This window comes from Haliotis rufescens, unplaced genomic scaffold, assembly GCF_023055435.1.
Source record: "Haliotis rufescens isolate VD_foot unplaced genomic scaffold, xgHalRufe1.0.p SCAF_6, whole genome shotgun sequence".
In the NCBI taxonomy this organism is placed as follows: Eukaryota; Metazoa; Mollusca; class Gastropoda; order Lepetellida; family Haliotidae; genus Haliotis; species Haliotis rufescens.
This window is the reverse complement of record NW_025964334.1, coordinates 13,956,534-14,244,891: the sequence shown is the minus strand read 5'-3', so window position 1 is coordinate 14,244,891 and position 288,358 is coordinate 13,956,534. Positions and strand designations below refer to the sequence as shown.

The window sequence follows — 288,358 nt, the reverse complement described above, 5'->3', positions numbered from 1 at the left end:
ACCTCATCATTACTGTAAGTGTTCTATATTAATAAACATGGGGAATACAACGTCATGGTGTATTATGATACCTCTCAACCTCATTACTACTTTTAGTGTTCTATGTTAATAAACATAGGGAATACAACGTCATGGTATATTCTGATACATCTCAACATCATCATTACTGTAAGTGTTCTATATTAATAAACATGGGGAATACAACTCCATAGTATATTCTGATACCCCTCAACCTTATTACTGCTTTTAGTGTTCTATGTTAATAAACATAGGGAATACATCGTCATGGTATATTCTGATACTTCTCAACCTCATCATAACTGTAAGTGTTCTATATTAATAAACATGGGGAATACAACGTCATAGTATATTCTGATACCTCTCAACCTAATTACTACTGTAAGTGTTCTATATTAACAAACATGGGAATACAACGTCATGGTACATTCTGATACCGCTCAACCTCATTACTACTGTAAGTGTTCTATATTAATAACCATGGGGAATGGTGTTTGCCGATACCTCTCCACTTAATCACTGCTGTAGGTGTCCCATATGAATAAATATGATGTGTGCCGATACCCCTCCACCTCATCGCTGCTGTAGGTGTCCCATATGAATAAATATGATGTGTGCCGATACCCTTCCACTTCATCACTGCTGTAGGTGTCCCATATGAATAAATATGATGTATGCCGATACCTCTCCACTTCATCACTGCTGTAGATGTCCCATATGAATAAATATGATGTGTGCCGATACCCCTCCACCTCATCACTGCTGTAGGTGTCCCATATGAATAAATATGATGTATGCCGATACCTTTCCACCTCATCACTGCTGTAGGTGTCCTATATGAGCAAACATTAAGAATAATATCGTCATGGGGGAGGGGGACACAGTCGTCTAAAGCGCTGCAATTCGCTGTGTAGAGTTGTGTCCCTTGAGTTGTGAATCCCGATTATGTTTTCAGGTTTATCAGCATCATAGCCGTGCTCATGGGTAACACCAAACAGGTAAACGTCTGAGACATGCAACGCTTTGGGCTTTCCTCCCACATTAAGCTGACACGCTGATATAACTAGAATACTGTCCAAAGCGGTAATAAACCCAACTCACTCACTCACTGACTATAGTCGGTAATGCATTTTTAAACATCACTTACATTGTGTATGTCTTTTCTGTGTCAAATTGAGCGTGACATTGTTTCATGTTTTCATTATTACTTTTTCATGAAATATACTCTGATGTCATATTTCGTTAAAATAACTGTGACGTTATCGTGTTTAATTCAAGTTAACTTTTTAGGTGACACGATTTGTAATACAAAACTGTTGTCTCATGTTTTGTTGAAGAAACTTGTAGTGTCACAGAAGTGTTACTGTAGTGCATATGTAAAAAGAATGGTGCAGTGTCATTTACATATAAATGTGTTGTCATCCTAGAGAATGGTGCCCTTTCAACTGACTATTGCTGTAATGTCATGTTTTGTTGAAGAAAGTCATGACATTTTGAATTTCAAATGTCGTGTTTTGTTGAAGAAAGTCATGACATTTTGAATTTCAAATGTCGTGTTTTCTTGAAGAAAGTCATGGCATTTAGAATTTCAAATGTCGTGTATTGTTGGAGAAAGTCATGGCATTTGACATTATTCGGTTTGATGCCTGACATGATTGTATATCAGAATGCTTCCCCTATCATGACATCTTTGGTTAAAGTAATGAATGTAAAGAGAAGGTCAAATGAGACACCTACTATGACATTTAGATAGAATTTCTAAGAACGCTAATGATATCTTCTAATTGCATCGGGGGGCACGGGTGGCCAAGTCGTCTAAGGCGCCGCGATTCGCTGTGCAGAGTTGCGTCCCTTGGGCACGCCAGAAACCTATGATTGTTGGTTCGAATCCCGGTTCGCCCCGATTATGTTTCTAGGTTTGTCAGCACCATACCCGTGCTCGTGGGTTTCACCGAAGTGGTAAACGTCTGAGACCTGCATCACTTCGGGCTTTTCTCCAACATTAAGCTGACACGCCGTGATACAACTGTAATACTGTTAAAAGCGGCGTTAAACCCAACTCACTCACTCACTCTTATTGCATCGTGTAGGATCAAATGGGTAAAACCTTCTTTAGAAATATCTATCATAAGTAATTTATGTTCCTCAAGAAATTAGTAATGTATTTTGTTTCCGGGTGACATTGATGTAAAAGCTGATGCTAAATTCCGTTTGAAAATTAGAAAAACATGATTAATTTAGTTTGTGGTTTTATATGAGATGACCCTATGTCTTCTGGTCGGTGGTTGTCGCGGAGCAGCATTGTCGTTCTACAAAGATACGCAGAATTTAAAAAATAAAGTCATTCATCACCGATTGATGAGAATTTCGTTTTTAAGTGAAACAAACTGACATTTCATGAGATTATGGACGTGTTGCGATGTTTCCATGGTTATGTGTACAAAAAGGCACGAGTGCATGGCAGCCTGTCTGGTTTTCCTGAGATATTTGAATTTAATAAGCTATTCATTTACATCTAAAGCATATAGAACTGTGATAATATACAATATATTATTCCATTTATATTACCTATCTTTGGCCGACCTGTCTTATTGTCAGAAACAAAAAAAGAAGAGTGTTATTGCCATGTAGAGAATCTTCAAAACTAAACTAGGGTTTATACTTCAAATGCAGTAGAGAGTTAAGTTCAGGTACAGTACGATCTGAACCAAACACAGAAGAGGGGTCATTTCAGGTACAGTGCAATCTAAACCAAACAAACACAGTAGAGAGGTCAGGTCAGGTACATTACGATCTGAACCAATCACAGCAGACAGGTTAGGTCAGGTACAGTACGATCTGAACCAATCACAGTAGAGAGGTTAATCCAGGTACAGTGCACTCTGAACAAATCACAGTAAACAGGTCAGGTCAGGTACAGTACGATCTGAACCAATCACAGTAGAGAGGTCAATCCAGGTACAGTGCACTCTGAACAAATCACAGTAAACAGGTCAGGTCAGGTACAGTACGATCTGAACCAAACACAGTAGACAGGTCAGGTCAGGTACAGTACAGTCTGAACCAATCACAGTGAACAGGTCAGGTCAGGTACAGTACGTGTATGTGTAGTAAGGTCTGAACAACAGCAGAGCATTACGTCAGGTGTAGTAAGGTCTGAACAACAGTTGATTGTTACGTCATGTGTAGCAAGGCCTGGGCAACAGTATAGTGTTTCATCGGGTGTAGTAAGGTCTGAGCAACAGTAGATTGTTTAGTCAGGTGTAGCAAGGCCCGAGCAACAAGAGAGTGTTTAGTCAGGTGTAGTAAGGTCTGAACAACAGTAGAGTGTTACGTCAAGTGCAGTAAGGCCTGAGCAGCAGCTTAGTGTTACGTCAAGTGTAGGAAGGCCTCATCAACAGTAGAGTGTTTAGTCATGTGTAGCAAGGCCTGAGCAACAGGAGAGTGTTTAGTCAGGTGTAGTAAGGTCTGAACAACAGTAGAGTGTTACGTCAAGTGCAGTAAGGCCTGAACAATCTGCTGATTGTTACGTCATGTGTAGCAAGGCCTGGGCAACAGTAGAGTGTTTAGTCAGGTGTAGTAAAGCCTGAACAACAGTATAGTGTTTTGTCAGGTGTAGTAAGGTCTGAACAACAGTTGATTGTTACGTCATGTGTAGCAAGGCCTGAGCAACAGTAGAGTGTTACGCCATGTGTAGTAAGGCCTGAGCAGCAGGAGAGTGTTACGTCATGTGTAGTAAGGCCTGAACAGCAGCTTAGTGTTTCGTCAGGTGTAGTAAGGTCTGAACAGCAGCTTAGTGTTACGTCAAGTGTAGTAAGGTCTGAGCAACAGTATAGTGTTACGTCATGTGTACTAAGGCCTGAACAGCAGCTTAGTGTTACGACAAGTGTAGTAAGGTATGAACAGCAGCTTAGTGTTACGTCAAGTGTAGTAAGGCCTGAACAGCAGCTTAGCGTTACGTCATGTGTCGTAAGGTCTGAGAAACAGTAGAGTGTTACGTCAAGTGTAGTAAGGCCTGAGCAACAGTAGAGTGTTTAGTCAGGTGTAGCAAGGCCTGACAACAGGAGAGTGTTTAGTCAGGTGTAGCAAGGTCTGATCAACCGTATAGTGTTTCGTCAGGTATAGTAAGGCCTGAACAACATGAGGGGTGGTGAGGCATCCTAGTGGTTGAAGAATTCGCTCGTCACGCCGAAATCCTGTGTTGGATTCCCCACATGGCTGCAATGTGTGAAACCTATTTCTGGTGTACCCCGCCGTGATATTGCTGGAATATCGCTTAAAGCAGCCTAAAACCAAACTTACTCACTCACTCACTGAACAGCAGAGAGTATTATGCCAGGTTTAGTAAGGTCTGAACAATAATGTAAGACTAAATACAACTATTTCCATCAACAGAAAAAAACTAGCACTTATATATGATATATATCTCAGAAATAGAAATGAAGTTGCAGCAGAAATGTCAGTTGCATGAACATCTAAACGTTTACAAGCATGCCTAACAGCAAAATATTAAAAGAAACCTGGTAATAAGAGAAAGCAATGCAATATCGGAAGTACGTCAATACATGAAAAAGATACAACTTTATCGTCATTTAATCTCAGATAAATGTTGAGCCCAGAGACACACTTTTCTTGTGACATATCCCTGCAAACATGTCTCAGGTCTCAGTGCGTTCATATAAGAACACTTAGCGTATTTTGCAGTGATATTTAATGTGTGGAACTATTAGGAAGAGACGCTGTTTTGTAATCTTACGAAACTGTCGGGCAAAAGTAAGTATTATATCATGAATTTGGTAAATACTCGATTTTGATTGGTTAATCAGAGGACTAAGGAGTCTATGTATAGTCCAATCAAAATCTCGTAACGAAATCGACATCCGGTTCGTAAGCAACATGGATTTCAACGTGCAGATTTCGGTCGACTGTAGGATTTGCAATGGATGTGTACCGTCAACTGGGCGATGTCGCATATATTCCAATTCTCTTCATGTTTTTAATTAAGGTGCTCACGTCATGTGATGCACTTTGCGAGGTAAGACTCCTTTTATTGCAATAAATACTGAACCGCAAAAGAAACGTCACCATGGAGAGATACATGAGAAACCTTATTTGTCCAAACACTGTTAACATACTTTGAGACATATTAAAACGATGAAACTTGGCAAAACTGATCATCAAGGTTGAAATTAAAGTGTTAAATGTTCTTAAAGTGAAACACAACATTAGTCGTGAAAGTTGCATCACAAGACCGTATCTCTTGTGTCCGCCATGTTCATTGCTGACTGCTGTGCAACGTCGATACATGGAATGGATGAGGCGGTTGATGAAGGCCACAGGCACTTGAGCCTACACTCTGAGGAACGCCTGACGCAGTTCAGCTGCAGTTGTCGGCCCTGGTCGGACGTCATTCAGCCGTCTTTGAATCTCGTCCCACAGGTGCTCAATGGGATTTTGATCGGGACTGAGGGCAGGTCACTGCGTGGTTCTGATGCCTTTTTGCTGGATGAAGTCTCTTGCTGCTCTCGCGTTATCATGCTGAAACTCGTGGTTGCGGCGACGTGCCAAATGAGGTATGGCGTGTGGTCTCAAGACTTGATCAATGTACCGAGCTGCTGTGACACCATTGCCTCTCCCTGGACCGATGTTCTGGAAGACCACAGGGCCGACCCTCTGTGCAAGACCAATTCCACCCCACACCATGATCATCGGACCACCCCACGAGTCTCTCTCAACAACACAAGCATCCGAATAACGTTCCCCACGGCATCGCCAGACTCTCTCTCTCTCTCTCTCTCTCTCTCTCTCTCTCTCTCTCTCTCTCTCTCTCCCTCTCTCTCTCTCTCTCTCTCTCTCTCTCTCTCTCTCTCCCGGCGATGACGTGGTGTCAGAATGGGTCCTCGGTGTACATATGTGGTCTGTGACAGTGGAGGTGTCTGCTCGTCAATCGTCGACGCACGGTGTCCGCACTACTGTGTCGTGGGTGTGTCCCATGGTCTGTCGAACAGTTTCCGCAAAAGTAACAAAGCGATCTTGAAGATGCTGTCGCACAATCTGACGATCCTGACGTCGGGTGGTGACCCTTGGTCTTCCACTACGTGGTCGGTCATCTGTAGTGTTGGTGGTCTGGTACCATTGCTGGAACCTGTATATGGTCCTCACGTGGACTTGAAATACATTGGCTACTTGCCGGGCGGTTTGTCGAGCTTGCACCCGGCCAAGGGCTTAGTGTCGCTGATTTCTTGTCAATCTTGGCATGTGGTAGCAATTCAATAACGAATGAATGTTATCCGATCTGGGTGGATTTTATAGGGCAAGAAAAGGGGGAACGCATATGCATTTCAATTAGCACGGAACTCACGAGCATCGGATTACCATGGCCCTTGCCGTGATGCGTTTGGGATGTCGGTTTTATTGTCATCTGCTTTTTCTTTTTATCATCAAATTTCATTTTTCCGGACAAGGTAATGTTAAATTTAAGAAACTTTGACAAAAATACCCAGATATTTAAATGACAACTTTTCATGCAACGTTACTTGGGGTGACGTTTCTTTTGCGGTTCAGTATATATCTTGATTTTCGATCGCCGCCATTTTGTTTGAAGCAAATGCAAGTGTGTTCTTTTTTAAATTCAGTTTAGCGCTGTTCAATCAAAAGTCGACCTAGCTCTACATTGAAGACACGGTATGCTCATCTCCTAATCCACCCATGTAAAATGAAAGTAACAAGAAATGGTTATTCGATGGTGGTGTATTTGATACGGGTATCATAGTTTCGGTGACTGTTTTCGACCGAGTAGCGTACACTTTACAACGCCATGGTTTATTTTTTACACGACGATTATCAACTGCAATGTAATTCTATACAGTGTTTATGCTTGCTACGACTTCAACTTGGCAGGTAATATATGTGGGGTTCTGTGAACTTTTGCATCAAATGTCAACGTTAATTCAACGTTTATTCAACGTTGACATCGAGCGGAAGGTACTCACAAACCTTTACTGATTAACTTGATGTGAATGACATTGCATAACTTGACGTAAGTTGTCTAAGCCATATTTTTCATAATTTTAGAGGGGCAGTGGTGTAGCCTTGTGGTTAAAGCGATTGCTCATCACGCCGAAGGCCCGGGTTCAATTCCCCACATCGGTGCAATGTGTGAAGCCCATTTCTGGTGTCCCCCGCTGTGATATTGCTGGAATATTTATAAAAGCGGCGTAAAACAATACTCACTCACTCACACATTTTGTTAGAACTGAACATGATACCTAGGCAACGTGTCCTGTGACAGAGTAAAGAGAGTTTTTCGTCAACAAATGTGTTGCGATATAAACAGATATGGAAAAAGAAATTCGTCAAACAATATTATAACGATTATTGTTTCGCCAAAACTTAATAGAAAATATTCAAACCATTACAGTATTTCGTGAAATGTCACATCTCGGTGAAAAATATTTATATCGCGCAATACACAAACATTAAAGTGTGCAGACTCTGTGAAAGTGATTAGTCAGCGTTGGCGAAATCCCATGTGTCTCCTCAACTCGTCGTTCAATGGTGTTACTATCGTTGTTGTAGCTGCTATATTGGTCACAATGCTGAAGGGAATTAATGCATCATGCTTTACCTTTGATGGCCCAATAATGGGAGTAGATCAGGGTAATGAACGTCAATTAATAATCTTAATGCGTTTGTTATAATGGTCTCCAGGCGGCCATGACGACCTCCAGGCCCAAGGAGGCCACATGAAATCCATGGTATCTAAGCATGGAGATTTTACGTGAGCTCCAAGTATTATTGGTTTCGGGGCATTGGTTGCCTGTGCTCATCTTTCCAAAGTGTGTTAGTTCCAACCTTATTTATCTTTCTCTGTGTAAATTAGAGCGGGGTCCGTGGTGATTATTTTCTTAATTTAAAATCCACAGTCCGCAAGAGACTTGGCGTCCTGGGCGCCCTGACATGGAATATATTTTCAGTCTGCACTTCAAGACGTGCAACCTTTTCACTTAGGTGAGGTGAGGTGAAATGTGGTTTAACGTGTCTTTCCAGATTATTGCAGATAAATGTACATAGACGACGTGCATGCAGTTTAACATCGATACCCCACTCAGACAAAGTACATGGACTCCTAGCCCACCAGTCCTTGTTATTGACACTTAATGCCGAGCACCAGGCAAGAAAACAACAAGTGACATCTTTCAACGTAGTTTGGTATGGTGCGCCGACGACCTTCCGCTCTCCGGGCAGACACTCTCTCTACTAGACCACGGAGGCGTTCTCTGGGCAGACGTTCTACCACTAGACCACGGAGGCGTTCTCTGGGCAGACGTTCTACCACTAGACCACGGAGGCGTTCTCTGGGCAGACGTTCTACCACTAGACCACGGAGGCGTTCTCTGGGCAGACGTTCTACCACTAGACCACGGAGGCGTTCTCTGGGCAGACGTTCTACCACTAGACCACGGAGGCGTTCTCTGGGCAGACGTTCTACCACTAGACCACGGAGGCGTTCTCTGGGCAGACGTTCTACCACTAGACCACTGAGGCGTTCTCTGGGCAGACGTTCTACCACTAGACCACGGAGGCGTTCTCTGGGCAGACGTTCTACCAGGAGACCACAGAGGCGTTCTCTGGGCAGACGCTCTACCACTAGGTCACGGAGGTGTTCTCTGGGCAGACGTTCTACCACTAGACCACAGATGCGGTCCCCTTTCGCTGAAATGAAGAGTCAAACAATGGCTTTGGACCACAACACGTTTATTATCAGAACATCTTCAAGGTCCAGGGAACGGTGTTTTTTTTGTAAAACATGAGAACAAGTTCAGCATAATCAGTTATGATATTCGTAATTCGTCGTAGTGCTTATAAAAAAGGCAAGCATAAGCCAAATATTTGTCATTCAATTGTCAACATTTTTCAAGTTCGAAAGCGCCGAAACTTAGCGCTGTCGATCGGAACATCGCCACAGGACGTATCCAAGAGGGGAATCGCAGTCTTCTGTTGCACGCCACTTCAACGTCCACCACAGCACCATTGGCCGCTTTTGGGACTGAAACACACAGTTCAATTCCACCACAGACCGTCCGCGAACCGGCCGACCAAGAGTTACAACCCCTGCACATGATCGCTACATTCGACTGTTCCATCTACGTCATCTCAATGCCACAGTTTCGGAGACTGCAGGACGCATCCCTGGTTATATGAGGAGGATATCAGACCAGACTGTCAGGAACCATCTTAGCGAAGCTGGAATCCGACCCATAAGACCAGTTATCGTCCCTGTTTTGCAACAGATCCACCGACAGCGACGCTTGCGTCGGTGCCATACCTTACAGCCTTGGAATTTGAGAAACTGGAGACGAGTGTGGTTAAGCTATGAATCACGATTTCTTCTTCATCGGAGAGATGGAAGACAACGTGTTTCTCGTCGTGGAAATGAGCGTTTTGGTCCATCATAAGCATCGATCCACGCAATCGGGATACGATGACATGTATCAACCAAGTCAGAGAGCCTGACCACCCGATCCCGTTAGTCGCCTTTTACGGCAAGCATAGTCGGCTTTAACGACAAGAAAGGGTTGCTGAAGACTTATTCTAACCCGGATCTTCACGGGTCTCGTCATTTCTAATACAGACAAGAATTGGCAAATGATCTGAAATGCTGATACCCCTGTATCTATAGCATATCCAAAGGCATTTGGTAGATAATCAATGTTAACAAAGACATAATCAATGATTGTACTGATATTTGTTTGTTAATGTCTGTGGGAAGTGTCATCTAAAGATACTACATAGAATAGATCTCTCTTTTCGAACATTCTTTGAAGGAATTTGGATCGAGTACGCCTGTTGACGGTATGGCGTATGTCCGCATTAAAATCACCGAGGATAATTACTTGTTTCTGCTGTAAGTACATATCATATAGTTCCATTACATAATAAAGTTGTTCGAAATACACCTGTCTAGTAAGTTAGTAGGTAACCGAGCTCCAATCATGAATGCTGGCTTGTTGCCTGTCATTGGCTTTCCGAGAGGTATATGGTCCATGAAACACATGCAATGAGAAGTTTCTTAATTGTATTATGGAAGAGTGAGTGAGTGATTATGGTGTTAAGCCGCTTTTAATTGAACCCGGGTATTCGGCGTGGCGAGTGAACGCTTTAACCACTAGGCTACCCGACCGTCCCTGGATTGTGGAGCTTTTAACAGTATTCCAGTTATGTCACGGCGTGTCAGCTTAATGTTGGGGTAAAGCCCGAAGTGGTGCAGGTCTCAGACGTTTACCACTTCGGTGAAACCCACGAGCACGTGTATGGTGCTGAAAAACCTAGAAACATAATCGGGGCGAACCGGGCTTCGTACCCACAATCATATGTTTCTGACGTGCCCAAGGGACGCAACTCTGCACAGCGAATCGCGGCGCCTTAGACGACTTGGCTACATGTTCCCCTTTGTATTGTGGAAGAAAGCTATGGAGGTGCATGTGTATGAATGATCACGATTATTTGAAGTGTGGAGTTTCATACTTGTGTTTGTGCATAGTCGTCGACTGACCAATTATAAACAATAAATATATTTAGAAAAAAGTAATTTGGCTGATCTTATACACTGATACATATGTCCAGAACAGAGACCACATGTAATACATATGTATTTCCATATATCGATAAGTTGTTGTACCTCGATAATACACTGGTAGACGTGACAAGATTTGTAACATATGTTTAAAAATTTACTCTATTGTACCCTGGCAATTATAACCAGTATTAAGCAGTTATACACAGACATATAGAGAGAGTGAGTATGGTTTTACGCCGCTTTTAGCAATATTCCAGCAATATCACGGCGAGGGACACCAGCTTCACACATTGTACCCATGTGGGGAATCGAACCCAGGCCTTCGGCGTGATGAGCAAACGCTATAAGCACTAGGCTACCCCATCGCGGCACTGTCACCACGATAATGCCACACGTTAAGCTAAGGACATTATATATGCGGACATTTATAATCAGGATTAATCCTCTTGTTACGGTAAAGAAATAATATACTGATTGATAAAACCTGGATTATGCCACATGTTACGGTAAAGACGATATATAATGACAGATAGAACCACGATTATGCCACGTGTTACGGTAAAGAAGATTTATACTGACAGATAGAACCACGATTATGCCACGTGTTACGGTAAAGAAGATATATACTGACAAATAAAACCTGGATTATGCCACATGTTACGGTAAAGACGATATATACTGATAGATAGAACCACGATTATGCCACGTGTTACGGTAAAGAAGATATATACTGACAGATAGAACCACGATTATGCCACGTGTTACGGTAAAGAAGATATATACTGACAAATAAAACCTGGATTATGCCACATGTTACGGTAAAGACGATATATACTGATAGATAGAACCACGATTATGCCACGTGTTACGTTAAAGAAGATATACACTGACAGATAGAACCACGATTATGCTACGTGTTACGGTAAAGAAGATATATACTGACAGACAGAAACATGATTATGCCACGTGTGACGGTAAAAACGATATATACTGACAAATAAAACCTGGATTATGCCACATGTTACGGTAAAGACGATATATACTGATAGATAGAACCACGATTATGCCACGTGTTACGTTAAAGAAGATATACACTGACAGATAGAACCACGATTATGCTACGTGTTACGGTAAAGAAGATATATACTGACAGACAGAAACATGATTATGCCACGTGTGACGGTAAAAACGATATATACTGACAGATAGAACAACGATAATGTCCCGTGTTACGGTACAGCAATTAAATACTGACATATAGAACCACGATTATGGTAAAGCAATTATATATGCTGACATATTTAGTCAAGATCAACCGCATGTTACGATAAAGCAATTACACCAGGATTGTGCCATATGTTTTCATAACTCAATGATACACAAAATAACATGCCCAGGATTGGCCCGCATTTCACAACAAATAAAGATGCCAACACGTCCATGAATGAAGAATTTGTGGTCAGGAAAATTCAGTTCACAATTCACACATGTAATGTTTCTCAATAGTCATTTTCAAACTGAAGTCCTTGTTCTCCAAGCCGATTTAGCGACCAATATAAGATTACGTTAATGCTTTAGAATTGCAGCATCTGTAGGGCTACGCTCGCTTTTTAATCATTGTTTATTTTCAGTTATCATCATTTGTAGGATTGTGAATTTGGCCCTGGGTGCACATAGCCTGTTCATCACTGTTTCTTTTTTGATACTTGATCGCCGTCTTTTCACATTAGATGTGAGCCACTGGCCACAACCCAAAATGTGATACCATGAATTTTGGTATGAGCTGATTAACACTCAAAGCATCCTTGAGAGGGAAAGGTGGTTACTACTTCTCTCTGCGTCCTGTATATACCAGATATATCGGCTGTACTAATATCAGTATACACGTTAGACCCAGCATGCTGTATACCTGAGGAGAAAAAATGTATTCTTCATACACAGAATGAGCAAGTTTTGTTATCGACGCTCTGAACAGTATTTCACTTATATCACGGCGAGTCAACTTATTTGTAAATAACAATGAAGTGATACAGGTCTTAGGCGTTTACCACATTCGCAATCGGGGCGAATCTTGGTTTTGAACCATGATCACAGGATTCTGGCACGCCTAAGGGACGTAACTCCTCACAACGAACTGCCCCGCTTGGACGTGCTCTTTTCACACAAAGAGAGCGGAGTGAATGTGTCCTTTAAACTCCACGGTCGTCTCTCCTTGATCCAGCCCACTGCGTGAATCATTACACCAGCCTTTGTGTGTGTGTGTGTGTGTGTGTGTGTGTGTGTGTGTGTGTGTGTATCTGTCTGTGTGTCTGTGTGTCTGTGTGTCTGTGTGTGCTAGAATAGGACCCCAGCAACCTCTTATGAGCCGACCAAATTGGTCGAATGGCTAGTTCACGATATGAATCACTCGAAATTATTTACAGACTCGTTTATTTATAGGCTGCCGTACCATAGCAGTATTAAACAACAAACAAAACATTGTGAACTTTATATATGACGGTGACGTCCCTTAAGCTCCATATAGGTGTCTGCTGATCCTGAGTGAGTGAGTGAGTGACATTAACGCCGCTTTTAGCAATATTCCAGCAATATTCCAGCAATATCACGGCGGGGAACAACAGATATAGGACCCATGTGAGAAATCGAACCCGGGTCTTCGGAGTGACGAGCGAACGCTTTTACCACCCAGCCGCCTCTCTGTCTGAAGTCATGTGACGACGTTGACACGTCATGCTCCGAGGATAACACTCACCTGTCTGTATCCACTTGGCGAGCTCTGGCACCAGAGAAACAGAGGGTACTGCAGGAAACTCGCGAAGCCACTGATCATGAACATGACGCCATACAGAGCAGCGAAATAGTCACTCGGGTATCTGCAGAAGAAGTGTGAGTTTCAGGCTTAGCGGGGCGGTCGGGTAGCCTAGTGGTTAAAGCGTTCGCTCGTCACGCCGAAGACCCGGGTTCGATTCCCGACATGGGTACAATGTGTGAAGCCCATTTCTGGTGTCCCCCGCCGTGATATTGCTGGAATATTGCTAAAAGCGGCGTAAAACCATACTCACTCACTCACTCACTCAGGCTTAGCAGCGATATTATTTTTCACAAAAATCTGACAAAATGTTAAAAGTCTATGATAAAACAAAAAACTATTTGCACCTAGCCATATCTTTTTATTTCTTAATGGTTTTGTGTTATGATACTCATTCTTAGAACACAAATATCCGAAGCACCGACTCTAATGCCCTGTTGTCATAAAATAGTCACAGGAGTGGGTCAGGATAAAATATCATGGAGCCAATTGCCCTCTTTCGTGTTATTAACACACATTGTTTTGTTTTGCGCCTCTTTGAACATTGTTTCAGCTCTGTCAATGTGTGAACAGTTAAGTGCGTCCCTGTATTGATGCAGGTCATATTTTAGACGTGTACCACATTTGGAGAGCCCATGGGTTTAGTTATGATGTGGCAAACCAATGATTAAGATCATGGCGAATCTGTGATTCGAACCACGATCACTGGATCATGACACGCCTAAGGGGCGCAACTGTGCTCCGTGAAATGGAGAGGCTTAGGCTACTCGGCCTACCGCGTCCTTTGATATCAAACAATCGATTATATTATGATTCAATATAAATTTTAATAATTAAAAAAGTCTTGTTTTTAATGAGAAGGGAACCCTCTTGGGCCATATTATAATTGCAGAGAAATACACTAAACGTGTGTCACGGAATGAACATAGACGAGGTACGCATTGACATGAAAGAAACATCAATAGTACAAGAATAAATATTTTAATATTTGCTGAAGTTATTTGATTCCCTCGTTTATATAATTGTAAATTTTAAAAATCAATCAATAAATACGCAAATCACAACCTAGCGGAGGTTATATAAAACAATATTGGATGCTATATGGTAATGCTAGTTATAAGAATATTATAAATGGATGTGTCCTGAACATTGACGATTGGACCGATTTTTTTTTTACAATATATAGTAGGATGGGTTGTAACAGTAATTTATATTGGATTTAACAGGTAGTACTTAATCAGGAAAACGAGACTATATACAGGAATTTGTAGGATTCTTGATTGTATTATCCGAGATCCTTATCGGCATACTTTTCAACAAATCGAATAACATATAAAACAATATTGGATGGTATATGATAATGCTATTTATAGAATCTTCAATGCCAGTAATGACAAGGATTAATGTTGAGCAAAAACTTACAATAATCTTGTAAATAGTGTCAGGCCACTGTAGAGAAGTGTTCTGTATAGCACGGAAGTGATGGCTGTTATATACGTCATATCCTCTCTCTCGACAACGACGCATGCGCACAGAATCACGGCCAGGACGTTGGTTAAGACAATAGGAACAGCTAAAGCGTTATGTGTCCTGGCCTTGTGGCTCCTCGTTTCTACAGTTAATAGAAAAAAATATTTATTAATTCAGGGACCGACCATTTCATACACTTTTGGGGAAGCGTGATTTTTACAAAATATGATAATTCCTCAGGTTAAATAAACTGATTGCTGAACATCTTGGATGTCCTGACAAAGCGTTTTGCCTATTGTTTTACTAACTATGCTGTCGACCCATACCTAGCCAAATATAAATGTGTTTAACGCACTCAGCAATATTCCAGCTATATGACGGCGGTCAGTAAATAATCGAGTCTGGACCAGACAATCCAGTGATTAGCATCATGAGCATCGATCCACGCATGCGCAATTGGGATCGATGACATGCATCAACCAACTCAGCGAGCCTGACCACCCGATCCCGTTAGTCGCCTTTTACGACAAGCATAATCGCATTTTACGGCAAGCATGGGTTGCTGAAGACCTATTCTACCCCGGATCTTCACAGGTGTGTGGACGTTGATTGCTCTTGTCAATGTAATACGAAAAGGGCTGCGAGGAATTTCGGAATATCTGCCGAGCGTGAATTATTTTGACTCGGAAATTCAACACAAATTCTCGTGGGACAGATACTATGTATTTCCGAGTTGCGAATGTGTTAATGTGTTATTCTTTCTTGAAGCCATTGTTTCTGTTTAGGAAAATGAAGAAAAATGGAGACATCATCTCTTTATTTCTATTGCCAACGTCACATTAAACAGCTGTTGATTTCACGAGCTATGTGCCTCTTCACATTCAATGAAAACAGTGCAACAATTGTCTCGAACTATCCAATCAGCATGAAGTAAACATAATTAAGCTCAGTAATGAAAACTGAAAATAATTTCACTTAAACTGAGGGTCAAAAGAAAGTATAGTGAGTTTGTTTTTATATAATTGAAAATTGAAAGACCTAGCCCTGTTGTTAAATTCAATTTGTCTTTTTAACCACCCCTAATTCCTGCAACGGTTTGTGAAAAGTAATTGGTGTAAAGCACAATAACGTAAAAAGTGTGGTTGGGTAATTTTGTCCAAAAATCCGTGAAAATTGGGTTAAGAAATGAATTTGCAACTACAAGACCCCTACCGCGTTTTAAAATTGTGCGGAAACAAGCAGATGTATTGATTTTCAAAGATAAAATGTCTAAGGTACGCATCTATTATATTTTAAAACATGAAAACATGTAGAAGTATTCTTTGAGAGCTGACTAAGCGCCAGTACAGTTCATGTTTTAGATATGATATCGCTAAGTTAAGATATTTTCAATTGAAAATCAAACATATAATAAAATCACCTGAGGCGAAAAGCTTCTGTTGGTCCTTAGTTTATAACCATACATATACCACTTATAAAGAAATAAAGAAATAAAAATATGTGTGCAAGTGTTATTTAGACACTCACGAGACAAATGATCCCTGGAATCTATATGACGTCATACAGCTATATTGAAGAAATAAATATGATATGACGTCATTTATTATAGCGTCAAACCTTTTTTTGGCCACATCATTTAAGAGTCGTTCCAGGTTTGATATTTCCTGTATTTATTTCATCTTCTTACTTCAAATGACCATGGATAGCATTAAGAAACGATTAGAAATAATGCATACTCTCAAGAGAGAAGAGATCATTTCGGCTTTTATATTCACAGAAGGCATTGGAATATGTGGTGATATTTACTTTGCAAAATAGCAATCCATGGTACTAAATAAATAACGTTATACAGGATGCAGACACTTCACCTGGCTGTATGGAGTAGAGGAAGTCCACCATGCCACCTGTTAGTATGGACACTACCGGCGATGCCAGCATGGCTGAGAACATGAAGTCTGTCAAGAAGCTGACTGCAAGAAAAAAGCGATGATTCATGTATATATAAGGAATAGAATTTCTGGATGTCAACTTCTTTATTATGAGGAACACAACGTTTCAGAGTGTATTTCGCCCGATCAAGGAGTAAGCATATGATGTCTGATACAATTCCCTATTTTGATTTGTACCATATGTGTTTTTTCATGTGAACAATTGGCGCGCCTTCGCATGTGTTTGTGACGGGCGCCACTGGCGGGGCAGGATACGCTCACCTTTTCCCGAACACCTGGTATCTTTACTATTTGATAGTGATTCATAAAAGCATGCTCATGATAAAGTCGGAATCTGCTTAATGCAGAGATTTCTATTGGGTGTGGAAAGGATTTTGTCGCATTATATACTCCGAAACGTTGTGTTTCTCATAACAAAGAAGTCCATACATTTTCTTCCTTATGTGTATCACTTCTAAATGCCTTTCAATGACTTCATGTATGTTATCTATGTCTTAACAAATAGTTCATGAACACAGTCTATGTCTCAACATATTAATGAATATAGTATATGAGGTAACACTTAGTTCATGAACATAGTCTGTGTGTTAACAGAAACATTCATGTATATAATCTCTGTATTAATAACTAATTCATAGTATTGGTCTTTGTATTAACAACTAATTCACGAATATAGCCTATGTCTCAACATCTATTTCTTTAATACAGCCCATGTCTTGACAACAAGTTCATGAATGTAGACATACAGCTATTGAAGTAATAACTATCCCTTTCAGTGAGTCACACCAATCTATAAACACTACAACAGAAGTAATAACTCTCCCTTTCAGTGAGTCACACCAATCTATAAACACTACAACAGAAGTAATAACTCTCCCTTTCAGTGAGTCACACCAATCTATAAACACTACAACAGAAGTAATAACTCTCCCTTTCAGTGAGTCACACCAATCTATAAACACTACAACAGAAGTAATAACTCTCCCTTTCAGTGAGTCACACCAATCTATAAACACTACAACAGAAGTAATAACTCTCCCTTTCAGTGAGTCACACCAATCTATAAACACTACAACAGAAGTAATAACTCTCCCTTTCAGTGAGTCACACCAATCTATAAACACTACAACAGAAGTAATAACTCTCCCTTTCAGTGAGTCACACCAATCTATAAACACTACAACAGAAGTAATAACCCTTTCAGTGAGTCACACCAATCTATAAACACTACAACAGAAGTAATAACTCTCCCTTTCAGTGAGTCACACCAATCTATAAACACTACAACAGAAGTAACAACTCTCCCTTTCAGTGAGTCACACCAATCTATAAACACTACAACAGAAGTAATAACTCTCCCTTTCAGTGAGTCACACCAATCTATAAACACTACAACAGAAGTTACAACTCTCTCTTTCAGTGAGTCACACCAATCTATAAACACTACAACAGAATTAATAACTCTCCCTTTCAGTGAGTCACACCAATCTATAAACACTACAACAGAAGTAACAACTCTCCCTTTCAGTGAGTCACACCAATCTATAAACACTACAACAGAATTAATAACTCTCCCTATCAGTATGTCATACCAATCTATAAACACTACAACAGAACAGTGAGTCACACCAATCTATAAACACTACATCAGAATTAATAACCCTTTCAGTATTTACAAATATACATTTATAATTATTATACATCCGTGCCTTTACTATTAAGAGTACAGAATGAAAGGACCAACTTTTATTGTTTCTTTCATATCAACATTTCCTCTTTCATCTGCTTTCATTTTTGTTTATATTCTGACAATAATTAGAAATATGGCAAATGCAAATCTACCATCTTTCAATGTATTTGCAGCTTCTTGTGTTAGTAGTACATCTTGACTAGTTACGTCCATTACAAAAAAATTAAAAAGTGACAAAAACATTTCCATATCTATACGAAAGTACATTGTACGATTCCAACTATATGCTAAGCATATGTCTATTTATGTGGTATCCTGTATACCAACAATACTTCAACAGACCGCCGTCATATAGCTGGAATATGGCTGAGTGCGGAGTTAAACAACACAAACAACTTTTTTTAAATAAATATTCATAATCAATTGTATATATATTTTTATCATAACATAAATGCAAATGCAGACACAAAAAACACTGATTTCCATTTAGATATGTGTAAATGTATATGTAATTGTGTTACATTTTAAATATAACATTATGCTGATAAGGACTGATCAAATGCCATGGACATTTAATGTGATACTTGCACAATTATACAGAGACATCAAATGAAATAATTATCTTCAAAACCATGAAATCGTACAACAAAGAGGAAAAAGAATAACATTATTTATTTGGTTATGGGAATTTGAAATATCATCAATTAGAATATGTAAACGGCATAAGTCTGATGAAATTCAAAACGAGCGTTATCTATTGTAAACATCTGATCATTGCCAAACCAAATTGGATATATGCATTCATTTGTAAATGAGTGAAAAGTAAATCGCTTGAGGCTAACAACAGTATTAATGCACGTAGCCTTATCGGTGATAACACGGCATGAATATGCATATTAAATAAAAGCGACATACAACAACTGACTTAATAACTGTCACATCGACATACAACAACTGACTTAATAACTCTCACATCGACATACAACAACTGACTTAATAACTCTCACATCGACGTACAAAATCTGACTTAATAATTCTCACATCGACATACAACAACTGACTTAATTACTCTCACATCGACATACAACAACGGACTTAATTACTCTCACATCGACGTACAAAATCTGACTTAATAATTCTCACATCGACATACAACAACTGACTTAATTACTCTCACATCGACATACAACAACTGACTTAATAACTCTCACATCGACGTACAAAATCTGACTTAATAATTCTCACATCGACATACAACAGCTGACTTAATAACTCACACATCGACATACAACAACTGACTTAATAACTCTCACATCGACATACAACAACTGACTTAATAACTCTCAGATCGACATACAACAACTGACTTAATAACTCTCACATCGACATACAACAACTGACTTAATAACTCTCACATCGACATACAACAACTGACTTAATAACTCTCACATCGACGTACAAAATCTGACTTAATAATTCTCACATCGACATACAACAGCTGACTTAATAACTCTCAGATCGACATACAACATCTGACTTAATAACTCTCACATCGACGTACAACATCTGACTTAATAACTCTCAGATCGACATACAACAACTGACTTAATAACTCTCAGATCGACATACAACAACTGACTTAATAACTCTCACATCGACATACAACAACTGACTTAATAACTCACACATCGACATACAACAACTGACTTAATAACTCTCACATCGACATACAACATCTGACTTAATAACTCTCAGATCGACATACAACAACTGACTTAATAACTCTCACATCGACATACAACAACTGACTTAATAACTCTCACATCGACATACAAAATCTGACTTAATAACTCTCACATCGACATACAACAGCTGACTTAATAACTCTCACATCGACGTACAACAACTGACTTAATAACTCTCACATCGACATACAAAATCTGACTTAATAACTCTCACATCGACATACAAAATCTGACTTAATAACTCTCAGATCGACATACAACATCTGACTTAATAACTCACACATCGACATACAACAACTGACTTAATAACTCACACATCGACATACAACAACTGACTTAATAACTCTCACATCGACATACAACAACTGACTTAATAACTCACACATCGACATACAACAACTGACTTAATAACTCTCAGATCGACATACAACAACTGACTTTATAACTCTCACATCGACATACAACAACTGACTTAATAACTCTCACATCGACATACAACAACTGACTTAATAACTCACACATCGACATACAACAACTGACTTAATAACTCTCACATCGACATACAACAACTGACTTAATAACTCACACATCGACATACAACAACTGACTTAATAACTCTCAGATCGACATACAACAACTGACTTTATAACTCTCACATCGACATACAACAACTGACTTAATAACTCTCACATCGACATACAACAACTGACTTAATAACTCACACATCGACATACAACAACTGACTTAATAACTCTCACATCGACATACAACAACTGACTTAATAACTCACACATCGACATACAACAACTGACTTAATAATTCTCACATCAACATACAACAACTGACTTAATAACTCTCACATCGACATACAACAACTGACTTAATAACTCTCACATCGACATACAACAACTGACTTAATAACTCACACATCGACATACAACAGCTGACTTAATAACTCTCAGATCGACATACAACAACTGACTTAATAACTCTCACATCGACATACAACAACTGACTTAATAACTCTCACATCGACATACAACAACTGACTTAATAACTCTCACATCGACATACAACAACTGACTTAATAACTCACACATCGACATACAACAACTGACTTAATAACTCACACATCGACATACAACAACTGACTTAATAACTCTCACATCGACATACAACAACTGACTTAATAACTCTCACATCGACATACAACAGCTGACTTAATAACTCACACATCGACATACAACAACTGACTTAATAACTCTCACATCGACATACAACAACTGACTTAATAACTCTCACATCGACATACAACAACTGACTTAATAACTCTCACATCGACATACAACAACTGACTTAATAACTCACACATCGACATACAACAACTGACTTAATAACTCTCACATCGACATACAACAACTGACTTAATAACTCTCACATCGACATACAACAACTGACTTAATAACTCTCACATCGACATACAACAACTGACTTAATAACTCTCACATCGACATACAACAACTGACTTAATAACTCACACATCGACATACAACAACTGACTTAATAACTCTCACATCGACATACAACAACTGACTTAATAACTCACACATCGACATACAACAACTGACTTAATAACTCTCACATCGACATACAACAACTGACTTAATAACTCACACATCGACATACAACAACTGACTTAATAATTCTCACATCGACATACAACAACTGACTTAATAACTCTCAGATCGACATACAACAACTGACTTAATTACTTTCACATCGACATACAACAGCTGACTTAATAACTCTCAGATCGACATACAACAACTGACTTAATAACTCTCAGATCGACATAAACCAGCTGACTTAATAACTCTCACATCGACATACAACAACTGACTTAATAACTCTCACATCGACGTACAACAGCTGACTTAATAACTCTCACATCGACATACAACAACTGACTTAATAACTCTCAGATCGACGTACAACAACTGACTTAATAACTCTCACATCGACATACAACAGCTGACTTAATAACTCTCACATCGACATACAACAACTGACTTAATAACTCTCACATCGACATACAACAACTGACTTAATAACTCTCACATCGACATACAACAACTGACTTAATAACTCTCACATCGACATACAACAACTGACTTAATAACTCACACATCGACATACAACAACTGACTTAATAACTCTCACATCGACATACAACAACTGACTTAATAACTCACACATCGACATACAACAACTGACTTAATAACTCTCACATCGACATACAACAACTGACTTAATAACTCACACATCGACATACAACAACTGACTTAATAATTCTCACATCGACATACAACAACTGACTTAATAACTCTCAGATCGACATACAACAACTGACTTAATTACTTTCACATCGACATACAACAGCTGACTTAATAACTCTCAGATCGACATACAACAACTGACTTAATAACTCTCAGATCGACATACAACAGCTGACTTAATAACTCTCACATCGACATACAACAACTGACTTAATAACTCTCACATCGACATACAACAGCTGACTTAATAACTCTCACATCGACATACAACAACTGACTTAATAACTCTCAGATCGACGTACAACAACTGACTTAATAACTCTCACATCGACATACAACAGCTGACTTAATAACTCTCACATCGACATACAACAACTGACTTAATAACTCTCACATCGACATACAACAACTGACTTAATAACTCTCACATCGACATACAACAACTGACTTAATAACTCTCACAGCGACATACAACAACTGACTTAATAACTCTCACATCGACATACAACAGCTGACTTAATAACTCTCACATCGACATACAACAGCTGACTTAATAACTCTCACATCGACATACAACAACTGACTTAATAACTCTCACATCGACATACAACAACTGACTTAATAACTCCCAGATCGACATACAACAACTGACGTAATAACTCTCAGATCGACATACAACAACTGACTTAATAACTCTCACATCGACATACAACAACTGACTTAATAACTCTCACATCGACATACAACAACTGACTTAATAACTCTCAGATCGACATACAACAACTGACTTAATAACTCTCACATCGACATACAACAACTGACTTAATAACTCTCACATCGACATACAACATCTGACTTAATAACTCTCAGATCGACATACAACAGCTGACTTAATAACTCTCACATCGACATACAACAACTGACTTAATAACTCTCACATCGACATACAACAACTGACTTAATAACTCTCACATCGACATACAACAACTGACTTAATAACTCTCACATCGACATACAACAGCTGACTTAATAACTCACACATCGACATACAACAACTGACTTAATAACTCTCACATCGACATACAACAACTGACTTAATAACTCTCAGATCGACGTACAACAACTGACTTAATAACTCTCACATCGACGTACAACAACTGACTTAATAACTCTCACATCGACATACAACAACTGACTTAATAACTCTCACATCGACGTACAACAACTGACTTAATAACTCACACATCGACATACAACAACTGACTTAATAACTCTCATATTGACGTACAAAATCTGACTTAATAACTCTCACATCGACATACAACAACTGACTTAATAACTCTCACATCGACATACAACAACTGACTTAATTACTCTCACATCGACATACAACAACTGACTTAATAACTCTCACATCGACATACAACAACTGACTTAATAACTCTCACATCGACATACAACAGCTGACTTAATAACTCACACATCGACATACAACAACTGACTTAATAACTCACACATCGACATACAACAACTGACTTAATAACTCTCACATCGACATACAACAACTGACTTAATAACTCTCACATCGACATACAACAACTGACTTAATAACTCTCACATCGACATACAACAGCTGACTTAATTACTCTCACATCGACATACAACAACTGACTTAATAACTCTCATATTGACGTACAAAATCTGACTTAATAATTCTCACATCGACATACAACAACTGACTTAATAACTCTCAGATCGACATACAACAACTGACTTAATAACTCTCAGATCGACATACAACAACTGACTTAATAATTCTCACATCGACATACAACAGCTGACTTAATAACTCTCACATCGACATACAACACTGACTTAATAACTCTCACATCGATATACAACAACTGACTTAATAACTCTCACATCGACGTACAAAATCTGACTTAATAATTCTCACATCGACATACAACAACTGACTTAATAACTCACACATCGACATACAACAACTGACTTAATAATTCTCACATCGACATACAACAGCTGACTTAATAACTCTCACATCGACATACAACAACTGACTTAATAACTCTCACATCGACGTACAACAACTGACTTAATAACTCTCATATTGACGTACAAAATCTGACTTAATAACTCTCACATCGACATACAACAACTGACTTAATAACTCTCATATTGACGTACAAAATCTGACTTAATAATTCTCACATCGACATACAACAACTGACTTAATAATTCTCACATCGACATACAACATCTGACTTAATAATTCTCACATCGACATACAACAACTGACTTAATAACTCTCACATCGACATACAACAACTGACTTAATAACTCTCAGATCGACATACAACATCTGACTTAATAACTCAGATCGACATACAACAACTGACTTTATAACTCTCAGATCGACATACAACAACTGACTTAATAACTCTCAGATTGATATGCATCTTTCGACTTAATAACTCTCAGATCAACATACAACAACTGACTTAATAACTCTCACCAGTCTTTACACAGATCTACATGTGTACATACAATAATAATAATAATAAAGCAACAAAACAACTCTCAAATTGACATACATCTATTGAATTAACAACTCTCAGATCGACATACAACAACTGAATTTATATATCCCTCTCCAGCTTTACACAGATCTACATGTTAAGCCCATTTCTTGTGTCCCCCGCCGTGATCTTGCTGGAATATTGCTAAAAGCGGCGTAAAACCATACTCACTCACTCACATGTGTACATACAATAATAGCTACAAAAAGCTACAAAACCCTTCCATATCCAATAGAAATCTCTGCATAAAGCAGAGTCGATTGTAGAACAACTGCATTACTAATTCTCCTGCCTGTATACAAACACCTGTTTCGGATCTCACCTCTCTCTTCTACGCCGTGTGTGATATGTTCCAGCCAGGCATTTAAAGAACAAATAAAAAGCACAAATAGCAATTGAATCACACACGTCCATAGAAGCGTCAGCAGATAAAGAGGACTGAAGATGTACCCCAACAGTCGGCTGTTTCTGGAGGTCTCTTTATCATCCTCCATCCTGGGTTCTTCACCATCCATTGACACACGGTTCCTCTCTTCATCTCTGGTAATAGCGTCCGTTCCCGTGTGGGGTTCACTGACCCCTGGTCTTAGTTCATGCAAGGCACCACTAAGGAGAATTGTCCTTTCCGACATTTGTCTGTCATTATTGTCCTTTGCAGAAGCATGTTTTGCCTCTTCCGATAAGACTGCTTCGTGGTCTGCACCAGTGGTCGAATCGGTTTGTGTGGTTTTGATAAATTTCTTAGGAAGGAACGAAAACGTACTTATGACTACCAACATGTTCAAACAGCCGATAACGATGAAAGACATTTGAAGAGACACTCCATGGTCATATGCAAGCTGCAAAAGAAACCGAATTTCAACATTGTTTATGCTCAAGATGGCAGACTCATATACACGTCTCTCAGTGATGGGTTTACAACAGTGAACGTTGCGCTAGCATATCAACCCTTAGCAGTAGTTCCCAGCGACCGCCTCCGTGGTCTAATGATAGAGCGTCCGCCCGGAGAGCGGAAGGTCCGGGGTTCGATCCCAAACCGCGTCATACCAAAAGACGTTAAAAGATGGTACTTGTTGTTACCCTGTCTGGCGCTCGGCATTAAGGGGCTAAAACAAGGACTGGTCGGCTCGGAGTCAGTATATTCATGTTAAACTGCGGCATGGTATCTCAGTGAGCTAGCACTATAAATCGGCATCAGTCCGGACTAGTACAAGCAGCCACATACACACACGTGCATGCACGTCGCTATATAAGTGCAATAATCTTGGACGCGACGTTAAACCCCATTTCACCTCACCAAACTAGTTCCCAGCATTCTATGGTTGGCTGGCTGGTTGTTTTACACAACACTCAGCAATATTCCAGCTATACGACCGCGGTCTGTGAATAATCGAATCTGGACAAGATAATCCAGTGATTGATATCATGAGCATCGATCCACGCAATTGGGACGACAGACTTATCTACGTAGGGCATCAATTTGAATATATATATATTTATATATATGTTAATTGTGACTGGTGTCCAAATGCATGTTATTTGGGGGTCAGTTGTTTAGGCATTGTCTCCAAATTGATGCCCTACGTAGGGTCATTATTGCCGTTGAGGGCATCGTATCCTGAATAGGATGGCCTTCTGTGGCGACTCACTGGATCGGGTTGGTTAGTTGGTTAGTCGTTTACGCCGCACTCAGCAATATTCCAGCTATATAACGGCGGTCTGTAAATAATCGAGTCTGGACCAGACAATCCAGTGATTGATATCATGAGCATAGATCCACGCAATTGGGGTCAATGACATGCTTCAACCAAGTCAGCTAGCCTGACCACCCGATCCCGTTAGTCGCCTCTTACGACAAGCATAGTCGCCTTTTACGGCAAGCATGGGATCTTCACGGGTCCCAGCATTCTATGAGTGTCATAAGAACCGAATTACTAGGATCGGCTGATCTCAATGTATGGCATGGCAGATTGTAAGTTATTGTTCCCTGACACAATTGATATTGTCAGTTCGGGTGGAACGTGTGGCCCGGTCGTCTAAGGCGCCGCGATTCGAGTTGCGTCCCCTGGGCACGCCAGAAACCTATGATTGTGAGTTCGAATCCCGGTTCTCCCAAATTATGTTTCTAGTTTTGTCAGCACCATACCCGTGCTCTTGGGTTTCACCGAAGTGATAAACGTCTCAAAAAAACTTCACTTCAAGCTTTCCTCCGACATTAAACTGACACCCCGCGATATAACAGGAATATTGTTAATAGTGTTACCTTCACAACTAGCATGACAGCCGCGGAGGCGTCGAAAGCTCCACATATGAGGCCTATGACAGTCGGCCCACCTTTCGCAAACATGTACGATACCTACAATGAAATTAGTGAACATGAAATTAAGGTGTCCAGTTTCCTTGATCTGCATTCTTTGTATTCTTCAGGACGACAGATATAGACTTATATATATATAGTCTTCAAATTGATTCCCTACGTAGATAAGTCTATATCTGTCGTCCTGAAGAATACAAAGAATGCAGATGTATATATATATATATATTAATAATTGTTAATTGTGACTGGTGGCCAAAGGCATGTTATTTGAAGGTCAGTTGTTTATGCATTGTCTCCAAATTGATGCCCTACGTAAGGCCATTATTCCCGTTGACAGCATCGTACCCTGAATAGGATAGCCTTCTGTGGCGACTCGCAGGATCGGGTTGGTTGGTTGGTTGGTTGTTTACGCCGCACTCAGCAATATTCCAGCTATATGACGGCGGTCTGTCAATAATCGAGTCTGGACCAGACAATCCAGTGATTAGCATCATGAGCATCGATCCACGCAATCGGGGTACGATGACATGCATCATCCAAGTCAGCGAGCCTGACCACCCGATCCCGTTAGTCGACTCTTCCGATATGCACAGTCGCCTTTTACGGCAAGCATTGGTTGCTGAAGACCTATTCTACCCCGGATCTTCACTGGTCATTGGGATCAAGTGATGCATGTCATCGTATCCCATTTCGCGAAGATCAATGATCATGATGGGAGCACTTTAAACAAAAACAAACAAAGAAACAAACATAGTCCAACCTGGTTGTTTGTTTGTAATATCCCCATCCCGCCATTTCCTAGAGCCATGTAGCCTATGAACATTAGCCAAGGTGTGTCTGCAAGGCAAGGTGAACCCGCAAATCATGACATTAGGCGATAGAGATGTGGTGTGGAGTTCATTCATCTATCAAGCTATTGTTTCTGTGATAGTCATAAATGCAACAACGTTGTCACGACAGCATAAAATACAGTTATCTAAAATTATGATGAGGCATTTATCTAAGGTTCTTCATTTCATGTTCATTACCTTACTGATTATCATCATATCATTACATATATTTATGTCATTTCATGTCATATCACTGGATATTAGGACAGCGGCATTTATTGACAGTCAAGAATTGACAGTCAATGTGTGTGAGTTCTTTGGAGTATGAACCTTCGGAGCTTGTGACGACGTTCATACAATGTTTGGCCCTCACCTACACAAAGTGACAGTCAATTCTTATAACTTTTCATTGCAAAAATTTAACTTCAAAGGATATATTTAGTACGTGTGACTTACAACAACCAGCTGTGTCGTGGAATAAAATAGTTCCTCAAAAAGAGAGGTAACATGAGTGTATGTATGCACAAATTGCTCTTCAGAAACTTCTGACACAACAGTCGTATTCAAATAATATCAACATTAGATGAGAAAAGTCTGTTTAAGCCTACCCCAGTAAGTCCGTCACAATGACACTGCGTCGTAATACATTTACATCAAGTACAAGACGACAAAAAGGCCGACACTATAAACATGACGGGTGAGATTTCGGAAGTTGTTAATGAACCTTTACATGTTTAAGGCATTATTGATCAATTATCCGATCACTGAAAGGTGATTAAAGATATGCCAATAGACACTAAGGTAAATTCATGGATTGCTCGCTGTCGGCCTAGACACGGATGGAGTCGATACTTTGATAGTTTGGATGTGCATTTCTTTGGTTTTTTTCACTACGATGGGTCGCAGCGAAAATATTCGTATACGATCATACAGTCCAAGTCTTTGACGTTTTCTCAATGTATGCTAATACGCTGAGTTCAAGATTAAAGGTTCTAACGGATCAGAAAGAACGCTTCTGTATGTATTGGTGCTAGGGATCCGGAAATCCGAGGGATTCCCCCAGGAATGTGGATGTTCGGCAGTGTATACGTCATTTCAAGAACACGGTCTCGTGAACACAGTCAAATTGTGTCGTTCATACACTTATGAACGTCACTTTCGCGTTCACGTGACCAACCTCTCGTCCAATAGAAAAGCCGTATATCGTGTAAACTTCAAATTTAAAAAAATATCAGTTGGATCCCGATAACGTCTCATATCACGTCACATATCACCTCAAAACTTGAAATGAAAGTGTAATACAAAGAATCTACATTCTCGCGTCGGAACCAACTAAAACAATGCTGCTTGCAGTTCTGATGAAATATGCTTCATACGTATTTAATACGGTAGCTTACCTACAGATATGACAGCGAACATGGTTGATCCAATCACCAATAATGTTCTGAAAAGTAAATATACTTGGATGAAACGTTACTTCACAAATATGTACATTCACTTTCCCCAAGAGTCATACGTGTCCCCTATCAACACACACACATGCCACACCACACACACACACACACACACACACACACACACACACACACACACACACACACACACACACACACACACACACACACGCCCGCACGCACGCACGCACACACACATGCCTGTACAATCACAGGACAAATAAAAGCGACACAAGCAGAGTTCATTGTATGTATGTTCAATGTGTGTATTCATGTGCAAATGTTAAGGAATCAAGTTAGCGAAAAGGTGACCGTGTACTGCCTCACCGGTGTCGCCAGTCACAAACACATGCAAAGACAAGTCAATTGTGGCAAATGTCTACCATACATTTGTTTAGAGGATTACTGAGACCTACAATCTGGAATATTGCTCGACATTAAAACGAAAGTTGATGATTGGAAAGTTGAAGTCATCCTTGTCACAGTCTTGTGGAGAGTGTTTTGTCACTCTGAAAACATTTTTCCAGTTGTAGCTCCTCCTATTTTTAGGTGGATTTAGGAAAGTTAGTGATCAATTGTTGCGTGAAACATAGGAGAGACGGATGGAACACATACTATTATGAATGACTTTTACCCCCTGAGAAAATATTTTTGGGGCACCATTTGTTCTCACAGCATATACAGTGTATATATAGGTTGGTTTCGTACTCTAAAAAAAATACTTTTTAAATTACCATTCCGTTCGCAAATTTCATTCTGCTGCAGTGAACATTTTTGGGGTTATCACGAACATCATATATTTACTGTATCGCCTTTGGACTGAATTTGACCATCAATGTCTGTTAGGAGTATTTCACGAGTAGGTGAGTATGGTTTTACGGCGCTTTTAGCAATATTCGAGCAATATCAAAGCGGGGGACACCAGAAATGGGTTTCACACAATGTACCCATGTCGGGAATCGAACCCTAGTCTTCGGCGTGACGAGCGAACGCTTTAACCACTAGGCTACACGACCGTCCCTGTATTGTGGAGCTTTTAACAGTATTCCAGTTATGTCACGGCGTGTCAGCTTAATGTGGGAGGAAAGCCCGAAGTGATGCAGGTCTCAGACGTTTACCACTTCGGTGAAACCCACGAACACGGGTACGGGTATGACGGCGGTCTGTAAATAATCGAGTCTGGACCAGACAACCCAGTGATTGATATCATGGCCATCGATCAACCCAACTGGGATCGATGACATGCTTCAACCAAGCCCTAATCATGACATGTAGCAAGTCACCTATAGTAAATGCTTCTTGAGTTATGTCTATTCATGTTCTTTTCTTGAAGGCAATGGTCTAGAATATGACCGTGATTATTCTTGTACATGATAGGATATCCCTGGGATGTCCCAGGGCTACGTGGCTCCGCGGTGGCACGCAAGTTCAGACGAAACCTTAGAGCATCCTCATGTACATTGGGCTGCCTGATTAATATCAACACTAAGCCAAACAAATGAATGTTCGCGCTTTTCAAATGTAGGCCCATATCTTAGAACAGGATTCTCAAGCCCAACTGATGAAGCTTTGCGTTTTACCAAGGTGGGCCCACCTGTTGCGATCACTACACATATGACGCAGTTGTTTTGGACACGTTTAGGAATGTTATAACAGTAAGAACATAACACAATCTACAAGCTACCAACTTTCTAAACTGTCGGCCCGTCTACAACCTTCTCTATTCAGAATGAAGTAGCGCCAACAATTGAAGGAAACTCAAATTCACGAGGTTTTTATTTCACTCGAAAGAACCGAATATGCAATATTGTACAATTTATGGATGGAAAGAAGAAAAGAAAATATATGCAAATATTTGATAAAGAATAATGCTAGCCTAAGGGATCAGGTGGATGATATTAATATTTTGAATAAAAAAAACGTGCATCGTGGCTAACGAGCGTTTTTGCAAATACGAAAACAACGGTGACAGGTCCATGTCATTTGAATGGCCTCCCTTTCCAAAAGCCAACCACCGTGAAAGCGGTTTCACCATCAACGTGTTACTCAGCAGCCCAAGAACATGCATATCCGTGTGAAATGTGCTATACTTTCAAAACACTCGCATACTGAAGAGACGAAGAGTTAGGCAAAGTTGTTTCAAAGCCGAACTGTTGAGCAGTTAAAAAAACTGAAAAAAGAAGAACTGTGGTGGAGTAGATTACTGGTCGCTTTGAACAGTATTCCACTTTAAACAGTATTCCACTTTGAACAGTATTCCACTTTAAACAGTATTCCACTTTGAACAGTATTACACTTTAAACCGTATTCACAGCATGTCAGCTTTTTGTTGGAGGAAAGCCCGATGTGCTGCATGTCTCAGACTCTTACCGCTTTAGTGATACCCACCAGCAAGAGGTATAGTGCTGACAACCCTAGAAACATAATGGGGGGGGGGGGGGGGGGGGGGGGGGGTATTGGCAATGACCATATAGCCTATATAGTACAATGAACATCATAAATGTGTCACGTGACCCCGACTTGTATCTATACAAAGCCTAACTAAACATCTAGTAACAGATTATTTTCTTAATCCACTGACGTTGTGGTATCAAAACTTTTAAACTATGACCATGGATTCAATATGGGTCATGCGGCGGGGCATGCACATGTGTCACGATTACCTGCTATTGTCACGATTTGTGAGAGGAGGTATGTAAATATAAAAAGTCATGGAATAATCAGTCTCCATTATCCACCGAAACAGATTCCATTGATCGTAAAAGGCAATATGGCGGTGAATATTATACAAAAGGGATCACTGAAAATCAGTAATGGCACCAGGTGTTCGTCAACAGGGTAAGCATTTCCTGCCCAACCGCTAGCACCTGCCATTCACACAATTTACATCAACAAAGTAAATGTTTTATGCCTGACAGTAGTACTCATGCCTTTCGGCCTGTAAACAAACCAGACATTCAATTGTTTCATGGGCCAGAAACTCCGGTGATACAACAGCGCATTTAATGGGTTTGTTAAAATTAAAAATGATAAGTAAATTTTGAATTTCGCTGTGTAACAGAGCAGAGGTTCTGTTGCTTGTAAGTGAAGAAACGTTTGAGAAATATGTACGTTTTGCAACACAGTTGAGGACAGTTGTTTTAAACTTCAAAAGAATGCTTAGGCAGTGTGTAATCATAGCTTTCGGCAATGGGAGCCGTGCCAATTTACACTTGTCAGAGGGGTACTCAAAGTACGTGATCTAGACTACCAATTGTCGGACTGTCATTTTTGTGGAAGCCTCGTTGGCTTAGTGGGTTAGATCGCTGACTTGTGTGCTGGCGATTATGTGACTCACTCTGGCAAGTGTTGGTTGAATCCCGGACGGGACTCAACCCCAAAAAAGTACGAGAATCTGTACATTAATAAGAAAGTGTTACCCCAAATATAACATTTGTTACACGAATTATATGTTTAGAAAGATAGTTGATTTTGTTGTAGCAAAATAACTATTCCAGAATGGTAATATGAATATCATATGCAAGTTACGAGTTTAGGCACATTTGAATTTCTAACCAAAATTCCTTTACCAAAACGCATACTACATACACATGGTATACGTTTTCAGGTTAAGAGACACAAAAAGAGCATATATCATCATCCATTAACTTCAATAATTCCATTTTGGTATATAGAGGTTTATTTATGATTGTGTACTGGAAATCTATTAGTTTAACATTGTAGTACACATTCTACAATTAGAGAAAACATTATTCTATAATTGCATGTTATTGCACCCACTAACCATCAAATTGAATTATATATAAATGTTTGTATCATCTCTCTCATCATTGCTTCAAATTAAAAGAGTAACATAATACCTGATGGTTATGGTTCAAACGGCACCAATCGAAAACGGCAAACATGGCATAGTGAGTGAGTGAGTGAGTTGGGTTAAACGCCGCTTTTAACAGTATTCCAGTTATATCGCGGCGTGTCAGCTTAATGTAGGAGGAAAGCCCGAAGTGATGCAGGTATTAGACGTTTACCACTTCGGTGAAACCCACGAGCACGGGTATGGTGCTGACAAACCTAGAAACATAATCGGGGCGAACCGGGATTCGAACCCAGAATCATAGGTTTCTGGCGTGCCCAAGGGACGCAACTTTGCACAGCGAATCGCGGCGCCTTAGGCGACTGGGCCATCCGTGCCCCCCAAACAATGCATAGTATCTTCATACTATTGTATATTTATTTTGAATATAGAATTAATAAACATAAGATAAGCATTCTTTAATGTCATATAAAATTGTAAATAGTAGTTATGTTTAGTTCATTTTCAGTATTAACTGCGTGACTGCAAAACGAATATATCATTAATAGTTTATCGTATGTTATAACTGTACATGTGTTTTATATGTTGTTTTTTTTATTTTCGTACACATGACACAAATATAATAACACATTCTGGTGTCGTTTTGTGGGGTGTGGGTGTGGTGTGTTGGTATTGAACTGATTCTTATTTTTAAAAAATATGGATGTACATGGGAGTACTGAAAAGTAATTAGTGGCGCCTCCTTTCAAAGTGGTCGGATTGTAACAGAGTTTTCCGCACCTGGTGAATTACAAATATGGCAGGCAGGTATCGGGAATGGACAAGGAGGCTGGTTGTACCTATATAATAGCGACATGAGGACGATTCGAAGCATTTTTGTTATGACTGTTATCTACTTGTCAAATACTGACTGGATTCCTCGTTCTACACACTGAATTTCTGCAAGCTTCCAAAACTATTCTGGATTCAAGAACGGTTTCAAGACAATTGACAGTGACAAGATTCTAGACGTTCGTTACTGCACTCACGTTAATTATAGAGACTTTTGCAATGGAATAAAGTTTCCCCACAGCCAAACCTTCAACGGGAAGAACACGTGTATTTGTCATTTCCAAATTGAGAGATTTCAGATATTTTTTACTGAAATTAAAAGTCCATAAAATAACCAAATAGTTGTGTCACAATCACAGTGTAAATGACAAAAGATTGTACCTTTACATGTAACATCAATCTTGACTGGGCCCAACATTGTTAAGTAGTGCAGAATTAATAAAAGTGTTGTGTGGATGTGTGTATGTGAGTGGGGGAAAACATATGGTTAAACACATTACTCCTCCCTGGTCTGCGCATCCAGTGTCTTCATCCTGCAGGGTCATAGTGCCTTCAGGGGTAAAGTAGGGGCGGTCGGGTAGCCTAGTGGTTAAAGCGTTCGCTCGTCACGCCGAAAACCCGGGTTCGATTAGCGACATGGGTACAATGTGTGAAGCCTATTTCTGGTGTCCCCCGCCGTGATATTGCTGGAATATTGCTAAAAGTGGCGTAAAATCAAACTCACTCACTCAGGGTAAATTTCAATAATTTCACATACTTTCAGTATGTTGTGTTGTCCAAAACAACAAAATATCTCCTGTATGGTATGTTAGCAAGTATTGGTGTTGTGTTGTTGACATAGCTCTGGGATGAACCATTGAAAAAATAAGTGGTAGATGCTTCACTTCTTGAGGACTACACCAGAAAGGCCCATCCTGCATAGTAACCGCACATGTGGAAGGTCTCAATGAATGCCCAGGTTACCATCAAATATTTGACACAGCTGAATGTGCTATTCAGACACACCTCAGACATTGCAATGTTTGTGACAACTATGTAGTTCAAACAAAATTCGAAACAATATGTTCAGTATCATCTATGAGAGAGTACATGTGTCCCAAACTGTACAGAATCATAAAGCATCTAATCGTTGTTGATGCTGTACAGTTGTGACATATGTTCAATTGTCTACACAATACACAATGCAACAGCAGTTAATTAAAGTCAGACAACTATTAACAGCAGGACCCTGGCATTCAATTAAGATCAATCAACTGTAAAAAGCCAGTGTGGCGAAACTAAACAATTCTTAAAAGTGTGTCTCCCTTCGTTACTATAAATGCCAAACTTTATTTTCAAATAACGATGATGTTGTTCCGGTAACGTCACACTAAACATAGAGCGGGTGAGTGAGTTGGTTTAACGTCACTTTGAACTGTAAATGAACGTCAAGCAAATGTCAGCCTGAGACAGATTTGGCAGTGGATCGGTAATGGTGTGAGGTGGCATCATTGTGACTGAGCGAACGGTTGTTATGTGTTACGACTTCGTTCAATATTATCCTACAACTATTACTAGAAATTAATATCCCTTACAATTTTGGAAATTTTATCCCCTACTTTTTCCAGCCTCCAGCGCAATTATCTTAATTACAAACTTTCAAACAATTTCTGTTTAATGACATCACTTCCGGTTTGGGAAACCACATGACTAATGCAAGAAAACTTTAAAACAAACAGTCATATGTCTCTATGGCTACCTTCAGTGTGCAAACTTACGTTGAGTTTGTAATTGATATCTTTCCCGTAAAAACTAAGCCTCGTTTTCAAGTGCGACCTATATACGGTTTGTCCATTTCGTGATTAGGACCATCTTTGGTCAATTTTCCCAACTGTAACTATACCTGATAGGCAATAAATGGGCTATTATCATGATACGACATCTTACATATCTCTCAGGAGGATACCATCAATTCCCAATTTCGTTTTTATCTCCTGAATTTTTGGATGGTATTTTAAAAATCTTTTGATTAGATACCTCAGGGTATAGAGAGGATTTTGTTGAATACATTCATTTCCCTCAAGGGCGAGTGGGAGGAAAAACAACAAAGAAGATAATAATGTTTCCCCCTAGGATGAACATATAAACTTCGATAAACAGATCCACTGACTTCAAAATAAATACACATAAAACAAATGCTTTAAGTTCTACATAGAAGTAATGCACGCACTAACCACACGCGGTATTAAAATGAAAATTCTTAGGGTAAGAGTGAGTGAGTGAGTGAGTATGGTTTCACGCAGCTTTTAGCAATATTCCGGCAATATCACGCCGGGGGACACCAGAAATGAGCTTCACACATTGTACCCATGTCGGGAATCGAACCCGGGTCTTCTGCGTGACGAGCGAACGCTTAAACCACTAGGCTACCCGACCGCCCCTCTTAGGGTAAGAGGCATGTAGATGTAGATACAGTTTTCCCTCAATATTGACATCCAATCAACTTGTAAATAACTGTAGTTGGAAATAAATTGAGATAAACACGAAAAGATAAACCAAAATAGTTGTTTGCGTTTCGGGCGTCAGCATTCGGCACTAGCTGCTCAAAAGAGTATTCAAATATCGCTGATATTAGTAATAAGTGTACCATACGTTCACCTAAAGTCGATGCTAATTATCCCTTGACCAGCTTCAGTCACTCCTCCACAACACACGTAAGCATTGTGATATGATGTTTAGTAAAGACATAATATAACATGTCTAACTTAACTTGGACAATGATGGTGACAATAATACAAAATCTCGGTTGGATCAATTCCAGTTTGAACCATTAATATATTACGGCGCTCACTAGTAACTATCATTTCTCTTGCAGACAAATATTTACATTGAGTTGCTTCAGGGACACGTATGTCCCTCCTCTTCAACCGTCATTTTGAAATCGAATAAAACTGAAACTACCGTATTCGACGTAATAAACGCCCAGGGCGCTCTCAAAATTACAAATAGGGCCTTTTATTAGAATAACATTTTGGTGGGGGAAAAAATGTTGAAAGATCGTAAATTGCGTGGTTTATGCTGACAGTCTGAATAATACAAAACAAAAGTCTTTGCGTATTATACACGACATATATATTTTTCCAGAATTTAATTACCCCTAATTAAGGGTGCATATAACACACAAGTGTGTATTATACACGAATAAATAAGTCTTGTGCACATTGATCAATCGGAAGGGGTGCTAATGGAGATTGTTCACTAGCCAATATATTAGCAAATATCGCAGTGGGCGATTATTAGAGCGGGACGCTTATTACGGCGAATACGGTACATCACGCACACGAAGACACTTGACAGTTTTTAATTCCTGGGGTAATTTTCTGTTGTGGGATATCATCCCTCCTCTGAAAATTATGTACATCGTAAATAACACCATTATTTTAACTTTGACTGAATCAGTATTCACGGCGTAATTTATTGTATGTTTTGAAATCTAAATATCAGATATTCAGAACATAACACATTATTGTCTGAAAGGTCGCCAATAACAACATCAGAATCGTTTGACATATTTGTCGGCATCCAGATGTTAACTTCTGACTTAGGAACATAAATTTCGCCCCTCAAAACCCATGATAATCTCATTAGTAGTTGTTAAACACGACTGGACAACACTGTACACTGTCCCATTTTTTCAAACCAGTCTCATTTCTGCAATGTATTGTACACTCTCAGAGAAAGAATTTCATTTTCTACATCATAGGTTTAGCCAGAGGATGACCCATCGCAATGTTCACTCAGACAAAGTTATGAATATGTTCGTCAGAAAAAAAAGACTTTTCGAATTTCAACATAAAAGGCGCCGCTAAAAATCATAAATGTACTTACATACAAACGATTCTTGTTGTCCTGATTCCATACACAAAATTGATATGACCCAAAAGCAGGGTAATAAAAGTTGATAGCACACTGCAAACGGCAACACACAACTCAAACATGGCATCCTGGTCAGCGCATCCAGTCACACTGCGTTCAGAGATAAAGCCCAATGATACATTATATTCTTCAATCAAATCCAACTCTCTTCTATATGTAAAGTCATTATGTATTGGTGTTGTGTAGTTGGCATATCTCTGTGATGATCCTTTGCAAAGGAAGCGGTAGATTCCTTCCTTCTTAAGAATGTAAACCAGAGAGGCCCAACCCGCATAATAACCGGACAGAAGGAAGGTCTCAAGGAATGCCCAAGCAGTGACAAAATATCTAAAATACGTGCAACGACTATTTAGATATTCCTCGAACATCGCAGTGTTTGTTAATTTTAAACGTGAACGTCAGAGAACAAAGCGTCACTTGGAAGTAAAACAAAACGGTATGATTACTCGCATGTAATGTGAACCACTCATGGTTATTTTTATGGAAATTATGGAATTGTGTTTTCCTCTTGTATATAATTATAAAATAATTAAAGGTTTGTTGTGTTCATTGTAATAACTGCATTCTGATAAGCTTAGTAGCTTACACGCGTTGTATTCATTTCCCAATGAGTGTAAAACATTTAGCTACGACCACCGAAGCGGACTACATATATTACTACGAATGTTGGGGAATCTCAATGTTACAGTCGAGAGAATTCCCTTTTAGTCTGCTCACGTGTATCGTCATGCACAGGATATTTAGCGAAATTCCTAACTACCCTTTGAGACCGAAGGCCGAGAAGGAATGAAACAGCAAACGTACAGGCTCGCTGGTCATTTTTTTCCGCTCGCCTAGGTTCCACAAATTTCATGTCTTCGGTTTTCATTTCTCACCCGCATTTTTCCAACTATGTCTTCCAGGAACTAATGTTTTGATCTGGCAGTGATTACCAGGGCCCACTTGCACAAAGCGATCTTAGCGCTACAACTATTGTAAGCCTATGTTAAAGCATGGGGGTTACGATCATCTTACCGCTAAGATCGCTTTGTGCAAGTGGGCCCATGTCATTTGAAAGAGCCTCCTTCTCCCGGACATATTTGTAGTCTGTCTGTTGCAGTTCTTCTCGCAGCTTGCCTTGATTGACAGGTCCTATGAACTTTGTTTTGATCCTACTCTCCGTTGATTGGCTACTGCCTGTGTGGGCGTGTTATGTGCATAAATTAAACAGTCACCTGATTCATATCCGCTATGCGGATTCATACAGTTTGCAAATCATATCTAAACATATCTAAATGAACCGAAACAATACACAGTGAATCCTTAACTGTTTGCGAAAAGGTGAGCGTACCCTGCACCACCGGTGTCACCCATCACAAACACACACAAGGGCACGTAAGGTGTCCACTTGAAAAATAACTTGTTGAACGCGTTACTAAGGCTAAACACGTGTAACCCTGATGAAACATGTTTTGAGCAAGAGTCGTATTAGGCTGTTTGATATGTTAACAGGAAGTCCATGTTTGATTATACTTCAACAGTTGTGAAATGTAGACACCAGGCTATATCAGCTGGACTATTGCTCAACAAAAAGGGAAAGTTATTGAAAGCCAGTCTTTTGTCTGAAAAGCATATATATATATATATATATATATATATATATATATATACAAAAATGAGGTAAATGTTCACTCGGTGTACATGTAATATATAATAAAATAATAAAGTCCACGTTAGTCCATCATCTTCTTTATATCAGTTTCATACATAGTACTTTCGCTGTCTCATGACAGCTCTTCAGTGTAACTGACATATACATATTATATCATGAGACAGCGAAAGTACTATGTATGAAACTGATATAAAGTAGATGATGGACTAACGTGGACTTTATTATTTTATTATATATATATATATATATATATATATATATATATATATATTAATAATTAAATAAGTGGAGTAAGATTGGAGTAAGTATATATATACAACAACTTTCTGAAAAGCATATAGAAAGGGAAAGTTATTGAAAGCCAGCCTTTTGTCTGATAAGCATATATAATATTATATGCTTTTCAGACAGAAGACTGGATTTCAATAACTTTCCCTTTTTGTTGAGCAATATATATATATAGTTATCACGATCAATGGAGACTACCTAATTTGTCATTGATATTCTGCATGTAATATCTTCCATCAACCATGAGATTATATGTTTAATGTCAATACTTATCTAAATTAATTTCGTTATCCCATAAGTCTAATCATTATAACAGTATCAAAGGCTAAATCTACAAATTCTCTATCGCTCCTATTGATCACATACTTACTCGCAGTATTCAAATTATTTTTTGGGGGGGTGGGGTAGCCCGAATTGACATCATGAACATCGATGGGATTTGGGATCATGACATTCATCAACCAAGCCAGCGAGCCTGACCACCCGATCCCGTTAGTCGCCCCTTACGACAAGCATAGTCGCCTTTTACGGCAAGCATGGGTTGCTGAAGACCTATTCTACCCCGGGTCATCAGTGTATTTTTATTGGACGTCATTGACACTGGCTCCGAAACGAAGTTCGGAATAATAGAATTAAACGTTCGCACGGTGATGTGATGTTACAACGTGATATACTTACACCATAATATAATTATTTGACTACACTTTCAAAATATCCCTCTGATTCTTTGTATACAACATGACATGACTCCACATATGCGACCATCCGGGGAAAACTTAAATGTTTATTTACTAACTGGTATTATCTTGGACATTATTCAAAACAAGATCATAGTCACATATGGATATTTCCAAAAGATATGCGGTAGTTCGAGATATATGAAAATAGAGCAGGAATGTTGCTGTACTTTTACGCAGGTTTATGTGCCATAATTAGACATGTACCTAACACTTTCTTCTCAAATCAAAGTGAATAACTGAGAATGTCATCGATAGCAAAAATATGTTGATGTGTTACAGTTGGAACTGAAAATAAATAAGCAGTTCACTAGATACTCTCCCTGGCCCATCTTCCCGAGGCAAGAGAGTTAAACTGACTATAAAAGTCCAGTTTCCACCCTTTCCGAATTAGGCTGGTATTATGGAGTTACATTTTGGCTGGACTAACGAGTCTATGCATAGTCCAATCTTTTATGGTCAGTTAACTCCCTTTGCCTCGGGAAGATGTCCCTGGCTTACAAGTAAAATTGGGGAATACACTTAACAACCGATTCAGGTCATTCAAGTCTGGTTGATTTCCCATATTTCAACTTTAAATCTCTGTTTAAAACTCAAGAATGAACTTACATGGAAAATAGTCTTGTAGTCCTGATTCCATAAGCAAAGTTTATTTGACAGATGAGCAGGCTAAGGAAAGTTGATAGCACACTGCTAATGGAAACACACAACTCAAACATGGCATCCTGGTCAGCGCATCCAGTGTCTTTATCCTGCAGGATCTTAGTGCCTTCTAAGGTAAAGTTCCACGAGTCCCCATATTGTCCGTAAGTTGTGTTGTCCACAACACCGAAGTTTCTCCTGTATGTCATGTTAGCATGTATTGGTGTTGTGTTGTTGACATATCTCTGCGATGAACCATGGCAAAGGGAGCGGTAGATTCCTTCCTTCTTGAGAACGTACACCAGAGAGGCCCACCCAGCTTTATACCCGGCCAGGAGGAAGGTCTCAAGGAACGCCCAAGTTGCAACAAAATACCTGAACCATCTTTTCGTATATTCACTACACATCGCAATACTGTCTACATATATATCCACGTTTACCTGAAATATGTTAAAAACATATATTAAGAACAATACATAACTAAAACAATATTATAAACATCAAATATTTTAAACTGTGTTAACTCATCCCATACATCATTGTTAAAAGCTTCTTTAAAAAAGCAAAGGGCAACAGACATGTGTTATTGACAAGAACGATGTGACATTGTCTGTAATGTAAGTTCAGAATGGCTACTGAATTCCTGGTTCAGAATCAACCGCGAGAACAACCATAAGTCGTTGTTAAACAATGGCTCACGAGTTACGACTCCAACATTCCAGAGTCCTCATTGCACAAAGCAAGTTCAGTGCCAATAACAGAGTTCTCATTGCACAAAGCGAGTTCAGTGCCAATACCAGAGTTCTCATTTCCCAAAGTGAGCTCAGTGCCAATACCAGAGTTCTCATGCACAAAGCGAGCTCGGTGCCAATACCATCATTACGCCAATGCTGTTTTATACAAACACTTTATATAGTGTGTCCGTATTTTCCTATGTGCTGAAATAGGCAAAAAGGCTGATGATTGGCTAGATCGGCGGATAGTATGTAGTTTAACGTATGTTGTCGATACTGGAATGAAATACAACAAATATATCTTGTAATGTTACTTCCAGATTCGTGTGGTTTTGACAATTAAGCGTTTCATATTATAACAGTCACATTACCAAGAGGTGGAGAGATCGAATGATTTTGAAATAAGCAATGATCGTAAGCCCACTATTGCTGTCGTATTCCAGCCATTTGTTTTGAAAGATGTAAAACTCTATTCTCAAATCTCCCAGTCGCTCTCGTAACTCAGCTTTCCATCTATGGTTGGTTGGTTTGTCGTTTTACGAAGCACACAGCAATATTTCAACTATATGACGGCGGTCTGTAAATAATCGAGTCTGGCCAGACAATCCAGTGATTGACATCATGAGCATCGATCCACGCAATTGGGATCGATGACATGCATCAACCGAGTCAGCGAGCCTGATCACCGATCCCGTCAGTCGCCTTTTACGGCAAGCATGGGTTGCTGAAGACCTATTCTACCCTGATCTTGACGGGTCTTTTCCATCTCTTACTTTAGAAGATGAAAACTACCAAACCTAGCGAATTTTCTCTCTTTTTAGAGCCCATTTTAGGTCGTTTTCGTCACCGAAAGTGAAACAGCGTCACTTCAATGTTGACTTCAATCATTCACGTCGTACGTGAGAGTGTTTCATACGGGTGAGAATTGGTCGTCAGCAACTCATTAGTCGTAATGACGGCTAACGGGATCCTGTGGTTAGCTTCAGTGAATTGGTTGATACATGGCATCGTATCCCAGTAGCTGAAAATTGGAACCTAGCCCTTCACAGAGAAAAGTTGAAAATGATGCCAAAAGTATTAAGCAGTAAAATATATAATTTAATCATTACATTTTCTGATCCTATGCACATGTAGCTTATATTCTATTTGTTCGAAAGAACATTTTATTGTTCAGGGCCGGATGGCGCCACACAACTCCTGTTTCACAGAGCAGGGGTAATTTGATATTTTTTTCCTGGGACGAGCACCAAATTCACTCAATGATTCGCACTCGTGTGAATAATCTTCTATTCTGTAGGCGTTACACGCAGTGGGATGGCGTGAAATTACTTAAGATATACTTCATTGCCTTGTCCTTGATATATTGTTAGTACCGTCCATACACCGTGGATGACTGCGAGCATTGACACCATCATGCGCTTTAGCATGATTGCATCTAGGCTACAACTACATAAGTATAAATCAGCTATACCTGTATCCACTGATATAATGCATTTAATATTCTTAATTCACCCGACAGTGGATTCTGCGGCAGTGTGAATTGACGACTTCCGAGCTTGAGTGAGTGAGTGAGTGAATATGATTTTACGCCGCTTTTAGCAATATTCAAGCAATATCACGGCGGGGGAAACCAGAAATGGGCTTCACACATTGTACCCATGTCGGAAATCGAACCCGGGTATTCGACGTGACGACCGAACGCTTTAACCACCCGACCGCCCCTCCGAGCTTGAAACTCTGTTTAGTCAGCCTTTGCTGTTGACACTCTCTACAGATTCAATCCATGAATTCCACTGAATTGAATATCTAAAACCAAACTAGATCGCATTGTCTAATGTGCATTTCATGGTGATCTGGTCTGATGAGTCTGCTTAGATAGCGTACTGGGTCAAAAAGCGAAATTAACATGAGATTACACACAAATTCTACTTGTACATACTTAATTGTAATTTGGTGGTACTAAATTATTAACACGATTAATTGGCTTTTGAATACATTACGATAATCAACTGTTTACCGTTAGTGCAGAAATAATAACAGTAAATATATTTCACTACGTGATGACATCAATGACTCACCCTGTGGTTAGATCAACGCACACCGCAATCCCAACACTTCTCTCAGTCGCATTGCAGCGTTTAATTAAAGGGGCATTTGAGGTAGAGCCAACCGCACTCTTATACGAGTGGGCTTATACGAGAGATCTGACAGGTCAATATTACGTCATGATAACACACAACACTATTAACACACAAATGTCATCGGATAATGCGTAAACGGATGACGTCATGTAAAGACCCACCCATGTGGGCGTTTCACAACAAGAACGTTAGTTTAAATGGTAATAAATATCCATCAGACGACTCCAAGACTTTTCAACAAACGGGTAGGTCTGTGGTTTCAAAACCTACCTGCCAAGACGTCTTCACATCTTCATAAAATGACACTGTGGAATGTCCACGATTGGTGTTTTTATTCCAGCCCAACACACAAATTAGTTCTGCCCTATTCTCTGGACGAGAAAGAAACACGTTTGTCGTGATGAATAAAAGCAGTGTTTATGAACAAAACACTATACTACGTATAACGGCAGCAAACGTCATCCTGTAGTGCACGGTATATTTGCAGTTTATGAATAGCATTTCACGGCAATCGGTGATTTCAACAGTTTTTTTTCTTTTCGTTGTGGGGGCACGGGTGGCCCAGTTGTCTAAGGCGCTGCGATTCGCTGTGCAGAGTTGCGTCCCTTGGGCACGCTAGAAACCTATGATTGTGGGTTCGAATCCCGGTTCGCCCCGATTATGTTTCTAGGTTTGTCAGCACCATACCCGTGTTCGTGGGTTTCACCGAAGTGGTAAACGTCTGATAACTGCATCACTTCGGGCTTTCCTCCCACATTAAGCTGCGATGCCGTGATATAACTGGAATACTGTTAAAAGCGGCGTCAACCCCAATTCACTCACTCTCTCACTACTTATGCGTATCACTTCTAAATGCCTCTCAAAGATGTGAAATAACATCTAAATGGAGATGACGAGTTCTATTTGAACCATGTAAATGATGATAACAAATTCTTTACAAGCCAATATGTAATATGAAGCTGATGTGATAGTTAGACTGAGGCGTTCAACAAAATTAGGTCACTCATATTTAACAGATGATGATCCTATTATAAATACATTAAACTACGGTTATTACGAACTCAAATGGGCCACAGGACCACTGTAGCATATATACAACATCTATACAACAAATGGCCAGGACCAAAAAATAAGTTCGTAATATCCGTCAGTTCGTTATAAGCGTGTTCGTTATAAACGTATATTACTGTACTAGTATACAATTAACAACAATAAACTACGGTCATAACGAACTCAAAGGGACCACTAATTTTAATTCGTAATAACCGTAGTTCGTTATAAGCATATATACAGCATATATACAACAAATGGCCGGGACTAAAAATAAGTTCGTTATATCGGTCAGTTCATTATAAGCGTGTTCGTTATAAACGTAGTTTACTGTAAATAGTAATAATAAAGCAATACAACGATCATGATCTGCATCATATGCACTAGCTTTTGTATTGATTGTAATTGTACCAGCTCAGTTGCCTGGGTAAATGTAAAACGTCAACACCAGCGAATAATCAGTCTCGGTTATCTGCCCAAACATTCCATTGGGAAGGAAAATAGCGGCGACATTTTTATGAATGGATAACAGCAATTGGTTTGATGGTATTGTGATTTAGTTGGCAATAGAATGCTACCTCCTTTCTCTCCACACCGGACGAATCGTGTGACGATGCCGCGAATGTGATTGTGTGTATGACATTGTTGAAGTCAATTGACCAGGATGATTGTTGAGGCGTTGACATTATGATAGATGCTCGTCATGGATGGAGAAAAAAATGCATCTGAGAGAAACATTGTTGCTTTGAGGCCAATATGTGTTCATGCCGTGTAGCCAGCGACCTGAATAATCTTGATGAAAATAATGTTGAAATCCATGTTCACGTACATGACAGAACTGGAGTTAACACATTTCTTTTATCTGAACAACGTGTCGAAGTATGTGAGGCTGACCGTATTTTATCTAAGTTCACCATCTCGATTCCGACGTGAAAATATACAGTTTTTGTGACTCAATTCGTCCTGCCGCTGTGGAAGATTGTGCACAAATCTAATAAAAGAAATACTAGTAGGTCAGGATCGACCATTTCACCGTCATTAAAGAACAGGTCAACTTTATCTTTCTTTAGTTGTTTATTAAAAGTTCGTTTCCGAAGCAAAGCGGCTCGATCTACATCATATATTGAACTATAGACTAAATTCAAGTACCCAGTGTTTTAAACGTATTTTAAAATGTCATAAAATAACTTACACAATTATTGAAAGGCATTTCTTTTAAATATATTACATGTTATATTTCGTCCACCCGCTCTCTAGTTAGTTGAGGTTTGAGGTGATAAACATATATAAAAAGTATGGATGTCTTTATGCAAATGACAGTTTGCATGCCAATCAACAGGTAATCTAGGTCACTGCCATGAGACCCATAAAGATTTAATGATCGAGTGACTTCGGCATCAGGAGCTTTCGGACAAGTGTGACGTTGCCAATGACGGAAACGCCAAAAATACTACTTTCATCACTTAAACATATTTTTGACCATTACCAGGGTTTTCACGATCGTTGTCATCCAGATTCCAGATGAAGGCAAGACAAATTAACACAACGAAAAGAGTGAGTAAGTGAGTGAGTGAGTTGAGTTTAACGCCGCTTTCAACAGTATTCCAGCTATATCACGGCATGTCAGCTTAATGTGTGAGGAAAGACTGAAATGATGCAGGTCTCAGGCGTTTATCACTTCGGTGAAACCCACGAGCACGAGTATGGTGCTGACAACCTTGGAAACATAATCGGAGCGAATCGGGATTCGAAACCACAATCATGGGTGTCTGGTGTACCCAAGGGACGCAACTCGGCACAGGGAATCGCGGCGCCTTAGATGCCTTGGCCACCCGTGCCCCCGATACGCATAAGGAAGAGAACTTATGGATGTCAACTTCTTTATTATGAGGAACACCACGTTTCGGAGTACATGTATATGCTTCATCAGGTGAATCCATTCCTTGTTATTACATAGTTCTATGGGTTTAGTTATTCTACCATTCATGCGTTTACCTTTCCACAGATGACCTGGCGTTATTAGCAACACACACTATTCGTCCATTAATATGAGTTCATTGTACTGGTTTGTTGATACATTGTTGAGTGACATTGTCGTTATTCTCTTGTACGTGTCGCTATTCTACATCATAGAAAATATATAGAGAAAAATTGTTAGAAAAAATGCCATGGTTAGAATGAAAAGCAACTTTCGTCACAGGTAACGATTTTTCTTTATTATGTCAGTTTGGTAATATATTACAGTAAAATACGTTTATAACGAACACGCTTATAACGAACTGACGGATATAACGAACTCAATTTTTGATCCCGGCCATTTGCTGTATAGATGTTGTATATATACTTATAACGAACTACGGTTATAACGAACTAAAATCAGTGGTCCATTTGAATTCGTTATAACCGTAGTTAACTGTAATGAATAAGAAAACGTTTGATGGCATTCCACTACATATATGCAGCTAAACAAGGAATCGAAAACCGAACCACATCCTAGTTTTAAAGGGTCTATTCCATGAGCAAAGTATTCACGTCCGTAAGTGAAAGCGTGAGTTGAAATTTAACGTTGCATCGGCATTATTTCAGCCATATAGCGATCACGTCCGTAAAACACATATAATCTGTGATGTTGCCTACGCCGTCTCCACGACCAATGATAATGTGTTTATGAAAGAAATGAAACATTATGTACTATATATTAAAGTCGAATATGGAAATAAAAGCAATCTCTCAGAAAAGAAGGGTCCGTTGAATGATTTCAACTACATTATGAGTTTATGAATTGCATGAATCATCAAATAATCATGATGCCAGGTTTTCGCGGGAAGGTGAGCGTATCCTGCATTACTGGTTGCCCTCGTCACAAACACATGCAAAGGCCTAGTACCGGTCTGTGATGTCTCTTATTACTGTAAGAGGAACTCTTCTGCAACTTGCCACATATGACTCCCACACTGAATGAATCAGATAGCTATACCCACTTGCCTTTCTTATGCTTCAGTCGATGAAGTGTAATTAGTTGTTTCCGTTTCTGACTTTCCACAACAGACCATTCTCCGAACATTACGTCGAAGTTCAGGCAACCTCCATGCATAAATAATCGGATTTAGGAAACTGCTCAAAAGTTGAAGAAACAAAACGGCGTCCATGATATCCAGAGCATTGTCACTTGACGACACATAACTTTCAAAGGACAAACAGAGGAAATAAACATATATTGGGATGTTAAGTAGAATAAAAGGCACCAAAACAGTAGCAGTGGTAACTGTTGTTTTCATGTTCAACTTTATGGCGGCAGTTGCACGATTACCGTGAAGCATCGTGGGGAGGATCTTAGAAATTTGACGTCGAGCTAAAACGAATATTCTTAAATGGCAAGCAAGGATGACCGTGATTAGTAAGAAACCGCCACATGTATAAGTGATATATCCGTTATGGTTCATCACTTGAACAAAATTGCAGATAGTCATTTCTCTAAACATTGCCACAGTTGGAGTGACAAACACAAAAGCTATCATCCAACTGATGAAGGTGAACATCAGTAACAGCTTGTTGGTAATGGCTGTATCATACTTCAGAGGAAACTCCAGGGAGAGCAATCTGTCCAGTGATAACAGGCTGAGGGTGAAGAGCGTCACACAAGATGCCATGGACACAAACCAGAACCGTATCTTGCACTCCAAGCTGCTGATGTGGATGAAAAACTGCATAATGCCGTAGTATACATACATGATGCCTGCTATTAAGTCGGTGACAGAGAGGTTGGTGAACGAGTACTTTAGAGACATCTTCAACTGCCTGCACCGAAATAGAGCTGCAAGGGTGATGATGTGGAGGACGATGATGATGCAACCAAAGGTAATCTTGAATATAATCCAAGGTATCTCGTCACAGAACAGACACAAAGCCTCGGGGTTTGTCGAGTTCTCCACCATAGCTTCCAAGCAAACATCCCCACACAAAACGTACTTTTACTTAGTTTTGAAGACGTAACAAACGTATACTGACATAAACACGTTGTGTGTTGCAGGATAGTAACCTCGGTGCAGCCAGAGAATCCATCTGTTAGGAGCACATGTTCTAGGGTGACGTCAAACTGTCAGAGTTTTATGTCATCAACAGAATCAATATGTACAATAACTTAAGTGATCCACTGTACAGTCACCACACACAATATAGACACAGCTTTCCGTAGTTAGTGGAATTGACACTGGGTAAGCAACGTTGTGGTTCCTGGTAGGTAGTCTTAATGTAAGTCGTCAATTATGCATGTTGTGATTGTCGGCAAGGAAATATCGACATTAGGATAAGTACACGCCATTGCCATGGTTATACCTCTTCTACGACTGAATGGCACGGACACCTATAATTGCTATCCATTATCCGAGATTTCTATAAAACGTATGAAACGTTCTATGGCAGACGCGTGGAGCGTATTTCCAAATGTGACACATTATTATTGACCAAAATTATCTCCGATACAATTTCTTATGCTTATAATGTGGATTCTGTTTTCATTACAGAATTCTTATGATTATGGAAAGGGTTGTTTTGTATATCATAAGTACTATCAAATGGTGATTATATCAGGTGTTCGCGAAAAGGTGAATGTATCCTGCCATACCGGTGGCTCCCGTCACAAACACATGCGAAGGCATGTCAATAAAACTCATACTATTCAAGTTCACAGTGGGGGAGTCACTTGTTTCAATGGTTTTGTTGACCCGTGAAGATCTCGAACTATCGCATATCTTTTGGAAATATCCATATGTGACTATGATCTTGTTTTGAATAATGTCCAAGATAATACCAGTTAGTAAATAAACATTTAAGTTTTCCCCGGATGGTCGCATATGTGGAGTCATATCATGTTGTATACAAAGAATCAGAGGGATATTTTGAAAGAGTAGTCAAATAATTATTGTGATAGTGTAAGTATATCCGGTTGTAACATCACATCACTGTGCGAACGTTTCATTCTATTATTCCGAGCTTCGTTTCGGAGCCAGTGTCGATGACGTCATATAAAAATACACTGATGACCCGTGACGATCCGGCGTAGAATAGGTCTTCAGCAACCCATGCTTGCCGTAAAAGGCGACTATGCTTGTTGTAAGAGGCGACCAACGGGATTGGGTGGTCAGGCTCACTGACTTGGTTGATGCATGTCATCGATCCCAATTGCGTGGATCGATGCTCATGATATCAAGCACCACATTGTCTAGTCCAGACTCGATTATTTACAGACCGCCGTCGTATAAGCTAGAATATTGCTGAGTGCGGCGAAAAACAACAAACAAAGATGGAAAGCTGAGTTACGAGAGCGACTGGGAGATTTGAAAATAGAGTTTTACATCTTTCAAAACAAATGGCTGGAATACGACAGCAATAGTAGGCTTACGATCATTGCTTATTTCAAAATCATTCGATCTCTCCACCTCTTGGTAATGTGACTGTTATAATATGAAACGCTTAATTGTCAAAAAAACACACGACACTACAAAATATATTTGTTGTATTTCATTCCAGCATCGACAACATAGTGCGGCGTTAAACAACAAACCAACCAACCAACCAATGGTTTTGTTGCGTTGTTGCTTAATCTGGTCAAGACCAAAACAACAGTTGTTCATAATATGAGCAACATTCCATGACGGGGAACGAAATGGCAGGTAGATTGCACATGTCTCTACAATAAATTTTAGTTTAAATCATAATTTCTAGATCTTATAAATAATTAAAAAAAATTGTCCCTGAAAGTGGCTGGCGTACTGCCGGCTTATCTGGACTTGCCTATTTTGAGGATAAAATTACTACACATCCAAGGACTTATCTTTCAGTACAGCAAGGCGAAAAGACAGACAATCTACTCTCTTTAACCACCCGATCCACTTTCTCGCTTCGTACAACCAGTATAGGTTGCCGTGGACCTATTCTAACCCGGAATCCCACTGTATCATTGATTGGAATGGAACCATGATTGAATACCGTTCCTGGACGCAGAGACAAAAGGTCATTAACGTGATGGTCCACTTTGGATACATATGGATCGTATAACACATTAGGTGTCGCAAACCTCGAGCAAAGCTAGATACACATTAGGTGTCACTGCTTTGTTCCTCTGCTGATGAGTATGGAGACGTCAGTGTACCGTTGCCTAGTTCCTCAGTAATTACCTACTCAGTAATATTGACTGAATGCTTCAATGAAAATGTGAGAGATTGTTGTGATTTTGTGTATCGATCTATATTTCTCCGTTGACAAATAACCATTCTCCAAACTACATTACATGTTTGCTCAATATTTTTTCACGAACTATCTGTGTGTGTTTGTTTGTGTAGGTTTGTGTGTATCTGAAACAATTGTTCTCGGGCATTACTCCCCCCACCATAATATATCATTTGTTTATAAATAAATGAAAAATATCATAAATTGTTTCATGGGTGTGAGGTGAAATTGGGTTTAACGTCGCATCCAAGATTATTCCACTAATATAGCGACGTGCATGTGTATGTGTGTGTGTGTGTGTGTGTGTGTGTGTGTGTGTGTGTGTGTGTGTGTGTGTGTGTGTGTGTGTGTGTGTGTGTGTGTGTGTGTGTGTGTGTGTGTGTGTGTGTGTGTGTGTGTGTGTGTGTGTGTGTGTGTGTGTGTGTGTGTGTGTGTGTGTGTGTGTGTGTGTGTGTGTGTGCGCGCGCGCGCGCCCACACACACATATACAATTCCTGAGGAACGGTACATTAACATCTCCGAACTCCTCAACACAGGAGTGCGTGCGTGCGTGCGTGCGTGCGTGCGTGCGTGCGTACGTGCGTGCGTGCGTGCGTGCGTGCTCGGCTGATGTGTCTAGGATATACGCTACTAAAACCTTCCTTGTCAACTACACATGCGTCTATTGTTTAAAACTGACACTGAGTTACCATTTCATATCGCCGCTTTCTCCTTCACAAACATCACACATGCAAAAGTAGTTTTAGTCGTTGGTAATCTTAACGGGGTGTCGCCAAACGTTCCAGACGCAGTTAATGCAGATTTACAGAATACCAATCAGTAATATACAAATGGAAGTGCAACAGGGGGCGGATGATTGGTTGATGTGCATTTGATCGCTATTATTCAGCATGCCCTGAAATGACACCTCACAACTTGCCTTTCTGAGTAATATTTACTTTTGCCCATGTGCATATCCCAGTCTACTAGACGTTGTAAGTAGTGCTGAGTTGGGATCTTGGTCCATTTCTCAATACAATAGGGGTGCCACTGAGCTGTTAGATTGATCAATAGTATATGATCAATAGTATAAGACAGAAGACAAAGTGTTGGGACTGCCAAGTAACCCGAGCGTAGACCCCCTTTAACAATTACCTGATGCAGCGTCTATGAGAGGACTCGCATACACATACACACATATACACCACACACACACCACACAAACACAGACACACCGCCCACACACACCACACACACAGACACACAAATACAGACATATCACATACACACACATATAGAGATACACACAAAGACAGACACGCACACACAAACACACACACAGACACGCAAAAACACACACTCACATACACAAATACGTCACACACACGCCACGCACTCTCTACAAACACACAAGTTATTTGAAGTTATTTTAAATGCTTAACAACGACGAGAAACAATCTTTTTATACGTGAAAGAATTACAAAAGAGAAAAATCGTTCATCTCCAAACGATTATATATGAAAGTTGATCTATATATTCCAATATTCACAACAGCGATTGGCATATTATTATAAATATATGTTATAATATCATAAATTCTCATCAGATAAGAGCAATGAACTTTTGCTATTTTGAAGCCTGAAGCAACATTAATTTATTTTAACAAATGTTATATTTGGGATAACATTTTCTTAGTAAAGTACAGATTCTAGTACATTGGTGGATGGTGGAGTACCTTCCGGGATTCGAACCCACACTGCCAGAGTGAGGCACCTAATCGACACAGTGATCTAACCCACTCAGCCACCGAGGCTTCTGCAACAATGAAAGTCCGACAACTGGTGGTCCAGACCACGTATTTTGTGTACCCCTCTGACAAGTGTTCATTGGCACGGCTCCCATGGCCGAAAGCTATGAACACACCATGTCATTTAGAAAGTGGTCAAATGTTACAAATGTTATATATGGCATAACTTTACTAAGAACGTGTTACACCAACTATAACATGTGTTACATTTCATCACTTGGCATTGTGTGTTCAACAATTCATGTCTTTATGTGGCTCACCGTTCCAAGGCTTATGTCTTTTGCGCCATATCCGTGTCCAATCGGTAAATACTTCAATCCTTTAATCAGATGGCTTTATAGTGTGATCTTATCGTCCATGACATGTAACCATTGTCTTGATATGGTGCCTAAGTTCAGGAAGCCTCCAGATATAAATGAAGGGGTTAAAGAAACTGTTCAAAAGCTGAAGAAACAACACTATTTCCAAAAGGTCAGGAGCATATGTACGTGTGATTAAGTCGGGTCTTCCCATGACAAATAGGAAATAGATATGCATGGGAATAGTGCACAGGACAAACGGCACCAAAACAGCAGCGGTGGTTACTATTGTCTTTGTGTTCAGTTTGATGGCGGCTGTTGTACGATCCTCCTGAAGAATGGTTGGAAGTATCTTAGAGATTTGGCGTCGGGCTAAAACTAAGATTCGCAAGTTAAATATAATGGTGACGAATATGACAAAAATGCCACTCATTGTCATCAGGATGAATCCTTCTGGGGACAGAAGGTCCAGAATGTCGCACCAAATGAAGTCCTGGAACTTTGCCACAGTCCAGGTAACACCGATGAAAATTACTATCCAACAGACAAGGGTGGTCACTAGTAACACCCTTTTGGTGGCACACGCGCTATATTTCAGGGGAAACTCCAATGACAGGAGTCTATCAAATGACAATAAACCCACGGTAGCCAAAGCCATGAAGGATCCCATTCCCAAAAACCAGAATCGCACTTTACACTCAATGTCATGAGTGTCCTTGAAACATGCCACAAAGCCATCGTATAAGTAAGATATTCCCATAAGTGTATCACTGAATGAAAGAATTGTAAAGGAATACTTTAGAGACATATTTAACTCATTATATCTCAAAAGACCTTTGAGTGAAATGGCATTCAAGATCACGACCAATCCACCAAAGGCTAGCTTGAATATAACCCAGGCTGGGTTGGCACAGAAATAACAGTAATTGTCATCCGTATTAGTAGAGTTGTCCAACATCATCTCTTCCATTTTTCAAAGAAGCATGCAAGTTAATACAAATCCCATTTACAAGTCCACGCACTATGTAAATCGGTTGATCAGTGAATAAGCTCCTCCACATAAAGGACGCGCAAATGTAGAAATTATTGTATTGTGTAAACCAACAAGGGGCGTAGGCGCTTTAGATCTAAATCAGCTACACGAAGTTTGTATTGATGGTGTTTTCATCATAGAATACATCAAACCTTTCATAGCACAGATGGCAAACACGTGGGTGAGCAGTACATAAGTACATCATGTCAAAGCAGTGTTCACCTGTAATGGTAGGAATGTAATGCATTTGACTGATAGATGTATATCGACTCTTTGATCGATCAGCAACTGAATATTTAACCATGCATTAGTGAGAAAGGTTTAAATGAATTGCGGAACATGATAGATGTACACATTGATGCTGCTCCCCTCTCTCTCTCTCTGTCTCTCTCTCTCTCTCTCTCTCTCTCTTTCTCTCTCTCTCTCTCTCTGTCTCTCTCTCTCTCTCTTTCTCTCTCTCTCTCTCTCTCTCTCTTTCTCTCTCTCTCTCTCTCTCTCTCTCTCTCTCTATATATATATATATATATTATGATTATTAAAAATAATATTCATTATACATATATATCATGATTATTAAAATCATTATTATTATATCACTGCCTATATATAAAATGAATGTTCCTTTTAATAATCATAAGGTAGGAACAAAAAGGAAACTCTCTATTTTCTGTAAGATTATTATGTCTGCCTTTAAGTGTAAGTGTACGCGTGTTTATTTCATGTTTAGTATCTTACAATCTTTACAGTTGAACTTGTACCACATCTTTCCTTTATTTCTTTTATTTGAATTAATATGTGTTACAAAACCAAGTTCAACACCACTGTTTATACTGTATATACCATGTACAGATAATATTGTATATATACTGCAGTTTGAAGCCTAAGTGTAATAAAGTTCAGTTCAGTAAATTTGTCTTGATAAGTAGAATACCAGACAGTTAGGCTCTAAACGCACTACTCAGTTGAGTAAATGACAGACAGTTGCAAGTTCTAATCCCCACCGACACCAATTGCCCTGTTACAGCCTAATCCACAATGGGTTGACATGCAGTTCGTCAGCTTAAGGAGGTAATAATATTATTAATTACAAATAGAGATCCTGTTACTCAGGGTTGATGGAGGAATGTAGTGGATACAAACCCATGAACGTTCCACAGATCAAATCGATATCAAAATGGTGTTGGTACTGGGTCAGCTGTTATACTTAGTTTCACATTGTTTCGTATATTAACTATTAACTGTTAACTATTAACTACAAGGAAGGGTAGATACTTTCGGACAAGGAAGTCGGTGACTGATTTTTGTTGTCACGGGGCTAATTCCAAATTAGAACGCAAAGTTAAACTCTGAAATCACTACGTACAGGACTAAATTGTGAAATCAGTAAATCACCCCACAAGATCAATGACTCATCAATCAATTATATTCAAAAACACAGTTTTAAGTATGCAATAAATCACTGCAATACAATGGGTCAAACACATGGCAGCTGCACCTATTAACAAGGCCTTTAATCAATACAAGTGTACTCACGAATGTCCAGCATTTTGTCGACCCGTGAAGATTCCGGGGTAGAATAGGTCTTCAGCAACCCATACTTAAAAGGTGACTATGCTTGTCGTAAAAGGCGACTAACGGGATCGGGTGGTCAGGCTCGCTGACTTTGTTGATACATGTCATCGATCCCAATTGCGTGGATCGATGCGCATGATATTAATCACTGGATTGTCTGGTCCAGACTCGATTATTAACAGACCGCCGTCATATAGCTGGAATATTGCTGAGTGCGGCGTTAAACAACAAACCAACCAACCAAACCAACCAGAATTGTGTCTTGTAACGCGCCTGTCTCCGTTCTCGAATTCAACATTGTTGGAAGTTGGTGGGAATTCGGTGTTTACAAATTATGCTTGGAACGTAGTCGAGACACAGATCTGGTCGAAAAAGGCATCAAATCGCCCTATTCTCGCTTTTAAAGGTACAGACAGCCTTCCAGCAATAGGCCCACCCCAAAACTTTTCAAATGACCAAGCCTGCCCTACATATAATGACGATAACTCTAAATTCCACCAGTTGCCACCGACAGAACTGGATATTTCACAAGTACTTATATCATTACTACGAATAAATTCACAAGTCTCCACTGCCACATTGCGTTACGGCGAAACATGCGTTGTTATTATTACCATGAATAGAGCTGCTTTGTCATAATAAGTTTCAGAAGATCGATTTAAAAAATATTACACTTGGCAGAAAAAAAATGACGAAATAAATCTCCTTAGAGATATATATTTCATTTCATCCCAACCTGTTGCATATATTGCGACAAGTAATTCCTGGGAAATGAACATGACAACTCCCACCTATTGTAAGGGTGACAGGTTGTAGAACTCTATTAAATAACAGGAACTTAGTTATTCTGAAGTTGTGATTAAGTAGCAGTTGGTTTGAAATATTTCTCCAACAGTAATAATACAGTCGAAACTCGTTGTGTCGAATGTGGTTGTGTCGAGTCCGGAGGTCAATCTCGATCTGTAGTAATATGTTCAACATTAACCAGATGATTACCTGGCGGCTACTGGCACAACACAACACAACGGAAATATTGCCAACGGTAAAATACCGCCGTTTTTAGCTGCAAACTACCACACGAGAGAGAATGTACATTTTTGTTTCATTCATGTGTAGGCATCGATGTGTAGGCTGTCGATAGATCTATGTTTTCGAACGCTTTTTGTTTGTGAAAAGGCAAATTTAAATTAAATTAATAAATCAGAATCAAGCATTCTTCAATGTCATTGGCACAGTGGTAATCTGATAGTTGCAATTAGTAGCTTATGATTGTGTCATTGCCAGTTTGATGTTAATACACCCTTGGTCGTGTCCTATTCAAACACGATTTATAACTTTAATAATTAGATGGTCTAATGGTTGCCATTACTGATGGCATATATATGTCAGTTAGGCAGGACATGCTTACCCTTTTCGCGAACACCTGGTACCATCGCGGGGTTTCAGTAATATTTTTTTATGATTGTCACCACTATTTTGTCTATATTTTTATGATCATAACTTTTTTTTAACTATCTGAGGTATATGTGTATAGCCCATTTTGAACTTGAAAACAAAATATCATAGTTAAATATAGGACGAAATTGGGTAATCAACGAATGGTTCTTTAAACAACATTAATGCAAATATGTCATGCACACTTGTCTGTCCCAGAAAGTTCAGATAAGGGTCCTTCGTTTGCAACTTTACTCACAGTCCATATCCAATAGAAATCTCTGCATAAAGCAGAGTCCACAAGTCATCATTACCTCTGAGTGAGTGTGTGGGTTGTTTTAACACCGTTTTAGCAATATTCCAGCAATAACACAGCGAGGGACACCAGAAATGGGCTTCAAGTATCGCACCTTTGTGGGGAATCGAACCCGGGCCTTCTGCGTGACGAGCGAACATTTAATCACTAGGCCGGCTGCACAACCGCCACATTAACTCGGAGGCCTTGGATATTATTATAAGTATCATATTTATAAAAAGAAAGAAACACCATACATACTCGTTTCCACAGAATATCAAACCAAAGTGAAGAGAATAACACATAGCCTTTCTGTCTCGAAACAGGAAGAAACGTCTTATATTTTATATACATTTCTTGTTATCCCATCCGCTTTTACAAATATTACCATGCTTCTCACAAAACCTGGTACTTGATATGAAGGGTTCTCTCTTTACGAGGTCATGTTCCATGAAAGAATTAATTTGAAATGTTAAACAAACATTGAAAGCAATTTATTACAATACATTAGATAATGGTTATTTTACACAGTAATGAGAGTGATAATTATACAAATAAACGTGGGGGAAAATCCTTTCTTGACCAAAGGAATAATTTGAAGGATACACATAAACTTCATATTACACTTACCTCTAAAGGTAAAGAATGACTCCTGCATCAACAACATATGAATCTACATATTTCATCTTAATATTTTACAACATTGATATATCACTCTCCATATGTCCACTATTTCTGAAACTTGAAGGAGAATCTGTATCATCATATCTGTATGTGTCTCACTGTTGCAAAGGTTTACAATAAAACACACAAATCCCTTTCCATATTCATAGGAAATCTGTGCTAAAGGCAGAGTCTATTGTACGGTCAGGTCCCTGTCTACCCGCTTGCTACTTCGATCAGTCATCTGGTTAGATGGCTTCAAATTGTGATCTTATTATCCATGACATAAGACCATTGTCTTCATTTGGTTCCTAACTCCGGGAAGTCTCCAGATATAAATTATCGGATTAAGAAAACTGCTCAAAAGCTGCAGAAACAAAAGAATATCAAGAATGTCAGAAGCGTAGACGCGTGTTCTAAAATCAGGAATCTGTGAAAAACATAGGAAAGAGATGTACGAGGGCGTGTTACATAGAACAAATGGCACCAAAACAGCAGCAGTTGTTACCATTGTCTTTGTGTTAAGTTTAATGGCGGCAGGTGCTCGATCTTCCTGAAGCATACTAGGAAGAATCTTCGCGATTTGTCGTCGAGCTAATACATAGATTCGCAAATGAAAACCAATGGTACTGGAGATCACGAGAGAACCAACAGCTGCAAACAGGATTAACGCTTCTGGAGTTATAAGTTGTATAAAGTTGCACGTTGTGATATCCGGAACCATTGCCAAAGCCCAGGTGACACTAATAATAGTCACACTCCAACACAGAAACGTCATTATGAGTAACACCCGTTTGGTGGCAAAAGTGTTATATTTCAGAGGGCATTCCAATGATATTAGTCTGTCTAAAGACAGTAAACTAAGAGTAAATAAAGCCACCGACGACATCACCGACATAAACCATACGCGGATTTTACACTCAAGATCATTCTTAGTCTTGAAAACCGACACAGTGTAGGTGTAGATGTAAGTTATTCCTAGGAGCATGTCGCTCAATGAAAGACTCGCGAAGGCGTATTTCAAAGACATGGTTAACTCTTTACATCGTGTAAGAGCTATCATTGTCACTGTATTGAAGATCACGACGATGACACCGAAGGCTATCCGAAACACAACCCAGGAAACATCTTCACAGAAGACACATAAAATGTGACTTGTTGTACTATTGGCCATCACTGCTTTGAGAAAGTAGTTTTCCAACAGAAAGAAACTGAAGCAAGGGACAGGACAGGTATGCTTGAGTGCACGTGTATGCGCAGTGTGATAAAGCACAAACGCTAAACGCCAACTGTCTCCCATCGAAAGGACATTAACTTTAACACCCGTTTGTCCACAACCATCAATATATGCCATTAGGCATCTAAGGTGGACTATCATGATATTATGCCAAAGCAATTCCTTGTTATATTGATAGTACCGGGAAATTACATGTAATTAGTTTTACATTTATAACCTCCCATCAGCACACTGTTTGTTTATTCTCCACGTTTTGTGATGGCAAATTCATTGCTTCTGTTGGATTCATGTGTACTACAATATACTGGTCCTCAGCTTAGAAAAATACACTTAGTATTTAGAGTGTTTTGGAAATTAGTTTACATGTGAAAATACGTACGTACTACTGGAAGGGGGTTGGTCAAGCTTCACGTAGAAGTACATAGTCAATACACAGATGTGATGACGTTTGTATCCTGTAATCTACTGTAAGAAGAAGTGCACAAGTCAATAAACAGATGTGATGACGTTATTCTGTAATCTAACGGAATTAGTTAAGTCATGCTGCATGTATAAGTACATAGTCAATACACAGATGTGATGACGTTTGTATCCTGTAATCTACTGTAAGAAGAAGTGCACAAGTCAATAAACAGATGTGATGACATTATTCTGTAATCTAACGGAATTAGTTAAGTCATGCTGCATGTATAAGTACATAGTCAATACACAGATGTGATGACGTTTGTATCCTGTAATCTACTGTAAGAAGAAGTGCACAAGTCAATACACAGATGTGATGACGTTATTCTGTAATCTAACGGAATTAGTTAAGTCATGCTGCATGTATAAGTACATAGTCAATACACAGATGTGATGACGTTTGTATCCTGTAATCTACTGTAAGAAGAAGTGCACAAGTCAATACACAGATGTGATGACGTTATTCTGTAATCTAACGGAATTAGTTAAGTCATGCTGCATGTATAAGTACATAGTCAATACACGGATGTGATGACGTTTGTATCCTGTAATCTACTGTAAGAAGAAGTGCACAAGTCAATGCACAGATGTGATGACGTTATTCTGTAATCTACTGGAAGGGGTTAGGTCAAGCTGCATGTAGAAGTACACAAGTCAATACACAGTTGTGATGACGTTATTCTGTAATTACTGGAAGGGGTTAGGTCAAGCTGTATGTAGAAGTACATAGTCAATAGACAGGTGTGATGACGTTATTCTGTAATCTACTGGACGGGGTTAGGTCAAACTGCATGTAGAAGTACATTGTCAATAAACAGATGTGATGACGTTATTCTGTAATCTTCCATCTTCCCAAGGCAAGCGAGTTAACTGACTATCAAAGTCCAGTTTCCACCCTTGCCGAATTAGGCTGGTATTATGGAGTTACATTTTGGATGGACTAGTGAGTCTATGCATAATCCAATCAAAATCGCGCAACGAAATCGAAATCCGGTTCGTAAACTGCCGTGCAGACTTCGGTCAATTGCAGGATTTGCAAAGCATATGTATCGCCAACTCGTTGTCAACAGATATTTTACAAATGTTTTTATGTTTTTAATCAAGGTGCACTTCGCGATGAAAGACCTATTTCATCCCAATATTGATCTTGAGTTTTGATCAGATCGTCTTGACTGGGCGCCACCATTTATTTGAAGCAAATGCAAGTGATACAAGAGGTGGAATTTGAATGGTCCATAGGAGAGGCTTAGAAGGGACATAACTCGTAATAACCACTGGTGGGGCTACGATCGAGCCCAGGACTTCCAGGCTAGTTCGGCAAGGGTGGAAACTAGACTCTTTAACTTTTAAGTCAGTTAACTCTCCTGCCTCGGGAAGATGGTAATCTACTGAAAGGGGTTAAGTCAAGCTGCATGTAGAAATGCACAAATGTGGACACCGTCAGTGAGCATCAAGTTAGAAAATCATAATCAGACAACAAGGAGCACAACAGGGGCCAACGAATCTGTTCATTTAGTATAACACGGCACTGTAGTGTTTGTGTTTGTGTGTATGGATGTTTCCTGTTTAAATTCTTGTGCATATATGTATTGTTCATTTAAGATTCGTGTACACGTTGTTTGTTTGTTTGTTTGTTTGTTTGTTTGTTTGTTTGTTTGCTGTTTAACGCCGGACTCAGCTATATTCATGCTATGTGACGGCGGTCTGTAAATAATCGAGTCTGGACATTACAATCCAGTGATTGGCAGCATGAGCATCGATCCACGCAATCGGGATACGATGACATGCATCAACCAAGTCAGCGAGCCTGACCTCCCGATCCCGTTAGTCGCCACAAGCATAGTCGCCTTTTATGACAAAAATAGGTTGCTGAAGACCTATTCTACGCCGGATCTTCACGGCTATCATGTATATATCCATTTAGGGGTTGTGTTAAGCTTAGAACAATGGCATATCATATAGAGTTGCCTTTGTGAAGAACAGTACAATGTGTAAGGGAAATGTTCTTCTGCAGTAATTCATGGAAATGAACAATCTTTGGATATTACTCCCTCGTTTGAAGAAACAGCCCATGATGAAGGTCGGGAAACGCACATCACATTACCTTCTTATCATAGATGATGAGGTATTCGGCACGAAGATGATCAGAAATGAGACATCAAGGGAGTCAGTGTGACTACTGTAGCGCTTGAAAACATTGTACTGATAACACAGTATTTCAAGACAGTTCTAAAATACATTTGAGATAAAGACCACTGCGGTAAGTACTTGTTTCTTAGATATTCGTATGTAGGACAAATAAACTTAAAATGATATTCATCTTCGACAACAATGTCACAGAATGGGCATAACCTTAGGGATTTCTCAATAGATGAAAATCTCCCTGTGTTAATTTTTAGATCATTCAGGCCAAGTCTAAAACGAATAATGATGTTACGAAAATCCCTGTACCGTAAGTTTGATAAATAGGATTCTGGTTCAAGCAATGACTTGAACTGGCGATAAGTATCATATCTTGAACTTTCGTAAATATATGAATGCCATTTCTGATGAAACATATCAATGGCACGCATGCGAAAGTACTTAATGAAAATATTTGCGTTACCAATTATCTGGGACAGCCAAATGAAACCAAAGCCATATGTAAAAGGCAATGTACGTATACAAGAAGCCCATGTGTTATTTCCAAGACTATTGAGGTGTACAAGCATGTTGTAGGCTTTCTTAGGTAAACGGTGTTCAGGCATAATTATTATGTTACACCAATACTTCAAGCAACGAGTGTAAGATACAATGTACAATGGGAATTTCCTGCATTCTCCATAAACCATATTACTTGGTGTTGACATACCAACATTCAAAACCTTTTTACAAGCGATGAACCTTTTCAATTGTATAAAACTATTTACAACCCCATACCTCAGACCCATATAGTAAAAGAATCAAATAATTTAAAATACATTTTCGGTGAAATAACTCCAAGCTTAGAGATAACAGAGTGGACTTGTAACAGAGCTTTCTTTGCTCTATTTGTGAGATTAATTACAGACTTATTCAGATTCAGTGTATGGGTAAACAATATGCCAAGGTACATGTATTTATTCACAACATTAATACATTTACCTTTAAAAAAACATTTCTCTCTTGCGGCCACTCGACCACTTTCGCGAAATGTAACAATATTTGTTTTATCAAGATTAACACAACGTTTCCATTTATTTGAATATTGCGAAAGTATGTCAACCTGCTTCTGTAGACCAATAACAGTACTAGACATCAAAATCACATCATCTGCAAAAAGTAGCATGAAAAGTTTTAATATGTCAGGGAAGAGCTGGACGCCATGTCTACCAGACTGCATGATATGAACATATAACTCATTTATAAAAAATGAGAAAAGTATAGGACTTAAAACACATCCTTGGCGTAAGCCTATCGGACAAACAAAAAAGTCACTTTTAGTATCACCACAGCGAACACATGATTTTACATTTGCATACATTAATTTAACAATAGCAAGCATTTTGCCTCCTTAACCCACAATTTAGCTCTATTTACAGAATCAAATGCCTTTTTAAAATCAACAAAGGCCACATACAACTTACGTTTTCTGTATGATAAATATTTCTCAATGACTGCATACAAAGTAAATATATGGTCAAAAGTCGAATAGTCATTTCTAAATCCCGCTCGTGTTTCAGGGATCAAATCTCTCGTATTTGACCACAGTGTTAATCTATTTTTGATGATAGAGGTAAATTGCTTTACCAAGAACAGTAGTGAGAGATATACCCCGGTAATTGTCAGGATTGTTAACATTACCATTCTTGAATAACTACCTAATAATAGATTTTGACCAGACAGAAGGAAAAGAACCTGGATCAAAAATCCGATCGAAACATTCAACCAGAAAAGGCATAATATCAGGTAATGAGTACTTAAGCATTTCAGCTATAACACAATCAACCCCAGCAGATTTACCAGTTTTAAAGCGAGATATAACATTAAATATTTCCGTTATCGTGATAGACGATTCCAACAGAAGCATGTCAACATCACTAAAATGTTCAGTGATGCCATCATTATCACGTTCATTGACCTCATTGTCTACCAAATATATAGAATCGTCTTTTGAGAATAACTTCTTGAAATGATGTAACAATTCTGTTGGGGATATAGATCCTCTGGGGGTAGACTGTCACTGAAGAGAACGTATAGTTTTCCAAAATAAATTCGGACTGGGTAAAGTGCTCTTTAGTCGGACCAGCCGTGACGATTTAAGATCATATCTGAACTTACTACAAAAGGTTTTATACACATTTCTCAGTTTACAGTAGCGTTTTCTGTTGCATTCACTGCGACAACACCTATACCTTCTGAGAGCCTTCCTGGATTCAGATAAGAAATAGTCATTTGATGAGCTTTGAACTTTAGGATGCAGTGTTACGGCGACTGTTTCCAGCCTAGTAACGTATTGATAACGAGTAATCTTTGATCAAATCAAAAAGCGTATACTTTCCAATCTTAACAGGCAATGAAACACAAGGCTACTTACGTTCTTGGCTTCAACTCTACTGTAAGGCACGAGCATTATAGTTCTCTCCTCATTTTCAAATCTACATTTATACGTTTATGTGTGTATTGAATGGGGGCGTCTGTTTCACTTGATTATATGTACATAATGGGGTATATGTGGGCTCACACAGATGGAAAAAGATATATGTACATAAACCATGAATACATTTCCCTCATTAATTGTTCAGAAAAGGATATTTTCTGTACAGCAATAGATAACCCCATCTGGTGCCTGATACAACACTACTATCGATCTGCAGTCCAAACACCGGATTTGACGTGTTTCTCGTTTATCACAACTCAACGACGCTAAAATAGACCTTCAGTGGTGTCCACAATGAGACCTATCAGACGCCTTGTTTTGTTGAGGTGTATATACGGGCGTGAATAAATTTAAATTAAGTGAGTGAGTGAGTTTCTGCGCCACTTTAAGCAATATTCAAGCAATATTACGGTAGACGATAGCCTTTGGCGTGTTTAGCGCAAACTTTAACCACTTGGCTACTACTGCGACAATCATTTTATCAAAAGGTTATATGAATGGTGTGGCGTATGGTATGGCTTCAATGTAAAATGAACAAATGTACCCACGCGTCACCGGATTTTCTGCTCCAATTGATTGTTACGAGTTATGTCCCTTCTATGTCCCCCCTACCGACCAATCAGATTCCACCTCTCAAATCACTTGCTCAGACAAAATGGCGGCCCCCAGTCAAGACGATCTCATCGATGATAAGATCTGTATAGTAATAAAACGGTTTTTACCTGGCAAAGTGCATCATATCATTTGAGCACATTGATTAGAAAACATGAAAAGATATGGAAAATACGTGTCGACGCCCAGTTGACGGTACACATGCTCTGCAAATCCTGCAATCTAACGAATTCGGCACGGCAGTTGCAATTTTGTTTATCGTTACTTGATTTTGATTTGACTTTGCATAGACTCGTTAGTCTAGCCTAAATATAACTCCATAATTCCAGCCTAGTTCGGCAAGGGTGGAAACTGGACTTTTATAGCCAGTTAACTATCTTGCCTTGGGAAAATGCTTGAATAGAGAAATAAGGTTATAATCTCTAATACAGATTCTCGTCCGGACTTACGCCGGGTGTATGTGCTAGCTCACTGAAATACTATGCCGCACTTGAACATGAATACCCCACTCAGACACAGTATACTGACTACGAGCCGACAAGTATTTTTCTTATCCCCGTAATGGAGATCGAACCACACACATTTCACACTCGGAGCAGACGCTCTTTCAACAAGACCACGGATGCCGTCCTTCTGAGTACATTCAAGGAATGCTGTTGTTAATAAACTGGAGTGGCAACAACTGCTAAATTGTCCACTTGACATTATCATCACCATGACTAATGCTACAATAATGACACAAATTGCAGCTCAAGCATTACAGAATGTCATAAAGCGTCCTAGCTGATGATGGTGAAAGCGAAAAGGCTGATTGTGTCAAGCAGAATCATTTTGATCAAGCTGTGATACCTACATGTATGTCCAGTGTGACAATACCACGTCCTATTAAGAGAGACAATGTTTATAATGACAAAATATGTAGTTGAAGACAATGAAGCAATGTCAAACTAATATCAAACACATCAGGCATTTGACCCTAATTTAAGTCACTGCTAGTTGTCATTTATATATTTGTATTGCTTTGTAGTAGTACATATCGTCCCTTAAACTATTTACTTAATGAGTTGCTTTGTGTAATGGTCTTAATTTATTTTTAAAAGTGCAAACATATTGTTTTATTTTGTATTGTTTATAAAGATTATCTGAAGAATTGTGTTCAAGCAGAACACTCTTTCAATATGTACTGGTACATATAGATGTATATGTAAAAGTTGTATGATCAAACAGAACATCTCAAAGGGCGGTCGGGTAGCCTAGTGGTTAAAGCGTTCGCTCGTCACGCCGAAGACCCGGGTTCGATTCCCGACATGGGTAAAATGTGTGAACCCTATTTCTGGTGTCCCCCGCCGTGGTGTTGCTGGAATATTGCTAAAAGCGGCGTTAAACCATACTCACTCACTCACTCTTTTTAAAAATTCAAACAAAGGCCTTACCCCTAAAGAACCAGCAGTTGATGACGAATCCCCAGGAATAGGTCTTTATTGAAAAAGATAAACTGTCCCTGAAAATATTTGAAAAAAACAAACAAATATGCTAAAGACGTTTGAAAAAAGATACTGCTTGCCACCAAAATTACATTGTTGCAAGGTGGTTTTCTCAAAAGAAAGCCGGGCTCATAGATTTAAATAAAAAATATTAGTTTTTGCATCTAAAGCTGAAAAAATATCTAATCTCGGTCCTCGATGGTGAAAGGCGAGTGTGTTTATATTACTTTGACATTTTCAATTGAGGTATTTTAAGACGTCTGATCCTGGCACGAGTGATCGTACAGGAACTGCAACAGCCACATAATAGCCACAATTATGTTAACCCATAATTAGCCACTAATTAGGTTGACAGATTGGTCGTACTGGGATAATAAGGTTGTCTAACCAAACAATTTACCAATACAGTACCTTCCAGTTGGACTGGTGCGTTGTTTCTTGACACTGCGGAGGAGGATGTTGTTGATTTACGTGGTGTCGCTGTTTCTTCTTGTTAAGTGTAACTCAAGTAAGTTATCTCACAATGTAACGCCACTTTTTAGCTCACCGTGTAACGCTAGTAAGTTATCTCAAAATGTAACGCAAGTATGTTATCTCACAACGGAAACCAAGTATGTTATCTCACAATGTAAGTTACTTTTGATCATAAAAGCATGTCTTCATGCATCCCTTGTCAAATTGTTACTTTTCGATGAGGATTAACATTCCGAATCTACGTATGTGTGAGACATGTGCAACATGACTCCTGGTATCATTGCTTTTCTTATAGAAATTTATATCAAAATGTAACGCAGGTATTTATCTCACAATGTACGTTTGTCAAGTTATCTAACCAAGTAACTCAATTATGTTATTTCACAATGTAACTCAAGTAAGTTATCTCACAATGTAACGCCACTTTTTAGCTCACCGTGTAACGCTAGTAAGTTATCTCAAAATGTAACGCAAGTATGTTATCTCACAACGGAAACCAAGTATGTTATCTCACAATGTAAGTTACTTTTGATCATAAAAGCATGTCTTCATGCATCCCTTGTCAAATTGTTACTTTTCGATGAGGATTAATATTCCGAATCTACGTATTTGTGTGACATGTGCAACATGACTCCTGGTATCATTGCTTTTCTTATAGAAATTTATATCAAAATGTAACGCAGGTATTTATCTCACAATGTAAGTTTGTCAAGTTATCTAACCAAGTAACTCAATTATGTTATTTCACAATGTAACTCAAGTAAGTTATCTCACAATGTAACGCCAGTTTTTAGCTCACCGTGTAACGCTAGTACGTTATCTCACAAAGGAACCCAAGTATGTTATCTCACTATGTAACGCAAGTATATTATCACACCATGTAACGCAAGTATGTTATCTCACCGTGTAACGCAAGTATGTTATCTCACCGTGTAACGCAAATATTTTATCTCACCGTGTAACGCAAGTATGTTATCTCACCGTGTAACGCAAGTATGTTATCTCACCATGTAACGTAAGTATATTATCTCACCGTGTAACGCAAGTATGTTATCTCACCGTGTAACGCAAGTATGTTATCTCACCATGTAACGCAAGTATGTTATCTCACCGTGTAACGCAAGTATATTATCTCACCGTGTAACGCAAGTACGTTATCTCACAATGTTACCCAAGCATGATATCTCACAATGTAACGCAAGTATGTTATATCTCACAATGTAACGCAAGTACGTTATCTCACAATGTAACGCAAGTATATTATATCTCACAATGAAACGCAAGTATGTTATATCTCACAATGTAACGCAAGTACATTATCTCACAATGTAACGCAAGTATATTATATCTCACAATGGAACGGAAGTATGTTATCTCACAACGGAAACCAAGTATGTTATCTCACAATGTAAGTTACTTTTGATCATTAAAACATGTCTTCATGCATCCCTTGTCAAATTGTTACTTTTCGATGAGGATTAACATTTGGAATCTACGTATGTGTGAGACATGTGCAACATGACTCCTGGTATCATTGCTTTTCTTATAGTGATAGGGGCGGTCGGGTAGCCTAGTGGTTAAAGCGTTCGCTCATCACGCCGAAGACCCGGGTTCGATTCCCGACATGGGTACAATGTGTGAAGCCCATTTCTGGTGTCCCCCGCCGTGATATCGCTGGAATATTGCTAAAAGCGGCGTAAAACATACTGACTCACTCTTGTAGTGATAAACAAATGCTTAAGCTAAATCGAACAATACACTGTGTAAATATCACATATTTCTTTTAATTAAGGGATTTGTCGCTTTCGTATTTTTGAATAAAATATTGTTTGATTCCTAATCAGTGTTGTACTTTATGTGGTTCAACTGTATACTCAAGCATACACAATGTCACCTGTGTCGGTGCGCTTCAGTTGCAGCAAGTCCTAACATGGGAAGACTAGCCCGTGATCTGTTCAGCTCCTACAACAAACACATCCTTCCTGAAGTTCGCCCCGTGGCTGTCCGCATCTCCCTCTTCATTGAAAGGATGAGTGTGGTGAGTATTCCGTATAGCAACGCCTCCCAAAAACATATTATTTGTTTTTGAATAAATGAATAAAAAATAGTTTGTCTTCATTTTTCCCCCAAAATACATTGTTTCATGGAGGTGAGGTGAGGTGAAATGAGGTTTAAGGTAGCGTCCAAGATTATTCCACTTGCGTGCATGCACGAGTGTGTGCGTGCGTGCGTGGCTGCTTGTTCTAGTCCTAATTAAAGCCGATTTAATAGTACTAGGCCACTGAGATACCATGCCGCAGATTAACATGAATACCCCACCACGACACAGTACACTGACTCCGAGTAGACCAGCCATGTTTAAGGCCCTTAATGCCGAGCGCCAGGACGGGTAACAACAAGTACCATCTTTAAACGTCTTTTGGTATGATGCTCTCCGGGCGGACGCTCTGCCACTAGACGAAGGAGGCGGACTTTGTTTGATGAACATATTAGATGAAAAAGATTGTTGCGGAAAAAAATTGAATTGTTCATTTCACAAAACAATTGCCAGATTTGAAGCTGTGATTGAATACGTAAACTGTCTCTAAGAACAAATTCCCAAAGTCCAGCCTGTAAGCCTCTAAATAATATCGTGTTCAAACCAGAGAGTTTCGAGTGTGTAACACCTGGTGTATTTTCAGGATGCAGAGAAGCAGCTGTTGTCACTCAGTGTAAGAGTCATCCTGCAATGGATTGATCACAGGTTGCGTTGGGATCCTTCTGAATATGGCGACATTACGAATCTTTATGAAACTGAGGATGTAGTGTGGATACCAGACGTTGGTATGATCAGCGCGTGAGTACTCGACATACCATATACCTATGATCACGATTCTGCTATATGTCGATATGTCAACTCTTTCTAGCATCGGCTACACCTGTTGTCAACTCTTTCTATCATCGGCTATTCCTGTTGTCAACTCTTTCTAGCATCGGCTATTCCTGTTGTCATCTCTTTCTAGCATCGGCTATTCCTGATGTCAACTCTTTCTAGCATCGGCTATTCCTGTTGTCAACTCTTTCTATCACTGGCTATTCCTGTTGTCAAATCTATCAGCGGCTACTCCTGTTGTCAACTCTTTCTATCATCGGCTACTCCTGTTGTCATCTCTTTCTATCATCGGCTATTCCTGTTGTCATCTCTTTCTAGCATCGGCTACACCTGTTGTCAACTCTTTCTAATATTGATTATTCCTGTTGTCAACTCTTTCTAGCATCGGCTATTCCTGTTGTCAAATCTATCATCGGCTACTCCTGTTGTCAACTCTTTCTAGCATCGGCTATTCCTGTTGTCAACTCTTTCTAGCATCGGCTACTCCTGTTGTCATCTCTTTCTAATATTGGCTATTCCTGTTGTCAACTCTTTCTAGCATCGGCTACTCCTGTTGTCAACTCTTTCTAGCATCGCTTATTCCCATAATCGGGTCATTCCTATAATCAGCTAATTCCAGCAATTGTATGGATGTCAACTCTTTCTAGCATCGGCTACTCCTGTTGTCATCTCTTTCTAATATTGGCTATTCCTGTTGTCAACTCTTTCTAGCATCGGCTACTCCTGTTGTCAACTCTTTCTATCATCGCTTATTCCCATAATCGGGTCATTCCTATAATCACAATGTTGACCCTACCAGCTCCATGTCATGTGTTATTTAGTCGCTCGGTGTTATTTCTCACAGAATCATTCCTTCCTATCCCTTGACTAGGGCACCTACAACGGAATTCGAGTCTCCTGTGTGAAGAAAACAACATTGTTATTGTCAGTGCTTTGGATAGAAAACACCTTAATATAATCCTTTTCATTCTAGAAATAAATTGTTAAAACCAATAAGAAACCGCCAAAGACAATCGTATTTAACGGAGAATGGGTCATGTGTTATTGACATATATCAGAGAATTTTTATTTGAAGCAGAATCTTTTCAGTGAACACTTCAAAACATACAAACAATATGTTGGACCCATCGCACATTACTTTTCAAGCAGCCACCATGTCCAGTGTAAGGACCAGGGATTTTAGTGAACAAATTAGAAAAGACACACACGCGCCCACACATTGGAGGTAGGGATAATGACAACGGCAAATCAATTAGTAAACCCAGCATCTTGTGACTAACGCCATAGATACAGGTTGTGCAATACCAATAAGTAGTCAACATTAGTTAACGTTGTATGATGTGCACGAAGAATAAAGTCCATTTCTGATTTGAGTCTATGACCTGAACTTTTTAGTTGAAAAAAATATTTTTTTAATAAAACAAATATCAAACGGTCAGATGCTAGGTCTTTACCCAAAGTCATCTGTAAATCTCATTTTCTTCCAAAGAGCTGAGCCTGAACTGGACATCATCAAATCCTCCAAAGTCCACATCAGCGTTGACGGCCAGGTCACCATGTCAAGACAGCGCCGTCTCTTTAGTCTATGTAACTTCACTCGGAGTCAGAATGATACGTACGTATGCAAGATTCAGTATGGCTCCTGGACCTACAGTGACCTTGACATCGCGGTCATCCCAGAACCTGCACAAGACATTCTCCAAAAATACACGCAGTCTGGGGATTGGGAAATCTTCAACGTTACGTACAGCAACACAAGCAATGAGAACACTGTGTACACTTTACAAATCAAGAAGCTAAGGAACATCTCTGGAACATCTGAAGGCAAGAACAACGACGTATCGGCTCTACCATTGGTCTTTCTGGGATTTATGGCTCCATTCCAGTTCCTGATACCTCTGGAGTCCTCGGAGAGACTAACTGTGGGTAGGGGTCGTATTTGGACTAATTATTATTCAGGCAAGGGTGACAGCGTACGTCGGTGTAAGAATGTATTGGCAAGTGAGGATAAAGAATATATGATTTGGCTTGTTGGTTGGTTGTTTAACGTCGCACACATCAATATTCCAGCTATATGACGGCGGTCTGTAAATAATCGAGTCTGGTCCAGACAATCCAGTGATTAATATCATGAGCATCGATCCAAGCAATTGGGATCGACGACATGCATCAACCAAGTCAGAGAGCCTGACCACCCGATCCCGTTCGTCGCCTCTGACGACAAGCATACTCCCTTTTTACTGCAAGCATAGGTTGCTGAAGACCTATTCTAACCCCGGATCTTCAGGAATATGATTTATAATCAGGACACGTATTGCTTTTCTACCAAATCAACCTGACACGCCGTGATATAACTGGAATATTGTTAAAAGCGACGTAAACCAAACTCACTCACTCACTCACTCACTCACTCACTCACAGAGTGGATGTGTGTTGTGCAAAGGGCGTTTGTCAGCATCATTCTCTTGCCCGTGAGTATTAACGTAGTGATAACGCCTTAGACCTTGAATTAACAATGAACAAACATGCCGTGACACAAACTGAAATACTGCTCAAAACTTTGTTTAAACCACACTTCATCCTTGCACAGGCGTGCTATATCTTCCAAATGATCCTTATTGTTATCTGTTGAGCATCTAAATATCACAATATGCTAGATATTTTTGTCGAATATATCATTGTGATCAAACTCTGGATTTCAGATGGTTTTCTGTTCCTGACGGGCACTGTGATAGCAATAGTGATATATGATATTGCCCCAGCCATGGATCTACCAATTGTCGTGGGTAAGCTATAACGAAACTCGAGTAACAATAAACATTTGCACGCATTTACAACCGTATTTCCTCTATCGAAAATCAATTTTACGAATTATTTCGCATACGCAGCAGTTGAGATCGTTAGCTCGCTAGCATCGTTAGCATATAGGGGACATGGTTGGTCCAGTCGTCTACCGTAATTCGCTGTGCAGAGTTGCGTCCCTTGGGCACGCCAGAAACCTATATTTATGAGTTCGAATGCCGGTTCGCACCGATTATGTTTCTAGGTTTGTCAGCACCATACCCGTGCTTGTGGGTTTTGACCAAAGTGGTAAATTTAAACGTCAAAGACCGCTTCACTTCGTGCTTTCCTCCCACATTAAGACTCGCATGCTGTGATGCTGGAATACTCTTCAAAGCGGCGTTAAACCCAACTCACTCACTCACACACTTGTGAGCATATACATGTACAACAGGAAATAACTTTCTGGGATCAGTATTTCCTTCACCGCGTTCATTGAGATTTTAAATCTTATCCACGATATTCGTAAGTTTGGTCGTACAAATACTACACGTAAAAGTCTAGTAAAAGTAAGTGTTAATATATCATTATATTACAAGACGGCAAGTGAAGCGTCTTGTACGTGATACACTCCATTCTGCATAAATCCAATCAATACACAAGAAATAAGTAGGGCACATGGAAATTATCTTTCATTTCGTACACAATTATACACAAAATTGACAAACAATTTTGCACAAATTGCAAGTGTTCAAGTGCTGCAGAGGATAACAATGGGGATTCAGTCACAATGGGGATTCAGTCACAGGGGATTCAGTCACAGGGGGGATTCAGTCACAGAGGGGATTCAGTCACAGAAGGGATTCAGTCACAATGGGGATACAGTCACAGGGGGATTCAGTCACAGAAGGGATTCAGTCACAATGGGGATTCAGTAACAGAAGGGATTCAGTCACAGGGGGGATTCAGTCACAGAGGGGATTCAGTCACAGAGGGGATTCAGTCACAGGGGGATTCAGTCACAGAAGGGATTCAGTCACAGAGGGGATTCAGTCACGAAGGGATTCAGTCACGAGGGGATTCAGTCACAGGGGAATCAGTCACAGAGGGGATTCAGTCACAGAGGGGATTCAGTCACAGAAGGGATTCAGTCACAGAAGGGATTCAGTCACAGAAGGGATTCAGCCACAGGGGGGATTTCAGTCACAGAGGGGATTCAGTCACAGGGGGGATTCAGTCACGAGGGGATTCAGTCACAGGGGAATCAGTCACAGAGGGGATTCAGTCACAGAAGCGATTCAGTCACACAAGGGATTCAGTCACACAAGGGATTCAGCCACAGGGGGGATTTCAGTCACAGGGGGGATTCAGTCACGAGGGGATTCAGTCACAGGGGGATTCAGTCACAGGGGGGATTCAGTCACAGGGGGATTCAGTCACAGAAGGGATTCAGTCACAGAGGGGATTCAGTCACAGGGGATTCAGTCACAGGGGGGATTCAGTCACAGAAGGGATTCAGTCACAGAGGGGATTCAGTCACAGGGGATTCAATCACAGGTGGGATTCAGTCACAGAAGGTATTCAGTCACAGAAGGGATTCAGTAACAGAGGGGATTCAGTCACAGGGGGGATTCAGTCACAGGGGTGATTCAGTCACAGAGGGGATTCAGTCACAGGGGATTCAGTCACAGGGGGGATTAAGTTACGGGGGGATTCAGTCACAGAAGGGATTCAGTCACAGAGGGGATTCAGTCACAGGGGGGATTCAGTCACAGAGGGGATTCAGTCACAGGGGGATTCAGTCACAGAGGGGATTCAGTCACAGAGGGGATTCAGTCACAGGGGGATTCAGCCACAGAGGGGATTCAGTCACAGGGGGATTCAGTCACAGGGGTGATTCAGTCACAGAGGGGATTCAGTCACAGGGGATTCAGTCACAGGGGGGATTAAGTTACGGGGGGATTCAGTCACAGAAGGGATTCAGTCACAGAGGGGATTCAGTCACAGGGGGGATTCAGTCACAGAGGGGATTCAGTCACAGGGGGATTCAGTCACAGAGGGGATTCAGTCACAGAGGGGATTCAGTCACAGGGGGATTCAGCCACAGAGGGGATTCAGTCACAGGGGGATTCAGTCACAGAGGGGATTCAGTCACAGAGGGGATTCAGTCACAGGGGGATTCAGCCACAGAGGGGATTCAGTCACAGAGGCTACGTACAGGCGTTTGTCAACATAAACTGCTGCGTAGAAGGAAGTAAACACTTGACAAATGGATTTGACCAAATAATTACTAATGTTATCGAAACGTTACTCGGCTCAAAACAGTTGCTGAAACATTGCAAACCTAAGGTCCAAAACACAACTATGATACCCGTTTCAAATACATCAACATCGACTAACCCTTTCTTGTTGTCTCATCTTTAACCACCATCAAACATGGGTGTTTACTTTCTTTTGCCCGGCAGTTTATTTGACGATTTTGTGACACTAGGTATTTTGAGTGCCTTCAATTAGTGTCGTTTATTGTCTTCAGAGAGATACTTAATTTAGAAAGGATCTCAGTAAACATAAGAGTATTTGAATTTTACACATTACGTGTTCATTAATGACATAAATGTTATTCTTATGTCATGTGTTCAGCATGTTTTGAAATGGCAGGTGTGACAGTTATCCAATTTCAAGTAAAACATCATACACGTGCTGAACGTTTTTTCTGTATATTTCATTCAGTGTCATATTGTAACTTCACTCTGACTGTGGTCTTCCTCTGTCTCATCCTGTCAATCGTCAACCTGCATCTGTGTACATCCCTCGGGAAGAGACTGGCCGTCCTAGAATATCTCAAGAGGGTGAGTCAGCATACATACATATACTACTCAAAAGAAGTTAAGGATCACCCGATTCTACAGTTAATCTGTCAAGCAAAATAAAAGAATCGGGTGTTCTTGAGCTTCTTTTGGGTAGGATATGTAAGCAAATAAATTTATGAGTGGTCATTCATGATTGCTTTATATAACTCAAAAAGTGATTTTATCGAATTATATGCCATATTTCATTCATATAAAGACCGCCACCGTGGTCTAGTGGTAGAGCGTCCGCCCGGAGAGCGGAAAGTCCGGGGTTCGATCCCCGGACGCGGGTGGGTGTGTGTGTGCTTGAACAAGTCCGGACTGATGACTGATGCCGATTTAGAGTGTTAGCACACTGAGATACCATGCCGCAGTTTAACATGAATAACGTGAATTCCCTTGCCGTAATCCAGACTTCATTGCTGACGCAGTACAAATAAAATAACTGACGTCATACTGACAGATTTCAACATAAACTAAACTAAACTGCCTGACAAAAGAAAGCACACAGCCCTGTTTGATGGTGGTTAAAAATGAAACAAACAAGAAATGGTTATTTGTTGGTAATGTATGCGTTACGGGTATCATGATTGCATTTTAGATATTAAGTTTTCAGTATTTCGGTGACTGTTTTCAGCCTAGAAACATTTGTATTTTATTGGTCAAATGAAAATTTCAAGTGTTTACTTTCTTTGTCCGGTAGTTTTTTTTCGACAGTTTATAACTTAGTGTTGACAATAAACAGAATATTCTATTTGAACGTGTATCCTTCTTATTTTTCGAAAACACATGACATTAAAAAACAATTGTTAGGCAATGTCAGTATGATACACGTACAGTAAACTACGTTTATAACGAACACGCTTATAACGAACTGACCGATATAACGAACTTATTTTTAGTCCCGGCCATTTGTTGTATATATGCTGTATATATGCTTATAACGAACTACGGTTATTACGGACCGCCTCCGTGGTCTAGTGGTAGAGCGTCCGCCCGGAGAGCGGAAGGTCCGGGGTTCGATCCCCGGCCGCGTCATATCAAAAGACGTTAAACGATGGTACTTGTTGTTACCCTGTCTGGCGCTCGGCATTAAGGGGTTAAAGCAAGGACTGGTCGGCTCGGAGTCAGTATACTGTGCCTGATTGGAGTATTCATGTTAAACTGCGGCATGGTATCTCGGTGTGCTAGCACTATAAATCGGCATCAGTCCGGCCTAGTACAAGCAGCCACACACACGCACACACACGTGCATGCACGTCGCTATATAAGTGCAATAATCTTGGACGCGACGTTGAACCCAATTTCACCTCACCTTACCTCACCGGTTATTACGAACTAAAATTAGTGGTCCCTTTGAGTTCGTTATAACCGTAGTTTACTGTACCAATGGAATATTCTCTGTATTTTATCTGATGTGGAACTACATGACTGTCTTTCCTGGTGGATTTTATTGACATAATAATCTACATATTTCTCAACTCAGGGGTTGTTCTCTGGGGCCAATCGACTTGTCTTCGTGGCAGTGCCCAAGCTTCGTGACTTCCGAGTAAAGCGACCACACGTCATTCTCGAGCATCGTCTGGAAGACATGTCTCCGAAAGTGCAGATAACTGATGCTGACGCTCCACCAGAGGGCGCAGGGGACCGGAAAGAAAATGCAAAGCTCACTGAGATAATAGACATCCTTGTGCCAATGGCGGATGAGCAAGGTTACTGTCAATACGAGGCTAGATTCAGACGGGAATGGTTAACAGTGGGATTAATCCTTGATAGACTTATGTTCATATTCTTCTTATTGTTATTTGTTTTTTGTTCATTTGGATATATACGGTAGACGTTTGTTATGTGCCACCGTATGGCAAGAGTTTGCTGTGCGTCGTCAGGAAGCAAACAAACACTTACCTTTTCAGGCAGTTTGTGCGAGTGCTGGGTACCGGTTGGGCAGGACATGCTTACACTTTTCTCGAATACGTGATATCATTCACTGGTCATTCATTCATATAATGTTCACTGCTATTTTGCCCTTTAAGCCCAATGGAATCTGTATCGGCAGATACTCAAGGCTGGCTCTTCTCTGGCTTTGACGTTTTATATTTAAGGGAGTTCTTCCCGTACCGATGTATTCCTAGAAAACTCAGGGGCACAGGTGGCCCACTCGAATAAGGCGCCACGATTCGCTTTGCAGAGTTGCGTCCCTTTGGCAAGCCAGAAATCTATTATTGTGGGTTCGAATCCCGGTTCGCACCAATTATGTTTCTAGGTTTGTCAGCACCATACCCGTGCTCGTGGGTTTTACTGAAATGCTAAACGTCTGAAACCTGCACCACTTCGGGCTTTCCTCCCCCATTAAGCTGACACGCAGCGATATAACTGTAATACTGTTAAAAGCGACGTAGAACCCAACTCACTCACTCACCCACCTCGCCGACATAACATGTTCTTCTTACCTGAAAATAGCTGATACTTACAAGAGAGTTGTATATAACTGTTTTGCAAACTAAGTACAGGTATCAAATATATGCGTGTATTGCATTGCATGGCTGTCTTGTATCTTGACTGACACAACCAAACGCTGTATTACAGTTTTGTGGTAATAAATAACATTATCTCTCAATAGTTCAGTGTATTTTCTACTAGAATGTAGTTTCAGGAGTTTTCAATTCAATACTTTTTTGTACGAAAGGCCACAGGCCCATATACAACGGAGTTACATAACATATTTTATAAGATACAAAGTCAAGGTAACAATTCCCTTCGTAACAAAAACGCATGATGTACGTACAAAGCCAGTTGATTTTGTGTTAGAAGATCCTTGCAGGACAGTAATGAAGACAATGTTATAGCATTACAATGAGATAAAGACCACTGCGGTAAGTACTTGTTTCTTAGATTTTCGTATGTAGGGCAAATAAACATAAAATGGTATTCTTCTTCGACAAAATGTCACAGAATGGGCATAACCTAAGGAATTTCTCAATAGATGAAAATCTCCCTGTGTTAATTTTTAGATCATTCAGGCCAAGTCTAAAACGAATAATAATGTTACGAAATACCTGTACCGAAAATTTGATAAATAAGATTCTGGTTCAAGCAATGACTTGAACTGGCGATAAGTATCATATCTTGAACTTTCGTAAATATCGGAATGCCATTTCTGATGAAACATATCAATGGCACGCATGCGAAAGTACTTAATGAAAATATTTGCGTTACCAATTGTCTGGGACAGCCAAATGAAACCAAAGGCATATGTACAAAGCAATGTACGTATACAAGAAGCCCACGTGTTCTTTCCAAGACTATCGAGGTGTACAAGCATGTTGTAGGCTTTCTTAGGTAAACGGTGTTCAGGCATAATTATTATTTTACACCAATACTTCAAGCAACGAGTGTAAGATACAATGTACAATGGGAATTTCCCGCATGCTCCATAAACCATATTACTTGGTGTTGACATACCAACATTCAAAAACTTTTTACAAGCGAGGAGATGAACATTTTCAACTGTACAGAACTCTTTACAAACCCATATCTCAGACCCATATAGTAAAATAGGTTGCATTTGAGAATCAAAGAATTTAAAATACATTTTCGGTGAAATAACTCCAAGCTTAGAGATAACAGAGTGGACTTGTAACAGAGCTTTCTTTGTTCTGTTTTTGAGATAAATTACAGGCTTATTCAGATTCAGTGAATGGGTAAACAATATGCCAAGGTATTTGTATTCATTCACAACATTAATGCATTTACCTTTAAAAAAAAACATCAGGATATGATACGCTATTTTGCTATTGTCGTGTATTTCTTTGGTTTATATTGGAGCGATGGTGTAACCTAGTGATTAAAGTGTTCGCTGGAGGGCTCGGGCTGGATTCCCAAAATGGGCCCAATGTGTGAAGCCCATTCCTGATGTCACCCATCTTCCCGGGGCAAGGGCGTTAACTGACTATTGAAGGCCAGTTTCCATCCTTGCCGAACTAGGCTGGAATTCCGGAGTTACATTTTGGCTGGACAAACGAGTCTATGATAGTCCAATCAAATTCGCGTAACAAACTAGACATCCGGTTCGTAAACAACATGGATTTCAACGTGCAGATTTCGGTCGACTGAAGGATTTGCAAAGCATGTGTACCGCCAACTGGGCGTCGACAGATATTTTGCAAATCTGTTCATGATTTTAATCAAGGTGCTCAAATAATTTGATGAACTTCGCGAGGTAAGGCCCGTTTTATTACAACATAGATTTTGATTAACGATAAGATAGTCTTGACTGGGCGCCGCCATTTTGTTTGAAGCCAATGCATGTGATATGAGAGGTGGAATCTGGTTGGTCAATGGAAGGGACAGAGAAGGGACATAACTTGTAGTAGCCTTTGGTGGCGCTACGGTCGAGCCTGAAAGGTATAAAAGCTTGGCATGGGTGGAAACTGAAGAATCAATCCTAAATCCACAAAATAAATTAGAAAAATTCAAAGCCTTTGGCATATACCTAATTAAAACAGGACTAATTAGTCGCATTTAAACCCCAAATAAAATATTAAAACCAAAACTACTTAATCTAACAACCACCCAACACACACAGCTCCCTTAGTTCGTCCTCCACCCGCTCCAAATCTCAAAATTTCAAAATTACCATATAAGCAACCCCTAAAACTCCCCTCCTGGGTTGCACAAACTCACTTTCACCCTTTTCGGAAACACATTAAATGGCCTGGCCGGGCCCGTGGGCGACATACGCTTGCAGTCAGAAAGCGCACGTTAAATTTCCAATATAAGTAAGTAAGTAAGGAAACTGAACTTCTATAGTCAGTTAACGCCCTTGCCTCGGGAAGGTGGATGTACCGACGTGATATTGCTGTAATATTGCTAAAAGCGGAGAAAAAATATGGTCACTCACTATTGAATCAATAATCTATTAATAGATATCAATAATTCGAATACATATCAAAAGAACGATGCATGAGAAACAAAAGAGGTTTTCGTATTTGCCTTCCTCAATTGTCTACCGATGGATATTAATAGTGTTGGTAATATTTGGGAGATCCAAAATCCATCATGTTTTCCAAATATGTCATTATTGATATATCAAATTGTATTTTTGTGTTGTCACACGTTCCAGAATTGTTTCAGACAGCATACATTTTTTTAGTCAGCGCTTCAAAACATGTACCTTTTTCTCTGAGAGAAGCTGACAATTATTGCTTAACGCACAACACTTTAATATGAATCCACATTCTACAAGGCTCTGTAGGACACCTGATTGTTCGGGAGTTTTGCAATCTCACAGATAAAATTATTATAAGTAAGATCACTATTTTGCTGTCCGACTGACATCTTCCCGAGGCAAGGGCGTTAACTGACTATGCGGGTCCACTGGACTAACACTGGTTAACGCCCTTGCCTAGGGAAGATGTCCGAGTGAGTGAGCTGGGTTTAATGCCGCTTCGAACATTAGTTCGGCTATATCACGAGTGAGTGAGTGAGTGAGTGAATTGTGTTTAACGCCGCTTTTAACAGTATTCCAGTTATATCACGGCGTGTCAGCTTAATGTGGGAGGAAATCCCGAAGTGATGCAGGTCTCAGACGTTTATCACTTCGGTGAAACACACGGGCACGGGTATGGTGCTGACAAACCTAGAAACATAATTGGGGTGAACCGGGATTTGAACCCACAATCATAGGTTTCTGGCGTGCCCAAGGGACGCAACTCTGCACAGCGAATCGCGGCGCCTTTGACGACTGGGCCACCCGTGCCCCCCTCAATCACGACGTATCAGCTGAATGAGGGAGAAAAGCAGGTCTTGCACGTTCACCACATCAGTGAAACCCTCGAGCATGAATATTATACGATTTATTATATCTTGGATTCGAACACGACTGACGGGAAAAACAATAAAACGGATGAGAGGAGGATACGGTAACCGCAGCTAGGGGATACCTGTCATGCCATTATTTACAACGAACCGATCTAGGGTCTCCGGTACTCATTTTATATTGTATCAACTCATGAATATAATGTATAGATACAGGTAGACGGAATATGATTCCGTGAGTTATTATGTTAGTAAAACAGCCATGAGGATAGTATGTGATATATCCAGCTGTATCACTAATTAACTGCCAGTCAGCTGATAGAGTCGCGGTATTGTATTACTAATGAATTGAGTCTTGTAATTGGAGCCACGGTTTCATTCATGGAAACATGTGGATCGGAAAAACTGAAACTATTCCAATTGTATGACACAGGTAATGAATTCACTATTTATATGTTTGTCATTCGTTTGAAGAAGAGAGGAAAGAACTCATTCATAAATATTATAATATTAAACCTGTATAAAATGAATTTACTCTTTAATAGCCGAAGATTGGGAACATTGAGAAAATTTAGTTAATATGTTTGTTTGTTGTTTAACGACGCACTCAGCAATATTCCAGCTATATGACGGCGGTCTGTAAATAATCGAGTCTGGACCAGACAATCGGTAATGATGGGTCAACAACAACCACTCCTGATGAAATGTTGCTTCCACTTGGCGTAAATCCTGTACAGGAGGATCTCGTGCCTGTATGCGCCGCCCCAGAATATCCCAAACATGTTCAATGGGGGTTATATCTGGGATAGATAGAGTCGACCGCCTCCGTGGTCTTGTGGTAGAGCGTCCGCCCGGAGAGCGGAAGGTCCGGGGTTCGATCCCCGGCCGCGTCATACAAAAAGACGTTAAAAGATTGTACTTGTTGTTACCCAGTCTGGCGCTCGACATTAAGGGGCTAAAACAAGGACTGGCCGGCTCGGAGTCAGTATACTGTGTCTGAGTGGGGTATTCATGTTAAACTGCGGCATGGTATCTCAGTGAGCTAGCACTATAAATCGGCATCAGTCCGGACTAGTACAAGCAGCTACACACACACATACACGTGCATGCACGTCGCTATATAAGTGCAATAATCTTGGACGCGACGTTAAACCCAATTTCACCTCACCTCACCAGGATAGAGTCGTTATTGCACTGGCCCTTATGTAATCCACGACAGCATGCGAACGATGAGGCCTGGCATTGTAATCCATGTACTGTGGTCGAGTAGCAAGAGGGACTGGCCTCAAAACGTCCCGGATGTACTGATCCCCTGTTAAGTTGTCCCTTATGGTGACCAAATCCAACCTGCAATCATGAGAGATACACCCCAAACCATTACCGAACCCCCCGCCGTATGCAACAGTCGGTTTAATGTTCCAGGAGATGTATGGGCGTGTTCCGGTGCCTCCAAACTTTAGTTCTGCCATCAGTGACGTGGAGCAGAACGCGACTTTCGTCTGACCAATGGATCCGTCTCCAATTTCTCAGATTCCAGTTCTGTCGCCCAATGCACCATGCAATTTTAACGTTTGGATATACAGCTTTTAGAGATACTCGAGGGTACCATGCATGGCACGTGAGCTTTCGTCACGCATGACTGATTACATCATCTCGAGAAAATATAATTCTTCCCGTAGTTATATCTTCCATGACTGTTACAAATATTGGGACCAAACAATAAAGAAATATATTGGGGTGTGCATAACCTTTTTCTTTGTGTATATATTGACGTACATGCACGTGTGTGTGGCTGCTTGAACTAGTCCTGATTTTATAGTGCCAGCCCACTGAGATACCATGCCGCAGTTTATTATGAATACCCTACTGAGACACAGTATTCTGACAACGAGCCAACCACTCCCTGTTTAGCCCCTTAATGCCGAGCGCCAGGCAGGATAAAAACAAGAACCATCTTTTAACGTCATTTGGCATCGAACCTTCCGCTTTCCGGGCAGACGATCTACAACCAGATCACGGAGGCACTCCAGCGTAAACTAAATGAAGGATGTTGGATCTTTGAACTAATCATGGGTCAGCTTTCGAAAACGATTCAGCTTCACTTCCTTTTCATCCTGATTTGACAACATAAATAGTACAACCATATGAGTGTTAGTGTCATGGCTCTCAGAAACGACATAAAGGGTGAGGTGAATTGGGGTTTAAGGTCGTGTACAAGATTATTGCACTTATATATTGACATGCATGCCCGTGTATGTGTGTGTGTGTGGCTGCTTGTACTAGTCCGGACTGATGCCGATTTATAGTGCTAGCACACTGAGATACCATGCCGCAGTTTAACATGAATACTCCACTCAGACACAGTATACTGACTCCAAACGACCAGTCCTTGTTTTAGCCCCTTAATGCCAAGCGCCAGACTGGGTAACAACAAGTACCATCTTTTAACGTCTTTTGGTATGACGCGGCAGGGCACCCTGATTTGACAACATAAATAGTACAACCATATGAGTGTTGGTGTCATGGCTCTCAGAAACGACAGAAAGAGCAGCCATCATTTTTTCAAATTTTGAACTGCCCATTTATATTCAGTTTCCAGGTACAGAAACCATCTTTTAGCGTCTTTTAGTATGATGCAGCCGGGAATCGAACCCTGGACCTTCCACTCTCCAGGTGAACGCTTTACCACTTGACCACGGAGAACGTCTTCATCAAGAGAGAAAATCATACTGCAATTGTTTTAGAATTTATTTTTCCGTAGCTGTACAATATGTTACAAGCAGTGATAACATAACAATGGACAACATGCTTGCACCCAGACACAAGTGTGAGTGTCATTGTGTGACATTGAGCACTGAAACTGCAAAATGAAATGGGGTAGTTGATCAGTCAGGGAACAAGCAAGATTTTCTAATGTCATGCAATTGATTTCAAGTCTCTTCACAAACAAGCAAATTATGTTTTCCTTCATGTCACTATTCTTATAAACAATAATCAAATAATGGAATTCATTGTATAAAAAAAACCAACGCTGTTCAAACTCAACAAGTTTTTTTTTCCAGACCAATATCAAATATCCTTGCCAGAAGATGTAAGCTTCAGTGCATGTTCCAAGTTTTAAACCATGATTTAAAAAAATAATTAAAAGCTCTTGAACAATATGACATTATGTGTCCATGTCATCAACATAAATAATGTAGGAAATGAACATGACTGACTAGAAAGCAAAGTCATTCATCACATCAAAACGTGACAAAACATACTTGAACAATGTTTTCAGAACAAAAATCCCTTTGAAATACAATATTGATAAGTAGCAACAACTATTGAATACTAGCGTTCAATGATGAGACAACTCCAATCACCATATACAAATGTACAGTTCATGTAGGAAAACGTGTAGAGGAGAAACAATACAAAAACAGCATGTACACAATCCATAGATGTATATTACATATGTACAATTATTTACAATCCCACAAAATCAACGTTTTGCAGTCTTTGGTCGAAAATCTATTTCCTCAGAATTGTGAAGTCCATGCACATGTAATTCATCAGTAGCACAAACTATATGTTAATTTGACAAGTGAAATTTGTACACCTGCATCATATATGTGGTGAGATTCATTCTACATGAAATAATATGATGAGTGAGTGAGTGAGTTTGATTTTACGCCGCTTTTAGCAATATTCCAGTAAAATCACAGCGGGGTCTCCAGATTCACCAGACCATTGTACCCATATCGGGAATCGAACCCGGGTCTTTGGCGTGACGAGCGTATGCTTAAACCACTAGGCTACCCCACCGCCCCTGAAATAATATAAACATCTTTACATGAAGTGAGTGAGGTCAACTGATCAGTACAAGGAAGTGTCTTAAGAGGCTTAGAAGGCTTAAAAAAATAAAAGAACTGGTTCTCAGGCAATGACTTTTGAAAATATAGTGCGGGCGGGTGGTGGTGTTTTTTTTGTTTTTTTTGTTTTTTATCTGTTTTTTACCATCAACCTGGGAAAGGGCCTCCCTACATAAACAAGGATACAAACTCTTTTTGCGGCCATGACCACAACACGAGATGCGCAGTAAAGCAGTGGGCATGTAAAGGGAAGTACCCGTGTGCTATATTGGATCGCATTGTTTTCAAGTATTAGTATTATTTTTTGTGTGGAAAATGGACATAAAACCAAAACATGTGATGGACTTTGTGATAATGATGCTGGCAGTGCCCAAGAACCAAGACTATTATTCTTTTTAGCTAACATGGTAAGTCAGCACAATGTGGAAGAGTGAGTGAGTGAGTTGGATTTAACGCCGCTTGTAACAGTATTCCAGTTATATTGCGGCATGTCAGCTTAATGTGGGAGGAAAGCCCGAAGTGATGCAGGTCACAGACGTTTACCACTTTGGTGAAACCCAGAAGGATGGGTATGGTGCTGACAAACCTAGAAACATTACCAGAGTGAACCAGGATTCCAACCCACAATCATAGGTTTCTGGCGTGCCCAAGGGACGCAACTCTGCACAGCGAATCGCGGCGCCTTAGACGACTGGACCACCCGTGCCCCCCAATGGGGAAGAAAAGACACAAGTGATGCTGGTCTTAGATGTTTACCACTTTGGTGAAACCAACAAGCACAGGTATGATACTGACCAACCAAGGATAATAAAGGTAACCCAGGAATTGAACCCTTTCTGCAGTTCCAGATATAACAAAGGGGGACAACTCACTAAGTGACATGTTGCTCTTTAAATCAGAGATACCAATGCCCCTCCACTAAAGTGAGAAGAAATTCCAAACATGAAGATATCTCACAGGTCTATGTTTCTTCATATTGACTTCAAGAAAACTGTGTAGATTGAAGCTAATCCCAGCTTCATTTTATAGGGCATTTCTACCTTTCTTCATACAACAACACATGTATTCACAAAGAAATATCTGCCAACTTTTCAGAATTACAACAAACATTTTGTTACGATCTTCTGGTCGGTACACCAGTGCCAGATGATATGAATTGTTTTCAGGGCCTCGTTCCTCAAAGTGATCTTAGCGCTAAGGTGATTGTAAGTCTAACACTTTAACATAGGCTACCATTGTAGCACTAAGATCGCTTTGGGAAATGGGACACAGTACAATACAGGCATGTGATTCCGTAACTTAGCTGAAAATTTTATCACTTAGTTTCTATTTTGACTGCAGCAACTTCTGAAAATATGATAGGAGTGTCTCGATTGGACAGATGCAACACAATAAATAGATTTCATACCAATCAATAAATTATTATTCTTAAGAATTATGTTAGAAATTCATGTTGCAAATTCATAACAAATACGAAAAAATTCAGGACAGTTGACAGCTATGCCAAGACACTCAAGTCATCAAATCTACATAGTATTCAATCAAAAAGACATGCAGCATGAAATCCTATGAATCGTCACAGTGCTGCTCTGGTTCTTTCATATAACTACAGTTAATCTGTCATGCCATGAAAGAATAACTATTGTGAAACGAAAGAATCAGGAGGTCCTCGACTTATCTTTAGTAGTAAAAATATAGACATTCCCAACAGAAATTTTCCCACAAGATTACCAGGCAAACATGTCTGTGATGAAACATTTTCTGTGCGTCACTATGGCAAGATAATCCTTCCACTCCCTGAGTCGCTAAGTCTTTCTTCATGCAGATGAAAGTTTGAAAATAATTACTGACAAAGTCGTTTGGCATGCAATTCTCATGAAATAAAAGCCTCGACGTTAAAATGAGGTATGACTTCTTAGGATGAAGAGTCTTGGTGAATGATAAGGCCACATATAATTCCTTCTTTTTGGACCCACAAACAACAGCAAGTTAACACAAGTGAGGAACAGAGACATATTAAGTATCAACTAGGCTGTCAATAATCTCACTCCGAATATCAGACTGAATTCACCCTGCCCATAACTCAAACAAAACAATGGCAAGTTTCCGTGGTGATATCAGCAGACCGAACTCACCGAGATAGTCCTGTCCTTACTTTGCATAATGTCAATCTGGAAAGTTTTGCGCCATGAGTGGCTAACAAAAGCCTAAAACTGTGTCTTGGAAGTTTGGCGATGTAAAGACTACTCAGTGTTACGTAAGCAACTCGACGAGATCTGAGATGCTTGTTTGTAAACTTTCCTGATGAGACAATTGACACTCAGTGACAATGTGTAATTTAAGAAACAGAATGTGAGGAATAAATATTTAATTATGTGAGTGAGTGAGTATGGTTTTACGCCGCTTTTAGCAATATTCCAGCAATATCACGGCGGGGGACACCAGAAATGGGCTTCACACATTGTACCCATGTCGAGAATCGAACCCGGGTCTTCGGCGTGACGAGCGAACGCTTAAACCACCAGGCTACCCGACCGCCCTATTTAATTATGAACGGGATAGTTTCACAATGTGTGGAAGTGAATAATAGAAATATGCCTCCTTACTTTTGAATTCTTGTTAGTCTGCAAAAATAACTGCATCTTGAATATATTGCATGTGTGTGTCACTCACAGTTTTCGCCGTACTTTGCTACTTGCAAAGCTTCCCAGATTTACAGTAACTTCTTTACAGGAAATCGGGCAGATTGAACTCATCGAGATAGTTCCATCGTGCCCTTTCCATCTTGCCCATTGACTTGTTTAGAGGATATCCGGCAGATTGAATTCATCTTGATAGTCCATCTTGTCCTTGACTTGTTTAGAGGATATCCGGCAGATTGAATTCATCGAGATAGTTTTGTCCTGGTTGTGGCATGGCAAGCTGTGACTGCATTGGTTGCTGAGCCCCCATCACCCCTTGCTGTGTCTGGGGTGTGGCGCCCCTCATGTTCTGCTGCTGCTGCTGCTGCTGCTGAAGCAGGAGCTGTTGCCGCATCTGCTGTTGCTGTTGCTGTTGTTGCTGCTGCTGTTGAGGCTGCTGGCCTTGTGGATTCTAAACAAAGGATGTCAGAGGATAAGACGCATGCAACATGCCATCGTCCTCCATATCATTTCAATGCAGAGACTAAAAGAATTTCCTTACACTTCTGGAGATACCCTCTTCCACTTTCTCAAGTAGAGAATGCAAACAAAGAGTCCCTCTACATCTCAGTGACCTCACACTTCACTAAACTCCCTCTCCACAGATAGTGTCCTCTACATCTCAGTGACCTCACACTCCACGAAACTCTCTCTCCACAAGATAGTGTCCTCTACATCTCAGTGACCTCACACTTCACTAAACTCCCTCTCCACAGATAGTGTCCTCTACATCTTAGTGACCTTACACTCCACTAAACTCTCTCCACAGATAGTGTCCTCTACATCTCAGTGAACTCACACTCCACGAAACTCTCTCTCCACAAGATAGTGTCCTCTACATCTCAGTGAACTCACACTCCACTAAACTCTCTCGCCACAAGATAGTGTCCTCTACATCTTAGTGACCTTACACTCCACGAAACTCTCTCCACAGATAGTGTCCTCTACATCTCAGTGACCTCACACTCCACTAAACTCTCTCCACAGATAGTGGCCTCTACATCTCAGTGACCTCACACTCCACTAAACTCTCACCACCAGATAGTGTCCTCTACATCTCAGTGACCTCACACTTCACTAAACTCTCTCCACAAATAGTGTCCTCTACATCTTAACGACTTCACGCTCCACTAAACTCTCTCTCAAAAGATAGTGTCCTCTACATTTTAGTGACTTCACACTCCACTAAATCTCTCTCCACAGATAGTGTCCTCTACATCTCAGTGACCTTACACTCCACTAAACTCTCTCTCCACAAGATAGTGTCCTCTACATCTTAGTGACCTTACACTCCACTAAACTCTCTCCACAGATAGTGTCCTCTACATCTCAGTGACCTTACACTCCACTAAACTCTCTCCACAGAGAGTGTCCTCTACATCTCAGTGACCTCACACTCCACTAAACTCTCACCACCAGATAGTGTCCTCTACATCTCAGTGAACTCACACTCCACTAAACTCTCTCCACAGATAGTGTCCTCTACATCTCAGTGAACTCACACTCCACTAAACTCTCTTCACAAGATAGTGTCCTCTACATCTCAGTGACCTCACACTCCACTAAACTCTCTCTCCACAGATAGTGTCCTCTACATCTCAGTGAACTCACACTCCACTAAACTCTCTCTCCACAAGATAGTGTCCTCTACATCTCAGTGAACTCACACTCCACTAAACTCTCTCTCCACAGATAGTGTCCTCTACATCTCAGTGAACTCACACTCCACTAAACTCTCTCCACAGATAGTGTCCTCTACATCTCAGTGAACTCACACTCCACTAAACTCTCTTCACAAGATAGTGTCCTCTACATCTCAGTGAACTCACACTCCACTAAACTCTCTCTCCACAGATAGTGTCCTCTACATCTCAGTGACCTCACACTCCACGAAACTCTCTCTCCACAAGACAGTGTCCTCTACATCTCAGTGACCTCACACTCCACTAAACTCTCTCCACAGATAGTGTCCTCTACATCTCAGTGAACTCACACTCCACTAAACTCTCTCTCCACAAGGTAGTGTCCTCTACATCTTAGTGACCTTACACTCCACTAAACTCTCTCCACAGATAGTGTCCTCTACATCTCAGTGAACTCACACTCCACGAAACTCTCTCCACAGATAGTGTCCTCTACATCTCAGTGACCTCACACTCCACTAAACCCTCTCCACAAGATAGTGTCCTCTACATCTCAGTGACCTTACACTCCACTAAACTCTCTCCACAGATAGTGTCCTCTACATCTCAGTGACCTCACACTCCACTAAACTCTCTCCACAGATAGTGTCCTCTACATCTCAGTGACCTCACACTTCACTAAACTCTCTCCACAGATAGTGTCCTCTACATCTCAGTGACCTTACACTCCACTAAACTCTCTCCACAGATAGTGTCCTCTACATCTCAGTGACCTTACACTCCACTAAACTCTCTCTCCACAAGATAGTGTCCTCTACATCTTAGTGACCTTACACTCCACTAAACTCTCTCCACAGATAGTGTCCTCTACATCTTAGTGACTTCACACTCCACTAAACTCTCTCTCCACAGATAGTGTCCTCTACATCTCAGTGACCTTACACTCCACTAAACTCTCTCTCCACAAGATAGTGTCCTCTACATCTTAGTGACTTCACACTCCACTAAACTCTCTCTCCACAGATAGTGTCCTCTACATCTCAGTGACCTTACACTCCACTAAACTCTCTCCACAAGATAGTGTCCTCTACATCTCAGTGAACTCACACTCCACTAAACTCTCTCTCCACAAGATAGTGTCCTCTACATCTCAGTGACCTCACGCTCCACGAAACTCTCTCTCCACAAGATAGTGTCCTCTACATCTCAGTGAACTCACACTCCACTAAACTCTCTCTCCACAGATAGTGTCCTCTACATCTCAGTGACCTCACACTCCACGAAACTCTCTCTCCACAAGACAGTGTCCTCTACATCTCAGTGACCTCACGCTCCACTAAACTCTCTCTCCACAGATAGTGTCCTCTACATCTCAGTGACCTCACACTCCACTAAACTCTCTCCACAAATAGTGTCCTCTACATCTCAATGACCTCACACTCCACTAAACTCTCTCTCCACAAATAGTGTCCTCTACAACTAAGTGACTTCATGCTCCCCAAACTCTCACCACCAGATAGTGTCCTCTACATCTCAGTGACCTCACGCTCCACTAAACTCTCTCCACAGATAGTGTCCTCTACATCTCAGTGAACTCACACTCCACTTAACTCTCTCCACAGATAGTGTCCTCTACATCTTATTGACTTCACACTCCACTAAACTCTCTCTCCACAAATAGTGTCCTCTAAATCTCAGTGACCTTACACTCCACTAAACTCTCTCTCCACAAATAGTGTCCTCTACAACTAAGTGACTTCATGCTCCCCAAACTCTCACCACCAGATAGTGTCCTCTACATCTCAGTGACCTCACGCTCCACTAAACTCTCTCCACAGATAGTGTCCTCTACATCTCAGTGACCTCACACTCCACTAAACTCTCTCCACAGATAGTGGCCTCTAGATCTCAGTGACCTCACACTCCACTAAACTCTCTCCACAGATAGTGTCCTCTACATCTCAGTGACCTCACACTCCACTAAACTCTCTCCACAAAGTGTGTTCTCTACATCTTAACGACTTCACGCTCCACTAAACTCTCTCTCAAAAGATAGTGTCCTCTACATTTTAGTGACTTCACACTCCACTAAATCTCTCTCCACAGATAGTGTCCTTCTACATCTCTGTGACCTCACAATTCACCAAAATCTCTCCCCAATAGCTATTGCACCTCTTCTACATGACCCAAGCCTTCTCTAAACTCATTCTACCCTCTCCACAAGAGATGATCCCACTACATATCAGTGACCAGCGTGCACACTCCACCATGTGTACAACCCGTGTGGCCCCATCACATTACATCCTGTCTGTGACACCCCATCTTACCTGTTGGTTAAGCAGCAGGTGATGAAGCTGCTGCTGTTGCTGTTGCTGTTGCTGCTGCTGCTGTGATGCTGCTTGTTGCTGCATCTGCAGTCTCTGTTGCTGTTGTTGCTGTTGTTGCTGCTGAAGCTGCAACTGCTGACGAGCTGAAAACCAAGCAAAGTTAATGGCCATCTGCCAACTGAACATACAAATAAAAATGCTGCTCAATTCTCGGAGCTGGAGTTAAACACTGAAGGCTACACGTGGGCACGGTAACATAATATGACAGGAATGTGCATGATCATTTAGAAGTCAATACTATTCATTAACAACAAATCAGGAACCTCAACCTCTGTTTAATCCATATTAAATCAAGAAGATAAAAAAAGAATATTTTTCTCATACAACCTCAAATGACTGTATCTAATAAAGACAGAAAAAAAATGTTTCAAGTTTCAAAATTGTTGTCGTGAAGTACTTCTGTAGCAACAACTTCAATATTTACCTTAAAAGAGAAATTTGATAGTTTCTCAGGATTAAAGATATTGTTTTGTTCCCATGCATTATCGTGATTGACATTTTAGCCAAGTGGAAAAATCATGCACAATATTAAAACATGACACATTGATTTAAATGACAAAACAACAGTTTCATATATAACCATTCCCAAATACATGTGGATGTTCACCCTTTACATAATGTAGCTTTCTAACCATGAATCTCACAAAACCAGAGGTTAATACTTTGATGTTTAATCTGTTATGTTAATATATATTTCAAAACAATTTCATTAAAGTTAAAAAAAATATGAAATGATTATTGCGATTATGAGGGGGGAAATTTCCAAATCTTTGAAAAATTACATTTCAAATAAAGAGGCCATTCTTGACAATAATTTTCAAGTGGTCAAAAGTTTGTTTTTTTAATAATTATTTAAAAATATTTGATTATTTCATGAACATATAGCAGACTGTCATCCGATTACCAAGTACAACACTCATTTCATTCAAAAGAAATATTGGAATACCCACAATCCAGCATACAAATTGCTAAAAACAAAACTTGCAGAACCCAGCACCAGCTCCCAGCCTACTCCACACATATGGCCATTCCTCCACAACCCAGGACAACAGTGGGGACAACAGGGTTCCACGAAGGACCAAACCACTAGATCAAGTGTCATCCACACTATGCCTCTTCACCAAAGCCATCATACGGTTTGCCCTTTATGAACACAGCAATATATTCGTCTTTCCTGTTTCCTAAATGGCCAGGCTACCTTGGAAACATAAACTAGCAATTTCGATCCGTTGTCGGCAGAGTACAAACGGACTTCGATGTTTGAAATTTTGTGTTTTGTTACATCATGGTATGAAAGACTTACGCTAGCGTTGCTAATGTTGTAAATTTTACATCAATGTTGAAATAACTTTTCGGTAATGTTAACCCTATTTTTCCAAATCAATCTTGCAAATATTATGTTAATGTTCCAAATACTTTGTCAATGTTGCATACTTGATAAATATGGCCAATATCATAAACTATTTTCTTATGTCAAAATGATCAATATTCAAACACAAAATTAATATTGCAAATATTATGTAAATAGTGCAAAAATAGTATGTACATATTGCAAATATTATGTCAAATTGCAAATAAGTCAGTGTTCAAAACAGTACATTAGCCTAGAAACAATGAGAAATGCAATCATTTTGCCACACAGCCAATGATTTTCTAATATGAATTATATATTTGCAAAACCATTTCCTCTTTACCATATCAGATGTACTATTTCAGCATTTGAAACTACAACCCAAACCGTCATGCATATATTGCTGTGTTCATAACTTGAACCATGACACACATACAAGCTCAATCAGGTCATTGAAACTATAATTCTTTTACACTGTATGCAAAGATTGACCAAGTTGTTTGTTATTATTTGTTATTTTTTTGCATTTTTTATATTTGAGATTGTATCGAAAAAATGAAAACAAACAATGTCAACGAGTACCGGCAGTTTGTCCTGCATACATGAAAAATGTGACGAAGAAACCTGATCTCCCTTTGTACATAGACATGAAATGGTAAATGTTGCCTGCTGTGCATCCTCAGTGGCCAGCAGTGGACGGACACACAGCAGTGGACGACTGACTGACCACTGCACGGACAATACCCACAGGACACCAACCAACGAGCAGGAAGCGGGTACTGACCGTCTGACCACTACCTACCCGAGTACATATGTGGCGGTGGGGGTCCTGGGTAATATACCTCCTCTATAAGGGGAACAGACATACCGCAATGTCAAATCAATGGCAAAAAAGCATGGGAGGAGAACAGTTCCACAGGAAAAATCAAAATGAATTGATAACTTGCAATCCAAAAGAAGCAGAGTGTTTGGTCACCAATTCTTTCAATCCCCCATAATTGTGAAAACACTCAACAGACGTCATAGGCTCATACGCAAACACTGTTCCTAAAGTCCATAGGACTAGCAGAAATAACCTTATTTGGCAGATTTACAGGTTGGTATTATTAACTTGATCATGGAGGTTTGTGTATTAAAAAATTCAGAAATATTGTTAAATATTGCACTGAAAGACAAATACAACAGTCCAACATTACCAATGTTTGCTGGTTTGATCATCTAGTTCATAGGGAGTGTTCCAACAACAGATGAACATCTTATTCATATGTGGTTAATATATTATACAAAGTTCAATAATATTAAATATATCCTCCGGTTATCCGTTTTCGCGAGCAACATTTTTCACTCAGTCCAATCTTTTGTTATTCTATGTATATATGCAGAAACTGATAAAATGATGACGTCACATACCGTATTCGACGTAATAAGTACCCAGCTCTAATAAGCGCCCCCTATTTCTAATTTGGAGAGCACCCTGGGCGCTTATTACGTCGAATATGGTATACTGTTTTTGGAAAGGTTGTTGGGTAGTCTTTACTTGAGGATCAGTAATGTAAAAAAAAAAAGACAAACGGAAACGTCCAGTCTACATTTAGACATTGTATGTTGTGCCCAGACCTTGTATATCTTGCCAAAGCATTGTACTTAGTGCCCAGATATTTTTACATACTGCCTTGACATTTTAACCTTGTTCCCAGACATTGTCTCAGAGCTTCAGATAAGCAGCGTATTTGCATTCCCCCCCCCCCCCCAAAGTATTCAGAACCCAATTACTTTCAATTAACTTGCGTACAGAAACGCATGCATTAAATGAAAAACTCAAATGTATAAAAACAGCACAAGTAAATACCCAATGATGTTTTTTTCCGCATGCGTACAAAGGAACTAATTTCCGAAACACAATTACAAATTTATTTACTTTCCAAGTCAAGCTATATATTTAGACCAGTTATCATGGTTATGTACATCTAAAACATTATTTCTTTTTTTTTAAATTTAAAAATGTTCAGTTTATGGGAAAAACCCAATAGAGTTACGAATAGATGAGTGAAAAAATATTGGATATCCTATGAAAAATGTAATAACCCAATTAAAATAGAAACCCAAGAGTAAAAAAACCTCAATTGCTCAAAACGTTATCTGGAGCTCTGTGTCTGTAGAGCCTAAGCACTGTACATTCTGCCCAGACATTTTTATGTAGTGCACAGACATTTCACATCATACCTAGACATTGTGTGTAGTGACTCATCATTCTATTTAAAGATCAACATATTCTCATTCATGTTTGTTGAAGAAAGCTGTATATTAGAAACAGGTTTCCTATTTCAAATTACAAATTAATCATATTTTGAAAGAAGACACTCATCTCAACATTAAGCCAATTTCAAACTGGCTGGCACAGTTACCACCATATTACAATCACATCCAGATTCAACAAAGTGATGCAGGTCTCAGACATTTACCACTTTGGTGAAATCCAGCCGCAAAGGAATGGTGCTGACAAACCTAGAAACATAATCTGGGCGAACCGGGATTCGAACCCACAATCATAAAATTCGGGCGTGCCAAAGGGATGCAACTCTGCACAGCAAATGACTGTGCACACCCATGCCTCTCAAGTCTGAGCGTGAGTGAGTGAATTAACATTATTCCAGTTATATCATGTCATGTCAGCTGAATGGAGGAAAAGCCCGAAGTGATGCAGGCCCGACATTGGTACAGTGTGAAGCCCATTTCTGGTGTCCCGCTGTGATATTGCTGGAATATTGCTAAAAGCGGCGTAAAACCATACTCACTCACTCACTCACTTTGGTGAAACCCACAAACACGGGTATGGTGCTGAAAAACCTAGAAACATAATTTGGGAGAACCGTGATTCAAACCCACAATCATAGGTTTCTGCCATGCCCAATGGACGCAATGTGCACAGCAAATTGCGCTCCTGAGAGGCTGGACCACCTGTGCCCCTCACAAGTCTGAGATCCAGAACATCAGTTTTGCAATTGAAAATTCTGGAATCATGGTGTGAAATTGTAGATCTCTAAACATCCAAATATAGACTTTGATCTTGCATATATGATACATGAGCATGATGAGAAGGCAAAATCATAAAGAAATACAGAGACTATATCTATAATGAATATCTTGTGTAATAAAATATTTTCATTATAAAACGAGAAAATACTTCAATTTTACATTTTCAATTAGCAAATTCTCAACAGCGATAGGGAGATTTACTGATTTCATCTTCTCATTTCTGACTCCAACCAGTCACACACCTAATGCATTGTAATAAGCAGACGATGCATTACTGGATTTAATGTTCATGGTAACCATGGCAACAAGCAATGAATCCAGGAGTTTCAGAATAAAGATGATCCAATTTACTGTGTAAGTAATGCCGTAGGTCGTTAGTTTATAAATCGCAGCAGTACGGAGGTGTATGCACTGTGGAGTAATTTCATAGCAATTTGATGAGAGAAAAAGCTGCCATTCATCATGTTGCATAAAACAAGGAATAAAACTCAGGGATTCACACACGCATGAATTAATGTCACACATGCATGAATTAATGTCACACACTAATGAATTAATGTCACACACGCATGAATTAATGTCACACACTAATGAATTAATCTCACATTATTATTGAATACATTCAAGTTATTATATGACCAGCCTGTATTCACTGAGAATAACAATGGTGTATGAACATTTTTTTGCTCATACAAAGGTCCTAATATTGCAACAACAAAAAAGTGAGTGAGTTGGGTTTAACACAGCTTTTAACTATATTCCAGTTATATCACGGCGTGTCAGCTTAATGTGGGAGGAAAGCCCAAAGTGATGCAGGTCTCAGACGTTTACCACTTTGGTGAAACCCATGAGCACCGGTATGGTGCTGACAAACCTAGAAACATACAACACAAAGAGATATTTTTGGAGTTACACATGTATGATATCGGTCTATAGATCAGTCATATACGATGGCGCATCAACTTAATTTGGGAGGAATGCTCAAAGCATATCAGGTCAAAGACATGTAGCACTTGGTCATCAACATCAATTTTGGTGATACGGTGTAGAGATGCCCTGGAGTGTGATACAGTGTAGATATCCCCTGGAGAGTGATACAGTGTAGAGATGCCCTGGCGTGTGATACAGTGTAGAGATGCCCTGGAGTGTAATACAGTGTAGATATGCCCTAGAGTGTGATACAGTGTAGAGATGCCCTGGAGTGTGATACAGTGTAGAGATGCCCTGGAGTGTGATACAGTGTAGAGATGCCCTGGAGTGTGATACAGTGTAGAGATGCCCTGGAGAGTGATACAGTGTAGAGATGCCCTGGAGTGTGATACAGTGTAGAGATGCCCTGGAGTGTGATAAAGTGTAGAGATGCCCTGGAGTGTGATAGAGTGTAGAGATGCCCTAGAGTGTGATACAGTGTAGAGATGCCCTGGAGTGTGATACAGTGTAGAGATGCCCTGGAGTGTGATACAGTGTAGAGATGTCCTGGAGAGTGATACAGTGTAGATATGCCCTGGAAGGTGATACAGTGTAGAGATGTCCTGGAGTGTGATACAGATGCCCTGGAGTGTGATACAGTGTAGAGATGCCCTGGAGAGTGATACAGTGTAGAGATGCCCTGGAGAGTGATACAGTGTAGATATGCCCTGGAAAGTGATACAGTGTAGATATGCCCTGGAAAGTGATACAGTGTAGATATGTCCTGGAAGGTGATACAGTGTAGAGATGTCCTGGAGTGTGATACAGATGCCCTGGAGTGTGATACAGTGTAGAGATGCCCTGGAGAGTGATACAGTGTAGAGATGCCCTGGAAAGTGATACAGCGTAGATATGCCCTGGAAGGTGATACAGTGTAGAGATGCCCTATAGAGTGATTCAGACGCCCTGGAATGTGATACAACGTAGAGATGCCCTGGAGTGCGATACAGTGCAGATATGCCCTGGAGTGTGATACAGTGTTGAGATGCCCTGGAGAGTGATACAGATGCCCTGGAGTGTGATACAGTGTAGGTATGCCCTGGAGTGCGATACAGTGCAGATATGCCCTGGAGAGTGATACAGGGTAGATATGCCCTCGAGTGTGATACAGATGCCCTGGAGAGTGATACAGTGCAGATATGCCCTGGAGTGTGTTACAGATGCGCTGGAGTGTAATACAGTGCAAAGATGTACAATACAGGAGTATGCTACAGCAAAAAGGCCAGGGTGTCTGATAACGTACCCATCCTCTGCTGAAGTTGCTGCTGGGCCGCAATGGCTTTCTTGGCCTGCTCCACCTGCTGGTACTGGAGTTCCTTCTCCTTGGCCGCCTGGAGGTCACTCTGGAGCAGCTGGATCTTACGCTGCAACACATAGCAGCCGATGCTGGTTACATAACAGGCACATCAGGGTCATACGAGACTGACCATTTAATATTTGTTGGAGGAGAGTGAGAAATGGGGGGTAATGGCGGCATTTGAGGGATTTTTGTTTGATTCAGCACTTCAAAATATACAATATCTTTCTCTAAAAAGGAGCCAAGCAATTATATTTTGCCAGCAACACATTATTTTTCAGAACATACAGCATGCCCAGTAAATGATTAAATGATTAACAGAGAAAAAGAGGTGTAATGACCTGTAGACTGGCTCGGTCCTGCTGGCCTGACATCATCTCTGATATGGAAATCTGGTTTGGCATGGCTCGGTTCATCATGGCATCACCGGCACCAGCATCCTGGTTCGGCGGCATCATGATACAGTTGTTCCCCTGCAACATTCAACATCACATTATCCTTCTACATTCAACATCACACTATCCTGCAGCATTCAACATCACATTATCCTCCAGCATTCAACATCAGAGTATCCTGCAACATTCAACATCACACTATCCTGCAACATTTAACATCACATTACCTGGCAACATTCAACATCACATTATCCTGCAACATTCAACATCACATCATCTTGCTACATTCAAAATCACATCACCCTGCTACATTCAACATCACATTATCCTGCAGCATTCAACATCAGAGTATCCTGCAACATTCAACATCACGCTATCCTGCAACATTCAACATCACATTACCCTGCAACATTCAACATCACATTATCCTGCAACATTCAACATCACATCACCTTGCAACATTCAAAATCCCATCACCCTGCTACATTCAACATCACACTATCCTGCAACATTCAACATCACATTATCCTGTTACATTCAACATCACATTATCCTGCAACATTCAACATCACATCACCTTGCTACATTCAAAATCACATCACCCTGCTACATTCAACATCACATTATCCTGCAACATTCAACAACACATTATCCTGCACATTCAACATCACATTACCCTGCAACATTCAACATCAGAGTATCCTGCTACATTAAAAATCAGAGTATCCTGCTACATTCAAAATCACATTACCCTGCAACATTCAACATCACATTATCCTGCTACATTCAACATCAAATTATCCTGCAACATTCAACATCACATTATCCTGCAACATTCAACATCACATATCCGTGCAACATTCAACATCAGAGTATCCTGCTACATAAAAAATCACATTACCCTGCAACATTCAACATCAGAGTATCCTGCAACATTTAACATCACATAACCCTGCAACATTCAACATCACATTATCCTGCAACATTCAACATCACATTATCCTGCAACATTCAACATCACATCACCCTGCAACATTCAACATAACATTATCCTGCAACATTCAACATCACATCACCCTGCAACATTCAACATAACATTACCTGGCAACATTCAACAACACATTATCCTGCAACAATCAACATCAGAGTATCCTGCAACATTTAACAACACATCACCCTGCAACATTCAACATAACATTACCTGGCAACATTCAACAACACATTATCCTGCAACAATCAACATAAGAGTATCCTGCAACATTCATCAACACATCACCTTGCTATATTCAACATCACATCACATCACCCTGCAACATTCAACATCACATTATCCTGCAACATTCAACATCACATCACCCTGCAATATTCAACATAACATTATCCTGCAACATTCAACATCACATCACCCTGCAACATTCAACATAACATTACCTGGCAACATTCAACATCACATTATCCTGCAACAATCAACATCAGAGTATCCTGCAACATTCAATAACACATCACCTTGCTATATTCAACATCACATCACCCTGCTACATTTAACATCACATTATCCTGCAACATTCAACAACACATTATCCTGCAACATTCAACATCACATTACCTGGCAACATTCAACATCAGAGTATCCTGCTACATTCAACATCAGAGTATCCAGCAACATTTAACATCACATCACCCTGCTACATTCAACATCACATTATCCTGCAACATTCAACATCACATCTCTTTGCAACATTCAACATAAGCGTATCCTGCTACATTCAACATCAGAGTATCCTGCTACATTCAACATAAGAGTATCCTGCTATATTCAACAAAACATTAGGCTACAACATTCAACATAAGAGTATCCTGCTACATTCAACATCAGAGTATCCTGCTATATTCAACATCAGAGTATCCTGCTACATTCAACATCAGAGTATCCTGCTATATTCAACATCAGAGTATCCTGCTATATTCAACATCACATCTCCTTGCAACATTCTCCATCATAGTATCCTGCTACATTCAATATCAGAGTATCCTGCTACATTCAACATCAGAGTATCCTGCTTTATTCAACATCACATCTCCTTGCAACATTCAACATAAGAGTATCCTGCTACATTCAACAGAGTATCCTGCTATATTCAACATCAGAGTATCCTGCTACATTCAACATCACATTAGGCTACAACATTCAACATCAGAGTATCCTGCTACATTCAACATCAGAGTATCCTGCAACATTCAACATCACATCTCCTTGCAACATTCAACATAAGAGTATCCTGCTACATTCAACATCAGAGTATCCTGCTACATTCAACATCACATTATACTGCAACATTTAAAATCACATCTCCTTGCAACATTCAACATCAGAGTATCCTGCTACATTCAACATCAGAGTATCCTGTTACATTCAACATCAGAGTATCCTGCAACATTCAACATCACACTATCCTGCAACATCATGTTTGTTTGTTTTTTTGTTTCTTGTTTAACGCCACACTCAGCAATATTCCAGCTACATGATGGCGGTCTGTAAATAATCCTGTTAGTCTCGACCTAGTGATTGCTTTGAAATCCTCACGCCGTTTCACTTGCCCGCGCAATATTACAATGCATTATCCTACTGCCAATAAACATATATAATCAGCAAGCTAGAAACTTGCTACAAAACAGCTGCAATAAAGGCCAGCCACATATGACAAACTTTCACTAGTTTGTAGCTAAAATGATAGCACAGGCATGTACTAAGGTATTAACTTGGATTCTAAGCCAAGTGCCCTCGGCGGGCAAATTTTGGAAAAAATATCTACATTTTGTTCAAAATTGGGACTTCTCATTTCCTAAATCCTGAGGGACATGTATCTCAACATTGCAATACTGTAAAAATAAGAATTAATGGCTCTTCCTTTTTATTGGCTCTGTAATCAGTGATATACAGTTACCTTTGCAAAGTCATAACATTGGTTACAACTATACTAACATCAATTGGGATAGTTTTAATTCCAATTTGGGAATTTTTATTGACACTTGCTCCAGGCTTGGGGCCGAATATCGGCCTCAGGGCAGGACTGGTACCACATACTGAAATAAGCCTTACCACACTGCAATCTACCAATTACTGTCCTAATGATCCAATACAATATATGACTTGGACAAGGCAAGTAAGGATGCTCAAGCACAAGGCTCAAACGCAAACATTCTGGCTAGCAATCAGTTATTGCCGAGGACCAGTTATCACTAACACTCAGTTACAGCGAGCACATGATCGCGACGTTTTATTTTTGCTTGATTTTATTAGAAAGAAGAAATATTTATCCAAAACTGATGAGCAAAATTGCCTCATAGAATTACACCAAATAACCATCTTGCTGAAATGTTACCTTAGAAATGACCCGCTGGGTGTCATGTGACTAGTTCACATAAACAAAATCGTAAAAACAAGGTGATGTACATTTAGTTAAGACTATCATACCTCCAAGTCAGAATGATGAGATCTGATTGGTTCACGTGATCTTGATAAAATACCCTTATACCCCGCCATGAACAAGAAATGATGCACATGGATTTTTGAGACGGAGAATATATCCCTTACCCCGCTTTGAAGCAAAGAGACACGCTTTTTCCAAGTCAATGAAAGTCACATAGCACGACACAGCACAAGTTAAACTCAGCTCAATCGAAAAGCTGTTTTCTTTCAGTTTCGAATTTGTTGTAATTCTTTTACAATGTCATATCAAAACATGTCGGTACGATAAAATCTGTAATTCATGTGGTTTCATGCATCCCGTATTAGGCTTTATACCACTCTGGCTCATGGTATAAAGCCTAATACGGGACACATAAAACCAAATGTTCCCCCAAGTGATACTGCTACAACTTATAATAATATCTATGATAATAAGTGTCTAATAAACATGCTGATCAGATTTGTGGAGTATTGGTTTACGCTTGTTGGCAGACCTTTCTTATTCAGTATAGTGAATAACGTAGGAATGTCATTCCAGAAATTATATAAAATGTAGTTTGTGTGACTGAAAATCATGTTTGATGATGACCCATGCCATAGAACGATGATAAGAACTGGCAAAGTAAGCTGACGGGACAATTCTATTTCATTCCCTCCCCTCGCAGTGTAACAGAAATCGACTCCAACTTTTTTGACGGACAGAAATAAGTGCATTTACTCATAGGTTCACAAACATCAAAGCAAGGGTTACAGAAAACAATTACATTTCACAACAAAAACCCGAGAAAACTGCCCAGTGGCCAGTTGAGTGAGTGAGTGAGTATGGTTTTACGCCGCTTTTAGCAATATTCCAGCAATATCACGGCGGGGGACACCAGAAATGGGCTTCACACATTGTACCCATGTCGGGAATCAAACCCGGGTCTTCGGCATGACGAGCGAACGCTTTAACCACTAGGCTACCCGACCGCCCCAGTGGCCAGTTGAGATCAATTTGAAATTACCAGTGATGATTTGTGGCTGTTAGTTTTTACCTATCTACTTCAACTGCATGGTATTACTGGAATGCAGGTATACTGCAATACGCTTCAATGTTCCAGTATATTAGGTAAACAAAATAGGACAAGTTTCTATTATTTGTATCGTTTAACATACAATCGACCAGAAATTCATATACAAATAATGTTTCCCTCAAAACTGATTGCCCAAACGGTGGAAAAGTGGATGTGTTTTTTCCCTCATGTTGTTATCTCCCCTGCATCCATACAAAATGGCGGCAACTGACCATGCTGACTTTGACATCGTAATATTTACTTAAGTATGTACAAAATAGGATCTGCATGTACAATCAGTGTCGATCACTTCAGCTACAAATATATCGCAATACAGATACCTGTATCACAACATCCTACGATCTACTCTTCATTGCAAATAGCTTATTCCGGTTTTCACCTACCTACTCTTCATTGCTAATATGTTATAAAGCCAAACTTAAAAGCATTTTCCCACATCGTACAACACAATTGACCTCCACAGGTTTGATGGTGGTAACCAAGGCGATGTGACTCACCATGTCCTGTTGGAGAGGCAATGCCGGGGCCACCTGGGTGGAGGCCGATGTGATGGGCATGTTGCCTGCCACCGTCTGCAAACAGAGCACAGATAATAGGGCTGGGACGGGTAACTTGGGTACTCGGGACGGGTAACTTGGGTACTCGGGACGGGTGGGTCCTGAATAGGTCCAGGGTACCCACAGCGCCCCTTTCCACAAAGCGATTTTAGCGCTAAGACGATCGTAACTCCCATTCTTTAACACTGACTTACGACAATCGTAGCGCTAAGATCGCTTTGAGGAACGGGGCCCAGGACTACCCGGACCTGTGGTTAGTCACGTAATATATCGTTTAAATACAATAACACTAAAGTCGCTTAGATTTGCATTTCTTTCTGACTACCACGCATTGTTTCTGACATTTATACATTTAAGTAAAGATATAACTTCAGTCGACTTCAGTGTAAGTATGATCTGATCATCTTATACATGTAAGCAAATAGCATTTGCCAGGGCTCCGGTAAAACCATTCCCAACTGGACATTATTTACCCAACTCTGGAGACCTACACTAGGTACCCATTTAAGGTCGGGTAATAGGGGAATGGATACACATTTAAGGTCGGGTAATAGGGGAATGGATACCCATTTAGGGTCGGGTAATAGGGGAATGGGTACCCATTTAAGGTCGGGTAATAGGGGAATGGATACCCATTTAAGGTCGGGTAATAGGGGAATGGATACCCATTTAAGGTCGGGTAATAGGGGAATGGATACCCATTTAGGGTCGGGTAATAGGGGAATGGGTACCCATTTAAGGTCGGGTAATAGGGGAATGGATACCCATTTAAGGTCGGGTAATAGGGGAATTGATACCCATTTAGGGTCGGGTAATAGGGGAATGGGTACCCATTTAAGGTCGGGTAATAGGGGAATGGATACCAATTTAAGGTCGGGTCATAGGGGAATGGATACCCATTTAGGGTCGGGTAATAGGGGAATGGATACCCATTTAGGGTCGGGTAATAGGGGAATGGATACCCATTAAGGGTTGGGTAATAGGGGAATGGATACCCATTTAAGGTCGGGTAATAGGGGAATGGATACCCATTTAGGGTCGGGTAATAGGGGAATGGATACCCATTTAAGGTCGGGTAATAGGGGAATGGATACCCATTTAGGGTCGGGTAATAGGGGAATGGATACCCATTTAGGGTCGGGTAATAGGGGAATGGATACCCATTTAGGGTCGGGTAATAGGGGAATGGATACCCATTTAGAGGCGGGTAATAGGGGAATGGATACCCATTTAGGGTCGGGTAATAGGGGAATGGATACCCATTTAGGGTCGGGTAATAGGGGAATGGATACCCATTTAGGGTCGGGTAATAGGGGAATGGATACACATTTAAGGTCGGGTAATAGGGGAATGGATACCCATTTAGGGTCGGGTAATAGGGGAATGGATACCCATTTAGGGTCGGGTAATAGGGGAATGGATACCCATTTAGGGTCGGGTAATAGGGGAATGGGTACCCATTTAGGGTTGGGTAATAGGGGAATGGATACCCATTTAGGGTCGGGTAATAGGGGAATGGGTACCCATTTAGGGTCGTGTAATAGGGGAATGGGTACCCATTAAGGGTTGGGTAAAAGGGGGTCGAGTACCCAGGTCATACATTTGGACTCGTCCCAGCCCTAACAGATAAGTCACAGTGTGCTCTCCCCGAACTATTCCACTTGAATAGATCTTATGAAAGGCTCCTGAGAGTCCAGGCAGCACTGCTCCAGGAACATAAAGAGACCCGGAAAATGTGAAGTCAAGTCTTTGCTCTATATTGGTGGCGCCAATCCACAGTCACGTGTTTCCCCAAACTTGCTAAAATCAGATATGTCATGATGCACCCGTGTGAAGATCCGACAACCCGTCCATAGGAGGTCATGTCAGGTGAACTTTCTAATCAGCCAATCAGCATCCAGGTTTCTAAATTCTCTGTACTAGTGAGCATTCAGACCAGAGTATTCAGGATGTATCTAATTTTCGAATCTCGAAAAACAAACTTTTCTGGATGTAAATAACATAGGCCCTGCCTTCATAACATTGTGGATAGTTAATCCATCTTGCTGTTACTGAACCCCATGTCAGCTAAACCCAAAAGGAAGTTCCAACAAAGGAATATTTGTGTTCTTGGTGGCTTGTACTTTGTCAAAAGTAATAATACATAACATGAAACAATGTCATACTCAGCTTGACTCAGAAAAGTCATATGCAATGTAAGGGATGTTTAAAAATGCAGTATAGATGTGTGATTTGGCTGTAATGCCGCCTTGAACAGTATTCCAGTTATATCATGGCGTGTCAGCTTAATATGGGAAGAAAGCCCAAAGTGATGCAGGTCTCAGACGTTTACCGCTTTGGTGAAACCCACGAGCACAGGTATGGTGCTGACAAACCTAGAAACATGATCTGGGCGAACCAGGATTCAAACCCCCAATTATAGGTTTCTGGCATGCCCAAGGCAGGCAACACTGCACAGCGAATCGCCCCACCTTAGATAACTGGGGCACTCGTGGCCCCTGGTGGCAAAACAAAGACATCATGAAGCTAGAGTGAGTGAGTGAGTGAGTTTGGTTTTACGCCGCTTTTAGCAATATTACAGCAATATCACGGCGGGAGACACCATAAATGGGCTTCACACATTGTACCCATGTCGGGATTCGAACCCAGGTCTTCGGCGTGACGAGCGAACGCTTTAACCACTAGGCTACCCGACCACCCCTCATGAAGCTAGAAAGCTGACATCTTCATGTAGATTGGGCAGTCCAAGTCCGCTCGGGGATCATCTGGGGCGACCTTCTATGGGGGAGACTGTCAGTTCTCCATGCAGAGGGGTATCGTATATTGATAACCAAATCTGCCACTGGACTCCATGATGATCGCTGGGCATCAACAACAGCATATTTCACTTCTACCACCCACCTGCATCCCCATCCTCATCTGCTGTTGGTTGTTTGGAAGTCCCTGCGTTACCTGCATCTGTAAGGAAACAAATCCCTCACTTTACGTGTGTATTTTAACAAGAGTCATCAGAAAGATCACATATCCCCCCGGCAGCTGTCTGTAAAGTAACCACTAGTAAATGTGTAATTCTGTATGTAATGAGTCAACAGTTGAATGATCTTTTAGAAGCATACATTGTTTAACCTACTGAATGGTTTTCGAATTCTGGCCCGGAAACGAACCTGTTCCCCAATGGAGTCTATGTCCAACTTCATTCCATAAAAATTTAAAAAAATAAAAATTAGAAAAATCCCAAAATATCAAAAGGCACCACTTCAGTATGTGCCTGATAGCTTTGCCAAGTTTCGATCAAATATACTGAATGGTTTTCGAATTCTGCCCCGGAAAAGGAAATGATTACGGACGGACCAGACGGACAGACAGACTGGCTGATCGCTATATCCCCCCTCATTATATGCCGGGGGGATAATAAATTGACAACATAATCGTTTTGCAATTTACAAGCAGGTCCAAAAAGGAGTTTGCCTGTGGCTTAATCGGGCATGGGGACACGGAGGCACGATCTGGACCAGAGAAACCAGTGATTGATAATATGAGCAACATCCTGTGATCTACCAGCGGGGTCTGCATGAGATGGGGAAGTGACATATCCGCAGAGGTCTGCACGGAAAGGCAGAATGACATTCATGCAGGGAGTCTGATGGGAGAGGGGAGTAACATACCTGTGGGGTCTAAATGGACGAGAGTGACATACCTGTGGGGGAGTCTGATGGGAGGGGGGAGTAACATACCTGTGGGGGAGTCTGATGGGAGGGGGGAGTAACATACCTGTGGGGAGTCTGATGGGAGGGGGGAGTAACATACCTGTGGGGGAGTCTGATGGGAGGGGGGAGTAACATACCTGTGGGGTCTAAATGGACGAGAGTGACATACCTGTGGGAGTCTGATGGGAGGGGGGAGTAACATACCTGTGGGGGAGTCTGATGGAAGGGGGGAGTAACATACCTGTGGGGAGTCTGATGGGAGGGGGGAGTAACATACCTGTGGGGGAGTCTGATGGGAGGGGGGAGTAACATACCTGTGGGGAGTCTAATGGGAGGGGGGAGTAACATACCTGTGGTGTCTAATTGGACAGGGGAGTAACATACCTTTGGGGGAGTCTGATGGGAGGGGGGAGTAACATACCTGTGGGGGAGTCTGATGGGAGGGGGGAGTAACATACCTGTGGGGGAGTCTGATGGGAGGGGGGAGTAACATACCTGTGGGGAGTCTAATGGGAGGGGGGAGTAACATACCTGTGGGGTCTAATTGGACAGGGGAGTAACATACCTTTGGGGGAGTCTGATGGGAGGGGGGAGTGACATACCTGTGGGGGAGTCTGATGGGAGGGGGGAGTCTGATGGGAGAGGGGGGGGGGGGGGGGAAGTCTGATGGGAGGGGGGAGTCTGATGGGACAGGGGAGTGACATACCTGCGGGGGAGTCTGATGGGAGGGGGGAGTAACATACCTGTGGGGAGTCTGCATGGGGAGGGGGGAGTGACATGCCTGTGGGGGAGTCTGATGGGGGGGGGGAGTCTGATGGGAGGGGGGAGTCTGATGGGACAGGGGAGTGACATACCTGCGGGAGAGTCTGATGGGAGGGGGGAGTCTGATGGGACAAGGGAGTGACATACCTGCGGGGGAGTCTGCAGTGGTAGGTTTGTTGTCATCGGTGGATTCACCTGCTGTGTCTGCTGCTGGAACAGTTTTTGTTTTTGTGTGTAAATCTTTGACAGAGCAAAAAAACACAGGCAGAATGAGCACACCAAGTTGTTGAAGATAGAGGAGCGTGCAACAGGTACATCAGCCATCTTCCTTAGGCAAGCGTGTCCACTGGCCTATATCAAAGCCTAGTTTCTACCCTTGCCATTTCAAGGCCACTTTTCCTGGCTAGACCCTGGCGCCACCTCGCGTAGATCAGGAGTTGAAACCCTTGTAATGATAATGCGATATCCAATCAGGTCGCTGTTCTTATCTCATCTAGCTTCACAAAGATGGCGACTACCATAAGCGCGACCTAGTCGATCAGATTACGAAAACATTCGCGATTTCGTCCTTGACACAAAAAGATAGGCAATCGTTGGGGGGTTTAAATAAGAAAAAACATATTCGTGTCAACATAGACAGGCAGCGTTAAGTCACTTTCATAGGAAGGTGTACCAGTCGTGGATGTTGATTTTGTGAAACGTTCTCTGACTGGACTATCCATGTGTATGATAGTCCAATCATATTTAGCACAGGAAAGTGGGCTCGATGTAACAAGACTTTGATAAAAAGGCTAGTGGACGTTCTTGCCTCGGAAGGATGGCGATCAGCACCCAGCAGAAGGCACATGCAGGAATCACATCCCAAATCATTCAAGATTACATTTCACAAACACCTGCAAAAAGTACAATCAACAAACTCAATTTCACATTAAACATCCTTTCACAATTCTAGTGATGAAGCATTTGAGGAAGGAATTAAAGTGTATGACAGTTACTGATGGTTCATAGTGTGAGGAGTGGTACAACAGTTAGCATGCTCCTTCAACTGGCCAGACAAGAAGAGCTTACGGCCATGTTACATGTTAACATTACATAACAGAGGAAGCAGAAAATAAAATTGCATGGTTGAGAGAAGGACCTTAGATAGTGAAGATGTGTAAATATCATATATCAGCATGTTAATATGAACAAATTAAAAATCCAGACTAATATAAAGAACTTGACAAAGAAAGAGAGAGAGACAGACACACAGAGAGAGTGAGAGAGGAGTGGAGAAGAGGAGAGAGGAGTGAAGAAGAGGAGAGAGGAGTGGAGAAGAGGAGAGAGGAGTGAAGAAGAGGAGAGAGGAGTGGAGAAGAGGAGTGAAGAAGAGGAGAGAGGAGTGGAGAAGAGGCAGAACCAGAAAGATAGACATAGAGACAGGAAACAGAAAGAGAAGGATAGCAAGGAGAGAGAGTAGTGAGGAGTGAAAGAGACACACAGAGTGAGAGAAAGAGAGAGACAGACAGTGGAGAGTTAAATAAAAGAGAGAGAGGAGAAGGGGAGAGAGGAGTGGAGAAGGGGAGAGAGGTAAGGAGGAGAAAGAGAGGCAGAGAGAGAGAGAGAGAGAGGAGTGAAGAAGAGAGAGGAGTGGACAAGAGAGAGGAGTGGAGAAGAGGCAGAAACAGAAAGATAGACATAGAGACAGAGGAGACAGAAAGAGAAGGATAGCAAGGAGAGAGAGTAGTGAGTGGTGAAAGAGACACACACAGAGAGTGAGAGAAAGAGAGAGACAGACAGTGGAGAGTTAAAAAAAGAGAGAGAGGAGTGAAGAAGGGGAGAAGGGGAGAGAGGTGAAGAGGAGAAAGAGGCAGAGAGAGAGAGAGAGAGAGAGAGAGAGAGAGAGAGAGAGATGTAATACAATAAAGAGGATATGGATCATGCACCAAACACTGTCAAAGGGACTCCATTAGAAGGGGACCATCTGACAAACAGATACATGTATTCAGTCATCCAGTATAGTATATTTCCATTCCAATATGACACCAGGGCCCCATTCACTACCACAGCTTCATTTCGGTGATGTCACCGACATCCATCCCTACAACTACAAGCACCAAATTTCTCTCGTGGATGAATATTTGGATTGGACAGCTATTTTTAGCATCATTCCATTCAGACTCAAAGCAATGGTAGAAATTTAATCCAGGGGATTTATCAAAGTAGAATGGAAACATACTACACAGGATATTCAAGTTTGAATTTTGGGGGGCCCTTACCAATATTTCAAAAATATTGCATCTGGGTTATTTTAAAGATAAAACTTCAATTTCCCTTTTAAACAACTACCCCATTTTTCATAAATATAAAGTCCATTTGACATGTTCACATGTGGGATTTGCAAAATCACCCATTAACGTCACGATTATGTTTTCACAACCGGTATCATGCTGACAAACCAATCATAATTAATAGGGATCTGTGGAATTAATGTGACGACTAAGGGTATTGCTTCCTCCCCAGTTTTGTGAACACAATTTTAGTCCAAAAATATAAATTTAAACTACAAAGCTGCCAGATGTTAATTCAAGTTTCATCATTTCTGCATCAATATTTTCCCCTCAAAACAACAAAACATTCTGATTCACGAGGTGAGTGAGTGAGTGAGTGAGTGAGTGAGTGAGTGAGTGAGTGAGTGAGTGAGTGAGTGAGTGAGTGAGTGAGTGAGTGAGTGAGTGAGTGAGTGAGTGGTCTCCCTGGGATAGATAGGACATCCTCCACCTTGTCTGTACAGGATACAGGGTCCATCTCCCATACAGGATATCACATCTCCAGTCTATTACGTAAATATCCTGGATCCATCTGCTACACAGCTTTGTTTCGGAAGTGGCATATCCAACTTAACACAGAATATTTTTCGCTAATGAGTTTGACTACCACCACCCGGTTAAACTGCCCTTTGTGAATGAATGTTCCCAGAGGGTACTCAAGATCATGACTTTGTACAAGCAAGCATTCCACATATTCATTCGAAACCTAATACAAAAAAATGAACATTAAGACTGGCGAAAGCAGTCTTTTAACTACAAGAAAATCCACATTGTATTTGAGAGGCACTCATCAAGGGACGTACTGCTTTAAGAACAGTGCAATTAGATTTGATTTTTTTGCAGGTTTGCCAGAAACCTATGATTGTGGGTTCAAATCCCAGTTTGCCCCGATTATGTTTCTAGGTTTGTCAGCACCACACCCATGCTGGTGGGTTTCACCGAAGTGGTAAACGTCTGAGACCTGCATCACTTCGGGCTTCCCTCCCACATTAAGCTGACACGCAGCGATATAACTGGAATACTGTTAAAAGCGGCGTTAAACCCAACTCACTCACTCACTCACTATTTTTTGCATCATATAATTCACACTGCACTCAAAACAAATCTTTCACGCAACAAGGCAAGTATTGGTGAGATTCTTGCTTGGCTTATCCATGAACCAGTGAGTGAGTATGGTTTTATGCCTTTTTTACAAAATATTCCAGCAATATCACAGCAGGGGACACCAGAATGGGCTTCACACAGTGTACCCATGTTGAGAATCGAACACAGGTCTTCGGCGTGACGAGCGAACGCTTTAACCACTAGGCTACGCAACCGCCCATATCCATGAACGAACAGTGTAAGTTGACTGGATTGCTATTTATAGCCTCATTTACGGGTCCTCCAAACAAAGCTGTGGTGATGATTGGGTGCAGGGTGTTCTACACAATGGAATGGCTATATATAACACACTGTATATGTCTACCACATGCATATATGTAACAACCAACATGGACATGCACTCAGCATCATCATAAATATTTCTCTCATATATCCCAAAGTAATCATTCTTACAAAATAGAAATCCTGCAAGACAAAGATTTTACAAGACATATTATTCCTGGGTGGTCATGGTAATATGAATCAAAACATCACAGATCATTTAAATCCTTGAATAATCTTTCTATGATTTGTTTGTTTTGTTTGTTGTTTAACGCTGCACTCAGCAATATTCCAGATATACGACAGCGGTCTGTAAATACTAGTAATCGAATCTGAACCAGACAATTCAGTGATTGACATCATGAGCATCAAGCCACGCAATTGGATTCAATGACATGCATCAACCAAGTCAGCGAGCCTGACCATCCGATACCGTTCGTCACCTCTTACAACAAGCATAGTCGCATTTTACAGCAAGCATGGGTTGCTGAAGACCTATTCTACATCAGACCCTCTTTATATGAAATGTTTTTACACAATAACAGTATGTTACAGCATAGTGAGAGAAGCATCATATTAAAAAAGTGAGTGAGTGAGTGAGTGAGTGAGTGAGTGAGTGAGTGAGTGAGCGAGTGAGTGAGAGAGTGATTATTGATCTCCAATGTTGCAGCTATTCACAGCAATAAAACGTATGTGACACAAGAATGAGTAAGTTATTACATGTTTTCAGCATGGGGAGCACCAGAAAGGGGCTTTACACAATATACCCATGTGTGGAATTGAACCCAGACCTTCCGCAGGATAAGATAACACTTTAACCACCAGGTTACCCCTACACCCCTTCGATTCAAAAGCTTTTCATTTAGTTTGTTAGAACAGTCAGTGAGAAATATCATTGCCAGTCATGTTACTGTGTTGTGTAAGACAGATCTACTTCTGTCATAGGTGATGATAAACTCCTTGACTAACATCTAGGGCCCACTTGCACATAGTTCAAAGCAAACCTGGCACCAACATTATTTAACTTTCACACTTTAAGGTAGTTACGAAAGATTTAACTCTCAGATTATGTAAGAAACTTGTGTCAATGCCTCTTATGACCAGATTAAGTTGCTGGGAATCTATTCTATCCCTGAGTCCCCAAGTGGCCGAGGTAAAAGACATAAGGATTGCTCCTACTTCTGTGATCACACACCTTGTTTCGGACTTTATTAAGCACGTTCCTGATGCCCTGGACAAAGGCGACTTGGTCGTTGGGGATGAGTCCGACGAAGGCCTTCTTCTTGCTGCTGTAGAGCAGGAGCAGCACTCGGATATCACACTGGGCGGTCTGGGAGAAGTGGACACAGCCAGCCTGGAACACAACAACCGACAGTACTGGACAGGGCTGGTCAACAAGCGAGGGGGTTTGTTAGTTTGTGTTCTTGTTTCATTAACGCCACACTATTCCAGCTATATGATGGCTGGCTGTAAACAAACGATTCTGGGCCACATATTGTGAATAACAATACACGCAGTTGGGGAGCAATGAGTTTCAACCAAGTCACTGAGTCTGCCCACCTGATCTAGTATGTCGCCTCTTACGACCAGCATGGGTTGCAGGGGGCCAATCGTAACCCAGCACCCTCACAGGAAAACCAGGGAGTAAATGTTGTTTTATGCCAGTCAGCAATATCAAGCCATATCACAGCAGCCTTTCAGTGAGGTAAGCAATCAAGACGAGGCCAGGCCAGGCCAGGCAAACCAGTGGTCGAAAGCATGGGAAACAATGCATGACATCAGGGCAGCATGACATCAGGGCAGCATGACATCAGGGCAGCATGACATCAATCAGCCAAGATACACATCGTAAACTGCAGTAAACTACGGTCGTGACGAACTCAAAGGGACCACTATTTGTTTGTTTGTTTGTTGTTTTACGCCGCACTCAGCAATATTCCAGCTATATGACGGCGGTCTGTAAATAATCGAGTCTGGACCAGACAATCCAGTGATTGATATCATGAGCATTGACCCACGCAATTGGGATCGATAACATACTTCAACCAAGTCAGCGAGCCTGACCACCAGATCCTATTAGTTGCCTTTTACGACAAGCATAGTCACCTTTTACAGTAAGCATGGGTTGCTGGAGACCTATTCTACCCCGGATAAAGGGACCACTAATTTTTGTAAGTCATAACCATTGTTCGTTATAAGCATATGTAAGCATTTATACACAAATGTCCGGCACCAAGAAATAAGTTTTTTGTATCTGTCAGTTCGTTGCATGTATGTTTGTTATAAACATAGTTTACTGTAATTCACATATGTTCATTAGCATGATTAGCCATCGCTCCCAAGCATGGGGTGCTGGAGATTTTCCTGATAACATCACGGCGGCCTTACTAACATATTCCTTATAGGTCTGGTCATTTAATATTTTGGGGAGGGGAGGGGCAGAGGAGGGGAGGGGCAGAGGGACGGATGGGGCAGAGGGACGGGCGGGGCAGAGAAGGGGAGGGGCAGAGGGACGGGCGGGGCAGAGGGACGGACGGGGCAGAGCGGGGGCAGAGCGGGGGCAGACACTAAATCAACTAAAGTAATAAAGAAGCCAGACTATCCAACATACAAATCCTGTTCCCATGATGCGGTAGAGGTTGCGAAGGGCGTCCAGGTCGTTGGGGGAGAAGTGGAAGGACACTTGTCTGGAGTTGCGGAACAGACTCTGCAGCTCATGGAGCATGGGCTGGGGCAGGAGCTGCATCACCAGCTTCTCAGGCCAGTTCCTCGCATTGCTGAAGAGGATGCACAACAACAGGTATGGATTTTTATATTCTCAAGGTTACAACTGAAGCACAGTGAATTCAACCACGAAAATGCACAAAATATACACAAGACACCCCCCTCTTCTGGTGCAATTCAGAAATGGAGCTTGGCTACTTTTGCCCCAGTTGGGGTTCATTATTGCCTTTGGATAACTTCTGGTCAGAGAAGAAAAAAATAATGTTCAGTATTATTAAATATCCCAAATCATCAAAAAACACCAGTTCACCACTAGACTGATCTGTATAGCAAGTTTCAACAAGAAATATTCAATGGTTAGGTGTTCTGCTCCGGAATGGACGGACAGACAGACAGACATGCTGATCGCCATATCAAACCCCACCCAACTGTGACCCAGCATGTGACCTAATTAATAACCCCACCCTCCCATCAGGTAATGGTGCTTACAGGTCAGGCTCCGTGTTGAGGATGGAGACACAACAGTTGAGTGTCTTCGTGTTCTTCTGCTGCACAGCGTTGGGGGGACCCTGTGGTTTGGGCTTCTCCTGGTACTCCAAGGAACCTGACACAGAACAGAGCTGTAGCCGGGCAACCAGCACAAGTCAACAGTCAACTGACGGATGTCACACAGCACATCAACCTCTGGCTAGTAATGAGTCAATCCTACACCACAACAACCACTGATATGCCTTGTTGGTTGGTTGGTTGGTTGGTTGGTTTGTTGTTTAACGCCGCACACAGCAATATTCCAGCTATATGACGGCGGTCTGTAAATAATCGAGTCTGGACCAGACAATCCAGTGATTAGTATCATGAGCATCGATCCACGAAATCAGGATCAATGACATGCATCAACCAAGTCAGCGAGCCTGACCAACCGATCCCGTTTGTCGCCTTTTACGACAAGCATAGTCACCTTTTACGGCAAGCATGGGTTGCTGAAGACCTATTCTACCCCGGAATCTTCACGGGTTGATATGCCTTGTCTTGTTTGTTGTTTAACGCCGCATTCAGCAATATCCCCAGATGACGGCGGTCTGTAAATAATGGAGTCTGGGCCAGAACAGATCGACATCTTGAGCATCGATCTACGCGATTGGTATACAGTGACATGCATCAACCAAGTTAGCAAGTCTGGCCATTCGATTCCATTAGTATATACCAAGCATGGGTTGCTGAATCATAATAATAATAATAATAATAATAATAATAATAATAATAAAAAAGGCCATTTATATTGTGCATATTTCCACACCACACAGTGTGCACTCAACCATCATTCTCAACTCCCTGGGGAGTATACTACCCAAGCTTCCTAATCTCATCCTACCAGCTGAAGACCTATTCTAACCATGATCTTCACAGGTTCACTGACATGCATTAGTCTAGCCCCTGCAGACCTCTATGTGTATCCAGAATAGACTTCACCCATCCTTTCAGGTTACCTTAGGCTGTTAAATTGTCATTTGGCAACCGACCTGTGAAGATCCGGGGTAGAACCCATGCTTGCTGTAAAAAGCAACTATGATTGTCGTGCTCGCTGACTTGGTTGATGCATGTCATTGTATCCCAATTGCGTGGATCGATGCTCATGATGCCAATCACAGGATTGTCTGGTCCAGACTGGACTATTTACAGACTGCCGTCATATAGCTGGAATATTGCTGAGTGCGGCGTCAAACAAACCAACCAACCATTTGGCAACCAAACATATTCATCATTACACTAATCATAATCCGTAGTTACTGCCAAAAGAAATATTTAGTCCTACAAGCACGTTTTCAAATGTGAAATTTGTCCAGTCTCTCAAAACCATCCAACAAGCAACTCTACCTTTCCAGATGATCTTCTTGTTGTTCTGAACTGCAGCCTTTGTCGGATCAGCCACCCCACCATCGGCAGCCCCTGGGAACACCTGACCCCCCATGGCTGGAGCTGACCCCGCCCCCTGCATGACGATCTGCTGACCCCCCTGCTGACCCCCGGCCTGCATGAAGGACTGGCTCATCCCCTGCTGCGCCGGCATGGACATCGCTGGCTGTGACACGAGACCCTGGGAGACGTCGGTCTGCATGGACACTGGTTGGTTGGACATGGTCGTCATGGTGGTCTGGTTGGGCAGATTGACCCGGATCTTGATGGGCTGCTGGTTCTGTTGCATGTTCTGTTGTGAGGTCATGATGTTCTGCTGAGAGGAGATCATCCCTGGCTGTGAGGTCGCCATGCCTGACTGGGTCATCATGACCTGGGGCTGTGATGTCATCAGTCCTTGTGCTGTCATTGGATTCTGGGTACTCACCATGGTAACACCAGATCTCTGAGTAGGCATCATTCTGTCTGTTGTCTGTTGTTGTTGCTGCTGCTGCTGCTGCTGTTGTGGTTGCTGTTGTTGTTGCTGCTGCTGAGCTTGACTCTGTCGGTCTAGAATTCAAATGAAATGATACACTCATAAAACATTGTGCATACAAATATCCAATTACCACTTATCCAACATAAAGGAGATATTGTTCAATGAGACACAAGATTTTACACACCCTTAATTCATTTCAGAAGAGACGTCACAATCTCAATCTCTCTTACCATTAACTAAATAGAAGATCTCAGTCAGTCATGATTGTATCCTGATTGGATAACAATTTTAAGTACTGTATTCGACGTAATAAGTGCCCACGGCGATATTTGCTTATTTCCTATTGATCAATGTACACAAGACTTATTTATTTGTGTATAATACGCACTCGTGTGTTACAGGCACCCTTAATTATGGGCAATCAAATTCTGGAAAATATATATCGTCTATAATACGCACCAACTTTTCTTTTGTATCATTTCAGGCTGTCAGCATAAACCACGAAATTTACAATCTTTCATCTCTGGGGTTTTTTTCACCAAAATTATATTCTAATAAGAGCCCCCTATTTCTAATTTTGAGAGTGCCCTGGGTGCTTATTACATCAAATACGGTATTGTTTATTTCAATTATGGTTCCGGGTATTTATCCCAACAGAAAAGGAACATAATACATTGCATGAACAGGGCTGGATTGACACATACAACACAAGTAATCAGTGTGCCTGCTAACCCACTAGATTCTAATAAGAGGCCCCTATTTCTAATTTTGAGAGTGCCCTGGGTGCTTATTACGTCTAATATGGTATTGTTTATTTCAATTATGGTTCTGGGTATTTATGCCAGTGTGCCTGCTAACCCACTAGATTCTGAAATGTTCCTAACCCGATAAGAAAATTGTAAGTGATTTTCAAATGCCTACCTCAAAGTTAAACAAAATACATCAATATGGCCATTAAAAATGAAAATACACACCATAACAAATCAAGGTTGCAAGTTGACGAGAACAGAGTTACCCCCTCCACATGTTACTGTTATGACTGGCTAACCACCTGCCCAGCAATAGTTTGAGACTATTTCATACACTCCTTTTGGTCATCCCATACAGTGATTGATTGAATGAGTATGGTTTTACGCCGCTTTTAGCAATATTCCAGCAATATCACGACGGGGGACACCAGAAATGGGCTTCACACATTGTACCCATGTCGGGAATCGAACCCGGGTCTTCGGTGTGAGGAGCGAACGCTTTAACCACTAGGCTACCCGACCGCCCCTCATCCCATACAGATATGGAACACTAAACTAAAGGCATTTGTAAGGCTTTTCAAGGCTTCCAACTGTCATTTTCAAGGCTTTTTCAGTTGGGTTATTAGCCTTAGTCTGTCAATATTTTCTTAAATCCAGTTTACTATATATTAGTCGTAAGACCTGGTATGACCATCTCACATTTTCCAACAAGATTTATTTTCAATCAACAACAAAATAAATTAAGTCTCTAATGAATTCTCCGGGATCTTTGGCACACAAATCTATCACTGTGATAAATCTCACTTAAACGTCTTTGGTACATATTTTTGTGTCCTTTACTACATTGATTAACAAGTATATGTCAATTTGTACAAATTCAAGTTAAAGTTACTGATTTTCAGGATGGCACTACAATCAAGGCTTTTCAACATGTTCAAGGGGGATCTTAAAATTCAAGTTTTTTTTTAGCCTGTACAAACCCTGTCTGAAGTTTGTTATCAGGAATCAACATAACTACTGGTCTTGAGGACCACGGCAAGCAGAAATAGCAGAGGGCCTGACGTTGTGCATATTTTAAGCAACCTCTCAAGGGGAATACGGATTTCAACATTTACGGCCAATAGAGAATAGCGTTGAATCCATATCACCCGCAGAGCAGGGAGCTAACTTACACCACATGGGCTACGATTTTTCAAAACTATTTGTTTGCTTGTCATTAAAAACTGCACTCAGCAATATTCCAGAGATGTGACGGCAGCCTGTAAATAATTGAGTCTGGACCATACAAACCAGTGATTGATACTATGAGCAATGCCTGTGTCATCCGGGTACAATGGCACACAATAAAGCAAGTCGCGAGTGAGTGAGTATGGTTTTACGCCGCTTTTTAGCAATGTTCCAGCAATATCACAGCGGGGGACACCAGAAATGGGCTTCACACACGGGTCTTCGGCGTGACGAGGGAACGCTTTAACCACTTGGCTACCTGACCACCCCTAGCTTAACTCAAAATCCCCGAAGGGGCTTCAACAGCTGTCCCAGCTGTTAGCCAGCCATCAGCCTACTTTGCCTCCAATCTTCCCCAGCCTATGTCCAATAATGGAATTCACTTACTGATGAACATGGGGTTTGTCTCTTGCTTCACAGTCTGAAACAAACAAATGAAAGGTCAAAACATGGAAGGATGCATATATATGGACAATATTTTACAATTGTTTGTTTAAATCAAGAAAAAAGAATAATGAAAGAATTCCAATTGAATGGTGAAATAAAAATCTTTACATATTCAGTTTTAAGAATGACAAATAGAGATGAAATACTTCGGATAACATATCATTAGATTACAAGTTACCATGGTTACCAGTTCATTATTATTACACTTAGCATTTGAACACATCAGTTAAATTAACACATATATTTTCATTAATAATGATATAAATGCTGAAAACAACAAAAACACCAGAGTCACAATTCACCTGACATTGATGAAGAAAACACTTAACGAGGTGAAACAAAGTCACAACCACAACACAACTGTGACTACAAGAGGAGAAGGTGGAGGAGGCTGGGGCTGATACATCAAAGCTGGGAAATAAGGACCTAGGTGCTGGCCGGACTTTGTTGACATATTAGCATCATTAAAAAAGAACCCCAATCAGTATTTGTTTTTCGTTACAAATGTTATATTTGGGATAACACTTTCTTAGTAAATTACAGATTCTCGTACTTTTATGGGTTGAGTCCCGTCCGGGATTCGAACCAACACTTGCCAGAGTGAGGCACCTAATCGCCAGCACACAAAGTCAGCGATCTAACCCACTCAGCCACCAAGGTTTCCACAAAAAATGAAAGTCCGACAACTGGTAGATCACGTACTTTGAGTACCCCTCTGACAAGTGTAAATTGGCACAGCTCCCATGGCTGAAAGCTACGAATACACAATGCCATTGTTTTTCGTTGTCTAACATCAATCTCAACAAGATTCAGATGGGGGCGTCCTGTAAATAATTGCATCTGGACCAGACAATCCAGTGACTCGATCTATGCCATCGGGTAACGGTTACATGAAATCTACCCAGTCACCAAGTCAGATCAACTGATCCATTAATTCGCCTGATACAGTAACACTGACTCCAATACTGATAAAGCTGGTATGGATCAGTTCATACTGTCAGTCAAGTACATTTTGATGTATATTTCGGAGTGAGTGAGTTTGGTTTTACGCAGCTTTTAGCAATATTCCAGCAATATCACGGCGGGGGACACAAGAAATGGGCTTCACACATTGTACCCATGTCGGGATTCGAACCTGGGTCTTTGACGTGACGAGCGAACGCTTTAACCACTAGGCTACCCGACCTCCCCAAATATTTCGGAATGTAATATAATATGCACGGCATGACGAACCAACACTTTAATCACTGGGCTGCTCCATCGCACCCTCACTCCATGGAATATCTCAATTCAGATAAAAACTTCTACTACATTAAGGCCAAAAAATAATAGTCTTGGTTCTCAGCCACCGCATCATCATCATCATAAAGTTTGCCACACTATTCATCTTAATTTCCATTTTTAAAAAAAATAATCCCAAAATATTCCAAGTTCAACAGTAGTATCAATACTGTATTTCAGTATTTTACTCATCAGGGAATACATTTATGTAGGGAGGCCCTTACACAGGTTGATTGTACACAACTGTTAGGTTACATACTAGAAAAAAACACCAAAAACCACCACCTGCATTATAATTTCAAAAGCCATTGCCTGAGAACCAATTATTTTATTTTTTTAAGCCTAACATGTCTAAAGTCAATCTTTGTTATCTTTCTGTTCTCTGTAATCAACTCAAATAACCATGGTGACACACATCATAAAAATAAAACAAAAGAAAACTTAAATAAATTAGTATAAAAAACATAAACGTATAATTTTTTGGCAGTAGGAACTTTTTACTAAGATTATGCACTACTGTAACAGAGTTTTTTTAATTTGCGAAATAAAAATATGAAAATTGTGATGCGATTATCAGTAGAGTGAGGGGTAGATAAACAGGAAGAATACTTTTAACTACATGCAAGATACGCAACCTAAGAACACACAACACATCACAATGTCAGAACAGAACAGTCAGACCTGTCAACCTCCTAGTTCAATGCACATAACAAAGCTTTTACCAGAGCTGATACGGCCAGAAACCACAAACATCACGAAGGTACATGGTCAAAATACTGGCTTTTCTGCCATGAACAACACATATTGTTGGAAGTTTTCAGATTATCAAACAAAAGGAATTTCATCTTACAAAAATGTTTGTACATCTCAAGCCAAATTAAACGAACAGTGTGTCCTGTTTCGTTTGATAATGGTTTTGCCTGAGTGATTTGGATATGTTGGTTTTTTTCAAAATATTTCAATTATATCATAGAGTGTGATTTTAATATGGAAGTAGAACACCATTATTTTACCTTTTAACTACGAAAAGTATGTATTTTATAAACAAACATAACATAGGCCATGGGCAGTTTCATATTTTACCAATAAATACTCAGTATTAACATGCTTAAACAGTTAACATATTACAATTATTAGAAATATTACGCAAGACCTGGTGTTCCGAATACCTGTTGATTTAAAACACTGAGTATATTAGAATGCATTGAATGTGCTTACACCACAACCACACGCACAGTACAATCATCTACACACTAGGCAGGTAGACAGGTCTGTTTCCACGGTAACAAGGGTTATACCCAGGCAGCTCTATACAGCATGAGAGAACCGAAGTTGGTAACGTGGCCTTGTGTTTGTTGTGTCTTAGGCTCCCTCTGCATAGCAAATACTGGACTTCCTCCGTGACTATGTGACAAGGTTTCAGGTCAGATTTACACCTTCAAATATCTGAGGTTGGTGAAGCATAATTACTGAAAATTCTTAACAAGAGAATAATGTAGTTATGTTCAGAGTCTATCTACAGAGTTCTCATTTTTCATCCATATCTGCCTACCTCACAACCAAGCACCCCACTTCACTACCAGGCACCCTACCTCACTACCAAACACCCAACCTCACTACCAAACATCCACCTCACTACCAAACATCCACCTCACTACCAAACACCCACCTCACTACCAAACATCCACCTCACTACCAAACATCCACCTCACTACCAAACACCCCACTTCACCACCATGCACCCCAGCTCACCTACAAACACCAGCCTCACTACCAAACACCCACCTCACTACCAAACATCCACCTCACTACCAAACATCCACCTCACTACCAAACACCCCACTTCACCACCATGCACCCCAGCTCACCTATAAACACCAGCCTCACATTCCACTGTGAAAATTGCTGGTGGTATATCTTATTCCTAACCATGTTAACTGTCACATTATTACAGGAAGACTATTTTCTGCCAAGTTCTATATAGCGTAACTTACACCATGTGTAAAATCACGATTAAAAAAGGACAACAAAACATCATCCCAATCAGGTGATGTGAAAAGAGATTTTTTCAAAATGTTTCACGAACTCTGTACATAGAACTCTGGGCCCTGTTCTACAAAGCGATCCTTGTGCTGAGACGATTGTAGTTCCTATACTCCAACAACTTGCAACAGTCTCAGTGCTAAGACTGCTTTGTGAAACTGGCCTCGGGCGAAAAGAACCATCATTTGTTAAGAAACTCAGGACATATAACTGTCACCAAAAGATCATATGAACAGATAGAATTTGGATTGGGGATTTTGTTTTTCCAATGCTCAAGTAAATTCGGTAAGTGCTCTCGTGTGTGTATACCTGTATTGCCTGGGTACCGGGCACATTGATTATCTGCCCCTGCTGTGAGAGGAACACAGGGCGCACCTGCTGACTGGACTGCTGGTTCATGATCATAGTGTTTGCCATGGTAACCATGGTGTTCTGAGGTTGCTGCCCTGCAGGCGACATGGCCATCTTGGGCTGCTGGTTGGGCTGGTTGACCTGTCGGATCTGACCCATGGGGGGTCCCATGCCCATCTGATTGGCCTGCTGAACCTGGGGATTGTTGAGCCCGCCCGACCCTGGGGTCTGTATGGACTGTTGTTGCTGTTGCTGCTGCTGTTGTTGCTGCTGCTGTTGTTGTTGCTGCTGCTGTTGTTGTTGTTGCTGTTGTTGTTGTTGTTGCTGCTGTTGTTGTTGTTGTTGTTGCTGTTGCTGAGGAGATGGCTGAGATGTGACAGCTTGGTTTAAGTTCTGGGGATTCAAAGGAGACAATGCTGGCTGTTGTGGTGAGGGCTGTTGTGTTATATTCTGCAAGCCTGTATCAAACAAAGGTATTTTATTAGTTGAACATGCAATCAGTACAAGGCTCCAGATGTTTTGAGTGAGTGAGTGAGTTGGGTTTAATGCCGCTTTTAACAGTATTCCAGTTATATCACGGCGTGTCAGCTTAATGTGGGAGGAAAGCTCGAAGTGATGCAGGTCTCAGACGTTTACCACTTCGGTGAAACCCACGAGCACGGGTATGGTGCTGACAAACCTAGAAACATAATCGGGGCGAACCGGGATTCGAACCCAGAATCATAGGTTTCTGGCGTGTCCAGGGGACGCAACTCTGCACAGCGAATCGCGGCGCCTTAGACGACTAGGCCACCCGTGCCCCCCCAGATGTTTTGAGCATAATTAGTATTTACTCTTCCATGGTATATGAGAATATCTCCAAGCTTAATAAACCCCCAAAGAATAGGTTCTCAGGCAATGACTTTTAAAAATATAGTGTGGGCGAGTGGTGGTTCTTTATTTTTTTTCTTGTTCAAACTGGTATGTAACCAAATAAACAGTTGTGTACCATCAACCTGGGAAAGGGCCTCCCTACATTAACAAGCATACAAACTCCTATTGCTGCCAGGACCATAACACAAGATGCGCAGTACAAGTACTTTACAAATACAGTACTTTACAAGATGTAAAGTAGTGCACATGTAAAGGGAAGTAACTGCGTGCTATATGGGAACACATTGTTTTCAGGTATTAGGATCTTTTTGAAAAAAATTGAAAATGGAAATAAAAAACGAAACATGCAGCAGACCTTAAGATGCCTGAGAACCAAGACTTTATTTTTTTAGTCCAAGGAATTATATCTTGCCTGTAGTAGCTTGTGGAACCTTGAACTGACCATCAGTGGTGGTGGCAGGTGCAGGGGAGTTAACTCTGCCACCACTTGTTCCTGTAGAACCTGACAAACAAAAGATGTCATTAAAAGCAAACAAAGACGTCCGTACATTTAAATTCAAATGACAAATTAACATAGTGATAAACTGATTTCAAACTATATTCAGTTAGATCTACATAAAGTTTGAGATTAACAGGACCATAACATATAAATGTATTCTTATTTTCCAACCAAAGATCAGTTATTTTAATGTTGATAGATCTTCTTGACTTTCTACTTCCAAACTTCCCGAGAACCCTGAGAATACCTCCTTGAAAGAAGCAAGCTGAACAAGGGAGATAACTCTACCTAGGGACGATTTTATAAGCTCACTGGTCTGTTTCTCCTCTTCAAGGCTTGGACTGTGGGACCTCTCTGAAACCATGGCAACACATAACTGTTTAAGTACGATTTAAAAAAATAACAACCACATCTCACTTGATTAATTCATTGTAGTCATTACAATACAAGGAACGCTAGCTGCAGGGAGCAAATTTGACTCCTTAAAGTTCCTAGGGCTTCAGGGTCGGTCGGGTAGCCTAGTGGTTAAAGTGTTAGCTCGTCACGCCGAAGACCCGGGTTTGATTCCCGACATGGGTACAATGTGTGAAGCCCATTTCTGGTGTCCCCTGCCGTGATATTGCTGGAATATTGCTAAAAGCGGCGTAAAACCATACTCACTCACTCACTCCTAGGGCTTCAGTCCTATCATAAAACGCAAAATGACTTTAAACTGATCCTATGGATTTGGGTAATACTTGACATACTGTCAAATGTTTAAAAGTTAGCTCGTAAACATAAAACGTAATCTCGCTTGAGTGAGACTTCATGATGATGCCGCCCAGCGACCGCTTGTGTTCGATGTCATCAAACCTGTTACTGACAAGTAAGGTTCTGTGTGATGGTACCTGTATATGTGACAGAAGTGAGGTAGGACGCTGCTAATGACTGTTAGACGTTGGTCTGGTTCAGAGTGCTGCTGTGTGCGCATAAACATGTCTGTTATCGAACACAACCAAATAAACAACATTGCCTCAAGATATCATAGTGAGTGAGTGAGTATGGTTTTACGCCACTTTTAGCAATATTCCAGCAATATCACGATGGGGGACACCAGAAATGGGCTTCACACATTGTTCCCATGTCGGGAACCGTACCCGAGTCTTCGGCGAGACAAGCGAACACTTTATCCACAAGGCTACCCGACCGCCCCCAAGATATCATAGTGTCAACACTGGGCATTATTCAGCATGCAGCTGATGTTTTAACTGTATAGTCATAATAATATGGGGAGGCAAATCATGAACCATCCAACACTGATCGCCAGTGGGTAATCGTGAGGCCGTGGAGGGTTTCCGCCAGGTGGCGCCACCTACCCTGAAGCTGGAAGCCGTGCAGCAGCACCATGTGACGTGGGTCCACTGTGAAGTCTTTAGTTGGGTTGTATGGGCTTTCGGTGGTGCACGACTGGAATATTTAGAATTGCAGTCAGTTACCATGGTTACATGTAGAATAAAGAGTGAATGATTGAGTGAGCCGGCAACAGTAGAGGTGTATCATAGCAGACAGAAAACAAATAATAAAACCATTTAACTTTAGCTGCATGGGATAGACCCACACCATTAGGCCACAACACAATATGATCTTGCTTTGGGCAACTTGCCTGACCTTGCAAAATAGTTTGGATGAGAAAAAAACTCCTCTTCAAGTAATAGTTGTGATGAACAAAACCAAGCTATTCGTAACGGTGGCCTTGAGATTCAGTGACACAAAATCAGTCAACTAGCTACAGCTTATGCAGATCGGGGGGGGGGGGGGGGCAGGAGGGTGAGAAGAGTCGGGGGAGGGGTGAAGCATACAAATTCATGTTCAAACTCAAATATGACATAATCAAAATCCTGAAGAGTAACTGAAATTCTCACAACTGTTTTATTCAACTAGAAGTTCAGCATGCATAAGAATTACAACACTCACCTCTTCATACAGTCTCTGTAATGCTGGAATTTTTCTTGGTGAGATGATGGAGAGATATATTCCTCTCTGAAACCAGAATAACAGCTGAACCTGAATCTGTCTGACAGTGAGTAATATGATGTAAAACAACAAGATGACTCAAATCTGAATCACTTAGAATTGTCTCCCCTTATAACAATTATCTCCCCTGTCATATAATCATGAATCTGAACACACACTAACATGGCTGAGATAAAGATTATTTTCAATTGTAAGTGAGATATCCACACAACCATAATGTGCAAAAGGTGTTTCTGAATTATGTCAAAAAAAGAAAGAAACAGCTCAAAGACTGTTAATGAAATTGCAGCTAAAACTTATGGCTAAAACAATATTCCAGCTCTCAAGTATCAAAAGGGTACAGGGCTTAAGCAGAAGCTTGATATAATTCATTTCTGGTTTACAACAGCAAATGCTTCAATACCTAAATACAGACACTGTCAGATTTTCATTCTATTTTCTATGGGTTTATCTGTTATTTACATATCATAAAATGGGGCAGCAAAAACATGTATAAGCATGATTAGTAGCACATAAACTCTTTAAATTAACATGATAAAATAGGGTGCAATAGAAAATGAACAATGAACTGAAAAACTAATGGCCTTGGAATATCAGATAATGTCTTTGAAAGACAATTCAAAGAGTTACTTCCCTTCCCACATCAATCTTTTTAAAAGGTTATCAGTTTTTACATGTTATGGAGTGAGTGAGTAAGTGGGTGAGTTGGGTTTAACGCCCCTTTGAACAGTATTCCAGTTATATAAGCGCATCAGCTTAATGTGTGAGGAAAACCCAAAGTGATGCAGGTCTCTGACGTTTACCACAAACAGTATGGAAATTTGTTAACAGACTTGAGCAACATGGTTGATGGTGCACATTTGGTACATATTTGTTCTATCATGTTCTACAGGTCCATGAGCCAAATAATGAATAAATACCTTTTATATAATGCACACAGTTTAAGTTACAGATCTGTTAACAAAGACCAACTAGGCATGTATCTTTCAACACAACATGTTCATGCACCAATAATCCCTTTTTCCTCCATTACCTAGTGTATCTCCTTTTTCTGATCATAAACACCCTGGACCCACTCATCAGTCATCATCACCACAGCTTCCTTCAGGCCATCTCCAGCTTTCTTATCAACTCTCTTATCAGCTATTTCTCACAGAATTTCTTTCGCTTTTGGGTGAGGTGAGGTGAGGTGAGGTGAGGTGAAATGGGGTTTAACGTCGCGTCCAAGATTATTGCACTTATATAGCGACATGCATGTACGTGTGTGTGTTTGTGGGGCTGCTTGTACTAGTCCGGACCGATGCCGATTTATAGTGCTAGCTCACTGAGATACCATGCCGCAGTTTAACATGAATACCCCACGCAGACACAGTATACTGACTCTGAGCCGACCAGTCCTTAATGCCGAGCGCGAGACAGGGTAACAACAAGTACCATCTTTTAACATCTTTTGGTATGACGCGGCCGGGGATCGAACCCTGGACCTTTCGCTCTCCAGTCGGATGCTCTATCACTTTTGAGCATAATCATGGTAATTTGAGTGGAAGCTAGTTTTAGCTTTGCCTATTTCAAACTGGACCCAAAACAAAGCAGGGCTCAATTTAAGGAACTTTACGTAACTTGCACAAAGTGCATGTTGACATAAAAACCTAGTTGCACCAGACAAAACCAGAAGGCCTAAAAATGTATGAGTGTTGAAAAGGAGTCTAAATTACTAAAATTTCAGATCTCTGCTGTCTGCACCATGATTTTACATAAATTTACAGAGCTCCAGATAACTTTTTAGCAATTGAGTTTTTACTCTTGGGTTTCTATTTTAATTGGGTTATTACATTTTTCATAGCATATCCAATATTTTTCACTCATCTATTCGTTACTCTATTGGGTTTTCCCCCAAAACAGTGAACATTTTAAAATTTAAAAAAAAAGGAAATAATGTTTTAGATGTACATAACCATGATAACTGGTCTTAATATATAGGCTTGACTCGGAAAGTAAATTTAGCTTGTAATTGTGTTTCGGAAATTAGTTCCTTTGTACGCATGCTGAAAAATCTCCAGATAACTTTTTGAGCAATTGAGTTTTTACTCTTGGGTTTGTATTGTAATTGTGTTATCACATTTTTCATTGGGTAACCACTGGTATTTTTTCACTCATCCATTCATCACTCTATTGGGTTTTTCCCAAAATAAGTTAAGTTTTTATGATTTAAAAAGAAATGAAATAATGTTTAAGATGTATATAACGGTTCTAAATATATAGGCTTGACTCGGAAAGTAAATTAGCTTGTAACTGTGTTTCGGAAATTAGCTCCGTTGTATGCATGCTGAAAAAGCTTCATTGGGTATTTACGCGTGCTGTTTTTATACATTTGAGTTTTTCATTTACTGGATGCGTTTCTGTATGCAAGATAATAGAAAGTAATTGGGTTTTAATTTTTGGGGGGAGTGTTTTACGCAAATAAGCAGCTTATCTGTAGCTCTGAATTGATGTATCGCTGTGAAATGTAATAGGAACATGTGCACATAATCTTTAAATACCCAGTTTGATGACATCACGCCCAAGAAGAACAAAACACAACAAAAAGTGTTGTAGTGTGGTACATGAAACTGAGAGGTATGGAGTGTGTTTGAAAAACGTTGTAAAAGTGTAAAAGTAAGGGTTAGTCAGGCACATCTTTCAGAATGTATTACATGCACTTGGTGCATGTGGACATCAATATCAGGTTGCACTTTTCAATAATAGGTGGCACTGGTGCATGTTTTATGTAATTAAATCGAGCCCTGCAAGTGGTGATTGGGTCCAGGGTACTTATCTTACAGAACGGAGATATAATACCGTGGATAAGCGAGGATGGTGACAGTAAGTGATGGTGTGTACCTTGCCAAGCATGCTGGCCAGCTGTTCACTGTAGTATCCAGAGTAGTCCTGACTCTCCTGGCTCTGCAGGTGGTACGGAGGCGAGTTGCACACCAGCACACAGTGCCGCTCCGACGGGATGCTGAAACAACAACCACATGCTGTAAACCACGAATGTAATGTGTAACCAAATCAGGGCCCCGTTCCACAAAGCGATCTTAGCGCTACGACTGTCGTAAGTTTATGTTAAAGTATGGGAGTTATTTGTAAGACTGTACATCCTGCTCAGGTACTTGTATGACCCGCACCTAAACTGGGCGGAGCATGAAGCAAAAAGATGTCAGAACTGAATGATAATTTATTCGTAGCTAGCCAAAGATAAATCGTGATGACGTCACTCCCGCTGCTGGGGCACATGATGTATGGCTTGCACATTGGCGCTCACATCATGTTAACAAACCTAACACAACAGTTACGATCATCTTAGCACTACAGTCGCTTTGTGGAACGGGGCCATGGTCTGAAATGAATCAAGAAATCAATGTGAGTAGCCTTGCCTTGAACTATACTGAGTGAGTGAGTGAGTGAGTGAGTGAGTGAGTGAGTGAGTGAGTGAGTGAGTGAGTGAGTGAGTGAGTGAGTGAGCGAGCGAGAGAGAGCGAGTGAGTGTGGGAGTGAATGTGGGAGTGAGTGTGGGAGTGAGTGTGGGAGTGGGTGTGGGTGCTTAACGCCACTTTTAACAGTATTCCAGTTATATCACACCGTGTCAGCTTAATGTGGGAGGAAAGCCCGAGGTGATGCAGGACTCAGACGTTTACCACTTTGGTGAAACCCTAAGCACAGGAATGGTGCTGACAAACCAAGAAACATCATCGGGGCGAACTGGGATTCTAACCCACAATCATAGGTTTTCTGGCATGACCAAGGGACGCAACTCTGCACAGCAAATTGCGGCGCCTTAGACAACTGGGCCACCCATGCCTCCTGATTTACAGTAAGTCATTCCACTAATACCATGGGGTTCAGGGGTAGAAATGGTCCCAAATTAACCCATGTCATAAGAGCAGGCTCAAAATAAGCACTAGCCCTTACTGCTACATTGCTAGTTCTACTGGCTACTTGACCTCTTTTTGACCCATGAAGATTCAGATTGTCCTCAGCAACCCATGCTTGCCATAAAAGGTGACCATGCTTGTCGTAAGAGGCGACTAACGGGATCAGGTGGTCAGACTCGCTGACCTGGTTGATGCATGTCATCGTATCCAAATTGCATGGACCGATGCTCATGATGTCAATCACTGGATTGTCGATTATTTACAGACCATCATCATGTAACTGGAATATTGTTAAGTGCAGCGTTAAACAAACAAACAAACTTAACATTTTATCAGTAAAGCAGAACTAAACAATTTTCAAATCAATATCAACAACCATAGACTTACCTGTGGTTTCTGGTTGCCTTGATTTCATCAAATACTTGTAATGCTGTGCTCAGGCCCTCTGCAATGTGACTGTACGACTGGGCCTCACCTCCAATAAACCTGAAACAAACATACTTCAGCTTTATAATCCAGTCCAATACCATGAACACAATAACATGAACATTACAAAGACTAAAATTGACTCTAGCAGGTGTCAGAAATTCTTTTGCACATCATATAACAGCTCCAGATTGATGTTAACACCATAAGATAAGTGACCAATTGCCAGGTAACCTGTGCAAATGTTTGACCAGGTATCAGAAATACAAGGATAGAGGGAGCCATATCGATCAGCATAATCAGTGCTCCAGATAGATGACGCATCGGCGAATCATACGGATCAAAACTAGTCAAATTCTGACTCATTGTAAATACAACCGTATCATATTCGTGGATGAAAAATATATTATATTCTCTCATGATTATTTGTTACCATACCATGTCTATTTATTCTCATAAACAATTATAAACGTTCTAGAAAACATCATTAAACTTCTGTTTACCGTATCGGGCAATAATTTCCGCTTAAACGGGAATACGTCGTTACGTGTCATTAAATGGATTTCCTCCCAATCCTGCATTTCTATTGGTTAATAACAAAAGTAGAATTCTCTTGTTTCAGGTAAGATTACATTATTTTGGCACCAAAATCTGAATGTACAAGAGAAGGTCTTTGAATGATGACTGCACAATATCATATCAGACACTGTCAAGTCTACAAACGAGCAGTGCCGTACTTTCAAAAGTATGTCTGGTACTTGTCAGTTCTGATAATGACAAGTAGTGTACTCATATGGTTGGACAATTATCTGGAGCACTGAGTAATGAATGGTCATTTACTTATTTCAGGGCACAAGGACCTCGTCTCCCTGGCAACCTGAAGCACTATTATTACACATTAGTGTATTTTCTTGAGTATAATGTGCATCCCCTACAAGGAGATCCACAAGTTTGGAGAAAAAACAGTTTGGCGCGCTATGAGCAGTAAAAACTACACAGTATCCCTGCATGTGAAGGAACAGGTGATAACAGGTGATCCTTAGACATGATGATTTTACCATTTATTTTGTATTTCTTTATCATGTTTATATGCTTGGCATTGTTTTATGTATGTATTTTCTCGTAAATTAAGTCGGAAATAGCATATCAGCTGTACCCACATCTTCTCCCAGAATTACTGGTGATTCTGTGAAATAACGCTAATAATATAATGAAAAAGAATTTTCAAGCAATGATTGGAAAAATCCGAAACCATTATATTTTACCATATTTATCAGCGTTAGAAATTGGCACTAGTCCTATAGTCCTTACCAAACTGCCCAATAGTAAAGGTATCCGAAGGACTAGTAGAAATTTGCCCATTTTAAGGGTTTTGCTATATGTTATCATTATAAGGACTAGTCGACAAAAACTGTTAGTTTCTAACCCTGTTTATTATTAGTATTACACATTTTGACCATGTTAACAGTTGTTGAGATAAATTGAAAACCATTTCTTAATTTAGAAAATAATAAATCACATTATCATTATCAATTATCATGATTAATAATGCACTTGGAGAAGGGATGCCAATGGCCTGGTGCTCACTCAGTTTCGTCAAGGCAGGAGAGGAACTTGTGTGTGCTTGTCGTAGGGTATTCACAGGACGCTGCAGGGCTTGGTGAGATGTCCCCGGAATGGAAGGTGACCAGATCGAACAATGTGCAACTAAACTGTAATGAAACATAAAACAAAATATTACAAAACAAAATTAGCATTAACTAGGACTACCTATATCATTGTATAGGTTGGTTGGTTGGTTTGTTGTTTAACGCCACACTCAGCAATATTCCAGCTATATGACGGTGGTCTGTCAATAATCGAGTCTGGACCAAACAATCCAGTGATTGATACCATGAGCATCAATCCACGCAATTGGGATCGATGACATGCATCAACCAAGTCAGCGAGCCTGACCACCCGATCCCGTTAGTCGCCTTTTACGACAAGCATAGTCACCTTTTACGGCAAGCATGGGTTGCTGAAGACCTATTCTACCCCGGAATCTTCACCTGTCCATTGTATAGGGGTAGCCCTGTGGGCATGGTAGGGGTCCCGGGATCGAATTGGTCTCCAACAACTTATGCTTGTCTTAAGAGGAGTCATTTTTATTGATGGAAGGTCAGGCTTGTCTTGGATCATTGCTGATAATTTTAATCATAAGACTGCCTGGTCCCGACTCAATATATTTACACTGTTAAAGGTAAATGTCTAGATTAATGCTAAAGTCTTTAAAAATATAAAATTTTGAAAGAAACAAGCAGCTACATTTTTATTTGAAAAGGAGCACCAGTAACATAGGGGATTCAGAACCTGAACCTGTGGAAAATCTAGACAGCATTACAGTAAGAGCTGTGCGGAAGGGAAAATGATACAGTTCAGGGACTGTGAGAGAGACTAAAAAATGTCATGTAGCTGGACTTATGTGTAGTGCGGCATTAAACAAACAAATGTGGACAGACGGGGGATAATATAACAGATACAGGATACACACTTCAGTTCTTAAATACTCTCTGTTACCCTACCCAGCAGATCGAGAGTTAATGCAGACTTACGCTGCAGTCACCAATATTTCAGTTTCCAGCGTTCCTGTTTACCGGTAATCATGGTAATTATCAGTTTTCCGTTTTTTTAAATTAGGCTTGGACCAGTAATTCATAAAGTACCTTATGAATCTTTGTTGTTGAACAAAACATTGGCGATATTCATATAAGTTTAGTTTTCGAACCATCAGGGTTTCGCCTTGTTGATATTTTTGTGAAAATAAATAACATTTTGCTTTGCTTCGAGGTTGAATATATATTTGTAGGAAAGAAAAAAACAGAGAAAATTGTGACTGAATTTTGTGTGAATGATGTGTAGATCTCACTAAGTTACTTCAGAGGTGATGTCATTGCACTGAAGTCGATGTTGCATGCATTAAAAGCAGGTAATTTTCATAAAAAAAATAAAAATTTAAAGTTGGGATTGACAAAAATGGGGGGGGGGGGGGGCTGGTAATTTGCAAGTTTCAAGTCCACTAGGACTGGCAGTGTCAAAAGCCAGCGGGACCACTGGTTTCATCACCATGACCATGGTGACTTTAACAATGGTAAATATCAAGTGGCAAGGGAAATGACTTGACGATTACGAGAACAATGATTGATAGGTGCTTAACTTTATTTTCCTTGTACATGTAAATCATGTACTATGTAGCATTTAAAGCAATACCTTAAAATGTCTAGGACTAGGAGCCGACACAATTTCACAAACAGACAAATGAATCAAAACAATCTTAGTATTCATCATGCTCAGATTATTACCTAGTCATAACCATTAATAACTTTGATCTATTTATTTGATGCCACACTCATCAATATTACAGCTATATGACAGCAGCACGAATATAAAATAAAAACAATCTGGACCAGACAATCCAGTGATATGAGCAACTTCCCATGTCGTTGGGACACGATGACACGTAATCAACCAAGCCTGACCACCCGATCCGTTCAGCATTGTTTAGATGCCTCTAACAACCAGCATAGGTTCCTGAGGACGAATTCTCACCACCCTAGTCATTCCCACTGTTGTTTGATCTTGACCTGTCTTGGTCATCTGTGCCGATCGTATCACCATATCAGCATGTATAGGGGTATTTAATGCCTTGTGTAGCCAAACTAGAGTGAGTGAGTGAATGAGCATGGTTTTACACCACTTTTAGCAATATTCCAGCAATATCACGGCAGGGGACACCAGAAATGGGCTTTACGCATTGTACCCATGTCCGGAATTGAACCCAGGTCTTCGGCGTGACGAGCAAACGCTTTAACCACAAGGCTAACCGACCCCCCCCCCCCCCCCACACAACCTAGAGCATTAGCATGCAGAAAAAGTGGCAGTATTTCAGTTGTCCACAGACCGTATTGACGTGTCCATGAACATTACAAACACAAATCACCGAACTGCTCTTGATCAAATGTTGATTCCAGAATTTTTAAAATCCGCCTTGTTACCTGGTTACTTTTCTAAGGATACACAAATAAAGTTAGGCTCGAAGAGTTAGCATGGCTAGCAATGGTTGAGAAAAGTATGAATTGTAATGTTTGAAGGTATCCATTGGTTACATGCCTACTTGTCAACAACCCACAATCGATGTTAATTAACAGCTCTAGTAATTATTGATTATGGGTTGTTCACAAGTAGGCATGTTACCAATGGTTACCATGGTTACCTAAGTACCTTCAAACATTACAATTCATACTTTTCTTAACCATTTCTAGCCATGCTAACTCTTCACTCGCATATTCCATGAATCGAACCATATACCCTCATGAATTGAACTTGTTATTCGTGGTCACTAGAATCGAATATGTACGATTTTTCAGTAAAGAGCGTTTTTTAACTCGTCAGTTATTTATCATGTTTATCAAAGGGAGATTTGCAAAATGGAATATAAACAAGCCAGCAGTAGCGTAACTTGAGTCAGTTTGTCAAGGCCCCTAATGGTGCTGTCAACCAAAACATGAGGCTATAGTATAAGCGTCACTGTTGCAATGTATTGCTTGTTTGCTTCACAAGAAATATCACAGAAATGTTTCAACCTAACCAATTACATTATGTACATTTACGTACATTTTTAATAAACTCAAGTTTTACACTGAGACAATGTTTTTTCCCCATGCAAAGACAATACCAGCTGATTACCGTGAGCATGTAACACCGGAAGTAACTTGTTATTGTATTCGTGAATAAATATTCGTATTTGTCACCCTTTATTCATACTCGCCTCATTGTGTATTTGTTGCAGCCCTAATAATTTCCATTATTTGTGTGTAATTAATAAAATATTCAAGGAGGGGAAACTTGCTGTGCATGGTTGTGTCTAGAGCTATCGGCTAGAGTATCGGCTAGAGCTATCGGCTAGAGTATCGGCTAGAGCTATCGGCTAGAGCTATCGGCTAGAGTATCCGCTAGAGCTATCGGCTTGAGCTATCGGCTAGAGTATCGGCTAGAGCTATCGGCTAGAGTATCGGCTAGAGCTATCGGCTAGAGTATCGGCTAGAGCTATCGGCTGGAGTATCGGCTAGAGCTATCGGCTGGAGTATCGGCTAGAGCTATCGGCTAGAGTATCGGCTAGAGCTATCGGCTAGAGTATCGGCTAGAGTATCGGCTAGAGCTATCGGCTAGAGTATCGGCTAGAGCTATCGGCTAGAGCTATCGGCTAGAGTATCGGCTAGAGCTATCGGCTAGAGTATCGGCTAGAGCTATTGGCTAGAGCTATCGGCTAGAGTATCGGCTAGAGCTATCGGCTAGAGTATAGGCTAGAGCTATCGGCTAGAGCTATCGGCTAGAGCTATCTGATAGAGCTATCGGATAGAGCTATCGGCTAGAGTATCGGCTGGAGTATGGTCTGGAGTATCGGCTAGAGTATCGGCTAGAGTATCGGCTAGAGTATCGGCTGGAGTATCGGCTAGAGCTATCGGCTAGAGTATCAGCTAGAGCTATCGGCTAGAGTATTGGCTAGAGTATCGGCTGGAGTATCGGCTGGTATCTTGCAATATGATTTGTATCAGGATACACATCAAACAGTAAGAAAATGATGAAATCCCTGAAATACAGCTCTAAAACCTCTTTCTTCACACAGGGCGGTCGGGTAGCCTAGTGGTTAAAGCGTTAGCTCGTCACGCCGAAGACCCGGGTTCGATTCCCGACATGGGTACAATGTGTGAAGCCCATTTCTGGTGTCCCCTGCCGTGATATTGCTGGAATATTGCTAAAAGCGGCGTAAAACCTAACTCACTCACTCACTTTCTTCACACATTTATTATTACTACAGTGATCCCTCGCTATTGTGCTCTTCGATAAAGCGCTACCTCGGTTACTACGCGCGGTAAGGCATGGCTCCCAAAATTTATGTACACTTTTAATACTGAACATTTTACACAGACATGATTGTATTGTTGTTCGTTGTTCATTTGCACATAACGCTTCTCATTGCACAATCAACCGTTTATCGCTGAATGGAGTTCTAATAATCTGTTTGAAAACATCCGCGGCAAGTCCCGGAAATACGATTGTTCTACTAGTTAACTTTTCACACTGTACATCCTTTGATCTTAGAAGCGCATGCATGCAATGAAAGAGAACCACAAGCAAAGTTTATATTCTTAATTAGTGGGCAATCCAATTTGAGGCGACACTGTCAACTCACATGTAGTTGCTGTCACAACACGGCAGTCATTCCTTTTGATTTGGATCAAGTTAACCGTATCAAACCAGATAATCTGGCTTGAATGTGTATCTATATTTGTATGAATGTATATGAATGCGCATAGTGCTGGTCAAAACTCTTGTTCCGTATTTTAAGCAACATGACCAATCAATGCCACTGAAACACTCTGTACTTGTGTAATGAATTGTGATTGGCTCTTCACTCATAGCGTCTGTTACTACCATTATCGATCGATATTTTCATGTCAGTAGACTACATTCACATTGAATGTTACAGTTAAGGCTTGTAAATAATAACAAATGGCGAAAACTTAATGGATATATATTTTTACACTATGAACGGTAAACAACTTGTATCATTGCAGTGTGCGAGACAAGGTGAAGATCGTGAGATTGGCCGAGCGCGCTCCCCCGCCTCGGCCTCGGTTAAACGGGTCATCGTCTATAACGCCCACCAATTATTTGGACCTCATTGGTAGCATTGTAGCGAGGGACCACTGTATCTCCAAACCATTAACAAAGAAAAACACAAGAACAAAACAGTTTTAAATGAAGAGATGGTTATTAAATGTAACAGTTATTAGGCACGTCCTTGTGTTCTGCCATGCTTACAGGTGACGCTATGCTACTTCTGCCATTATGGGAGGTAGCTATATTAGTTCCTGTTCTATTTATAGCTTATCGCGATCTCACAAACTGACCATTGAAGTATCGTGAGTACCTAAGTATCAATGATATCACAGTTATCAATTAATCATTACAGACCTAGTTGCATCCCTTGGGCACACCAGAAGCCTATGATTGTGGGATTGAATAATGGTTCGCCCCAATTATGTTTCTAGGCTTCTCAGCACTATACCCATGCTCATGGATTACATCAAATTCAAAGTGGTAAATGTATGAGACCTGCATCACTTCGGGCTATGCTCTCACAATAAGCTGATATAACTGGGATACTGTTCAAAGCGGTGTGAAACCCTACTCACTCACTCACTCACTCACTCACTCACTCAGCATCAATGATACTGTTTGCTTTACATGACATCTGCTATATCAGCTGTGTTATTTTACAATGTATTCATGTTAGCATGTCTGCCAAAAAGTGCAAAGTTTTGTTGTGAAATCAGGTTTTCAGGAAGCAATGAGTGAGTGAAAATGGTTTTATGACGCTTTTTAGCAATTTCCAGCAATATCACGGCGGGGATGCCAGAAATGGGCTTCACACATTATACCCATGGGAATCAAACACGGTTCTTCACCGTGATGAGCTAACGCTTTAACCACTAGGCTACCCCACCGCCCTCAGGAAGCAATGTCTGCAGGAACTAACTCACATATTTATTCGCATGAACCAATCATGTGGCATTCCCTGCATCTCTTTTCCAAAGTTATCCATCTTCATAATAATGATGATGTGATCTGGTTTATTATTAATATTTCCTGTCAAGAATCCCCTTTGCTGATCCAGTGGTTTTGAAAGAGTCAAATGGCTCTGGACATTTTCATAAGTTTATCAACTTTTGAACATGTTTAATGGACACAGCTACATATAAGGAGTGTATTTGCGTAAACCCCCCCCCCCCCACCCTTAAAATATTCAAAACCCAATTACTTTCAATTAACTTTCGTACAGAAACGCATGCATTAAAATTTAAATAAAAAACTCAAATGTACAAAAAGAGTGTAAATACCCAATGAAAATTTTTCAGCATGTGTACATTGGACCTGATTTCCGAAACACAATTACAACCTAATTTACTTTCAGAGTCAAGCCTATATATTTAGAACATTATTTCATATTTTTTAAATCTTAAAATGTTCACTAATTTTGGGAAAAACCCAATTGAGTGATGAATAGATGAGTGAAAAGATATTGGTTACCCAATGAAAAGATTCCGGGGTAGAATAGGTCTTCAGCAACCCATGCCGTAAAAGGTGACTCTGCTAGTCGTAAAAGGCGACTAACGGGATCGGGTGGTCAGGCTCGTTGACTTGGTTGATGCATGTCATCGATCCCAATAGCGTGGATCGATGCTCATGACATTAATCACTGGATTGTCAAGATAACTTACAGACCGCAGTCATATAGCTGGAATATTGCTGAGTGGGGCGTTAAACAACAAACAAACCAACCAATGGTAATAACCCAATAAAAATAGAAACCCTAGAGCAAAAACTCAATTGCTCAAAAAGGTATCTGGAGCTCTGAATGGACATTCTACATCATAACTATATAAGAAAAAAATCTTAAGGAGATTTGGGTGGACAATTAATCAATGTTCTGGAAGAAAAAACATTCTGAGACCATGTCTGACAGCGTTAGAAATTGTCACTAGTGCTATAGTCCTTGCCAAACTGCCCAATAGTAAAGGTATCATAAGGACTAGTAGAAATTGGCCCTTTTTAAGGGTTTTGCTATATGTTATCATTATAAGGACTAGTGGACGAAAACTGTTAGTTTCTACTGCTGCTGTCATCATAAGATGAAATGAGCAGGTCTGCACGATACCACCGGTATACAGGAATACTGCAATAGGTTTTTCAAACGTTATGTATTGCAAACAAACATTCCGCATTCTGATATTATGGGTAAAACAATACAAGTTTGGTTTTTACTTGTACCATTTAACCTAAAATATACACAGAAATTCATTAACAAGTGATGTTTCCCTTCGGAATTGATTGACAAAATGGCAGAAACGCTGAAGTGATATCTTCTCACATTCGGATCTGCATGAATAATCAGTGTTACTCACAATCTAGACTAACATTTAGTCTCTGAAATCTTATATTACACAATATCCTTCTTGACTCTAAAAATTTTAAAAAATTCCCTATGCTGATTTCAGATGTGGAATAGAGCTAGCTTGAACTGGCTAGACTTGCTTTTGTATGCGTTTCTAGATTTATTTATTTTTCTTAAAATAGATATATTACACGGTCATGGTGCAGGACTACTCACAATCCAATACTTCAGCTACAAATATATTGCAATACAGTTTTGGGGCCAGCACATAGCCCCAGAAACTAGTGTCGCCTTTCTCGATTTTGCTTATAACAATAGAGTGAGTGAGTGAGTATGGTTTTACGCCACTTTTAGCAATATTCCAGCAATATCACGCTGGGGGACACCAGAAATGGGCTTCACACATTGTACCCATGTCGGGAATCGAACCCGGGTCTTCGGCGTGACGAGCGAACGCTTTTAACCACTAGGCTACCCGACCGCCCCTAATAACAACAGAAGTAAAACAAGCTGTAATCACCATGATCACATGTATGCTATCTATCATGTGCTACAGAAAGATAGATTCATAACTTACATCATTGCCGTAGTCAGTTGGATCAGGTGGACCTCCATTGAAGTATCTGAAAATGGTATGTGGAACAATACTTTTTTGTTTGATATAAATAATTAAACTAGTTGGTAAACATACTTAAAATCATTGACCATGTTTACCAGTGTTAGAAGTTGGCACTAGTCCTGTAGTCCTTACCAAACTGCCCAATAGTAAGGGTATCTAAGGACTAGAAGAAATTGGCCCATTTTAAGGGTTTTGCTATATGTAATCATTGTACATGTTGTAAAGACTAGTGGACAAAAACTGTTAGTTTCTAACCCTGTTTACAGGATGAAACAAAATAATAATGCAAGACAAACAATCCCATCATTCTTATGTTTACACAGTATATTCCATACAAAAACATGTTTCATTCAACATACGTGTTACATTTGATCTCAAACATTCCTTTTCTCAGCATAAGCATCTCAAGAATTAAAGCAGTCAGCGTATCATGAAAACATCAGATAAGAATGATAAAGGATTTTTTTTCAAATCAATAAATTCAATGCTGTGGTTTCAATTCCTGGAACTGAACAGAGTTTAAAATGCTTCTTTAAAAGATAACCTAAACTAGTTAGTAAAGGCCAAGATTCTGCTGAGTAATCATGGCAATGGGCTTATAACCATGGACTCCTATTTATGTGGGGGGGGGGGGGGGGGGGGGGAAGATTTCCACCATGTTCTTAAAAAAAAAAAATATTCAAATTTAAATTTGTTAGAAAACATTACGCTTTCATAGTAGGTAATTTAAAACATACTTCAATAACGGCAAAACATAGCAAACATGGCAAAAGATTAAACATGGCAAATCTTATGTTTATTTTTGGAACACTTAAACCAACGAAGCAAAGAGAGATTAGACCATGTAATTACGTATGTCATAATTATGTCAGGATATTTCAATGCTTTACATCACCATTTGAGACAAGGACAGTCAGCTGTATTTCAATTGATGGTACGTGTCAAGAAATGGCAAGATTTAATTGATCAAGAGGCAAAACAAGCACCTGTCCACTGTGACATTTAGACTTATAAGGATCGACCGTGACATGATGTTGACATTTGATCTCTATAGATCTATATCGACACGAGCTTGCGTGATCAGCGATCAATTAATTATAGAAAAAAAATACAAACTTTATACTTACTCCAAAGTAGGCACAATATACGATGATTTTAGGGTTTCCAGATATGCAGCTAAATTTGCTGTCTTTTCCACCACAAACACCACATCGTACACAGGAGGAATAGGGGTATCCGCCGCGATCACCATTGTACAAAACTTACACTGACAAAAGAAACTTAAACAAAATATCAATCAAGAAAAAATGGAATAAGTACTGTAGCACTATGAGTGAATCATATTCTGAACATTTCATCCGCTTTTCAATAGACTACAGTCAAATATTATTGATCGCTTTCCATATGGCGGAAGTCAGCTTGTTCACGACTCGAGTACTTCCACATGACAAAATAGTTCTAAAATTCATAGCTTTTCGGAAACATTCAAACTTTCTGACAACTGTACTAGTAATCACTTACGAAAAATGTCTATAGTCTACCATTGGTGAACTTTATTTTCGGATTAAATGGATTATCAATAAAATACTGTTTTTGGGTAGTAATACAAAAGGGAGACGACTCACGAGAAGATATATTTATAGACCCAATGAATTTCATTGGGATTTTACTGCATGCACACATGTATGTATACATGTATACGTCACACTCCGAAGCTTCCTTGTCCTTAAGAGACAACCAATGCGATAGAATGTGTGTATCACGTGAAACACATGTATGAGAATATGTTGTTACTAGTCCAACCATAATGAATACAAATTAACAATGAAAGATTGAGGAATATAGATCTGGAGCTGCTATCCCTTTTTATTTATTTTTTTGAAAGGAATCAAAACGATACTGGTATCACGGGGACTTAGATAACTATCACTATAAATGTGCAGAGTGAAATTACTAGAGTGGGTGAATGTTTTTTGGCGCCGCAATCAGCAATATTACAGCTATATATCACCTTGATCACAGTGATTGAGTGGGGTGTGTGTGAGATTAACTTAAAATGCGGCCTGAGTATAAATATATGTAAGGATATGTGAGTGAGTATGGTTTTACGCCGCTTTTAGCAATATTCCAGCAATATCACGGCGGGGGACACCAGAAAAGGGCTGCATTCATTGTACCCATGTCGGGAATCGAACCCGGGTCTTCGGGCGTGACGGGCTAACGCTAGCTTTAACCACTAGGCTACCCGACCGCCCCTGTAAGGATAAGAATTTATGGATGAACAACTTCTTTATTACAATTAAGAGCGACGTTTCGGTTCAAGCAAGTGATATACAGAGTGTGGTTGACAAGTATATGTACAAGTAGGAGGCAATGTTTATACAGTAGAGTAGGTTTATGGGATCAGCCATAATGATTGTGGATCAGCCATAATCCTATTGTTTATATTACTGGCTTCATCCTTTGTTTATGTTACTGACTTCACCGATGATTGTCATCACTACCCTTGTGTGTACATAACAGGCTTCTCTACTCCAGTATAACAATACCTACTCTACTGTATAAACATTTCCTCCTACTTGTACATATTCTTGTCAACCACACTCTATAAATCACTTGCTTGATAAAGGTGTTAGAATATACACTGAAACGTCGCTCTTAATTGTAATAAAGAAGTTGTTCATCCATAAATTCTTATCTTTACTTAGTACTCCAACTTCTAAATGCCTATCAAAAAGTTATGAATAATTTATAAGCGAATGTTGGGAGGTGGTGGCATTGTCGGCCAAATTGTCAGTTCTATTTTTTTAAATATTTTTTAATATAAATTTCAACACTAATAAGGGGGACTAGTCATTCCTTATAGTGGTTTGGGGTTTGGGGGCCAGCAACATATATACTTAATAATGATAAAGTCCAAGAAAATATCTCACCCCTCCCGTCGAAACCCCAACCTCACCATTTGTTGATGGGGTGTGACAAATGGGGGTGTGTGTATAAATAAAGGAAATGATCATGTGTGTTTAGAAATCAAATAACAGTTTTAGGTTTTCCGTCATTTTTCTGTGTTTGCCATCTCCCACGTCCCTGAATTTTCCTTCCGATGTGAAATGATAACAAGTTTTCTTACCTCAGTTGTCCCCGCCGCTGCGGAAATTTATGCCTCGATGTGATAAAACAAGTACTCCTACCATTGCGCACTCATTAAAAAAACCGATCAGCTTGATCTTTCTTAGCTATATTAAAATATTATAAATTCGTTTCCGAAACAAAACCATTCGATCTAGGCCATAAATTAATTTAAAGACCGGTACTAAGTGTTTTAAACTTTAAAATGTCTTCAAATAAGTTATACAATTTGTGAAAAAACAGATTGTTTGGGGATCTTTTCGCCTACCCGCTCTCTTGCTGGATGAGGATGGAGATGAGAAACACATAAAACAATATGGCTGTGTTTTGTGTTTAATGCCGCACTCAGCAATAGTCCAGCTATATATGACTGTGGTCTGTAAATAATCTGGACCAGATATTACCGTAATTGACATCATGAGCATCGATCTACGCAGCTTGGTTGTTGTTTAACGCCGCACTCGGCAATATTCAAGCTATATGACGGCGGTCTGTAAATAATCGAGTCTGGACCAGACAATCCAGTGATTGACAACATCTGCATCGATGCACGCAATTGGGATCGGTGACATGCATCAACCAAGTCAGCGAGCCTGACCACCCGATCCCGTTACAACGCAGTTGGGATACGATGACATGCGTTAACCAAGTCAGCGAGCCTGACCACCCAATCCCGTTAGTCGCCTATTACGACAAGCATGGGTCGCTGTTCAAAGACCAAAATGTTCATGGGGGGCTTCTAGATATGTGCATATATTGTCCTTATCACTGGAGGCTAATCACCTTAACGTTAACAAAACAAACCAGTTAGTATGTTTGTAGAAGTGATTACCTATTTTAAGTTGTAGATGGATGTGTGATTGTAAGACCTATATCGCTTAATGAGTTTTAATTAACTAGGTAGTATATATTATGAACGAAAGTAATTAATTTCACATCCGTGTATGGCCATAGTTTTGTGATGTTATTAAAGCATATTCTGTGTTTCATGTTTACTTTCTGAATATACTATCATGTTTTGATTTCCCCATATCCAAACTAATTGAAATAAAAAACCTTGACAACATTTAAATATGGGAGAAGGGAGAAACATTACAGAGAAAGAGGGGGTCGCTAAATGTATGACAACTATGGGGAGCTAGGGGCTGAAACTCTGACAGTTCTATTTTTTACAGTCCCAATCCCTCCTAGCTCCCCCCCCCCCCCCCCCCCCCCCCCCCCCCCCCACACACACACACACACACACCTCTAAGGCGCCGCGATTCGCTGTGCAGAGTTGCGTCCCTTGGCACGCCAGAAACCTATGATTGTGGGTTCGAATCCCGGTTCGCCCTGGGGACGATTATGTTTCTAGGTTTGTCAGCACCATACCCGTGCTCGTGGGTTTCAACGAAGTGGTAAACGTCTGAGACCTGCTTCATTTCGGGCTTTCCTCCCACATTAAGCTGACACGCCGTGATATAACTGGAAAACTGTTAAAAGCGGCATTAAACCAAACTCACTCACTCACTCCTCCCCCCTCCTATAATAATTAAATGCGTAATTAACCAAACCTACCTGCACATGCAAGCCAAAGTCAATTAATGCATTGTCAGACCTAATTAACAAGTTTGATTAAAGATCTTGCTAAAAAAACACCGTGTTTGTTTTCTAACTTAATTTAGAAGGTGTATATAAACAAACACATTGTGGACGAAGATTCATATGGAACGGCTGGAACAATATTAGACAACGTCCAGTGTGATTTTGGTGTGTAAGATATTTGAAAGGGACACCAGATCGCTGAACCTAGTCATGAATGCCGTTCTAGTCTCTCCACAGCTGATGAGCTGCACCGCGCGGGTATACAGCATGGCGCCATGTAAGTGTTTATTACATTCATCACACATGGCAAAATAGCTCATTCGAATTTTCCCGCCTTCAATTTCTATCGATTTTGAAATGCCCTTTGCGTCGCTCTTCTACGTTTGGAGAACATTTTAATCGCAAACATGGCGTCAGACAGCAGCGAGTTATTGGTAGGTCCGATATTTTCTGAATATTATCTTCCGCCGCACACGAAATGCATGCGGACTTGTATTGCCAGTATTGGTTCTGTGTCTGACATTTGTAGGACCGGTTGTCACATTTCATTAGCTATGATAATTCTTCTTTTTTTGTTGTTGCAAAGTTCTCACGATAGATGAACTCTGTACTTCGTTGTCGATCTGGCGAGCTATTTGGCCAATAAGATAGTCGTGTGATTCACTGATTGTACTCCGATATATGAGAAATATGTGCTACAATGTAATAATCTTTCAATTATCCTACGGGTGTAATAAATCGATTTTATTCAACATTTATATAAAAAGAATAATATGTGCATTAATTTGAATACCGTTCAATGATCATATCAATTTTCAATATATTTAATTTTTCCGTGTTTCCAATTTCGAAAAAAACCTGTTGGCACCATTGATTTGGCGTGAGGTGGTTGAAAAAGACTTGTTCTGTGTCAACAGTGCAACGTTAAGCATAAAAAAATGTGTTTTATAAATTTATAAGAAACAAGAACAAATTAGATTTGTAGAAAAAATAGTTCTATTTAATGTTAATTCTTTTGGAATCCTTGATAGTTTGAATTGGTTTGATGGCTTTGAATATTTGAGGTGTCTGTATAGATTCATTGAGATAAAGATATTTAAGCATTGTCAAGTATTATTAGTCACTCCTCTATGACCTGCCCCAGTGCAGAGAGAACCCTAAAATAAAACTTAGCGGTAAAATTTTGTAAATTCTGCAACCAAATCGGGGAATACACTGGGGAGTGTTATTTATTATCAAAACATCCTTCTCACTGTGGGTGCATTATTTCGGCCGAGGATGGAAACTAATTTATCCATCAATGATCCGTATGGTTACGAAAGATCCAGGTTAGAACTGGTCTTCAGCAAACCATGCTTCTCGTACTGACTGACGAACAGGATTGGGTTGTCAAGCTTACTTGGTGGATGCATGTCATCGTATCCCAATTGCGTAGCTCAATGTCAATCACTGGATTATTTACAGACTGCCTTCATATAGCTGTAATCATGGTAATATTGCAGCGTCAAACAACAAAGTTTACAAAAGTTATGATTCAGCTTAATTTATAGCGGGGGCACGGGTGGCCCAGTCGTCTAAGGCGCCGCGATTCGCTGTGCAGAGTTGCGTCCCTTGGGCACGCCAGAAACCTATGATTGTGGGTTCGAATCCCGGTTCGCCCCGATTATGTTTCTAGGTTTGTCAGCACCATACCCGTGCTCGTGGGTTTCACCGAAGTGGTAAACGTCTGAGACCTGCATCACTTCGGGCTTTCCTCCCACATTAAGCTGACACGCCGCGATATAACTGGAATACTGTTAAAAGCGGCGTTAAACCCAACTCACTCACTCACTCACTCACTTAATTTATAGCACTAAAACAAGACAATATTATAATATACATGTATTCTGTTATCACATAGGATTGTTGTGTTTTTAGGGGTGTCATGATACACCTAAATGTTGATACATATGATATCACAATACTTATTTTGTTTTATTTTTTGCATGATCTGCAGTTTTGCCAAGGTAAACAGAGGTTCCCGCTCTCTACCAGTTTACGTCTTACTCACATGAGGGGTAGCCTAGTGGTTAAAGCGTTCGCTCATCACGCCAAAGACCCAGGCTCGATTCCCCACATGGGTACAATGTGTGAAGCCCATTTCTGGTGTCCCAGGCATGATATTGCTGGAATAGTGCTTAAAGTGGCGTAACACCATACTCACTCACTCATTTACTCACATGACGATATAAGCGAGGCTCGTTTTAAAAGTATTATGCAAACAGATTTATCATCTTGTTTCATGATGGAGGTAAGATAACACAAGCAAGGGCAGTTATTGCAAAACGTCATAAACAGTACTGAAAATCTATACATTATTGACATATGAAGTTATGAACTGACTCATGGTGAGATGTATTGTGTATCATGTCAGCAGGTGTACAGGTGCAATGCTGAGATACATTCTTAATCGTTACACTCCAATAAAGATTGTCTCAAATGTTTCTGCTGCAAAGGGTTGGCAGGTGTTTTATTGTCATCCTTGTATCGCTGCAGAAAAAATAATAATTGAGTATCGTATCGCTGCATGAAGACTCATGATGCACCAGTGCACAGATGTATCGTTTCACCCTGTGCTGTTTTACATTGTTTCATTGAAAACAATGTTAAAATACTAAATTTAAGAAATGCTAAATAATTGCCTGCCAAGGGGACTGACTGTAATTCCTGTAATCTGTGAAGTTAAATATGAAAGTCAAGGAGTCCATGTCATAATAACCCAAATGTTAAAAGTTTAAGAAATTTATGGTCCACAGTATGTCAGCAAACCTCAAGGATGCAGGACCTAAAGTTTTAAGGCTGCTAGTTTCTTAGGCTTCTTCAGTCCCTACAGGTTTTGTACACATCACTTAGCATAAGAAGTTGAATAAACTATCATTAGACACTTAGTTTACACAGGCCATTGCTTCACATGAATTTATTGATTTTGCTTTTAATATGTCACTCCCACTGAACACTAAGGAAGGAGGTCGCCAGGGTCTGCACTGCAATGCACAGCTGTGTGGTCTGTTGTGCATAATACCCTTTTGTAGTCCTACATGGTCATGGTGATCTGGGATAGGCTCGAATAATTTGATTGGTGGAAAGCACTATAAAATTGGCATTAGTCTGGACTAGTACAAGCAAGCACACACATGCACATACACATGCAGGTCACTAGAAACCCTATTTCACAACCTATAAATACAAACAACAGGTATTTCTATATATGGAGAGGGTTGTTTGTTTTTGAAAAGGTAATAAGTTTTAGTCAGAACTTCAGATTCTTGTGGTGAGTTGTATGTCATATAGAAGTGATGATGATGATGATGATGATGATGATGATGAAGAAGGGTCTACATCTTCCCAGTTTAGGATCTGCCAAATTTACAGATCTTGAAGTTTTTATTTGTGCAACTAGAGACTACATCATGACAGGGACAAACATGTTAATTGAAAATATTAAGCTTCAGGAGGCATATTTTAAAAATAGTCCAACTAGGAATGCTATGCAGACAACATCACTTATGAGACACTTCATCCAAGCAATTTACAACCCTAAACTGGCCTCAGGTGTTTCCTCATCTAAAAATAGCTTTTCATTAGGCTGGTCACGTGACCTATAGTGTGCTGGCAATGGCTGCTGAATGAGTGGACTGCACAGGAATAACCTTCAAGAAATACATCTCCAGCCCAGCAACAGTTGCACATTATCATGACAGGGTTTAACAGATCCGTGGTCATTGTAAGTTCACTGACTGAATGCCTGGGAATTTTAAGTCTGCTTTTGTATGGTGTTGAATCTTCAAGATTGAGATGCACATGTTCCTTACTGTCTGCCTGGCTTGATCATGATCATTTATTCTGACATGTGCAATGATTGATAGTGGGGTTGTCTGACCTTGTCAACCTCAATGTCACCCCACTATGAACCTGCATTTTGCCATCTTGACATAGACTTCAGTAAGATGTATGGTCGACAGTGTTTGAAATAATTTTGAAACCCAACAAGACGGGTGACTCATAAATGTTGCCTGCCCATCTTCCAAGTTACCTGCCTGCATTTAGACATTATAAATATTGAAAAATCACAAAACATAAGAGACAAATTGCATCTTGATTCAGGTAAAATAATGCAAACAATTACTTGAGAATCTTCAGGGAGTATAATAAAATTGAATATGTAAGTAGTCTGACAATTATTTGCCAGACAGTCAGGCAGGTGGAGCACAATTTCATGCAGCCCAACAGAAAAGTTACCAGCCACGGGCAGGCAGTCGGGCAGTTATTTCGGACACTTATGGTGGATATTGTATTGAATTGATACCTGAGCTCAGAGGTAGCCTGTTGCTATATTTGATTATGTCTGCGAACACTAAATGAATGTAAATTCAGAATAAGCAACTTTTGTATTGAGCTCATATACCCATGAACTTATATATATATGACACAGGTATGGAAATTTGCTCTAGCCTAGTCAGTTTGTCTATAATGTTAAAAGGTATCTCAAAAGCAGGTAGAATTTCATATTCTTAATGTTAAAGATCTCCCAAATCCCAAACTTTAAAGGTTAATGTTTCGGACTTTGTTGTGTGTGGGTGTGTAGGGGTATTGTTCATATCCAATGAGTCCACCGCTCAATTTGGACTTGTAGTTTATGTAAAATAACTAGATTTTGGATAAAAACAACTTGTCCCTCTAAAAGTTTTACAAGTCTTGAGCTTACGCAGTAGTGGCAGTGTCTATCCCTGTGTAGGAAGGAAGTGGGGGGGCCATATTTCTAATCACTATTCAGACTAGTAAATGTTTCAGGTATTGTATTTGACGTAATAAGCGCCCAGGGCACTCTCAAAATTAGAAATAATGGGCTCTTATTAGAATATAATTTTGGTGAGAATATTAGAGTTGAAAGATCGTAAATTTTGTAGTTTATGCCTGAAATGATACAAAAGAAAAGTATGTGTGTATCATCACAGACTTGGTTATATAGGTCCGTGGTATCATACACACCAGATGCATTTTCCAGAAATTAATTGCTCATAATTAAGGGTGCATATTATACGTGAATAAATAAGTCTTGTGTACATTGATCAATCCGAAGGTGTGCTAATTGGGATTGTTCACTAGCCAATATATTAGCAAATATCACCATTGGCACTTATAAGCTGATTAGCGCAGGCATTTATTACGTCAAGTACGGTATGTTGCATCCCTGTAAATTATTTGTAAATATTGAGTCAGTTCATTGAAAACTAGATTGGTCTGACACACTCACTGAAGATAGATCAAATCTGAGAGTCACCTGTCCTTTGATAGTCTAGACCCACAAACAGGATACAAGATCAGATGTTGCTTTGATATCATCAGGGTGACACATGGTGATTGTCAAAATCAAGTCCTCTGCATGGACCCATTGTGATGCAACATATTGATACATAGCCAATACAGTAGCACTAGGTGTTCGGTTTCTATGTTACATTGTGTATAACTTTGTAGGTGGTGTGTAATATCAATCACTGGATTATCTGGTCCAGACTCAATTATTTACAGCCCACTTTCATGCAGCTGGAATACTGCTGAGTGCGGGATTGAACAACAGACAATTGGTCTGTTCTCCTGCATACCGAGTTACCTTGGTTACTGACACACAGTTGTAGATGCCATAGAATGGGATTCGAACCAGGGATCATCTGATCCAGATGCCTTGTCCACGTTACCAAAGAGGTTAATCCTGTCAATATGCTGACAAGTTTAGGATGCATCTGTTAGATGACCTCACTAGGACTGCAATATAACTGGTATACGGATATATTGCAATATGTCCATCAGTAATACACATATCGCAATACAAACCTTCGTATCAATATTTTCTGATACAGTCCCAGGAGAATTAAACTATAATTATATAAATTATATTTAGTGTCTTGAGTCATTTGGATGGACTGGGTTCCTATCTAAACCATGTAAACAGCACACGCTTCACACTGTTTACATTAATATTCCATATTGATGACATAATAGATAGTCTTGTTTATCCATGCTACCCATCTTGCAATCTGAAGTCTGGATTATTGAATGAAGAATTACCATTTGAACAGTACTAATATTTGCAATTTTTGTCCCTAATATGTATTGCGATACTTGTGATGTCAATCGCTGGTTTGTCTGGTCCAGACTCAATTATTTTACAGACTGCCGTCATATTGCTAAGTGCCGCATTAAACAGCAAACAAACAAAATGTATCGCAATGTGTATGGCAATACTGCTCTTCATATTGTGATATATTGCAATACGATTTATGTGTCAATACGCCATCCCTAGTCCGAGACCTGCATCACTTCGGGCTTTCCTCCCACATTAGGCTGACACGCCGTGATATAACTGGAATAATGTTAAAAGCGTCATTAAACCAAACTCACTCACTCACTCACTCACTCACTCACTCACTCACTCACTCACTCACTCACTCACTCACTCACTCACTCACTCACTCACTCACTCACCCATGACTCCACTGCCTGCATCACAGTGATAACTGACAGTTAGCTGTTCACAGCTGAAATAGGGGTAGCCCACTTACATCACTGTATAGACTTGCACAAGTCTCTAAGAGCAATATTTTATTAGTTTAAATCATAATTTCTAGATTATGTAAGTTAACAGATGTCCCTATAAGAGACTGGAGTCCTTTGAGTTGCACAAATCTAAGTCTAGGCAATAATTATCAGTTTCAATCATAATTTCTAGATTATGTAAAAAAGAACAAGTTGTCCTTAAAAGAGACTGGAGGCCTGTCCACATATCTAGACTTGCCTATTAAGAGGATAGAATTTCTACACATCCATGGACTTATCTTTCAGTATAGCCTTGGAGCAAGGCTAATCACTGCAGTGTATTCACCAGTAACTGCTGAGATGATTGCAGTTAGCATAATGCTTGCAGGACAAGCAGACTCAGAAATAGTATGTGTACCTCCATCTTGTCAAGGTCATAACTATGCCCGATTCTGTCACTGCGACATTTTGAAAATGCATTTGAGTCAGAGTTAGATTAAAGTCAGAATTCTGTCTATGAGTTCTACACTTATTGTTCTGGGAGGACAAAATAGGACCCGTTGTGAAAGAAAATAATCACTGCCAGGCAGCTGTGTTATTTGAACCTAAAAGGTAACAGCTGAATATCACGTTTATATGACGACAGAAATTTTAGACACAATTGATTATTTGTAGTGTATGTCAAGCTGTGATTCATTTCACATACCACAGTCCACATGTCCCATAGTGCATATCACAGTCCACATGTCTCTTAGTGCAAACCCCAGTCCACATGTCCCATAGTGCATGCCACAGTCCACATGTCTCTTAGTGCAAACCCCAGTCCACATGTCCCATAGTGCAAAGCACAGTCCACATGTCCCATAGTGCATACCACAGTCCACGTGTCCCATAGTGCATACCACAGTCCACATGTCCCATAGTGCAAACCACAGTCCACATGTCCCATAGTGCATACCACAGTCCACGTGTCCCATAGTGCATACCACAGTCCACATGTCCCATAATGCATACCACAGTCCACATGTCCCATAGTGCATACCACAGTCCACATGTCCCATAGTGCATACCACAGTCCACGTGTCCCATAGTGCATACAACAGTCCACATGTCCCATAATGCAAACCACAGTCCACATGTCCCATAGTGCATACCACAGTCCACATGTCCCATAATGCATACCACAGTCCACATGTCCCATAGTGCATACCACAGTCCACATGTCCCATAGTGCATACCACAGTCCACATGTCGCATAATGCAAACCACAGTCCACATGTCCCATAGTGCAAACCACAGTCCACATGTCCCATAGTGCATACCACAGTCCACGTGTCCCATAGTGCATACCACAGTCCACATGTCCCATAGTGCATACAACAGTCCACGTGTCCCATAGTGCAAACCCCAGTCCACATGTCCCATAGTGCATACCACAGTCCACGTGTCCCATAGTGCATACCACAGTCCACATGTCCCATAGTGCATACCACAGTCCACATGTCCCATAGTGCATACCACAGTCCACATGTCGCATAATGCAAACCACAGTCCACATGTCCCATAGTGCATACCACAGTCCACGTGTCCCATAGTGCATACCACAGTCCACATGTCCCATAGTGCATACCACAGTCCACATGTCGCATAATGCATACCACAGTCCACATGTCCCATAGTGCAAACCACAGTCCACATGTCCCATAATGCATATGCCACAGTCATCGTATCCCTTTTGTGTGGATCGATGCTCATGATGTCAATCACTGGACTGTCTGGTCATGTCTCAATCATTTACAGCCAACTGTATGGAATATTACTGAGTGCCGCGTAAAGCAACAAACAAAAAGCAAACAAACATATAGTACATACCACTGTCAATGTGTCATAGTTATTCACAGCACATTCTATATTCTTTGTGTCGTACAGTGGAAAGCCATTACAACTCTTAACCATGCTGAGTTCTCAATTTTGTTGGGGCGGTCGGGTAGCCTAGTGGTTAAGGCGTTCGCTCGTCACGCCGAAGACCCGGGTTCGAATCCCGACATGGGTACAATGTGTGAAGCCCATTTCTGGTGTCCCCCGCCGTGATATTGCTGGAATATTGCTAAAAGCGGCGTAAAACCAAACTCACTCACTCACTCACTCTCAATTTTGTTGACAAGTAAATGTCATATTTAATAGCAGAAGGGTCACTTAGAATCTGGCGATGTTGTCTGTCGGTGTTGCAGTTTGTGTGAACATGTCGTGTCACAGTACAGCTGAAAGTAGTTCCTGTATGATACAAGGGAGATCATTCCATCAGTGTCATGTTAAGCTCCACCCACTGGAGCAGCGTCAAGCCTGTGTATCTCACCTGGGGAATACGTACTTCATATTTCCTGTCTTGGGGGATATTTCCTGTCTTGGGGGATGTAACACCTTAGTGATAGACACAGGATGCTGGGTTACCATGGTTATTGCAACAATGTGACAATGAAAAAATTTAACATGTGTCCATAACATAGAAAGGTGTATATGTTATTTGTTGAATTTTCACAAGACATTTCAACTGAAGTGCACAGCCATTTGGAACATTATGCTACAACATCTATGTGGTCTTTGAATGGCATTTAGAAGTGAAACACATAAGGAAGAGAATTCATGGATGTCAACTTCTTTTTTATGAGGAACACATTTCAGAGTATATAGTATATACTTACTCCGAAACGTTGTGTCCCTCATAACAAAGAAGTTGACATCCATAAATTCTCTTCCTTATGTGTTTCACTTCTAAATGCCATTTATACTTACTCCGAAACGTTGTGTCCCTCATAACAAAGAAGTTGACATCCATAAATTCTCTTCCTTATGTGTTTCACTTCTAAATGCCATTTATACTTACTCCGAAACGTTGTGTCCCTCATAACAAAGAAGTTGACATCCATGAATTCTCTTCCTTATGTGTTTCACTTCTAAATGCCATTTATACTTACTCTGAAACGTTGTGTTCCTCATAACAAAGAAGTTGACATCCATGAATTCTCTTCCTTATGTGTTTCACTTCTAAATGCCATTTATACTTACTCCGAAACGTTGTGTTCCTCATAACAAAGAAGTTGACATCCATGAATTCTCTTCCTTATGTGTTTCACTTCTAAATGCCATTTATACTTACTCCGAAACGTTGTGTTCCTCATAACAAAGAAGTTGACATCCATAAATTCTCTTCCTTACATGTATGTGCATGCATAATGAGATGACCAAGATCTCTGAAAAAGTCAAATAGGATGCAAGTCATTGTTTTTCTGAGTACTTTTCATCACATGACTGACACTTGAAGTAAATCTGTGTGTCAACTGGTAGAGGGACAATACACCAATGCATCGGTGGATCGCAATTTTTTACTTCTCGATACAAGAATCGTCGACAATTGCACACAAAGTAAAAAGTATAAATTTTTACCTTAAATGTATTCTTTATAAATGTTACATACAATACATCGTGTGGCAATACATACGATACATTTTAAGTTATATGGTGTAAAATCATGTGAATAATCATGATAATAACCCATTTAAAATGCTAAATGAAACTGTTGAACAATCAGCTTCATAGATTCTCTTTTATTTCACGGTTGGCAATAAATAGAATAACATTCACAGTGTCCTGTAGCCTGTTTCTGGCCTACAATATACATTCCACCTTCGATCTTTGAATATTTAGAAAAATTGATTCAGGGTTGTGATTCACCAGCAAGAATCTTATCAAGTTATGATATAAAAGAACTCGATCATGTGAATTGTTTGATAGGCGTTACTTAGAAGTTGACGGATGACAAAGTAGACACGGTTTATGGATAACAACTTCTTTAATACTTTACTTGATCTAGATACGAATCGTAACGCACCCATAGTATTGGGATATTATCGTATCATTACATCTCTACTTATACAGGGTTAGAAACTAACAGTTTTTGTCCTCTAGTCCTTATAATGATAACATGTAGCAAAACCCTTAAAATGGGCCAATTTCTACACGTCCTTAGGATACCTTTACTATTGGGCAGTTTGGTAAGGACTACAGGACTAGTGCCAATTTCTAACACTGTTTATATGCTTAAGAGTGTGACAATTGGTATTCTCAATTCATTCATCAAACAATTACATGTCTTTGCTGAAACCAGATGTGACGTTCAGTGCACAGTGTGATTGAAGTCTCATGATGTATCTCCAACTCATCACCCTTCAACAGGTGACTGAAATTAAATTTCACATGGCCGTATACTGATTAACAGATATCAACCAGTTGCATGTATACCATATTCGACATAATATGCGCCCAGGGCACTCTCAAAATCAGAAATTGGGGGCTCTTATTAGAATATTATTGAAAGAGTTGAAAGATCGTAAATTTCGTGGTTTATGCTGACAGCCTGAAATGTTTATGTACGACAGAAATAATTTTCCAGAATTTAATTGCCAATAATTAAGGGTGCATATAACAAACGAGTGCGTATTATGCACGAATAAATAAGTCTTGTGTAGATTGATCAATCGGAAGGGGTGCTAATTGTGATTGTTCACTAGCCAATGTATTAGGAAATATCGCTGTGGGCACTTATAAGAGCGGGGCGCTTATTACGTCAAATATGGTAATACATTTCTACAGCTCTATGTGTTAGAGGAACTGTTCCACGGTGTGTCTGTTTTCAATTGAGACATTGTACGTGCTCCAGATAACCATTGAGTATTTCCTCAAAGGTATTTATTCATATTGGGTAGTGATAGTTTTCTTTTGGTATTCAATAATAGTTTTACTCCCTAGGGTCCAGTATGTTAGATATTTTTACACCAATGAGTGGATATTTATTTGGCTTGAAATGCTGTTTCATGTGACTACTTATTTGTATCTGTTTGCTGCCCTAAGTGTGTGACATGTAGGGCTGTCAAAAAAGATTGATAATTCTTTTGGTATTCAATAATAGTTTAAATCCCTAGGGTCCAGTATGTTAGATATTTTTACACCAATAAGTGGATATTTAATTTGGCTTGAAATGCTGTTTCATGTGACTTCTTATTTGTATTTGTGTGCTGCCCTAAGTGTGTGACATGTAGGGCTGGCAAAAAAGATTGATAATCGGAATTATCATCGATGGGAAGAAATATTAACGATTATCGATGTGCAGATTGTGTCATTGATAATACCTTACATAAACTATTGTGATGGAATAAAGTTTAGATTTACCAAATCAGACATGTTATTGTCAATCATGTTAATTACTGAAGAGGGAAAGTAACTGTTTCTGTTTTATCTCAAATGTCCACAAAGTAATCCCTGAATAAATGTGCCACCACTCACCAGTGGAGTGAAATATGTTGATTTCTTTAGGATTCTTTTTTTTGCATATTTGCTCAAAGATACTTCTCCCATATTTAACGATAATTGTCAATATTTAGTTAACGATTATCGATCTCTAGGATCTGTATCGATAGCCAGCCCTAGTGACATGTCACACAAACTCACAACAGCGATATGCATGTCTAATTAACAATAAGCGAGAGTTGCCGCCTTTCTGTGCGTTATCCATTCACTTTGAGTTCATCGTGTGTGATGCCAGCACTCGATCAGTAAAAAACGACCTATTAAGAAATACATTTACTGGGTAATTACGCAGTGTGTTATATTATTGGTAATAAAAATATTCATAACTATATATATAACCCCAAACTATATAGTCTACTAGCCTGATGGGCGGTCGGGTAGCCTAGTGGTTAAAGCGTTCGCTCGTTACGCCGAAGACCCTGGTTCGATTCCTGACATGGGTACAATTTGTGAAGCCCATTTCTGGTGTCCCCTGCTGTGATATTGCTGGAATATTGCTAAAAGCGGCGTAAAACCATACTCACTCACTCACTCACTCAATGTAACTAGCCTGAACCTGGCTCTTAGCATCTTTATCCATAAATGTAAGTATAGTTACGCAACTGAGTTTACCAGGCCGGTCAGAATTTTAGACTCAGACTCAGTGGCTAAAGTGCTAACTGCATCGTCGATATAATTAGGCCACACTAATTATATTTTATGTTTCACAGATTTATTCCTGTTTTTCCAAACAAGGTCGGTCGAAATAAAAAATGTAAATACCGTATTCAACGTAATAAGCGCCCAGGGCGCTCTCAAAATTAGAAATAGGGGGCTCTTAATAGAATATTATTTTGGTGGGAAAAAGAGAGTTGAAAGATAAATTTCGTGGTTTATGCTGACACACTGAAATGTTTATATGCGACAGATACATTTTTCCAGAATTTAATTGCCCATAATTAAGAATGCATATAACACACGACTGCGTATTTTACGCGAATAAATAAGTCTTGTGTACATTGATCAATAGGAAGGAGTGCTAATTGTGATTGTTCACTAGCCAATATATTAGCAAATATCGCTGTGGGCACTTATTAGAGCAGGGCGCTTATTACGTCAAATACGGTAATTTAAATAGCTATTTAAGAGGACTGTGGCCCTGTGAAACGAAAAATTAAACATGTGTGGCCTTAGGGTAATTGACCATGAGATCCTAAACTGAGTTGGCCAAGTACGTGGGGTTTAAATGACTTCAATCAAATGTACTGGGGCTGCCTTTTTGTCAAGCCTTGTCCCGCTTTAAGGATATATTTAGTATGAAGCTATGCAGTCAGTGGTGTTCAGCTAGTTTGTTGGGACGGTTAGGTACAGGTCAGCCACATTCCAGCAGCCAGTCAAGTGAGCTAGACACTCAGGCTGCTTGTACTGCCACATTCTCCGTGACCACCGTGGTAGTTACACCCAGTTGAGTTGCAGCCACTATCCAACAGCCATGTTGTTCCTGGTATGTGCACCCTTCACTATTCCTCTTTGTATACATGTCAGGGTTAGAAACTAACAGTTTTGTCCACTTGTCCTTATAATGATAACATATAGCAAAACCCTTAAAATGGGCCAATTTCTACTAGTCCTTAGGATACCTTTACTATTGGGCAGTTTGGTAAGGACTACAGGACTAGTGCCAATTTCTAAAGCTGCATGTAGATCAGCCATAGAAACTAACATGTTTAGTCCACTAGTCCTTATTATGATAACATTGGAAAACCTTTAAAAATGACAAATTTCTACTAGTCCTTGTGATACCTTTACTATTGGGCAGTTTGGCAAGGACTGTAGGACTAGTGCTGATTTCTAATGCTGTAGATGGGGATCTGTTACTTCGTCAAAGCATTGTGTTATTTTAGTAGGTCCCAATGCAGATCTGAGGTTTAATGGACTTGTAGCATTAGATGCTCTTCATTCAATATTCAGCAGAAATTATTTTTTTCTGATTTTGGGTGGCACAGACCTCAAATTTTAACCCCTGATTCAAGGTGTCAGAAATTTTTCAGTATACAGTGATATACGGGATGTCGTATTTGAAACTTGAAGTTAATAATGTTGTGATTTGTTTTAAGAGAAAGACATATGGTAAAACATAGCTGGTCATAACATAGGTAAACAGCTGCACAGAACATTTGTTGAAAGCTAATGGTGACTTACACCCAGTTTATACCAGCCTGCACCACTCATGCACTGAGTTTTGAATGGAGCCCCCGGGTTAGAACTTTTGCCCGGCAATCTATCATAAGAGGCCTCACTGTGGATCAGGCGGTCAGACTTGGTGACTCGTGAACCCATTCTTGCCTGAAAAGGCGACTATGCTTGTCATAAGAGGCGACTAACGGCATAGGGAGGTCAGGTTCGCTGACTTGGTTGATCCATGTCATTGTATCCCAATTACGTGAATCGATACTCATGATGTCAATCACTGGATTGTCTGGTCCAGACTTGATTATTTACAGACCGCCCTCATATAGCTGGAATATTGCTGAGTATGGCTTTAAACAAGAAACAAGACAATGTCAGGACCCTTGAAATTAATTATTGGGTGATGGTGTCTTCTGGGCCCCTAGTTTTGTAGGTCAAGGTAAGAACCTGATTTATTCAGATTTTGGGACTCAGTGATTGCATCGACTACTGAACTACATCATTTCCTGAACCACCTGATCAAGTCGGTGCACAGGTGTGTTGGCAGAACTTGCGCCCACATTTCTTGTGTACATATTGACTTACAACAACAGATGGACCATGTCCCTCCAGAGGTGGTGGGCAGGTGCTTGTACACAGGGATGTATCACTCCGTATGACACTGTGCTCTGTGCTCATTGGAAGTAGGGGCAGGCCCTGGCTGTGGATGATGTCCCTGTACACAGACTCCGGCCCTGACTGTGGATGATGTCCCTGTACACAGACTCCGGCCCTGACTGTGGATGATGTCCCTGTACACAGACTCCGGCCCTGACTGTGGATGATGTCCCTGTACACAGACTCAGGGCCTGACTGTGGATGATGTCCCTGTACACAGACTCAGGCCCTGACTGTGGATGATGTCCCTGTACACAGACTCAGGGCCTGACTGTGGATGATGTCCCTGTACACAGACTCAGGGCCTGACTGTGGATGATGTCCCTGTACACAGACTCCGGCCCTGACTGTGGATGATGTCCCTGTACACAGACTCAGGCCCTGACTGTGGATGATGTCCCTGTACACAGACTCAGGGCCTGACTGTGGATGATGTCCCTGTACACAGACTCAGGCCCTGACTGTGGATGATGTCCCTGTACACAGACTCAGGGCCTGACTGTGGATGATGTCCCTGTACACAGACTCAGGGCCTGACTGTGGATGATGTCCCTGTACACAGACTCAGGCCCTGACTGTGGATGATGTCCCTGTACACAGACTCAGGCCCTGACTGTGGATGATGTCCCTGTACACAGACTCCGGCCCTGACTGTGGATGATGTCCCTGTACACAGACTCAGGGCCTGACTGTGGATGATATCCCTGTACACAGACTCAGGGCCTGACTGTGGATGATGTCCCTGTACACAGACTCAGGCCCTGACTGTGGATGATGTCCCTGTACACAGACTCAGGCCCTGACTGTGGATGATGTCCCTGTACACAGACTCCGGCCCTGACTGTGGATGATGTCCCTGTACACAGACTCAGGCCCTGACTGTGGATGATGTCCCTGTACACAGACTCAGGCCCTGACTGTGGATGATGTCCCTGTACACAGACTCAGGCCCTGACTGTGGATGATGTCCCTGTACACAGACTCAGGCCCTGACTGTGGATGATGTCCCTGTACACAGACTCAGGCCCTGACTGTGGATGATATCCCTGTACACAGACTCAGGGCCCGACGAATACACTGGCCAACTGGACAAATGCTAGTGGGTGTAGATATCCTGGCCACCCCTTTTATATTTCTTCGAGACTAGCAGGACTCAAAGTTGAAATTTTTACCAAGTAGCCATATGGCTACAAGTATTTTTTTCCAAGTAGCCAGTGTTAAAATCAAGAAGTCAAGCCAATATTGTAGGTGGCCAAAAGTATTTGAAATTATCTTTTATCACATAACTATTTTAGTATGTGCAAGTTGTAGCACTAGTCATGGAATTGTATATTAGTGGAAACTGTATTTGATTTTTGTTACTTGTGACTTGAACAATGATACAATTTATGTTACTAGATTATATAGGTATATCCTTGCTTATCCATTGAGCATTGTCAACTGAAATGAACTACTAATTACATTAATATTTATGTATTTCAGTTCATTGTCAACTTTAGGAGGAATTATTTGAGAGTACAATTATTAGCAGACGTGTTTTCCAAGATCAGCTGATAGTTATTTTTGTGTCTACAGATGTGCAAAAATAGAATTTAGTCACCACAAGATATTTTTCAAGGTAGTCATTTGGCTACCTCTGAATTTTAAACAGTAGGCAACTAAAATGTGGGTCGCATTGGTGACCGTTTTAGTCGCAAATTTGAGGCCTGACTAGACATGCTAGAGACAGTGCATTTACCTGATAACAACTTTTTGTAATATCTTGATGAAATCGAGGCCTGAAACAGCTGATTAGTCATGAGTTAAATTTGTCGACTGTAGTGACTTCCTCCCACATCATGCTGACATTACGTGATCTAACTGGACCAACAGCCTTAGAAATTGACTCTAGTCCCATAGTCCTTGCCAAACTGCCCAATAGATAAGGTATCATAAGGACTAGTAGAGATTAGCCCTTTTTAGGGGTTTTGCTATATGTTATCATTATAAGGACTACCATACTAAAAATATTAGTTTCTAATGCTGAGTATGGTTCAAAATGGCATTAAAACCAACTCACTCTGTCAACTTATCTGATAATACTGACTACCAGTACTGCTGCAACTATGTCTTGTAAGTAATATCTAAAATAATAAGGGTGGTCGGGTAGCCTAGTGGTTAAAGCGTTTGCTCGTCACGCCGAAGACCCGGGTTCGATTCCAAACATGGGTACAATGTGTGAAGCCCATTTCTGGTGTCCCCCGCAGTGATATTGCTGGAATATTGCTAAAAGCTGCGTAAAATCATACTCACTCACTCACTCACTCACTCACTCACTCTTTGAACGATGCTGATTAGTACCCTATCTAACAACTGTAAGGCTTGGCTCATGAAGTTAGTTGTATTCCAACTAGATTCTTTGGCTAGTGTCTGTTGTCTAGGAATGTCAAGCCCTGCAGACGAGATATTTTTACATGACTAAATATGATAGGGGACAATCCCACACACAAGGCAATGGAATTTTGCAGCCAAATTAAATATGTCACCTTGAAATAAATTTACAGTTAACAGAAGACAGATACAAAAATCAGGTTTGATCAGACATTGTTGAAACAGTAGTTGGAATTAACCTGAAGAACCTAGAATGGTGATAACATCAGAACACCCCTCCCAGAAACATAGAATTCTACTTGCCTCCTAGACTTGCACAAGTCTCTATGGCAATAGTTATTAGTTTAAATCATAAGTTCCGGATGTAAATAATAACATGCTGTCCCTATGAGAGACTTAGAACTGTCCTCATATCTAGACTTGCCTATTAGGAAGATAGAATTACTATACACCCATGGACTTATCTTTCAGTCAAGCCTTGGAGAAAGGCTACTTGCCTCCAGATAAATCTAAAACTCAGCAAATCAATTTGGGTTGTGCCAGTTTCTATTCAATCTAAGCACAGTTGGGTGATCACACACTAGTTAACATTCATTGCCTGTGAAGCATGCAGTACTGAGGGGTTGCTTTGGGTGTGGAATTCTTGTGATGTCTATATGCACAACATAAGCACATCTAAGTGAGCCCACTCAAATTCTATGGCTTAACTAGGCAGGGAAGTATTTACATTTCCAACAATTGTGGGGGCGTTGCTGTAAAGATCTGTTGGGGAAGCTTAATTAGCGAGAATGTGCTATTTTTTTTAATTTGTGTCTTTTTGTGACCTAGTCTGATCAACTGGAAGTCTATTTTGACTGTTGATGTTGAAGTGATAGAGAACTTCCTCCTGCAGATGAAAAAAATTGTTTTGTTTGTGGATGTTGGTTTGTTGTGAATTCCATTGCTTAACTAATGAGTGGGGAGATTTGTGTTGTTTGTGGTAGGTTAGTGTGAAGTCTGAGGGGACGTTTGTTCCTGAATATTAGGAGTGTCCAATGTTGATTAGCGATGTGACAGTACAGGACAGTATCAAGTATCACATGGTTGCATACTGCCTCTCTCAGTTCATGTGAATTTTATGTGTTTGAGTCATCATTGAAGAATTTGTTTGGAGGCTGCAGAGCTTGAAGCTTGCTTCAATTCTCTCGGTCACTTTACCATTAGGAATATGCTGGGAATCATCTTAACTTGTGCATCCTGTGAAAACACGTTTCCAACTACTAGCCCAAACTTACTTTTGGAACCATTTCCAGTGGAAAGTTGTGTTATTATGTGGACTATTGTTAGCTGAGCTTACAAGACCAAACACACTTTTATAGACGCAGGCTTCGGACTAGTGGCGAAAGTCGCAGACTGCTTGTGTGTCAGTTTTTTTCATCAAGTTTGCTTCAGGGCAAACCAGTGGTGGGACAAGTGACGTGATTGTGGGTTCGTTTCACTGTTGATTAAAGAAACAGTGAAAGTTAAACAACAGATAGATATTGTGTATAATCACCGATCAGCATGTCTGACTGGATGGAATATCTTTGCCAGGGCGTTCCAGTGCTGATTGGTATAGGCGTCGTTGCCGTCACCGCCATTCTCGCCAAGATCTTCCTTTTTGGAGATAAGAAGAAGAAGTCTCCAGTCACTCTACAGGACCCCACAGTGAAGTACCCCTTCAAACTTGTGGACAAGGAGGTAAGTGTGTTGAAAGCTTTGTCTTCAGACGTTACATAAGTTATTATTCTGTTGAAATGAAATATAATTTATCAGTTGGAATATGGTTATGTCATTATTAATTTTGGTACTGTTGTTTGTAATGGAGGTCTACCATATTTGACGTAATAAGCGCCCAGGGCGCTCTCAAAATTAGAAATAAAAAATAAAAAAGAGATAGTTGAAAGATCATAAATTTCTAGGTTTATGCACCTGGAGTAATACAAAAGAAAAGTATGTGCAAATAAATAAGTCACAGCAAATATCACCGTGGGTGCTTTTTAGAGTGGGGCGCTTATTACGTTGAATAGTGTACAGGTATATCTTTTCTGAATGTTCGTTTTTCTTATGGAAATGCTTGATGAGCTGGAAAATTTGTGGAATTGTTCCTTAGGCCACACATTTTTTATTTTTCGTTTCACGAGCCTGATGCCCCTACTGAAAAGCACCCAGTTTAAGAAATGAATTAAACATAACAATTTTTTTTTTTTTTATGTTTCCCGCTAGTAATATACACCCTCTAGTCTTGTACAATAAAACATGTTATCTACCGCTAGTAATATACACCCTCTAGTCTTGTACAATAAAACATGTTATCTATAAATTCCATGTCTACATCACTATCAGTGATTCAAGAAGACAGCTGCAGTTTTTACTCCACAGCAGAATGACTTTCATATGAATAAATAAATAATTATACCCCTGACCTAAAAGATCGGGGGTATATAGTTATACTAAGGTTCCGTCTGTCTGTCCGAAAGCTTTGTCCGCGCGATTTCTCTTAAACTATTTAGTGGATTCATCTCAAACTTAGTACATATAATCTGCGTCATATGGAGGAAAAAGAAAAAAAATGTTTTTATTAATTTTCCATTTTTTTTATGAATTTTTCAAACCCTAACCCTATCCATTATTTAATTTGAAACTACTGACACACTAGGCGGGTCGGGGGTATTAGTGAGCCACGCTCACTTTTGCTCTTATTGACACTTATTTTTGTTTCTTCTGACCTTGTGTGGAAAAGCTTGAATAAATCTGTGAAACAGAAAATTAAAAAAGTATGGCCTTACCATGATGCAGCATTAACGTCCTTACAATAGCCCTGATAGACATGATAGTAGACATCTGTAGCTTAGCACAACCAAAAACAACAAAATTATTTGAATGGAAGAATATCTGACTTCCTTTAACCATTCAGTTAGTTTGTGATTCACCATACACCAAATACATGTACCACCACTGGTCCGCTTGTCTGAGACTAGTGAAAATCCGGAATGACCAGTTGTTTTTGCCCAAAATCTAGTTTCTTTACATTAACCAGTAGACCAGCTGGATATGATACATTAATCCGGAGTTAGAAATTGGCACTAGTCCTGCAGTCCTTGGCAAACTGCCCAATAGTTAAGGTATCACAGCCGTAGAAACTAACAGTTTTAATCCACTAGTCCTTATAATGATAACATATAGCAAAACCCTTAAAAATGGCAAATTTCTACTGGTCCTTATGATACCTTAACTATTGGGCAGTTTGGCAAGGACTTCAGGACTAGTGCCAATTTCTAACGCTGTATCATAAGGACTAGTAGAAATTTGCCATTTTTAAGGGTTTTGCTATATATTATCATTATAAGGACTAGTGGTCCAAAAATGTTAGTTTCTGCAACTGTTAATCTATCCTTGGATTAACAATGCAGGGTTGTCAAAATGGTTCAGCTGTAATGCATATTTACATTAAGACCATGGCCACCCCTCGGCCCTTGTGTCTATTATTTCTTTCTTTTTATGAGATATCAACATTATGTACAGCCTGTTTGAGGATGTTGATAAAATGTGCAAGTTTTAAACACATATACCTTAATAATCCCCGCCACGAAGTGGACGTTGGATATACGAATGGGTGCTGTCCGTCCATCCGTCATGTTTCGTTTCCGGAGCAGAACTCAAAAACCATGAGAGACAACTTAACCAAACTTGGCACATCGAAAGGTCTAATGGTGATCTGGACCCTTTTGATAGTTTGGGATTTAAAAAAATTTTATTTTACGAGGTCCATGGCATCGACTTTCACTTAGACTGAAAATGGCGCTAGTGCTCGTTTCCGGAGGGCTAATGCCTTGCACACAACCAGACATGTCATATTGGCGGGGGATATGAGTATTTCATGCTTGTTTTATTAATGATGACTGCCTGAATAGAATACGACCTTGGCAATGTCGGACAAGTACATTGTATGGACAGGTGGGTTGTGTCCGTATTTCCCGCATGTTCTCATAATCATCCCATTGATTATCTGTACCTTCTCTCCCACTTTGGATGTGATTGTTCGGCCATTGCGTTAATCTGCGCACCCCAGCTACATCTATGGGATCAACTCACCAGACACTTCCCACTCAAAATTAATGTCATTCAATCTACGGTGTCATTGCATATTCAAATCTCCAGAAATGACGTCATGATAGAACAATGTTTTGTCATGAAATATACCACGCTAGGGCTGGAACGGGTAACTCGGGTACTCGGTTGGGTAATGAGTAGGACCCGGATACGACAGTACCACAGGACCCCTGGTTAGTCATGTGATATATTGTTTAAAGTAAAAAATTATCTAGAACTGTATGTTTAAACTACAAGTCACTAATGTTCTTTCTGACTACTAAGTCCATTCCTTCTGACTTTTATATGTTTGAATAAAAATATAACTTCAGTCAACTTCAGTGTATACACCAGATCGTTTTATACGTTATCTAAACACATTTTGCCAGGGCTATGGTCAAACTTTTCTCAATGGGACAGTTTGTACCTACCGCTTGAGACCTACAGCGGGTATCCGGGTAGGTTTGGGTAATAGGGGTTGGGTACACGGGAAGTAAATTTGGACTCGTCTCAGCCCTAAACCACGCTTTGTTCTTTCGATTTATCACGTGGCTATCTTATCAATCTCATTAAAATCATATCTTAGTTCTGGCTGCCGCTAAACAAAGATCTGAGGACATCCCATTACGGGTCACGTCAGACCAACCTTGCGCGAACTTTGACCGACCAATGGAATGACCAACCAATGGAATGACCAATCAGAAGGAAGCTTTCTCGAGCTTTACTAATTTCAAATTGGCGACTATGGTTCGAAACATATTTTGACAAATTCTCGATTACAAATTAGGAGCCTAAACAAAAGAACATTCTAGAATGGCTACTAGATGGTCTAGATTGTATGGATTCAGTCGTTAAGCCCGCAACCATCGTTCGGAATACCCCGTGTTAAAGTTTTCAAAATTGCATGATTAGAAATCACATTCCGACTGTCACTTTCATAATCTGGAAAGCGACGCTCTGATTGGTCGGATGAAAGGTCGTTCTGACATGACCCCTACTGGGATGTCTTCAGACCTTTGTTTAGCGCTAGCGAGAACAAAGGTCTGATTTTAGTGAGATTGCTATCTTATATATATAACAGTAATGTGTGATGGCTTCCTGAGACTTTTGAATATTGATGAATATTAATGAGCTTATCAGACACATGGTCGGCCAGTCTTCAGAATTCAAAGTGCATGAATTTATTTATAGCGAGGTGGTTATGTGGCTGTTCTGTTTGAATATACAGTAAACTGCAGTTGTAACCAACTCAAAGGGACCACAAATTTTTGTTTGTAATAGCCATAGTTCATTTTAAGCGGGGGCACGGGTGGCCCAGTCGTCTAAGGCGCCGCGATTCGCTGTGCAGAGTTGCGTCCCTTGGGCACGCCAGAAACCTATGATTGTGGGTTCGAACCCCGGTTCGCCCCGATTATGTTTCTGGGTTTGTCAGCACCATACCCGTGCTCTCGGGTAAACGTCTTAGACCTGCATCACTTCGGGCTTTCCTCCCACATTAAGCTGACACGCCGCGATATAACTAGAATATTGTTAAAAGCGGCGTTAAACCCAACTCACTCACTCACTCACTCACTCACTCGTTTTAAGCATATATACAGCATATACACAACAAATATCCATGACTAAAAAATAAGTTTTTATGTTGGTCAGTTCGTTGTAAGAGTGTTCGTTATAATAAAACGTAGATTACTGAATGTGCATGATAATTTTGCTCAAGTATTGCCCACTGAATTCAAATGGCTGCAGTTTGTAAAGGTTTGATCTTTCCTATATAAACTACTCCACTTGTGATAGGGGTAATTCTATCTTTCCTTGATACACAAAACTGATTCTCCTAACATGTCGGGGGGCACGGGTGGCCCAGTCGTCTAAGGCGCCGCGATTTGCTGTGCAGAGTTGTGTCCCTTGGGCTTGCCAGAAACCTCTGATTGTGGGTTCGAATTTGGGTTCGCCCCGATTATGTTTCTAGGTTTGTCAGCACCATACCCGTGCTCGTGGGTTTCACCGAAGTGGTAAATGTCCGAGACCGGCATCACCTTGGGCTTTCCTCCCACATTAAGCTGACACGCCGTGATATAACTGGAATACAGTGTTAAACCCAACTCACTCACTCACTCACTCATAACATGTCAAGTGTAGGTTATTCCTATCAAAAGTTAAGTGGTATATTACCTTTCTTAAATCAGTATTTATGTGTTTGCCAAGACGTTCCTAGCCTTGGTGATCCAGTGTATTGATGATGCTACTGCGACAAGTTTTATGGTAAAGAAATTTGATGATAAAGACTAAATAATTTTGTGTTCCTGTTTTTCCAGCTGACACAAATCTGGAAAAATTCTTTTTTGTTTTTCTTGAATTTCACTGTTGCTTTTACCCCCACCTTAGTATTGTCCATGTTTTATTCCACAGATCATCAGCCATGACACTAGGAGGTTCCGCTTTGCTCTGCCATCGCCTGAACACATCCTGGGGCTGCCCGTTGGTAGGTTCGTTTGACTGTTGTTTGTTTGTTGTTTTATGCTGCACTCAGCAATATTCCAGTTATAAGACTGTGGTCTGTAAATATTTGAGTCTGGACCAGACAATCCAGTTATTGACATTATGAGCTTCGATCTACGCAGGTGGGTTTGTTTGTGTTGTTGAATTAGTAAAATACACAATTTTCCAAAATATCTGAGCCTGAATATTTTTGCTGTGTCTTTGTTATCTAAATATTGATAATAGCTGGCTTTTTGAGGATAATGATCATGTGGTCTTGAAATTTTAACCAGTTTGCCTACTTCTGGCTGACAAATGTAATTACATGTTGATCTTGTTCTCCTGGTCTCTGATGAAGCAAACATTTATCGACTCCCTCCTGTGTGTCTTCTCAGTTCCCAGTAGCTCATAATTATCTCCACCACGAGGTTTTAACAGAGTTATTGCCCTTGCTCAGTTCTTTTCAACTTAGTGCATACTGTATGAAATGGGGACAAGTTTTTACAGAAACTACTGAAGTTACTTGAATGAAAGGTTGCATGCTTGACAAAGAGATACTTTTCAAGAAGTCGAAAATTGGTGCCATCATTTATTTCTTTATGGAGTTACATCCTTTGATCCATGTTATTTTACTTGGTGCATGTTATGAAGTTAGCTTATCTAAGAGATACTTATCAAGACTGAGTTATTTTTCCAGAAATTGTTTTGTGTGTATTAATTTCACATTTAATCATTTTCTTCTGATGACATAAAAAATCCCCATTGCCTATTTCTTCTTAAGGCTTTATAGGACTCCTTATTTTAGTAGGCCGCCTCCGTGGTCTTGTGGTAGAGCGTCCGCCCAGAGAGCGGAAGGTCCGGAGTTTCGATCCCCGGCCGCGTCATACCAAAAAAAGTTAAAAGATGGTACTTGTTGTTACCCTATCTGGCGCTCTGCATAAAGGGGCTAAAACAAGGACTGGTCGGCTTGTTGTCAGTATACTGTGTCTGAGTGGGGTATTCATGTTAAACTGCGGCAATGGTATCTCAGTGAGCTGGCACTATAAATCGGCATCAGTCCGGACTAGTACAAGCAGCCACGCAAACACGTGCAAGCACGTCGCTATATAAGTGCAATAATCTTGGACGCGACGTTGAACCCAATTTCACCTAACCTCACCTTATTTTAGTTTATATTCACTACTATATGAACAAACAAAATTCTAATGTGCCCCATGACGGGGCATAGTGATAACGCTGTTTTCTTGTTTATGTAGTACTGGGTATCGGATGGCCAACATGGCTGCTCAGTATGGACAGTGTTTTGATGGTTGAACAGTGAATAGTTCTTGGCTGGATCGAAAAGTTGTCAACATTTACCGATTATTGATGAATTTACACTTATGGCTACCCATTTGTTGATTCGTCAATCAATTATTATTTTTAAAATTTACTTTTTAGAAGCCTGGCCAATTACTACTCGGGCTAGCACTTCATAACAATCTGTCACGAAATGAAATGATCCATGGTATTACATACTACTATTTGTATGAGTCTTAATTGAACAGAATCCGTGAAGATCCGGGTTAGAATAGGTCTTCAGCAACCCATACTTGCTGTTAAAGGCGAATATGTTTGACGTAAAAGGGGACAAACGGGATCAGGTGATCAGGCTCGCTGACTTGGTTGATACATGTCATCGATCCAAATTCCATGGATCGATGCTCATGATGTCAATCACTGGATTGTATGGTCCAGACTTGATTATTTTACAGACCGCAGTCATATAGCTGGAATATTGCTGAGTGGGGCGTTTAACAAATAAACAAACTTAAAAGCTTATTTGAACAGTCATGCAAGTTGAATATGAACTGATTGATAGCTACTACAGTGATCGCTCGCTATTGCGCTACCAATGGGGTCCAAATAATTGGTGGGCGTTATAGACGATGAGCCGTTTAACCGAGGCCGAGGCGGGGGAGCGCGCTCGGCAAATCTCAAATCATCAATAGGCCTATGTGTTTATCTCACGTCACGTCAAAATAGTATATATTTTTATATTTCACAATGTCTGAAATACGTATTCCATTCTAATTTATCATTTTTTATCAATAAATTAAAAAATTATTCACTATTTCCCGCGATGTTATTGAAAATAAAATTCTCGGACACACATTTCGACAACGGGTCCGCATCGAACATGTCAAAGAGCAAAATAAAGACTATTTTAAGCAAATCTTTAAATATATTATACAAAGTGATAAATAAAATCAACAAAAATATATCTAAAAGTAATCAAACTTACATCTAAGTTATTATTTCCATCGTTTCGTGCGATCGCGTGTAATGTAAGTCAAATGACATCTCGGCTTTCGTCGCCTTGAATTCTCGGCTCGGACACAACGTTTAATGCAAAAATATATGCATGAAAAATCTTTGTCACAGCTCGTAACCTAGCACGATACATTCGCGAAGTTCCATATTTTTAATATATATCGTGATTTCCTGCTTAAAACGTTCAGAATAACACGATTTAACAAAAAATCTTTCGCTAACTTCTGAAATTTATCAAACACGAGCTTTGTATCACAGCTTGGTTGGCTGCCTGAGGTCACGTGCTCAAAATTGACCAATCACGAAACTTGTAGCAGATTTCGGCAAGAAAGCGTCATTAGAAACAAATTTTAATCCAATGAAATCGCTTGTTATAACTACGGGGAAAAAACAGGCGATGTTACGAAAGCGCGATTACGAAATGAATGACCGCCTTGTTGTGACAGCAACTACATGTGTGTGACAGTTGAGCCTTAAATTGGATTGCCCACTAATTAAGAATATAAACTTCACTTGTGGTTCTCTTTTATTGCATGCATGCGCTTCTAAGATCAAAGGATGTATAGTGTGAAAAGTTAACTAGTAGAACAATCGTATTTCCGGGACCTGCCGCGGATGTTTTCAAACAGATTATTAGAACTCCATTCAGCAATAAACCGTTGATTATGCAGTGAGAAGCGTTATGTGCAAATAAACAACGAACAACAATACAATCATGTCTGTGTAAAACTCTCAGTATTAAAAGTGTACATAAATTTTGGGAGCCATGCGTTACCGCGCGTAATAACCGAAGTAGCGCTTTATCGAAGAGCGCAATAGCGAGCGATCACTGTACCAAGATGTATAGTCGTAACATCCGCTCTGATTTGTTCCCTCTCTTCCAGGCCAGCACATCTACCTGACAGCCAGGATTGATGGCCAGCTGGTCATCCGTCCGTACACACCAGTGTCCAGTGATGACGACAAGGGCTACATGGACCTGGTCATCAAGGTGGGACAGATTCATACACTGACATCCGTCAATACTTCACAGGTTTTGGACCCATGAAGATCCGGGGTAGACTAGGTCTTCAACAACCCATGCTTGCCATAAAAGGCGACTAAGTCTTCATATTTTAACCAACATGTAGGATATTCGCGTTTCTTTTGACGATGAGTATAGTTATAACTAATGTGATGGCATGATCAAGGTGGCTGATAACAGGACCTCAAAGTATAGAGTCTTCAATGCCTAGTTTTACATAATTGCATTGAATGTAAATGTAAATGTAATTGAAGTAAAATAAAATTTAGTTTTAAACTACCCATGACTGTAGTAAAATAAGATTTCATACAAATTCCAATTTTCAACATGATAAGAATTTTTCCCGGTTTGCCGGCCATGGGCGCTTAGTTTAGAATCCTTGTTAAATCCCTGATGTCGTCGGGGGCACGGGTGGCCCAGTTGTCTAAGGTGCTGTGATTCTCTATGCAGAGTTGCGTCCCTTCAGCACGCCAGAAACCTATGATTGTGCATTCAAATCTCGGTTCGCCCCGGTTATGTTTCTAGGTTTGTCAGCACCATACCCGTGCTCGTGGGTTTCACCAAAGTGGTAAATGTCTGAGACCTGCATCACTTTGGGCTTTCCTCCCACATTAAGCTGACACACTGTGATATAACTGGAATACTGTTAAAAGCATCGTTAAACCCAACTCACTCACCCTAATGCTGTCTACAGGTTTACTTCAAGAATGTCCACCCCAAGTTCCCTGAGGGAGGCAAGATGTCTCAGTACCTGGAGAAGATGGAAATTGGAGATTTCATGGATGTCCGTGGACCCAATGGCTTGCTCATGTATGAAGGCAGGGGTGAGTAGGAGAATGAGCTGGCTGAAACCGGTATCAATGTGTTGAATGAAGGGAGATAACTTTGCTTCATGGTTAGCTTGCCTTCTTGTGAGCATTTGATTAAAAGAAAGATGGGAGAATCGGGGTTGTCGGCCCAGTGTCCGAAATAACTGCTTGCCCGCCTGCCCATGGCTTGTAACTTTTCAGTCGGGCTCCATGAAATTTTCCTCCACATGCCCGACTCTCTGGCAGATAATTTTAAGACTACTTACGCATTCAGTTTTATCATAACTCCAGAGGAGATTCTCAAGTAATTGTTTGCATTATTTCATATGGATCAAGATTGCGATTTGTCCCCTTTTTTTTGTGATTTTTAATATTGATAATGTCTGAATGCTGGCAGATGGGCAGGCAACACTATGGGTCACCTTCGTGACTGTCTTGTTGGGTTCTTAATTATTTCAAACATTGTTGTGAAGTTCTCTGTGATTGTTTCAGGCTGCTACAAGATCCGTGCTGACAAGAAGTCTGAGGCCGAGACCAGGCTGGCCAAGAAGGTCGGGATGATTGCTGGCGGAACTGGTGAGGGACCATGTGAATTTTTGACATTTTTGTTTTACTCGATTTCGGTGGAAACAGTTTGGACTTAGTTTCTAATGGTGGGGTGGATTTCGCTTCCGGAGCACAACTAAAAAAACATTCAATATCTTTCAACAACATTTGGCAGATATATCAAACAGATCCTGAAGTGGTGCCTTTTGTTATTTGTGGATTTGGGGCATTTTTTTTCTCGATTTCCATGGAAACAATTTGGACTTCAACTCAAAAGGGTGGGAATAGGTGTCATTTCCAGAGCACAATTTAGAAACTATGAAAGACTTTTCATCCAAACCTGATACATGTTGAAAGTTGATGGAACATATGTGAATGATTACCTTCGAGACACCTGGCATTGCATACTTGTTCCCATACTGAACAAAAATGTAAGGGATCATGAATATTTTGGCCGATATTTTTGGGTAGTGAAGACTGAGCACACAATTTCATAAAAAAAATCCCAAAATAGTCACGATTCCCAACTTATCTTGTTCAGTATGTATTCACAAGGTTAAGATGGTCAACTGTCCTTGAGTTTAAAGGGACTTGATAACCTGTCTGATTGAGGTGAGGTGAAATGGGGTTTAACGTCGCGTCAAAGATTATTGCACTTGTATAGCGACGTGCATGTCCGTGTGTGTGTGTGGGGCTGCTTGTACTAGTCCGGACTGATGCCGATTTATAGTGCTAAGCCCACTGAGATACCATGCCGCAGTTTAACATGAATACCCCACTCAGACACAGTATACTGACTCCGAGCCGACCAGTCCTTGTTTTAGCCCCTTAATGCTGAACGCCAGACAGGGTAACAACAAGTACCATCTTTTAACGTCTTTTGGTATAACGCGGCCGGGGATCAAACCACGGACCTTCCGCTGTCCGGGCGGATGCTCTGCCACTAGACCACGGAGGCGGTCCTGTCTGATTGAGATTGATGAGGATTGCTGATCACACTGAGTACTTTACAACCAATTATGATATAACTTTCTGTCCACGCATACTTCTCATTCATTTGGTTCAAGATAGGCAGGACTGCCTCCATGGTCTAGTGGTAGAGCGGAAGGTCCGGGTTTCAATCCCCGGCCACGTCATACCAAAAGACGTTAAAAGATGGTACTTGTTGTTACCCTGTCTGGCACTCAGCATTAAGGGGCTAAAACAAGGACTGGTCGGCTCAGAGTCAGTATACTGTCTGAGTGGAGTGTTCATGTTAAACTGCGGCATGATATCTCAGTGAGCTAGCACTATAAATCGGCATCAGTCTAGACCTGTACAAGCAGCCACACACACACGTACATGCACGTTGTTATATAAGTGCAATAATCTTGGACGCGACGTTAAACCCCATTTCACCTCACCTCACCTCACCTCACCTCACCTCACCTCACCTCAAGATAGGCAAAACTGTGTCTTCAATGCTAATCTGAGTATTATTTTCATTAATGATCCCAAAATATGAGAGATTCCCTCCATACCCAGTCAGTGGTACACACTGTTTGAAATTAAGGATGAAAGGAAGTGTTCCTTGTCACAAGAGCGTTAAAAGTAAAATAGCTTGGTTGGCCCCAGATTCAACCCCGTCTTCAGCAACCCATGCGACTAATGGGAATGAGTGGTCAGGCTTGCTGACTTGGTTGATGCAGGCAATCATATCCCAAATGCATAGATCGATGTGCACAATGTCCATCACTGGATTGTCTGGCCCAGAATCAATTTATTCACAGATCGCTGATAAATAGGTAGAATATTGCAGAGTACAATATGAAACAACAAACAAACAAACCCCAGATTAAAACACTAGAGCAGCATACCTGAAGAAATCTCGTTAACTACATTACCTGGCACATGTTGCCTACATTGAGCCAAACAAAGACAGTTGATCTTGATGGATCTATCATCTCTTTAATCACCATAGACTCGTAGTCTGCAGAAGACATGTGTGAATTTGAAGTTGATAAAACTCCTTGCAAAGTACACAGTTCACATATTCCTGACACTCGCTTCATATAAATGCCAATAATCGAGCAATAATCTCTATTTGACAACCTATTTCGTGCTATCTTGGCCTTCCATATAAATCTGACTCCCTGGACAGAAGAACCATTTGAGTAAATGCAACAGAGAAACAGTGCACCAGAACGCACCCAAACAAATGTTGAAATAACATGAAAATATTGATTTTTCATGTGCACGATGACTGTTACACGTGATTCGACTGTGGTTTTAAGTTTAGTTGTGTGCTATAGTTGTCAGGTGGCAACATGTGCTAATATTTCGTCCCAATACGGGAATTTAGAACAGAAACAATGTGATAAGACAACTTAGTTACTTAAAGAAAATAAGTTCACATATTAAAGCAGACTTCATGAATTTGTTTCAAGAGTGTATTGTTGTTATTTATTTTTATTTATTTTTATTTATTTTTATTTCACTCCACTCCCTGTGCAGGTATCACACCGATGCTGCAGCTGGTGCGCCAGTCGCTCAAGGATCCTGACGACACCACAGAGATGTGGCTTCTGTTCGCCAACCAGGTCAGATTCAGTGCCTTGCATGAGGAAACGGTTTAAGGAAGCTGTGGAATTACAATTTTGTATGGCTTCAGATGTGTCTGCAGTTTGCCAGGTCCGATTTGTGCCTGGTTTTAAGAAACCCGTGAAGATCCGTGTTAGAATTGGTCTTCAGCAACCATGCTCCCCTTAAAAGTGACTATGCTTGTTGTAATAGGCGTCGTCAGGCTTGGAGACTTGCTTGATGCATATCATCGTATCCCAGTTGCATGCATCAATGCTCATGTTGTCAATTGCTGGATTGTCTGGTCACGACTTGATTATTTACAGACAGTTGCAGACTTGGTTGATGCATGTCATCGTATCCCGGTTGCATGGATCAATGCTCATGATATCAATCACTGGATTGTCTGGTCCGCACTTGATTATTCACAGATCGTCATCACACGTTAAGCAACAGACATGTGATACGAAAAGATCCTTTATATCTACAGTTGTAGTGCAGAGTTACGTACCTCAGGTACCAGGATCCTATTATTGTGGATATAATACCAGATTTGACGTGATAATTATCCTTGCTTTGTCAGCATTAGACCTGTGTTTGTGGGTTTCTCCAGAGTCATCACTGAAATACTGTTAAAAATGGTTTTAAATGGTTCTCACTCGCTCAGTTATTAACCTTTAGCCTGCTGAATTGTTTTCACACTTCTTACCCCTGCCTGCTGGATTAATTTTAGCATAAGGCGCTGTAAAGAGGGTGGGTGATTTCAAACAGTTGGTGCTTCATTATACATACTTTTATCTTGTCCTGCATTACTACTATAATGCTTCTAATGCTATTTTCTGGTTGTGATTGTGCATGACCTTGCCACTGCCGGTCACATGGTAGTTGTGGAAGGAGGGAAACCACACATCTAGAGGGTACGACAGACCTCACAGCTCCGTCTCCTATGTCAGAACAATAGCAGTAGAAGGATAAGGTTGTAATGCAGGATAAGTATCCAAATGTAAAAAAATTACTAATAATTCTGGGGGCGGTCGGGTAGCCTACTGGTTAAAGCGTTCGCTCGTCACGCCGAAGACCCGGGTTCGATTCCCGACATGGGTACAATGTGTGAAGCCCATTTCTGGTGTCCCCCGTCGTGATATTGCTGGAATATTGCTAAAAGCGGCGTAAAACCGTACTCACTCACTCACTACATGATATTCGGGCGGTCGGGTAGCCTATTGGTTAAAGCGTTCGCTCGTCACGCCGAAGACCCAGGTTCGATTCCCGACATGGGTACAATGTGTGAAGCCCATTTCTGGTGTCCCCCGTCGTGATATTGCTGGAATATTGCTAAAAGCGGCGTAAAACCATACTCACTCACTCACTCACTAATAATAATTCCGACGTTTATCCACAGACTGAGGATGATATCCTGCTGCGTCCGGAGCTGGAGGAGATCCAGAACAAGTACCCCAACAGGTTCCACCTGTGGTACACGCTGGACAGGCCCAAGGAGGGTGAGTGACTGCTTAGCACTTTAGTTCCCGCCACTTGAAATAGAATCACAAAATATTATACATCTACATGTTATTTTGTTTCAGTATGTACTCCGCACACGCTGCTAAATATAGCCTAAATATAGTCACCTGACTGCCGAAGCTTACCCGGATAGTAATCACGTGATCAAAAGTTGGTGATGTTTATCGCTAGCAAAATGGATATTTCTTGAACAGCGCACTTTCCGCTCTGACGATTTAGAGCTGGCAGTGTCATGTATGACTCAACGGATAAAAATATTTACTTTTTTCACTGCTAATTAGTGTTTGGTGTAACAGCCATTAAAGTAAACATTTAAGGTATGAATCGATATTTTGTACTTGGTGTGCGACTAAGATCGATACTTGAAACGGGAAGTAGAATATCGCGATCTACCGATGCATCAGTGTATCGTCCTACCACTAGTACTGGTGATGGCAACTAAGACATAACTCCATAATTCCAGCATAGTTTGGCAAAGGTGGACACTGGTCTTTTAGAGACAATTGACTCTCCCTTGTTGTAAACAATTATGATGCGACACTAGTTATCCAGATAGAGAAGAGGTCTTCAGCAACCCATGCTTGTTGTAAGAGGCTACTAATGGGATCGGGTGGTAAGGCTCGCTGACTTGGTTGATGCATGTCATCATATCCCAATTGGGTAGATCGACGCTCATGATGTCAATCACTGGATTGTCTGGTCCAGACAAACTAGTTGTTTGAAGGAAAGTCTTCCTTGACTTCCCTTGGTCATTGAGACCGAAATGCCTTGATCATGACTGAAGTCTAAATACATAATGGGGCCATATTGAATACTACTGCTAATCTATGGAAAAACGGGTATATTGCAAAACATAAATAAATAATAACAAAGTAAAGAGACACTTATCGTCTTGCTGATGACAGCAGTTACAGTCGTTGGCTGCTGTGGCATTGAAACTTCAAAAGAAGAAAAATCTATTTTAAAAAAGTAAATTTTTAAATATATTTATATATATATTTTTTTAAATCCAACCAATTCACAGATACTTGGAATATCAAGACCCAAAAAATAAAAAAAGATTGTCTAACCCTCTTCCTCCTTGCTTCAGGGTGGAGCTTCAGCAAGGGGTTCGTGAGCGATGAGATGATCAAGAAGCACCTGCCCCCGCCCGGTGAGGATACCCTCGTCCTCATGTGTGGCCCTCCACCCATGATCAACTTTGCCTGCATGCCTAACCTGGACAAACTCAGCTATGCCCCCAACATGAGATTTGCCTACTGAGATACTGCAACCACCCAAGTCTTTCATACACCAAGGTGGATAATCTGTCTGACGACGTCCATGGAGAAAGAGAGGTCATAGCGAAAGTGAATATATCGCCAGTGTTGACACCCGATTACACTGTTTTTTTGCACATGTAAAACTTTATGTTTTTTTCTAGAATTAATCATGTAGCATTTTTCCAAAAAAGATACACATGCCTTTTGTATTATTTTTTTTCTTGAAAAATACTCAAGCTTCACTCTGATGCAGCCGAGTTCGTCTAAGATTCATTATAAAACAGTTTTGGATGTTGTTACGTCTTCCCATCAAGATCAGGGGTAGACACCCTTGGTCGTATCTCACTAGTCCACAGGTCATTTTGGACATCTATTCTATGTAACATGACTAGATTTGGGGAGAAAACAACCAATCCTTCTAAATTTTCACTCATCTTGGACTAGCGGACTAGTTGTCATCAGTGTTCCAAATAAGTGCAGGCCCGTGGCAGGTATATCTTGTGTTGGGCCTGTAGTTTCAAATTTGTACGGGTCCTTGCAGTAAATTTACGTGTCAATTTATTTGTCACGATAAGCTGCAGTTTTTTAAATGAGGGCCTGAAGTGGTTCTTGGGGCCTGCAGATTCTTAAATCTGTTTTGTATTTTTCGAACACTGGTTGCCCTGTCTACCCCTGAAGATGATGCACTCATCTACTTGCCCGCCCTGCTGGTTCTGGTGCTGACCTCTCTCCCTGGTCTGTCTTCCCCATCTGTGGTCTGTACAGACACATGTAATCTAGAATAATCAATTTGTGTTGAACACGCAGTAGGTCACGCTCTTTTGTCAGCAGTGTATGTATTAAATTCCTAGAATATGGATTCTGTTTTCTGCAGTTTGTTTCTTTTTATAATACAGCTATGAAATGGCAATAATTCTGCATTGTTTTCAAGGTCTTTTTACACAGAATTCTTTGTTTTCAATCCAAAGTCTGTGACTAAAGTGGACAGACGTACTGTGTGTCTAACACTGAAAGCTTATTGGAAGTGTTTCTGTGAGTGAACAATGGGAGACTGTTTTGTCTTTTATACTTTGTTGTGTGCTTGTTACAAGAATGAATGTTCTCTGAAGTATTTTGTTCCAAACATCATCTGCCAGACGGATAAATCAACCATAGTCAGTGTAATTTACGAAAGGTAGACTCGTGCTGCAACGAAAGTGTCGGTCAACTGAGTCTGTCTACTGTGTAAGTCTCCGTCTCTGAGTCAGTCCCATAGTCTGTCCCAATCTCAGGTTCCCCTCTCCAGAGTGAGTGAGTTGGGTTTAATGCCGCTTTTAACTTTATTCAAGTTTTATCGCGGCGCCTCTCCAGAGAGACAGATGGTGCTAAGACAGCCGTGTCCATGTGAAGGTGTTCCGACAGTAATAGTGAAGAGATCATTACCACAGATATACAAGAACCTTAGCACTACAGGGCCCACTTGCACAAAGCAATCTTAGCGCTAAGACTGTCGTAAGCCTATGTTAACGTATGGGAGTTACGATCATCTTAGCGCCAAGATCGCTTTGTGCAAGTGGGCCCAGATGTCATAATATACATGGAGATATGAAGCCTTGGTTGTAATTCTTATTGACTGACAATTTGATGATATGGGAATTTTTGAAAAATAATTATTTGTTTAAAAAAAATTCAGAAAAATTTAAATTTGCCCTAGGTTTTACACACACAAAGTATTTGTTTGCTTGAAATGCTGGAGTTTGTATATAAAAAAAATATGCTGTGAAAAATAAAAATCTCCTTTGAGAGAAAAAAATGTATGTCTTAATTTCGTCTAAATTAAAATATGACATTCTCTCTCTCTCCTCCCCTCCCCCAAATGAACCGGTCATTCATTTAACAAGGTCAGATGATGCTTGGACCAAGGAAGACATAGCAGTGCTGTGTGTGCTTGTGTCCATGACTGCCATAGGTTCCCTTGTATACTCAGAGAGTGTTAGTGTTTATACCCAGTCAGTGATATTCCCGGAAGTGCTATAAACATTGTATCTTGCATTGTGACAGTATTGCATGAACCTGCAATACCTGTCACCACTCAGGGTACCCTTGAACAGCCTGTTGAAGGTACAGCACAGGAGAGACTGGTGATACACCCAGGGTACTTACCAATCAGCTGTTACAGAATGCTTAATGAATCAGGTCTTTGAAAGGCATTAAAATGAATGATAAAATGCTTAATGAATGATCGACATTTACTTATCAGCTACCTGTTTTTTTAGGGAATGGTATTAGTTACGTTTTGTGAGAGTTGGCATTTAATATATTTTCATTATTAGAATTTTCTATTAGCTAATATAATCTAATATAATCTTTTGCATTTCAATAACAAGTTACTCTTTGATGAATTCTGCAGAATGTGATTATTTGAATATTTTTGAAAAAACGACACATTTTTATGTACAAAATTCAATCAGTCTTTAAAACCCATATATGGAAAGAGGGTCCACAGGGTGTTTCCTTGTAAAAAAAAAAATGTAGGGATGAAATTCAAAGACACATTTAATTTGTAGAATACAATAAGATAAATTCCTGTTTAATGATATGCTACCTTAGAAGTGTAACGTGTGAGAGCAGTTGTCATCAAGGAGTATCTGTGCACACATGTAACTAAAGGCTGCATAGTCACGATTTAGAGCTTAAAGGAGAAGACTGCAGAATAAATATCTTGTACACATGTTAAATGTATGTTGAAGCCATGCAATATATATGTGAGTATGTACCAGTTTGATGGCAACTTATAGTTGAAATTTGCTTGAGAGCTGATGTTAAGACTCAAATCTTGTGGAAAAGAAATAAAATTCTGTTATCTTTTCAATTGTGAAGTGTTGATTGTTATTTCTCATAGATGGCCCAAGTAGCCCAGTTGTCTACGGTGCTGCTGTTGTCTGTGTAGAGTTGTGTCCCTTAGGTGTGCAAGGCACCTTTGACCAATCAAATTACAAACGATTGGAACAAGCGGGGGGCATCACCAGTACAACCAACTGAGGCATGGTATCTCAGTGAGCTAGCACAATAAAAACAGCATTAGTCTGGACTAGTACAAGGAGCCACTCACTCACACACGCACACAATCACCCTGATAGTAGCGTAATTGGGTAATGAGCATAGATTGTCGTTGGACGGGGACATTGACCATTCTTGAGACCTATTATACTGTGAGATAGGGGATTAACGACATATTTTGCGTCATGCGTGCATGAGGGCTTGTACTAGTTAAGTACTGATGCTGGTTTTTATAGTGCTAGCCCAGGGTGATCGGGTAGCCTAGTGGTTAAAGCGTTCGCTCGTCATGCCGAAGACCCAGGTTCGATTCCCGACATGGGTACAATGTGTGAAGCCCATTTCTGGTCTCCACTGCCGTGATATAGCTGGAATATTGCTAAAAGCGGCGTAAAACCTCACTCACTGACTGACTGACTATAGTGCTAGCCCACTGAGATACAATGTCGCAGTTTAACATGAATACTCCACTGACATACAATATTCAGACTCCATGCCGACCAGTCCTGTTTTATCCCCTCAATGCCAAACAACAGGATGTGTAACAAGTACCATCTTTTAACGTCTTTTGGTATGACGCGGGTGGTGATTGAACGCTGACCTCCTGCTCTCCAGGGGGCGGTCGGGTAGCCTAGTGGTTAAAGCGTTGCCTCGTCACGCCGAAGACCCGGGTTCGATTCCCGACATGGGTACAATGTGTGAAGCCCATTTCTGGTGTCCCCTGCCATGATATTGCTGGAATATTGCTAAAAGCGGCGTAAAACCATACTCACTCACACTCCTGCTCCAGGGAGATGCTCCACCAGACAATGGAGGCGGTCCACTACACTCACACATTCGTCATTCATACTGCCATAACAAGACAAGAATTGTACGTAAATAGCATTCATTTAATATAACTTCACATATACACATTTGAATAAATATATTTACATTTTGTTCACCATACAGTCATGCATAACTAGAGCACTTTACAGACATGAATATTTGTCATTGATATGTACGGACATGTGCTCTTATGAAGTAACTCACTGTGATACAACTTGGTACTGATAACTTGAGATAGGTCACACTAAGGACGGATACTATGCAGAATTAGAATTTTGAAGTTTTGTGGGGTCCCCATGCTCAATCAGGAGGAAATTGTTTTTCTAAATCTTTTTTTAATGTGTTCATTTCAGCAAAATAGATCTCTCCTGTTTAGAGTTCAAATCTCACTGAAAATGAAGTGGAGCTTTGTGATGATTATATTTTTTAGCCTTATATGGCAATATATAGAAAGCAGTGCAACTTTATTCCACGTTGTATCTAGAACAAGCAACAATGTGATGGCTACAATGCCTATCGTTCAAACTTAATGTGAACGAAAATCTTATTGATGAAACATTAAGAAATTCATGTTTGTAAAACTAGAGAAAGAGTTTATACTGGACACAAAAGCAAACCCCAGTCCCTGATGAAGTAAATGCCCATCTTTCATGTTTCGATGAAACGTTGCCTGCGTCATATCTTCTCATCACATCATTTTTTGGCCTCAAAAATCAATTAACAGATTTTCCTCCAACTATTTTTTTGATATTGGGGCTCTGTGTTTTCAATGATTTGACTTCACCATGTCAATCTTCCTGTTGCACTTTACATGATGAGATACAGGCTGTCATGTTTTAAGAGGTGAGCAAGGATGAAAATATATCAACTAATTTATCAAGGTCTTAAATATATGGTATATTTACAATTTGTAATGTAAGTGTAGTTTATCACATATATAGCTAACATGCTAGCGCCCTGTTTTCACCTGGAGTTCCCTGTCCTCAGACACCCTGTCTCTTCCTTCTGTTCACACAACGTCTGATTCACACCAATGTTCACACTGACAACTTCAGCATCCAACACTGGCCTGGAATCTTTGACTGGCCAATGGGCACTGGATGAGGCTAGTTGACCATCCACCTGTCTCTCACAGATGCCCTCAATAACGACAGGTCAAAGGTCGCTGGATGAGATCTGTTGACCTTCTGTCTGTCTCTCCTCTGACATCGTGGACATTGACCTGTCAGTGGACACTGGATGAGGTCAGCTCACCTTGTGATCATCTCACTGTTAATTTCCTCAAAAAAGACAGGTCAAAGGTCACTGGATGAGGTCAGTTGACCTTCCAAAGGTCTGTCTCTCCGCTGACATCGAGGACATTGACCGGTCAATGGTCACTGGATGAGGTCAGTTGACCTTCCTTCTGTCTCTCCGCTGACATCGTGGACATTGACCAGTCAGTGGACACTGGATGAGGTCAGTTGACCTTCTGTCTGTCTCTCTGCTGACATTGTGGACATTGACCGGTCAATGGTCACTGGATGAGGTCAGTTGACCTTCCGTCTGTCTCTCCGCTGACATCGTGGACATCGACCGGTCAGTGGACACTGGATGAGGTCAGTTGACCTTCTGTCTGTCTCTCCGCTGACATCGTGGACATTGACCGGTCAGTGGACACTGGATGAGGTCAGTTGACCTTCTGTCTGTCTCTCCGCTGACATAGTGGACATTGACCGGTCAATGGTCACTGGATGAGGTCAGTTGACCTTCTGTCTGTCTCTCCGCTGACATCGTGGACATTGACCGGTCAATGGTCACTGGATGAGGTCAGTTGACCTTCTGTCTGTCTCTCCGCTGACATCGTGGACATTGACCGGTCAGTGGACACTGGATGAGGTCAGTTGACCTGTCTGTCTCTCTGCTGACATCGTGGACATTGACCGGTCAGTGGACACTGGATGAGGTCAGTTGACCTTCCTTCTGTCTCTCCGCTGACATCGTGGACATTGACCAGTCAGTGGACACTGGATGAGGTCAGTTGACCTTCTGTCTGTCTCTCTGCTGACATCGTGGACATTGACCGGTCAAAGGTCACTGGATGAGGTCAGTTGACCTTCTGTCTGTCTCTACGCTGACATCGTGGACATTGACCGGTCAAAGGTCACTGGATGAGGTCAGTTGACCTTCCTTCTGTCTCTCCTCTGACATCGTGGACATTGACCGGTCAGTGGACACTGGATGAGGTCAGTTGAACTCCCGTCTGTCACGCTGACATCGTGGACATTGACCGGTCAGTGGACACTGGATGAGGTCAGCTCACCTTGTGTTCATGTTACTGTTGATTTCCTCAAAAAAGACAGGTCAAAGGTCACTGGATGAGGTCAGTTGACCTTCCGTCTGTCTCTCCTCTGACATCGTGGACATTGACCTTGTTTGTCAAAACAGTGCCTGAAACAGAAACCTCCCCACTCAGTGTCTCTCAGTCACACTGCCTCATGAAACATCAACTCCTATATCTTAATTACTCTCACATAAATTACCATCTTCCTGAGGCAAGGGCGTTTACTAACTATAAATGTCCAGGCTGGAATTCCAGAGTTACATTTTGGCTGAAATAACGATTCTATGCTTAGTCCAATCAAAATTGGGTAACGAACTAGATACCCAGTTCGTAAACATGGATTTCAACATCCAGATTTCAGTTGAATGCAGGATTTGCATAGCATGTGTACTGTCAAATGGACGTTGGCAAATATTTTGCAAATCTTTACATGTTTTTAATCAAGATGATCAAGTGATTTGAAGCACTTTGCTGATTAAGACCCAATATAGATTATCAATCAGATCATCTTGACTTTTACGCAAACACAAGTGATATGAGAGATGGAATCTAATGGTCAAAAGGAGTGTGAGTGAGTGAGTGAATATGGTTTTACGCCGCTTTTAGCAATATTCCAGCAATATCACGGCGGGGGACACCAGAAATGGGCTTCACACATTGTACCCATGTCGGGAATCGAAACCGGGTCTTCGGCGTGACGAGCGCACGCTTTAACCACTAGGCTACCCGACCGCCCTGGTCAAAAGGAGGGACATAGAAGGGACATAATTCATAATAGCCGCTGGTGGAGCTATGGTCCAGCCATGAAATACCAGCCTAGTTCGGCATGGGTGGAAACTGGACTTTTACTGTCAGTTAACTCCCTTGCCTCGGGAAGATAACAAATTACTACAGTATCATCACAATACATGACCATGTCAATGACATTACAATCCCTGTGTATGACAAGACATTTAGCTGTGTATGACATGACATTGACCTGTGTATGACATTAAAATCCCTGTGTATGACATTACAATCCCTGTGTATGACATTAAAATCCCTGTGTATGACATTACAATCCCTGTGTATGACATTAAAATCCCTGTGTATGACATTAAAATCCCAGTGTATTACATAACATTTACCTGTGTATGGCATTAAAATCCCTGTGTATGACATGCCATTTACCTGTGTATGACATTACAATCCCTGTGTATGACATATTGACCTGTGTATGACATTACAATCCCTGTGTATGACATTACAATCCCCGTGTATGACATTAAAATCCCCGTGTATGACATTAAATCCCTGTTTATGACATAACATTTACCTGTGTATGACATTAAAATCCCTGTGTATGACATTAAAATCCCTGTGTATGACATTACATTTACCTGTGCATGACATGACATTTACCTGTGTATGACATTACAATCCCTGTGTATGACATTACAATCCCTGTGTATGACATTACAATCCCTGTGTATGACCTGTGTATGACATTACAATCCCTGTGTATGACATTAAAATCCCTGTGTATGACATTAAAATCCCTGTGTATGACATAACATTTACCTGTGTATGACATTAGAATCCCTGTGTATGACATGACATTTACCTGTGTATGACATGACATTTACCTGTGTATGACATTACAATCCCTATGTATGAACAATACATTACCTGACTATGACGCTAAAAACAAACCTTCATATGAAACTACAATCCATGTGTATGACACTAAACACATACCTGTGTATGACACTAAACACATACCTGCGTATGACACTAAACACATACCTGTGTATGACACTTAACACATACCTGTGTATGACACTAAACACATACCTGTGTATGACACTAAACACATACCTGTGTATGACATTGGAGCACTGGGAACAGACCACGGCGATGTTATCGAACGGAAACAGCACCTCCTTTTCCTCGCACATCTCACAGAAGAAGCCTCGAGCCTGGCACAGCTGGGGAGACACAACAAGACACTTTAACACAAGCTGAGCCAACAGTGTAGAAACAGACTAACACTGATCATTTCATTTGATGGACAACATTTGTAACTACTTAAATATTTGTCCCTCATGTTTCTTTGTAAAACACCAGAGATTTTTGTTTTCCTTCTGCTCCTCACTGACATGTAGGGTACAGCGTCAACTACCATCATGGATCATATAGGGCAGGGGGGATCCAGGATTTCAGAAAAATGGGGGTTCCACTTGGACCATTTGTAACTTCAGTGGGGCTGGGTCCCCCCCCACACACACACTCACACACTCCTCTGGAGCCGCCACTGTAAGGGGGACACAGTCTTGATGTCTTGTGCCCATGCTGAGTGGACCTGCTCTAGTGCAAACAGCAGCGTGTCTGTCTGTCTGTCTGTCTGTCTGTCCACAGGTCCTACCTCACAGTCTGTCTTGATGTGCTGTGCTGTGCCCATGCCGAGTGGACCTGGGCTAGTTCCGACAGCAGCATGTCTGTCTGTCTGTCTGTCTGTCCACAGGTCTTACCCCACAGTCTGTCTTGATGTGCTGTGCCCATGCCATGTGGACCTGGGCTAGTTCTGACAGCAGCGTGTCTGTCTGTCTGTCTGTCTGTCTGTCTGTCCACAGGTCTTACCTCAAAGTCTGTCTTGATGTGCTGTGCCCATGCCATGTGGACCTGGGCTAGTTCCAACAGCAGCCTGTCTGTCTGTCTGTCTGTCTGTCTGTCCACAGGTCTTACCTCACAGTCTGTCTTGATGTGCTGTGCCCATGCCGAGTGGACCTGGGCTAGTTCCGACAGCAGCGTGTCTGTCTGGATGTCCATCAGGTCCTTCATGCTGTAGATGTCGGAGCTCTCTACGAAGTGCTGCCGAGTCTGCACAAGCAGCAGCAGCTTGGACTTCATGGCGCTGGGACACAGCAGGATGTACTTCTTCATCACCAGCATCTCCTCTCGCAGCTTCTGTAACAGCACAAACAGCATCTTCATGATAGTCACAATAGTCATGTTAAATATACTACTCAAAAGAAGTTAAGGCCCACCTGATTCTTTCATATTACTATAGTTAATACATCATGGCATGCCAGATTAACTGTAGTAATATGAAAGAATCAAGTGGTCCTTAACTTCTTTTGAGTAGTATATTAAAAGTGACAAAAATATACCGAGATCTCGCGTGAGCAAGTCTCCTTTCAAGGGGCGGCCAGTGAGTGATCGCATTCGATGTCGTCAGGGTAACATACTGGTAAGTCATGTTCTATGGGATAGTATATGTGACATAAGGGAGGTAGGTTGCTGGGAATGACAGTTAGAAATTTGTCTGGTTGAGAGTGCTGCTGTGTGCTCACACACATGTCTTGTTATCAAGTATATAACCGAATAAACAACCTTGACTCAAGATATCATCGTTGTGTCATCTGGGCCATATTCTGATGGAACAGTCACAAGACTCTGAAGCTCAACCAACGCCTATGGCTGCCATGAAGGCAGTTTCATGGATGCCATTGTTGTGATCTTCAGTACATTAAAGTTAGTTGGCAACAGGTAAAACTGATTCTATATATACTCACTGCCAAAAGAAACGCAAACCATAGAAACATATAGAGAAGTATGTATGTTAAGAAGAGATGTTTCCAATGTGTACAACTTAATGATAAAACCATCAATCAGTCAAATTTTACTACAGAGTGACTTTTTTCAAATTACGATATGCTGCACGAGATTTTCAAACTTTACACGCAAATCCTGCACAACACAAATGGTGCATCTCGAGTCATGGATCTATGCCGTGACATGTGATGCATTTATGAGCATACGATCACAAAACATACTAGTATGTTCATTTGTGCGTCAAACCAATCTAATATCTCTTGATTATGAGTAATTGTTCAAACATTAACCAACATACATGGTACCGTATATCGCTGTGTATAAGGCGAGTTTTTCGTACCTAAAATGAGGGGGCTAAGAAGGGGGGTCGTCTTATACACGGAGTCGAAGATCTCACATTTTTTTCCACTGGCGATGTCAACTGGCGTCCGATAGCCAGCCAAGCATTTGACAATAAAACTTCGCATTTCGTCCTAAATAACTGTTCCAATAAATATTTCCATACATAAACATGATTTGTATCTCTTTTCCTTGAATAAGGTTTAATAATTTCTGCAAATAAAGTTGAAATGACCCTCGCCTCGATGCAGATTGTCAAACCACCTGACACGGTAAAACAATCAACATCCGTGAGCAGAGAGCCGGAAGTACCGGTAAGCATTTGCATATTGCACATGTGACCTAACATGTGATAACCGGTGAAGCTGAAATCAATTCCCGCTGTTTTTACAGTTGTATTAACAAGTGTTAGAGACGGTGTGTACAAGTGATTGTGGAATACACACGCTGAATGTGAAGCAAACATAAGCCTAGTTAGTTCCAACATAGTTAATTGACGATTAAATTACTCACCATTGTCTCTTATATGTTATTACTTCATAAATGAATTTTATTTTACGGGCACCAATTTGGTGTCGTACCGTGTAAAAACAAAATGGCGACGTGTGCTGGAGTTGCACACGCGACCTATCATTGTAGAAAAAAAACAACGCAAGATAAACATATTTTTATTGCATATATAAGGTTTGTGTGCACTTGTGATGTGTGCGAAATACGCATCAGTCGGAAAGCGCACGTTAAATCTCAAAAGTAACTAACTAATAAACTAACTTGTGATGTCCGTGTGCGAAATACGCTACAGTCGGAAAGCGCACGTTAAATCTTCTATATCAGTCAGACTTGTGATGTGTTTCATTCCCGGTCGCCTTATACACGGAGTATAGGATTTTGGGTTGATTTTTAAGGCGTGTACAGGGGAGTCGTCTTATACGTGGGGTCGCCTTATACACAGCGATATACGGTATATGCGGGTTATTTTATCGGTGAGTATAAATCTTAAAAGTTTACCATGACCAATTATCATTACATCATTCAAAACTTCATTTGGAGTAAATGTTACATCTGACGAGGAGGGTGCAAATAAATCTTTAGATTATCATTCATTTTACATTCTTATTGGAAAAGGGCGTTTAACATGGTGAATATGTTTTTTACAATTACAGCTACAAATCAGGTATTGCAGGAAGTATAAGAGTGATTGAATGAGTTGGTTTATTGGGTGTCAGTCATAACACAGCTTGACAGCTTAATGTGAGAGCAAAGTTTAAAGTAATGCAGATCACAGATATGGTTCTGACAAAGCAAGGATCATAATCAGGGATTCAAACCCATAAGCCTTGGATCCTGGCACATGAAAGAGTTCATGAGGGATTAAACTGAATGACACATTTACTGGCCTAAAGATAACACATGAATCATCAATGACGTCCCGCCTACCTTGATTTCACTGAGTTCCTCCACGAAGTTGAACAGCATTGGGTTGATGTCCTGGATGCGGATCGCAGCCTTGCTGGCCATCAGCTTCAGGTACTGCTTGGACGCCCGACACACCTGGAGTGTCAAAGGTAGTCACATTGTCAGTGGTGTACTCTCACACATTGTCAGTGGTGAACTCACACATTGTCAGCAGTGTACTCACACATTGTCAGTGGTGAACTCTCAACCATTGTCAGTGGTGAACTCTCACACATTGTCAGTGGTGAACTCTCAACCATTGTCAGTGGTGAACTCTCAACCATTGTCAGCAGTGTAGTCTCACACATTGTCAGTGGTGTACTCGCACACATTGTCAGCAGTGTACTCACACATTGTCAGTGGTGTACTCTCACACATTGTCAGTGGTGTACTCTCACACATTGTCAGTGGTGAACTCTCAACCATTGTCAGCAGTGTACTCTCACACATTGTCAGCAGTGTACTCTCACACATTGTCAGTGGTGTACTCACACATTGTCAGCAGTGTACTCTCACACATTGTCAGTGGTGTACTCTCACACATTGTCAGTGGTGTACTCTCACATATTGTCAGTGGTGTACTCTCACACATTGTCAGCAGTGTACTCTCACACATTGTCAGTGGTGTACTCACACATTGTCTGCAGTGTACTCTCACACATTGTCAGTGGTGTACTGTCACACATTGTCAGCAGTGTACTGTCACACATTGTCAGTGGTGTACTCTCACACATTGTCAGTGGTGTACTCTCACACATTGTCAGCAGTGTACTCTCACACATTGTCAGTGGTGTACTCACACATTGTCAGCAGTGTACTCTCACACATTGTCAGCAGTGTACTCACACATTGTCAGCAGTGTACTCTCACACATTGTCAGTGGTGTACTCTCACACATTGTCAGTGGTGTACTCTCACACATTGTCAGCAGTGTACTCTCACACATTGTCAGTGGTGTACTCTCATACATTGTCAGTGGTGTACTCTCACACATTGTCAGTGGTGTACTCTCACACATTGTCAGTGGTGTACTCTCACACATTGTCAGCAGTGTACTGTCACACATTGTCAGCAGTGTACTCTCACACATTGTCAGTGGTGTACTCTCACACATCGTCAGCAGTGTACTGTCACACATTGTCAGTAGTGTACTCTCACACATTGTCAGTGGTGAACTCTCACACATTGTCAGTGGTGTACTCTCACACATTGTCAGCAGTGTAGTCTCACACATTGTCAGCAGTGTACTCTCACACATTGTCAGTGGTGTACTCGCACACATTGTCAGAAGTGTACTCACACATTGTCAGTGGTGTACTCTCACACATTGTCAGTGGTGTACTCTCACACATTGTCAGTGGTGAACTCTCAACCATTGTCAGCAGTGTACTCTCACACATTGTCAGCAGTGTACTCTCACACATTGTCAGTGGTGTACTCTCACACATTGTCAGTGGTGTACTCTCACACATTGTCAGTGGTGTACTCACATATTGTCAGTGGTGTACTCTCACACATTGTCAGCAGTGTACTCTCACACATTATCAGTGGTGTACTCACACATTGTCAGTGGTGTACTCTCACACATTGTCAGTGGTGTACTCTCACACATTGTCAGTGTTGTACTCACACACATTGTCAGTGGTGTACTCTCACACATTGTCAGTGGTGTACTCTCACACATTGTCAGTGGTGTACTCTCACACATTGTCAGTGGTGTACCCACACACATTGTCAGTGGTGTACTCTCACACATTGTCAGTGGTGTACTCTCACACATTGTCAGTGGTGTACTCACATATTGTCAGTGGTGTACTCTCACACATTGTCAGCAGTGTACTCTCACACATTATCAGTGGTGTACTCACACATTGTCAGTGGTGTACTCTCACACATTGTCAGTGGTGTACTCTCACACATTGTCAGTGTTGTACTCACACACATTGTCAGTGGTGTACTCTCACACATTGTCAGTGGTGTACTCTCACACATTGTCAGTGGTGTACTCTCACACATTGTCAGTGGTGTACTCTCACACATTGTCAGTGGTGTACTCTCACACATTGTCAGCAGTGTACTCACACACATTGTCAGTGGTGTACTCACACACATTGTCAGTGGTGTACTCTCACACATTGTCAGTGGTGTACTCTCACACATTGTCAGTGGTGTACTCACACATTGTCAGCAGTGTACTCTCACACATTGTCAGTGGTGAACTCACACATTGTCAGTGGTGTACTCACACACATTGTCAGTGGTGTACTCTCACACATTGTCAGTGGTGTACTCTCACACATTGTCAGTGGTGTACTGTCACACATTGTCAGCAGTGTACTCTCAAACATTGTCAGTGGTGAACTCACACATTGTCAGTGGTGTACTCACACACATTGTCAGTGGTGTACTCACACACATTGTCAGTGGTGTACTCTCACACATTGTCAGTGGTGTACTCACACATTGTCAGCAGTGTACTCACACACATTGTCAGTGGTGTACTCACACATTGTCAGTGGTGTACTCACACACATTGTCAGTGGTGTACTCAGACATTGTCAGTGGTGTATTCACACACATTGTCAGCGGTGTACTCTCACATTGTCAGCAGTGTACTCACACACATTGTCAGTGGTGTACTCACACATTGTCAGCAGTGTACTCACACACATTGTCAGTGGTGTACTCACACATTGTCAGTGGTGTATTCAAACCCATTGTCAGCGGTGTACTCTCACACACATTGTCATACAAACACTTTGCATCTTGTAGGGTTTTTCAAGTCTTGAAGAAAGTGAGTATGGTTTTACACCACTTTTAGCAATATTCCAGCAATATCACATCGGGGGATAACAGAAATGGACTTCACACATTGCAACCCAGGCTTTCGGCATAATGAGCAAACTCTTAAACCACTCGGCTACCCCAGCAGCTCCTTGCAGAGAGAAAGGTATCGAAGCACAATGATTGGATCTTAACGAGCTTGCACACATCAGCCACTGCACACATCAGCCACTGCACACATCAGCCACTGCACACATCAGCCACTGCACACATCAGCCACTGCACACATCAGCCACTGCACACATCAGCCACTGCACACATCAGCCACTGCACACATCAGCCACTGCACACATCAGCCACAGCACACATCAGCCACTGCACACATCAGCCACTGCACACATCAGCCACTGCACACATCAGCCATTCTGACCACTGTTCTGTGGAGACGCAAGGGGCACAATGTTCCTACCCTAGCCCAGAAATCCCCAAACAGGAAAATATTACTGTGTCTAGGACTATTAATCTGTGCTGTTTGGGAACAGTGACACACATGTTACAGAGGACAAATTGTCTTGTTATTAATATTGACAATAGGTAGCAGTTCTGATTGTCTGACAAGCATTGGATACTGGGGACTGTTTTGCCTACAATTCTCACCTGGCCAAACATTAAGATTACCATGTGTATTGTGTGGTAAACATAGCCGGAAGCAGTATATTTGCAATCTATAGTTGGTCTGTTGATGCCAAACTATGAAATTCTCCACAGGACTTAGGTCACACTTATATAATTTTATGTTTCACAGATTTATTCCAGCTTTGTCACAAAAAGTAGGTCAAAACAAAAGTATAAAAAAAACGTCAATAATTTATATATTTTTAAGAAAAGGTGAGGTGAAATGGGGTTTAACGTCGCGTCCAAGATTATTGCACTTATATAGCGATGTGCATGTACGTGTGTGTGTTTGTGTGGCTGCTTGTACTAGTCTGTACTGATGCCGATTTATAGTGCTAGCTCACTGAGATACCATGCCGCAGTTTAACATGAATACCGCACTCAGACAGTATACTGACTCCGAGCCGACCAGTCTTTGTTTTAGCCCCTTAATGCCAAGCGTCAGACAGGGTGACAACAAGTACCGTCTTTTAATGTCTTTTGGTATGATGCGGCCGGGGATCAAACCCTGGACCTTCCGCTCTCCGGGCGGACGCTCTACCACTAGACCACAGAGGTGGTCTTTTAAGAAAAGAATTCTGCAGTGGATTTGCTGGTGGCGTCTTGAATCACGAATAGTGATGTAGACATGGATTTTATATATAACATTTTATATATAAGAGGGTCTATATTATGAGCAGGGGACATAATAAAAATAAATATTTTTATGTTTAATTTATTTCTTATACTGGCAGCTTTTCAGTAGGGGAGGCAGCCCGTGAAATGAAAAATAAAAAAAATAAAAATGGGTGGCCTTACCTTACGAGGCAGGAAGTCCCAGTTGTGAAGCACCCGGCCTGGTATGGTCATCTGGTCGTTCCAGTGACACAGCTCGCAGTAGTAGTTGCCGCTGTAATCACACAGCCGAGGCTCCGCAGCTCCTGACTCTGAAACACAAACACAGAAGTTACCTAAAACAGCATAGACAGTAAGGATAAAATATATTGATGAATAACTTCTTTATTATGATTAGGAGCAACGTTTTGGTGTAGGTTCTAACACCGTTATCAAGCAAGTGATGTACAGTATGTTTGACAAGCATAAATTACAGGTATGAGGCAGTGTTTACACTTCAATAGATTGGGATGTAGTAACACTGGAGTGGAGATGCCTGTTATGGACACAAAAAGGGTGATATAAGGTAAACATCACAACAGGTGAAGCCAGTAGTACTTTTTTTCACATGGAACCAGTCACCGTCAAGGCTCCCGTGCACATGATCGCGAGAACTATGTGTTGACATACAATCGTCAAAATACAACAAATATGACTTTTAACGAGTCAAAGTATGGCATTTATGATGTATGTATCCATTCTCTGTCGACTAAAGTTTGTATCAAGGCATCAATAGTGGTAATCTGACCGTGGTTGCTGTTAATAACGGTGAGTTGTGCGATCTTCCGATCACTTCACACACGATTTCGCTAAAATTAAACAAAACAATATTAAAAGGAATTTTGAATAAAATTAATGAAATAAGTTACAAACATACGTGAAGATATACAAAGAACACTTTAAAAAAAACCAGTGTAATTACATGATTAATTTGCGTACTTTAGTACGGATTTGTTGACATGGTATTTCCGGTAATGTCTTTGCATTGGGGGTAAAAAACATCAAAACTCATTATGCCGTGTATAATGCGCACCCCCATCTACACAGCTGTGTTTTTGGGAAAAAATGTGCACACAATATGCAAGAAAATACCCTATAAACAAAAGGGAAACATACTCGTCAGCCTTATTCTTGCTTGATAACCAAGTTAGAATCTGCACCAAAACATCCCTCCTAGTTGTAATAAAGAAGTTGTTCATCCAGATATCTTATCCTTACTTAGTACTCCAACTTCTAAATGCCTCTCAAAGAAGTAATAGCAAAGAAGTAGAATTATCTTTAAAAATTTCAACTCAACCTAACACACTGCACCCAAGAGTACATGATTATTGACCCCCCTCCACACACAACCCCCCCCCCGAAAAAAAAAATTAATACCCAATGTGAACGACAACATGTGAGTAAATACTCCAAACATAATCTGGAGCCTTGCTGTAAGACAACATCGTTACTGGAGCACCAATGCAAATCTTACTGAATGACAAGGAAGACTTGCACTCGGCACATCGGTAGTTCTGTGAGGCCAGGCCCTTCTGGGGGCAGATGGACAGACAGTAGGACGGGTTCTCCAGCACCTGCAACAACAGACACTCTTTTTCAAAATTCATTAAAACAACAGGGAAGTCCTGAAATAAAGCAAAACCTTTTTTCACCAGGTGTTTTCTTTTCTCTTCTCTATTTTTCTTAGGCAGGAAGAAAACTCAAACTTGTTCACACCCAAGACACATAAAACAAGGAAATATAACAGATATATTAAGATTAACTATCTTGAAATTGATATCATACATTATTAACATTTCATGTCCTGATATCACTAAAAAAAAAATTACTTCCTGTGTAGATTCCATCAAACCCATGATACAAACTTGTAATTATCTATGACATGTACACGGTCAGGGATCCACAAGGTCACGGCGCAATCAGCCAGGTCACACATCCTAACCACCATATCCTTCACTGCTATCTTACTATAGGGATGGACCGCCTCCATGGTCTAGTGGCAGAGCGTCCGCCCGGAGAGGGGAAGGTCCGGGCTTAGATCCCCGGCTGCGTCATACCAAAAGGCGTTAAAAGATGGTACTTGTTGTTATCCTGTCTGGTGCTCGGCATTAAGGGGCTAAAACAAGGACCGGTCGGCTCTAAGTCAGTATACTGTGTCTGAGTGGGGTATTCATGTTAAACTGCGGCATGGTATCTCAGTGAGCTAGCACTATAAATCAGCATTAGTCCGGACTAGTACAAGCAGCCACACACACACACACACACGTGCATGCACGTCGCTATATAAGTGCAATAATCTTGGACGCGGCGTTAAACCCAATTTCACCTCACCTACTATAGGGATGGGGTAGGTGTGAAACGATACAGCACATGATGCAGTGTATTGCCTCATGAAAACTCACAATGCACCGGTGCACTATGTAACGGTTAACCCCTAGCATGGGGAACCATTGTGTTACGAGGTGAGGTGAAACACATGCCCCTCTCAGAGTGAGTGAGTGAGTTGGGTTTAACGCCACTTTTAACACTATTCCAGTTATATCACGGTGTATCAGCTTAATGTTGGAGGAAAGCCCGAAGTGATGCAGATCTCAGACGTTTACCACTTCGGTGAAACCCATGAGCATGGGTATGGTGCTGACAAACCTAGAAACATAATCGGGGCGAACTGGGATTCGAACCCACAATCATAGGTTTCTATCATGGCCAAGGGACAGCAAATTGTGGCGCCTTAGACAACTGGGCCACCCGTGCCCCCATCAGAAACTGAATCCAATCTGACCAGTTCTTGTTTTTTCCCCTTAATGCCAAGCGCCAGACATGGTAACAACAAGTACCATACGATTAACATTTTTGGTATGATGTGTACATGGTCGAACCATTGATCTCTGTACAGACGGTCTATCCACTATACCCCGGACAGCAGCCTGGTACACGGAAATCCCCAGGGGGAAGACAATAGAGGTACCTCCTGTATGTTACGGCAACAGCCGACTCACCCGCTGTTTTGCACATGTCCTGGTGATGAGGATGAGGCACTTGGCATGGCAGCTGTAGCCGCAGTCTGGAAAGAAAGGTTCACTTCATCAAACTCACATCATGGCTTATTAAAAGAGTAGGACTTTCTTTTTTGGATTTCCATTCACCCTTCTTCACTCACAATCTTCCTGAGGCAAGGGAGTTAACTGACTATAAAAGTCCAGTTTCCACCCTTGCCGAACTAGGCTGGATATATTGAGTTTTCAGCTTGACTAATGAGTCTAGTCCAATCAAAATCGCGTAATAACATCGACATCCGGTTTGTAAACTGCTGAGAAGATTTCAGTCGATTGCAGGATTTGTAAAGCATGTGTACCGCCAACTCGGCGTCAACAGATATTTTCCAAATCTTTTCATGTGCGTCAAGGTGCTCACCTGATTTGATGCACTTCACGAAGTCAGACCCATTTTTACAGATATAGATTTTGATTATCGATCAGATAGTATTGACTGGGCTCCACCATTTTGTTTGAAGCAATTGCAAGTGATATGAGTGGTGGAATCTGATTGGTCAATAGGAGGGACATAGAAGGGTCATTATTTGTAATAGCCACTGGTGGCACTACCATCAAGCCTTTTACAATCAGTTAACTCCCTTGTCATGCGAAAATGCCACTCCTCTGAAACGGAGTTGTAATTCTTAATCTGAAAGTCTTATGCTGTGATGCATAAGCTGCATTTTAGCTTAATCTCATTAAAATCATCTCACCTCTAAACAAAGATTGGAGGACATCCCATTACAGGTCACGTCAGAACAGCTAGATCAGTTTATTTCAGCCATGTCAGCCATCACCAGAAAAACAAATGGTCACTCAGTCAAATACTACCACACCTAAAACCTACTCACATATATTCTCCAAGAATCCTGTTACTTTAAGATCACCTGCTATAGCCCTCCTCCAGCCTTACCTATACATTTATACCATGCCTGGACCATTCCCCAGATGACGGCGTTACACTTCTCACAGTAGTGTTTGGAGCTCCGACTTGTCTTCTCTCGGAACTTGTGTCCGACCACAACCTTCACATCCGGGGAGACAGGCTCTGAACCCTCCTGGAAAACAAAACAAGAGACAGAGTGAGTGGGTGAGTGAGTGAGTGAGTGAGTGGGTGGGTGGGTGAGTGAGTGAGTGAGTGAGTGAGTGAGTGAGTGAGTGAGTGAGTGAGTGAGTGAGTGAGTGAGAGTGAGGGTGGGTGGGTGGGTGGGTGGTTGGGTGAGTGAGTGAGTGAGTGAGTGAGTGAGTGAGTGAGTGAGTGAGTGAGTGAGTGAGTGAGTGAGTGAGTGAGAGTGAGGGTGGGTGGGTGGGTGGGTGGTTGGGTGAGTGAGTGAGTGAGTGAGTGAGTGAGTGAGTGAGTGAGTGAGTGAGTGAGTGAGTGAGTGAGTGAGTGAGTGAGTGAGTGAGGTTTAATGCTGCTTCAAGTAGTATTTCAGATATATCATGGTGGGTCAGCTTGATGAGGAAAGAAAGCCCAAAGAGATGCAGACCTAATACGTTTACCTAGAAACATAGTAAGGGTGAACTGGGATTCGAACCCATGATAATAGGTTTATGGCATGCCTAAGGGACACAATTCTGCACAACCATGAGTGAGTGAGTGAGTTGGGTTTAACACCGCTTTCAACAGTATTCCAGTTATATCACAGCATGTCAGCTTAATTGGGAGGAAATCCCAAAGTGATGCAGGTCTCAGACGTTTACCGCTTCGGTAAAACCCACAAGCACAGGTATGGGGCTGACAAACCTAGAAACACCAGGATTCGAACCCACAATCATAGGTTTCTGGCGTGACCAAGGGATGCAACTCTGCACAGTAAATCATGGCTTCTTAGACAACTTGACCACCCATGCCCCCCTGCACAACAAATTGAATCACCTAAGATGCAAATATATGTCTTATCAATCCATGAGATTTACCCCGATAGTCGCTCAGGCCTATGGCTGCGGCAAGTATTTTGCCAAAGTAGATAAGATTATTGTTCTTATACTTTTTTATTATAAGTGGTAGTCAAGAATATCTACGATGGCTGCACAATAGAATATAAAGCAGTATCACGGCAGGGGACACCAGGAATGGGCTCCATACATTGTACTCATGTCGAGAATTGCACACAGGTCTTTGGCGTGTCAAGTGAACACCTTACCCACTAGGCTACCCTGCCACCCAAATCGAGTTTCAACCCCCAGGTACGAGTTCAACAGTTGGACCCACTGGAGCCCTACTCGAGACCAACACTTGACAAAACCCATCTATGCCAAACACAAGCCACGCCCACGCCCATGCCCACGCCCACGCCAACGCCCACATCACCGCCACCTCCTACAAGAAATACAAAGTATCTTACTTTCAGTTCTTGTTTCTTCATCCTCAGCTGCACCAGTTTCCGGATGAGGTTCTTCTGTTTGTCAGAGTTGTGCGGCGCCAACCTGATGAGTTCCACACAGTTCTCTATAGCCAGGTCCAGCTCCTCACTGCTGCTTAAACCAAAGTGGCCCTGAAACCAAGGACAACAGTACATGATAGAGTATAGCCAACTTGTCCAGGCAGTTCTCTATAGCCAGGTCCAGCCGCTCACTGCTACTAAAACCAAAGTGGCCCTGAAACCAAGGGCAACAGTACATGATAGAGTAAAGTCAACTTGTCCAGGCAGTTCTCTATAGCCAGGTCCAGCTCCTCACTGCTGCTCAAACCAAAGTGGCCCTGAAACCAAGGAAAATATGTTGTTACAGGACATGATAGAGTAGAGCCAACTTGTCCAGGCAGTTCTCTATAGCCAGGTCCAGCTCCTCACTGCTGCTCAAACCAAAGTGGCCCTGAAACCAAGGGCAACAGTACATGATAGAGTAGAGCGAACTTGTCCTGGCAGTTCTCTATAGCCAGGTCCAGCCCCTCACTGCTGCTTAAACCAAAGTGGCCCTGAAACCAAGGACAACAGTACATGATAGAGTAGAGCCAACTTGTCCAGGAAGTTCTCTATAGCCAGGTCCAGCTCCTCACTGCTGCTTAAACCAAAGTGGCCCTGAAACCAAGGACAACTGTACATGATAGAGTAGAGCCAACTTGTCCAGGCAGTTCTCTATAGCCAGGTCCAGCTCCTCACGGCTACTAAACCAAAGTGGCCCTGAAACCAAGGACAACAGTACATGATAGAGTAGAGCCAACTTGTCCAGGCAGTTCTCTATAGCCAGGTCCAGCCCCTCGCTGTTACTAAAACCAAAGTGGCCCTGAAACCAAGGACAACAGTACATGATAGAGTAGAGCCAACTTGTCCAGGTAGTTCTGTATACTTTGGTCCGGCTCCTCACTGCTGCTTAAACCAAAGTGGCCCTGAAACCAAGGACAACAGTACATGATAGAGTAGAGCCAACTTGTCCAGGTAGTTCTGTATACTTTGGTCCAGCTCCTCACTGTTACTAAAACCAAAGTGGCCCTGAAACCAAGGGCAACAGTACATGACGGAGTAGAGCCAACTTGTCCAGGTAGTTCTGTATACTTTGGTCTCCTCACTGTCACAGTGATATTGCGGAATAATGTTTACTGTTCAAAATCATGATAATTTGTTTGTTTGTTGTTCACACCACACTCAGCAATATTCCAGCTATGTGACGCCCCCTATGTACATGCTTTTTGATTCTTTCTTCATAGCATAAGTACCTGTAGTACAGTTGATCACAATGGGCAATGTTAACAGCTTTTCTACCTTATACAACAATATGCCACAACAGAACGTGATGTCATCACATTACAAACACACAGCCAGTGACATAGGAATTTCAGAAAACACCCCATGCCATGTGTTGACTTGAGTAAGGAAGCCTTCATGTTTGACCTGGGAGTGGAGCGGAGATAACAGCCTGAACCTCTCCTACACTTCCTGTATCTGTTGAATATACTTCCTTGTAAGTGTGCCACAGGCACTTGTATGGATGTTTACGTGTTTTTTTGTTTTTTTGTTCGCTGCACTCTGCAATATTTCACCTATATGACGGTGGTCTGTAAATAATCGAGTCCGGACAAGACAATCCAGTGATCAACATCATGAGCATCGATCCACGTAACTGGGATACAATGACATGCATCGACCAAGTCAGCTAGCCTGACCACCCAATTCCTATAATTGCCTCTTATGACAAGCATAGTCGCCTTTTAAGGCAAGCATGGGTTGCTGACGACCTATTCTACCCCAGATCTTCACAGGTCCCAGTTTACATGTGTAAATGTACGTTTATCACTGGCTTCCCTTACAAACATCACAAGGTACTCTGATTAAACCAAATGTGATAACCAAGCATGCCCTTACAGAACTAAGATCCTATTATAACCATGCCATGTTCCACTGGCACCGTACAATGTTTAATACAAGGAATTTGAACCCTTGAAACTATCTAACTCGGCAGTGTACAGCACAATACCCGTCTAGTCACGGAGGTCTCTCACAAATCTCAGTACATTGTGTTGAAATTACTACTGTGCATGTCTCAAAGATCACTGTGTTTAAGTATATAAAAAATATCACTGTATTTCGGTGTTCATGAAAGTCTCACACATCACAGTGTTCATGTATGCTCAAATATCAAGGTGTTAATGTAATTCATAAATATCATGGTATTCATGTAAGTCTCAAATATTACGGTGTTCAGTAAGTCTCAAACATCATGGTATTCCTGTAAGTCTCAAATATTACGGTGTTCAGTAAGTCTCAAACATCATGGTATTCCTGTAAGTCTCAAATATTATGGTGTTCAGTAAGTCTCAAACATCATGGTATTCCTGTAAGTCTCAAATATTACGGTGTTCAGTAAGTCTCAAACATCATGGTATTCCTGTAAGTCTCAAATATTACGGTGTTCAGTAAGTCTCAAACATCATGGTATTCCTGTAAGTCTCAAATATTATGGTGTTCAGTAAGTCTCAAACATCATGGTATTCCTGTAAGTCTCAAATATTATGGTGTTCAGTAAGTCTCAAACATCATGGTATTCCTGTAAGTCTCAAATATTATGGTGTTCAGTAAGTCTCAAACATCATGGTATTCCTGTAAGTCTCAAATATTATGGTGTTCAGTAAGTCTCAAACATCATGGTATTCCTGTAAGTCTCAAATATTATGGTGTTCAGTAAGTCTCAAACATCATGGTATTCCTGTAAGTCTCAAATATTACGGTGTTCAGTAAGTCTCAAACATCATGGTATTCCTGTAAGTCTCAAATATTATGGTGTTCAGTAAGTCTCAAACATCATGGTATTCCTGTAAGTCTCAAATATTATGGTGTTCAGTAAGTCTCAAACATCATGGTATTCCTGTAAGTCTCAAATATTACGGTGTTCATGTAAGTCACAAATATCAAGGTGTTCATGTAAATCTCAAATATCAAGGTGTCCATGTAAATCTCAAATATCAAGGTGTTCATGTAAATCTCAAATATCAAGGTGTCCATGTAAATCTCAAATATCATGGTGTTCATGTAAATCTCAAATATCAAGGTGTCCATGTAAATCTCAAATATCATGGTGTTCATGTAAATCTCAAATATCAAGGTGTTCATGTAAATCTCAAATATCAAGGTGTTCATGTAATTCACAAATATTACGGTGTCCATGTAAATCTCAGATATCATGGTGTTCATGTAAATCTCAAATATCAAGGTGTTCATGTAAATCTCAAATATCATGGTGTCCATGTAAATCTCAAATATCAAGGTGTTCATGTAAATCTCAAATATCATGGTGTTCATGTAAATCTCAAATATCAAGGTGTTCATGTAAATCTCAAATATCATGGTGTTCATGTATGTTCAAATATCAAGGTGTTTATGTAATTCACAAATATCATGGTATTCATGTACATCTCAAATATCATGGTGTTAATGTAAATATCAAATATCAAGGTGTTCATGTATGCTCCAATTATGCCCCTACATATATCTGCCCTCAGAGGACTCTGCCTGAATCCTGTAATGTGGACCTAACTAGGCGTAACAGCAATGTGCAGGCAGGCTGCAGTATATGTCGTATAAACTCTGCACCACCTGACTCATCCCCAGATGCATATCAGCTGACTGCTGTGATGGCTTAAAAATTTAAGGCCAGTGGGAGATCTGTCTGTGGAGAAGTGGGCCACTATTGATGTCTGGATGTGACAGGGTATACGAAGTGTGAACACATTAACTACAATCAACATAAATGTCTACACCTAACGTACATGATTTGCTCCCAAGGTATCGAAACAAAACACAAAAAGATGCAGCTGGCATCGAATTCCTATACGCATTTATCAACCAATTCAGTCAAAACATCATTACTGAGCACACATTTCACTTCTAAAATTAGATGCAGGGGCAGTGTTGGCATAGTGGTTAAAGCGTTTGCTGGTCACGCCACAGACCCGAGTTCGATTCCCCACATGGGTACAATGTGTAAAACCCATTTCTGGTGGTCCGACCAACATGATATTGCTGAATTGTTTAATAGGCATTACTTAGAAGTTGACGGATGACAAAGTAGACACAATTTATGGATAACAACGTCTTTAATACTGTAAAGGCGACGTTTCGGTATAGATCCTTATACCGTTGTCAAGCAAGATAAAACGGTTCTATACTGAAACGCCGCCTTTACATATTAAAGACGATGTTATCCATAAATTGTGTCTACTTTATGATATTGCTGGATTATCGCTAAAAGTCGCCTAAAGAAATACTCCCTCACTCACCATTAGACCATTTTGCAACAATAATGACAAATTTACAGTACATTTCCAAATTAGCATCTCACCAATTTCAAAAGTTATTCCAGACAAAACATGGACAGGTAAATATGTCCTCCTACCTTCTGTCTCCAACAAGTGTGGCTGTGTGAAGACTGTGTGCAGTCCACATGCATATGTCTGGATGTTTAGGGAGGCTAATTAGGATATGCTCTGCAAGGAGCTAATTACCTCGTCAGCTGATGCTGATCTCCTTTGTGTGCTGCTAATTAGTGACAGTTTGTCTTAACGAGCCAGCCTCCTGTCACATGACATCCAGCCAAGCCATCTTTCTGCTTACTGATCATGTGACATAAAACATGACACTGGGTGGCAACAGATTGTTAAGAATCATTATTACCAGGCAGACTGTTTTCCTGACTGTCATAATCCATCTCGCCTGTCTCCCTTGCTGACTCAATGACACTATTTGTCATAACTGATGGGAATCAGGAATATATACAAAGAGGAGAATTTATGGAGCATCACTAAGGGATTTTTTTCCAAAAGTGGCAAAATAACTACCAAAACTCAAACTGCAAACTGAAACATATGCTCCAAAAGCCACTAAAAAATGTAAAGACATCATATATCCATAAATATTGACAGGATAATAATTAAACTACAAACAGGTCACACAAAACTAAACTCATATCTACATAAAATAAAGAAACACAAAAAAGGTAAATGCCCACACTGCAGCCAACTAGAAACACCAGGGCCCTGCACAAAGCGATCTTAGCGCTACAACTATTGTAAGCCTATGTTAAAGTATGGGAGTTACGATCATCTTAGCGCTAAGATCGCTTTGTGCAAGTGGGCCCTGAACACGTACTACTACACTGCCCGCACTACAGACAACACATAACAACACTCCAAACCAAACTAGACTGCAACACTCAACTAACTGTAGCGAAACTTCTAAATCCCCTCAACGATACACAAACCTTCAAAGCATTAGGCATACTCCTTATTAAAACTGAACTACTAGGCCACATATAATCATCTACAAAACTTAAACCACCACGAATCAAAACTAATAAATACAAATCCCAAAACCACACATCCACCCTTAGTCCCCCCACTTTAGACCCCCAAGTTTCCAAATTCCAAATTTCTCAAAATTGAAAATAAGCAACCCTAACACCACCCAGGTTGCCTCACCTTTCAGACACACCCTCCTTATGGATGTCAACTTCTTTATTATGAGGAACACAACGTTTCGGAGTATATACTTACTCCTTCATCAGATGAATTAATGCTATGAGGCAGAGAGCATATATATGTACCTGTAAGAACAACAAAAATAATAAGGAAACAAAGGTCGAAACTTACCGTATTCGACGTAATAAGCGCCCAGGGCGCTCTCAAAATTAGAAAAAAGGGGCCCCTATTAAAATATTATTTTGGTGAACGACAGATATATTTTTCCAGAATTTAATTGCCCATAATTAAGGGTGCATATAGCAATCCAATCGGAAGGGTTTTAATTGGGATTGTTCACTGGCCAATATATTAGCAAATATCGCCGTGGGCGCTTATTAGAGCAGGGCGCTTATTACGTCGAATACGGTATCTCATTATTTTTGTTGTTCTTGTTGTATTCCTCATAGTAAAGAAGTTGGCATCCATGAATGCTCTTCCTTATGTGTATCACTTCTAAACCCCATTCAAAGTCCAGAAATATACACTTCTCAAAAGAGTGAGTGAGTGAGTATAGTTTTACGCCGCTTTTAGCAATATTCCAGCAATATCACGGCGGGGGACACCAGAAATGGGCTTCACACATTGTACCCATGTCGGGAATCGAACCCGGGTCATCGGCGTGACGAGCGAACGCTTTAACCACTAGGCTACCCGACCGCCCCACTTCTCAAAAGAAGCCATAAAACACCCAATTCTTTCATATTACTACAGTTTTTATTTCATAAAGAGCTACTGATTCTTATATATTACTACAGTTAATTTGTAAAGCACGAAAGATTAACTATAGTGTAAATTGTTTAATTGTCTTAAGATGGCATATACATATAAAAGAATTATATTTTAATGTTCATGTCTTATAAGCACATGAAGGCTGGATGGTGGCATTATTTGTATGTCCTGTATGTTTTTATATGTATATGCCATTCTAAGACAAATAAACAATTTACACTATAGTAATATGAACCTTAAACAACCTGTATCATTGCAATGTGCGAGACAAGGCGAAGATCGTGAGATTGGCCGAGCGCACTCCCCCGCCTCGGCCTCGGTTAAACGGCTCATCGTCTATAACGCCCACCAATTATTTGGACCCCATTGGTAGCGTTGTAGCGAGGGATCACTGTAGTAATATGAAAGAATTCGGAGTTCTTCACCTTCTTTTAAGAAATGGATCACACAATCTATGATTCGCATAGCAACAAATTTCTCAATAATGTATTTTTTTATTTTATGGAAAAGCCAGAAATTTCGTTTAAACCTCTCCAAATGCTTTTCCTTCTTATATAGCCCATCCCTGAAATAAGTAAATTGTACACACAGTAAGCATGGTAGCACAAAATTACATTCTCTGAATAAGTTGCGATATGTTTCAACCTTTATTAATGTTAAACTTTTCAATCTAAACTTAATCTATCGAGTCTCTGTCTCTCTCTATCTTAAGCTCATACCCAAGCATATACTCATCTCATAAGAAAACAACTTTGGAGATTTAATTTAAACTTAATTAATTAACACAATAATGTCAGCTGTCAGTTGGACCAGACAATGATAGACTAACGAGCTATCCATTAATATCATGGATATGTACACATAAAGAACACAGGTGTCAGGCCCAGTTTCAAAGTGACATTTTGTACTGAACTGTAGGACTGGGACAGGTAACTCAGGTACTCGGGTCGGGTGGGTACTGAGTAGGACCCATTACCCACAGGACTACCCGGACCCGTGGTTAGTCACGTGATTATATTGTTTAATGGCAAAAATTATCGAGAACTCTATGGTTCCACTATAAGTGACAAACGTTCACATTTCTTTCGGACTATGCACACATTCCTTCTGATTTTATATGTTTGCATAAAGATAAAACAATCAACTTCAGTGTATGCCTGACCAGATCATTTTATACATGTATCTAAATACATTTGGACAGGAGTATGGTCAAACGTTTCCCCATCGGACATTTTGTACCTATCTCTTGAGGTCTAAAGTGGGTACCCTGGTAGCGTTGGGTAATAGGGGGTCAGGTACCCGGGTAGTACATTAGGACTCGTCCCAGCCCTACTGAATTGCACAGACGAAGACTTCTATCAACATAATCAGCCAGCATAAGGCTCCACTGAAGACTGCATACATATTTCAATACGTACATGACACGCATTGATCCATTTATACGCATAACTCATCTCACTGGTGAGAGACAGGTGCTTTATATGAATAAACACTTACCTCGGTCTGTTGACTAATTGATGACATCACTACACACTTGTTTATTCAGACATCAATTTTGCGACTATCTCAGTCTCCAAAAAGCAGAACTTGCATAATACTAAATCGAGGACCAGCACAGTGTATTATATATTATTCATTCAATAAAAAGAAAATACTTTGACAGGATAAATATAGAAGAGGATGGTGGGGAGAATAGATTATATAACCCTTGTCTGGCTAGACAGGGAGTAAACTGGCGCAGGTACCTTTTCCTCACAGGATAGGGGGCCGTACTTTGGACAAGATACTGTCCCAGTCTCCTACCAGGATAGGGGGCTGTACTTTGGACAAGATACTGTCCCAGTCTCCTACCAGGATAGGGGGCCGTACTTTGGACAAGATACTGTCCCAGTCTCCTACCAGGATAGGGGGCCGTACTTGGACAAGATACTGTCCCAGTCTCCTACCAGGATAGGGGGCCGTACTTGGACAAGATACTGTCCCAGTCTCCTACCAGGATAGGGGGCCGTACTTTGGACAAGATACTGTCCCAGTCTCCTACCAGGATAGGGGGCCGTACTTTGGACAAGATACTGTCCCAGTCTCCTACCAGGATAGGGGGCCGTACTTTGGACAAGATACTGTCCCAGTCTCCTACCAGGATAGGGGGCCGTACTTTGGACAGGATACTGTCCCAGTCTCCTACCAGGATAGGGGGCCGTACTTTGGACAAGATACTGTCCCAGTCTCCTACCAGGATAGGGGGCCGTACTTTGGACAAGATACTGTCCCAGTCTCCTACCAGGATAGGGGGCCGTACTTTGGACAAGATACTGTCCCAGTCTCCTACCAGGATAGGGGGCCGTACTTTGGACAAGATACTGTCCCAGTCTCCTACCAGGATAGGGGGCCGTACTTTGGACAAGATACTGTCCCAGTCTCCTACCAGGATAGGGGGCCGTACTTTGGACAAGATACTGTCCCAGTCTCCTACCAGGATAGGGGGCCGTACTTTGGACAAGATACTGTCCCAGTCTCCTACCAGGATAGGGGGCCGTACTTTGGACAAGATACTGTCCCAGTCTCCTACCAGGATAGGGGGCCGTACTTTGGACAAGATACTGTCCCAGTCTCCTACCAGGATAGGGGGCCGTACTTTGGACAAGATACTGTCCCAGTCTCCTACCAGGATAGGGGGCCGTACTTTGGACAAGATACTGTCCCAGTCTCCTACCAGGATAGGGGGCCATACTTTGGACAAGATACTGTCCCAGTCTCCTACCAGGATAGGGGGCCGTACTTTGGACAAGATACTGTCCCAGTCTCCTACCAGGATAGGGGGCCGTACTTTGGACAAGATACTGTCCCAGTCTCCTACCAGGATAGGGGGCCGTACTTGGACAAGATACTGTCCCAGTCTCCTACCAGGATAGGGGGCTGTACTTTGGACAAGATACTGTCCCAGTCTCCTACCAGGATAGGGGGCTGTACTTTGGACAAGATACTGTCCCAGTCTCCTACCAGGATAGGGGGCCGTACTTTGGACAAGATACTGTCCCAGTCTCCTACCAGGATAGGGGGCCGTACTTTGGACAAGATACTGTCCCAGTCTCCTACCAGGATAGAGGGCCGTACTTTGGACAAGATACTGTCCCAGTCTCCTACCAGCATAGGGGGCTGCAGATAGGGAATAGACAGAAACAGGTATATCTCCTATGAAGATGGAGGATAGCAGATGGGGGAGAGACTGAAGCAGGTATATTCTCCTATGAAGACAGAGGATAGCAGATAGTACCAGATAGTACATTTTTCTATCAAGATAGGTGTCAGATAGGTGTTGATTCCTTACCATGCTTACCTATCAGTTGATCAGGGCTAATTTGACCTCTTTACTGCATGTACACTTATCTTCAGAAGAGAGTCTTCAGTTGAAGTTTTATAACAGGATTACATAATACACCAACAGCTGAGAAGATAAAACACTCATAAAATCTTTACGGCCAGCAGAAGTTACCAGAAACACCTACTTTCGCTTTAGAAAATCAATACCTGATCGTGGCAATAACAGTCAGGGTGATGTCACCAACATCATTAGGTAAGCTACAGCTCCTCCAAAATACAGCAGATAGAGTCATCCATGAACTCCCCCAGTTCCTAAGCAGCTACATTGGCTCCCAGTCTCCAGCAAACTTGTCTTCAAGATTATCAAGATGATATACCCACTTGGCAAAGACTGACTCTGCAACGTCTGATCTCAAGTCTGTGTTGCAGCAGAACAAATCCAGTAAATCTCTAAGATCTCAGAACAGAAGGACCATCTGGACAAGAACCCCTGTAACCCTGAACCATCTACGGTTTGTAGGGAGCTTCAACTTGAGTGAGTGAGTGAGTGAGTGAGTTTGGTTTTACGCCGCTTTTAGCAATATTCCAGCAATATCACGGCGGGGGACACCAGAAATGGGCTTCACATATTGTACCCATGTCTGGAATCGAAACCCGGGTCTTCGGCGTGACGAGCGAACGCTTTAACCACTAGGCTACCCGACCGCCCCTAGCTTCAACTTGAAGCTGCTACAGTGTGGAACTCGCTGCCAGAAACATTCAAAGCCACACCATCTCAAACTGCTTTCCACAACAGACTACAAACACATGTCTTCAATGTTGCCTAAAATCCTCAGCTAACTTGGAAAGAACTGTACTTTTTGTGAACAGCCTTGATGAAACTTGGCACCATAAATGCCAGTACACGGAAACACCATCACTATTCAGTGTAACTACAACCCACCACTTCACACAAGTCATCACCTATTTGAAGGTAAGTATCCAGGGTTTTACGCAACGCACAAATGTGCGTCCAGTATGCACAAATGTAGACAATGGACGCAGAAAAAAAACATACTGCATTCCGGGGGACTAGGGGTGACCATTGGTCTGGAGTGAGTGAGTAAGTTTGGTTTTACGCCGTTTTTAGCAATATTCCAGCAATATCACGACAGGGGACACCAGAAATGGGCTTCACACATTGTACCCATGTCGGGAATCGAACCCGGGTCTTAGGCGTGACGAGCGAACGCTTTAACCACTAGGCTACCCGACCGCCCCCCATTGGTCTGGACATCACTATTGCGATAACTATTGATATTGCAAGCAACTATTGCGATAAATATCGATAGTTTTCAGTGCATCATTTTAGATGGATTTTAGAGTTGAATTAAACCTTGGAACTGAAGTTTCCTTTGAATGTGATAACCATAACAACAAATAAAAAGTAAAGTTTGAGATATGACTGATTTGTTTTTTCTTTAACCTAATAATTTAAGAAAAAGAAAATTCCACATTACCATGTGTAAATTACTACCACTCATGATCAAAAGAAAAACAAATTTGAACAGCATTGCATGTACAATCGAAACTATCGATATTCCTAACTGAAATCGATACTATTGGTCGGAAACTAATTTAACAATCAATTTATTGAATTTAAGTGCTTACCAATAGCAATATATCGATATTTCGATTTATCGTGACACCCCCTACGAGGGACACACAATAACATTCCTTGTACCTACAGCGCATCAAGAGTAGTTATGTGTGTCTGTTATTTCATCCATCAATCATGACCACTGTCCACACGATCATCGATTCATTCCAGGCTCTGAAGTAATTATCACAACGTACTGTACACTACACTATTTCATTACCTTACAGGACTCTTTTATTGCCGGCAATGACTCTTAGATTGATGGACCCCCACTGTTGTAAGTAAAGATAATACCCTTAGTGTCACTTCATCATTGTCTACAATAGCCTGACAATTACAGCGTAAAACCATTACTAGTCTGTTGGACACTGCCAGAAGGATGAAACATTGATGTGACTGACAACCATTTCTATCACCTGTACTTTCATACTAGAAAACCAGGGAACACATATATAAAGTTTTTTCATCACATGTCGATAAAATGTTAAAATTCCAAGGCTTGCCAAGGAGCATAAACATTTATTGAAGAGTGTTGACATATTTGATATCACACAAAACACTGGTGTGCGGGAAATTATATGTGCAATAATGCACATACGATTTTTATGAACTCGGTCAATTCTTTCCCTGTGGGTAACAAATATTTTAATGTTCATCATTCACATAACAAAAGTATGAATATTCATAGGAATGGAAGTGAATGTACAACCACATCAAGTCTCTCTGTACCAACTCTATCTTACTCCCAACAGGACACGGAGAAATCATCGTTGATCAGACCTCCCATCTGTAAACTTCAATATGTCTCTCTGTACCAACTCTATCTTACTCCCAACAGGACACGGAGACATCATTGTCATTGATAAGAACTCCCATCAGTCAACTCCAATATGTCTCTCTGTACCAACTCTATCTTACTCCCAACAGGACACGGAGAAATCATCGTCGTTAATACGACCTCCCATCTGTCAACTCCAATATGTCTCTCTGTACCAACTCTATCTTACTCCCAACAGGACACGGAGAAATCATCATCGTTGATCAGACCTCCCATCTGTCAACTCCAATATGTCTCTCTGTACCAACTCTATCTTACTCCCAACAGGACACGGAGAAATCATCATCGTTGATCAGACCTCCCATCTGTCAACTCCGATATGTCTCTCTGTACCAACTCTATCTTACTCCCAACAGGACATGGAGACATCATCGTCGTTGATCAGACCTCCTATCAGTCAACTCCAATATGTCTCTCTGTACCAACTCTATCTTACTCCCAACAGGACACGGAGAAATCATCATCGTTGATCAGACCTCCCATCTGTCAACTCCAATATGTCTCTCTGTACCAACTCTATCTTACTCCCAACAGGACACGGAGAAATCATCATCGTTGATCAGACCTCCCATCTGTCAACTCCAATATGTCTCTCTGTACCAACTCTATCTTACTCCCAACAGGACATGGAGACATCATCGTCGTTGATCAGAACTCCCATCAGTCAACTCCGATATGTCTCTCTGTACCAACTCTATCTTACTCCCAACAGGACACGGAGAAATCATCATCGTTGATCAGACCTCCCATCTGTCAACTCCAATATGTCTCTCTGTACCAACTCTATCTTACTCCCAACAGGACATGGAGACATCATCGTCGTTGATCAGAACTCCCATCAGTCAACTCCGATATGTCTCTCTGTACCAACTCTATCTTACTCCCAACAGGACACGGAGAAATCATCATCGTTGATCAGACCTCCCATCTGTCAACTCCAATATGTCTCTCTGTACCAACTCTATCTTACTCCCAACAGGACATGGAGACATCATCGTCGTTGATCAGACCTCCCATCTGTCAACTCCAATATGTCTCTCTGTACCAACTCTATCTTACTTCCAATAGGACATGGAGACATCATCGTTGTTGATCAGACCTCCCATCTGTCAACTCCAATATGTCTCTCTGTACCAAATCTATCCACTTCATCAACTGTTCATCAACCCAGACGTTGAAGTGTTATGCATTGTTGACGAAAACAAGAAATTCCTTAAGTAGCTGCATCCAATACATCCCACCTCAGGAAGTCCTCAGAAATGTGGTACTTCAACTTAAACAAGTACTTCCCAATCAACACTATTAATTGTTAACCAGTCTCAAAGGAAATATTATAAGCTGTCAACAAATTTATCTTAATAGCAAAATTTGTTTCTTACAGTTCTGGAATAAATGTCAGCAGTTTTACTAAGTTAACAAAACTTGTAGCAGACGAAGGAAATGAACTGAGTTACTTCCCTTTACCCAATGCATTCGGATAAGCATTGGAATATTTCAACTCAAACGACACTTATTCGAGATATGCAAGTTACCTATAATGATGTGTGCCGATTGATTTCTCAGAGGGGTACATGAGCCGGCGACATGAGCCAGCAACATGAGCAGGCTACATGAGCCGGCGACATGAGCCAGCAACATGAGCCAGCAACATGAGCCAGCAACATGAGCAGGCTACATGAGCCGGCGACATGAGCCAGCAACATGAGCAGGCTACATATGAGCCGGCGACATGAGCCAGCAACATGAGCAGGCTACATGAGCCGGCGACATGAGCCAGCAACATGAGCCAGCAACATGAGCCAGCAACATGAGCAGGCTACATGAGCCGGCGACATGAGCCAGCAACATGAGCAGGCTACATATGAGCCGGCGACATGAGCCAGCAACATGAGCAGGCTACATGAGCCGGCGACATGAGCCAGCAACATGAGCCAGCAACATGAGCCAGCAACATGAGCATGCTACATGAGCCAGCAACATGAGCCAGCAACATGAGCAGGCTACATGAGCCAGCAACATGAGCAGGCTACATCAGCCAGCAACATGAGCAGGCTACATGAGCCAGCAACATGAGCCAGCAACATGAGCCAGCAACATGAGCAGGCTACATGAGCCAGCAACATGAGCAGGCTACATGGAAAATATTTGAAAGTATTTCAATGTAAGGTGAGATAAGGTGTGATGTACCATGCGTGAGAGCCTATGTTGCCCTGAGATGTACCAATTGACAACAAATTTATCTTACCAGCAAACTTTGACAGCAAGCAGACAATGAAACTCATCTGGAGTTATCACCTTGTATTAAAGATGAAATGCTTGGTAGTTTGCAGAACTGATACACATTTGACTGGTGTCAGTTTTGGGATAACATAAAGATATCACTGTATCTGTATCATGAAGTTCAGAACATTACCTGATATCTCCAAACTTGAGAAAACAAAAACAAACAATGTTATCACTATCCCCCTCAATGGGGCACATTTAGAATTTTGGTTATTCATATAGTAGTGAATAAAAACTATAGAAAAAGCGTCCCATAAAGAAGAGATAGGCACTAGGGTCACATTCATGTAACATCCATAGTTTCTGAAAAAACTTGTCCCCACTGCAGACACACTGTACACTTCGTTGAAAAGCATGGAGCAAGGGCCCTAACTCTGTAAGAAAATAATTCACAGCACCAATTTTCGAACTCAGTCTTGACAAGTATCTCTTTCATTCAGATTATTTTAGTAGTTTCTGAGAAATCTTGTCCCTATTTCACCCAGTATGCACCAAGTTGAAATGCATGGGGCAAAGCAAATGCGGCACCTTAGACGACCGGGCCACCAGGCCCCTGACTCATAACAGGCTCTAATAAAAGGTATCAAACCTAAACCATGCTAAACTCACAGTCCAATTAACAAAACAATAATCATGATAATGTCATTCTGGATGTACCACTGAAACGGAACAAGTCATTGAAAAAATAATAAGCCATGATCGTGATAATCATGATAATACTCAGTCATGTCAAACAGATTCAGACTTGAACCCTGTTAGTCCCCGAGACAAGCAAATATCTGGAAAGACAAGTTTTTTCGAATAAATCTAGTTCCATTACAGTCTGAGACTTTGGCCATGAGTCCGAAGCCTGAGTCTTGAAAAGATCTGTGTGTTCTTCTAAGCTCAGTTAATATTAGCAAACACAATATGAATAACACAAAAATCAACTGAAAATGATGCTGAGAGACAGATGAGTAGACAAAGACATTCTTGGCACAGGCTGGTGGATCCAGTAAAATTTGGTAGTTAAATCAGTACTCTTAAAAAATCGGGGATAGCTTCTGCGTATCTGCGTATCTGCCTACCCGCCAGGTCTGGAAGCAATATTGCCATAAACTTCACCCCCCAACCTCCAGACACAAGGACAACTGTCGCAAGTGTGCAATGTCTGACCCTTTCCCCATGTTGAAGCATTTGGAAAAAACTTAACTTGTACTTACTTACCTTTAGTTGAAAAAACCAAAACTCCATTACAAACATGAGACATTAATACAACATCTATCGGATGCTGAAGAAACATTCATAGTTTTCGCACTAATCACATGAACAACTGTAAAACATCTCAATCACTTATAGGCTAAAAGACCACTTTATCTTAAAAACAAGTCATCATCTGAGTATTTACAATTTCTGTGGGACGCCACATCCCACGTTAAAGCGCAAGTATTTGTGATAGAAAACATACGATGTCCAAAAACCTATTATGCTGCAAGCTCTGATCGAAAACAGGAAATCCGCAACGGTTGTCCGGTTTTTCGATAATATCTTTCGGAGTTTTTTTGTTTTAATCTTTGATTATATTTTTACGCAGAAGATGATTTTTTCCGATGACTACTGTTTTAAAAAACATGATTTTCCGCGTTTCCGTGGAGATTTCACATCCCTGGTTAATGCATGTTAACACATACCTTATCAAGTACCTTACATTCTACTCCATGTTTTTTAAATTGAACTGAAAACTTCCTGCTGACATGAATGTTATGTGTAATTATCACAAACATACTGTAGTTACCTCAGGTTGAGAGAAGTGGTCCTCTGCAAGGCCAAGATCAGCGTATGTGACGTCGTCGGTGTCGGACGTCCCCGACATCACCCCTCCTCCGATGTCCGTCCATGTGTCACTAGCTCCTGACCCTGACACAAACACATGAGACACAATCACACACAACAAGAGTACGCTGTGACGTCATCGGTGTCGGACGTCCCCGACATCACCCGCCTTCTCCGATGTCCGTCCATGTGTCACTAGCTCCTGACCCTGACACAAACACATGAGACACAATCACACACAACAAGAGTAACCGTGACGTCATCGGTGTCGGACGTCCCCGACATCAACCCTCCTCCGATGTCCGTCCATGTGTCACTAGCTCCTGACCCTGACACAAACACATGAGACACAATCACACACAACAAGAATACGCTGTGACGTCATCGGTGTCGGACGTCCCCGACATCACCCCTCCTCCGATGTCCGTCCATGTGTCACTAGCTCCTGACCCTGACACAAACACATGAGACACAATCACACACAACAAGACTACGCTGTGACGTCATCGGTGTCGGACGTCCCCGACATCACCCCTCCTCCGATGTCCGTCCATGTGTCACTAGCTCCTGACCCTGACACAAACACATGAGACACAATCACACACAACAAGAGTACGCTGTGACGTCATCTGTGTCGGACGTCCCCGACATCACCTGCCTTCTCCGATGTCCGTCCATGTGTCACTAGCTCCTGACCCTGACACAAACACATGAGACACAATCACACACAACAAGAGTAACCGTGACGTCATCGGTGTCGGACGTTCCCGACATCACCCCTCCTCCGATGTCCGTCCATGTGTCACTAGCTCCTGACCCTGACACAAACACATGAGACACAATCACACACAACAAGAGTACGCTGTGACGACGTCGGACGTTCCCGACATCACCCCTCCTCCGATGTCCGTCCATGTGTCACTAGCTCCGGACCCTGACACAAATACATGAGACACAATCACACACAACAAGAGTACGCTGTGACGTCGTCGGTGTCAGACACATGACACACAACAAGAGTATGCTGTGACGTCGTCGGTGTCGGACACATGACACACAACAAGAGTACGCTGTGACGTCGTCGGTGTCGGACACATGACACACAACAAGAGTACGCTGTGACGTCGTAGGTGTCGGACACATGACACACAACAAGAGTCATGCTGCTAAACAGACTGAAGAAGAACTGGCATGAACACCTCTTTTGGGGACATTGCAACAGGAGAATCTTGGGTTGGGACGAGTCCAAATTTACTACCCGGGTACCCGACCCCCTAATGCTCTCAGAGCTCCAGATAACTTTTTGAGCAATTGAATTTTTACTTGAAGGTTTCTATTTTAATTGGGTTATTACAGTTTTCATTGGGAAACCAATATCTTTTCACTCATGTATTCATCACTCTATTGAGTTTTTCCCAATATGAGCAAACCATGTAAACATTTTGAGATTTAAAAAAAACAAAAAAAATAATGTTTTAGATGTATGTACCGGGTATATAAGGGTTCTAAATATAGGCTTGACTCGGAAAGTAAATAAGCTCGTAATTGTGTGTTCGGAAATTAACTCCATTGTACGCATGTTGAAAAAGCTTCATCGGTTATTTACGCATGCTGCTTTTATACAATTAGAGGTTTTCATTTAATGCATGCGTTTCTGTACACAAGTTCATTGAAAGTAATTGGGGTTTTGAATATTGGGGGGGGGGGGGGGGGTATTTTACGCGAATACTCAGCTTATCTGTAGCTCTGACTCTACCCTCCCGGGTACCAGCTGTAGGTCTCAAAAGTTGGGTACAAAATGTCCGATCAGGAATTGTTTTACTAGAGCCCTGGCAAAACATTTTCAGAAACATGCATACCTGGAAGTATGGAGGATTTTGCATTACTCCAGATTTTCTGATTGGTCAGTCAAGTTGTTTGATTGACAGTTTACATTTTGTGACATGTCTACAGCATAAATATTATTCAGATTGTCTTCAAATATACAATGCCATATTCCAAAGCAATGAAACCTACACCATTTTTTGAACTTATGCAACTGTCTTTGTCCAAATAATACATACCTGACTTGTTGCTATCCGATGATTGTGTTCCTTGTCGATGAAAATAGTTTGGTGCGGAATCAGAGAAATGATCATCATCAATATGAATGTCTTTATTGAAGGGATTAAACCTCTCACGGGGAAATGAGCCGTCTTTTTGAGGAGAGCTACTGGAACTAGATTCAGATGTTCTGTCCTGATTTTCATGAACATGTCTTTTCGGCGTTTCACCTTCAGATGACCTAGAACCAAACCTTGACCCCATTCGTCCTTGAACGCTTACAAAATCAGGTAAACTTTCGCTGAAAGCTTCGCTACGTTTCCGATAAACTCTGGAGCTTGGAATGTCCATGGTTTGTAAATGATCATCATGATCATCTATCTTGTCTTTTGAGGTCAAGGTCACATTTCGTATTGGGCTATCAGCATCAATATGGTTTATTTGTTCCTCTTCTTCAGAATCTGATTCGAATCCAGAAAATTTGGTTATTCTGCCTCCACTTATTTTAACAGTGGCTGTGGAGGATTCAGACGCATGAATAATTTCCCTCTTTTCACTGACCTTTGATTCAGATGCCATTGTGACACTGGTAGGTGGCAATCGATTCATGGTTTAATTAATGTTTGTTAAAGCAAATTTTTCACCCCCATGGCTCTGAACAAATGGGCAATGAACATATCCTGTAAAACAAAGAAAAGATGCATATTAATTATTGATTTTGGTCAGTTATCAATTCACATGTATATTTATCATGCTGCAAAAACAAAATCAAAAGACTCTCAGGTAATACAATCAGATCGACTGTTTTGCAAAACAAATATCAAAGTGGAGAGCATCATAACTAAGTGTGTTTTGCGCGTTGTTGCCTTTTGTAATAGCTACACAGATTTACAGTTTATACCTTCTTAAACAAAAACAATTGAATTCACTGAATGAAACCAGTGCATCATATTTGTCACAAATCAGATATTAATGAATTCATCTTTGCCCCACCAAAGAGTCCAAATTGTTCAAATTTTCCTTGTAATATACATAAGATATAGAAATACATTTTGTGTTTGAAGACACCAAAATTATTATTAGACACATGTTGGTGTTTTTTTTCAGTTTCGTTTTTATTATTTTAAACAAAGTGTTCAAGCCATCAGTGTATTTACTGCTGTTTGATGTGATTTCACACAAAACATAATTTCTCGTTGTATTTCACATATGGCTTATTTCGCCAAGTAAAGGAAAAAGGGAGTATCTCCATCACAAGGCTTTTGGGGACAGTAAGATGCGGGAGGCAGTGGGTTTTAATAATAAATTTATTATTGCATGGGCCCATGCAGTGAAACGTATTACAAACTGTTCGCAAACACATTATTTCAGAAAGTGGGCCATGTCATCCTGGCTGCAGCTGTTTAATTGCAGGGTTTTACCTTGACCTTCAAAACTAGGGGTCCAGGGGACCCCCAATAATTAATTCCCGGCCCTTACAGGAAATATGAAGGTCATGTGAATTAATGAAACAGAGTAGTGTACTGTTAGACTTGATAATTAATACAAATAAAAGGTCCTCAATACACACATCATATAAACCGTGTCAAGAATTTCATTGAATGAATATTACCGTGTACCATTCAGGAAGCAATATATTTTTTCTGTGTCCATTCTACACATTTCTGCATACTGGACACACTATTCTGCGTCACGGACAACATTTACAACTCTGTTATTGGCAGCAATAGTTGGTTGGTTTGTTGTTTTACGCCACACTCAGCAATATTCCAGCTATATGATGGCGGTCTGTAAATAATCGAGTCTGGATCAGACATTCCAGTGATTGATGTCATGAGCATCGATTCACGCAATTGGGATCCATAGAAATTGGCATTAGTCCTATAGTCCTTGCCAAACTGCACAATAGTTAAAGTATCATAAGGACAAGTAGAAATTTGCCCTTTTTAAAGGTTTTGCTATATTAGGGGTGACTATTGGTCTGGAAATCACTATTGCGATAACTATTGATATTGAAAGAAACTATTGCAATAACTATTGATATTGCAAGCAACGATTGCGATAAATATCGATAGTTTTCAGTGTATCATTTAAGATGGATTTTAGAATTGAATTAAACCTTGGAACTGACGTTTCCTTTGAATGTGATAACCATAACAACAAATAAAAAGTAAAGTTTGAGATATGTTTGATTTGTTTTTTCTTTACCCTAATAATTTAAGAAAAAGAAACTTCCACATTACCATGTGTAAATTACTACCACTCATGATCAAAAGAAAATCAAATTTGAACAGCAGTGCATGTATTTTATTGATATGGTAAATACAATCGAAACTACGATATTCCTAACTGAAATCGATACTATTGATCGGAAACTGATTTAACAATCAATTTATTGACTTTAAGTGCTTACCAATAGCAATATATCGATATTTAGATTTATCGTGACACCCCTATGCGATATGTTATCATAATAAGGACTAGTCGATTAAAACTGTTAGTTTCTATCGCTGTAGTCAGTAGTGATACAGCCAAATACAGGTCATCAAAATCCCACAGGGTGCCCTCAGAAAAATGTGAGTAACATCAATCTCATTTACCGTATTCGACGTAATAAGCGCCCAGGGCGCTCTCAAAATTAGAAATAGGGGGCTCTTATTAAAATATTATTTTGGTGAAAAAAAACTAGAGTTGAAAGATAAATTTCGTGTTCATGTACGACAGATATATTTTTCCAGAATTTAATTGCCCATAATTAAGGTTGCATATACTATATGAATGCGTATCATACGCGAATAAATAAGTCTTGTGAACATTGATCATCCGGAAGGGGTGCTAATTGGGATTGTTCACTAGCCAATATATTCGCAAATACTGCCGTGGGCGCTTATTACGTTGAATATGGTAAATAGAACCTTTTTCTCTTAAGCAATACTTCCCTGACGACACCTTGATAGAAGATCATGTGTTTGTACCACCCTGATTCGAAAATTCCATTTGTGCAAATGACACCCCACAGAGAAAACATATAGCCCTTCAATGGCACTCCCTTAAATTTTGAGCAAAGATGCAATGGACATGACAGGTGTATGAAGTTTCCATGACTTAATAACGGCACCACTTTTTACTTTCAGAACTTGTCGTTTTAGTTTGTTTGCAAGATGCAGAAATAGATATGCTGCTTGGAACTCCTCGAGTATTTGATAGTCTGTGGTGATACAGCGAAATCATCACAACAATTGTGAAAAACAGGACCCACAGTCACTAATCCAGAGGACTAGAGTCAACCTTATTTCACTAAGAGTTTGTATCCAGTCCTGCTTGAGCAAGACAAACATGTTACCAATGATTACATTTTCTGTCAGTTTTATTCAGTTCCAATTTGTAGAAAAATTTAAGCATTGAGAACTAGTTCAGAATTTTAAGCCTGAAATGCTACTTGTAAATAAGGACTAGCATCATTGGATTTTTACTTGACCTCAGCACAATTTAGTAGTCTCTTGCTTGCGGACAAGTGTATTTCATAGGCTGGTGAAAGTCAGAGAGTGTACACTTCAGACAGCATAAAAAAAGGGGTGCATATAGATATATTACATTATCAAAAGATACTGACTATACAATACAATCATACATTCTAAAAGCGGTGTAAAACCATACTCACTCACTATAAGCACAGCTCTCATATCACCACAATAATCTCATGTAACTTGATCATATCAGCAACTGCATACAACTAGTCGAATACTATTGCGAAACTAAAACCGGCCATATATGATTGAACATGTTGGACATGTCTAACATTCCTTTTCCTCGGCCAAGAATGAACATGTTCTACATGAATACTCAATCACGTCTCTTATCTGCATGCATGTATGGTTTTTGCTTTTAACAATGTGTATTTTGGATAGTGAGTATGGTTTTATGCCGCTTTTAGCAATATTCCAGCAATATCACGGCGGGGGACACCAGTAATGGGCTTCACACATTGTACCCATGTCGGGAATCGAACCCGGGTCTTCGGCGTGACGAGCGAACGCTTTAACCACTAGGCTACCCGACCATCCCTATTATGGATAGAAGCAACTGGCCAAGTAAATACTTGATAGTGTAGCACAGCATGAATACAATGTGTTGCATTTTTAAAGGGGCACTGATCTAACGCATTTCCCCGGACTGGTTGTTGCCTTTGTTATTGTTTTTTCCCCCGTGAGTACCCGGATGATACACAACGCAACTGAGCGTGACCAGAGACTGGGCTACCGTCTGCAAGGACAGCTAAATAAACTTGGATGCTATAGGCAATATTTGTTTTACGCATTTTTACATAAACACTGATTGGTTAACTGTGATCTATAAAAATTTCGACAAAGGGCGCATGTTAATTAATTTCTCCAGCCTAAACAAACAGACAAAAAGAACGACGGAGCTCATCGGATGTCGTCATTTGGAAATACCCAAGATGGTTGTATTTAATACTAAAAAAAAGTATCCATGCAGTGAAAGCATTTTCGGATTTCCGATTGCGTCGATAATACGATTACTACTCCCTTGTTGTCATCCACGTTTTCTCGTATAACCCTACACTTGTGTATTTGTCGTCATTCACTTGATGCTCAGTTAATGAATTTATTACAGGTACAATTAGTGGTAGCACCACTTAGATTACCTGACAAAGGTTCCCATTTGGCATTTATTGTGTCTGGGTTAATTATTCAATCTAAATCCAGGTTTGAAGTGAGATGCAATGTGTGTTATGTAATATGCACGTGGCAGCCCAGCAAGAGATGAATAATCAGTTGATTTACTTTTTTTTGGTAAATCAACGGATCGTTCCTAGCCATCAAAGGATTAACAGAAAATACGTTGATTGATTAATCACTGTTATCTTGCACAGTGGATATGTCAAAAGTGAGTGTTTACATGTCTAGGTTTACTAAAACAAAGGGAATACACTCACATCATGGCGTGAAGTGCCGATGTAAAAACAACATACTTTGTTCAAAGGGTTAACTGATAATACGTTGATTGATTGCTCATTGTTATCTATCACTCAAAGGATTTTTTAGGAACCGTGGACGTTATGAAAATAGTTGTCACGTGGGCTTTCTCAGCCGACCCTTGAGACTTGACACCTATATGAAACACCTGAAACAATCTAAGTGATCAGTTGAGAAACGAACACGGGTTATAATATCCCGAAACGATATATATCTTTTAAAATATTTGATTGTTACAGAGACATGTGACATCGAATAAGTTTCTTTGTACAGCTGCAGACGAGTAGGATATTGTTCCTTTGTGTGCATGGATATTCACGGATACATTCCTCGAAACAAGGAACATGAGGAAGCTGCCTAAAATTTATACACATAAATTTGGTAGGTTGTAATTATGGTATTTGCATTTTGTTTTCATTTGAACCGATTCGTTCTTGTTCCTCTACATCTTGGTTGGGAAATTCTTCAATGCGCAATAGACGTTGTTTTCACAAGTCTTTTCCTTTGTAAGCGTGTATATATTACCGTCAATTTGTAAAATCTGATTCTCTCAGGCAATTTATAAAATGTGCAAATATTTCAGGCATTTTGACTGAAAGATCTGTCCAGATTGACTAAAATTGATTAAGACGATCAAAAGGGCCTAAAAACACAACAGATTATTATGTAGGGTGAGAAGCCATACAACATAGAAATGTACTTTTCAACGTCACATTTTCAGTCTCTTGGTGATGACATTAAACATCAAAATGTTTGGAATTCGTTATCATAATAATATAGATGGAAATGTTTTTCAGTCACTTTGTAAAGTAACTGAATATTTAGACGTTTAATAAATTTGTTACACATTTTGACAGTAAAAAAATATACACACTATAAAAAAAGCAATGCTCAGGTGAAATATTTACTTTGTGTTGCAAGTCGAAATAGTGTAAACAAAAATCGCAAAATTACCAAGCAAGTGACTTTTCAAAACTTCGTCACCATTACCGATGCTACCCACAAAGATACCTACATTTCCTTATTATCTCGAAAACTGTATTTCATTTTGTTGATCAATGTGACCATACGCCCTTATTACTACCCATAAAAGTGACTAATGCGCTTACGAATAGCGCAGCAGAGGTCGCGAACTAGTCTAGATTTCTGCTATACATCTGGGTACTCACTGGGAAAAAACAATAACAAAGGCAACAACCAGTCCCGGGGAATTGCGTTAGATCAGTGCCCCTTTAATATTTCAACATGTTATCAACTGATCAACGTATTTTGAAACTTGGCAATCATCAATCATCCTGAACACACAATGCCTTAAAGAAAGTGGTTAAATGTAACAAATGTTACATTTGGGATAACACTTTCTTGGTAAAGTACAGATTCTGGACCTTTTTTGCGGTTGAATCCTGGCCAGAATTTGAACCCACACTGCCAGAGTGTACTCTACCAAATAAGTGTTATCCCAAATATAACATTTGTTACATTTGACCACTTTCTAAATGGCATTGTGTTTATACCTTTCGGCTATGAGAGCCATGTCAATTTACACTTGTCAGAGGGGTACACAAAGTATATGAGACTACCAGTTATCAGATTTTCATTTTGTGGAAGCATCGGTGACTGAGTGGGTTAGAATGCTGACTTTCTGTAATGGTGATTAGGTGCATCACTCTGGCAGTATGGGTTCGAATCCCAGATGAGACTCAACCCAAAAAAGTACTACAATCTGTATTTTACTAAGAATGTGTGAGGCCTATCCCCAATACAACATTTGTTACATCAATGATCATGTCAAATAAGATCAGTACATGTGTAGGCCTACATAAAGAGGATGAATATCTGTGTCAGGCCCACTGCCCTAGAAAACCCAATCATGACAACGCACGGGACGTGTGAATGACAGAACAAAATCAGGTCAGCATTCTAAGCATACATTGGTGTAATACTGTAATAATACCATGTATACTGCGAAGCAAGGCGGATTAACAGCTGATTGATTCTGTACGGATTAAACAAGCCTGAAATTTAACCAGGACGTTGCACGGCTATATAATCAGATCCTTGCAGTCTCTTGGCAACAAAGGAATCGAATGGAAAGTAAATGGGTAGGGAGAACAACCCCCCTGGCGCACCAAAATGCGAAACACTGATTGACGTGACGTCGCTCACGGTCAAATAGAATATCATGCTGGTGTCTGTCTGTTGTCCTTTCATTCAAAACCTATTTGGCTGTTTACCTCAAAGATGCTTTACGACGATATCTACGCCGGTATGCTGGCCTGATTTGTACCGTTACGCCTGATACAGCATAGGCTTCAACTTCAGGACCAAAACAAACTCGTGACGAAAATACAATGACCTGAACCGGAAGTACTTGTTTCATCACATTCCGTTCATAAATGCTAAACCGGTTTCAGAATGAAACCCGTTAGATTTGAGGCCCTGTAAAGGAGGACACGCTTCGACTGTAAAGCGGAGTCATTGTAACAAAAACCGATACAACACTGGGTTTGTTTTTTTTGTTGTAAAAAAGTAGTTTGACATTTTGATCTCATACGAAGAATAAAGTGTAGGTCAGATTAAAAAGGGTTGTCATTGACATAACCTGACTGATATGTGTCAAAATGGCCACACGCCCAAATGGATCCATATATATTATAAGTGTTTGAAAATAGGGTACGCGACGATACGTCTGAAAATCCGAGTTGGCAGCAGGACAAGGTGATTGTAAAGTTTCAACTAAGCAAACTAGCTATGTCTTGTCTGATACTAATGTTGATATCACGCTTGTTTGTGTTTGTTGTTTATGCCTCACTCAGCAATATTCCAGCTATATGACGGCGGTCTGTAAATATAGAGAATCTCAAACGAGTGTCGATATATTTGATATCAAAAGACACTCGGGTGAGATTTTATTTATCATCCAGCATGATTCTTCCAACTTTTTCAGTTTGTAGACAGTAATAAGCAGTGTCTTAAGTGTAAAAAGTACCGCTAACAGCTTCAGTAGCAGAGCCATTAGAGATGTCATTTGATTGTGACGTCATGGTAACCAATGAAGTCACAATGGTCTGCAAAGCATTGTGATGCAATTTTATTGCAGCGATATCTACAGTGTAGATATCGCCTGATCTCACCCAAGCGACATCTCCTGTGGGAGCCAGTTTTGGATCATAAAATCAAGTCTGGACCAGACAATCCAGTGATTAATATCATGAGCATCGATCCACGTAATTGGGATCGATGACATGCATCAACCAAGTCAGCGAGCCTGACCACCCGATCCCGTAAGTCGCCTCTTACGACAAGCATTGTCGCCTTTCATGATATCACGTACAGTTGTCATGTTATACAAGACACACCCACTCGGTAAAGTCCAGCACATACCACCTACACTGTCTTTCTCAATAGGTAGAAATGATCCGGTGACAAGGTCATCACAACCTTTAACCAGTAAATACAAATCACGTGGTTATTTTAATTCACGTGCTGCTAAATTTATAACAAATGTGAATATTTAATTATAGCTACGCTTATCGTATTTCATTGTTAATTGTGGGAGTTGCGACAGTCGTATACACTTCACAGATCATGTTGTTAAATAGGACTATATAAGGACTTGGTCTGTGGGTCTCCTTTTCCCACAGCGTTCATATACCCTATGGCTATCGTGAACCAATGTTAGAGTATTGGAGTTATACGGTGCTGGGATTTCATCGAAAAAAATACACTGTCCAAGAAAAATAAATTATTGTTCAGATTGTTGAAAAAAAGAAAGAAATTGTCAGCCACACAAAATACATTAATTGTTGCAAGATGTTTTTTCTCATAAAAAAAAGCATTCAGGCTCATTGTTTTAATTTAAGAATATAAATTAAAAATGTCCGGTCCCTTATGATCATCTTAACTCAAAGAAATTGCTTTGTTGAACGGAACCTGCAGGAATCCACCATCAGATGTATGAGCAATGCAATTATTATTCTACAATATACAGGAACTATAAGGCGCTGATGTTCACTGTGGCTTCCCATACAGGTGCCAGGATGGTCGTGGGTTCGAATCCCAAACCCGTCCTGATCATGAGTTTTGATTTGCAATCTATTTGTACGCGAGTTAAATTAAATATATATATATATATTGAAAACTCTTAACCAAAGATATAAAAATAGCACATATCCTGTATTTACTCTTCGTTGTTATGTCTTCAGGATTTACTTAGGATGCATAATTGATTTTTACTCGCGAACTTTCTTCAAGATTTGTGTGTGTGTGGATATGTACATGTATATAGAGGTTATCACGCGAGTGTGTTTGGGGGTGGTAAATATCCTGCATTAGGAATAAACATTGTTTTTAGCGAGCCTTGGCGAGCTAATAACATAGTGTTTATTCCTAATACAGGATATTTACCATCCCCAAACACACAAGCGTGATAACCTCTTTATCATATAATGTCATTCTTTAATTCTGTGCATCAAAATCGCTTTCCCTCTCTCACAAACATTACCGAAACATTGCGAGTTTTCCTGGAATGCGCGCATTAATATTTAGTCCGTCACAGGGTAAGTGATGTGTCAGTCGGACAGTGACACTAGCCAATATAGTTCCAACAAAAAACTGTTTCTTATACAGTGGCGAAGCAACTTATACGCAAAACAACCGTTGTTTTTAATTGCCTTTCGCGGCAATCCATCGGTCTGTCCGCTAGAGTAACTGCCCTTTGCCAAAGGGAAGCTACTCTAACCCTAGTCTATGAGACGTCACGGCCACGGTCAGACGTTGTTGACAGTCGGTCTGTCCTGTCATTACGTTAAGAAGTGTAGTCAGATGTACACACAGCGACAAAACGAAACAAGGTAACAATTCAAACATATTTCGGCCAAATCCAACTATTTTAATATGTGGAGAAGGTTTTAAGCCGCAGAGGTCTACAGGCACAGATATGGCTACTGATCCCGCTTGGCTAGGCCTCGTGCCCTCGCAAAATTGTTTCAAAATTTATATCTCCAAAGTTGCCAAAACTTAAAAAATGCCTTAGCTACGTCACAGTTAGACACTGATTCTCAGTATATTAGACTGTTCTTTTGATAATGATAGCAATTATCCCTGTAGTTTACCCAGATTCCCGATGGTTAATTCTGACTCGATCGCCGAATGACGAGGGCGACGCCATGTTTGTTTATAAACAGTGAAAGTAGTCCTACTTGACCTTTGATATTTGCATCTCTATCCGCATATGACCCCAACGGATATCGTTTTTATCCGTTTGCTTTATCCTGCCGAGAAACCTACCCATTATATGATAAATAGATGTATGTCAAATATATACAATATCAATGCACGAACGAAATGCCTTTCAAAGACTTGAATATCAATGAATACATGAATTTCAATCCAGGTAATTCTCTTTTTAATCGATGATGTAATTGGGAAAACCCCAGTTTATTTTCCCTGTCACAAAAGAGATAATTGTCTCAGATAAGATTTGTGGTAAGGAAGATAACGTTCGATAGGTTTAAGACAACTTTGAGAATAGCTGAGACAGGTTCGAGAATGGGCCGCCAGCTGCTTCTATTACTTCTGATAACAATGGATTTTATTGTTTTTGTTTGTCAGTTTGAAAAATATGACTCATTATTTCACTTAATTCATAGGACAGATAATATGCAGGTGCCACATATGGCTGAAACATCCAACTTCCTGTAGTTATTGACCGAGTACGAAATCGGGTCCACCGGAAGCGTCCGTTACATCTCAGACATATTCATCAATAGATACTGGGGTACGAGTCTTGTGTTCCGGGTGGTACGGGAACCAGCGCGCAGGAACTTCAGTTCTGAGGCTGAGTCTGAGCTGGAACTCCACAAACTTCTTGTACGTCTGAGCTGGAGCTCCACACACTTCATGTACGTCTGAGCTGGAACTCCACACACTTCTTGTACGCCTGAGCTGGAGCTCCACACACTTCTTGTACGTCTGAGCAGGAGCTCCACACACTTCATGTACGTCTCTGCTGGAGCTCCACACACTTCTTGTACGTCTGAGCTGGAGCTCCACATACTTCATGTACGTCTGAGCTGGAACTCCACACACTTCATGTACGTCTGAGCTGGAGCTCCACACACTTCTTGTACGTCTGAGCTGGAGCTCCACACACTTCTTGTACGTCTGAGCTGGAGCTCCACACACTACATGTACCAAGCTCCTCACAGCGATAGTACGTTCCCGGAGCTCTCTATACTATCGCTGCCACCAGTCAAAACTCCCCACTGTGAATAGGTGGCCACAACCATGCTTGGAGTTGAACTCGCAACCGAATGACCGTTATGTTTACAAACAAGTGACGACTGTCGTGACGCCGAATACACTTATCGCTGCTAAATTACTTTCTTCGTTTGTCAATTTGAATTTCTGTTTCATTAAAACTATCGTGTTATTGATATAGTAAGAATGTAAGGGAGAAGTTGGTTGATTTTCCGTTAGTCTGCAATCTCGAACCAATCTGATTATCAAAACAACAAAGTAAATTCATCTGGAAAACATGGTCAGTCGTAAACCTTTTCAAATTGAAATATGATGGCATTCCCAAAGACATAAACCAAAGTATAAACGTTACTACATATGGGGTTGGAGGGCAAATTTCAAGATTCTTGTAATGGCCGCGCCCACACTGGTGGCAGCGATGTTACCGAGAGTGTAACGAAGGTGTCACGCGCTGGGAAGGAGCTTGTACATGTACGTCTGAGCTGGAACTCCACACACTTCATGTACGTCTGAGCTGGAGCTCCACGCACTTCTTGTACGTCTGAGCTGGAGCTCCACACACTTCATATACGCCTGAGCTGGAGCTTCATTCACTTCATGTACGTCTGAGCAGGAGCTCCACACACTTCTTGTACGCCTGAGCTGGAGCTCCACACACTTCATGTACGTCTCTGCTGGAATTCCACACACTTCGTCTGAGCTGGCCCCGTTCCTCAAAGCGATCTTAACGCTACGACGATCGTAAACCTAGGTTAAAGTATGGGAATTACGTCCACCTTAGTGCTAAGATCGCTTTGTGTCACGGGGCCCTGAGCTGGAACTCCACACACTTCATGTACGCCTGAACTGGAACTCCACACACTTCATGTACGTCTGGGGGTGGTGTGTGTGTGTGTGTGTGGTTGAATTATACCACATTGTAATTCGATCATTGTTTCGTTTCTCGTGTTGTCATTATACAAACCTTTTGGCGTTATAATAACAGGTCATATGGTGAGGCTTGGACAAATGAGATTGTAAACAATGTTGGTAAGACGCAGAGCTCCAGATAACTTTTTGAGCGATTGAGTGTTTACTCTTGGGTTTCTATTTTAATTGGGTTATCACATTTTTTATCGGATAACCAATATTTTTTCACTCATCCATCATCACTCTATTTGTTTTTTACCAAAATAAGTGAACATTTTAAGATTTAAAAAAATGAAATAATGTGTTAGATGTATATTTACGGTTCTAAATATATAGGCTTGACTCAGGCAGTAAATTAGCTCCTAATTGTGTTTCCGAAATTAGCTCCCTTGTACCCCATGCTGAAAAAGCTTTATTGGGTATTGATGCGTGCTGTTTTTATATATTAAAGTTTTTCTATTAATGCATGCGTTTCTGTACGCAAGATAATTGAAAGTAATTGGGTTTTGAATAGTTTTTGGGAGTATTTTACGCAAATAAGCAGCCTATCTGTAGCATACTAAGCTTTGGTCTCATCGCCTGTTTAAATCCAATTATGGTGGGGGGAGAGGGGGTGGTAAATGGCGCGTGGGATCCTATGTTTCTATATCTTTTCTCAGTGTAACAAAAATAAGTTTAGGATTTCATTTCGGCACCATTATTTTGTGGGCATACCGCAAATCCTCTGTCGTGAATAAATGCCGTATGTTAAAGTATGGGAGTTACAATCATCTTAGCGCTAAGATTGCTTTGTGGGACAGGGCCCAGGTCTCGGGACGTTTAGAAATAAATAAAAGCGGGAGTTTATTCAAGGATTAATTCAAGGATGTATGATAATTCCTATATTTATTGACGAGATTTAAAAAATACATAACCGATAGTAATACGGGATACACCATCGAGCATTTACCGGTGTGCAACCACCACACAAATGATTGCTGCCATGCATATAAATCAAGAACACTAAACCCAGCATCAGTTATAAATATAATTTTCCCCTAGCTATTTTCTTCTATAAAACCAGATATTCACCAAAAGTTAAGTGTTAAAACATTTTTGCTGCACTGCATGACTGAAATACCACACGTTAAGAACAGATAATGTAATCAGTATTTTTTCGCGGTTGAAGAAATTCTCTTGTGAACTTGACAGCAAGAGTTAGCTCCCCGGAAGTTATCGGAGCTTTGACAAACTCAAAGCGGTGTGTGTGTGCTTTCCGCAAAGATATTTAAGTAAATTCAATATCTATCGACAAGATGAGTAGAGAACGTTATCACCCCCTAGCCAGAAGTGAGTATGAAGTACCAGCTGGTAAATATAAATAATTTGAATGCCAAGATTGCCTTTAGAACCTATTTACACATGTATGTATCCTACTTTCGTGTGGAGGTTGTCAGTCAGAAAGGGTCGAGAAACGCGAGGTGCAGGGAGGCCTAAATGCTTTAATGCTAAAAGGGCTAAATGATCGCGAGCATGGAGACGAAAATGACTTTCTGAGAATTACTCAGTTTATCACCCAGGGCGAAGTTTCAAAGATCTCAGATTTCTACAGAGAATATTTCTTGTTGACTTGTCATTAGGATAGATCATATATTTTAACAAGTCCTAATGTTTTCTAAATCGAAGGTTGAATGTTTCGAAAGTAATTTTGATTTCCGCAAAGCAAGTGGCCAGGTTTAAAGGTACATTTGTGTACAACATCTACAACTGTAGTTGATAAGTATAATTAATGTTATATATTGACAAGGAGATTTGATAATTGCACTTTGACCATTATTGACAGTTAGACTGTTGAGTCTCAATGTTCCATGTTCCTCAGTCTGTGGAAAAGTTTGGACTGTTGAATAATCATGATAAATCAACTGCAAGTTTATCTTTGATGAAAAAAGTGTTTTTTATATATATAATTATATCATAATTATGATAATGATCTATACACCTACATACGGATATTAAGAGGTTATCACACAAGTGTGTTTTGTGATGGGAAATATCCTCACATCAAACACAGTGTTTATCGAGTTTAAATTCTCTCCGAATGCATTCCTTGCACTGGAAACACGATCTCCTGAGAAACCACTGGACCGGATAAGCTGAAACTTCACATGCTTGTGCCCACAAATCACTGCCAATAATGACACCTGAATTTGTTCAAGAGGTTCCAATCCGATTTTCAATATGGACCCAACAACAGCCATATTGAAAAATCTTTCTGTGGCCAGTACAGTGGTAGTAAAATTAGGTATTTGGTTGTTTTTTTTGTGGGATTCAACACATATGTTCTGATTTTGCACAAAAAAACCAACTTTGTCCATTTTTTGGCCATACTCTTAGTCTTAAATTCTCTCAGAATGCAGCCTTGGCTCATGACACTTATCCTCGGAGGGAGCAGAACTTTGGCATGTATCATTGTATGTTTCATATTTTCTTCGAATCATTTGATTTTAGTGTTAGTATTTTGTGCTTGGTATTTATGAAGATATTGATATGATTCTATTGACTACAGGTGAGATACTGCGCCATGGAACTATTTTTGTATACATGTTATAACTGACGTTTCAAAACTTCTTTAAAGCTTACACAGGGCCTCTGTCGTCTAAGGCGCAGTTGTGTCCCTTTGGCCTATGATCATGGGTTCTTTTCCCAGTTCGCTGTGATTATGTTTCTAGTTTTGTCAGCACCATATTTTCACTCGTGGGTTTCATCAAAGTGATTAACATGTGGGACCTGGATCACTTCAAGCCTTCCTCCCAAATTAAGTTAACCCAACCTGAGATAACTGGAATATTGTTAAGAGCAGCTTAAATCCAACTCACTCACGTCAATAGTGAATAGACATATGCTATTGATAGTTATGCCAGAAAACAACAAACAGAGAATACCTGAGGTTGTTAAATTGTGGAAGTGGGAGGTTCCTTGATAGCTCACTAATCCTGCTAATGCAATAACATTGGAGTCGCCAGATAAAATACTGTAGCAAGGACTCAATGATCTATCTTTACATGCTTCATGCCAATAATTGGTAATATGACAAATACCGCAAACAAAACAATTGCAAAACTGCATTCAAAGCCCTTTTTGTTTTTGTTTACAGGCAAACAACCAGTGGATCGACACTTGAGTCGCGATGATATCACAAATCAAGGCCGCTATCTGCTCAATACCTTCATCCATGAGCGTATGCGTCAGGATGGTATACAGCAAGCACCTGCCCTGGATGAACTACAGGAACCGGGCACTCCTTGTGGTAAGTGGATTTGTCCTCCAAAATAGGAAATATACAAAAAGACATTTTTATGATAGTGGGACCAGCTTTTGCCCAGTAGAGGACATAACGTGTACGCGAGATGGGTCTCGCGTACAAGTGACCACCTGAGAGGGGTCATTCGTATGCGTGACGGTCTGTCAGTGGACCATGGATTTCTGCATGTTGCACACAAATGTCTCTACAAGTGTTATTTGTGAAAATAATAAAACAAAATTACGTAGAGTCATTGATCACCATCCTAGTTATCGTATGACATGAAAAAAATGTCATAAGAAAAATAATAAACTGTCAATTTGGGAGAAAAATGTGCAAAAATTGAGCAAAATGTTCTGTTTTTCACAGCGATTTTCTCCTATGTACATATTTTTCAGAAACTAACATGTAGTATTTTCAAAAAGCTTATTCATTGTAGAGTTAAAAAATATATGAATTATTTCACGCACACCAACTCACACCCATTTGCCATCGAGTTGAAATAGGGATAAAATGTATCTTTAGCTCACCTGACTGAATGTCATGTCAGCTTGTGTCACGGCCGGTTTGTCTGGCATTCATCTGGCGCTAGCATCTTCTCAGAAACTACTTAACCAATGAAGCTGAAACTTCACATTCTTGTTCCCACCAATGATGATACACCAATGTGTTCAAGAAGTTAAATATGGGGAAAAAATCTTGATGGCCATAACTCTGCCATTTATGTTCAAAATGTAATAGGGGTGGTCGGGTAGCCTAGTGGTTAAAGCGTTCGCTCGTCATGCTGAAGACCTTGGTTCAATTCCTAGGATGGGTACAATGTGTGAAGCCCATTTCTTGTGTCCCCAGCCGTGATATTGCTGGAATATTGCTCAAAGTTCTGATGTTTTGTTCAAATACTATACTACTACTATAAGTATATAGAAAACACCGATGATTGCTATTGGGGGAACACTTCTGTCATCTCACATCTCACAAGCTGATGTTTTCCCTGAAACAACACACTATACTCCAAAGTGACACATGGGTTTTTGAGTAAGTAATAACACAAACAGAGACAGGATCAACTCATTCGTGTCAGCTCTCGATCACTCGTGTTGGCTTATGACTTAGTGGCCAAGAACAAAGATCTGTCTTACATGGGAGGCTCTTTTCTGGACATGGTTACAAGCTTCAGTGACCATGACTATATCAAAGTTGTTGACATCTGTCAGTGAGTAGAATTCAGCGTTCCTGCTACAGTGTTTGTATTGTTATGGGCTTCTGTATGTTATGTCATTCTTGAACTGATTGAATAAAGACTCATGTGTGAGTAATGTTGCAGGCATCAAGAAAATTAGTAATCACAAACAGAGTTAAGTGAATTAAGATCGCAAAAAGCATAATAAAAATGCAGCATTATATTAATGGGAGCTACTAAGGGTCGTATTATTTGTGTCAATTTCATGCTCACATTAATTTCATGAATATCAGTAGTTAGTCATGTTATATGTGTCGCTCAACCATGTCAACACTATTTTCTGTTTTGGGGGGATATTTTGCGTTTTGACTTTGGCTTGACCTTTGCACTTTTACTGTGCTTAATACTCTCCAGCGGTAGAAACTAACTGTTTTAGTCCACTAGTCCTTATAATGATAACATCTTGCAAACCCCTTAAAAATGGCAAATTGGCAAGGACTACAGGAATAGTGCCAATTTCTAACGCTGTTCTCCGAATGCATTTCCTCTCAATGTAGGGGTGGTCAGGTAGTCTAGTGGTTAAAGCGTTCGCTCGTCACGCTGAAGACCCGGGTTTGATTCCCGACATTGGCACAATGTATGAAGCCCATTTCTGGTGTCCCCCGCCGTGATATTGCTTGAATATTGCTAAGAGCGGCGTAAACCCTCACTCACTCACTCACTCACTCACTCACTCACTCACTCACTCACTCACTCACTCACTCACTCACTCACTCACTCACTCACTCCTTTCAATGTAACTCCTTTCAATGTAACTCCTTTCAATGTAAACATTATCTCTTCAGAAATCACTGGATCAATGCTATGATTAATAGTATTTATGCAGAAATGTTTTTATAATCAATGGTAACAGCAACTTTTATTATTCATTGTGAGTCTTTGTTTTTTAAACGGTTGATTACAAAACCAGGTGAGCTACAGTATTGGTAATTTTTCAATGTCAACACTTTATTGATACAAATGTATGAATCCTGGTCATTGCAGATGTCACAAATGATATGTTGATGCTAAGTTTCCAGTCAATGACACCCCCACCATGAGGCACACTACCTGGCCATTATTGTGTAACTAGGGCGGTCGGGTAGCCCAGTGGTTAAAGTGTTCGCTCATCACGCCGAAGACCCGGGTTCGATTCCCGACATGGGTACAATGTGTGAAGCCCATTTCTGGTGTCCCCCGCCGTGATATTGCTGGAATATTGCTAAAAGCGGCGTCAAACCATACTCAGTCAGTCAGTTATTGTGTAACTGTGCCTTGTGTTCTCTCATGTTAGGAGTTTCAGACCCTGATATGTATTTGCTGGGAATGTGATGGTCAGTTATGAGCTGTATAAACAGACTGAAATGAAACATAGTGCTTGTATTGTTTCCACAGGCCCACCTATGCAACACACGACAGAGATAGCCCGGGCCTTGCGATGTATAGGCGACCAGTTGGATGGAGACGTTAGGCTACAGAAGTGAGATTTGCACCTTGTCTGAATCTTTTGGGGATTTCTTACATCACCAATGTGGCTTATTTGAAACCATTTACATAGCAATAAACAGATATTGATGTGAAGTAATATGGCTGATAGTAATGTATACCTTACTCTAATGGATTGAGGATGGTGTAGATTTCTGTCTTGAATGTGGTTGAAATAATGAATATTCCGTAGGTTAAAAGAAGACAATTATGTGTTCTTTGGCCAATCCTATACAGCTCTGTTCCATTTCTGTACAACTCCATTAAGAAATTTTCATCGTGACGATATAATCACCACAGAACACAAATTGTGACATTGATAATATAATCTTTTGGGTGTATATGCTTTGGGTGTTTCTCAGAAACGACAGCTATTCTTTTGCAATTGGAACTCGATTATTTTGTTTTGGGGATACAGATTAAAATATTTAGTCCGATACGATATGATACCCCTTTGCATTATAATCTTAGGACACCTCCATAGAAGGTCTCATTTATTTACCACCACCATTTTGAAATTTTGATTTGTACAAATGAAAACTCACACGGAACACGAACATTCGATGCTACTTACTTTTGGGTGTAGATTTCAAAATGGAGCTCCCCTATTAATCTACATTCATAACTTATCGTTATCAATTGTTTCCTGAGCATAGGTGGATCTAGGGGGGTCCAGATTTGCTCGTCGGAATGCTACACTCACTCACACTGAGAACGTAGCGACCTTGACACTGATGGGCTCAGTGTACCTGATGTAACCTTCAATTGAGGTGTCCTCACATAGAGAGTAATGGTATCAGAGGGAAAGATTTGATTGTATTGAGATGAAGGTGAATCATTATAGGAAGCCCACAATGTTTTATCGATCAGACTTTTACAAGACTGAAGATGTTATAGACTCATGAGTCCCACTCCTATTCTTCTCCAGCCTGATCAGCCAGGTCCCGCCGGACGCTCAGCGGAGCACATTTCTCAACGTAGCCCAGTCTATATTCAGCGATGGAGTGTTCAACTGGGGCAGGGTGGTGGCCCTCTTTTACTTTGCTTACAAGATGGCACTGAAGGTAGGACATGTGTCATTTTCTGCTTCCAGAGTTTCATGATTTCACACAGTTCTTATTGTTCAAGGTGTAACTGCTGGGTTCTTGCCCTGGTATTCAAATTCTGGGGTTTGTATCATGGACTAGTGGAACCTGCATCAAATAACCAGATGACCCCAAGTATGATTCTAGTCTGTCAGCACCACACACATACTGACAGCTTCACACAGAATGGAAAAGGCCTTAAATTTTGTAATTTGGCCTTTGGAAGACCTTGAGTTTGACAGTTTGGCCTTGAAAAGGCCTTGAATTTTGCAGTTTGGCCTTGAAAGGCTTTGAATTTGGCAATCTGGCATTAAAAGGCCTTGAATCTGTCAGTCCGGCCTCAAAAGGCCTTGAATTTGGCCGTCCGGCCTGGAAAAGGCTTTAAATTTGGCAGTCTGGCCTTAAAAAGACCTTGTGTTTGGCAGGCCGGCTTTAAAAGGCCTTGGATTTGGCAGTCCCGCCTGGAAAAGGCTTTAAATTTGGCACTCCGGCTCTGAAAAAACCTTGAATTTGAAGACCATAAAATGGCCTGAATAGTCTTTGTCATCTTCAAACCTTGTAAACCCTGCTGATAAATAAATATGTTACAGTTATGTCGGTCAAAGGAAGCTACAGCTAATGCTTGTTGTTGTGTTCCCCCAGGCCTTGGATAAGATACCTCTAGTCCGAGCTATCATCAACCTAGTGATAGACTTCCTGAGAGACAAAGTGGCACAGTGGATTATAGACAGAGGTGGCTGGGTAGGTATACAAGTAGCCAGGCTTACTGTAATCATTATTGATGAACATCTTTATAGTGGAACGTAGATGCTATATACATTCATTATAATGCCCCGGCACGAAGTGGGGCGGGGGATATAGCAACAGAGTTTGTCTTTATTTCTGCTTCTCAAAGGGGACAAACTTTCTCAAAAACTGTTTAAGTGAGAGAAATGAAATTTTACACACTGATCTTACTGGTCACGATCTCAAATTAGTTTGTAAATTGGTGTCTTAAATTCATTTTTTACAGAGTTATGGCCCTTGTTCCATGCTTTTCAACTTAGTGCATACTGTGTGCAATGGGTATTTTTTAGAAACTACTGAAGTTAGATGACTAAATGTTTGCATGCTTATCTCAGAGATACTTGTCAAGACTATGTTCGAAAATTGGAGTCATAATTTAATTTTACAGAATTACAGCCCTTGAACCATGTTACTTTGCTTAGTGCATAGTGGGTGCAATGGGGACAAGTTCTCTCAGAAACCACTGAAGTTACATGAGTGAAACTTTGCAAGCTCATCTCAGAGATACTTGTCAAGACTATGTTCGAAAATTGGAGTAAAGGCTGAGTTCGAGAATTGGTGTTGTAAATGATTTCTTTTACAGAGTTTGCCCCATGCTTTGCCCCATGCTTTGCAACTTAGTGCTTAGTAGGTGCAACGGGGACAACTTTTCTCAGGAACTACTAATGTTACATGAATGAAAGTTTGCATGCTTATCTAAGAAATACTGATCAAGACTAATTTCGAATTGGTGCCATAAATTATTTTTTTAAATAATAATAATAAGTCCATTTATACTGCGTCAGATTCCATTCACCAAGTTAATGCTCATGGCGCTACATAGTTTTAGCAGATAATGCTAATGAAGGAGTAGAGTTGATAGTGTTGTCTGTGAAGGTGTGTTTTCAGATGAGCCTTAAAGGATGAAAGCGATGGCGACTGCTTAAGATCAGATCGTAGTTTGTTCCATAGAGTTACCTCCCTTGCTACATGTTTTTATATTTTGAACATACGCAGTTACAGCCCTTGATCCATATTATTTTTACGACGTGCATAGTGTCTACAATGGGGATTAGTTTTCTCAGAAACTACTGAAGTTAGCTTATCTTAGAGATACTTATCAAGACTGAGTTTGAGATTTGGTGCCATAATTTTTTCTTTTCATCATTATCATTTCAATAAGTGCAACAACTTTTCACATTTTAGATCATTACAACAAATGAAAGCCACAAGAATGACCATATCTTTGATATTTCCTCTTCTTCATTTGCAGGAAGCCATTGTGGAATACTTCGGGACACCCAGCAAACAGGTTTTGCTTGTCCTTGGCGCCGGCGTGGTCATAAGTGGAGCCATCTACCTCTGGAAGGGCTGGCATTGATAGTTTCTGGCATTTTAGGTTTTTATTCAATTGCTGACTTAACTGTGTCCGACTGATTCCGTGTTTGTGTTTCCGTGACAGGTAGCTGTGGAATGTAGCCAGTCAATGGGAGTTTGTGTGTCTCCATGGTAACGATAAAGAGAAATCGAGTGTGTTGTCCTATTCATGAGAATTTTCAACAAATCTTGCATAATTGGATCCTCTTGTATTCTTATGTCTTTATTTGTTGTATTTATTTCAAGTTCCAGAATTGTTTTATTTGTAATGTTTAGAAGAATTGATGAAGATAAACATAGCGAGGGTCACATTACAATGAAGCTTCAGAACATTTAGTATGACATGAGCTGAGGGGGCACAGGTCGTCTAAAATGGTGTCATTCACTGTGTGTCCGTAGGAGTGCCAGAAACCTATGGTCGTGGGTTCGAATTCCAGATACGAATTATGATTCTAGGTTTGTCAGCACCATACCTGAGCTTGTGATTTTCACCCAAGTGGTAAACATCAAAGACCTGCATCACTTCGGGATTTCCTCCCACATGAAGCTGAAAATGAAGTAACTGAGATACAGCATCAAACCCAACTCACTCACTCACTCACTCACCGTAATAATAGTACGCCACTCATACGGTTCACGCTGTGTATACTCCAAGCAAGATATAATACCCAGGTCAACAGTTTGGAGCGAATTCTGAACTCCCTGATCTGACAAGTCAGTTGATATTCAGTATCTTGCCCTTTTATGGTTAAAACCTGTGGCAGTAATTATGTAGATTACGGTAGCACTTTGGTAATGATGCTATGACCACCAAGAATGTGGTATCCTAGATTAATAGACTTGGTGTTTGTAGCCTGTGATATTGTTTTGTGACCAAAGCTTGGCTGTCCTCACATGTTGTGATCAAATATGTGTTAAAATTTCTGTTGATAAATTTAGGTCAGTTTGTTGACAATGACTAGATGTGGACAGATTACATTGGTCATCTTGCTCATCCTATCCTTGTCAATTTTGAAAGGCCAATTATGCAGGATTTTGTAGACAATTATTCCCGTAGAGTATGATTCTCCCGATGCTGAGTGGACGAGTGTTGACACCCTGTGTTCAGTGCTTTTTGTTGAGATCTGCTTCATGGTCAGCCTCAGGCAACTCCACCATCATCAACATCAACACCAATGCCATTACAAACAGGGTTAGACCAACCGTTGGCAGAGATGCCAGCCATCCCTTTTGGCAGAATCAGTATGATATTTTGAACCAATTTGCGCCAGTATTATTAAGTGAAATATGTTACGCATTTGGCCCAAAATTAATTACCAGTATTTTAAAATAGAAACCTGTTGACCTTTCCACAGGCATTCTATCATACACAACAAACCAATAATCACTGATTTCACCTTGTGCAGTGAATGTTTGGGTGATTAAAGGGGAAGTGTACACGCAAAAATCCCTTTCTTTCTTTTTCTAAACAAAACGCAATTTTAGAATTAGTTAGTATCTGTGTTTAAAAATATAAACTCATTTTTTTCAAAGTGAAAGTAGGAAGCTCACAATAGTGTGAAAATGCTATGCCATTATGAAGCCTTTGTTTTTCGAGCTAAACAGGCCTGAGTTATCCCCCTTAGATTATGACGTAATTGGTGCCAATTCAACTGGGTCCCTGTCTATTCTCAACGCAAAAGATATCAAGTACCAGTTTGCGGTAAAACAACATGGCCTACGACACACTCCGGCGCAGTGGTGACTCAGCATAACACTATGCTGGCTGGCATCTGAGACGCTAGAATCACACACCTGTACCTACACCACGTGAAGCGGCTCTAACAAAGCATGATGACGTCATAATGTTTATCAATTGGCACCAATGACGTCAAATTGCAAGGGGCATAAGCCATGGTGTTTTTGTTCTGGAAATAGAACACTTGGTAAATGTGAAAAATATAAATCGTTTTAATGCAAAAAATAAGTTAATTAATTTTGTCTATGACACTACTAGGTTAACATCTTCAGTGTGGAAAAGAGTACAAGAAAATTAGGTTATTTTTCCGTGTGAACTTGCCCTTTAAAAAACATGTAAAAAAATACATTTTAATTTTATCAAAACTGTTTAATCATGCAAACTAACGAAAACTTCAAGTTTATTTTTAAATTACATTTTATTGATGCCTTTACTGGTATCCCAGATGTTCCATACTGCCAATTTCGGGTTGGCATCTTTGTCCTAGTCCAAGACTAGTGAATTCCTGAGACTAGTGAATTCCTGAGACTAGTGAAGCCCCGAGACTAGTGAAGCCAAGAGACTAGTGAATTCCTGAGACTAGTGAAGCCCAGAGACCAGTGAAGCCCCGAGACTAGTGAAACCCCGAGACTAGTAAAGCCAAGAGACTAGTGAATACCTGAGACTAGTGAAGCCCAGAGACTAGTGAATTCCTGAGACCAGTGAAGCCCCGAGACTAGTGAAGCCCAGAGACTAGTGAATTCCTGAGACCAGTTGTGTCCTACCAGTTCCATCATGTACATAAGCCACCATAATGAACTGTGAACTAGTTGGACTGAGTTCATGATGTCTAACCCTGACATTGCATCTTCATCATCATCTTCATCTTCATACTGAACACAGGGATTTATTTATTTCTGACAATACTCTTGTTTCCTCATGTACGCAGACTGTTCTGGTCTTGTGGGTGTTCAGTGTGGTACTGGATTGAAGAAGTGTGAATTTACCCATGGCAATAGCTGAACACATGCTTACCACAGATGTGTCTGTGAGAGCGTCCTCGACATCTCCAGGGCTCACATGTTGGTAAACTTATGGTCAGCAGAAACAGCAGCATGGTAATAGGCAGGCAAAGAACACTAATCATTTACAACAGTTTTATTTTGGTTTAAAGCAACAATTACTATCGTACTTTAATTCACATTTACAAAACTTTCTGAATTCCCGAATTTCCCAATGTTGTGTATCCTATGTCTAAAGACAAACTGAAATTACAACGACACATTGTGGTCGACACGTGGCAATTGCATGTTTTTTATGCTTTTAGATCTATATCCGTGAAGTTAAGCAGTGTGTGTGCGAACAGAAACGAACAGAACGAAATGTTCGGAAACATAGCATACTTCAGAAAAATGAGAGAAACTAGCATACATACAACCTGTGATGACAATATCCTTTTGTCCACTCACATTAAACCCAGGACCCATATCTGTGGTTCTCAAATTACCCGGCCCAGTCGTCTAAGGCGCCGCGATTCGCTGTGCAGAGTTGCCTCCCTTGGGCACGCCAGAAACCTATGATTGTGGGTTGGAATCCTGGTTCACCCCTATTATGTTTCTAGGTTTGTCAGCACCATACCCGTGCTCGTCGGTTTCACCGAAGTGGCAAACTTCTGAGACCTGCATCACTTCGGTCTTTCCTCCCACATTAAGCTGACACGCCGTGATATAACTGGAATAATGTTAAAAGCAACGTTAAGCCCAACTCACTCAACTCACTCAAATTACCCACCCTTGATTTTCATTAGCCAATTTGATTTGCTATGCTACTCAGTCTAACAGACCAATCAGAACGCAAGTAACAAACCAGCTTCAGTGTTGGGTAGGCGATATCAACAACATGATTACGATAGAGATTTTAGAAATTCAACATTGAAAACCTGACTGACACACAAAGAAAGCTCTCAAAAATCCTTTTGATGGAAAGGTTGTCTTCATAGCCTTTAAAACTGGCGGTGGAAAGTCCTTCCTTGACCCATTTTTCTTATCTCAACGTTTGTTGGTCGGTAAAGTCTTAATGAACATCAAGGGCAGGTAATTTGACATCGCGACAACCACGGGAGTGGATGCAGAGGTTTGTAAGTTTACTGAAATGCGAGCCCTAGAGATGTGGATGGTGGTAGTGGTGGTGGTGTTTGAAGTGATGGTTTCCTTAAGATGGAGTAGGAAGACTGGCCGATTGACTTCCTGGGGTTGTTGAACGCTGAATCATGTCATTAACAGGTTACATCCATCCCATTGTGAAAAAGACTTCATTCAAACGTGTGTTTGTGAAATTTCTCCTGCTGTTTGACTTTATACACAAACTTACAGTGTATGGCAGCTCATTCCAAGAATGTCAATTTTCCATTTCCACAGAAGCAAGGCTCAGAATGAAGGGCTTAAGTCAATGTACATGGACGTATATGACAAACATGGATGTATTTGATGAACATTGACATATCTGATGAACAGTATTTGAGGAATGTGGACATGTTCAGTGAATGTGGATGTATTCTTGGAACATGCTCATAGGTCATGAATACAGACTACCGTATTCGACGTAATAAGCGCCCAGGGCTAGGGGGCTCTTATTAGAGTTAAAAGATAAATTTCGTGGTTTATGCTGACAGTCTTAAATGTTTATGTACGACAGATACATTTTTCCAGAATTTATTTGCCCATAATTAAGGGTGCATATAACTCACGAGTGCGTATTATACGCGAATAAATAAGTCTTGTGTACATTGATCAATCGGAAGGGGTGCTAATTCGGTTTGTTCACAAGCCAATATATTAGCAAATATCGCCGTGAGTGCTTATTAGAGCGGGGCGCTTATTACGTCGAATATGATCACTGAACATGGACAAGAAACAGACCTCCAGCTTGGTAACCATGGTAATGCATAAACATGTGAGGGGACGTTAGTGTTTAATTGCTGTATGCAAGGGTCATGCTAATATTTACGCATTCATTTTGCTCAGGATTATTTTTTTATGTTGTTTTGGACATAGTGTTTCTTCACAAGAGAGCTAGCGACTCAAGTTAATAGTACTGTTTCAGGCAACCCTTCATTTTACTCATATTTCATAATAACGTGTAGCATAATTCTTCTGTAGATGGATTCCCTGTTTTTGTGACTCTGAACCCTTGTTCTCTTGAAGTTCTGTAACCATGGTAATGAATTGTGTTGATTATATTATATCTTTTGTAATAGCGACCCTCCAGTGATTGTAAAACGTCAGAAAGTGCTTTAAGTTTCATTTCAGTTGATGTTGTGTGAGAAACATGTATAATCATTGGTTCATACTTTGACATCTTCTAGAGACTCAGTAGATGCGGGGGGGGGGGGGGGGGGCAGTCGTCTAAGGCGCCGCGATTCGCTGTGCAGAGTTGCATCCCTTGGCCACGCAAGAAACCTATGATTGTGAGTTCGAATCCCGGTTCGCCCCGATTATGTTTCAAGGTTTGTCAGCACCATACCCATGCTCGTGGGTTTCACCGAAGTGGTAAATGTCTGAGACCTACATCACTTCGGGCTTTCCTCCCTCACTAAGCTGACACACCGTGATATAACTGGAATAATGTTAAAAGCGGCGTTAAACCCAACTCACTCACTCAGTAGATGCCTGTGTTTGTTTTCTACTTAAATGAGATAATGTTTACATGTAGCTCTGTGTAATATGTGTAACAGGGTTGGTGAATATGCAGCCTCATGATCAAGCTGACATCCACCATCACAAGAGAAATTTCTTTGGTGTGCTTCATCAAAATGTCAGTAGATATATCCTTGATTCTAAACATCGATAGAGATGTCAGAGTCACAATGTCAGAAGGAGATCCTTGATTCACAATGACAGTAGATATCTTTTGATTCTAAACATCGGTAGATATGTCAGATTCACAATGTCAGATATAGTTGATTCTAGACATCAGTAGAGATATCCCCATTTCACAATGTCAGATATTGATTCTAAAATATCAGACGTGTCAGTCTGTGTGTATTAGCTTCAGTCCTGCTGTGTGTTTGTTGTGTTGCAACTAGAGCTGGGACGGGTAACTCCAGTACTCGGGTCGGGTGGGTCCTGAGTAGGACCCGGGTACCCACATGACTACCCAGACCCGTGGTTAGTCACGTGACATATGGTTTAATGACATTAACAATAAAACTCAATGCTTACACTACAGGTATAGCTAATGTTCACATTTCTTTCTCACTATGCAAGCATTCGTTCTGCATTTTATATGTTCAAGTAAGGATAAAGCATCTATCAACTGCAGATTATACATGATCAGATTGTTTTATACATGTATCTATATAGTTTTGGCCAGGGCTGCAGTAAAGCAATTCCCATTCAGACATTTTGTACCCAACTCTTGAGACCTATAGCGGGTATCAGGGTAGGGCCGGGTAGTAGGGTGGCGGGTACCCGGGTAGTAAATTTGGACTCGTCCAAGACCTAGTTGCTACATATTGAACATATGTGTTTCTTAAAATCAAAATTTGTTGATGTTAGTAAGTGCAATATATCGCCTGCATTGTGTGTTATCAGTACCGCCACAGGGATGTTCATCAATATTAATTTTATTGTTATCCATGTAACCTTTGTTTTTATATGATAAAGCTTTGATTTTTGTTAACAGGACGTCCCAATGTATGTGGCATTATAATAGATGGTAATGTGTAGTTCTTCCAACGGAAAGGAAAGAATGGATTCTTATTCAAGGGACATAACTCTTGTGTGACAAAACTCCTCACACCAAACAAAGATATTTGTAGTATGTAGAAAGTAATGTACAAGTACTGCCAGGAGTTTGTACAGGGTGTTTTTTTTATCAAATGCGTGTTGTCAAGAGAGACAATTATTCAAACTTCGTCTCTTGTGATCACATGATTGTCATATTGTTGGGGTAGCTAGTCTCATTCTGTTTTTGATAATATATACACCTTGAACAGGTTAAGCACCAGTCCTTTTACAGTGTATATTAGGAAGAGAATTTATGGATGTCAGTTTCTTTATTATGAGGAACACAATGTTTTGGAGTATATACTTGCTCCTCCATCAGGTGAATAAATGCTATGAGGCAGAGAACATGTATATAGACTTGTAAGCACCTGTCTATGTTCTTGTATACCAAGGAGTGGCAGGGTAGTCTGGTGGTTAAAGCATTTGCTCGTCACGCCAAAGACCGGGTTCGATTCCAGACATGGGTACAATGTGTGAAGCCCATTTCTGGTCTGCCCTGCCGTGATATTGCTGGAACATTGCTAATTGCGGCGTGAAACCAAACTCACTCACTCATGTATTCCAAACTTCCATGTGACTTTTAGAAATATCTACATATATAACATTGACATTATTTTGAAACCACCATACCTGATGACAAGTTGACAAAAACACACTGTAAGATTCTCCAGACACACTTTGAAAACGCACATTTGAATATTCGTAATTTTTTAAAAATGGCCACAAAAATCAATTTGTGTGTATTTAGGCTTGAGATAGTCGAACACAACAATGTGGTCGTACATGTTCCAATTTAATTTAATTTGTGTTTTGAGATTGCTTGAGCACAGAAACACATCTTGTCACTTTGAGTTACCATGTATTGGGTGGTTTCATTGAGGGAGCATCTGAAAGGGGATAAGTTACAAAGGATGTTATTTTATAATCAATTTTGGTTTCTCTATTTCAATATACCGATGTCAATTTGTGAACAAAAATAATTGTTTCACCAGAAAATTACAGGATACAATTTTTGAAAATGGTTATTTTACAGTGGTGCTCATTCAAAAAATATATTGTCCAAGAAAATGCTGAAAAAAATAATTATGCTTCAAATTGTTTAAAAAAAGAAATTGTCACCCACAAAAATTACATTGTTGCAAGATATAATTTTAAAAGAAATAGTTAGACTCAAAGATTTGATTTAAGAAATATCTGGTTTTACAGATGCAATGTCCAGTCTAGATACATAATCCCAACCCCCACCAATATCAATGGTAGGTCCCTTAGACTAGGCTTGTAGCCAAACTGACGGTAGCATGACAGTGGGTGAAAACCCAGCAAGTCATTATATATTCCCTGCTTGAACATCACCATGGCAGCAAGGCCAGGGCTCTGTTCCACAAAGCGATCTAAGTGCCAAGTTTTTCATAACTCCCATTCTTTATCATAGGCTTACGACCATCTCAGCTCTAAGGTCGCTTTGTGGAACGGGACCCTGGACGTGTAGATTGGATCACTGACATATCTCCATGTATAGGGGGGCACGGGTGGCCCAGTCGTGTAAGGCGCCGCGATTCGCTGTGCAGAGTTGCGTCCCTTGGGCACCCCAGAAACCTATGATTGTGGGTTGGAATCCCGGTTCGCCCCGATTATGTTTCTAGGTTTGTCAGCACCATACCCATGCTCGTGGGTTTCACCGAAGTGGTAAACGTCTGAGACCTGCATCACTTCGGGCTTTCCTCCCACATTAAGCTGACACGCCGTGATATAACTGGAATACTGTTAAAAGCTGCGTTAAACCCAACTCACTCACTCAATCTCCATGTGTAACTGTTGTTGTAACACCTCACTGTAAAAGAAGCCCTGTGGACATTACAGGTAAGAACAGGTCCCCTATGCTGGTCAGCTAAATATATACAGTAGGGAGGCTCTGTGACCTGATTGATTGTGTGTCATCCTACCTGGACAGCATGGATCGTTGCTCATTATATCAGTCACTGGATCGTCTGTTATTTACAGGCTGCCATCATATAGCTGGAATATTGCGGAGTAAGTTGTAAAACCAAATACACATACAAGTGGGTCGTAGTGCATGGTGTTAGTATAGCATGACGCACAGTACCTCCATATATCTCCTTATATGATTGCTCTATCCTCAATAGCAACGAGATTTGTACCCAGGGAATTATCAATACCTTTTTATATATTCATTACCCAAGAAGTGTCTGTAGCCTTAAATTGCTGTATTTAAATGTTGAAGTTTTGCGTGTTATTATTTTCATTTAATGCATTTGTAGCAACACATGATCAACATAAGACAGCTGTGTTTATATGATTTTACAGATGACCTGCCTTGTTGATCTTATTGACTGGGGCATGGGGGCAATTTGCTGTAAGTTGCCTCCCTTAGTTTCACCATGATCTGCTGATTGCAGATTTATACTGATTATGATCCGTGGTTTGAAAGAATCAAGGACATGCTTGTGGCTTTTAAGTGGTAAATTCCCACAACCGCCCATCTTCCTGAGGCAAGAGAGGTAACTGACTATAAAAGTCCAGTTTCCACCCTTGCCGAACTAGGCTGGTATTATGGAGTTACATTTTGGCTGGGCTCACGAGTCTATGCATAGTCCAATCACAATCGCGCTACGAAATTGAAATCCGGTTCGTAAACTGTTGTGCAGATTTCGGTCGATTGCAGGATTTGCAAAGCATGTGCACCACCAACTTGTTGTTAACAGATATTTTCCAAATCTTGTCATGTTTTTAATCAAGGTGCTCATGTGATTTGATACATTTTGCGATGTAAGACTCGTTTTATCACAATATAGACCTTGATTATCGCCACTGTTTTGTTTGGAGCAAATGCAAGTGATATGAGAGGTGGAATCTGATTGGTCTATAGGAAAGGCTTAGAAGGGACATAACTCGTAATAGCCACTGGTGGCGCTATGATAGAGTCCAGGAATTCCAGCCTTGTTCGGCAAGGGTGGAAACTGGACTTTTAAAGTCTGTTAACTCTCTTGCCTCGGGAAGATGACAACCACCATCTCTTTAAGCTTCCTCCCACTTTAATCCAACATGTAGTGATATAACTGAAATAATATTCAAAGCAGCTAAAAACCCAAGTTACTGTAAACGGGGAACACAGATGGCGCTGGTGCTTTACCCTGGAGCTGATGTCACCACGTGTACCCCCTGAACTTCTTTGTAACTCTTCAATGATAAGAGAATCCCAAATATGCTACTCAAAGGAAGTTAAGCAACACCTGGATGCTCTTTAACTTCTTTTGAGTAGTATATATGTTTTTCTGATTGTTTGGTTCACTGCAACTTACTATTTATGACACTTGGGGAATAAAACATTCACTTTGAGAACAGTTCTTTGTTCCTCCACCAAGTCGGTGGCATAGATTGCCCAGTTACCTAAGGCACCGCAATTTGGCACACTAGAAACCTTTGATCGTGGGTTTGAATCCTGGTTCGCCTCGATTATGTTTCTAGGTTTGTCAGCACCATTCTGGTGCTTGTGGGTTTCACCAAAGTGGTAAACATCTCAGACCTGCATCACTTCGGGCTTTCCTCCCTCATAAAACTGACATGCCATGATAAAACTGAAATACTGTTCAAAGCGGCAGTAAACCCAACTCACTCACTCACTCACCCTTCCCCTCTGTCTGAAAAAGCACAAGACAGATCAGTAGGGTAAATTGCCCTTTGATTTGTCCATGAAAACAACTTAATTGGTTTTTTTCTACACTAACAATGTCTTCAAGCGATACTTTTCTCGTTTGAAACAAATGTTCCAAAAATTGTATTCTGATTCATTTTGTCCACCTACCCAATTGTTTTCTTAATGGTTCGTAACCTAAGTCAAAACAATGGAAGACCTTGCAGGCTGTAATGATACAGCTGTAATGTGGCTGAATGACAAAAAACATTTCTCACTTTGAGGGAGACATTAGATATAGCATTAGCACCAGTGAAGGCAACATTCCTTGCTTCAAAACCTGTTTGCAGAAGAAAATATCTGTTCTGAGTAACTTCTTGCTTATATTCATATACACCAATTTGGTGGTGTTTGTTACTTAATGTTTGTTTAAGGATGCAATATTATCCTTACACTTAATAGGGTTATTCTTATCTCATATCTGATTAGACCTATCAAAGTGGAGTGGTATATTTGGTGGAAATTGAAACCTGACTTGTTTATCTCTGTGTGGAGATGTTTTGCTGGAACCTTCATAGTGTAGTTCCTACTTGAAGACTGATACTGTTTGGGCCCACGTGCACAAAGGGGTCGCACTGTTGTAAGTGTATGTTAAAGTGTTGGACTTATGATAGTCGTACATTTGCTTTGTCCAAGTGGGCCCCTGTCCTTGCAAGGGTTTGTAATCTTGTACATAAAACCATATCCTGTCAGATATTTGGAGTTTGAAATAAATATCCTTCCAAGTGATGCCTAGAGTCTGTTGTTGTTTTCATTTAATCACACATTATTTACTCCACTAAGACCTCATTGCAAATTCCTGTGAGTGATGGCAACAGTATCTGGATATGGTAGTAGCCTGGAACGTATTACAGGCAACTGTTTTTTAAATAGCCCATGTAAACTATGCGCATATTGCTTGAGGTGTTCTTCCTCTTCATATTATATATGAGACAAGTTCCTACAGATACACAGGACAAGTTCCTGCAGATACACAGGACATGTTCCTGCAGATAACCAGGACAAGTTCCTGCAGATACATTGGGCAAGTTCCTGCAGATACACAGGTCAAGTTCCTGCAGATATATTGGGCAAGTTCCTGCAGATACACAGGGCTAGTTCCTGCAGATACACAGGACAAGTTCCCTTCAGATAACCAGGACAAGTTCCTGCAGATATATTGGGCAAGTTCCTGCAGATATACAGGGCAAGTTCCTGCAGATATACAGGTCAGGTTCCTGCAGATAAACAGGTCAGGTTCCTGCATATACACAGGTCAGGTTCCTGCAGATATACAGGGCAAGTTCCTGCAGATAACCAGGACAAGTTCCTGCAGATGTACAGGTCAGGTTCCTGCAGATACACAGGTCAGGTTCCTGCAGATACACAGGGCAGGTTCCTGCAGATACACAGGGCAAATTCCTGCAGATACACAGGTCAAGTTCCTGCAGATACACAGGACAAGTTCCTGCAGATATACAGGGCAAGTTCCTGCAGATACACAGGACATGTTCCTGCAGATACACAGTACAAGTTTCTGCAGATACACAGGACAAGTTCCTGCAGATATACAGGTCAAGTTCCTGCAGATACACAGGTCAGGTTCCTGCAGATAACCAGGACAAGTTCCTGCAGATACACAGGACAAGCTCCTGCAGATACACAGGGCAAGTTCCTGCAGATACACAGGGCAAGTTCCTGCAGATACACAGGACAAGTTCCTGCAGATACACAGGACAAGTTCCTGCAGATATACAGGGCAAGTTCCTGCAGATACACAGGGCAAGTTCCTGCAGATACACAGGACAAGTTCCTGCAGATACACAGGACAAGTTCCTGCAGATACACAGGACAAGTTCCTGCAGATATACAGGGCAAGTTCCTGCAGATACACAGGACATGTTCCTGCAGATACACAGGACAAGTTTCTGCAGATACACAGGACAAGTTCCTGCAGATATACAGGTCAAGTTCCTGCAGATAATCAGGACAAGTTCCTGCAGATACACAGGACAAGTTCCTGCAGATATATTGGGCAAGTTCCTGCAGATACACAGGACAAGTTCCTGCAGATGCACAGGACAAGTTCCTGCAGATACACAGGTCAGGTTCCTGCAGATACACAGGTCAAGTTCCTGCAGATACACAGGGCAGGTTCCTGCAGTTACACAGGGCAAATTCCTGCAGATATACAGGTCAAGTTCCTGCAGATACACAGGGCAAGTTCCTGCAGATACACAGGACAAGTTCCTGCAGATACACAGAACAAGTTCCTGCAGATATACAGGGCAAGTTCCTGCAGATACACAGGTCAGGTTCCTGCAGATATATAGGTCAAGTTCCTGCAGATACACAGGACAAGTTCCTGCAGATACACAGGACATGTTCCTGCAGATACACAGGACATGTTCCTGCAGATACACAGGTCAAGTTCCTGCAGATACACAGGACATGTTCCTGCAGATACACAGGACAAGTGTCTGCAGATACACAGGACAAGTTCCTGCAGATACACAGGACATGTTCCTGCAGATACACAGGACATGTTCCTGCAGATACACAGGTCAAGTTCCTGCAGATACACAGGACATGTTCCTGCAGATACACAGGACAAGTGTCTGTAGATACACAGGACAAGTTCCTGCAGATATACAGGGCAAGTTCCTGCAGATACACAGGTCAGGTTCCTGCAGATAACCAGGACAAGTTCCTGCAGATACACAGGACATGTTCCTGCAGATATATTGGGCAAGTTCCTGCAGATACACAGGACAAGTTCCTGCAGATACACAGGACAAGTTCCTGCAGATACACAGGACAAGTTCCTGCAGATACACAGGTCAGGTTCCTGCAGATACACAGGTCAAGTTCCTGCAGATACACAGGTCAAGTTCCTGCAGATACACAGGGCTAGTTCCTACAGATACACAGGACAAGTTTCTGCAGATATATAGATCAAGTTCCTGCAGATAGACAGGGCAAGGTCCTACAGATACACAGGACAAGTTCCTGCAGATACACAGGACAAGTTCCTGCAGATATACAGGTCAGGTTCCTGCACATACACAGGACAAGTTCCTGCAGATAACCAGGACAAGTTCCTGCAGATACACAGGACAAGTTCCTGCAGATACACAGGACAAGTTCCTGCAGATAACCAGGACAAGTTCCTGCAGATACATTGGGCAAGTTCCTGCAGATATACAGGTCAAGTTCCTGCAGATACACAGAACAAGTTTCTGCAGATACACAGGACAAGGTCCTGAAGATAACCAGCACAAGTTCCTGCAGATAACCAGGACAAGCTCCTGCAGATATACAGGTCAGGTTCCTGCAGATACACAGGTCAAGTTCCTGCAGATACACAGGACAAGTTCCTGCAGATCCACAGGGCAAGTTCCTGCAAATACACAGGACAAGTTCCTGCAGATACACAGGGCAAGTTCCTACAGATACACAGGACAAGTTTCTGCAGATATATAGGTCAAGTTCCTGCAGATAGCCAGGACAAGATCCTGCAGATACACAAGGCAAGTTCTTGTAGATACACAGGACAATATTATTTTGCCAACTTCTAGAATGCCATTCAAACAGTTAAAGGATATCACAAGAAAATCGTGCATACAGGATGTTCTATATTTATTTTTGTGTGTGTGTGAGTTTAAGGATGAAATAGGTAAAGTCATTTTCAACTTGCGAACTTTTTTATTTCAGACGTGCACAAATAACCTTATTCTATGTTAAATAAAATCAGTATCGATACGAATATTTAATCATCTGGAAAGTGTCCAAAGGCTTTTACTTGTCATTGTGATTGTTCATTAGCCCGGGACATCATAGCTATCTTGGTCAGGCTCGCTGACTTGGTTGATGCATGTCATCGATCCCAATTGCGTGGATCGATGCTCATGTTGTCAATCACTGGATTGTCTGGTCCAGACTCGATTATTTACAGACCGCCGTCATATAGCTGAAATATTGCTGAGTGCGGCGTTAAACAACAAACAAACAAACAAACAAATCATAGCTATCTTACGCTGCAATATTGTGAACAATATTAGTTGAATCATTTCCCTGTGTAGCATTTAGACTATCAGTTGTCTGAGTTGAACATTCGTGTTTCTAAGGTTAAGCAGTGAACGTCTATGGTCCTAGCTTTGTTGACAATGTTGGTTACAGCTGTGTTTTAAACCGGATGGAGAGAACGTTGTAAAATGCGTCCCCGTAAATATCGCAACAATGCGAAATATTTGCGACGTACCGCAACTGCGACGTGGCTTATGCAACGCTTCCAGAAAGCAAAATCGGTATTGCCACGCGTCGCAAGATTGCGAGTGAATATAGTTTTACGCCGCTTTTAGCAATATCCCAGCAATATCACGGCGGGGGACACCAGAAATGGGCTTCACACATTGTACCCATGTCGGGTAACGGACCCGGGTCTTCGGCGTGACGAGCGAACGCTTTAACCACTAGGCTACCCCACCGCCCCGCAAGATTGCGATCATTGCTGGTTATTTACGCATATTATTTTATCACATTTTTGTTTTCCTTCGGCATCGTCCTTTCGAATTCTATATATAGTCTTCACTACGTGCTATATCTATCAATGCAGAAACAACAGCTTTACGATGCTCTCCTCCACTGATCAATTGTACACAACAATAACACGAGGCTACATCAACAATCACATAGTCAACATTTATCTTCAATAGCTGTTTAATTGTTTATCTTTAAAACTTATATGCCATTTAATAAAGAAAAGCGAAACTTAATTCAATTTAGGGATTTCCCAGAATAATAAATGACGTCACTGGGACAAAACATACACAATATATCGGGACTTTTACTTTCGTACGATAAACGAACTGATTTTGTTTCCTCGTCGACACTTTCTGAAACATCACGTATCATTTGGTTGCAGAACACCTATGTAAGTATATAACTTCATTCCTAGAGCCCGAAACAATTTGTGCAGTTATTTTGTCGGTAGTGTATAAAAAAAAACTGTATTACAGGGGGCATTTGTCCCGTCTTGTTACTGTTGACTGCCTACATCATACATTCGCGTGCTTGTTTCTGATTAAACATACTTCATAGGGTACAGGCAGGGTATGAAACTCCCAACATTTTCAGCCAGACCACAGGACTGGCTAGCTGAAATACTTGCCAGCCCTGACCAAAACCTGCCTGCCCACTATAATCATATGTTTCTCAGGATAATTTAATAAACTTTAAATCGAATTCATTGAACATGAAGTAATGCAAGAAAAGAAATAGCAAACACTTTTTAGGTCAGATTTGTATTTAATATCCTAGAATACATCATGTAAATAATGCTTATCATCGGGAAATATTTAGAATATTTTTACATATGAAATATAACCCGACCGTCGGGCAGGGGGATTTGAAAATCTGGCATGCAGCCCGAGTTGAAATCAACCCGTCTCGGACGGTCGGGCAGGCAGGTATTTCGAACACTGGTACAGGTATTCAAATATCGCACGTTTCTCGCTGTACAGATCTGAGAAGACTCTTTATAGGGAATATCCAGTGGAGCGTGTATGTTTTTTTTGTTATACCTTGTGTGTGTTTGCGCGTCTGCGCGTGCGTACATGTGCGCGTGTGTGCGTGCGGCGACGAGGGGAAGGTTGGTGCTACTAAACGTGGATGTTGTTATTGATGGTATTGACTTAAATACACATCTTTATTTTTTGCCTTAGGTGTGCTTGCGTGTGTGTGCGTGCGTGTGTACCTGTTAGTTTTTAAAACGTTCCTCGCTTATTCACAATGTCATGAAACACGTGGTACGGAAACCTTTACTGATCCTTTTATCTGTAACACAAAAAAAAACCCGTGCGGCAATGGAAAATCATAATAATGAAACCAAAAGTGGAAGTGCATTTGATTTTCAAACACAATGCTTCTTTATTCCACATTTGCACTAGTTTACGAAAATGAGTTCATGCGCATCACGTGACGCACTCTACACCACACACGGAAAATTGAAACGGATTTAATTGATAGCACTTGCCTGATCCATTCAAATAATTCAGACCACTTTTTTGGCGAGCGGTTATGTTTTGCGCATAGAGCAGTTTGACGAGTCACCGTTTGAGATCAACCAACTGACTTGCTGTTACGAACCCGAAAAAACCCAAAAGCGACCAAAACCTTTCCATTTTCATAAAGGAAATCTTTTTCATAAAGCAGGGTCCATTGTGCGACTCCGACTATATCACGAGCCTGTGTTTATGAATCACTGTCAGATAGTAATGATACCCCCAACGTTGGCGCCTGTCATAAACACAAGCAAAGGCACGTCAATTGTTCATATGAGAAAACACGGCTACATATAGTACAAGTCAATGCTATGAATTATTGCCCTTTAATAACACATAATGTGTATTCTTTCTCTGACAACTGTAAAAAAAAGAATCGCGATTATCAATTAACGGAAATAGCTACAGTAAAGACAAACAATTTGAAGGAGCGCTTTTTAAGAAAGATCTATTTTGCTAGAGATAAACATCATCACTGAGTTTTGATCACGTGATTACAGACAGACAGTAAGTTTATTCAGTTTGTAAGGTCATATGGCCGATAGTACAGTTCAGTTTTATCAGATACATATTAATACATAATACATATTCATATTACAAATTTAGTTACAATGTGGATTTTGTTTGACCAGAATGAAACTTCATAGGACTGTCAATTTACCAAACTCAGCACCCTTAACACGTTTTTCAACAATCAGGCTGGCACGGATGGCCCAGTCGTCTAAGGCGCCGCAATTAGCTGTGCAGAGTTGCGTCCCTTTTGCACGACAGAAACCTATGATTGTGGGTTCGCCCCGATTATGTTTCTAGGTTTGAAAGCACCATACCCGTGCTCGTGGGTTTCACCGAAGCGGTAAACGTCCATGACCTGCATCACTTCGGGCTTTTCTCCCACATTAAGATGACACGTCGTGATATTATTGGAATACTGTTCAAAGCGGCGTTAAACATAACTCACTCACTCAACAACTAGACTCCAGTACACACATGTATGATTTACAATTTTATACATTTCCTTGAAGCATCCTGTAAAATGGTCCCCCTGAATCGAAAAGACGTCATCAACCAGAGTCGATACCTATTGGCTTATTACCTCCATAGTCGTATGGTAGAAGATGGGATTCCTAACCCTCCGAGCGTGGACGATTTGCTGGATTCCCAGTATCCATGTGGTAAACATTAGCAGTTTTACTATTTATTACAAGGATGTGATTTGCTAAAACTGTCACCAATAGAATGTATAATTAACAGAACTATACAATATAATTGTTGCTTGATACAAATATTTAAGTAATTGTGCACACTTGAACGCATGTAAGGTATTTAATGTGATGTAGAACTCCGTCTTAACTCTCCCTTGGAGGAATTAAAAGCTTTATCATACATCCATGATTCTTATTGGTCCACGTGATCTTGATAAAATACTGTGTATCCCACCTTGGAGGGGAATTCATCTCTTATACCCCGCCACGAACAAGACAGGCTGCACGTGGATTTCTGAGAGCCAGAATAAATCCCTTACAACCCGCTTCAAAGCAAAAGGTCGCACGCTTTTTGCGAGTCACGTTACATAGCTCAAGCTGACCAGCTCAATCGAACAGCTGTTTTCTATCAATTTTGATTTAAAAAAATTCTTTTACAATGTCAAATTGAAACATGTCGGTGAGGTAAATTCGTTGTAGCAGGATCACTCGGGGTACATGGGTTTTTATGCATAAAACCCTATGTATCCCTCTTGATCATGCTACAACTTATAATACATATTGTATTAAATGAAGATCAATTTTAAGAAATAGTAACCAACCAGGTCACCGAGACTGACTATCCGATCCATTTTCTTATGGCCCTGTCACACTACATCGTTTTAGAGTCAGTACAGTTAGTACTGTCAAACGTCGAGCTTTCATCGAAAAACCATGATTTTGGCGTATCCATAACGTATACATGACGAGTTTACCGTGTATGTAACGCATGTCTAACGTATTAGGAGCGTATCACTGACTTATACAAAACTTATGACAGCGTATCAAAAAGCGTATTGCCGGCGTGTGTCTGGCGTGTTCAACGTATGGCCAGCGTATGCCCAGCGTATGAGTAACGTATGACTAGCGCCTTCAGCGAAGGGGACAAGTGCCCCAAACGGGCCCCGCGGTGGTATAACTAGTAGTGTACACCCATTCATCAAATTACTTCATTCAAGCAGTAGTCTTCGCCCTGTCAACATCATGCCTCCTAAGAAGAAACCTGCAAGGTTCTGGTAAAGTGTCAATTGGAGGATGTCATGCTGATGTTGGAGAATGGCTATTTCTTCTTGGTGCAGCCTCTCAGGATCCTTCACCTCCATCTTCTATGATGTCTCCATCAGAAGTGATGAGGAGGTTCTGACCGGGACCAAATATATTTGGTTGGTTGGTTTGTTGTTTAACGCCGCACTCAGCAATATTCCAGCTATATGACGGCGGTCTGTAAATATTCGAGTCTGGACCAGACAATCCAGTGATTAATATCATGAGCATCGATCCACGAAATTGGGATCGATGACATGCATCAAGCAAGTCAGCGAGCCTGACCACCCGATCCCGTAGGTCGCCTTTTACGACAAGCATAGTCGCCTTTAACGGCAAGCATGGGTTGCTGAAGACCTATTCTAACCCGGAACCCCCCAAACGCTGGTACTACGATACTAATACGCAAGCTAAACGTTAGAAACACGTTTAATAAGTTATTTTGTCGTCAGACATTCGTCGAATATCTCATATACTTTGGACATACGTTAGAAGTAGGTTACGCATACGTTATCAATACGTTAGATGTACAGTTTTATATTAGCGTATAGGTAACGTATATACGGCGTATGTAAACGTACGTAGAGCGTAGCTCTAACGTATGCCTAACGTATAATTCATACGTTCCCATACGCCGAAAATGTTGTGCATGCACAAAAATGTGTTTAAGAGTCGGCGTACCACAACGTATACCAGCATGCTTTTAACGTATACAACTTACACCTAACTTATCCATAGCGTGTTTCGGCGTTGCCGGCGTTGTGGCAAAAAATTCTCATACGTCGCCACACGTTACTGCTATACGTTGTGTGACAGGGCCATTACGACCGGCAAAGTTTACTGGGGAATCAGGACTCCTATATAGGGGGAATGATATATTGATGTGTTTAGTCTTCCCAGATTACCGTGTCGTGCATCCGTTTGTGGAGAGAGCTAAAGTGGTACAGACCGGACTGGATGAAGACCGACAAGTTCAAAAGTAAGGTTTCACAATAATTGTATCGATATAAACTGCCAGGCAAAGAAAGTATACACCCATTGGTATTCGACGGTGATGTATTTTATACCCTTGTCATAGCGATGTTGTCTATTGTTTTCAGCTGAGTGACGTTTTAATAACGCTCGCCCTTTTTTGGTCAAAACCAGTTTTCAAGTGTATACTTTCTTTTGTCCGGCAGATTAGCAGCTTATATGGTGATGTTTTGTCCAGCAAAACTGGATACTGATTTTGAGGAGTATATATTATAACCCCACATTGCGGCCCAGTAGTCTTATATACCGCAACAGCTTACCGTGGACGTGGGACGGTGGGGTAGCCTAGTGGTTAAAACGTTCGCTCGTCACGCCGAAGATCTGGGTTCGATTCCCCACATGCGTACAGTGTGTGAAGCCCATTTCTGTTGTAAGCCGCCGTTATATTGCTGGAATGTTGCTAAAAGCGGCGTAAAACAACACTCACTTACTCACTACTGTGGACGTTTGTTTGTTGTTGAACCCCGCAAACATCAAGAGTCCAGCTATATCACTTACTTTAAGGTTGGAGAACAGCGGCGTTAAATCCAAGTCACTCACTTACTTTAAGGTTGGAGTACAGCGGCGTTAAATCCAAGTCACTCACTTCCTTTAAGGTTGGAGAACAGCAGCGTTAAATCCAAGTCACTCACTTACTTTAAGGTTGGAGAACAGCGGCGTTAAATCCAAGTCACTCACTTCCTTTAAGGTTGGAGAACAGCAGCGTTAAATCCAAGTCACTCACTTACTTTAAGGTTGGAGAACAGCGGCGTTAAATCCAAGTCACTCACTTACTTTAAGGTTGGAGAACAGCGGCGTTAAATCCAAGTCACTCACTTACTTTAAGGTTGGAGTACAGCGGCGTTAAATCCAAGTCACTCACTTACTTTAAGGTTGGAGAACAGCGGCGTTAAATCCAAGTGACATACTTACTTTAAGGTTGGAGTACAGCGGCGTTAAATCCAAGTGACATACTTACTTTAAGGTCGGAGAACAGCGGCGTTAAATCCAAGTGACATACTTACTTTAAGGTTGGAGTACAGCGGCGTTAAATCCAAGTGACATACTTACTTTAAGGTCGGAGAACAGCGGCGTTAAATCCAAGTGACATACTTACTTTAAGGTTGGAGTACAGCGGCGTTAAATCCAAGTCACTCACTTACTTTAAGGTTGGAGAACAGCGGCGTTAAATCCAAGTGACATACTTACTTTAAGGTTGGAGAACAGCGGCGTTAAATCCAAGTCACTCACTTACTTTAAGGTTGGAGTACAGCGGCGTTAAATCCAAGTCACTCACTTACTTTAAGGTTGGAGTACAGCGGCGTTAAATCCAAGTCACTCACTTACTTTAAGGTTGGAGAACAGCGGCGTTAAATCCAAGTCACTCACTTACTTTAAGGTTGGAGAACAGAGGCGTTAAATCCAAGTCACTCACTTACTTTAAGGTTGGAGTACAGCGGCGTTAAATCCAAGTCACTCACTTACTTTAAGGTTGGAGAACAGCAGCGTTAAATCCAAGTGACATACTTACTTTAAGGTTGGAGTACAGCGGCGTTAAATCCAAGTGACATACTTACTTTAAGGTTGGAGAACAGCGGCGTTAAATCCAAGTGACATACTTACTTTAAGGTTGGAGTACAGCGGCGTTAAATCCAAGTCACTCACTTACTTTAAGGTTGGAGTACAGAGGCGTTAAATCCAAGTGACATACTTACTTTAAGGTTGGAGAACAGCGGCGTTAAACCCAAGTGACATACTTACTTTAAGGTTGGAGTACAGCGGCGTTAAATCCAAGTCACTCACTTACTTTAAGGTTGGAGTACATCGGCGTTAAATCCAAGTGACATACTTACTTTAAGATTGGAGTACAGCGGCGTTAAATCCAAGTCATTCACTTACTTTAAGGTTGGAGAACAGCGGCGTTAAATCCAAGTCACTCACTTACTTTAAGGTTGGAGAACAGCGGCGTCAAATCCAATTTTTTTTAAGTCACTCACTTACTTTAAGGTTGGAGTACAGAGGCGTTAAATCCAAGTCACTCACTTACTTTAAGGTTGGAGTACAGCGGCGTTAAATCCAAGTCATTCACTTAATTTAAGGTTGGAGAACAGCGGCGTTAAATCCAAATCATTCACTTACTTTAAGGTTCGAGTACAGCGGCGTTAAATCCAAGTCACTCACTTACTTTAAGGTTCGAGAACAGCGGCGTTAATCCATTTATGTTCGAGATCCTGATGGCAAAGTTCATGATTATTTCCTAAAAAACTAATTCAGATATTCATTATGTCTTCTGATTTTCTTCCAGGCTCCTAGAAGGAATTCCCCATGGCGCAGAAAGGGGGGTAATTTGCAGTATATTGCGATCAGTGTTCAGTGATGATAAGATCAACTTGGGCAGAGTGACGGTCATCTTCTGTTTGGCCTACACGATGTCAGCCAGGGTAGGTCAACCAACATCACTATCACCTTGACTGCACTGCCTGTGCCATCACCATGTCTGATTGTTGTTTAACGCCGCACTCCAGCATATATAACGGCGTCCTGGACCAGACAAGCTAGTGATGATTCTCTATCAGTCTGTGGCGTGGGTGGCAAATAAGCTGGTATCGATTATCAATTTTATTCTCATTGACATTGAATTATCTCCGTCAAATACTTCGCAAGCGCGCCATCAATTTCTGAAATAGCAATCTGAGTCTGATTGACCTTGACCTGCACAATGACCTCGTCAAACGTTTCGCAGCCATCTTGACGGATGACACATACAAAGTTATCCCCCTTGCATTACAATCAGATATGCTCGGTTGAGTTCGCTGAACTGCATTTGATATGTTTCAGTTTCGAGATAATATTGTCATAAATTGTATTCCGATTGGTAAGGAGTTCGGCATTTCCATGCAGGGTATGAATGTAAATCTTATCTGATCTGTCACGGGGGTAAATGGGTGAAAACTCCCTTTGAGTTAATATCCAGAGCCCCGCTCCACAAAGCAACCTTAGCGCTACGACGATCGTAAGCCTATGTTCAGGTATGGGAGTATGATCATCTCAGCGCAAAGATCGCTTTGTGGAACCGGGTCCAATATTGACGTTAACCTTTAACTAGCGTTGCTGTGTGGACTTTACACGTGTGTCTTTGTGTTGGCATGGGACCGCCTCCGTGGTCTTGTGGTAGAGCGTTCGCCCGGAGAGCGGAAGGTGCGGAGTTCGATCCCCGGCCGCGTCATACAAAAAGACGTTAAAAGATTGTACTTGTTGTTACCCTGTCTGGCGCTCGACATTAAGGGGCTAAAACAAGGACTGGTCGGCTCGGAGTCAGTATACTGTGTCTGAGTGGGGTATTCATGTTAAACTGCGGCATGGTATCTCAGTGAGCTACCACTATAAATCGGCATCAGTCCGGACTAGTACAAGCAGCTACACACACACATACACGTGCATGCACGTCGCTATATAAGTGCAATAATCTTGGACGCGACGTTAAACCCAATTTCACCTCACCTCACCTTGTGTTGGCATGGCTGACGGTCTTGGTTTCATTCAGGCCCAGTATAACAAAGCTAAAATCCGTGACATCATGGATGCTGTGATGGACTCCATGAAGGATGATGTCACACAATGGATTATTGACAACGGAGGCTGGGATTCAGCTGCAGCGATGCTCACTCCAACTAAGCTTCATGTAGGTACCAGAATATCATAACTTCCTAAACAAATATAGTTATGAAAATTAAACTGACTGAAATCGTCTGGGCATGCTTTAGACTGGTTGGACTTCCTCATTGATGACATCAGATTCTATGTAAAATTTGGGGATAAGACATTTCGACAAGAAGTAAGCATCTTCATGAGCACCATGTATCCCCCTTCTTGCTGATCTGTTTCTTAATGCATATAAATCGGAATTTCTGCTCGAATTGACAATGTCAAAACAGGTTATTTGGTTAAGAAGTTTAACATAAGCTTCAGTGAGTGAGTGAGTGAGTGAGTTGGGTTTAACGCCGCAATTAACAATATTCCAGTTATATCGCGGCGTGTCAGCTTAATGTGGGAGGAAAGCCCGAAGTGATGCAGGTCTCAGACGTTTACTACTTCGGTGAAACCCACGAGCACGGGTATGGTGCTGACAAACCTAGAAACATAGTCGGGGCGAACCGGGACTCGAACCCACAATCATAGGTTTTTGGCATGCCCAAGGGACGCAACTCTGCACAGCGAATCGCGGCGCCTTAGACGACTGGGTCACCCGTGCCCCTCATAAGCTTCGATGAACTGATATTGTTTAATAACCATCAAAATTAGTCAATTCCCTTTAACTCATTTACCCAGCTAGAAATTTAGGACCCCAGTGAGACCGCCTCATCTGTTTCATAACTTAGACCTGTGCATAGAGATTCAGAGTGACAAAATTCTCTCCTTGAGACATTTTGACAAGAGTCAACTTTCCCTTCATATCAAGCAATATTCCGGCAGCTATGTTAATTCGATAACCTTGAGGTTACGCTGATTGACTCCTTGAGATAATCGGCATCCTGTTGGAGTGAGTGAGTGAGTTGTGTTAATCGCCGCTTTTAACAGTATCCAAGTTATATCACGGCGTGTCAGCTTAATGTGGGAGGAAAGCCTGAAGTGATGCAGGTCTCAGACGTTTACCACTTCGGTGAAACCTACGAGCACAGGTATGGTGCTGATAAAAGTAGAAACATAATCGGGGCAAAATGGAATTCGAACCCACAATCATAGGTTTCTGGCGTGCAACTCTGAACAGCGAATCACGGCGCCTTAGACGACTGGGCCACCCGTGCCAAATAAAAACCAAATAAAACACATCGCACATTACAAAAAGGGGGATGCATAATTTCATTCATAATCATTTATTGCATTCTTATATTTTCAGAAAGCATTACAGGATTACTTGAGCGACAGCAGGAAGCAGACGATGTTTGTGCTTGGCGCGGGTGTTGTTTTGTTTGGAGTTCTGTATTTCTGGAACAGATTGCAAAAATAGTCCTTCAGTGTGTTATGTGTTTCGGAAGAAATTATGTTCGATTGATCTTAACGTAAATTCATTTCAAAACTGCATTGTCCCAGATTTGAATGTCTTCATATGTCCAGAGCTTTCGTAAAGGTTTCAACTGTTTCCTTCTTGGAGAATAAATCATTACTGAACCAAATTAAAAACTTCACAATCCTAAACTTTTAACATTTTGACCAGTTATCATTTCGGGCCCTTATTGTGTATTTAAACAGTAATGGCTACGTATTGTCTTCAGATAACACCCGTTTTTGTGCAGGTGAATCGATCAAAATCATGTGCACAGCACTATCGTGGCAAAAGTGTTTTTTCACGTGCAACTGGTCACGTGGACATAAAACCGCACGTGTTTTCAGCCATACTTAGCAGTCATTAACAAAAAAAGAAAAACACAAGAAAACAAAAGTCTTTACGGCCATTTGTCATGCCACGCCTTTCAAATGTGCAACGTGAACGTGCCATCGGCATGTTGCAGACGGGAACGTCCGTAGCTGAAGTCGCAAGGACGATGGGTTGTAGTCGACGGACTGTTAATGATTTACAGACGCGTCTACAGCAAACGGGTACCACCGCTGATCGCCCTCGGCCAGGTCGACCACGTGTGACGTCACATGCAGAGGATCGTCAGATTGTCTTACGTCACCTCCGTAACCGATTTTTGACGGCTTCATCAACCAGAAATAAACTGTTTAGGGGTAGACTGAATGCGCAAACCGTTCGAAACCGTCTGAGAACTGCTCACCTTCAAGCACGACGGCCATGCTGCGGGCCGATTCTGACTCAACTACACAGACGTCAACGTCAATTGTGGGCACAGCGACACTTACGATGGACTCAAGAGGAATTGGAATCAAGTCGTCTTCAGTGATGAATCCCGATTTAATCTTCGATTTGCTGATGGTAGGGCAAGGGTGAGGAGGCGCCGTCATGAACGTTACGCCCAGTGTTGTGTACAGGAAGTTGACAGATTTCGAGGCGGAAGTGTCATGGTGTGGGGTGCTTTCTGTGGCAATGCACATTCCAGGCTTCTTGTCATCCGTGGCAACCTCAATGCTGCTGCTTACCGCGACCAGGTACTGGCACCAGAACTTCTGCCTTTTATGGCAGCACATGGACCCGGTTTGATATTCCAACACGACAATGCCAGACCCCACACAGCAATTTTGACAAGGACTTTCCTTCAGAATGCGGGAGTCAACGTCATGGACTGGCCGTCAAGGTCTCCCGACCTCAGTCCCATCGAACACGTCTGAAATGCTCTTGGCAGAAGTCTGCGCACTCTCCAGAACCAACCACAGAATTTGCAAGATCTTGGCACCATTTTGCAGCAACAATGGCGTCGTCTTCCCAATCTTGTGTTCACAAGCATCACAAGGTCCATGCGGAGGCGTTGTGTGGCAGTTGTCAACGCACATGGTGACCATACACGCTACTGAACTTGTGTGCCATCAGATTCTCGTGCTATGGACTTACGATTTAAACTCTTGATGATATTACCGAATACCGTAGGTGCTTGGAACAAATTATGGTCACCACCGTTAATTAAAATCCTTCTTTTGACATTAATGATTAAAAATTACCTTCTCTGATACATTTGTCCGTTGTATATCATATATGGGATTACTTTTAAAAATGTGAAGTTTTTAATTTGACTCAGTATATCTTGACAATACATACTGCCTCGTTTCAATTCATTTTTAATTTCTTGTCATCTCAGGGCCTTTTGCGTTTTAAATATTCCGTAAAATCATAACGTATTGAGGTAAGTTGAGGTAGCTCTTTTTCTTTCATATTATGACATGAACAACCCTAGTTTCCTCAAGATTTTGACCAATGATATACAGTTGGTGGAACTCCCATTTTGGGTGTACCGACCAGCTTTTAATCCACAGTACGCTTCACCTTATCTTTGAATCATGTCTGTCGAAACAATATGAATTCGTATAATCATACCAAGGATCAAATATTAGTTTGTTTGTATATCTGAAATGCTGGCCTTAAAACCAACCTACTCACTTTAAAATCAACATGGTTAATATTAACTCTACGCAGAACTCATAGAATCTATTACTATTAACGCGTTTCGTCATTGAGACATCCCGTGTTGCGAGGCGGAACGCGTGGCCCAAGGTGAGGTGAGGTGAAATGGGGTTTAACGTCGCGTCCAAGATTATTGCACTTATATAGCGACGTGCATGCACGCGTGTGTGTGTGGCTGCTTGCACTAGTCCGGACTGATGCCGATTTATAGTGCTAGCACACTGAGATACCATGCTACAGTTTAGCATGAATACCCCACTCAGACTCGTTTTACTGACTCCGAGCCGACCAGTCCTTGTTTTAGCCCCTTAATGCCGAGCGCCAGACAGGATAACAACAAGTACCATCTTTTAACGTCTTTTGGTATGAGTCGGTCGGGGATCGAACCCCGGACCTTCCGCTCTCCGGGCGGACGCTCTACCACTAGACCACGGAGACGGTCGCGTGGCCGCCCAAATCAGCTGATTGTTCGTTTGATTTCCACATTCAGACCGAATATGACCCTTGTAACAAATAAAGCCAAACAAACAGGCTGCAGATTTCATCATTCATTGCACAATAAACTACGGTTATAACGAATGCGAGGGGACCACTAATTGTAGTTCGTAATAAACGTAGTTCGTTATTAACATACATACAGCATAAATATAACAAACGGTCCGGACTAAAAAAAAAGGTTCGTTATATCGGTCAGTTCGTTATAAGCATGTTCGTTATAAACGTAGTTTCCTGTATATTTATTGTAGTACGCTGATGTCTGTGCACACATAGGGGCGATCGGTCTCACTAGTACGCTGATGTCCGTGCACACATAGGCATAGGGGCGATCGGTCTCACTGGTACGCTGATGTCTGTGCACACATAGGGGCGATCGGTCTCACTAGTACGCTGATGTCTGTGCACACATAGGGGCGATCGGTCTCACTAGTACGCTGATGTCTGTGCACACATAGGGGCGATCGGTCTCACTAGTACGCTGACGTCTGTGCACACATAGGGGCGATCGGTCTCACTAGTACGCTGATGTCCAACCACAAAAACATATTTAAATAAATATAAAGATATTTTATATTTTGTTAAGAAAATGTAAGTGTAGGCACGTGCCTATTGTGTCCCCGGCAGTTTAACATGGATGCCCCACTCAGACACAGTATACTTTTTTCATCTCCATAACGCCGAGCGCCTGACTCGGCATTAACAAGTATATTCTTTTAACGTCTACTGGTATCAAGCTCTTCGGCCAGTCACACTGTCAACTTGGTGGTCACATGGTGTTAGGAGGCAGGTAGGAGATGGGAGCACAAAACTGAAACAGACATCGATCACATGTGTTTTCGAACAGTATTTGTCCTTCTGAACAATTTCCACCATGTCATGGGCATTATGAGGATATGAAAATACAAACAAATATATGGTAGCGCTATAAGGTAAATGTGATCGAGAAAAACAAAACATCATTAGGCTAAATAACAAGAGCATTGATCAATACTAGACTGAAAAGAAGTAGAGGACAGCAGAATGAGGGAGTGTACCACAAAAAGAGCTGGATAAAGAGGATTAGATCAGAGAAGTGGAGAAAAGCAGAATGAGGTAGTGTAACAGAAAGAGCTGGATACAGAGGACTAGGTCAGAGAAGTGGAGAAAAGCAGAATGACGTAGTGTAATAGAAAGAGCTGGATACAGAGGACTAGGTCAGAGAAGTGGAGAAAAGCAGAATGAGGTAGTGTAACAGAAGGAGCTGGATACAGAGGACTAGGTCAGAGAAGTAGAGAAAAGCAGAATGAGGAAGTGTAACAGAAAGAGCTGGATATAGAGGACTAGGTCAGAGAAGTGGAGAAAGCAGAATGAGGTGGTGTAACAGAAGGAGCTGGATACAGATGACTAGGTCAGAGAAGTAGAGAAAGCAGAATGAGGAAGTGTAACAGAAAGAGCTGGATATAGAGGACTAGGTCAGAGAAGTGGAGAAAGCAATATGAGGTAGTGTAACAGAAGGACCTGGATACAGAGGACTAGGTCAGAGAAGTGGAGAAAGCAGAATGAGGTAGTGTAACAGTAGGAGCTGGATACAGAGGACTAGGTCAGAGAAGTGGAGAAAACAGAATGAGGTTGTGTAACAGATGGAGCTGGATACAGAGGACTAGGTCAGAGAAGTGGAGAAAAGCAGAATGAGGTAGTGTAACAGAAAGAGCTGGATACAGAGGACTAGGTCAGAGAAGTGGAGAAAGCAGAATGAGGTAGTGTAACAGAAGGAGCTGGATATAGAGGACTAGGTCAGAGAAGTGGAGAAAGCAGAATGAGGTAGTGTAACACAGAAGGAGCTGGATACAGAGGACTAGGTCAGAGAAGTGGAGAAAAGCAGAATGAGGTAGTGTAACAGAAAGAGCTGGATACAGAGGACTAGGTCAGAGAAGTGGAGTAAAGCAGAATGAGGTAGTGTAACAGAGTGGAGTAAAGCAGTATGAGGTAGTGTAACAGAGTGGAGAAAAGCAGAATGAGGTAGTGTAACAGAGTGGAGAAAAGCAGAATGAGGTAGTGTAACAGAAAGAGCTGGATACAGAGGACTAGGTCAGAGAAGTAGAGAAAAGCAGAATGAGGTAGTGTTACACAGAAAGAGCTTGATACAGAGGACTATGTCAGAGAAGTGGAGAAAAGCAGTATGAGGTAGTGTAACAGAGTGGAGAAAAGCAGAATGAGGTAGTGTTACACAGAAAGGGCTGGATACAGAGGACTAGGTCAGAGAAGTGGAGGAAAGCAGAATGAGGTAGTGTTACACAGAAAGGGCTGGATACAGAGGACTAGGTCAGAGAAGTAGAGAAAAGCAGAATGAGGTAGTGTAACAGAAGGAGCTGGATACAGAGGACTAGGTCAGAGAAGTGGAGGAAAGCAGAATGAGGTAGTGTAACAGAGTGGAGAAAAGCAGAATGAGGTAGTGTTACACAGAAAGGGCTGGATACAGAGGACTAGGTCAGAGAAGTAGAGAAAAGCAGAATGAGGTAGTGTAACAGAAGGAGCTGGATACAGAGGACTAGGTCAGAGAAGTGGAGAAAAGCAGAATGAGGTAGTGTAACAGAGTGGAGAAAAGCAGAATGAGGTAGTGTTACACAGAAAGGGCTGGATACAGAGAACTAGGTCAGAGAAGTAGAGAAAAGCAGAATGAGATAGTGTAACAGAAGGAGCTGGATACAGAGGACTAGGTCAGAGAAGTGGAGAAAAGCAGAATGAGGTAGTGTAACAGAGTGGAGAAAAGCAGAATGAGGTAGTGTTACACAGAAAGGGCTGGATACAGAGGACTAGGTCAGAGAAGTAGAGAAAAGCAGAATGAGGTAGTGTAACACAGAAGGAGCTCGATACAGAGGACTAGGTCAGAGAAGTGGAGAAAAGCAGAATGAGGTAGTGTAACAGAAGGAGCTTGATACAAAGGACTAGGTCAGAGAAGTAGAGAAAAGCAGTATGAGGAAGTGTAACAGAAAGAGCTGGATACAGAGGACTAGGTCAGAGAAGTGGAGAAAAGCAGAATGAGGTAGTGTAACAGAGTGGAGAAAAGCAGAATGAGGTGGTGTTACACAGAAAGGGCTGGATACAGAGGACTAGGTCAGAGAAGTAGAGAAAAGCAGAATGAGGTAGTGTAACAGAAGGAGCTGGATACAGAGGACTAGGTCAGAGAAGAGGAGAAAAGCAGAATGAGGTAGTGTAACAGAGTGGAGAAAAGCAGAATGAGGTAGTGTTACACAGAAAGGGCTGGATACAGAGGACTAGGTCAGAGAAGTGGAGAAAGCAGAATGAGGTAGTGTAACAGAAGGAGCTGGATACAGAGGACTAGGTCAGAGAAGTGGAGAAAGCAGAATGAGGAAGTGTAAGAGAGTGGAGAAAAGCAGAATGAGGTAGTGTTACACAGAAAGGGCTGGATACAGAGGACTAGGTCAGAGAAGTAGAGAAAAGCAGAATGAGGTAGTGTAACAGAAGGAGCTGGATACAGAGGACTAGGTCAGAGAAGTGGAGAAAATCAGAATGAGGTAGTGTAAGAGAGTGGAGAAAAGCAGAATGAGGTAGTGTTACACAGAAAGGGCTGGATACAGAGGACTAGGTCAGAGAAGTAGAGAAAAGCAGAATGAGGTAGTGTAACAGAAGGAGCTGGATACAGAGGACTAGGTCAGAGAAGTGGAGAAAAGCAGAATGAGGTAGTGTAACAGAGTGGAGAAAAGCAGAATGAGGTAGTGTTACACAGAAAGGGCTGGATACAGAGGACTAGGTCAGAGAAGTAGAGAAAAGCAGAATGAGATAGTGTAACACAGAAGGAGCTCGATACAGAGGACTAGGTCAGAGAAGTGGAGTAAAGCAGAATGAGGTAGTGTAACAGAAGGAGCTGGATACAGAGGACTAGGTCAGAGAAGTAGAGAAAAGCAGAATGAGGTAGTGTAACACAGAAGGAGCTCGATACAGAGGACTAGGTCAGAGAAGTGGAGTAAAGCAGAATGAGGTAGTGTAACAGAAGGAGCTGGATACAGAGGACTAGGTCAGAGAAGTAGAGAAAAGCAGAATGAGGTAGTGTAACAGAAGGAGCTGGATACAGAGGACTAGGTCAGAGAAGTGGAGAAAAGCAGAATGAGGTAGTGTAACAGAGTGGAGAAAAGCAGAATGAGGTAGTGTTACACAGAAAGGGCTGGATACAGAGGACTAGGTCAGAGAAGTGGAGAAAAGCAGAATGAGGTAGTGTAACAGAGTGGAGAAAAGCAGAATGAGGTAGTGTAACAGAAAGAGCTGGATACAAAGGACTAGGTCAGAGAAGTGGAGAAAAGCAGAATGAGGTAGTGTAACAGAAGCAACTGGATACAGAGGACTAGGTCAGAGAAGTGGAGTAAAGCAGAATGAGGTAGTGTAACAGAAGGAGCTGGATACAGAGGACTAGGTCAGAGAAGTAGAGAAAAGCAGAATGAGGTAGTGTAACAGAAGGAGCTCGATACAGAGGACTAGGTCAGAGAAGTGGAGAAAAATAGAATGAGGTAGTGTAACAGAGTGGAGAAAAGCAGAATGAGGTAGTGTTACACAGAAAGGGCTGGATACAGAGGACTAGGTCAGAGAAGTAGAGAAAAGCAGAATGAGGTAGTGTAACAGAAAGAGCTGGATACAAAGGACTAGGTCAGAGAAATGGAGAAAAGCAGAATGAGGTAGTGTAACACAGAAGGAGCTCGATACAGAGGACTAGGTCAGAGAAGTAGAGAAAAGCAGAATGAGGTAGTGTTACACAGAAAGGGCTGGATACAGAGGACTAGGTCAGAGAAGTGGAGAAAGCAGAATGAGGTAGTGTAACAGAAGGAGCTGGATACAGAGGACTAGGTCAGAGAAGTGGAGAAAGCAGAATGAGGAAGTGTAAGAGAGTGGAGAAAAGCAGAATGAGGTAGTGTTACACAGAAAGGGCTGGATACAGAGGACTAGGTCAGAGAAGTAGAGAAAAGCAGAATGAGGTAGTGTAACAGAAGGAGCTGGATACAGAGGACTAGGTCAGAGAAGTGGAGAAAATCAGAATGAGGTAGTGTAAGAGAGTGGAGAAAAGCAGAATGAGGTAGTGTTACACAGAAAGGGCTGGATACAGAGGACTAGGTCAGAGAAGTAGAGAAAAGCAGAATGAGGTAGTGTAACAGAAGGAGCTGGATACAGAGGACTAGGTCAGAGAAGTGGAGAAAAGCAGAATGAGGTAGTGTAACAGAGTGGAGAAAAGCAGAATGAGGTAGTGTTACACAGAAAGGGCTGGATACAGAGGACTAGGTCAGAGAAGTAGAGAAAAGCAGAATGAGATAGTGTAACACAGAAGGAGCTCGATACAGAGGACTAGGTCAGAGAAGTGGAGTAAAGCAGAATGAGGTAGTGTAACAGAAGGAGCTGGATACAGAGGACTAGGTCAGAGAAGTAGAGAAAAGCAGAATGAGGTAGTGTAACACAGAAGGAGCTCGATACAGAGGACTAGGTCAGAGAAGTGGAGTAAAGCAGAATGAGGTAGTGTAACAGAAGGAGCTGGATACAGAGGACTAGGTCAGAGAAGTAGAGAAAAGCAGAATGAGGTAGTGTAACAGAAGGAGCTGGATACAGAGGACTAGGTCAGAGAAGTGGAGAAAAGCAGAATGAGGTAGTGTAACAGAGTGGAGAAAAGCAGAATGAGGTAGTGTTACACAGAAAGGGCTGGATACAGAGGACTAGGTCAGAGAAGTGGAGAAAAGCAGAATGAGGTAGTGTAACAGAGTGGAGAAAAGCAGAATGAGGTAGTGTAACAGAAAGAGCTGGATACAAAGGACTAGGTCAGAGAAGTGGAGAAAAGCAGAATGAGGTAGTGTAACAGAAGCAACTGGATACAGAGGACTAGGTCAGAGAAGTGGAGTAAAGCAGAATGAGGTAGTGTAACAGAAGGAGCTGGATACAGAGGACTAGGTCAGAGAAGTAGAGAAAAGCAGAATGAGGTAGTGTAACAGAAGGAGCTCGATACAGAGGACTAGGTCAGAGAAGTGGAGAAAAATAGAATGAGGTAGTGTAACAGAGTGGAGAAAAGCAGAATGAGGTAGTGTTACACAGAAAGGGCTGGATACAGAGGACTAGGTCAGAGAAGTAGAGAAAAGCAGAATGAGGTAGTGTAACAGAAAGAGCTGGATACAAAGGACTAGGTCAGAGAAATGGAGAAAAGCAGAATGAGGTAGTGTAACACAGAAGGAGCTCGATACAGAGGACTAGGTCAGAGAAGTGGAGTAAAGCAGAATGAGGTAGTGTAACAGAAAGAGCTGGATACAGAGGACTAGGTCAGAGAAGTAGAGAAAAGCAGAATGAGGTAGTGTAACAGAGTGGAGAAAAGCAGAATGAGGTAGTGTTACACAGAAAGGGCTGGATACAGAGGACTAGGTCAGAGAAGTGGAGACAAGAAGAATGAGGTAGTGTAACACAGAAGGAGCTCGATACAGAGGACTAGGTCAGAGAAGTAGAGAAAAGCAGAATGAGGTAGTGTTACACAGAAAGGGCTGGATACAGAGGACTAGGTCAGAGAAGTAGAGAAAAGCAGAATGAGGTAGTGTAACAGTAAGAGCTGGATACAGAGGACTAGGTCAGAGAAGTGGAGAAAGCAGAATGAGGTAGTGTAACAGAAGGAGCTGGATACAGAGGACTAGGTCAGAGAAGTGGAGTAAAGCAGAATGTGGTTGTGTAACAGTAAGAGCTGGATACAGAGGACTAGGTCAGAGAAGTGGAGAAAGCAGAATGAGGTAGTGTAACAGAAGGAGCTGGATACAGAGGACTAGGTCAGAGAAGTATAGAAAAGCAGAATGAGGTAGTGTAACAGAAAGAGCTGGATACAGAGGACTAGGTCAGAGAAGTAGAGAAAAGCAGAATGAGGTAGTGTAACAGAAAGAGCTGGATACAGAGGACTAGGTCAGAGAAGTAGAGAAAAGCAGTATGAGGTAGTGTAACAGAAGGAGCTGGATACAGAGGACTAGGTCAGAGAAGTGGAGAAAAGCAGTATGAGGTAGTGTAACACAGAAGGAGCTGGATACAGAGGACTAGGTCAGAGAAGTGGAGTAAAGCAGAATGAGGTAGTGTAACAGAAAGAGCTGGATACAAAGGACTAGGTCAGAGAAGTGGAGAAAAGCAGAATGAGGTAGTGTAACAGAGTGGAGAAAAGTAGAATGAGGTAGTGTTACACAGAAAGGGCTGGATACAGAGGACTAGGTCAGAGAAGTAGAGAAAAGCAGAATGAGGTAGTGTAACAGAAGGAGCTGGATACAGAGGACTAGGTCAGAGAAGTGGAGAAAAGCAGAATGAGGTAGTGTAACAGAGTGGAGAAAGCGGAATGAGGTAGTGTAACAGAAAGGGCTGGATACAGAGGACTAGGTCAGAGAAGTGGAGAAAGCAGAATGAGGTAGTGTAACAGAAGGAGCTAGATACAGAGGACTAGGTCAGAGAAGTAGAGAAAAGCAGAATGAGGTAGTGTAACAGAAGGAGCTCGATACAGAGGACTAGGTCAGAGAAGTGGAGAAAAGCAGAATGAGGTAGTGTAACAGAAGCAACTGGATACAGAGGACTAGGTCAGAGAAGTGGAGAAAAGCAGAATGAGGTAGTGTAACAGAAGCAACTGGATACAGAGGACTAGGTCAGAGAAGTGGAGTAAAGCAGAATGTGGTTGTGTAACCGAAAGAGCTGGATACAGAGGACTAGGTCAGAGAAGTGGAGTAAAGCAGAATGAGGTAGTGTAACAGAAGGAGCTGGATACAGAGGACTAGGTCAGAGAAGTAGAGAAAAGCAGAATGAGGTAGTGTAACAGAAAGAGCTGGATACAGAGGACTAGGTCAGAGAAGTAGAGAAAAGCAGAAAGAGGTAGTGTAACAGAAAGAGCTGGATACAGAGGACTAGGTCAGAGAAGTAGAGAAAAGCAGTATGAGGAAGTGTAACAGAAAGAGCTGGATACAGAGGACTAGGTCAGAGAAGTGGAGAAAAGCAGAATGAGGTAGTGTAACAGAGTGGAGAAAAGCAGAATGAGGTAGTGTTACACAGAAAGGGCTGGATACAGAGGACTAGGTCAGAGAAGTAGAGAAAAGCAGAATGAGGTAGTGTAACAGAAAGAGCTGGATACAGAGGACTAGGTCAGAGAAGTATAGAAAAGCAGTATGAGGAAGTGTAACAGAAAGAGCTGGATACAAAGGACTAGGTCAGAGAAGTGGAGAAAAGCAGAATGAGGTAGTGTAACACAGAAGGAGCTCGATACAGAGGACTAGGTCAGAGAAGTGGAGAAAAGCAGAATGAGGTAGTGTAACAGAAGGAGCTTGATACAAAGGACTAGGTCAGAGAAGTGGAGTAAAGCAGAATGTGGTTGTGTAACAGAAAGAGCTGGATACAGAGGACTAGGTCAGAGAAGTGGAGTAAAGCAGAATGAGGTAGTGTAACAGAAGGAGCTGGATACAGAGGACTAGGTCAGAGAAGTATAGAAAAGCAGAATGAGGTAGTGTAACAGAAAGAGCTGGATACAGAGGACTAGGTCAGAGAAGTAGATAAAAGCAGAATGAGGTAGTGTAACAGAAAGAGCTGGATACAGAGGACTAGGTCAGAGAAGTAGAGAAAAGCAGTATGAGGAAGTGTAACAGAAAGAGCTGGATACAGAGGACTAGGTCAGAGAAGTGGAGGAAAGCAGAATGAGGTAGTGTAACAGAGTGGAGAAAAGCAGAATGAGGTGGTGTTACACAGAAAGGGCTGGATACAGAGGACTAGGTCAGAGAAGTAGAGAAAAGCAGAATGAGGTAGTGTAACAGAAGGAGCTGGATACAGAGGACTAGGTCAGAGAAGTGGAGAAAAGCAGAATGAGGTAGTGTAACAGAGTGGAGAAAAGCAGAATGAGGTAGTGTTACACAGAAAGGGCTGGATACAGAGGACTAGGTCAGAGAAGTGGAGAAAGCAGAATGAGGTAGTGTAACAGAAGGAGCTGGATACAGAGGACTAGGTCAGAGAAGTAGAGAAAAGCAGAATGAGGTAGTGTAACACAGAAGGAGCTCGATACAGAGGACTAGGTCAGAGAAGTGGAGTAAAGCAGAATGTGGTTGTGTAACAGAAAGAGCTGGATACAGAGGACTAGGTCAGAGAAGTGGAGTAAAGCAGAATGAGGTAGTGTAACAGAAGGAGCTGGATACAGAGGACTAGGTCAGAGAAGTATAGAAAAGCAGAATGAGGTAGTGTAACAGAAAGAGCTGGATACAGAGGACTAGGTCAGAGAAGTAGAGAAAAGCAAAATGAGGAAGTGTAACAGAAAGAGCTGGATACAGAGGACTAGGTCAGAGAAGTAGAGAAAAGCAGTATGAGGAAGTGTAACAGAAAGAGCTGGATACAGAGGACTAGGTCAGAGAAGTGGAGAAAAGCAGAATGAGGTAGTGTAACAGAAAGAGATGGATACAGAGGACTAGGTCAGAGAAGTGGAGAAAGGCAGAATGAGGTAGTGTAACAGAAGGAGCTAGATACAGAGGACTAGGTCAGAGAAGTAGAGAAAAGCAGAATGAGGTAGTGTAACAGAAAGAGCTGGACACAGAAGACTAGGTCAGAGAAGTGGAGAAAAGCAGTATGAGGAAGTGTAACACAAAGAGCTGGATACAGAGGACTAGGTCAGAGAAGTAGAGAAAAGCAGTATGAGGAAGTGTAACAGAAAGAGCTGGATACAGAGGACTAGGTCAGAGAAGTGGAGAAAAGCAGAATGAGGTAGTGTAACAGAGTGGAGAAAAGCAGAATGAGGTAGTGTTACACAGAAAGGGCTGGATACAGAGGACTAGGTCAGAGAAGTAGAGAAAAGCAGAATGAGGTAGTGTAACAGAAGGAGCTGGATACAGAGGACTAGGTCAGAGAAGTGGAGAAAAGCAGAATGAGGTAGTGTAACAGAGTGGAGAAAAGCAGAATGAGGTAGTGTTACACAGAAAGGGCTGGATACAGAGGACTAGGTCAGAGAAGTAGAGAAAAGCAGAATGAGGTAGTGTAACAGAAGGAGCTGGATACAGAGGACTAGGTCAGAGAAGTGGAGAAAAGCAGAATGAGGTAGTGTAACAGAGTGGAGAAAAGCAGAATGAGGTAGTGTTACACAGAAAGGGCTGGATACAGAGGACTAGGTCAGAGAAGTAGAGAAAAGCAGAATGAGGTAGTGTAACAGAAAGAGCTGGATACAAAGGACTAGGTCAGAGAAGTGGAGAAAAGCAGAATGAGGTAGTGTAAGAGAGTGGAGAAAAGCAGAATGTGGTTGTGTAACACAGAAGGAGCTCGATACAGAGGACTAGGTCAGAGAAGTGGAGAAAAGCAGAATGAGGTAGTGTAACAGAAGGAGCTTGATACAAAGGACTAGGTCAGAGAAGTGGAGTAAAGCAGAATGTGGTTGTGTAACAGAAAGAGCTGGATACAGAGGACTAGGTCAGAGAAGTGGAGTAAAGCAGAATGAGGTAGTGTAACAGAAGGAGCTGGATACAGAGGACTAGGTCAGAGAAGTATAGAAAAGCAGAATGAGGTAGTGTAACAGAAAGAGCTGGATACAGAGGACTAGGTCAGAGAAGTAGATAAAAGCAGAATGAGGTAGTGTAACAGAAAGAGCTGGATACAGAGGACTAGGTCAGAGAAGTAGAGAAAAGCAGTATGAGGAAGTGTAACAGAAAGAGCTGGATACAGAGGACTAGGTCAGAGAAGTGGAGAAAAGCAGAATGAGGTAGTGTAACAGAGTGGAGAAAAGCAGAATGAGGTGGTGTTACACAGAAAGGGCTGGATACAGAGGACTAGGTCAGAGAAGTGGAGAAAAGCAGAATGAGGTAGTGTAACAGAAGGAGCTGGATACAGAGGACTAGGTCAGAGAAGTGGAGAAAAGCAGAATGAGGTAGTGTAACAGAGTGGAGAAAAGCAGAATGAGGTAGTGTTACACAGAAAGGGCTGGATACAGAGGACTAGGTCAGAGAAGTGGAGAAAGCAGAATGAGGTAGTGTAACAGAAGGAGCTGGATACAGAGGACTAGGTCAGAGAAGTAGAGAAAAGCAGAATGAGGTAGTGTAACACAGAAGGAGCTCGATACAGAGGACTAGGTCAGAGAAGTGGAGTAAAGCAGAATGTGGTTGTGTAACAGAAAGAGCTGGATACAGAGGACTAGGTCAGAGAAGTGGAGTAAAGCAGAATGAGGTAGTGTAACAGAAGGAGCTGGATACAGAGGACTAGGTCAGAGAAGTATAGAAAAGCAGAATGAGGTAGTGTAACAGAAAGAGCTGGATACAGAGGACTAGGTCAGAGAAGTAGAGAAAAGCAGAATGAGGAAGTGTAACAGAAAGAGCTGGATACAGAGGACTAGGTCAGAGAAGTAGAGAAAAGCAGTATGAGGAAGTGTAACAGAAAGAGCTGGATACAGAGGACTAGGTCAGAGAAGTGGAGAAAAGCAGAATGAGGTAGTGTAACAGAAAGAGATGGATACAGAGGACTAGGTCAGAGAAGTGGAGAAAGGCAGAATGAGGTAGTGTAACAGAAGGAGCTAGATACAGAGGACTAGGTCAGAGAAGTAGAGAAAAGCAGAATGAGGTAGTGTAACAGAAAGAGCTGGACACAGAAGACTAGGTCAGAGAAGTGGAGAAAAGCAGTATGAGGAAGTGTAACACAAAGAGCTGGATACAGAGGACTAGGTCAGAGAAGTAGAGAAAAGCAGTATGAGGAAGTGTAACAGAAAGAGCTGGATACAGATGACTAGGTCAGAGAAGTGGAGAAAAGCAGAATGAGGTAGTGTAACAGAGTGGAGAAAAGCAGAATGAGGTAGTGTTACACAGAAAGGGCTGGATACAGAGGATTAGGTCAGAGAAGTAGAGAAAAGCAGAATGAGGTAGTGTAACAGAAGGAGCTGGATACAGAGGACTAGGTCAGAGAAGTGGAGAAAAGCAGAATGAGGTAGTGTAACAGAGTGGAGAAAAGCAGAATGAGGTAGCGTTACACAGAAAGGGCTGGATACAGAGGACTAGGTCAGAGAAGTAGAGAAAAGCAGAATGAGGTAGTGTAACAGAAGGAGCTGGATACAGAGGACTAGGTCAGAGAAGTGGAGAAAAGCAGAATGAGGTAGTGTAACAGAGTGGAGAAAAGCAGAATGAGGTAGTGTTACACAGAAAGGGCTGGATACAGAGGACTAGGTCAGAGAAGTAGAGAAAAGCAGAATGAGATAGTGTAACAGAAGGAGCTTGATACAAAGGACTAGGTCAGAGAAGTGGAGTAAAGCAGAATGTGGTTGTGTAACAGAAAGAGCTGGATACAGAGGACTAGGTCAGAGAAGTGGAGTAAAGCAGAATGAGGTAGTGTAACACAGAAGGAGCTCGATACAGAGGACTAGGTCAGAGAAGTGGAGAAAAGCAGAATGAGGTAGTGTAACAGAAGGAGCTTGATACAAAGGACTAGGTCAGAGAAGTGGAGTAAAGCAGAATGTGGTTGTGTAACAGAAAGAGCTGGATACAGAGGACTAGGTCAGAGAAGTGGAGTAAAGCAGAATGAGGTAGTGTAACAGAAGGAGCTGGATACAGAGGACTAGGTCAGAGAAGTATAGAAAAGCAGAATGAGGTAGTGTAACAGAAAGAGCTGGATACAGAGGACTAGGTCAGAGAAGTAGAGAAAAGCAGAATGAGGTAGTGTAACAGAAAGAGCTGGATACAGAGGACTAGGTCAGAGAAGTAGAGAAAAGCAGTATGAGGAAGTGTAACAGAAAGAGCTGGATACAGAGGACTAGGTCAGAGAAGTGGAGAAAAGCAGAATGAGGTAGTGTAACAGAGTGGAGAAAAGCAGAATGAGGTGGTGTTACACAGAAAGGGCTGGATACAGAGGACTAGGTCAGAGAAGTAGAGAAAAGCAGAATGAGGTAGTGTAACAGAAGGAGCTGGATACAGAGGACTAGGTCAGAGAAGTGGAGAAAAGCAGAATGAGGTAGTGTAACAGAGTGGAGAAAAGCAGAATGAGGTAGTGTTACACAGAAAGGGCTGGATACAGTAGACTAGGTCAGAGAAGTGGAGAAAGCAGAATGAGGTAGTGTAACAGAAGGAGCTGGATACAGAGGACTAGGTCAGAGAAGTAGAGAAAAGCAGTATGAGGAAGTGTAACAGAAAGAGCTGGATACAGAGGACTAGGTCAGAGAAGTGGAGAAAAGCAGAATGAGGTAGTGTAAGAGAGTGGAGAAAAGCAGAATGAGGTAGTGTTACACAGAAAGGGCTGGATACAGAGGACTAGGTCAGAGAAGTAGAGAAAAGCAGAATGAGGTAGTGTAACAGAAGGAGCTGGATACAGAGGACTAGGTCAGAGAAGTGGAGAAAAGCAGAATGAGGTAGTGTAAGAGAGTGGAGAAAAGCAGAATGAGGTAGTGTTACACAGAAAGGGCTGGATACAGAGGACTAGTTAAGAGAAGTAGAGAAAAGCAGAATGAGGTAGTGTAACAGAAGGAGCTGGATACAGAGGACTAGGTCAGAGAAGTGGAGAAAAGCAGAATGAGGTAGTGTAACAGAGTGGAGAAAAGCAGAATGAGGTAGTGTTACACAGAAAGGGCTGGATACAGAGGACTAGGTCAGAGAAGTAGAGAAAAGCAGAATGAGGTAGTGTAACACAGAAGGAGCTCGATACAGAGGACTAGGTCAGAGAAGTGGAGAAAAGCAGAATGAGGTAGTGTAACACAGAAGGAGCTCGATACAGAGGACTAGGTCAGAGAAGTAGAGAAAAGCAGAATGAGGTAGTGTAACAGAAGGAGCCGGATACAGAGGACTAGGTCAGAGAAGTGGAGTAAAGCAGAATGTGGTTGTGTAACAGAAAGAGCTGGATACAGAGGACTAGGTCAGAGAAGTGGAGTAAAGCAGAATGAGGTAGTGTAACAGAAGGAGCTGGATACAGAGGACTAGGTCAGAGAAGTATAGAAAAGCAGAATGAGGTAGTGTAACAGAAAGAGCTGGATACAGAGGACTAGGTCAGAGAAGTAGAGAAAAGCAGAATGAGGTAGTGTAACAGAAAGAGCTGGATACAGAGGACTAGGTCAGAGAAGTAGAGAAAAGCAGTATGAGGAAGTGTAACAGAAAGAGCTGGATACAGAGGACTAGGTCAGAGAAGTGGAGAAAAGCAGAATGAGGTAGTGTAACAGAGTGGAGAAAAGTAGATTGAGGTAGTGTTACACAGAAAGGGCTGGATACAGAGGACTAGGTCAGAGAAGTAGAGAAAAGCAGAATGAGGTAGTGTAACAGAAGGAGCTGGATACAGAGGACTAGGTCAGAGAAGTGGAGAAAGCAGAATGAGGTAGTGTAACAGAAGGAGCTAGATACAGAGGACTAGGTCAGAGAAGTAGAGAAAAGCAGAATGAGGTAGTGTAACAGAAGGAGCTGGATACAGAGGACTAGGTCAGAGAAGTGGAGAAAAGCAGAATGAGGTAGTGTAACAGAAGGAACTGGATACAGAGGACTAGGTCATAGAAGTGGAGTAAAGCAGAATGTGGTTGTGTAACAGAAAGAGCTGGATACAGAGGACTAGGTCAGAGAAGTGGAGTAAAGCAGAATGAGGTAGTGTAACAGAAGGAGCTGGATACAGAGGACTAGGTCAGAGAAGTAGAGAAAAGCAGAATGAGGTAGTGTAACAGAAAGAGCTGGATACAGAGGACTAGGTCAGAGAAGTAGAGAAAAGCAGAATGAGGTAGTGTAACAGAAAGAGCTGGATACAGAGGACTAGGTCAGAGAAGTAGAGAAAAGCAGTATGAGGAAGTGTAACAGAAAGAGCTGGATACAGAGGACTAGGTCAGAGAAGTGGAGAAAAGCAGAATGAGGTAGTGTAACAGAGTGGAGAAAAGCAGAATGAGGTAGTGTTACACAGAAAGGGCTGGATACAGAGGACTAGGTCAGAGAAGTAGAGAAAAGCAGAATGAGGTAGTGTAACAGAAGGAGCTGGATACAGAGGACTAGGTCAGAGAAGTGGAGAAAAGCAGAATGAGGTAGTGTAACAGAGTGGAGAAAAGCAGAATGAGGTAGTGTTACACAGAAAGGGCTGGATACAGAGGACTAGGTCAGAGAAGTAGAGAAAAGCAGAATGAGGTAGTGTAACAGAAGGAGCTGGATACAGAGGACTAGGTCAGAGAAGTGGAGAAAAGCAGAATGAGGTAGTGTAACAGAAGGAGCTGGATACAGAGGACTAGGTCAGAGAAGTAGAGAAAAGCAGAATGAGGTAGTGTAACAGAAGGAGCTGGATACAGAGGACTAGGTCAGAGAAGTAGAGAAAAGCAGAATGAGGTAGTGTAACAGAAAGAGCTGGATACAGAGGACTAGGTCAGAGAAGTGGAGTAAAGCAGAATGAGGTAGTGTAACAGAAAGAGCTGGATACAGAGGACTAGGTCAGAGAAGTAGAGAAAAGCAGAATGAGGTAGTGTAACAGAAGGAGCTGGATACAGAGGACTAGGTCAGAGAAGTGGAGAAAAGCAGAATGAGGTAGTGTAACAGAAGGAGCTGGATACAGAGGACTAGGTCAGAGAAGTAGAGAAAAGCAGAATGAGGTAGTGTAACAGAAGGAGCTGGATACAGAGGACTAGGTCAGAGAAGTAGAGAAAAGCAGAATGAGGTAGTGTAACAGAAGGAGCTGGATACAGAGGACTAGGTCAGAGAAGTGGAGAAAAGCAGAATGAGGTAGTGTAACAGAAGGAGCTGGATACAGAGGACTAGGTCAGAGAAGTAGAGAAAAGCAGAATGAGGTAGTGTAACAGAAGGAGCTGGATACAGAGGACTAGGTCAGAGAAGTAGAGAAAAGCAGAATGAGGTAGTGTAACAGAAAGAGCTGGATACAGAGGACTAGGTCAGAGAAGTGGAGTAAAGCAGAATGAGGTAGTGTAACAGAAGGAGCTGGATACAGAGGACTAGGTCAGAGAAGTAGAGAAAAGCAGAATGAGGTAGTGTAACAGAAGGAGCTGGATACAGAGGACTAGGTCAGAGAAGTAGAGAAAAGCAGAATGAGGTAGTGTAACAGAAAGAGCTGGATACAGAGGACTAGGTCAGAGAAGTGGAGTAAAGCAGAATGAGGTAGTGTAACAGAAAGAGCTGGATACAGAGGACTAGGTCAGAGAAGTAGAGAAAAGCAGAATGAGATAGTGTAACAGAAAGAGCTGGATACAAAGGACTAGGTCAGAGAAGTGGAGACAAGAAGAATGAGGTAGTGTAACAGAAAGAGATGGACACAGAGGACTAGGTCAGAGAAGTGGAGTAAAGCAGAATGAGGTAGTGTATCACAGAAAAACCTGGATACAGAGGACTAGGTCAGAGAAGTGGAGACAAGAAGAATGAGGTAGTGTATCACAGAAAGAGATGGACACAGAGGACTAGGTCAGAGAAGTGGAGAAAAGCAGAATGAGGTAGTGTATCACAGAAGCTTTAGGGCGTTAGTAATCAGAAGACCACAACTGTTCAGCCCAAGGTGTGGGTGCGTGGAGACTTATTTATACGATTTCCCAGAGGTTTGCTTAAATATACTTGTCTCCCACAGGCCGGGGTAAAAACAAAGGCTTGCTCTCAGACTGTAGTTTGCCTTGTTTCTGCGTGGTGGGAAACTGTGACTTTGGTTTTGCTTTGGGGTCCAATAGCTTTGCTTTGCAGGGCTTACATGTATTCAGACAGTTATGAGAATATTGTGCGAAAATTTAGTGTGATGTTGAGTAACAAAACTCTGTACTCGACTTATGAGGTCATTCTACAGTTTGTGAAACAGACTTGCGACGGTAGCGTTGACATTGTAAAGCGTAATTGGTTACATGCATGACTATCGAAGACAACAACACAAAATACATATACATCTTGCTTTATTTTTCCCACCTCTTTTACTCGCACAACTTTTGAATCTCTGTACAAATCTTGCAAATTATACTTGTGTACTCTTTACACGTGTATGTTATGAGACGTCGAAGCTAGTAACATTGACAGCGCGTGTGTAATCTTTCTTCATTTAGCAGTGCTTTGCTAACAAATTATCCCATAGGCGGTTTTTACGTCTTTTTTCATATTAACGAATAACAGCAACAAGTTTTGAATAAGAAGACCTTGGTTTGAAAGTGAGATCACCCCCCCCACACACACACACACACACACACACACCCCACCCCACCCCACCCCACCCCCGACACCCCCTGACATGTCATAATAAAGCAGAGTAACCATTCTCATAAACGTCATATTCAAATACTGACCAGGTTCATGTGCAGTTTGTGTTGTTGAGAAGGAATTTTCGCCACCAGAACATCAAAAACGGTCAATAAATAAGGACAACAGACATCCATTCACTAATTTCTCTCTGTCCAAAACTTATAACTCAGTGTAAGTGAAAGTTTGTTTTAATGAAAATATCGCCTTTCATCGTGTTCTATTATAAGTCTCCGATCCATCTTTTCTTGTGAAAACGTTGTTGTAAATATGTTTAGGGTCGGGTACTTTAAGTGGTTATCACTTTTACCCTGTCCTTTTCACCTAACGTGAATAAAATCTCAAACATGTCCTCACAGAACAAAGGTTTTCAGGGTTTCAGATCGAAAATGTCCAAATGATATCTTTTTCAAATTTTGGCAATAAAGACTCGGCCGATATCCGGTTATATACAGTTGAAAATTGTACCATCATATAAATGTGATAAAATCAGGAAAGTGTCCATATGCCATTTGTGTCTGAGCACTCACTCACTCACTCACTCACTGTAACTGAAATCTGATAACGGAATTCTCGCCATTGCAGCCACACTAAACATTTGAACACATAATTTTCCCATTATTTTCTTAACAATCTGATTTCAAGAAAATCGAGTTATTAAAAACTAGAATTGAAAATTTCTAACAAACTGTTCATTTGGGGCATATTTCTGAAGAAACGACTCCCACACATCCATAGAAATTAAATGAGAGAGTGAGTTGGGTTTAACGCCGCTTTTAACAGTATTCCAGTTATATCACGGCATGTCAGCTTGATGTGGGAGGAAAGCCCGAAGTGATGCAGGTCTCAGACGTTTTCCACTTCGGTGAAACCCACGAGCACAGGTATGGTGCTGACAAACCTAGAAACATAATTGGGGCGAACCGGGATTCGAATCCACAATCATAGGTTTCTTGCGTGCCCAAGGGACGCAACTCTGCACAGCGAAACCGTGGAGCCTTAGATGACTGGGCCACCCGTGCCCCCTCTCTTGAACAGGAGTGATAGGCACAAATATTCACAGCATATAACAGGGTTTTACTCGACGCACAAATGTAGAGAACCGCTGCAGAAACAAATTACACTGCATCTCAAGGGACACACAATAACATTCACCGTACTTACAGCGCATCAAGACCAGTGATGAGTATCTGTTTTTTCATTCTTCAATCCTGACCACTGTCAACATGATCAGTGATTCATTCCAGGCTCTAAAGTAATTATCTAAATGTACAGTACACTACATCATGACAATACTTTACAGGACCCTCGTGTTACCTGCAAGGACTCTTAAAATTAATTATTAGGGGTCCTCTGAACCCCACTTTTGTCAGTCAAGGTAAAACCCTGATATAGCCAATGCAACATACATAGCACATTTATATTACTTAGAGATTAACCTATTAACAAGGAATTACAGATTGTCGGTCCCGAGGGAATTAAGTTCCAAGCCTCGGTGAATGACTTTCAACATTATTTCACCTAAGACATAATCCTTAACTCTGCGATGCAATTAGGATATTCTTGAATGGCTGCGCCTTAGACGACTGGGCCACCCGTGCCCCCACAAATGAAATGGTTGGTTGGTTGGTTGGTTTGTTGTTTAACGCCGCACTCAGCAATATTGCAGCTATATGACGGCGGTCTGTAAATAATCGAGTCTGGACCAGACAATACAGTGATTGATATCATGAGCATCAACCAACGCAACTGGGATTGATGCCCGTGCATCAACCAAGTCAACGAGATCGACCACCCGATCCCGTTAGTCGCCTTTTACGACAAGCATAGTCGCCTTTTACGACAAACATAGTCGCCTTTTACGGCAAGCATGGGTTGCTGAAGACCTATTCTACCCCGAAATCTTCACGGGTCCAGAAATGAAATGGATGCTCCCTGACAAAGTATTGAGTTTGAAGACAGAATAAATATGTATTTTGAAAAGAAATATCTATGACAGAATTATTGCATTCTAAATAGTCTTAAACTAATTATTCTCTGCCAACCTATGTTTATCGCATGATTGTAACTTTGTTCATGAATTTCTTCTTATTTCTATGAGTATATGATTCAGGGGCGGATAACTCTGGGAGTTATTTTTACTTCCGGTTTATTTTCCGTGAAAGAAGATGAATCTGGTTAACCTGTTTCAAGTTTTGTAAGGTATTGTAAGCTGTTCATATCATGTGTCATAGATAGCGCGATTGGCACGTCGCTGAAGATCACACATCCTACCTGGAACAGTTTCTAAGTAAGAGGACAATTAAATGAAAAAGCCCACTCCATTATTCCAAAGTTCAGTCAGTGAAAAAAAACTTGTAAATGTGTCTTCAGTATTCACAGCTGAGTCTTTTCATTGCGCTGTCGACAAACTGTCAGTGGGGCTTCTCATCAACACTGATATAGGACAACCGAAAGAGTAACAGTACTTTTGAACAACTTGCCTTGACTTGACATACATATTGAAAATGGTTACCATATGAACAAACTCAATGCACAGTGTGATGAACAGTCTAACCTCATTTCCCCAAATCAACGTATTAACTTCAACTGACGCCCCCAAGCCTCTCATGTCCGATCATTTTGTTTTGTTTTTTTGTTGTTGAAAAGAGTATTTTTAATATTAATGAAGTGAAAAGTGGCAAACTATAAAAATTATGACATTTATTATCAAGCTCATGATGAAATGACATTCACTCAATCAAAGATGGATCCAAAGTATTCTTGTTGGCACACTGAGATTGCAGTTGGCACAAATTAGGATCTTAGATCGATGTACCTCATGGCACTCTTGAAACTCGAACTCCCTCTCCATCACTGATGTTCTTAAGCTACACTCATAGCCCATCTATTTCTTCCCTTTTCTGCCCTGATATCATCCCCGCTACTACTAGGGATGCTAGATTATTTAAGTTAATTGTATCCTTCAGAATCATAATAATCTAATCATGGTAATTGTAACTTGTATATGAAGTGTATTCGTTTCTCAATTAATGTTTGCTGATTCCAGATCTGCCTCAGGAGCAGTGTCTACAGCATCAGTGAGGCTGGACTCAATATGGAGAAGTGTTCAGTGTGCAAGAAGAAATTTTACTCAACCGAAGCATTTAAATTCCATCTGAAAACACACACTGTAACTAACAGTCTGCAGTGTGTTGAATGCAAGAAAACCTTCTCTCAATACAAACACTTTGAAGTTCATCAGAGAATACATTTCTTAGAAAATCAATTGAAGTCCAAGACACGTTCGCAAATAAGCGAGAAGACTTTTCAATGT

The 288,358-nt window shown here is 41.0% G+C and overlaps 9 protein-coding genes across 25 annotated transcripts in view; 6 read left to right on the top strand and 3 right to left on the bottom strand.

The window, feature by feature from the left end:
* Window positions 1-11,586: 11,586 nt before the first annotated feature.
* LOC125374717 (equilibrative nucleobase transporter 1-like) lies at window positions 11,587-42,106 on the bottom strand. Its single transcript, XM_048385985.1, has 10 exons — window positions 41,640-42,106; window positions 38,307-38,444; window positions 29,738-29,784; window positions 28,271-28,347; window positions 27,457-27,549; window positions 25,516-26,032; window positions 16,745-16,846; window positions 14,829-15,018; window positions 13,350-13,470; window positions 11,587-12,506 (listed from the first exon to the last, which is right to left on the bottom strand). Exons 1-10 carry the CDS (start codon window positions 42,077-42,079, stop codon window positions 12,423-12,425), a joined length of 1,809 nt encoding a protein of 602 aa, XP_048241942.1. The 5' UTR covers window positions 42,080-42,106; the 3' UTR covers window positions 11,587-12,422.
* A 25,602-nt stretch (window positions 42,107-67,708) lies between these two features.
* LOC124135444 (acetylcholine receptor subunit alpha-like) lies at window positions 67,709-78,562 on the top strand. The gene is made up of 7 exons (XM_048386634.1): window positions 67,709-67,828; window positions 69,708-69,832; window positions 70,476-70,630; window positions 72,156-72,592; window positions 73,369-73,452; window positions 76,178-76,296; window positions 77,783-78,562. Exons 1-7 carry the CDS (start codon window positions 67,777-67,779, stop codon window positions 78,131-78,133), a joined length of 1,323 nt encoding a protein of 440 aa, XP_048242591.1. The 5' UTR covers window positions 67,709-67,776; the 3' UTR covers window positions 78,134-78,562.
* A 6,281-nt stretch (window positions 78,563-84,843) lies between these two features.
* Window positions 84,844-143,021, bottom strand: LOC124135445 (mediator of RNA polymerase II transcription subunit 25-like). 7 transcript variants are annotated; one of them, XM_046500779.2, is made up of 23 exons: window positions 142,712-143,021; window positions 141,543-141,588; window positions 133,555-133,679; window positions 131,929-132,027; window positions 130,508-130,628; window positions 127,568-127,633; window positions 126,970-127,060; window positions 125,903-125,968; window positions 125,528-125,617; window positions 124,267-124,700; window positions 120,508-120,541; window positions 117,628-118,215; window positions 116,242-116,356; window positions 115,640-115,805; window positions 114,224-114,382; window positions 109,442-109,504; window positions 107,727-107,783; window positions 104,766-104,840; window positions 99,673-99,804; window positions 99,278-99,398; window positions 94,832-94,876; window positions 92,619-92,761; window positions 84,844-89,060 (listed from the first exon to the last, which is right to left on the bottom strand). In XM_046500779.2, the coding sequence occupies exons 1-23, from the start codon at window positions 142,834-142,836 to the stop codon at window positions 88,827-88,829; spliced, it is 3,195 nt and encodes a 1,064-aa protein (XP_046356735.2). In that variant the 5' UTR covers window positions 142,837-143,021; the 3' UTR covers window positions 84,844-88,826. The 7 variants fall into 7 exon arrangements, with proteins under 7 accessions (XP_046356735.2, XP_046356733.2, XP_046356730.2 ...); XM_046500777.2 differs by having other exon boundaries at window positions 124,201-124,700; window positions 125,927-125,968; XM_046500774.2 differs by having other exon boundaries at window positions 124,201-124,700; window positions 142,712-143,020.
* Window positions 143,022-146,650: 3,629 nt separating this feature from the next.
* LOC124135447 (NADH-cytochrome b5 reductase 3-like) lies at window positions 146,651-182,460 on the top strand. Of its 2 annotated transcripts, none has more exons than XM_046500783.2 (9): window positions 146,651-146,731; window positions 165,003-165,149; window positions 169,950-170,022; window positions 173,216-173,322; window positions 174,050-174,179; window positions 174,657-174,740; window positions 177,204-177,289; window positions 178,672-178,771; window positions 179,884-182,460. In XM_046500783.2, the coding sequence occupies exons 1-9, from the start codon at window positions 146,705-146,707 to the stop codon at window positions 180,054-180,056; spliced, it is 927 nt and encodes a 308-aa protein (XP_046356739.1). In that variant the 5' UTR covers window positions 146,651-146,704; the 3' UTR covers window positions 180,057-182,460. The 2 variants fall into 2 exon arrangements, with proteins under 2 accessions (XP_046356739.1, XP_046356738.1); XM_046500782.2 differs by lacking the exon at window positions 146,651-146,731 and adding an exon at window positions 149,905-150,060.
* A 3,023-nt stretch (window positions 182,461-185,483) lies between these two features.
* LOC124135448 (differentially expressed in FDCP 8 homolog A-like) lies at window positions 185,484-226,764 on the bottom strand. 7 transcript variants are annotated; one of them, XR_007218727.1, is made up of 13 exons: window positions 226,629-226,764; window positions 219,418-220,077; window positions 217,317-217,438; window positions 201,127-201,276; window positions 199,692-199,836; window positions 198,743-198,807; window positions 197,218-197,317; window positions 195,888-196,015; window positions 191,613-191,726; window positions 188,647-189,188; window positions 188,100-188,209; window positions 186,085-186,349; window positions 185,484-185,807 (listed from the first exon to the last, which is right to left on the bottom strand). XR_007218727.1 is itself a non-coding variant. In XM_048385903.1 (13 exons), the coding sequence occupies exons 2-13, from the start codon at window positions 220,004-220,006 to the stop codon at window positions 186,063-186,065; spliced, it is 2,145 nt and encodes a 714-aa protein (XP_048241860.1). In that variant the 5' UTR covers window positions 220,007-220,077; window positions 226,629-226,764; the 3' UTR covers window positions 185,484-186,062. The 7 variants fall into 7 exon arrangements, 6 of the variants coding, with proteins under 6 accessions (XP_048241860.1, XP_048241862.1, XP_048241859.1 ...); XM_048385903.1 differs by having other exon boundaries at window positions 185,484-186,084; window positions 186,292-186,349; XM_048385905.1 differs by having other exon boundaries at window positions 185,484-186,084; window positions 186,292-186,349; window positions 188,967-189,188.
* Window positions 226,765-232,771: 6,007 nt separating this feature from the next.
* LOC124135449 (apoptosis regulator BAX-like) lies at window positions 232,772-242,476 on the top strand. 2 transcript variants are annotated; one of them, XM_046500788.2, is made up of 6 exons: window positions 232,772-232,893; window positions 234,698-234,850; window positions 237,459-237,543; window positions 238,477-238,612; window positions 239,276-239,374; window positions 240,672-242,476. In XM_046500788.2, exons 1-6 carry the CDS (start codon window positions 232,860-232,862, stop codon window positions 240,777-240,779), a joined length of 615 nt encoding a protein of 204 aa, XP_046356744.1. In that variant the 5' UTR covers window positions 232,772-232,859; the 3' UTR covers window positions 240,780-242,476. The 2 variants fall into 2 exon arrangements, with proteins under 2 accessions (XP_046356744.1, XP_046356743.1); XM_046500787.2 differs by having other exon boundaries at window positions 232,787-232,914.
* A 9,495-nt stretch (window positions 242,477-251,971) lies between these two features.
* On the top strand, window positions 251,972-254,453 carry LOC125374715 (leucine-rich repeat receptor-like kinase protein CLV1a). The gene is made up of 3 exons (XM_048385981.1): window positions 251,972-252,222; window positions 252,491-253,648; window positions 254,009-254,453. Exons 1-3 carry the CDS (start codon window positions 251,972-251,974, stop codon window positions 254,451-254,453), a joined length of 1,854 nt encoding a protein of 617 aa, XP_048241938.1.
* Window positions 254,454-255,779: 1,326 nt separating this feature from the next.
* On the top strand, window positions 255,780-265,602 carry LOC125374907. 2 transcript variants are annotated; one of them, XM_048386662.1, is made up of 6 exons: window positions 255,780-255,903; window positions 258,055-258,204; window positions 260,218-260,296; window positions 262,634-262,769; window positions 263,873-264,010; window positions 265,226-265,602. In XM_048386662.1, exons 2-6 carry the CDS (start codon window positions 258,066-258,068, stop codon window positions 265,334-265,336), a joined length of 603 nt encoding a protein of 200 aa, XP_048242619.1. In that variant the 5' UTR covers window positions 255,780-255,903; window positions 258,055-258,065; the 3' UTR covers window positions 265,337-265,602. The 2 variants fall into 2 exon arrangements, with proteins under 2 accessions (XP_048242619.1, XP_048242618.1); XM_048386661.1 differs by having other exon boundaries at window positions 260,209-260,296.
* A 21,586-nt stretch (window positions 265,603-287,188) lies between these two features.
* The window catches only part of LOC124135450 (zinc finger protein OZF-like), a 2,623-nt gene continuing 1,453 nt past the window's right edge, over window positions 287,189-288,358 (top strand). The window contains exons 1-2 of one of the 2 annotated variants that reach the window (XM_046500789.2): window positions 287,189-287,244; window positions 288,092-288,358. The exon at window positions 288,092-288,358 is cut by the window's right edge and continues 1,453 nt beyond it. In XM_046500789.2, the coding sequence (XP_046356745.2) occupies window positions 288,140-288,358 (219 nt within the window). In that variant the 5' untranslated portion in view covers window positions 287,189-287,244; window positions 288,092-288,139. Of the gene's footprint in view, window positions 287,333-288,091 lie in introns of both variants that reach the window. The other variant, XM_046500790.2, reaches the window with a different exon arrangement.

What these genes read in the sequence shown, in the direction of transcription:
- LOC125374717 (XM_048385985.1), bottom strand. Translation starts at nt 42,079, where the DNA reads ATGTGTAGTGAATATACGAAAAGATGGTTCAGGTATTTTGTTGCAACT. An exon ending in ACAACAAGAATCGTTTGTAT is followed by an intron (nt 29,785 to 38,306) that starts GTAAGTACATTT and finishes TTTACTTTTCAG; the next exon opens with AACATTATTGGTGATTGGAT. An exon ending in ACACTATTTACAAGATTATT is followed by an intron (nt 13,471 to 14,828) that starts GTAAGTTTTTGC and finishes CTTCTTCTGCAG; the next exon opens with ATACCCGAGTGACTATTTCG.
- LOC124135444 (XM_048386634.1), top strand. Translation starts at nt 67,777, where the DNA reads ATGTTGTTGATTTACGTGGTGTCGCTGTTTCTTCTTGTTAAGTGTAAC. An exon ending in TCTTGTTAAGTGTAACTCAA is followed by an intron (nt 67,829 to 69,707) that starts GTAAGTTATCTC and finishes GGTGCGCTTCAG; the next exon opens with TTGCAGCAAGTCCTAACATG. An exon ending in GACGTTGGTATGATCAGCGC is followed by an intron (nt 70,631 to 72,155) that starts GTGAGTACTCGA and finishes TTTCTTCCAAAG; the next exon opens with AGCTGAGCCTGAACTGGACA.
- LOC124135445 (XM_046500774.2), bottom strand. Translation starts at nt 142,836, where the DNA reads ATGGTGATCGCGGCGGATACCCCTATTCCTCCTGTGTACGATGTGGTG. An exon ending in GGTTCCACAAGCTACTACAG is followed by an intron (nt 124,701 to 125,527) that starts GCAAGATATAAT and finishes TGTTTGATACAG; the next exon opens with GCTTGCAGAATATAACACAA. An exon ending in CCGGTACCCAGGCAATACAG is followed by an intron (nt 120,542 to 124,200) that starts GTATACACACAC and finishes TGTTTGTTTCAG; the next exon opens with ACTGTGAAGCAAGAGACAAA.
- LOC124135447 (XM_046500782.2), top strand. Translation starts at nt 150,031, where the DNA reads ATGACAGGGTTTAACAGATCCGTGGTCATT. An exon ending in TTAACAGATCCGTGGTCATT is followed by an intron (nt 150,061 to 165,002) that starts GTAAGTTCACTG and finishes TATCTTTGCCAG; the next exon opens with GGCGTTCCAGTGCTGATTGG. An exon ending in GATGATTGCTGGCGGAACTG is followed by an intron (nt 174,741 to 177,203) that starts GTGAGGGACCAT and finishes CTCCCTGTGCAG; the next exon opens with GTATCACACCGATGCTGCAG.
- LOC124135448 (XM_048385902.1), bottom strand. Translation starts at nt 220,006, where the DNA reads ATGAATCGATTGCCACCTACCAGTGTCACAATGGCATCTGAATCAAAG. An exon ending in TGAAGAAACAAGAACTGAAA is followed by an intron (nt 199,837 to 201,126) that starts GTAAGATACTTT and finishes TTTGTTTTCCAG; the next exon opens with GAGGGTTCAGAGCCTGTCTC. An exon ending in GGCATGGTATAAATGTATAG is followed by an intron (nt 198,808 to 199,691) that starts GTAAGGCTGGAG and finishes CTTTCTTTCCAG; the next exon opens with ACTGCGGCTACAGCTGCCAT.
- LOC124135449 (XM_046500787.2), top strand. Translation starts at nt 232,860, where the DNA reads ATGAGTAGAGAACGTTATCACCCCCTAGCCAGAAGTGAGTATGAAGTA. An exon ending in GGAACCGGGCACTCCTTGTG is followed by an intron (nt 234,851 to 237,458) that starts GTAAGTGGATTT and finishes TTGTTTCCACAG; the next exon opens with GCCCACCTATGCAACACACG. An exon ending in GGAGACGTTAGGCTACAGAA is followed by an intron (nt 237,544 to 238,476) that starts GTGAGATTTGCA and finishes ATTCTTCTCCAG; the next exon opens with CCTGATCAGCCAGGTCCCGC.
- LOC125374715 (XM_048385981.1), top strand. Translation starts at nt 251,972, where the DNA reads ATGTTCCTGCAGATAACCAGGACAAGTTCCTGCAGATACATTGGGCAA. An exon ending in AGGTTCCTGCAGATAAACAG is followed by an intron (nt 252,223 to 252,490) that starts GTCAGGTTCCTG and finishes ATGTTCCTGCAG; the next exon opens with ATACACAGTACAAGTTTCTG. An exon ending in AAGTTCCTGCAGATACACAG is followed by an intron (nt 253,649 to 254,008) that starts GTCAGGTTCCTG and finishes AAGTTCCTGCAG; the next exon opens with ATATACAGGTCAGGTTCCTG.
- LOC125374907 (XM_048386661.1), top strand. Translation starts at nt 258,066, where the DNA reads ATGGTCCCCCTGAATCGAAAAGACGTCATCAACCAGAGTCGATACCTA. An exon ending in GGATTCCCAGTATCCATGTG is followed by an intron (nt 258,205 to 260,208) that starts GTAAACATTAGC and finishes TGATGTGTTTAG; the next exon opens with TCTTCCCAGATTACCGTGTC. An exon ending in CCTACACGATGTCAGCCAGG is followed by an intron (nt 262,770 to 263,872) that starts GTAGGTCAACCA and finishes GGTTTCATTCAG; the next exon opens with GCCCAGTATAACAAAGCTAA.